The sequence below is a fragment of the Chelonia mydas genome, chromosome 4, assembly GCF_015237465.2.
Source record: "Chelonia mydas isolate rCheMyd1 chromosome 4, rCheMyd1.pri.v2, whole genome shotgun sequence".
Taxonomy (NCBI): Eukaryota; Metazoa; Chordata; order Testudines; family Cheloniidae; genus Chelonia; species Chelonia mydas.
Genome location: NC_057852.1, coordinates 67,410,205 through 67,698,562, shown reverse-complemented (window position 1 = coordinate 67,698,562; position 288,358 = coordinate 67,410,205). Strand labels below are relative to the sequence as shown.

General features: G+C 40.5%; 3 protein-coding genes across 9 annotated transcripts; all 3 read right to left on the bottom strand.

Annotated features, from left to right (window-relative positions):
* Positions 1–58,028: 58,028 nt before the first annotated feature.
* Positions 58,029–148,809, bottom strand: CPE (carboxypeptidase E). Its single transcript, XM_037897496.2, has 9 exons — positions 147,892–148,809; positions 81,012–81,208; positions 78,117–78,284; positions 76,909–77,026; positions 74,382–74,564; positions 67,217–67,356; positions 65,605–65,704; positions 62,996–63,114; positions 58,029–60,874 (listed from the first exon to the last, which is right to left on the bottom strand). Exons 1-9 carry the CDS (start codon positions 148,190–148,192, stop codon positions 60,776–60,778), a joined length of 1,425 nt encoding a protein of 474 aa, XP_037753424.1. The 5' UTR covers positions 148,193–148,809; the 3' UTR covers positions 58,029–60,775.
* Positions 148,810–167,702: 18,893 nt separating this feature from the next.
* On the bottom strand, positions 167,703–181,052 carry MSMO1 (methylsterol monooxygenase 1). Of its 3 annotated transcripts, none has more exons than XM_037897494.2 (6): positions 180,935–181,052; positions 177,763–178,075; positions 174,475–174,623; positions 173,223–173,349; positions 170,429–170,583; positions 167,703–168,724 (listed from the first exon to the last, which is right to left on the bottom strand). In XM_037897494.2, exons 2-6 carry the CDS (start codon positions 178,015–178,017, stop codon positions 168,517–168,519), a joined length of 894 nt encoding a protein of 297 aa, XP_037753422.1. In that variant the 5' UTR covers positions 178,018–178,075; positions 180,935–181,052; the 3' UTR covers positions 167,703–168,516. The 3 variants fall into 3 exon arrangements, with proteins under 3 accessions (XP_037753422.1, XP_007067102.1, XP_037753423.1); XM_007067040.4 differs by having other exon boundaries at positions 180,893–181,035; XM_037897495.2 differs by lacking the exon at positions 177,763–178,075 and having other exon boundaries at positions 180,893–181,034.
* A 6,048-nt stretch (positions 181,053–187,100) lies between these two features.
* KLHL2 (kelch like family member 2) lies at positions 187,101–285,626 on the bottom strand. Of its 5 annotated transcripts, none has more exons than XM_037897493.2 (15): positions 285,400–285,626; positions 279,863–279,988; positions 274,537–274,643; positions 271,088–271,209; positions 221,948–222,110; positions 203,201–203,310; positions 201,447–201,563; positions 200,392–200,541; positions 197,380–197,497; positions 196,568–196,765; positions 195,692–195,793; positions 194,628–194,756; positions 189,317–189,457; positions 188,959–189,105; positions 187,101–188,208 (listed from the first exon to the last, which is right to left on the bottom strand). In XM_037897493.2, exons 1-15 carry the CDS (start codon positions 285,420–285,422, stop codon positions 188,180–188,182), a joined length of 1,782 nt encoding a protein of 593 aa, XP_037753421.1. In that variant the 5' UTR covers positions 285,423–285,626; the 3' UTR covers positions 187,101–188,179. The 5 variants fall into 5 exon arrangements, with proteins under 5 accessions (XP_037753421.1, XP_007067100.2, XP_037753419.1 ...); XM_007067038.4 differs by having other exon boundaries at positions 188,962–189,105; XM_037897491.2 differs by lacking the exon at positions 285,400–285,626 and adding an exon at positions 276,261–279,275 and having other exon boundaries at positions 279,863–279,965.
* Positions 285,627–288,358: the final 2,732 nt, after the last annotated feature.

Genomic DNA, 288,358 nt, shown 5'->3' with positions numbered 1-288,358 from the left:
ATATATACAAATGTGTATGTAGATATATAAATTAGTAACAGCCACCACTGCTAGTAGACTCTCAAATGCCAATTAAGATGAAAAGGGGGGAATGTACATGTTAAATAACAAAAAGTCAGTTTCTTCACAACAAGCAATTCTCTTTATCCTTTGAATTTCCAGTTTCCTAACTAAAGCAAGATGTAATTTTTCTTTTAGCCTTGGATATGCAACAAGTTTCCTTGTATACATCAGACAGCTGCACTGCAATGCTGAAGAATGGTAGGAAAGAGTTTCGTAATCTACTATTATTTGTAAAATAGTAAAGCAACACTTTACTTTGTCTGAAGCAAACTGAACACAGCCAAAGCCAAACTAAAAAGTCAGCCATCAACTACATTTGCAGCTTCACCACAGGATGAAATGCAAAGGATATTTGCTGACCATAGTACCCCTTATCTCTGGCCAAATGAATGGGACAAAGAAGGGAACCACTGAGAGAATGGCACACATATCCATTAGCAAAGACAAAACAAACTCAATTCTAAGCAATACATGAGTGGAATGCTAAAACAGAGAGAGAACCTCACAAGAGTCAGGAAATTCAGAGATAAGGCTGCTTAAATTCCAATCTCTTATATTTCCCTCTGCTTTAGTAGTTCTCCATTTCACCTCAGTTGTTTTGTTTTGTTTTGTTTTAATAAAGGAACAAAAGAAAAGAAAAGGTAAGGCCGAAACTTTTCTAGGTATTCCACAAAACCATGGAGAGCTCTAAATTTTTATGTATGTTCAGGACTATCCACCATGCAGTAACAGCAACCCTCCTACAGTCCATCTTTTTGCTTTGATACTTCTTTACTAAAAACTACAAACCAAAATGAACAGCAAATAAATGTGTCTATGGCAATAAAAGTAAATTACATGATTATGAATAGCAAAGGTTGTTGCCACTACGAACTGAGGGACAATAACCAAGCAAATCAAGTGAAGAATTATCTATATTTGGCTTTTTAAAAATCACACTCTTGGGCTAACTTCTTTGCTCAGTTAAATCTATGCAAATCCAGTGAAGCCAATGGGTAAGACTGGAGGCAACAGTTCAACTCTATAACTGTAATGAAATTCTGTGAAACAATTTTCCTCATCTGATGTGTCTTTATTTGGTTTCTTTGCGTTAAACCAGTCCCAGCAGCAACCCAATCATATCTTCCCAAAGGAGCATCTTACCTGTTAAAGTAAAAAGGAATATCCAGTTGATATTAGTAGTGTAGGGTAATGGCCAAATTATGTTCTGTATACCTATATTCAAGTTGGGAATAGTATTTGTATCACAGGAATACTCAGAGAATCGAGACTCCATAGTCGCTCTACAGCAGTGTTTCCCAATCTTGGGATGCTGCTTCTTCAGGGAAAGTTCCTGGCGGGCCGAGCCAGTTTGTTTACCTGCCACGTCCACAGGTTTGGCCATCGCGGCTTCCACTGGCCGCGGTTTGCTGCTGCAGGCCTATGGGGGCTACAGGAAGCAGCATAGACACATCATATGAGAAACTCCTTGCTCTAAGAGTTTACGATTAAATTTAAGACAAGATGTAGAGCTGGTTGGACAGAACAAGATTTCCTATGAGAAATCTGAATGAAAGATCTTCAATCAAATTTTTGCAGTTGAAAAAAGTGTACATTTTCCCATAGGAAGATTCAAATCGAAATGTCCTTTTGGGTTTTTTTTAAATGAACAAAACTAAAACAAAATGTTTTAAATAGAAATGAAAAGTTTCATTTTAAGATTTTCTACAGAAAAGCCAAAATTTAGATAAAAGCATATTTTTCAGTGAAAAAATCTTACTGTATGAAAAATGTCAATCAGCTAAAACAAGATATAAGAAGTTGATGCTATAATGAAGTAGAGGGAATGAGGAAGACAAATAGTTGCTGTGTTAGGCCACGATGCACTTCATGATTGAAATGCAGCTATCTGACATGGTTGTGGCCTAACAAGTGAATTGCGGCTTTTTCTGGATATAAAGCCTAAAACACCAGATTCAAATGTATCGCTAATCGATTGAAACAAAACCTTAGACCCAAACCCTCCAAGAGTTTAGCGTCCAAAATCTAGATCTGGACCCAGAATTCCCAGATGTTGATGTTTTCATATCTGACTCAGTATAAAGTAAATTATTCTTTCCTTGTGCTCCCTGTCTATCTGTACTAGCCTCTTGCCTTAGAGACTGAAAACACTTTGGAGGAGGAGGATCAGTCTTTTTAATTGTGTTTGTATAGCACTTAGCATAATGGGATCCTGCTCTGGGACTGGGGCTCCTAGTAGCTACCATAATACAAATGAATAGTAAATTTGATTGAAACTTAGATCCAGATTCAGGGTTCAGAACCAAGGCTTTGGTTCTATTCATAAGATAGCGTTGTCCCATTTTGACCTGAGCAGGTAGTCAAAGTTCAGGGCACTGGGGACGTTCCAGCCGAAAGTAGAAATTGATGAAGTCTGCTTTAAAAAAAAAAAAGTACAAATTTGTGCTTCTCCAAACGCAGGAGGAGCCAAGGGAAAAAGAAGCCATTTCTTAGCTTATAGCCCTAAGTCTCTTCAGCCACCAAACCCAAATGCTGTTTCTCTAACTTTTTCCAGGGTTACGCGGTGCTCACTGGCTAATGCCTGGCCTCCTTGCTTCTTGCCTGTGCCCTCTCCCTCTCCATTTTCAGTTTGTGTGTGTTTCGCCTTGCCTCAAACACACCTGGTCACAATACCCAGTGCAACTCCCCACCTTCATGCCCATGCTAGTTTATGGGCAGACTATTAGACTTTGTTATAGGTGTGGTCCCATAAGTGTTTCTTACACCTATCTTAAGTGAAAGGTTCAGTTACATCTCAGTTTGAACAAGGTTTTAACTCCATCCATTACAAGTTTTGGCTCAGCTCATAATATTAAGAAATAAGAAAATAAGCTCCACAACTGTACTAGCAGAGACTCATGTTAAAATATCAATAACTTTAAAGAGTTTCCTTCTTCCCCATCCTCCAAAAAAGTCAAAGCAGTTGGTTCTCACTGAGTACTAATTACTTGTAAAGTTTGGATTTGAAGAAGAAAGCTGTCTTCAGCAACATACATGCCAAGAAAATCTGAACTTCTCCAAAAATACTGTACCCTTATTGCTAAAGTATGACTGAACCCAACTTTTTTTCATACTTGAGGGTCAGAGGGGAGTTCAACCCTCCCCTGGGTAGAAGTTTTAAATTATCCAAAGTGGGTAAAAGGTAGCAAAATGATCATATTAGCAAAATGATCATATTAGCATTAGCATAGTAAATGCAGTTTCTTTCAACTAAAAACAGTTGATTAAGCATTTATGATTTCTGGGGAGGTTACACAATTGTTTAGCAACAAACCAGAATCATCTTAAAATGAAGAGACATGCACCGGGAACTTTCTTTGGGTAATTTGGATAGGGAATGGTTGCCACCCATTCTGAAAATTTCTTGTGTGTTAACATTTGGCAAACACTTGGTCAGTATGGCAGTGAGCTTGGAGTAGAGTGAAACATCACCAGCACCTCCTCAATGATCATGACGACAATGCTGATCACTCCCACATGCTGGGATCCCAGGATTTATCAGGGAAAGCAGCTGGGCTTTCATTTTTCTGATCCTGAAAAGTATTTATACCAGAGAAGGAAAGGGAAACGTGCACCATCTCTATGACTATATCCTGATATTTTAATCTAAGGTTCATGGAGTTCCCCACCTCTGTGGTATCAATCTAGTGCCCCTCTTGTTCCTCCTACTGTACCTCTTTACCACCTCTTGATGTCTTTTGTCCTATAAGAATCTGGCTTAGGCTATAGCTATACTTAAAATGCTACAGTGGCACAGCTTCAGCTCTACAGCTGCACCACTATATTGCTTCAGTGTAGACACTCACTCCGGTGATGGGAGGGGTTCTCACATCACTGTACTTAATCCACCTTCCCAAGAGCCAATAGCTAGGTCAACAGAAGGATTTTTCCATGTAGCTAGTGCTGTCTACAGGGGTGAGGTTGGCACAGCTACGTCTCTTAGGGGAGTGGATTTCTCATGCCCCTTAGAGATGTAGCTATATCAAAGTAAGATTCCAGTGTAGACCAGCCCTTAGCCAGTCCAGATTTAATCTTGCAACACTTGGCTGTGACCATTTTGGCAAGATAGAAGCAGCGCAACCTCAAGTGAAGTGTTGCCTTCCGCCAACTGGAAACAGAAACAAAAAGCAATCTAGACATGTATTTTGTAAAGCCAGGGTCCCAGAACAATTAATTTGTTAATAGGGGCTAGAAGATGACCAGATGAACTACAATCCAGACATAAATGCTGTATTTTCTTATTCTCTACCTCTCCCCACCCCAATTTGTGGGCATCTCTCAACAAGAAATGGAATTGGACTTTAACAACAACAGCTGACACCTAAGGGCTGACATCTAAGGGCTGACAGCTTTCCTTCATCAACAAGGACATTTAATACCATATAAGGGACCATCAAGTCAGTTGTTTCTAACTTGTAAAGACTGTGCACTGGGCAAGAAGAAATTAAGAGACTGCTAAAATAAAGATTTACTTAGTGTTTTGTGCTTAAGTGTTTTAGCTGTTATATTCTCCCCCCACATATTATCCCATGTTTAATAAATGTTTTAAAGATTTTCTTCTTTGCTGACAATCAAACAAAACCAAGTTCCTAGTAACAAACCCTTGAACAGAAATTACTGTTAACTGTTTCAGTAAGCTGATCCTCAACAGGGGAATGACCACATCTGTGTCAAATTTCAGTCTCAAAGCTGGACTAAAACATTAGGCTTATTATGAAAGTTCTGTCAACCTAGCACAGAGCTAAGGGAGAACACTACTGTGCATATGTGTTGTCTCATTGCACAATGAGAAGATTTTCTCTTAAAGCCAGTATCACAGACAACAGGAGGAAAAGGTCCCTGTTAACTGACAATTTGTCCAAGAAGAGAAGTTACTTTCTCAACAAACAATAGTTCTTGGTGTCACCTCTGTGCATTCACATTCCTTGCCCACCTTCCCCTCTACCTAACAGTTCTAAATAACATCAAAACTACAGCTAGGGAGAAGGGACTGAAGGGGCTGGAGGCTCAAAGATCTCCTTTTACATAGAATAGAGTGAGGATGTTATCCCTGTGCTAGATCAGGCATCCCCCACTCCTCCCATAGACATGGCTTTTCAAGGCAGTCCTGAAGCTTGACACCAGAAGTGCAATATCACACAAGCAGGAGTAGACAGAGGGTCTCAAAGCAGAATCAAGGCTTTCATGAAGACAGCTCATGTCCCAGGTGTTCATTGCCACATATTTAATGTACACAGGCTTTAAACAAACAACTTCCAGTTGTTGATAGCCTGGAGTCTCATGAATTCAGTCATTTTTAATAACTATGCACGGTGATCAGCAGAAGTAACCTCAGGATTTATAGCCATTATTAAAAATAAAAATGGCTTCTATCCACCCTTGTTCTCAAGGGCAGAGAAGTCAGGCTGCCCTCACTTACAATGGCTACCATTTCCCTAAAGACTTTTCAGTCAGCCATGAGGCTGCCATGGTTTCCAATAGGTTGAAAGCCAGGCTCCCCTTACTTATGATGTTACCGTGTGCTGACAGTGGGCAGGAAGGGACACTCACCATATGTCTACCGTGCAGCTGGGAACATGCCTCCCAGCCCAGATAGACAGACACACACATGCTAGTTCAAGCAGAGCTAGCACACTAAAAATAGCAGTGTAACATGGGCTAACCACTAGACAATGGACCCAAGCGGTCAGGCAGGCTTGTACCTGATGGGGAAGAACATAGGGGCAGAAGAGCAAGTAAGATGGCAGCTTCTCCATGTCAAGGAACATGCAAAGTAAGTGGAATTTTCCTCTGAGCAGTCAGTCAAAAAATCTCATATTTTAAGTCAGTCTCATGATCTTATGGGATCTCACTCATGATTTTTGAACTTTTAGGATGGCAACACTGTGCCTAATTCTAATCATGACTTCATTAGGACTACCTCATTAGACACATGCTTAAGTCAAAATGGGGCCATCGTTATCACTTAACAGTCCAGAAAGTTGACAGTTTTTCACTCCTGCTTTTCCCTGTGACTTTTTAACTAAAAAACAAAAACAAAAAAGACCCCTTACATAAGCATTTTTCTTTAAACCATTTTACTTTTCTTCAGTCAATACTTTGACATTGCTGAAAAAAATGCACTTCTTGCTTTAAAGGTAGCTTTTCTTAGAAAATGCAGGAGATGTAAAAATGTACATCAGAGGTTTTTCAATAATAAAGGCAGATTCTTCCATTATCCCTTTTCTATATTATACTGCATTATTAAACACTTAAAGACACAGCTGATGGAATGTATTGTATTAATAGCATTACGGGAGAAAAGTTCTACTTTTTTCTTCAGGATAATTTATTCCGTATTGGGCCAACTGGAAACCTTTATCAAGGCTGTCAGTATCATTAGCTCTTTTATTCTGAGGCAAAAAGCAAGGGCATTTGGTGCTTATTGATCTGATGTTATTCTGAGACTTGGACAAGATTTGTATATTAGAGAAGATATTTCTTCAGGTGCACAAAAATTAATTCACAACATTATCCAAACTTTGATGCTAGTTTGATTTGGGATTTCTCATCCACAAAATTTTACTTTTCTTGATATTATTCTGATATGTGGATGAAACTCCAACAGTGCAAGAGAAGAATAAAGAATAAGAACAGGGTGTTAACAGCATTCTCTATATAGTTATTTCATACGTAGCAGCCTCATGAAAATTCATAGGTACAAATTATTAATGGGCCCCCTTAACTATGGACATAGTTAGAGACACGTCAATTTGCAGATGAAAACGACATGCTTACGGTTCAGTCTACATAGGCAGTTACTTGGGCCCACTCCTACAAACCCTGATTTACAGAAATAATCCTTATTCAAGTGAGCAGTCCCAAGTAGTCATGTTTGAATAAACAACATTTAATTACTCATCAACATTTATATTGCACATTTCATCTGAAGATCTCAAAGCACTTTGTAAATGTGAATACTATCTCCCTTTTGTAGAGGGGGAAACAGAGGCAGAGACCTAATGACATGCCCCATGAACTCAATTACCACTGAGAGTAAGAAGTGTGCAGAGTCAGGCCCAGAAATAGTTTCTGGTATAGGCAAGTAGGTGTGCTCACAGATAATTCTTGATCCTGCAAGGTGCTGAGCACTCTGGCCCCCAAAGTCCAGCAAAGCACTTAAGAACAATCTTAATTTTTGATACGTCCATAATCCCATGGATGTCAATGAGATTAGGCACATGTTTAAAGTTAAACATGAACTTCAGCATTTTGCTAGATCAGGGCCAGTGTCCTGAGCACCTTGCAAGCTCAAGCCCATATTGCAGATATTGAGAATTTGGTCTCTACTCTATAGTTATAGAATACTCTGAACCGAACTAGTTTGTGTGTTGAAAAAAAAAATCAAGTTCAATCATAAAACATTCTGAAAGCCAACCAATCCATCATCCTGTCAAAATGAGACTATCATGACTGCTCTGAACGCTCCTTTACCTTTCAGCAGTGCTGTTGAGTACCTAGTGTGGACTTGGTTTGTTTCTTCACCTGTTCAACTGGTGAGATTTTCTGCAGGCTTCTCTTTACTTTTTAATCTGCTCTCCATCTGAAATTAAATGGATGTGATTAGGCTCATGACCAGCAAAAACTCACATGTAAGATGTTGGAGGGGCTTCAGAACTGGCAAACAACTTGCTGCAGCTTTACCTGATTTAAGCATTTGGTTGAACCTTTCAAAAAAAGTGAAATTCTGAATCTTTCATCCAATTTCAATAAACTATTAGGAAAGAGGTACATAGAGAACATTATACCATGGAATCTATGGCTAAGTGAGAAATTAATAACCATTCAGGGCCAAGTTTTTCCAAAGTTGCCTGCCTGCATTTTCACTATTTTGCATACATAAAACTTCCTTAGGCATGCAGAAAGTGGGTGAGCCAAAGCCCATTGAAGTCAAGAGGAGTCTTTCCATTGACTTCATTGGACTTGAATCAGGCCCAAAATGAGCACTTCTTCAGTCACCCGTTTTGCTGTTGTAAGTGTAGCAAAGTTAATTTAGGTTACCAGTTAGTTACCAAAAAGTTGGTCCTCAGAAGTCACTCTAAGTTTCTCAAATATTTAATGACACCTATTTTATATACTATACTTGTTCTAATGTGGTTTAATAACTGTGCTGAGCCATGTCTGATGTTTAAGCCTCAATATTAATAATAATTTACTATTATACAAACACTATACGTCACTTTTGCATGAAAGGAAAATATAAAGATAAGTGATGAAATCTTCTCCATTCAAGTCAATGGGAGTTTTTCATTGACTTCAGTGGGTCAGGATTTCACTCAAGCTGCCAGCTTTCAGTCTTAAATTATATCAAAAAAGTAAACACAAGGATCACAGACAGCAGGTTGTGGGAAACCAATGGCAAGTGAAAGAAAGGAAATACGGTTGTTTGGGCTGGGGGATGCAATCCCCCACCAGACTTGCCAACAAAGAGAGATGTGAAAGCTAATTTAGTAATTTATAGTAGTACTGGTTTAAATCCCCAAACCTGGCATTTAAAAATCTAATCACCATTGCTGAAAGCAATATCTTTACATTTAATAATTAAGTTGTATGTTAAATATTTTACTATCAAAATTGTATTGAGGTTTTACATCTCTATAGTAAGATATGTATATATAGTTTTACATATTGGAAGTGTAATCTCAAATATGCTCTTAATAAGCAAGAGATTTTAAAAATATAAATTAAATTACTCATATAATGTATGTATTTAATCATATTTAGGACACTATATAAAGTGCCTCCCAGTTCAAAGCTCATTGAAGTAAATGAAAGATTCCCTTGATCCTTCTGACACAGTATCTTTGAAAGTCTCTCCCTTATCCAAGAACAAGAACGGGTATATAAACTAGATTATGGAAACTGGGTCAAATACAGCTAGTGGTGCCGTAGAAACTGAAAACACATGACAACTCTGGTCTTTCAAATGGTTGTTCCCTGAAGCAAGTGAACTGATGCATAGCTAGTAAAACCATTTGCTTCATTATACAGTCTGGAAAGAAATATTCCACATACATTAATTGACAACATATTTGTTTAGCACATTGTTGTATGCCATTTTCTCTTGCTGTCCAAGGCTAATGTAGTGCCCATCTTTAAAAAAGGGAAGAAGGAGGATCCTGGGAACTACAGGCCAGTCAGCCTCACCTCAGTCCCTGGAAAAATCATGGAGCAGGTCCTCAAAGAATCAATCCTGAAGCACTTAGAGGAGAGGAAAGTGATCAGGAACAGTCAGCATGGATTCACCAAGGGAAGGTCATGCCTGACTAATCTAATCGCCTTTTATGATGAGATTACTGGTTCTGTGGATGAAGGGAAAGCAGTGGATGTATTGTTTCTTGACTTTAGCAAAGCTTTTGACACGGTCTCCCACAGCATTCTTGTCAGCAAGTTAAGGAAGTATGGGCTGGATGAATGCACTATAAGGTGGGTAGAAAGCTGGCTAGATTGTCGGGCTCAACGGGTAGTGATCAATGGCTCCATGTCTAGTTGGCAGCCGGTGTCAAGTGGAGTGCCCCAGGGGTCGGTCCTGGGGCCGGTTTTGTTCAATATCTTCATAAATGATCTGGAGGATGGTGTGGATTGCACTCTCAGCAAATTTGCGGATGATACTAAACTGGGAGGAGTGGTAGATACGCTGGAGGGGAGGGATAGGATACAGAAGGACCTAGACAAATTGGAGGATTGGGCCAAAAGAAATCTGATGAGGTTCAATAAGGATAAGTGCAGGGTCCTGCACTTAGGACGGAAGAACCCAATGCACCGCTACAGACTAGGGACCGAATGGCTAGGCAGCAGTTCTGCGGAAAAGGACCTAGGGGTGACAGTGGACGAGAAGCTGGATATGAGTCAGCAGTGTGCCCTTGTTGCCAAGAAGGCCAATGGCATTTTGGGATGTATAAGTAGGGGCATAGCGAGCAGATCGAGGGACGTGATCGTTCCCCTCTATTCGACACTGGTGAGGCCTCATCTGGAGTACTGTGTCCAGTTTTGGGCCCCACACTACAAGAAGGATGTGGATAAATTGGAAAGAGTCCAGCGAAGGGCAACAAAAATGATTAGGGGTCTAGAGCACATGACTTATGAGGAGAGGCTGAGGGAGCTGGGATTGTTTAGTCTGCAGAAGAGAAGAATGAGGGGGGATTTGATAGCTGCTTTCAACTACCTGAAAGGGGGTTCCAAAGAGGATGGCTCTAGACTGTTCTCAATGGTAGCAGATGACAGAACGAGGAGTAATGGTCTCAAGTTGCAATGGGGGAGGTTTAGATTGGATATTAGGAAAAACTTTTTCACTAAGAGGGTGGTGAAACACTGGAATGCGTTACCTAGGGAGGTGGTAGAATCTCCTTCCTTAGAGGTTTTTAAGGTCAGGCTTGACAAAGCCCTGGCTGGGATGATTTAACTGGGACTTGGTCCTGCTTTGAGCAGGGGGTTGGACTAGATGACCTTCTGGGGTCCCTTCCAACCCTGATATTCTATGATTCTATGATTCTATGATTTTATCAGGAGTATTTAAAAGATAACTGGAAATTGATTATTATTAATACTGTATTGCTAAAACTTAGGGTAAATACAATTAATGTATGCATTACTTAGAGATAATGCCACAATGTATGGAAAGGAAATACCCTAGGAAGCAGCAAATTGAATGGACAAGAAGAGCAACGGATGAAAAAACGCGTGTGCATGTTGTTGGCTTTTAGATACACTGTTGTTCGCTTGTTCAGCATAGTGGGTTTCACTGGCTCTGCCAACGGTTCTGTTCAAACAATCCCAAACAATGGATTAGCAACATATTGTTGTGGGCAGAGGAAAGGGTACTTCTTAGGATTAAGGACAAGATGAATGAATTGTTGGCCCTATGCCTGAGGCCATTAAAGCCCAGCATGTTTGCACCACAGCTAAGGCACACAGTCAGGATTATTATATTTATGATACTGTAACCTTCCTCTCTTTTTTTAAACACCTTTGTGTTTTTTGTTGTGTGAGTCCTGTTGTGAACAAGTCAGGTCACTGTCACACATGTGACCTGCAGCATGTTCGGTTACATATGGCATTGACAGAACTTGAATGCTCTGTTCATTAGCCAATCTCATTGTGCGATTTGTTTTCCGCTGCACCCTTCTGCTTATAATCAATAATAAAGAAATAAAGTTGTTTTGTGAAAGTCTCACAGCTGGCCCTTTATAAATCTAAAATGCCAATAGCCACTTAGTTTTGCATTTACACTTTAATGAGAAGAACCCAGCTGGTTTTTGTTTGTTTGTTTGTTTGTTTTTTAGAAATATGGTTTAAATAAGGTTTTATTACAGAAAGATCATTTGTGTTTTAAAAATCCAAGCAAAGTTAAAAATATCTGGGAAACTAAGTAGAATTTAAAAGGAGTACTTGTGGCACCTTAGAGACTAACAAATTTATTTGAGCATAAGCTTTTGTGAGCTACAGCTCACTTCATCGGATGCATGTAGTGGAAAATACAGTGGGGAGATTTTATTTACACAGAGAACATGAAACAATGGGTGTTACCATACAAGAGTGATCAGTAAGGTGAGCTATTACTAGCAGGAGAGAAGAAAAAACAAAAAAAACCCTTTTGTAGTGATAATCAAGGTGGGCCATTTCCAGCAGTTGACAAGAACGTGTCAGGAACAGTAGGGTGTGGAAATAAACATGGGAAAATAGTTTTACTTTGTGTAATGACACATCCATTCCCAGTCTTTATTGAAGCCTAAGTTAATTGTATCCTGTTTGCAAATGAATTCCAATTCAGCAGTCTCTCGTTGGAGTCTGTTTTTGAAGTTTTTTTGTTGAGGAATTGCCACTTTTAGGTCTGTAATCGAGTGACCAAAGAGATTGAAGTGTTCTCCGACTGGTTTTTGAATGTTATAATTCTTGATGTCTGATTTGTGTCCATTTATTCTTTTACGTAGAGACTGTCCAGTTTGGCCAATGTACATGGCAGAGGGGCATGGCTAGCACATGATGGCATATATCACATCGGTAGATGCGCAGGTGAACGAGCCTCTGATAGTGTGGCTGATGTGGTTAGGCCCTATGATGGTGTCCCCTGAATAGATATGTGGACACAGTTGGCAATGGGCTTTGTTGTAAGGATAGGTTCCTGGGTTAGTGTTTTTGTTGTGTGGTGTGTGGTTGCTGGTGAGTATTTGCTTCAGGTTGGGGGGCTGTCTGTAAGCAAGGACTGGCCTGTCTCCCAAGATCTGTGAGAGTGATGGGTCGTCCTTCAGGATAGGTTGTAGATCCTTGATGATGCGTTGGAGAGGTTTTAGTTGGGGGCTGAAGGTGATGGCTAGTGGCGTTCTGTTATTTTCTTTGTTGGGCATGTCCTGTAGTAGGTAACTTCTGGGTATTCTTCTGGCTCTGTCAATCTGTTTCTTCACTTCAGCAGGTAGGTATTGCAGTTGTAAGAATGCTTGATAGAGATCTTGTAGGTGTTTGTCTCTGTCTGAGGAGTTGGAGCAAATGTGGTTGTATCGTAGAGCTTCCCGCCCCACCCCACCCCCCGCCACTGTTCCTCACACTTTCTTGTCAACTGCTGGAAATGGCCCACCTTGATTATCACTACAAAAGGTTTTCTATCCCCCGCTCTCCTGCTGGTAATAGCTCACTTTACCTGATCACTCTTGTTACAGTGTATGGTAACACCCATTGTTTCATGTTCTCTGTGTATATAAAATCTCCCCACTGTATTTTCCACTGAATGCATCCGATGAAGTGAGCTGTAGCTCACGAAAGCTTATGCTCAAATAAATTTGTTTGTCTCTAAGGTGCCACAAGTCCTCCTTTTCTTTTTGAGGATACAGGCTAACACGGCTGCTACTCTGAAACCTGTAAGTAGAATTTGTGTTGCTAAAAGTTCTCCATAATATTGGCACTGTTGAAAATATTTCTAGTACTACCATAAGCAAAATCAGAACAGTTCTTCTGACCCATTTTAATCAAGTTTCCACCTACTGCAATTTTGTAGCAAAAAAAAACCAAAACCCACCACAAAAAAACCCCAAAACCTCTTGAAAATAACATGATAAAATGCTGACAGACCTTTAAAGGGAGCAATATAATGGTCTATACCAGTGGTTCCCAAACTTGTTCCACTGCTTGTGCAGGGAAAGCCCCTGGCAGGCTGGGCCGGTTTGTTTTCCTGCCGTATCCGCAGGTTCAGCCAATTGCGGCTCCCAGTGGCCGCAGTTTGCTGCTCCAGGCCAATGGGAGCTGCTGAAAGCGGCGCGGTCTGAGGGACGTACTGGCCACCGCTTCCAGCAGCTCCCATTGGCCTGGAGCAGCGAACCGCAGCCACTGGGAGCCGCGATTGGCCGAACCTGCGGACACGGCAGGTAAACAAACCGGCCCGGCCCACCAGGGGCTTTCCCTGTACAAGCGGTGGAACAAGTTTGGGAACCGCTGCTCTAAAGAAAGGAAAGATCAATCTAATTACTATATTACTGCAGAAAAGGTGAAAAACGTCCTGTTAAGGTTGATAGACAACTCAAAACCTATTTTCACATGTTCTTATTTTCAAAATATGCTGTACAGCCTTTCAGTGCTCTCTCTATGTCATCTGAAATCTGAGTCAGTACCAAGCCTGAAATATAGAACTATTCCCTTTTAACCTTCATTCTTCTGGTACAATATCCAGGGTCCCTAGGACAACTGGATGTCACGAAGACCTCTTCGCTTCTATTGCTAAGTGGACCATAGGCACTAACAAATGTTCTGCTGTACAAAGTACCTCTTATCGTGGGCGCATTGGGTCATGTCAAGAATATGGAATGATTCTGAATTACTCACCTGACATGTTTATGAGTTGCTTTGGTGATTAGATTATCCATCTATACAGCAATTCTTTAAAAATGGGGATCCAGTATTCCACAGGAGAGCACATTACAGGGCAAAGATGGTGGTCACCACCAATTACATTTTGGGACTGCCCTTAAAAGAAGTCCTCAGTGGAAACAAAGGGGACAAGAGACAAAGTGGGACACTGGTGAAAAAGAAGGGTAAAATGCAGATAAGACAAAAAAGAGGAAAGAGAGAAAAGGACTAAAACTAAAAGGAGAGGAACCAAGCGGAAAAGAAAAAGGATAATCAGAGAAGAGTAGGACAGAAAAACAAAGCAACAGCTCTGGAAAAGCTGATTCAAGCAGAAGCTAGCAGAGGTGACCTGAATTACTTGACAAAGAAAGGGCAGGGGGACAGTATAACATGGAAAATGAAAGACAAATGAGGGGGAGGAGAGCAGAAGAATGTGTGTCATGAAATTTGGTTTTAAACTGGTTTTAGAATTCTGTGCCAGAGCAACTTTAAATTGGTTTTGTATCAGGGGAACTTTGGGAAAAAACAGCATGGCTTAGATTTTACTGTATTGTTTCCAAATTGGAAATAAAATCTTTGAGCACCATTCTCCACTTCATCTGAGCTGCATGCAGCCAGAGGAGATGGGAGGACACACATTTAGTGTCTCCATGGGCAGCTTTAGATTAGACTAATGGAAGACCAGGGGTAATAGAGCTCCTCCCATCTCTGGCCCAACTATTCCACATGCCTGACATGCCCCTCCTTTTCTTTACACTGATGCAGGAGGTAGGAAATTTCCCTTCACCTTCTCTAGCCACTTGAACACCACTATCATGCTTAAAATGGCCAGTCTGGAGAATCTGGCCCTGTTTTTGGAATTCCAATGCTCCTATTCCTCATTTGCAGTCATAATTAACAATGGAGGAATGAATGCCTGACCAGAAGGAGGCAGTTTTCAAAACAAGGCAAAGTTGATAGTTCAAAGTTTTGAACGAACCCAAGCATTAATTCAGGGCAAACAATAGAAGATTGCATGCATCCCTGACTTGTCTGTGCACAATTGTGTGTGCGCCATGGATTAGCTGTGCAGTATTGTCTTCAACTGTTTTTTCTAGGAGCTTTTCCTTAAATTAATATATGCTAACAATCATGTGGATCCTCCAATCATTCTCCATTGCTTTAAAATATGGCTTATAACCTTGAAGATCCTCCAGTATTTCTTCACTGCTTGTCTTGCACATTCCATGGAAGCTTCTAGTAATCCCCAGCTACTCTTGAGTACAGTCTCCCAATCACTGAGGTTTGCAAATGTCCCATGGTGTAATGGTGCTTTTAATGTCATCCAGACATTTTGCAGAGTACCTGAATTCTGATTAATCAGATCAGAGATCCTCAACAGTAAGACAGGACAGGCAGTAATATGTTGTACAGGCAGCACTGTTCCAGTTGTAACTCCTGATGCAGCACCAGATTGGGCAAAGTGCTCTGCAAGATTATTTTTGCTTTAATGACATAATGGAAGCCAAAAAGAAAAGAGGGCAGGGGAGAAGGAACCCTGGGAAGAACTAGTAGAGAGGCAGTCAGTTAAGTGTTCAGAAGATAGAAACAAGCAAAGTACACTAGTTCTCTAGCTCATGTCTGCCATCTTGATTATACCACATGGCTCCCCAAAAGTCTAAAAAACTGTTCTTTGCAAAGTACTGTTCCTCAATACACTGTGCAAACTAATCAGCAAGAACCCAGATCAAATCAGACCAAAGCCCAAATTTGTAAGAAAGGAGTTGGTAGTGGGGAGGGGAAGGGGATGAAGAGGCTGAAGCAGAGTTCCTCTGTGTCCAACCTCCCGCGTAGTTCAGCCCATGTGAACATTATTAAGGCAAATAACATCACAAAATGTTCTTGGACAGCCAGAGCACTTTACAGACATTAACAAAGTTTCAGAAGTTCCTTGTGAGGTAGGTATTTAAACTTTCCCATCTGTAAAATTGTGTCAAAGCTCAGCAGAGTCGAGTGACTCTCTTAGGGTCACACAGTGAGTCAGTGGAATGAGTTAGGATCAGAACCCAGATCCTCCTCCTCCCAGTCCTACCACTCCACACTCCTAAATTCTGCTATACTTAAGTTGGCCATTTCAGAAGAGGAGTGTACTGTTTATATGAACAGCATTTATAGGAGGAATAGAAGTTATAACTCTCATTCCTCAAGCTTCAAGAGATAAGATTATTGCTAGTTATAGGCATAACTGAGCTTTTCCATTGACCACTGTCCTAAAAGGCTAGTTAGGCCACTGGTCTATTCATTATACCAAATCTTGCCTTTTTAATGTTCTTCTCTTACCCACTTTCAGATTAAATAGTTGAGACTGGTGCAGGGATTTGGTGCTCAGGACTCAAGAAAAAGATTTCCAATGGTATTTACAGCAGCTCTATTTTTAGTTGAACATTAACCCAACAAAATATCTGTTCTAGAAAAATTACTAACAGGAAACGTATTCACTGTAGTCAGAGGGGGGGAAAACCATCAATAGCGGAATCACCTTAGTTCTTGCATTAAAAAAACTAACATTTAAACAAGAAATGAATATAGTAACTTTATATCTTCCTGTTCTTTCAAAGTTCTATCATCACACACTGATGTTGCTTGCTTGATGATAAATTAGGTCAGTGAGGGTGCTGGTCAAGGTGACATTATGGAAGCAGTTTCCCTAGTAACAGTAACTACACTACTTGCATAACAGACTACAAGAAGTACTCTTGAATACACCAAGTTATATCCAGTGCTGTATTATCAAAGTCAGCATATAGAAAGGTAACCTGTCTGGAAATCATGTGTGCCCAGAATCCATTAGGGGATATTCAGCTGTTCACTGGCCTCAGGTCAAAATCATCTCACGGAAATGTGAAAGCATCAGCTTAGCATACATGCATTTCTCCTGCATGGGTAAATGTTTGAGTTAGATATTGACTTCTGTTGAAGTGAAGGTCAGATAGCATTTATCAGTTTATTGGAAACTTTGCAGTGGAATCCAGAACTCTGGACAATGATAATAATTAAGAATTGGTTTACAAAATAAGAATAGCTATTGTGAACTTATGTCGAAGAGCACTGATGCAAATACATGCTAAAGGGCTGCCAGATGCAGTATCTGCTGGACTTGTCCAAGCTTGGATTCTGTTGCACATGCAGTTCGGTGCCTGGGGGCCCATTCATTTTGCTGCTACAAACCTTTGGTGAAAGTTGTCCCTGTAATCACAGGATTAATAAAATATACTGTCTGCACTTAGAAATCACTCGTGTCATGATTCTTCAAATACCTGTGTCATGATTCTTCAAACACTTTTGGACGAAAACAAAAACCACTTTTCTTTTAATATATTTGCCTACATGCTAAAGAATCATTGTATAACTGCATGTGTCATTCACCTTTCTTCTAGTGTTTTAGGTCTCATCCTACTGCGGTATTAAGCACCCTGATGTCTGTGGGAGTGCAACATCTCGCAAGAAGCATGCATTGCCTCCCAAGACTGGGAGGGACCACCCAGGGACCACCCAAGCATCAGACTGCATGCTGGGTATCTCTGGGGGAACCTTCCACCTCTAGCTGTGGGCAATGCTGTGATCCTGCTCCATGGAGGCTATTTCATCCCCAAGGCACCAGCCCAGTCTCACTGTCATTGAGCAACAAAATATCCTTTGGTTCCACCCATGCCCCACATCCACCTGCCCCCTAAACATTGATGCTCAGGTAGCCCTGGGAACTGAGCTCTTTACCATACAAACATGACTACAGCCCTTCGTGGCACCCACAAAGCTAACTCCCCACCACCTCACAGTACAGTGGAAACCAACCAGTTCTGCTACTGTGGTACCTCCATAGATGTGGAGAGGGGGTCTGGATTTTCCCCTTATGAAACATGGCATTTAATTGTGAAAGTTTGAAACCCTAGGTAATAGTCATCCAGTAATGTGTTGATTAAACTGCCATGATGATTACACAACTGTCTTTAAGCCTGTTCACCCCACCCACCCACCCCATCTCTCTCTCTCTCTCTCTCTCTCTCTCTCTCTCTCTCTATTACACACACACACACACACACACACACACACACACTTTTGAGCTTAAGTTTGGTTACTCCATGTATCAGAAGAGCAGGTGCAGAATCAATTTTCCTGTTAAACCAGGACCCATAGCTGTGTGGTAACTCAAATTGAACGGAAAAATATACAACATACAAAAATGTTTAATGTTTCCAACAACCACTAGGAAACAAAAACAGGCGTGACAATATCAAGAGAGATAGCAACTTCTCTTTGAAAAGTATCACCCTTTATTATCAAGTAAGCAGGAGCATCTGCTTTCAGGAAAAGAAAAACTTTAAAAACTGTTATCTGAGGGGGACAGGAAATGTCATCTTGACTCCTTCAAAGGTCATCCTTACAGAGCCTGTTAACAGACAGCTTTCTAAAAATAATAGAATACATGGGATCACTATAAGACATTTCATTTCTCAGAGACTGGTAGAAAATAATCCTGATGGCTAGTCTATCCTGCTCAGAACATCATTCTTAAATTTGCCCTCCAGATGAACAATTCTATTAGAGTTTAAAAAGAATTGTAAACTTCCCCACCACCATCCTGCCCAAGAAACTGGAACCTAGATCTGGCAGGCAATACACATTTGTCCAGTTTAATTCTGTGCAGACAGCCACACCAGTTTTTACCTTGAAGCAGCGGAAACAGCTACTGAACATTTATGTTTATTCATAACACATGTTCAGTCTAGTTGATGAGATTCTTTTTTCCATTCAATTTATCTTCTGAACTTGGGTGTATTTAGAAAATCAAGTGGTAAGTGAATAGTAATTGTATTATACCATGGCACCCTGCCAACTACTACATATTTTAATGTTGACATGGTAGTTCCATTCTAATGGTCCACTCCTGCAAGGAGCTGTGTGCCTTCAGCTCCCACTAAGCTCTTTGAGAGTTGAGGATATTCACACTAACAAAACCAATCAGTACATACACCTAAGGAGCTGGAACTAGAACACTGGTCGAATAGAGTGGTAACGCTTTAAAAATGCTGCATCTGCATGGAACTAAATACAGCGACAACCTCAGATAAATGAATCCCAAAGGCTAACTTGAGAGCTTTTAAAAGCTTGTGTTCTTAATTGAATCAGTCTGCTTCTTACATACAAGGCTGCCATCTGAGCTATAGAAAAACTCCATTGTCCAGCTGAAGTAGACCCCTTAAACTCCATGGACCAGCTACTAGAGGACATCACCACCCATATACACAAAGGCACTACACTAACACCACCTACCAAAGAGGCGCGCATCACCTCGCATGATTGGGCCCCGAAGCACAATATGCAGTTCCTTAAAACTTTGTCAGAGAATTACCTTTGAGATTGAAATTTCTTACATGTGGGTCTCCACTCCAAAATGGACAATCTGTCACAGAAAAAAGTTTTATAAAAACCCATTTGGCCATTTAAGTTATTTGGGCCATGAAAAAGGTGTTAATTTTTTCCACGCACATGGATACATACAGAGAGATGCTATTTATTATATCCCAGTAAGTACAACATAGCTTTGCTTTAAAACTTAGAATTGTTTGTGTCCCTGAAGGGAAAAATATTTGATTTATAAATACTGAATCCCATAAAATGTTGGTGTATCATTAACCTCAGGATGCAGTGTTCCCACTGTTTGCAGATACACATATCAAGTTACTCAAAAGGTCAAAACAGAGAGAAATGAGAGATTAGGTCCAGAGGCCTTTCTAGATACAGAAAATTTACAATCCTCTAAACATCTTAGGCCTTCTGTTTAGGATACAAACGTCACATTGCCCTACATCTTGTCATCTCTTCAGCAGTTTATGAACAGTTTAAGGTAATGATATAAAAAACTTGGGTGCCAATCCAGCGATGTGATGTATGCAAATGTGGCCCTGATGTGGCACCCCAGTGAAGACACACAACTGTCTCTTTAAATATATAGATACCTATTTTGCATGTATTATTAGTAATACCATGTGAAAACAAAGGATCAAATTTTGATTCACATATGTACATGCCTGAGGCCAGGTGGGTGAGCTAATCTCTTTCGTTGGACTAACTTCTGTTGGGAGAGAAGCTTTTGAGCTACACAGAACTCTTCTTCAGGTCTGGTAAAGGTACTCAAAGTGTCACAGCTAACTACAAGATCAAACAGATGACTACTTCTGCTAAACTAGCACATATTCTAAGGGATCATTCAAGGTGTAGTGGGTCCGACACAGCTACGACAGCCGTGCATACATGAAGTGAATCAGTACCTTGGCTAATGCACGTGCATCAGAGTGTATGCGCAACTGAAAGTGTCTCACAATTCAAAATTTGAATCTTCAGTATATAATCTTAAAGTACATGTTAAATATACCAGCTACCAGAGAATCATCCGTTACAACAGTAACGCACAGTCAGCAATAAAAATAATTCCCTCCAATTCTCCAATTCCTTTATTTTATAGGAGGAAAACAGATAAAAATCAGGCTGTATATATACACAAACTGCTAGTTCTACAAATTATAGAACCGAATATTTGAGTTTATAGTATCTTTCATACTTGGAGTAATATGAAAAATTAAAGTTCAAGCACCACTATTTTCCAGGTGAGAGATCAAACTTTCAAAACATCCAAGTCCGAAACTTGACTTGTTTCCCAGCAGCAAGTAGTAGATACAATGGAGACTGCTTTAAAATGTTGCCCTGCGCTGCAGGATCTGTGGAGTCTACTGAAAAAAAAATCAAAGGAAATCTGTTACAATACACGTCTCTTGCTGTGATGGAGCTGCAAAACATACAGCTGTCTCCAGTGCACAGAACTGATATGGATAAAACCTCTCAGAAGAAGCACTCATTAGTTCAACCAGTAAAGCCTAAGATCATGTTCCAGCAGTTTCAAACAAAAACAATTAAGTACAAGATTTTACTTTTCTTCTTTCACTTTTGGGGACCTTTTTATGGGAACAGATGACTGTTCATTGAAAATAGGGTATTTTGTATTAACTTTCAGGGGATTAAAAGATTATTTGTTTAAAAGGCCTTTTATTAAAACACACACAAATAAAATTTTTTTAGAAAAAATTATTTAAAGTGGCAAAAGGCACACTGCCCACAAACTCAAGTAGAAAAAAAAAAAAGAGAGACCCTGAATATAGTTTCCATTGAATCAGTGAAGCTACTGACATAGAAAATAAAACAGAGTTCCAAAAAAATAAAGTCATCTCACCCAAGGATATTGTAGACCTAACAAATGCCAAAGAATATCAGAAGGAGATGACCATACCATTCTAGGAAGTCCTGAGTGAGGACATTGCATCAAGACTGTTAGCAAGATTGAAATGTTTGAGATTGCACTAGCTCTTCATTCCCATGAATCAGAAAGGAGTTTGTTATCTGTGAGAACAGCTTTTCTCCCTAAGAGAGGCGGAATATACAGGAAGCACATGCTCCGGGCTATTTCTGAGGATGTTGCCAGAAACTGGTGGAACTCTGAACATGTGAACCCAAAACCTAGACAGTGTGGACATATCGTAGGGACAAAAAGGGGCCATACAATGGATATAAAATTCTGACAATATACAATAGTTGCCAAATCTTTAGTTCACTGGGAAAAGATTACCCATCTTACTGCAGCAGTTTAACTCCCACCTTGCTCTTCACTCACTCAGAAGCAGTAGATTCAACACTTGTTTTGGAGTTGCAGATGCTCAACACCACTGAAAGTGAATAAGGAATTACTAGAGCATATGCAATGCTAGGTTCTAAATCAATAGGAAGCTGCAGATACTTAGCACCTAAAAATCATGCCAGGAAATATACTTCTGGATATTTGCTTGTGAAAGGTGTCATTAATAGTAAATAATATGTCAGCTTGCACTGACTTCTATACAACTGATTTCGATTTAAGTGAGCAAGAAAAAGGTCAGCTAGCTGCAATGTGATGGGTAATCATTAAAATGCAATATACCTTTTTTCCAGTTAAATAAAAAACAAGAACTACTGTCAAGAACACTGTATGTCCCCTTTTGTCCCTACTATATATTCCCTTTTATTATGTTTTTTTGCTTGAGATTGGAGATAAAGGTGCTCAGCACTTCTGAAGAATGTATCTATGAAAAACGTATCAATGTTTATAATTAAACTTTGGCCCACTCCTCCATCCTACCCAGACACTGAATTTGAACGTTTTTAGAAACTCAGGTCCCCAATATATGGATTTCAATTTCCAAATGTCAGTGTTGTTTCTTGCATAAATATAATTGATTTTCTTTGGCTCACAGATCAGCTGTGATGCATTAGTTAACAAAGGGATTGTAAAGAACTTGAAAGTTCTAAATTATAATTAACAAAAATTGAATAGGTTCTAAAGTGAATATGTCTCTATTAGGCTACTCTATATGGAGAGCTAGAACTAGAATTCTCATCCACGTGGTTTGCCATTAAAAAAAAATCTTATCCTACTGAACTGATCTAGATATGCTAGTCAAAACTCATGAGCTGTGCATATCAATTTTTTTTCTAGATTCGATGATCAATTGGCACTACTGATTGATCATATAGTCTTCTTCATGGGCAGGCAGTTTTACTTTGTACAAGTATACAAAGCATAAGTTTCTGAATTAAAGCCACAAATAGCACTGATGTGGATTTTAACAAGAAGGAACTCTGTTGAGTCCTTCATTCCATTTACTTATTATGGCAGAAACAGATGGAATTTAATTTCCTTTAACTACTATGGCCCATGAATAACTTTTCAAATCAGTACTGAGTGGTAAAAGAGATACAGACGAAACACTGAAATATAGAAATAGGATTCAACACGCAGAACAACTGCAACTGCCATATGATTTATTGATTTCGTTATCCCCTTCCCTCACATAATAGACAATCAGCTAACAAAAAAAAAAAGCTAAGCTACTTTACATATCCTGGCATGAAACAAAGTTCAAATCAAATGGCCTGACTCAGAGCCCACTGAAATCAACAGGGGCCTATCCATTGACTTCTGTGCATTTTGGATCAGTCCCCGAGTGAATTGGTTTCTTGGTGTCAGACTCCTCTGTGTTGGTTTTTCAGGTAATCTTGGTCCTCTCCTTTTGCCCATGGCTCCCTACTGGAGCCTCTTTGTCCACTAAGTCCTTTTCCTACTGCCAGGACCCCTTCCATAATGCCATTTATGGCCTTTCTGAGTGTGCTTTCAATTGCTCTCCATGGTAGTCCTGCTTTTCCACTCCTCAACTCCCCCGTGGAAGGTACCTATACTTCTTGGTATACATCACATGTTTGTGACTATTTCTGCTTAAGCTACCACTATTTTTAAGGCTATGCCTTCACACTATGAGCTAGTACGTGTACATGAGCTGGGAATCACTCCCCTAGCTTGTAGTGTTGATGCCTAACTTACATATACTCCTACTTTAAGGTTGGGCTGGAATTTAGCTAGTGTAGCCTAGTGGATAGAGTACGACTCAGAAAACCTGGATTCTATTCCTAATTCTGCCATTAGCCTTCTGGGTGACCTTGGGCAGGTCATTTCATCTCTGTGCCTCAGATTCCCCATTGAGAGATGGGAATAAAGATACTTGCCTTCTTTGTAAAGCACTTTGAGATCTGCTGATGGAAAGTGCTATATAATGGCTAGGTATTATTATAAGGCCCTTTTACTTTATAGCACTCTGGTAGTGTATCAGAGGGGTGGCCGTGTTAGTCTGTACCACAAAAACAATGAGGAGTCCAGTGGCACCTTAAAGACTAACAGATTTATTTGGGCATAAGCTTTCGTGGGTAAAAAACCCACTTCTTCAAGAAGTAGTGAGTTTTTTACCAACGAAAGCTTATGCCCAAATAAATCTGTTAGTCTTTAAGGTGCCACCAGAGTGCTATAAAGCAACTTTTGTGAGAGACTCACTCCTAGTAGGGTTTAGGTTGAGTAAAACTCAGGAGCCATGCCAGCTCAGGAGAACTGATCCCCATGAGAGAATGGAATCTGGCATTGCAACTTCCTACTCTGCAGTAATTCCTTACTCATTTTATAGTAGCACAAGTTTTAGAGCAGCTTCTTCAACCTATGGAGACCTACCTTTGCTCTATAGTAATTGTTTTCTAGGGCAATTGCGTGGTGGGATAATAATGAAGCATTAAAGGCATTTATCATATAATGTGACGTTCTGGACAGAATAATGTTTTCTAAAGTGAGAGCAGAGCACAAATGGCCACTGAGCTATGGCTATATTTTTATGCTGAACATCCCCAGTCACTAAACTGTGGAAGGCTATCAGAGCAGAAATGTATTATGTTTAATATTTCATAATTCTTTTTCCTCCTCTCTGTGAATGCTTCCTTCTGGATGGTGACTGCATGGATTCTACAATATAATGTCAAATACCATGACCTGCAATGAAACTTGGTGTTTGTGATGTTACCTCATGAACTACAGTTTGTAAAAAATGCTTCACAGAAAGGAAAAAAGAATGCTTAAAAAGGATTAGTTAAGCTTCTTTTGGTTCTGAATGCTCCCATAACCTGCCTAATTTATGCACAGAAATATCAGTAATTCTGTTTTCAGTTTTGCTTTTCACCTCACCTATAAGTTTTAGCTGCTTTAGATGTGTTTCATATTTTCACTTAAAAAATTAAATTTAAAGTTCAGGCTTTAATTTCTTTGTGCTGGATTCTTCTCCCATTGAAGCCAATGGAAGTTTTGTCACCCGCTTCAATGGGAGATGGATGAGGCTCTAAGTCAACCTTTTCTGAAATGTAACCCCAGCTCAATATTTTTTAAAAAATATATCCCTGATTATTTTTCAGGTTTAACTGTTAATATTTTAGTCTAGAGTATAAATCAAAGGGTTTCTTTTTGTTGTTTATACATCACATTTCCTGGAAAAATCTGTACAACTAATTTCAAAGAAGGGTTTATAAGAATATTGATGGCACACAGAAGATATGTGCGCACATTTTCTTTACCTTCATGTCTTAGGTGGTCTTCACTATTCCAAAATTTTTCCTATTGTATGCTAAGTGACTCATTCCAGACTTTGGCACTGTTCATTATTTTCCTGCTGTTTGAGAGAAGTGAGTCTAGTGGGGCCAGTACAGACTGGCTCCATCTGTGCTTCCTCACTGACTCCTGAGCTGTCAGAATGTCAGGGACAGCCAATGCTCCTGATGTTCCAGCATCACTTACTCTTTGGGCCATTGTTTCCCCACAAGGCATTATTGTTTTAGGTTGTCATTTAAAGTTGGCATTACGTTTATGGTTATGTCAATGGTTTTAAATCACTGTGTCTTCATGGGGCCCAGGTAGTGATATACTGTCGCTTAAAGTGTACTGCAAGTTGTGGTTAGTTGACACTGCTGTAAACTGCACTTAAAGGATAGTTTTAAAAGCCACAAAAAGTTATAGATCCATTATTTCAATATGGTAACCACAATATCTTGGACTAAAAATAGTCTGAGAGCAAAGAAGGAAAATCAATACCTGGTTATTAACCAATACTGATGTAACAGGGAATGTCCTTGAGTTATTATCTTGGAATGTGCTCTCTAGTCTGTCAGGCTTGCACATTGATTGGCTTCTTCCTCAGGAATCATCATTTCACCACGAAATGGTCACAGCTACTTCTTTCTCCATCATTTCGTTAGCTAATTCCAAGCTTTTCGCCGTCAAGTCAACTGGCCCATAAGTAAAGATTAGCGTGCCATATCCATCACAACTGAGTAATTCTTTTTTTAAATGATGCTTAATATCTAGGGTTTGAGGGAGTCAGCATCTGAAGCTGCCATATTTGTTTCGGGAATCTGCATGGGGAGGCCTGTAAGTAGCAGCCAATCACGCCAGAGGCATTTGCATAGTTACTGTATAGTTTAGCTAATTACAGTTCTCTTACATTAAATGATAAACCTGCAAGTCAGATCTCCTCAGCCAGTGCAGGAAATTGTATAAGAAATAATTGTACAGAAAAGTCAATAAGTATACAGTATCCCTTTGATCTGACTGGCTCAGACAATTTGACTTCAATACAACTAGATATTCTTGGAGTGAATCAAGTACAGGTAACAATTTATAATGCTTGTAGACAAAATAAAATGCAGATATTCCTGAAGTTAAGTATAAAAGAACATTAAAAAGGAGATAAATTATTTTCAGTCAACAATAAATTAAATATTGAATATTAAAATTTGCAGAATTGCAGTTTTGTAAAGTATTTTTTCAACCTCTTTATACCAGGTTTTCAGGATGCTTGGCTTACAAGACCATAGCATGAGCCAACCACATGAGTTTCTTGCCAAGAGCTTTCAGCTATTTGGAGCACCAGTTATGCCTGTTTTCATTCTTCTCTGAAATATATGTCCATATGCAGAGGAAAAATATGTGAATTCATATGACATGAAATTAGAAGTGAATATTAATTCCTATTCTTACATACAGGGAGCATCAATAATAGCAATGGAAGCTGTTCCATTGATTTCATAGGACTTTGGAACAGGCCTTACATAAAAGTCTTGTTGAATCACATTTGTAGAAAGCTCACTGTGCCTTTGGTTGGATACATGTTCAAGTGGGGAAGCAACCCCATGCTCTGGGTGTCCCTAAACCTCCACCTGCCAGAAGCTGAGACTGGAGACTCTCAAGCATCTGGTACTGATCACTGCCAGACAGGATTCTAGGCTACATGGACAATTGGTCTGACCCATTATGGCCGTTCTCATGTTCTTAACATTGAACTGTTATTGCAAGAATATCAGAATCTACAGCTCAAATGTGCTTTCATATTATTGTATGGTTTGTATTATAAAGTTTGCAGATGATACCAAGCTGGGAGGGGTTGCAAATGCTTTGGAGCATAGGATTAAAATTCAAAATGATCTTAAACTGCAGAAATGATCTGAAGTAAGTAGGATGAAATTCAGTAAGGACAAATGCAAAGTACTCCACTTAGAATGGAATAATCAGTTACACAGAGACAAAATGGGAAATGGTTGCCGGGGAAGGAGTACTGCAGAAAGGGATCTGGGGGTCATAGTGGATCACAAGCTAAATAAGAGTCACCAGTGTAACACTGCTGCAAAAGAGAGCGAACATAATTCCGGGATGTATTAGCAGGAGTGTTGTAATCAAGACACAAGAAGTAATTCTTCCACTCTACTCCTCACTGATTAGGCCTCAGCTGGAGTATTATGACCAGTTCTGGGCACCACATTTCAGGAAAGAGGTGGATAAATTGAAGAAAGTGCAGAGAAGAGCAACAAAAATGATTAAAGGTCTAGAAAACATGACCTGTGTGGAAAGACTGAAAAAAATGGGTTTGTTAGTCTGGAGAAGAGACGACTAAGGGGAGACATGATCACAGTTTTCAAGTACATAAAAGGTTGTTATAAGGAGGAGGGAGAAAAATTGTTCTCCTGAACTGCTGAGGATAGGACAAGAAGCAATGGGCTTAAATTGCGGCAAGGGTGGTTTAGGCTGGACATTAGGAAAAGCTTCCTAACTGTCAGGGTGGTTAAGCACTGGAATAAATTGCCTAGGGAAGTTGTAGAATCTCCATCGTTGGAGATTTTCAAGAGCAGGTTAGACAAACACCTGTCAGGGATGGTCTAGATCAGTGTTTCCCAAACTTGGGACGCCGCTTGTTCAGGGAAAGCCCCTGGTGGGCCAGGCCGGTTTGTTTACCTGCCACATCCACAGGTTCAGCCGATCACGGCTCCCACTGGCCACGGTTCGCTGCTGCAGGCCAATGGGGGCTGCGGGAAGTGGTGTGGGCCGAGGGACATGCCGGCCGCCGCTTCCTGCAGCCCCCATTGGCCTAGAGCAGCGAACCACGGCCAATGGGAGCCGCGATAGGCCAAACTTGTGGACACAGCAGGTAAACAAACCAGCGCAGCCCGGCCCACCAGGGGCTTTCCCTGAACAAGCGGTGTCTCAAGTTTGGGAAACACTGGTCTAGATAATACTTAGTCCTGCCATGAGTGCAGGGGCTGGACTAGATGACCTCTTGTGGTCCCTTCCAGTCCTATGATTCTATGGTGCAAAGACATGAGTTTAACTACTAATGCAATGCCAAAGAGCTAGATTACTGCCACAAGAGACTCCTTCACTCATGAATATAAGTGGCAAGGTAAAATATCCAGCAATATTGTGGTTTCACAATCAAGCAATTCTGATGAAAGTTTCATTTGACTGGACTGCTCATGTCCACAAATGGATAAGAAGACTATATCAAAGCAACTAATTTATTGTAAACTGGCTGTCAGAAAATTGATATGTGAGCTAATCAAATTAAATGTCATAAAGATGCTCCCAAAAAGCCTTATAGTTATGTACCATTGACACATAGATATTCAGTTATAGCTGCCAATTGAACTAACTGGCAATTAATATTATGTGATGGAGTGAAGTTGCTTGAAAATCGCCATCTATGTGATCACAAAGCAAAACTCCAACTGCACCTGCAGCAGTTATCAACCCCAGTTTATCAGCCTCACACTATTTTGTGCACCTGACAGCCCATTATGAAGAACAGAGTGACAGACTAACTCAGTTTTTAAAAAAAAAAGGTACAGACAAGTTGAGCAGAACATCTTTGCTTGAACTGCACTTTGCAACCTTAATTATAGCTACATTTATGGTTTGGGAATATTGAGGACCCTATGCTCTCCTCCAATTTGATGCATGGAGCAGAATAAACAGGGTAAACAATAGAAGAAATACCGTTGAACCTGGAGAAGTGGGGAGCAGAGGTAATTGAGAACCTGTGAAGGCCCTTGGTACTCACATGGAACATTCCAGGCTCCACAGATCTGGAGAGGGAAAGCCTTTGTGCCTATGAAGCAGCAGCTGTATGTGGGATATGCCCATCTGAAACAGGGGCTGTTTCTGCTTTAAAAATCCAGTGAGAGTTAATGCTGACAACAACTTAACTTCCACTCCATGCTATCCACTCATACATTTGATGTACATGTTCCTTCTCCATTCCTGTATTTGTGCAAATGCACAATCTATGTACTATTACTTGCACATGCAAACAATTATTTACATTAAAAACTCCATTTGCATGGAGTTACCTTGTGTTCTCCAATTCTGTTGTATCCACTCGCCTTTCATTGTGTACTTAGACCATAAGCTCTTTGTGGCAGGGACCATCTTTGTGTTAGCCATTCTGCACACACAACAAAAAGGAACTGCCATGCTCCAGGTTTGACTGCCACAGGTCCACTGGATTTGGGGCAGATTGTACCCAGAGCAGTTCTTTAAACCCTTCCTTACTGGGATGGGAATCTGTCCTACTGCAACATAAGTAAGGAATTGAGCAGCAAAATAATTGGTAAAGAATTTAAGGAATATACGCTTGTCCAATAACACAAATGATCTAGATGAGGCACTGGAATTAAGTTAACACAATATTGCCAATTTCCAAGTATAAAGAATAGTGCAGGAATTCATGCAGGAAATACTTGATGATAATCAGAAGAAACTTGCTGAAGCAGAGACACACAGATGGCCATAATTCAGGTCCCAAAATCACGGAATCAATTCACTACTTGGGTTGAGATGAGATTTCTGTGTATGCTGATCTGCCCTGTAAAGGACAAAGAGCAGTTGTGCCTACTGGGGAGAAAAAGGACATGTTAGAAAGAATATGTACAGCAGATTTGGAATGGAGATGTGCCAAGAGAGGGCTCAGAATTGGTTTCTCTTGCCAGTAACGAGCAAGCAGATTGATATCTTTGTAGCAGAGTGTTCAGTCTATATGAAGTTAAAACAAAGTTCCCAGGTTAAAAGATTTTGGTAACTGAGAAAGCAATAAATATAATGTTTGATGCTATTGGATTACTATTATACACATTTTTGGTATTAGATCTAAATTGCCAAACAAGATACAAAACTATTCTCACTCTCACCTGATTTGAAGAGGAAATTACCACAGGTTCAAACTAGAAAGAGGGTTTTGGCAAAGGAGGCACTTGACTGGATTCAGGTGATCTGGGTTCTCTTCCCAGTTCTGCCACAAACTGCTTGTGTGATACTGGGCAAGTCATTCAGCCTTTGTGCTTCAGTTTTCCCTCTCTAAAGTATAAATAGTAATAACCTTTCCTTTCTCCTGCCCTTTGTCTTGTGTTTTTCTCCTCTTTAGGTCAGGAATTATCAGTTGCTATGTTTAAGTATAGCACCTAGCACACTGGGTCACCCATCTCAGCTGGGGCCTTTAGGTGACATAATACGAATTAATAAGATGGTTATTTTTGACACTTTACATGGGTGACAGAGAAGGCAATTAAGACAGCAAAAGATTGGCCTACTAATGAAATGTTAGGACTTCGAACACTGGCACATGCTGAAGGGAAAACTATTGTTTATGATTCTTACCAAGACATATTTAAATGGTGTTCTTAATTCTGGTGCAACATGTTTTGACCTTACAGTGTGGAAGGACTGCTTGTTTGGAGCACGGCACTACAACTAGTAGAAGGTCAGAGTAGTTCTGGCTTGTGACGATTATATTGAGAGATCGTGCCTTTGAAAAGATCCCCTGAAATCGAAGAGAAGCAAGTTTGCCTGGCCATAAATCATGAATACTATGGTTTATTAAGGTACAATTGCTGCTGCTTTAGAGTGAGAGCTGTTGCCCTTTGATGTCATTTTATGTTATTGTACTCCATTAAACTCTGATCAGCGAAATAAGGTCTGAGGCAGGCAGATCAGAACTGGTGTGTTTACTTAGAAACAGAAGTAGGGTCAATACAAAGTGTACAGGCAAGCACTTTCTATGCCATCAGCACATTTTCAGATTTATTCCTCAGCAGTGGACGATATCACATTGTCACAAGTTATCTACACAGGATGTGTCAAAAGTACCTATATCAAGTAAACACTGGCATGACTTTTTTTAAACAACCGCTTCTCTTCCTTTGCTTCAGACAGAGGAGGAAACTGTAAGTGCCACATAGACATCTATATCTAAGAGACCTTTAGAAAGAGGATGCTGTGAATTAAGAGCTTTAATTACTATACTATTCCCTTTATTAAAGGAGACAAAAGCTGTCTGTAGCTTCCTTGTCATTTCTGTCTAGAAATGATTCAGGAGACATGTAAAGTTCTACAAATAGCCGCTCAAAATTATAGCAAGGGCTGCAGAAGTGAGTAGTTCACTGCTCTCTCCATTGCAGCCAAGGGATTTTTACCAGGTCAATTTCAGTTTAGGCTCATAATTCAAGGAGGTCTAGGTGCTGCAGATTAAGATTTCCCAGTAGAATCCTTTAATTTAATATCCCTGGCTCTCTGGGAACACAACTAGTAATGAAATATGGAGTCAGTTACATAATCCACATTTGATTATTGAGAGAGTCTTGAAACAGTCTTGTTCATTGTCAAATATCCAGAGCAATGGGAGCAGTTAGAATTGTATATAGATATCTAAGCACTTAGGGCTACATCCACAAAAGCACTTGGGCATCTAACTGCCCCTTCAGGTACTTAAATCCAACATGAAGGTGCTACTGACATCAAAAACTACCATTCAGATGCCACCTCACCCCACAGACACCTAAATTTCTGCTGGTGGGCACGTGCTAAGCCACATAAGTGCTGCTTTTGCCCCATGGCTAACAAGCTGCTTGGAGCCCTTGCTGAAGCCAGAGCCCTAATGTGACTCCAAAGCAGGATTCTCAAACTAAGTGTTCTCCCACCTCTCTTACTTGTGGGGCCCAATCCCTTAGGAATTCTCATGTCATGCGTACGAAATCAGACCCTGCATAAAAGACAACCAGGTCAAGAATTTTGGGGACCGACTACTATGTTCTGACCTGATGGGAAACTCCATCTGATTTGGAGCATAGACTTGAACCCTCATCTCCTACATCTGATGTGAATGCCCTAACCACTGAGTTATTGGCTATTATCAGTAGGAGGTGGGAGAGGTTCTCTCTGGTTTTTCACAAGAGAAGTCTGGGTTTCATCTGCTAGGGCACAAGCTGATCTGGCCTAGGCACCCAACTCCAGGAGAGGGTTCAGGGCTGAGAATTTTAACTCTTCCATATGAAGAGCCTGGGCACCTAAGGGCTGAGGATTCCATGAAGTGATAAGGTTCCTAGGGGTTAGGCATTGCAAATTTAAGTATCTTTGTGGATATAGCCTTCAGTGTCTCATTCAAAGCCCACTGAAGTCAACAGGAGTTGTTCCACTGACTCCAGTGAGATTATGGCAATGAACAATAGGCAGACTCTAAATTGGTCTTTTCAGTTTTTCATATTGTCATCATCCCAATGTTCTCCAAGATTTTTCTATCTGATACTCCCATAAAACTAAAGGTGCCTGTCACAGACATCTGAGTACTCCTTGCCTGGACACCCCTTTCAAGTTACAGACTCAATAGGTGCACTTCTCTCAGAGTGGAATCCCACAGCGCACCCCATTTTTAGACTGGGTTATAACACCCCTGTTTATCAACTTCTTCAGAAACAAAGGGTTAAAACAACCAAGGTGCTTCATCTATATTAGCATTACCCAACAGCTTAGGTAGACCTAGTTTACCCAGACCCCTGAACATCTGGGGACAGTCTGTTTCTCTTCAGACATGGTCTCTCCCCTGAGCTTCAGGGAGTGTGCATTTTTAAAACAAGGCAGACCCCTTTGTTCTTTGTCCACAAGCTGGGACTCTTGCCCCTTGTCAAACCCACCTGACAAGCATGCCAGGGTGTGGAGATAGACCAAAGGGAACTGTCCTGTCATTGTCTTGTAAGTGCTGGTAGACAGAGGACTATCGGAAGTTATCATAGTCCTTTCCTGAGGATGTGTGAGGTGAGCCTCATGGAGGTTAACCTTTTATCTAGCAGCATAACTACCATCAAACATATGTAAGTACACAATGTCATGGTGTCTGGAGCAATTCATGACCATGAGTTCCAAACTCAGGGCAGACGTCAAAAAATAGAGCAGACATCCGAAACTGGTGATAGGTTCTATAATTAGATTTCACCAACCCACTAACAAGTGTGAACTCCTGGATCACTGTAACAGTCTTACCACAGAGTCTCACAGAGTTCTCTTGGGCACTCCAGTCTATCTTGCCACCCAGGCTAACTGGACTTAGTGATAGTTGGTTGCAATACACCAAAGATCACAGAAGATTGTTGTTTCCAATCGCAAGAGACCAGTCACTTTTCCCAGGTAAATTTGTACTTGAGATCTCACAAAGACAATGCTTGTAGACAATGCTATAGTAAATGAACTAAGGATTATTTAACTAGGAAAAAATTAGTTATTACAAGATTAAAGCAGGCAACATATACACACAAATGAGTTACAGTCTATGCTTCCAAAAGGTGACAGAGTTGTTGTAATCCATCAGTAGTGAATGTCTTTTAGGGCTAACCCAGGTTGACCCTGGGGATCTCTTCTTCTGTTTTGTATTTCCAGTCCAAACAGCAAAAGGAGGAGAGAGAAAAATTTCCCCCGTTTTATCCCCTTTTTCCAGCATTCAAGCTGATGGGCTGGGCTTTATTACACATTGTGGCCCTCTCAAACTCATAAAGGGACTAAGTCTTTGTATTGCGATGTGCCACAATGGCCCATTTAGTTTTGATAGTCCTTGATGTGTGGTGGACCATTCCTCCTGACTGGGTTCCCGGGTCCAGAGCAAGCATTTTTACAGTTATAAAGCAAAATTTGTCTAAACACTTTCTTTTAAGTCTGAACAATACTAACTACGTGAGTTAGTCTGGTTTCCAGCTATGAGTTTGTCAGTGCTCTGCTGACATCTACAGCCTTGGCAAGAGCTGGCACCAGATCTACCTGCATCACACACACAATAATTAAAATAACACAGATCTCCCCCACGTTCTTTACAGGGTTTTGTAACACTGAGAATATGAGAACACTCCTGCTATGTGAGGGGAACAGTAGTATCCTGGACTAAAAAAACTCCCAGACCAAAAGCTAAGGTATCCAGTAACTCAGGCTAGAGTTATTTGTGTCAACACAGAACACTTAAAGTAATAATTTGCAAATGTTTCCTTTCCTTTCCAACCCATGCTGTGCTTGGCTACTAGAAAACTCTTCCACCCTCAGAATGCTCCATCAATATGTCCACAGCAATCATAGCTACCTCAACCTCAGATACCCATCACCTTCAGATCAAGATTTTTATTACTGTCCTCCTCTGCCTTTTCTTGCCTCTTGAGTAAGGCCCAGGCTATCATCTTCCACTAAGAGTAGCTACTTTAAAAATGAACACCTGGGTTTAGGCAAGGTATAAGATGGGGATGGGAATTAAGAAGGCCAGCTATGTTGTGGACATGTGGCAAAAGCCAATCATAGTGCAAGGACATATGGTAAAGAGAATAGAAATACACATAACTAGTATGAGTTAATACACGAATGCTAATTATTAGACAAATTGCTGCTCTCTGGTTAAGAACACCCCTCAGAGTATAAGTATTCACATAGTGTGTCTTTGGTGAGAAATAACTTTGCAGTCATACTAACCAGTCAAACTCATCTAATCTGCATGAGGGAAATTCTGTAAATGAGCTATCTGCAGTTTTGGTTTGGTATCTGTGCAGCATCCTGTGCTTCAAACTGGCTAAGACAATTCAATTTTGAAATAATCAGTGATAAATTCTAAGAATGTAACTGAAATATGCTTCAGACTTTCTGGGCTTCAGCCAATGAAGATGAGATGTGAAGTCTGTGTAACAGTGGGTGGTCACTTTTTTTTTCTTTTTTTTTTCTTCAGAATAGGCATCAGTGATCCATGAAATGTCATTACTATTTGAAACTTAGAGTATAATCCAAAACTACATTGATTCAGGCTTATGGCTGGTAGATCACATTGTCCTTGTTTCCAGACTTGTGTCCTTGGCATTTTAATAAAGAAAACATCACTACATTCATGACTAGGCCACTGAAATTATGACAAAACAAAACCACTTTTTTACTTTCCACTGAAAACATCTATTGTTTGAGTGGTTTCATCTCTGGATTATGTCAGCTGTTTGGTTCCAAACTTCACTGATCATATCTTTGTTTTCACCCTGTTGTGTGAGCAAAACTATTCTGTAGAAAGCAGTTCAATGCTAGTCAATGTACAAATCAAGCTTTAGTAGCAAGTTTCCAAATTTGCTACTGCTTCAGAATCTGTATAAACAATTGTGCATGATTTTATACCCTCAGAGATATGACTTACAGGGTGAAAGGGTTCTAAAGGCACATTCAACACACAGGTAGGCCATGTCATTAAACCTATAAACTTTGAATCCAACCCTAGTGTCGATTTCCCAGAATTCCTGAAACCTCTTCATTCTGCCACAGCTATGTTAATACTGCAACGCAAGTAAATGTGCTAACTTAGTATAGCCAACCCTGTCATTTCTTCACAGATAGCCTGCAGCCACTTTTAAAAGAACAAAGAAAAGAATTGACTGAGGTTTTAAAAAAATGGGTTACATATATTCACTGGAGAGCAGGGATCTCCAAATAATGTTTAAAGGCTGGTTGGCAAGGAAAGCACTGGCTTTTACCATATCTAGCTTCAAACAAGTGGGTGGTGTCTTTCATAATTCTAAAAGTCTTGCCTCTGAAAGTGCTAATTCCACAAAATCTCTCCTGAACAGTGAGAGTCAACACAACAAATCCAAAACCATAAACATACTTGCCAGATCCAGATCTACATTGATTTACACACATTGAGGATTTGGCCTACTAGTTATACAAGTGCAGATAGGAAGATGGAAAAATGGAAGAGAATAATTTACCTCAGATCTCTCACTGCAAATTTTAATCACAAAAATAAAACTTACGGAGTTTTGTTACGAGTGTATTATTGATAAATCATCATATTCAATTGGCTGCATATCACAGAACCATAGAATATCAGGGTTGGAAGGGACCTCAGGAGGTCATCTAGTCCAACCCCCTGCTCAAAGCAGGACCAATCCCCAACTAAATCATCCCAGCCAGAGCTTTGTCAAGCCTGACCTTAAAAATTTCTAAGGAAGGAGATTCCACCACCTCTCTAGGTAATGCATTCCAGTGTTTCACCACCCTCCTAGTGAAAAAGTTTTTCCTAATATCCAACCTAAACCTCCCCCACTGCAACTTGAGACCATTACTCCTTGTTCTGTCATCTGCTACCACTGAGAACAGTCTAGATCCATCCTCTTTGGAATCCCCTTTCAGGTAGTTGAAAGCAGCTATCAAATATAGTGAGACCAAGTCTTTTTCTGCATTACTGCTTTCCTGGTTTCTCTCCTCCGATTGAATATTTTATCCCTCAGTACTTCCCTCCTTCTCTCCCAAATGCCCTGCAAAATATGACCCAGATCCTACTCATTAAAGTCAAAGGGAGCTTTGTCACTGACTTCAATAAATGTAGAATCAAGCCCTATGCCAAGTTCCATAAACCTTCTCCCTCTTCCCTTCTCCCCAGTTCTTTTAATTACTTATTATTTCTTTGCTCTGAAATCTATTAATCTCCACACTCTCTTGATCCTATCCGTTATAACCATCTTTCTTTGCCAGTTATGTTGTCCCAGTTCTAGGGCTGGAATTAGTAGGAGAGTGTGAACTCAATTCTATAAAGTGTTACTTTTGATACTGCCAAGCGTGTGTCACTACATCACATAACAGGAGGCCAAAATGGCATACAATTTCTCCTCATGAGTCTGGATCTGATTTTAACTTTACTTCTAACTCTCACTTGAAAAATGACCAATGTATATAATTTTTCTAAATGTTCTCAAACCTGAGTGTTAAATCTTTGCCATTTGCAACTTTTTGAACCCTGGCATTTCCAAATTTTACAATTGTACATTATTATTTCTGCCAAAATGTTTCTATGTACAAACATTAGCAATTCTTCATTCCCCGTGCCAAAACCTCCCCTGGATTTCTTCTTTTAGTCTTCACAAGTTTAATTAAAGCTGTCTCTACTGAATATGCCTATTAAGGCAGGCAAAGTAATGAAGCTATTTTAGAAAAACATGCAGTTCCAGTTGTAGATTAATAGTCACCATTCAGAGTGAATGTGAAGAGTATTGCTTTGAAAAGCCTTTGTTGACAATATTAAATATTGATTAAGCATGAAAACCCCCTAGACAACCATTAGCTGGTTATTGGATCAAGACCTGCTGTTTGTTCTCCCTCTTTTATATACTCTGCTATTTGTTAAAATCTTGCATTGGTTGTGTGAATGTGCTCTGTTACCTTATCTCCAAAATGCACTACTTCCCAAATAGCAAGTGAAAGGGCAATCTTTATTCGGTTTACAGTGGCCTTGACTTTATTAAAAGTAATGCACCATGCAGTGTTCAAATTAATAGCTATTCTAACAGCTCTGTTTTATGGTTTGGTTTTTGTTATCAAGTACTCTTGGATTTTCCTGCATACTGAAATGAAGTATACTACTATTATCAAAAAATTTAGTCCCTTCCCTACTACATTTGTTCCGTAGATTCCAGTTTTTCTAATTATTGTAGTTTCAAGAATTAAGATTGTCTCTGTTCTCCTGACTTCTCTTAGGCAAGAAAAATATGAGCAGATACAGTACTAACCAAATATAAGAACATTGTATGTCCCTTGCAAATATAGAGATGCACATACACAATGCATAGCGTCCAATCCAGATAAAAATACTATTGATTGTTCTGGAAGGTGGGTGGTTATCCAGGAGTTACTACAAAACAGAATATTTCACTAATAGTGTCTTTACAGCTGAGCACGTATGCCTGTGCCACAATCAGGCAGTTAATCTGGATGTGGGGCAATATTGCTATCTGGCTATAGACCAGGATTAAAAAATGAACACAATAAGGAAAAAAGAGAGGAAACCTTGCACACCTATGTGGCAAAGCTTTTCAGTCAAATCAGTATAGTGTATATTACACCTCATCCTCTTCTGCCTACCCTTTCGTCCCAAAAATGTGAAAATGCTAACTTGCTCTGTAATATGTATTCACTGAGGCAATGGGATTAACTATCATTTAAGAATGTATAAATACTTATGATTTACAGCATAAGGCAATGCATATAAAGTTATTATCCCCGAAATAGATTCATCATCTGGTACAGTATTTGAAGAAACTTCACTCCATTGGTTTATTTTTGCTTGTTATTCAGTTGGAGCAGCCTATATAGTATTGCAAATTCTCATGATTTAACTGTGAGTTTCTAATATTTCAGACATTTTAAGGATCTTCATTAATTTCTGCCTTCAGTCTTGCAATGTTTTGCCCTTACCTGAAATGGCCACCATCTCCCATTGGACCGAACCTACTGGCTTCCCTCAGTAAGATGACTACCATCTCATTTGAACCCCTGCAGATGAAAGTGAGGCTGCTTGGGGCGGGGAGGCAGGGCACAGGGGAAGGCCAGCATCTCCCAAAGTTTCTGGTGGGGTTAAAATCAAGCTGCTCACAGTCAAGATGATGGCCCCTTAGTGGACACACAACGGACAAGAGAATGTGGAAGTCCAGGGAAAGAGACTGGGGGGAGAGACAGCAGCCCTCTACTACTTGTACTAAAGTTATAATTCTGTTGGCTGGTAGTAGTTACAAGGCTTTATGAGAACATCTCTGAGAATCAATTCCGAGACTGGACCAAAGTACATACAGTTCTCCTTACTAAGAGCTCTAAAACAGTTGATTTCAACCATTAATAAGTGATACCAACTATATCCCCAATGTTCTATCATAGCCTATAATGTGGTGTTAGTAATGTCACTCTAATGGCCAGACACTAACTCTTTACAAAAAGAATGAGGAGTACTTGTGGCACTTTAGAGACTAACAAATTGACTTAGAACAGTGCTCCTCAGCTCTTGTCCCCTAAAGCTTCCACTCTACTTGTGCTACATTGATGACATCTTCGTCATCTGGACCCACAGAAAAGAAGTTCTTGAGTAATTCCACCATGATTTCAACAATTTCCACCGCACCATCAACTTCAGCCTGGACCAGTCCACACAAGAGATCCACTTCCTGGACACTACAGTGCTAATAAGCAATGGTCACACAAACACCACCCTATGCCGGAAACCTACTGACTGCTATACTTACCTACATGCCTCCAGCTTTCATTCAGACCACATCACACTATCCATTGTCTACAGCCAAGCTCTAAGATACAACCGCATTTGCTCCAGTCCCTCAGACAAAGACAAACACCTACAAGATCTCTATCAAGCATTCTTAAAACTACAGTACCCACCTGCTGAAGTGAAGAAACAGATTGACAGAGCCAGAAGAGTACCCAGAAGTTACCTACTATAGGACAGGCCCAACAAAGAAAGTAACAGAACGCCACTAGACATCACCTTCTGCCCCCAACTAAAACCTCTCCAACGCATCATCAAGGATCTACAACCTATCCTGAAGGATGATCCCTCACTCTCACAGATCTTGGGAGACAGGCCAGTCCTCACTTACAGACAGCCCTGCAACCTAAAGCAAATACTCACCAGCAACCACACACGACACAACAAAAACACTAACCCGGGAACCTATCCTTGCAACAAAGCCCGTTGCCAACTGTGTCCACATATCTATTCAGGGGACACCATCATAGGACCTAATCACATCAGCCACACCATCAGGGCTTGTTCACCTGCACATCTACTAATGTGATATATGCCATCATGTGCCAGCAATGCCCCTCTGCCATGTACATTGGCCAAACCGGATAGTCTCTACGCAAAAGAATAAATGGACACAAATCAGACATCAAGAATAAAACATTCAAAAACCAGTCAGAGAATACTTCAACCTCCCTGGACACTCAATTACAGACCTAAAAGTCACAATTCAACAAAAAAACTTCAAAAACAGACTCCAATGAGAAACTGCAGAACCGGAATTAATTTGCAAACTGGACACCATTAACTTATGCTTGAAGAAAGACTGGGAGTGGATGGGTCATTACACAAACTAAAAACTATTTCCCCATGCTAATTTTTCCCCCTACTGTTACTCACACCTTCTTGTCAACTGTTTGAAATGGGCCATCCTGATTATCACTACAAAAGTTTTTTTTCTCCTGCTGAAAATAGCCCACCTTAATCGATTAGTCTCGTTAGAGTTGGTATGGCAACCCCCATTTTTTCATGTTCTCTGTATATATCTTCCTAGTGTATTTTCCACGGCATGCATCTGATGAAATGGATTTTAGCCCATGAAAGCTTGTGCCCAAATAAATTTGTTAGTCTCTAAGATGCCACAAGTACTCCTCGTTCTTTTTGTTGACACAGACTAACACGGCCACCACTCTGAAACCTAACTCTTAACACTTATTCATCAAGGTAATCCTGTTGATTTAACTGAGATGTGAAGTCAAAGGGACTACTTCCTCACTGAGTCAGAATTGCTGTGGGTTGCAGTATCTTCCCTTAAAATATACAGGTCAAATTTGAGAAAGTTATTTTTTCAGTCTTAAAATTCAGTACTGCTTACTTGTTTCAGTCAATATCTGTATAACTTTTTTCCTCTTTTGGAATGTTTCAGAAAAGCTGTTTTGTTTTTTTAATATGTTTGGTGAGAGACCTTTGCAGATCACCTTTATAACCAACGTATTTTTTAATTAGATTCATCAAGATTTGTGACCCCTGTTTGTCCTGGGCACAGAAAAACAGATGGGACAGTAGTCTGATCTGGAAATCTTAACTGCTTGAAAGGGGAACTCTGAAATCACGTGACTGGGTGTAAAAGGATTTTAACCAGACATGATTTTAATAAATATTTAGAAAGTCACACTTTTGAACTATAGACCCATCCTTTAAGTTAAAAGAAACCTTTTAGAACTTAGACCCACCGTACTAAGTAAGAAAAAAACACTCCACCTACTTTAGAACATTATAGGCCACTGTAAATCCAGAATAACTCCTTTGGCTTCAAATGAGTTATTCCATATATACACCAATGTAACTGAGATCAGAATCAGACTGTGTGACTAACTTAAAACAAAGAAGAACAGAAAAATAAAGCCCACAAGAGACAAACTGCAAAATGTTACTCCTTCTTACATAATGCTTTGGAAACAACAAAGCAATGAGAACAAAATTTCAGCAGGAAATCTCAGGGGAGTAATGGGATAAGATTTTTGTAGAAGCCTGTAACTGTAGCAGTGTCCCAAGCTGGCTTGGATTCAACTGCAAAACAGTTAGACATTTTAGCACTTCAACTATCCAGAACTAAATAGATGCTTCTAACTCAAAGTGTTGAAGGAATTGTGCACATAGAGAAACATGTGCATATGTGTGTGTTTTGGTTCTGCCCCAAAATTCAGCCTTTTTGGAGCCAAATCAGTGCATCATTAGAACAAGTTTTCAACAGTGATTTTTCCTCTCTCCCTTGGAGTTGTTTCTGGAGAATTTGTCAATTTATACAGAAGAATATATAATGTTATAGCCACTACTCTGAAGCTAAACTAAATACTTCTTGCTCCTTCATCTAACCTACCTCTTCATTTATAAAAATGAAAGAACAGACAGAATAGCTCCTAGTTTTGGTTAAGAAGCGATACTATGGTATAACTCTGAAGCACAAGCTTCACAACTTGTGAGATATCTCCATTGTCGTTTGCACTGTTGTTGTAGCCTTGTTGGTCCCAGGATATTAGAAACACAAGGTGGATAAGGTAATATCTTTTAGTGGACCAGCTTCTGCTGGTCAAGGAAATAAGCTTTCAAGCTACACAGAGCTCTTCTTCACGTGCCTTGTCTCTAATATATTGCCGAACAGTGACACACAAACAATAGGTATGTACAGATTCTGTTGCTTTCTGCAAACTGAAGATCACTACTCAGCTGTGAATAAGCATAATTCCACTCTATAAATATCTTATTTTATATACAGGTCTGGATAAGATGTGTTTTTGAGATGGATTATTTCGATACAAGACTGGCGGCACTCTTAGGGACATCTTTAATTTGGAGAATTAAGAGGACAAAATTTCATTTCTTAATATTAATATTTAACACCATCAAAGCAAATTGAAATTGAATTAAGCCCAGAAATGTACAAAATACCTCCACTAGCCAGGCTGTAGAGGCATTAAACCACAAATAAGTCATAATAAGCCTTTTAAAAATTCTTATTTCCTGTCTGTGCCATCTTCTTTGTACTTCCTTAGCACTATCACACAATGGAACATCACAAATGCCAAAAACATTTTACAACCCATGCAATCTATGGTATTTTTGGTATCACAAGTGGATGCATTGTGGAATGCCTTCAGCAAATCAAAGTTCTAAGTGGGTTTTCACAGAGAATTTTTAAAATGACTTAATTTAAGCCCCCACCACCTGGCTAGGAGAGTCATTTAGCATGTATTACTTGCTTAACTCAATTTTCACTTTTGCTTTGTAGTTCACCTTTTTAAAAAAATGAAAATTAGCAATATTATGGTTCACTGAGAATTACAATGAGGGGAATACCCTTGTGGGATATTAGCATGGTAGACATCATATGGACAAGTATCAGCAGTATTGAAGTGGACTATAGGTGCAGCAAATGGATGTGAGGAATTAGGAAACCTGAGTAAAGAGCAGATTCTGCGGGCTTGTTTTCACTAGTGTCAGGCAGCAGAGTCAGGGGAACATCAGCATGTCAGATGTTTCCCATGAACAAAGCACTGTTCTGGTCTGTGACCCAGACAGGCAGGCCCTGATTGGTGTTATGCTGAGGAGAGGAATAGCTCAGAAATCTGAATGTGTGGCTGAACAATGGGCATAAACGGAAGGAAACTTTGTTTTGGGGGGCCTATAACAGTTGAAGAGGTTTATACCTGTTGGAGGAGGTCTAAACCTTTTTAAATGGTCTAAGATGAGGGGCTATATAGAGGAGACAATGGGCTAAGGCTCTGCAAACACTACAACCTAGGTCAATAAGTTTACTAACCACGTGTGCAGTGTGTGTGTGCCTAGACCCTAGTAATGAACTGATACATGATGGTTTGTAATGGAGGCTCATGTTCATATGGCTTTTAGAACCAACAGTAAGAGCATGACCTTGCAATGGGTGGAGGTTAAAGAGGAAGCATGGCTCAGTGAGTTTGTGTGATCTATTAGAAGATAAGGATTATATTCTGTTATTGGGATTCAGTGCTAAGCAAGGCATTACAATAACTTTTATACTGATCTCTCGATTAATATTCAGGGACATTCTTGAGGAAACAAATGGCTTCTTGGTCCCACACCAGGGGCAAACAGTCACCCCACTTCCTTCACAAGCCACTCTAAATCTTGAGCAAAGAAAATGAGTGAATTCCTGTCGGAGTTCCCTCGAATCAATCTGCTATGTAAGCCCCTGGTCCCTGTGAGTAAGTTCCATACAGAAGCCAGCAGGGAGGAAGGAAGAAGTAGCTAAAATAAGCAGATGGGTGGACAGGGTGGAAATAATTAGCGGTGAAAGAGACTTCTATACTGGGGAAGATACTGGAAGAACTAATCAGGGACAGAATAAATGAACACTTGGAAAGTAAAGATAAATTAAACAATGGGATAGAACGCAGAAAGGTATTTGACAGAGTGCCTTTTTGAGAAGCAGGTGATTATTGCTTGCCTCAGGGTACAGTATATCTTCAGACCTGCAGCCACCAAAGAAGTAAAATGCTACTCATAAATGTTGCTGTCTAGCACATTTTGTGGTTTCTTTAAAATAACTGAATTGAAAATTCAAAACAACATCTCTCTAAATAAAAATGTTTTCTGCAGATTACAGGATAAGAATGCTGCACATGGAAAGAGATATGCATTGAAACAGAACAAATGATGAAACTCTGCACACTCTAATTTTTATGATTTAGAGAATACGTATTTTGAGCTTATAAACACAAGGGCTATAATAGAAGGGTTCCCTGCCTGCTTCCTTTTGATATTATAAAGCTGTCTTCAGAACTATCTGGACAATAATCAAGTGCTCTGCTGTGAACCACGGGATAGCAGATCACACTATAATATCACTTAAATAATAAGTGAGAGCCCTTAATACCATCAGAAATAGGCAAATAAAACTTCTAAATATATTAAAAAGCACCATTGAACAGTTGCATACATAAGACTTTCTACAAAAACTTGTCATAATATTCAGTCAGTTGAGTGAGATGATTATCTGAACACATACGATAACTTAGCTATTGTTGTTAAGATAATTATCAGTTTTATTGAGCCCCACGCCAAATCCAGAAAACTACAGCAAAGCCTGAGGGGAAAAAAAGGGTGGGTAGACAGAGTATACCAGTCACATAACCTCCTTACAGATCCCAAAATGCTACTCTGCTATGAAATAGGCATAAATTCACCAGAAAAGAGGAAATGAAAAGAGAACATCTGTGACGTATAAAAGATTCTGAAGGGTATTCACAGAAGGGTGTTACAAAGCTATTTGAGCTAGTGTCAAATAGGAGTAGGGGATACAAACCTAAATGAGGGATTTTAGGCTAGATTTCTGTACACTGGTAGCAGTTAATATGTGAAACAAGCTACTCAGAGCCAATAGACATGAGTAACATTGATAGTTCTGGAAAGAACTAGACATAACCACATTAACGGAGTCACAAGCAGACACAACCTCATCAAAATCAAGAGTTGCACACTCTTATGCCAGGTGTGAATTTGGCCCATATTAGAATAAGATAAAATACTGAAGGGCACAACTACATCTTCAAAAGAACTTCACAGAATCTACCTGGAAAAGAAGTCATGGTGCACTGTTAGTCAGTATCAGGTTTCAGAGTAGCAGCCGTGTTAGTCTGTATCCGCAAAAAGAAAAGGAGGACTTGTGGCACCTTAGAGACTAACACATTTATTTGAGCATAAGCTTTCGTGAGCTACAGCTCTCTTCATCGGATGCATTCAGTGGAAAATACAGTGGGGAGATTTATATACACAGAGAACATGAAACAATGGGTGTTACCATACCCACTGTAACGAGAGTGATCAGGTAAGGTGAGCTATTACCACCAGGAGAGCAGGGGGTTGGGGGAAAACCTTTTGTAGTGATAATCAAGGTGGGCCATTTCCAGCAGTTGACAAGAACATCTGAGGAACAGCTGAGGGGGGGGGGGGGGTAATAAACTAGGGAAATAGTTTTACTTTGTGTAATGACCCATCCACTCCCAGTCTCTATTCAAGCCTAAGTTAATTGTATCCAGTTTGCAAATGAATTCCAATTCAGCAGTCTCTCGTTGGAGTCTGTTTCTGAAGTTTTTCTGTTGCGGAATTGCCACTTTTAGGTCTGTAATCGAGTGACCAAAGAGATTGAAGTGTTCTCCGACTGGTTTTTGAATGTTATGATTCTTGACGTCTGATTTGTGTCCATTTATTCTTTTACGTAGAGACTGTCCAGTTTGGCCAATGTACATGGCAGAGGGGCATTGCTGGCACATGATGGCATATATCACATTGGTAGATGTGCAGGTGAACGAGCCTCTGAGGCCTGGGCTACACTGGGGGGAGGATCAACCTAAGACACATAACTTCAGCTACGAGAATAGCTTAGCTGAAGTCGAAGTATCTTAGATCGACTTAGAATCTCTTACTTCTCGTCCTTGTGGCACGGGATCGACGGCCGCCACTCCACCGTCGACTCCGCTTCCGCCTCTCGCCCTGGTGGAGATCCGGAGTCGACAGCAGAGCAATTGGGGATCGATTTATCACGTCTACCCCGATAGATCGAGCACTACCCTCCAATCCGGCGGGTAGTGTAGACGTGGCCTGATAGTGTGGCTGATGTGATTAGGCCATATGATGGTGTCCCCTGAACAGATATGTGGGCACAGTTGGCAACGGACTTTGTTGTAAGGATAGGTTCCTGGGTTAGTGGTTCTGTTGTGTGGTGTGTGGTTGCTGGTGAGTATTTGCTTCAGGTTGGGGGGGGCCTGTCTCCCAAGATCTGTGAGAGTGATGGGTCATCCTTCAGGATAGGTTGTAGATCCTTGATGATGCGTTGAAGAGGTTTTAGTTGGGGGCTGAAGGTGACGGCTAGTAGCGTTCTGTTATTTTCTTTGTTGGGCCTGTCCTGTAGTAGGTGACTTCTGAGTACTCTTCTGGGTCTGTCAATTTGTTTCTTCACTTCAGCAGGTGGGTATTGTAGTTGTAAGAACGCTTGATAGAGTAGTCAATAGTAATTTCTTTGAACAGGTGTTGTACTGCCATCTAGTGATCACTATATATTGTGAAACCCAGGAATCACTAATGTAATCACACATCTAAATCACTTCAGGCCTTGCAAAACTGAGTGGAGCAACACATATAAATACCTTTAAAAATCTTAGTACACATATAGATCTGTACTTGTTGAATGATCTATACAAACCTTAAATTAATCTTCACAACATCCCTGTAAGGTAGGAGAAATACCTGCTTATTTCACAGATGAGGGTGGGTAGACTAGCTAGTTTCAAATAAGAAATTATCTGAACCTGAGACACAGGGATTAACCCTGTGCTTTATCCAAGGCTACACAGTGAATGAATGGAGGAGCCAGATTAGAACCAAGATGCTCCCAGTTTCCTGTTCTACATGTAGTCCCCTGCTCATGCTGCTGCTCTAGGCTGAGTAATCTCATCCTTATATCAGGACCTCCCCGAACATTGATAGTCATTGAGATACCCAAGTAAACAACTGTTGCCCAATTGTCCTGTATGGCAACTGGCCTAAAGGAGAAACAGATCCTGCACTGGAGATAGGGAATGGGAAAGAGTGCTTCATATGGCCAAAGACAGAATTTTTAAAAAATGAAATCAAGGAATCAAAGTCAGACTTCCTGGCTGTGGAGCCGAAGAACCTACTATGCTTCCATCTCTTAGTTTCTACCATACCATCAGCTACATATGCACACTTTCATAGTGGTTTTATACTGCCTCATATAAGCAGTGGATTTTATCATCCCACCTCTAGCTCTTATGGCCTGTACTAATAGTTTGCCTTGTTAGCACACTATTTTATCTTTTCAATTTAATTCTTTACTTTATGCTGTTTCATAGGTTTCAGTATGAAGAAATGTATTTCATAGCCTGTTTTCTGTTAATCAGTCATCCAATTTTGAAATTGTATTTGCTATTATTGCAGCTAATATTCAAAATATTTACCCTTACCTAAATTCAATTTCAGTTTACTACTCAACAGCCCACACTGCTTAAATTATGCTCCATAAAATTACAACACAGTTTATGATGTGGTTTTAGTAGCAATCCACTAGACTATAGGAGACATTTATATTATGTCCTCTCTATGGGAAGGATGATCTTATGCTTAAGACACAGGTGTGGGACTCAGGACATTGATATTGTCTGTGGTTTTGCCACAATCTGCCTGTTTGATGCTGGGTATGTCACTTAGGCCAATAATTTTCAACACGGTGCCCTTCAGTTAGGTACTAACAACTCTGTGTAAGCACTGAAAAAAAAAATCAGCGCTCTTATTTAAGAGGTGGAGAACCAAATCAATGGGGAGTTCTGCATTAGTTGTGATAGCATGCTATGGCACTATGACAAGTGGAAAATGTCCTGATTGTAAATTAAGTTTCAGGATGGATAGAAGCTAATTCTTGTGTACCAGATGTGTTAGGCTCTGATTCAGCAAGTTACGTAAGCACATGCCTACCTTTAAATGTTTGAATAGTCCCATTCATTTCAATAGGACTACTCATGTGCATAAAGTGAAGCTTGTGCATACGTAGCTTGCTGAATCAGAGCCATGGTCCTATGAAAACATAAAAAAGGTAGATACTTTGTCCATTTTTAATTAAATAAAGCCACTTGTAAAGATTAACTTATTGATATAGTAATTACATGTTTTATCTAGCAAATTGAATACAGAGACACTGTTAAGAAAGAAAATAACATGGGTAACAACAAATTTTAACTGATTGATTTAAAAAAAAAGTTGTTTCCTAAATAGTCAATTGGAACGATAGTGTAGGCCTGAGACCTGATCAACCCCACCCCCGACCCCCGCCATTAAACCAACCTTGGGTGAAACTCAGGGAGTTCACCACTACGATTGAAAAAAGGAATGTTCTGCTGCTGATAAAGCACCCTCCCTCCCACGTCAGGAATGTCCCTAACGAGAGTTATAACCACCAAGGTTGTGAAGACGCTGGGAAATTAGGGAGGATACAGAAGAAGACTCAACAAATGGTGAGATAAGCTCTGACCAGCGTTTTATGCTGACCATCTGGACAAATAGAGATGGTCACAATTAAGTTACAATTTGGGCATGAAAGATAAAATGTAAAGAACTTGGGGCAGGAAGGAGGACACATAGGTGCCAGTGCGTAATTGGTTAAAATGTTTGTTATTGAGGAGTGTGGGATAATGTGATAGGTTTAGTAAATTTGAAGGAGGGAGCTAGTTTTATCTATATAATGTAAATGAAAAACAATGCTCTTTGGGAACCATTTCTGGACTGCGGTTCAACATCAAGCTGCTGGAACTCGACCCCTCTGCATGACCATGACGTGCAGAGGCATCGTCGGGAACCCCCCGATGAATGAATCCTGACTGGCCATCGAGTGAAATTTGTCTGTATATCGGGAGTGGTGAGCACAAGAGATTTGCTTGGTATATGTATTCTGTGTGTGCTGCTAATAGATGTTTAGAGCCCAACTGTGTAAGGCTCTTACATTGGGAAAAGGTTCCACAGACCTGTAGAGCCCTAAGCCCCAAGGGATAGGGCAAGTACTTAAATTGACCAGGTTTCTTCCTGAGCCCCATAGGTAAGAATAGGTGCCTTACACCCTGAGCCCTTGACTTGGAGTGCGCCAGGTTGCAACCCCTATTCCGGCTCCTCGCCAATATTTTGTTACGCTTCTGGCTATACTTTTCCCCTCACCTCCTTATCTATGCACTCCCTATCCCCACAAAGCCACGGGACCTTCTGGTCAACCTCCTCCTGGCCTTGGCTAAAATGGCCATCTATAAAACCAGGGAGAGGAGGTTGGCCGATGGAGACACCTGTGACTGTGGGGCCTATTTCCGATCCTCCGTCCGTTCACGCATCCAGGCAGAGTTCCTCTGGGTGGCATCCACTGACTCCCTTCATGCCTTCAAGGAGCAGTGGGTGCTGTCCGGGATTCTCTGTTCGGTGTCCCTGTCAGGTTCCCTTTGTTTGACCCTTTGACCGCACTCCTGTTCCTGTTATTTTATTAGTTGTCCCCCGAAATCACTTGGCTTCCAGGTCCTGTGGATGCTCCCCAGAGGCTGGGGGGGGGATCCAGGAAGTGGGCTTCTGCCCGCCCATTTCCTGGATCCCAATAGGCCCCTGAACCCTCGGAAGGGAAAGGGTGGGGGTGCCTAAATTGATTGGGTCACACTTTGAGCCCTCGGTAGGGTATAGGCAAGGTGCCTTAAATTGAGCGGGTAACAGTAGCAACTGTGTGTAATTGGATATTTTTAAATCCTAAAGGGGTAGATAATGTGAAGCTCAGAATACTAGTCTGAGGAGGTTTATCATCCCTGGCCAGGTTGATAATGATACTGAGACTTCACTAACATGCTGATAACTCGCCTCTCATTACCACCTTAAGTTATTATAACATAACACTATTTGGCACTCAAACTAGCAACCAATTTTACCACTTTTAGGCAATTGTTACAGGACTGTACCAGCATGGTAAGGATGTGTGACTCTCATGAGCAAGAATTAGGGCAAGAAGCTTCTCAGTAATAGCAGAATAGTAAATGCTTAATCTGTTTTAAGACGCGGAAAGTATGAGATGAAAACTGACCCCAAGTGTACCTTTATGTATCAATTTTGCATGTCCACCTTAACTAGCCTTTTTCACTGGATTCAAGGAAAAGTTCTCAGCCCCTCTAAAGTGCATACATATGCAAACACACACACACATATACACCGGCACTTGAAGGGACCTGTTAGTTTTGCACAACTCTAATCAATTTTCATTTTACAGATTCAGGCATGCAAAAAACATATGCTACAAGAATGTCATTTATTTCCATCAGTAAAACAGTTTTTAATGGTTAAAAACAAAACTCATAATTTTCACACATTTGTCCCAGGTGTAAATTGGCCATTTTCAGAAAAAAAGTCATTACTTACTGTCATAAATATAAAGGGAAGGGTAAACACCTTTAAAATCCCTCCTGGCCAGAGGAAAAACCCTTTCACCTGTAAAGAGTTAAGAAGCTAGGATAACCTCGCTGGCACCTGACCAAAATGACTAATGAGGAGACAAGATACTTTCAAAGCTGGAGGGGGGAGAAACAAAGGTTCTTTATCTGTGTGATGCTTTTGCCGGGAACAGAAAAGGAATGGAGTCTTAGAACTTAGTAAGTAATCTAGCTAGATATGCGTTAGATTCTGTTTTGTTTAAATGGCTGATAAAATAAGTTGTGCTGAATGGAATGTATATTCCTGGTTTTGTGTCTTTTTGTAACTTAAGGTTTTGCCTAGAGGGATTCTCTATGTTTTGAATTGATTACCCTGTAAGGTATTTACCATCCTGATTTTACAGAGGTAATTTTTTTACTTTTTTTCTTCAATTAAAATTCTTCTTTTAAGAACCTGATTGTTTTTTCATTGTTCTTAAGATCCAAGGGTTTGGGTCTGTGTTCACCTATGCAAATTGGTGAGGATTTTTATCAAGCCTTCTCCAGGAAAGGGGGTGTAGGGTTTGGGAGGATTTTTGTGGGGGGAAAGACATTTCCAAGCGGGCTCTTTCCCTGTTATATATTTGTTAGACGCTTGGTGGTGGCAGCAATAAAGTCCAAGGGCAAAAGGTAAAATAGTTTGTACCTTAGGGAAGTTTTAACCTAAGCTGGTAAAAATAAGCTTACGGGGTTTTCATGCAGGTCCCCACATCTGTACCCTAGAGTTCAGAGTGGGGAAGGAACCTTGACACTTACTCAGCAAAATTTCCACTGAATTCCTTGGTTGGCAGATTGGACCCTTCACTGGGAAAACAGTCTTGTATAGAAATGGAAGATTTTTCAACTATTTAAAGAAAATAGATTTGAAGTTAGGTTTAGAGTAGCAGCCATGTTAGTCTGTATCCACAAAAAGAACAGGAGTACTTGTGGCACCTTAGAGACTAACAAATTTATTAGAGCATAAGCTTTCATGGGCTACAGCCCACTTCATCGGATGCATAGAATGGAACATATAGTAAGAAGATAGATAGATAGATATATACACACATACAGAGAACATGGAAGTTGCCATAGTTGAAACCTCTTATTAAAAAACTATCTAAATTGTAGTCCTAAATACTTCATCCTAAAGCTGTCCTTCTGTAGTGTTTCAGGTGCTTACTGTCACATTTCTGTTTTATAAAGGAAAACAGTCAAATTTGAGGTAAGACAGTAATATATTTAGGGAAACAGTGTAATTTCTCTCTTCTCTCTGTCAAGGTGAATTTTTTCCCATAGCTCCAGTATCTCCACCAACTGATTCTGATAACCAGTTGTTTCTGGAACATTGCTCTTTCAAACATTTCAGTTATGTGGCACTTTCACAACATGACACATTAGGCCAAATATTCATTGTGAGTGAATTAATTGTGAGTGAATATGCAGTAGTAGCATGTGCCAAATTGCCATGCCTGATGACATCTGAAAACTGGGAAGGGGGATGGTTGAAGGACAAAAATAGAGGCACGAGGTCATTTTCTACTTTCAGTAATAGCATTGTAAATCCAGAGAAGTCTGAAAACTGAAGTTGCTGGATTTACATATATAACTGAGAGCAGAAGTTTGGCTATTGACTTTGATGGGAACTTGACTGGACCATAGGTCTTGATCCTGTGATATGCAGTCTCCTATTAACTTCAGTGGGGGTTGGGGAGCACAGCATTTTGATGGGTCTAGATGGAAGGAGAGAGCTCAAGACAGTGTTTCTGCCTTTACTGGGGCAGGAATGTATCCTGTGTTGTTGTAATATGGTTCAGCAGTAATTTCCCTCTTCACTCAGGCTTGCAGTCTGCTGCAGAAGGCTCATACAATTATTCCCCTCTCATAATTCAAAATCAGCACTTTTTTTTTCCTCCCTTCCATTTGCTCACCTGTGTGCGAGAAACAGAGACATGCAGAAAGTTCTAACATTGGCAGGACAAGTCGGAAGCCACACCTCCACTCTGAAGCTTTCCTTTTCAGAATACTATGGTATCAAGCCAACAAACCATTTACGCATGTAATTAACTTGAAACACAAGAGTAGTCCCACTGAAGTCAATGCATTTTGCTGGATTGGGACTGATGTGATTCTCACTATGGCAGTCACACAAACCCACCTTTGAGATAACTATTTTTAATAAACAAGTCTCATTCGCAAATTCCTAACACCTATCCTACCATTACTTACAGTCCTTCAGTGTTTGGAGTTTGATTACCTTCCCTTGGGTGTTAATGTTGTTGGAAGGTGGAAGAGGTTTGTTGATACTGCACAGTGTACATTAGATATTTAAGGCACAGAATGTGCAGAGTACAGAGCAAGAACTTGGCCAACACTGCTGTCTCTGTGGAAGGGTATTGCTTTTTCTTCCCTTCACTATTGACAATAACTGTTCCTCCTTTATTATTTACACTGTTTTACAATCCGGTCACATGAGGCAATGTGGTTTTCCTATTATTGTTTAGTATTGTGATGGTGCCCCCCCATGAGATTTTATGGAAATATATGATGTAACTAGAATGTGTTTTATGCTACTGTCAAGGTTCCTTCTCCACTCTGAACTCTAGGGTATAGATGTGGGGACCTGCATTTTTACCAGCTTAGGTTAAAACTTCCCGAAGGTACAAACTGTTTTACCTTTTGTCCCTGGACCTTATGCTGCCACCACCAAAGTGTCTAACAAAAATAACAGGGGAAGTGCCCACTTGGAAATGTCTCCCCCACCAAAATATCCCCCCTACACTACACCCCCTTTCCTGGGGAAGGCTTGATAAAAATCCTCACCAATTTGCATAGGTGAACACAGACCCAAACCCTTGGATCTTAAGAACAATGGAAAAGCAATCAGGTTCTTAAAGGAAGAATTTTAATTAAAGTAAAAGAATCACCTCTGTAAAACCAGGATGGTAAATACAGGGTAATCAGATTCAAAACATAGAGAATCCCTCTAGGCAAAACCTTAAGTTACAAAAAGACACAAAAACAGGAATATACATTCCATTCAGTACAACTTATTTTATCAGCCATTTAAACAAAACAGAATCTAACACATATCTAGCTAGATTGCTTACTAACTCTTTACAGGAGTTCTGACCTGCATTCCTGCTCTGGTCCTGGCAAAAACATCACACAGACAGAGAGGACCTTTTGTTCCCCCCCGCTTTGAAAGTATCTTGTCTCCTCATTGGTCATTTTGGTCAGGTGCCAGCAAGGTTATCTTAGCTTCTTAACCCTTTACAGGTGAAAGGGGGTTTCCTCTGGCCAGGAGGGATTTAAAGGTACCCTTCCCTTTATATTTATGACAGCTACATATGCCATGTAACATATCTCTGTAAAGGGTATGATCTACTGAATCTATTAATCCTATTTGTATGCATGTATCATTTTTGTATTCGAAGTTATGAATATTGGCTGCATACTTGTTTGATTCTGAGTAGGTTTTAGTGAAGCTGTTGGTCAGCTTCCTGAGAAAAGACTATTCTCAGTAAGTGCCCAGTCAAGAAGCCCTTAAGCCAACAATGAACTTGAAGACGCCAATCCACATCTGGGCTTTCCCAGGAATGTGGCTTGGCTGGTAAGAAACTCAGTCATGCATGGACATGTGATTTGCCCAGGTGACTCCAACACTCCATTTTGTCACTGAATTTTGCATAGGAGAGAGGGGGTCTCCACCCACAAGAGAAAGTCTATTTAAACCCCTCTGAGACCCCTCCATTTGGTCTTCCGCTGGCTAAAGAGAGCCTCTCCACCCCCAAGGATACCTGAAAGAAACTGGAACAAAGGACAGTAACTACAGGGAGTGTGAGTGATTGCTGGACCCAGACTAGGAGAGTAGTCAGTAAAAGAAAGCTTACTGGAACTGGTGAGATTTTATCTGTATTCAGTTTGATTAGACATAGACTTGCGTGTTTTATTTTATTTTGCTTGGTAATTCACTTTGTTCTGTCTGTTGCTAATTGAAAGTACTTAAATCCTACTTTCTGTATTTAATAAAATCACTTTTTACTTATTAATTAACCCAGAGTATGTATTAATACTTGCGGGGTGGGGGGGAACAGCTGTGTGTATCTCTCTATCAGTATTATAGAGGGCAAACAATTTGAGTTTACCCGGTATAAGCTTTATACATGGTAAAACGGATTTATTTAGGGTTTGGACCCCATTGGGAGTTGGGCATCTGAGTGTTAAAGGCAGGAACACTTCTTAAGTTGCTTTCAATCAAGCCTGCAGCTTTGGGGCATGTAGATCAGACTGTGGGTCTATGTTGAAGCTGACTGGCATGTCTGACTCAGCAAAACAGGGTGCTGGAGTCCTAAGCTGGCAGGGAAAGCAGGGGCAGAAGTAGTCTTGGCACATTGGGTGGCAGTCCCAAGGGGGTTTCTGTGATCCAACCCGTCACAAGTATCTCTCCTGAAGTAGCTCCCAGAGGCCCCCCATAGCACCTATTTACTAGGTGCTGTGCAAACACATACAAAGGCACAGTCCCAAGGAGCTTATGTTCTAAGAAGTGGTCTCATGGACTATGAATGGGATTTCAATTAATGAATGCTTGTGCTCTACTCTGTGCTGTCACAATGACTACCTCTTCAGCCTTGTTAAGTGTGTTTGGACAAGATTACACACTGTGCTAATGCTCAAGAGTATTTGTATCCATGTGTGATGAAGTGGGAATTTTTTGTAATGTGTTGATGAATCCTATGTTTGCCTCAGTTTTCCTTTGTACATTCCATTGCTATCCAGAGGTGGGGGGAAAGGGTTAAGTCTGCTCTTGGGTCAGCACAGGAGGCATGAGAGTGTGAGTTGCCTTCTCTCTGGGCACAATGAATGGGTCATTAAGAAACTGGCTGGAATGTGCTGAAAGTGACCCATATCAGTGCAGCATCCAAAAGAGACCATGGGAAGCCCCAGAGACCAGAACATCCTAGCAATCAATGACCAAGAGGAAGGACATCCCCCCCAACCTCTCAGCACGATGCTGAGCAGAGACCAGCTTGAGAGCAAAGGCTGGAAGGTGACCAGCCGGCGATAAAAGGTAGGCTTCTGGAAGAGCCTAAAATGGAGTCAAGTATTGCTTGGTTGGTGAATTGCTCTGGGTTAGCCGGATGGACTACATGTTAACCTTTATTTCTCTATTCTAACCTAAGAACTTCCAGTTGAAAAATACACCCTACTGTTTTGAAAACACTGCCTTGGTGACACTGCAGATAATTGCAAAGGTGCATTAGATCCTGACGTGTGTACAAGCCTCTGACTATGAATCTACCTCCATTGGCCTACCTGGGAAGAGATCACATGAAACAGGAGTGCTTGAGCCTCAAGCCTCAGTCTCAGAGGCTGCATCAGTGCTGTAAATAGACGTTTAAGTGCCCAGGGCATGCAAGTATATTTGTGCTCCCTCCTAGACCCCTGCATGGGACTATTTTTTTTTATTCCCTCTCCCATCTTGACCCCATCCCACCCTGCAATTCCCACTCCCACTTACATTGTTTGGAAAAGATTTTTATCCCACTCCCACTACTATGGCAATGGGTCCTGCAGGATCCCAGTCCCGCAAGTCTCTACCCCCTACCATTTTTCTTTTTGTCCACCCTATTTTTTCATTTGCCCCCCCACACACACACACACTTTTGCACCATGGGGGTTGCCCCACTCACCCCACCCTGGTTACAGCCCTGGGCTCCAGCCTGCACTGAAGGAAGAGTGAGGCCCCTTAGGAGTCTTCATGTTTGAAGTGATTCCTCCAGAGACTGCTGAAAAGCTGGGGCCTACCGCTGATCCTGTGGATACATGACACCACGGTTTGGTTCTGGGGACGGTGTGGTTTTTGTGTTACTTTGAGCCCAAGGACTATGCAAAACTACAAACCAAAGTGAATGGGGAGATGCCAGGGCCAGAGCCCTCATCTCTCTGCTGTGACCATGCCCTTGGCTCTAGAATGCACTATGCATATTTCAGTATGTTGGGTGAAATTCTGGCCCCATTAAAAAATCAATGGGAGTTTTGCCAGGGCCTTCACTGGCATCAGGATTTCATCTATTGTCTTAGTGAGCTCCCACTGGGATGGTGCACCACCACAGTGCCCCCAATGTGGGACAAGACCTTAGGAGCACAATAAAGCCCTTAACTGTTCTGACTTAATTTCCCCATCTGTAAATGCATATAATATCTGCCTAAGAGAGGTGTAATGGTTAATGAGCCAATGTTTGTAAAGCACTAATTATTAATAGGAATAAATGGGAGAGCACTATCAAGACAATGGAAGAGAGGTGGCAATCCAAAGACACTCCTTCCTTTACTATAAAATTTGACAGTTAAATTGTTGCAGAGGAGGAGAAGGCATACATTTATTTTGCTTACCCTATAAAAGTCTAGTAGGTGGCAGGTATCTAGTTTGCTGATGAACCAGACTTGGAAGTGGGTTTAGGGGAAGATGTCCCCTAAAGAACCTGGGGAACAGGTCTGGGGTCCAAATATTTAGTACAGCAAGAAGATAATCCTTCCTGCCCTCTACGCTCAGCCCCCTTAAGAGGGAGCATAGTAGGAGTCCAGCAATGGGCTGGGACCAGCTGTGGTGGGATAGGGGACTAATGGCAGACTTCACCAGGTGGAAATGATTAAGGAAGGACTCATGACCTGTGCTATATGAGTTTTTGCTAATTAGCTCCCAGATGAGTGAAGTTAGTAAGTTGCAGCCTAATTAAACCACACAACCCTTGCATTTTGTCTTTCTTCCCACATGTCTGGGACAATCACATAGATTTCTGACTAGGAGCCTGAAACAAAGTCCAATAAAGGGAGTTTCTATTGATTTGACAGGGCTTGACAAAGCCCTGGCTGGGATGATTTGATTGGGGATTGGTCCTGCTTTGAGCAGGGGGTTGGACTAGATGACCTCCTGAGGTCCCTTCCAACCCTGATATTCTATGATTTCTCTCATCTTTAGATCAGGCCCTAAATGTACAGATAAGATGTTGATTGCACTGATTCTAGGGCTCCAATCTGCTTGTAGCATTTTGTTGCTAAATATTTAGCGGAAAGATCTAGCTAATAGCACAATGCTGAACTGTTTCCAATAACCTTCCCAGATGCTGACTGCCCCACCTGTCCCCTACACAGCTCCTAAAACCGCCAGCTTCTCTCCTCGATGACTTCTTCCATGCAATCGTGTCTTCAGTACAACTATTTGTGGTACCTTGAGATAACAGAAAAGGTAATATAAAGGCCACAAGGATACTAGACAGAGTGCATTATTCAGGCTTGCATTTAATTCAGTGTAGATCTAGATCTGTAATAAAAGGTGCTTTTGTGCTGGTTGTAAAAATGATGTTGAAATATAATATCTAGGGCTCAGAGGAGCAAAGTGAAGGAGACAGGCTGAGCAGGAATCAGGGTTTGAAGGCCACCCAATACAGTTATACTACAAGCCCCTTAATCACTATTAGCAAAGATATACAGCACTATTGCCAGCTCTTGCAATCGTGTGGTGTCTGTCTTAGAGCCTTTGCTCCTGGAGGCATAGGATTATGTGAGAGGCTCCATTTTTCTTTTCTTTTTTTTTTAAAGTAAGTTTCTGGGCCTCATGGTTGTGTAGAAAAAGCTTGGAAACATGAACCAAGTGCATCCTCAAAGCTCAGAAACCGAAAGGTAAAGAAAAAGAACCCAAAATGTTTTTTTTTAAATCTCATGACTTTTAAAATTCATGATTTTTGAATGCTGGGGTTGGTAATACTCCAATAGTGAGCATATTAATAGCTGGACATTTGTCACCTGCAATATTGTCAACTATGCTATCTGCCATTCTAAATATAGGGATTCCCAGAAATACTGCAGTAGGAGAAGCACCTGAAACATGGCACACATTCAGGGCCCTTTCAGCATTCAGGAAATGAAAAGGGGTACATTTTAAATAGACCTGTCTATTTATTGTACAATAGTACAGTATGTGCCTTTTTCAACCAAAGAACTCTGCATCACGTAACACTTTTAATATTCCATTGCAACGTACACAATCCTACAGCACAGATCAGTTCAGTTAGAGAAGCTACATAAACAATTTATTGACACTCCTGGTTATGCTGTTCTTAAGCATTTTTACATACAGTAAGAACAGTGGCAGTGGTTCTGGTGCTGTTATATTTAATTACTTTAGCCTGTTTCAGTACAGCTAATAGCAAGCAGACATCTGAAGTAAAACAATGATAGCTTAGGGGACATTACATTTCATTTACAAATGCATAAAACAATAGACCAGATAATGGCATGCATGGAATACAAGCAAGGCTTAGAAATACATTATGAGGTTCAGTTTGATAATATCTGCACTATACCACAGAATTCCCTATGCAGAAAAATTGGCTACACGATAGGAGTTGCACCATATAACAGCGCCTTCTGGCCTAACATTATGCTGTTTTATGTTGTATTTTGTACAAATCTACACTTGCCTTGTTAAATAATTTACAGGCTGAAAGCAACTCTGTAGCCATTGCCAAATGCCAGCGCTCCTTTGTTTTAATTCATACCATTTTTTTTATTTTGCCCATCTTATCTGAACCCAGTATCAGTAATTCCATACATATAATCATACAGACACATGGTTTTGTATTTAACGTCTCTACATTTTAAGCTACTGTGTAGTACGTGTTTGTGTCTCCTTGACTTTTTTTCACACATTGGGGAGGGAGGTGGAGTTACCTTTTTTTAACCAAAACGTCTGTGTATCAATGTCTTTTTTTGTGTTTGTGACAAAGGTTCTTCGGCATGACTGAGATATAGTTACAAAATTCACTGAGTTTCAGCTTAATCCATCGTTACAACTCTTAACAGAAGAGTTCCTTTGGGATTTGTAGTCCAGTGTCTACTACTTTACATAGCACTGATCTACATGTTAGACTCATTTTTTGGTTCATTAGGAATCAGGTTATTAATTTCCATTACTTGTTCAGTGTAGGAACACATGCAGTATCTTGGGCATTTTATTTTAAAAGTCAAAGAGCTATGTTTGTTTAAGAAATGCAAGAAGTCCAGGGACACCATTTGCTGTGATTGTCAAGCTAGTATCTTGAGCAGATCAAGTTAGGGTCTGTTCCTAAACACATGAAGTAACTTTTCACATTGACTTCAATGGGCACTAATGACTTAATTTTTGAATCCTGCAACCCCCATTGACTGAAAATACAAGCTAATAAAACTACAGATTTCTTTGAGAGAGGATGGTACAATATTCTATTTCTTCTGTTCCATTGCTTGTTGGGGGAAAAAAAGAGTCAAACACCTGAACCTAAATTAAATGACACACAGCAGTACATTCTAAACTTTCAGTCAGATCCTAGCTGATATAAAGTGGCATAGTTCCATTGATTTCAATGTAACCATGTCAATTTACATCAGCTGAGGATCTGGTGTCTACGTTTATACTGTGACTTCTGAAAGTTTCATTTTTTTATGGACTAAATAATGAAACAAACTGATTCGGATAATTAAAAATAAATTGGAGGTCCAAAAATTTGTCCAGAACTGAAATGTATTTTTTCCTTGTAAAGTATTTTGGTAAAATTTTAGTATATCTATTTCACATTTACCACCTGTGTTTTTCACCTAGATTTAGACAAGACCAACAGTGGAACAAACAAGAGTTTCAAACAACACTACTACTGCCTGGCTCAGACCAAAGAATGCCTGTCCTTAGTAGATTTCCAACCCATTTTGTAAATTGAAGAGAGTCAGGTGGCTTTGGATGAGCACTGGAACTTTTGGCTGCTCATCCAAACCATACTGAAACCTTTGGAGGTCTTCCATAACTGGGTGACTAGTAGTTATAATCAGCTGAAACACTGAACATTTTCCTCACTGGAACACCCCACAAGCACAAGAAGCATCTTAACAAAATCCACACTTTGCAGCATTCCTTCTTTTGCTATTCAGAATTTTAACTTTGTTAGTGAGTGACCAAAAAACCCCAAATCCAACCTTGGAGTATCAGTAACAGATTAAGGGATAAAGTTACATTATCCCCTGTTATTAATATTAGGTCTTCTTCAGTAAAAATGCTTTTACAAGTTCCTTCCACATTACTAAAATGAAGCTATACGTTGATGTTTATTTGTTTAAATAGCTTTCACCACCAAAAACAGAGAATTTTATATTGGATTTTAATTCTTGTAAAACATTACTTATAACACCAAACTGTTTTTATACACCTTTTCAACTACATTCATTATAACTCAGTATAGAACATCTCTGCTCATACGCATTGCCAGACATTTCTGCCAGTATCTGAAACTGACTAAGAATTATGGGTATTTTTAAATCCAGAGTTAACCTACAAATTCTGGACTTGCAAATTACACATAGAAGATTGTATTTCCACTTAGGCTGCTGAGACATTCACTCATTTTTTTGTGTATTGTATATGTAGGAGAGTAAATTTTCTTTAACAGTATGGAATAAAAATTAATAATTTTTATTTGTCTAGTTAGTAGCCTTGTAGTTTTTTTAAGTAGTGCTGGTACTAATCAAAAGATTACTGAAAAAAATCAAAGTTAAATATAGTGAACTGCACAAGATCTAAAATATAGGGTCTGTCCACAACACATTATACTAAGTCAACACATAATAGATTAAAAGCTGCAAATTCGAGGACTTCACTTAGAAATTTAAAGTTTCTGACATCATCTTCCACCACTCCATCAACTCTTCTTTCTCCTCTTCTTTTCTTTCAGACAATGACTCCAGCTCAAAATCAACCTAGGTCAGAGAAACAATCCAAAAGGTGACTTTTAAAACACATGCTTCAGGAAATGTAGGGCAGGGAAGGGAGGTCCATGTTTGGATTAATTAACTGAAAGGAATTATAGGAAAACAAATATTTATTGGGATCTGAGTGGATGTTCCCCCATTTTAGGTTGGGTTTTTCAAAAGACTCTAAAGGAGTTAGGTGCCCAACTTCCATTGAAATTCAATGACAGCTGGGCACCTAACTCCTTTAGCATACGATGATATAAATTACCACTGTGGCTTTGTCCACCACCTATCAATACAGGGAGAAAAAAACCAAGATCAGAATTCAGGCAGTTGTCTGCTGCATGGCAGAGCAACACATATGCTACCTTATGCCACCACAGAGCTCCTTCTCACATACAACACATTTTAGGTATGTAATAGGGTGACTCACCCATTGAGGGCTGAAACTAGCCAAGGCTGATTACAGAAGCAGACACCTGCGAGAGACTAGGTGATTTCTCTAAAAAGAGCAGCAGGAGGAAGTCTTGAAAGCTGTAGAGCCTGCAGTGAGTGACAGGCTTCTGTAGGGAAGACCTTGAGAGTGCTCGGGTGGCTCCTACTAGAGCCCCTGAGTCAGAGAATGGTTTGGGCCTAGAAGCCAGGCAAGAAGGCTAAATTTTAGCCAAGTGAAGCCTGAGGGTACTGGGCCCAGCTCCTCCTAGACACCTTGACTGGGAGAAGGATGTGGGAGTCTGGAAGCCAGAGAGGGCAAAGCTCCTGCCAGGTACAGCCTAAAAGACTTTGAATTGGAGCTAGGTCTGGGATGAAGGATTGGGGTGTCTCTACCTATAGGAGACTGACCAGACTGAGATTGGGGCTGGAGGGGAATGTTTTAATTATCTATTAACTATGAGTTATTAAGGGGCCCTGAAGGGGGGAGACATTGGTAGCAGGATACCACTGACAATGAGGGGGCACTCAGTAAATAGCAACCCTGCTACAATGTGCTGTTAGTATTTCGTAATAAATGATGTCATATAATGTTGACTCACGGCTGATTGTCTACCAGAAATAATTTTAAAGAGAGGTACTGATCTAAAATCTTCCCTGGTGCATCTTCCACAGCAAGAATGGGCAAACTATAGCCCATGGGCCAGATCCAGGCCCCCCGCAGCTCCCATTGGCCAGCCAGGAATGGGGAACCACAGCCAATGGGAGCTTCAGGGGAGGTACCCGCAGGCAAGGGCAGCACGCAGAGCCCTCTGCCCTCCCCTCCCCCAGGGGCCGCAGGGACATGCTGCCGGCCACTTCCGGGAGTAGCACGGGGCCAGGGCAGGCAGGCAGGGAGCCTGCCCTGGCCCCGGTGCATGCCGCTGCCGTCCTGGAGCCACTCCAGGTAAGCGGCGCTGGGCCGGAGCCTGCTCCCTGCACCCCACAGCTTGCCCTGAACCCCCTTGTACACCCCCTCCCACACCCCAATCCCTTCCCCAGCCCTACATTCATGGCCCTGCATGCAATTTCCCCACCCAGATGTGGCCCTTGGGCCAAAAAGTTTGCCCATCCCTGTTCTACGGTGTTACATCCAGGATGGGTTTGTCCCACTTTAGTTTTTAAAGGGGGAAATTTACCTCTGTGCAGAGGGTCAAACCAAAACCCATACATTACTGAAGTCCTAGTTTTGGGTGTATTTGGCACGTAAGTGGTGTAAGTGTTCTAGTGCTGGCCCTCTGCGCAGGGGTTAAGGAGATTTTCATCTTAACTAAATATTCAGTTGCCCAAAGACTATCAAATCTAAACAAAAATGCTAATGTCCATCCGTATGTGTGTAATTTTTACTGACCTATGTGGATAAAGACAAGACTAATAGGAAAAAGAAATGAGACACCTTCAAATACACTACTCTTGCTTGGTGGAAGCCAACAAGCATTAGAAAGAAAGAGTGCACAGGCTGACTAGATTTCCAGCCTGTTTTCTAAACTGATGAGGGTTGGGTCTATAAAGAGTTATGAATGAAGAGCAGCTAGGGTTTTTCTTTAGACTTATATTTTTTATGCAATATGTGAATATACATAGAATATAAATAACAGTGCTCCATTATTCTTCTTTCATAGGGGAAGAAAAACCAACCAATGAGGGAGAACTTACCGCAATGGCAGGGCTAAAGGGAACAGCCACTTTTTTAGTTATTGCTAGATAGCCTGGTGCTGAGGCTGTAAGTTTATAGTTTCCTGGTGTAAGCAATCTCCAGTAATCACCATCCTTGGCTGAAGAGAAAGAAAAACATTGAATCGGAAGAAATGAAACTCATTATCCTAGGCTAAAAAAGATGGGCTGTAAATGCCATTACAATATAATCCCAGAAATACCAGCCTGGATTTCAATATCCAGGCAATTATGCAATGATATAAAACCATTTTAATTTATTTATAAAAAGATGTTTTCCACAAATATAAGCCACCCTTCACTACTGATACAGCTCTTGTGGAAATAGATAATATGAGAACTGTCACCCTGTAATAAGGAATCTCTTTAGGGATATAGTATCTTTTTAATTTATACAGTTTTCCCGGGTGGCTCCCATCAACATGTGAGTTAAAGAAATAAATCCCCATCCATCAAGATTCAAATACTCTAGAGATTATATAGCCCAGTGAGAGAAGCATCATTTTTTATCAAGATGACAAATAAATGAAGGGGAGGACCAGATTATTCTATGTAATCTTTCTTTACAGTGAATCAATGAAGGAAAAAATATAAAAATCATAATCCTAAAGCCACACAGTAGAACTAACCCTCCACTCCATTACACCAGTTTTACACCAATGGGTGGATAAAGAGGCCCACTGGGCATTGTTTATAGTGTGGTATTTCTTCGGAGTTTACAAAAGTCACTTTGTGAAGAATTCTTCATCCCTGCATACTACACAGAGTTTAGAAGAACCTTTGGAAGGTCACTCAGCAATGCCACTTGAAATCAGTGTCATTGCTTATGCCAGTATTTTCCTAAACGTTTGCTGAGCAATTCTGCAACTACACCAGCACTTTTAAAAAAAAAAACAACCACCACCAAACTTCTATGCCTAGAGGGGAATATTATATAATTGTTCACAAGTAAACTTGACAGTGTCAGTACAATCAGAGTTGGTGAAAGTCCAATTGAGAAAGCTTCAGGAGGCATCAAACTAAAGTGCCCCCATATTTTTTCTCTAAAGAGACAGATTCTGTGGAAAAAAATATGATCTATTTTATTAGCTGGCACTGTAGCAAGATTGTATGCTAAAACCTTCATAGAAGAGCAGAATTAAGGTTTACCATTCACTTTTGAGATTGCCTGACTTTTGACTACCTTTCTAAACCTTTTGATATTGCATTGCCGCTATCTTTTTTGCGAACATCCAGTGATATGAGATGATGGGGTGATGGCTATGTGCATTTATCTACTACAGAAGTGCAATATCCTACATCTTAATCTCCCAGCACTGCAGCAGAGAATAGGAAGTGGATACTGACCTTTCAAATGGAGGACAATCCTTTTCTTCCCCCCACCCCCCTTCCTTCTCTCAATCCCTATGCAGCCACTTACTGTTCTTTACCTTTCATCCCTCTTTCCCTTTTTTATGTACAGTGGAAGGGTACTGCTAAAGTTACTGTTGGCTCTTCTGGTTGGTGGCACGGCTGTCCACTGCCTGTAACGTGTGGGCACATCACAAAGGGAAATGCCAATCTGAGTGGGCGACAATCCCATGCCATACAATTCAGTGGAATAGTGGGATTCAGTGCCAGCATACAATAGTTCACAAAATATGGGAAATTTATTTAATTAGCACCTTACACCAAAAAAATGCTGTTTAAAATGACAACGAATGTATAGGTAACCCTTCACACACGGTCAACGTGAAACTACCGCTAAGCCTATCTCTAGGATAAGATTCAGCAAAAATGAAAAGGTACACTACTACTAAACAACGTGTTTAGAACAGGAAATGAAAAAGTACACCATCTCACTGAAGCAGCAGGGAGCTAGGCAGAAAGCAATTACCCAAACTGGAATTTGGCAATGAGATTAGGGATTAACACTCCTAATCCTGCAAAAAGTACAATGGGATCTTTAATGATCACAAGGGATTTGGACCAGAGTTTTAGGTTTCATCCTTGAGATGGCACTTCCAAAAGTACATTGCTCAAGAACATAGTCTGGACATACCCTGAGTCACTATGGAACTGTCACTGGTGTGTTTGCAGCTCAAACGGACGTATCCAAACTAGTTGTAATCTTGCTAGCTCATATCCCAGAGCAGTGAAGCCACAGCAGCTAGTTTGAGGATGTCAGCCTGAGCTGCAATCACACCCCGTGATTACATTCTAGACATATTCTCAAAGATAAAGGTGTCACCTACTGAGTCACCAATAATACTTCATATAGCATGTGGGATTAGGACTAAAAGTATTCTCATTGTATCAGACCAGTGATTTATTTAGTCCAAACCAGTCTCCAACAGCAGCCACTATCATCTCCTTCAAAGAAAGGTGCAAGAAATTCTGCAAATGGCTGATATGAAACATCCTGCCCACAAGGGAAACTTCTTCCTAACCCCAGGTTGTCTTCCATCTAAGTATTGATGCAGCCTGACCACACTTAGCTAATAATATCGGATTAGATTTGAGAGGCTACGACTCCAGGTTGCCTGCTACAGAGGCATAGCAATGCATTCTAGCATGCCTCCTTACTTAATCACCTAAGATGTGACACCCACCTGATGTAATGTCATGGTTTATTCCCTCCACAGAAATGGTAGCATTTGCAATCGGGTTTCCCTGAAGATCTCTAACAAATCCTTTCACTCCCCGATGTATCTGAAAAAGCCAGAGATACATGGGAAATTACTTGTGCTTGTTTCTAAAGGAAAAGGCAGCTGTTTTAGTCAGTGAAATATCTGAGACTGCATGTTATCCACCCCATAGCTACATGATGAAAATAAGCAGCAAGGATAATTTCTAAACCTCACACTGGAATATTACAAAGTGATTGAGCCAATGGAGTTCAGCTGCTGATATGACTAATTTGTTTTTTTGCTCTGCAGCATTCATCACAAATGTGCAGCAAACCATGAAGGGAAGTATGCATTCCCTCAAATCCTGTTGTTAATGAGTATTTTCACACTCTTTGAAAGGTGTTGGGAGACAGCCTGATGCACATCTTTCCCACAGGCTGTTAAATTTTCTCAAATATAAGAATTTTGGGTCTGATCCTGCAAGGCATTCAGAACCTAAGATGGGGTGTGAGCAGCCTCAACTCCCAATGAAATCAGCTAATTTACATGAGACAGTCAGCCCCTTGGAGGACTGAGCCCACAAGATACAGTCCTGCTCCGATTGTAGTTAATGGTAAAACTCACATTAACATCAGTGGAGCATGAATCCTCATTTGGAGACCTCTGGTGCAATGTGGCCATTTTGTGTTGCAATACCATTGGACTGTGGCTCTAAACCCAGCATCACCAGCCAGTATAGAGCATTTAGCAGTGCAAGTGGGGACAGGGTATGCAACTGAGGCTTCTCTACACTCTGCTGATCTTCAGCTGTCGTTTAGGCACTATTAACAGCTGATATCATTTAGACAAGAACATCCTTTAGACAGCTCAAATTTATGACAAAGGATTAGCCTGGCACATAGCACGGGAGAGCAGAAAGGCCAAGTACCCTTTACTGGGTACTACTGCACCCTCCTCAGCCATAGCTGAGAATCTGGCCAGTCAGTATCATGTAGGAAAGTCCAGAAGGTGAGTAAAATCCTCTACCAGATGAGAGCAACTGAACTTCAGTGATCTAGCCCGCAGTCCTACAGAAGCGGGCAATTTAAGGTGTCACGGTATCTACAACTCTGAAAATTCCTTGTCAGACCATATTTTAATTAAAATTAACCCATGTGCAAAGCTGAAGCTTTTTTTCAACCTGTAGCAAAAGGGTGAAATTCTGTAGTGCAAATATACTGCCTTTTCATCCCACGTAAAACTAACAGGCAAAACTCAGTGATTTATTCATTGCAAATATTTGATCTGGCAAACTTTGGCTTTTTTTTCTTAAATAAATTATTCAAGAATAAATGTGTCCCATTCTTCAACAGCTGTACTAACAGGCTATTTTTCTCATCATAATCACAGGCACATACTTGTTAACTATAGCATATCAACCAAAATCAGATCCAGATCCAGATGGGTTTGAATTTTTAGCAACCTATTAGTTCTGGATTTACCCCTATGGATGTGTGTGGAGTAATCATAACTACAGTATATAATCAGATTAACACCATTGGCAGTTTCTGTTTAGTTACATTACTCTAGAGAAAACTCTATTTTGATCATTTACCTGCTCAATATAATTGACAAGTGAGTTCTTGTTGTCCTCCCAGTAGTTCTTCAGAGTTTCCTCTGATGGGAATTTTTCACAGCTGAGCTCCACTGTGATTTCAAAGCAGTTGCTGCTGAGGTAATTGAAGTCCTGCATTCCTGCAATATCAGCAGAGAGATATGTTGACACTGTTTGCATTGCTCTGAGGTAAGATGTACTGACAGGGTCCAGTGTGGAAAGTGGAATTCCTGGCAAGGAGGGACTTATTAAATGCTGTGGGGAATTAGGAGAAATCTGCATTAAACACAATGGGCCCGATTCTCCTCTCCCATTGGTGTAAATCTAGAGCAGTGGTTCTCAACCTGTGGCCCATGTGACATCCTCAGGGCCATATGGGTAGTATATATATTGTGTGTATGCAGCCCACATAACAGAGAGCTGTATACATGGCGCACAATGGTAAATGGTTGAGAATCACTGATCTAGAGTAATTCCACTGAAGTTACTGGAGTTTAAACCAGAATAAGAGAGAAGTGAATCAGGCCGAATATACTGTTCTCAGGGGAGAAAAAGGGAGTTCACTGAAAATGCTCATTTCACAGAAAACACAGAATTTCTTGGCAGTCATGACTTCATGTAATGATTGTACCAAATCTGACCATGCATCTGGCCTACATATTCCTATGGGACACTTGGTATGGAAAGCCCTTTTTTTCTTTCATAGGAACTAAAAACAATTTCCAGGTGTGGTTCAATTATTTCCAGATGAAAAAAGAAACTGACCATTATGTGCACTGTAAACCTGTGAATGACAGCTAATGACAAAGCAAATAAAGCATCACATAAATACTTTGAAAGAGATATTTATTAGGGCTGGTCAAAGTTTTTCTTTTTAACAAAAAAAAAAAAGTTTTTCGTCACAATTTTTAGGGTCTACCTTCTGTGGAAAAAAATTTTCAATGATTTTCTGCAAACAAACAACCCTCACTCCCAAAATGAAATGTTTTCATTTTCACTGAAATTTTCAACTGGGGTGGGAGAGTGGGGAAGGGAGGCCTGTAATTTCCAATCAGCTATTGCATTTATTTCTCTTGTTTTTTGGGGTTTTTTTCTTTCAAACTCAGCACCAGAGTAAAAAAAAATGGGGAATAGACCTGAATGTGATAAATGAAAAACATTGTTAATGCAACTTTAATTAGGAGAATTTAAAAATGTACAGTAGTATTTTTGATTAGCTATGTATTTAAATGTTCATCTGCCTGACCTCAGTGAGTCATTATATTCACTGGACCAGTTTCTGTGACACCCACTCCACTTCCTCTGCACCATTCAGGCAGCACAAAGAGGAGTGGAAGCCAGCCATGTTTCCCTGGATGAGGATTCACCCAGTGTGGGGGAGTTCGCAGTGAGCACAGGGTTTGTATAGCCAATTCCTATGTCTCCTCCTTGTGGTTTTCAGTGTAGGGAAAGGAAGAAGCCTGGCTGAAGTACAGTATACCCTGGCAATCCCCACGTAAATTATTGCCAAAGGGCAATTACAGTAGTCCCAACTCTGCTCTAAATTCCACTGTGACTGGGATCTCAAAACTGGCCTCAGAATCAGGGAACTGCAGTCAGCTTCCTGATGCCATCCTGCTCCTTCATGGTGGGCACAGTAGAGAATCTGGTCCAATACATGCAGTGTGACTGAATTCATGTTACATATCAAACCCTGACTTTCAAATTTCATGACTTGTTTGTATCCTACTTCTATAGCCTCTAGTAGCTAGGCAAAACCTTCATTTATTCCAAAGTCCAATTTGCCTTCCCATGATTACATTAGAGACCATTTGGACACAACAGAAAATATCTGCTGTACAATTTCTCTGTTTTTATTTTATTCTTTAAAAAATAGGGGAGAGAGGTTGTTTTTTTTTACCCGAAGCTCTCAGCTGTGGCCCAGGTTCTGCAAAGAGATCTGAGCAAATAGACTCATATCATTCAAAACTCATACGCATGTAGGAAGTTCCATTCTCTACCAGGCTGTGCTAATGGGTTCCACAGACTAACTGTGGTGTGTGAAAGCCTTTTCTTTCATAAAGTTTTGAATCTGCCACTTTTCAGCTGAAGTGTCCTCCTTAATTTGTATTGAGGTTGCACCTAAAGGCCCAAATAAAATTTGAGCTCACCATGTTATGTGCAATACAGATAGGAAGAGACAATCCCTGCCCCAGAAAGCTTATGAGAGAAAGTATCATCATCCCTATTTTACAGACAGGGAATTGACACATACAGACTAAATGACTTGCCCAAGGTCACACAGGATATCTGTGGCATAGCCAGGACATGAACTGACGTCTCCTTGGTCCCAGCCAAGTGTCTTACCAAGGCACACCTCTTTCTAGTTACACTTTTAAACAAACTGCCCCTTAACCATTCCCTCCCATTGTCTCTTTCACCATAGCTGACTGATCATTCCATCCTACTCACCGCAGAGAGAAAAAAATGAATAATAAAAGATCCTTGAGATGGTGCACATGTAACTGAAATTCTGGAGGGGAAATGGCCTCTCCTGTTCCAGGTGTCCTGTGTCACTCTAGCCACCCTCCTGGAAGAGGGGGGCTATTAAGAGGCTCTGTGCATGGGGGACAGACTTTACCTTTTACTATAATGCAGTAGTCACATTGTACATTAATGGCAGGAGGTAAGTTGTACCGACAGTGTCCAGTGTGGAAAGTGGAACTCCCAGCAAGGAGGGACTTGTGTTATTACTGGGAATGGAGTTTTGATGCTTTGCAAACTTCAGACTATCCCCTACAACTTTGATTCACGTCCCTCATTGCTGGTTTAAAGTCGAGATTTTCTAGGGAACCAAGTGAGCTGAATGTCCCTTTGTTCTTTTATTCCAATCCCTTGTAGTTAAGGGAGTTACACAGGATTTACATTGGAATAAATGAGTTTAGAATCTGGACAAAACAAATTTTCTTCCATTTTAAAATAAATATTATGTTAGGGGCCAAATCCTCAGAGCTGCTGAGCATCTGCAACTCCCATGTACCTTTGTGTTAGTAGCTAACATATGAACTAGCATAACCCTTTATTCATACGTCTGGGCAGTACATGGCGACAAAGTACATCGGCGCACTTGTTCTTAGGGTGGTGCAAACTGAAGCTTTGGGGGTGATACGCAGAGCATGAGCATCCTACATGACTCATGGTAAAATCCAAAAGAAAATGTCCCCAGCTTTGATTCAGCAGTAGGCAACATGAAATGTGATTTAGGTCAGCAATGACCTGACAAAGTGTCAGGCACGACTACAGCATAAAAAGACACTTAACTTGATCTGTAATTAGCCTATTGTTTAAGCTGCTTTGAGATGCTATTTTTATGCTGATACAAGAATCTGATCAGACTCAGTTGACCAAGGGCCCTTGCACGGCTACTTGGAGTACTGTATTGTACATATTACAGAGTTAAACTGTAATGAATGAATAACTGCCATAGGAGACTTATGCTTGGGGATGATTTGCTATTATCTCTTGGTCTTGCCTATATTATACAGTAACTCCACACAGTTAACGTTGTTACGTCACTGATCAATTAGAGAACATGCTCGTTGAAAGTTGTGCAATGCTCACTTATAACATTGTCTGGCAGCCGCCTGCTTTGTCCACTGCTTGCAGAAAGAGGCACCCGTTGGAGCTAGTGGTGGGGGCTTGGAACCAGGGTGGATCGGCAGCCCCCCATCAGCTCCCTTAAGTTCCCTGTGCGGCAGCCATCCAGCAGGCTATCAATTGCCGGGCAGTTCAGCAGTCCCTCCTCCCCCTGCTGAGTGCTACTCCTGCCCTCTGCCTTGGAGCTACTCTCGGGAGCCTCCTGCTTGCTGGGCAGGGGGCGCAGTAGAGGAGTGCTAATGTCAGAGTTACCCTCTCCCCGGCACTCCTGCCCCCCACCTCCACAGAGCGTTAAGTGGTGGGGGGGGCGGGGAGAGACACAACAGGGCTCAGGATGGAGGGAGCTTGCTGGCAGCAGCTGCTGTCTCAATTTACTGATCGACTTAAAAAGGCAATGTACTTAGAGTAGGCTCAGCGTACTTAAAGGGGCAATGCGCATCTCTCTCTCTCACACACGGTGTGTGTCTCTGTATTTCTCTGCCATGCTGTTTCCCCACCCTCCATTCGTGCTGCCTTGTAGAGTGTGTGGCTACATTAACAACAATGTGTTGACCCTTGAGGGCTCAGCCGAGTGCTAGTTCATCATTTAGCTGTAAGACATTCCCTGGAAAATATCCCACCCTCTGACGCTACCACCTCAACTAAGCTTCACAATCATTATTGCTGTGTACAGTATTAAGTTGTTTGTTTAAAACGTATGTGTGTGTGTGTGTGCACACATATATAAATAAAAATATACACTCTTGTCTGAAGAAAAAAATTTCCCTGGAACCTACTCCCATTTACATTAATTCTTATGGGGAAATTGGATTCACTTAACATCGTTTCGCTTAAAGTAGCATTTTTCCAGAACATAGCTACAACGTTAAGCGAGGAGTTACTGTATATAGATATTACACACAAAAACTACTTTAACAGAACATTATTAAAATGACAGAGTCAAGCACTCAAAAATTTTGGAAATGCCAGAATTAAGGTTCCCTCTGTAAGCTTAATTCAGCCCCCTTATGTGTATGTATTATGATAGGGTCTTTAATTGCAAGATCACACATTTTTTCCACAGGACCATTCCTCATTCAATAGCCTGGAAATGAATCAGGATTATGCAATGAAGGAGATGTGTGAGGTACCCCAGCTTCCTCCTAACTAGCCCTCTATTTTCATCCTTCATCCAATCTCAGTCTCCCCCATATACTGGCTTCCAGTTGTCATCCCCATTTCCTTCCCTGGCTCCCAGTTCCAGTCTCCTTGCCCAGTCCGTCCTACTCTTCTGCCTGGATCCCAGTTCCATGCCCAGGCTCTTTGCCCAGGCAGCCCCATCTCTCCCTTGCTTTTAGTTCCCAGTTCTAATATTCTTGACCAGCAAGTCAGTCTTCCACAACCCCAACCCCATGTAAATTTCCTTCTCCTTCCCTCCCTCCGTACACACCCCACCAGTCTCCAGTTTTCACACACCCCTGGCAGCCCCTCCCAATCTATTTTGCCACTTCTGAAAATCTACCTGTTGTCCTCTCCACATTCAAACCAGGCAGCTTCCTCTTCTATGTTTCCTGAACCCAGTAGTGGGGACCTGGGTGTATGACATACGTGTTCCCTACTCTAAGTTCGGATGCCTGGACCCCGCCCAGCTCACAGCAGCCCAGAGCTGCAATTGCAAAGTCCTGCTCAGTCCTGAGCTCCAGCATGTCTAATGTGGAAGGAATCATTTGGAAACTGCAGATGGGCTTCCCTGGAGCTGCAGACCCTGGAATTGCCAGGGAGCTGGGCAGGCAATCTGGCACAAAACTAGGCAGGTTTCCAGAGGAACTTAATCATCTCTGTCAAACATTTCAATTAATTGGCAAATTCTGACCAAAGAAGTTTCATTTGAATTATTCCAACCAGCTCAAGCTTCCATTGACTTAAAGGGAGTTTTGTCTGAGCAAAGAACGGAGTTAAAACTGAAGTCTAGTTCATGCCCCTGCAGCCTACAGGTGGAATTATTTCCTTTCCCTACATAGTAAAGGGGTTCAACAACCTCTACCACATTGTACTGCCACTTCCACTGGACTCTGCAGAGAGCTCTGCATGAGTCTGGGGATCCACTGATAGGGAAGAGGCAAGAAGTGAGAAAGGGATGCAGGAATCTAAGGCTCTGATTGGGCTCTGTAGCAATGCAGTGAGTCACTAGTGTGGCACCTCCTGCTGGTCATCCTGGGAATTCGCTCTCCAGCATAAGGAGTGCCCTCTGCAGGCCAGTGTCTCGCCTGCCGCTGGCCCCCATGTCCCTCCTGGATCCCAGTGCCCCTCTCCCTCAGGGTTCTGCCCCCAGCAGTAACCCACAATCTTGGAACCCCCAACCCTCTATCCCCACCTTGCCTCAGTAGCTACTGCCAGTCACCATCTAGCCCCTGCTCACTGGGGCAGACTGCAGTCTGCAAACCACTCATCATCGGCAAGGGGGTTGGACCCGCTGCCTCTGCCTATTCCCAGGCTACCCCTTTGTAGCCCCAGTACCTTTCCTGGCCTTTAGCAAGGCCTGCAGCCTGGGGGTTTTCCAGGCTGGAGCTCCCCAGAACCTCTGGCCTTCCCCCAGTCCTGCTCCACTCTAGGTACCCTTTTCTCCCAGGCAACCAGTTCTTCTCTCTCCCTTTTATAGGGCCAGCTGTGGCCTGATTGGGGCATGGCCCCAGCTGTGGCTGCTTCCCCAATCAGCCTAGCCTTTTCTCTCAGCCCCTTTCAGCGTTGGAGTGGGGTGACCGCTCTGCTACAGGCTCCCATTGAAACTGATGGCAAAACTTCCATTGTCTACAGTGGCGTAGAATCAGGCCCTAAACACCTCCTAGAAGGCACTCTGCACCTTTCACGATTGGGCCACAGTGAATAGCGGTCAGCAGTCTGCCATCCATTACCAGGTATCTTTCTTTTTTCTCTTAGATCGTCGGTAATGATAAATTACTCCATACTCCCATAAGTAATAGTGTAACTGTGTTTAGTGGGCATTTTTTTACTGTGCATGTGTAAAATCAATATTTCACTTGTTTATACATCCATTATTTTTTTACATTTATTCTCTGAATAATTTGTTAAAAACCTGAAGATAAAACAGTTTTCAGACCTTTTTGTGAAAAAAGACAAATAATTTTTAATTGTTCTCTAACTGTAGAAAATGGCTTAATTGCAGTTGTCTGAGAACTGAATTGCTTAAACATTCTGAGTCTGCTGGATGTGTCGGGTGAAAGATAACAAATATTTTAACAGGCATCCTGGTCAGCTTCCCTTTTCACTTTGTGTACGTTCTGAGCTGAGCACATAAGGAGTTCCATGCTTACCTCCCATTTGCTTCATGGGAGTTTTGCGGCTACAGTAGTTAAGAAAATATTCCCTAAAGATCCATCTGAGATTCAGCTTGTTACACCCACAAACGCTGAAGAGCTTTGCAATTTTGTTCTATTCATTTGTCACTGAATATCTGATTTTAAAGTAAGCACAATTACTGACCATCCTCAAAAGCAACTGAATCTGTACGGTACCATGAAGTGACACTGACCTCCAGGAACACTGTACCAAGCACCACCGTTGGTTGTTCCATCTACAAAACTACTGTCGTCATCATTCTTACGACATGGTGGCCTGTTTGGATCAGACATGGCTGGGTTAAAAGATGAATAGCCCCGAGCTAAGCTTTGAAAAATTGCATCATCAGGGCAGGAGCTGTATTCATGAGTGCTACCTGGAATAGAAAGTCAGACACACTGATTAGCAGGTTAGTCATACAGATTAGGACTACTGGATTATGAACTCATTGAGACAGGGACTGTGTCTTCTACTTTTCTGTAAAGTACCGAGTGCACATATAGCAGAATAAAATTAATATTTAATAATAATTCCATTACTTTAATATGCTAATATGATCTGTATTTCTATTATTCAAAATATTAATATCAATAATAATATTCATTATTGATTACCAGTATTAATATTATTGTTATTGTTGTTATTAATTTTACAGTACCAAGGTGTGCTAGGCATTTTCCAGACCAAAGAAACAAAAAAAGTCTCTCCCTCAAGAGTGTACAATCTAATGTTAAATGATATGATGAGTGAGAGTAATGAACAGTAGGGAGAAAATGGGTTGAAGAAGGACAAGGGTTACAAACAAGATCAGGTGGTTATTCATTTTAAACCTGTGTGCATGTTAGTGGCTGAAGTAATAAAACAATAATAATACTATTTGCAAACTGACAAAATGATTCTGCTGCAGAGCGAACCATTTTATAGCAGACTACACCTTGCCGAGCCGTGCTCGTGAAGGAGAAACTGCAATACAGTTATTTTCACTAACATACACGTCACTTCCATGACTGCATTTATTAAAGTACCAAGAGTTAAATCCTGACATCATAAAGAACTCTTTCAACAAGTATGTCACTAATGTCTTAGTTTGCAAGCCATAAATAAACAGCCTCTGCTTACATGTCAGCTATTGTACATATAACTACTCGTTCATTGTCATGTGGTAATTACCAGATATGAGGCATGTACTTCAGAGAGATGATGAGGATGATATGGAGAGTTAAACATCGTGGACAGAAAGGGTGAAATCCTGGCTCCACAATAGCTAATGGTAAAAGTCCCATTGACTTCAGTAGAGGCAGGATATCACCCAAGCTCTTTTGCTATTATATCAGCTATACCACTCTGCTTGGGAAGTTCCTAGACTCATGACTCAATATTTAATTACCATTTCTTCGCTGACAGGTGTCCAAAGCCTCAAAACCCATTCCCCTCTCCCTGATTAGGAAAATCTGGTATATGACTCAAAAGGATATAATGTAGGGCACTGGTCCCCAAACTGTGGGGCGTGCCTCCTAGGAACATTTGGGGAGGCACACTGTGTGGCAGGGGGTGGGGAGGGAGTGCCATGTTTTCAGCCCTGCTCCGCTCCCAGACCAGCTTCGCCCCCACCCTTTCTCCTTCCCTAATCCCGTTCACGCCCTAGTCCTGCTCTACCTCCAGGCCCAGCTCTGCCTTCATTCCCTCTCCGCCCCCAGCCCAGCTCCAACTGACCCCCAGCCCTCATTCACTCTCCCCAAACCACCTCTGCCCCCAGTCCCAGCTCCACTCCACCCCACTGCTCAGCTCCCAGCCCAGCTCTGCCCTCATTCCCTCTCTGTCCCCAGACCAGCTCCCCCTCTAAATTCAGCTGCTCCCCCATCACCATTTCTGCCCCCATCTCCATTTTCAGCCTACGCAAATGGATAAAATTTTCTAAACCTGATTCTCCCCTGTGTTACACCAATTATATGCCAAGTAATCCACTGAAATCAGGCCCTTCTAACTGTAGAAAATGTATCTTCAAAAACTAGAGTGAAAGATTACATATTAACTATCTTTAAACCAATAAATGTAACTAATTAATGAAAAATATATTTAAATGGCTCATTACTATACAGTTGCATGGTATTTCCACTCCACTCCTAGCTGATTAGGCCTCAGCTGGATTATTGTATCTCTTTCTGGGCACCACATTTCAGGAAAGATGTGGACAAATTGGAGAAAGGCCAGAGAAGAGCAACAAAAATGATTAAAGATCTAGAAAACATGACCTATGAGGAAATATTGAAAAAATTGTTTTTGTTTAGTTTAGAGAAGAGAAGACTGAGGGGGCTCATAATAGTTTAAGTACATAAAAGGTTGTTATAAGGAGGAAGGTGAAAAAAATGTTCTTGTTAACCTCTGATGATAGGACGAGAGTCAATGGGCTTAAATTGCAGCAAGGGAGGTTTAGGTTGGACATTAGGAAAAACTTCCAGTTAAGCACTGGAACAAATTGCCTACGGAGGCTGTGGAATCTCTGTCACTGGGGGGTTTAAGAGCAGGTTAGACAAACACCTGTCAGGAATGTTCTAGATAATACTTAGTCCTGCCATGAGTGCAGATGACCTATTGAGGTCCCTTCCAGTCCTATACTTCTATGATTAAGAAAGTGAATCTTAGTTAGCAGCCATGGAAGGATAGCATGTCTACATCCTAGTTGCGTCTTTGGATGTATGAGGCTAATGTATAATACACACCACTGCGAGTTTCATCATATGGATAGTTTGCAACAAGGTCTCCTCCATGAAGGTTGGCTGAGAGGACAAAGGGAATATCCATAATCCAGTGGATGATACTTTTAGTTTCAGGAGCAAGCTATAAGAAAACAGATATTTTCAGCAATTAACTTTGATAGTTCATGTAGTAACATATCCAGCAGTCTAATGCCTTTTAAATACAGATTACAGGCTTGCTTCTGATCACACTGATGGCCCAATCCTTCTAAGTCAATGGGAATCTTTCCATTGGCGTCAAGGCAGCTGATTGACATTAGGCCCTTGCACAGATGTCAATCTGGAGTAGCTCCATTGACTTTGGTGGATTCACATCAAAGGAAAAGGTATAAATTAGATCAGAATCAGACCCTATATTTATTGCATCTCAGTGTTTGACTTTACCCTGCTACACATAGCACAGGAAATATTGCAAATATTGTGGTAATTTTGAAAACTATGAAAAAATAAATGTTGATTTCAAGGATGTCCACTGTACATTCTACGCTGTATGTTAACTACAATGGATAGATAGTAAAATTAAACCTGTGCTGAGCTGGTAGTCACTTTTCATCAACAGGTTGTCAAAATCTGTAATCAAAAGCTGGCTTTTAGGGCCATAGCCCCTTAAAAGTGTATGCCAGTGCACCAGTAGTGGTTCTTGAAGCATTCTGCATGTGAAGATCAGAAGTAGGCAGAACCCCTCCAGACATGTTATTTAAGAATATGGGTACATAAACAAGAACTGAGTTTCCAGCAGGTAAGATCAATGTATAAGTGAATTCTGGCAGTGTTCCACAGATGGCAATACCAGGATGTCTTATCGACAAGGGAAATGTAGGAGACAAAGAAGTCAAGGATGATTCCATGATCTCTGGTCTTAAAAAATGAAGGTTGGAGCTAAGGAGAGTGACTGTGAACTAACAGAATGGACCAAAGAAGACTTGCTACACAAAAGGAGGAATCCAGTTTATGAAACATTCAATAGAAGGAAATTAATGGTGCACTAGGAGCTGACAGATTTAAGACCAGAAAACAGATTAGTTTAAATAACAAAATAATCCAAGTCCGGATCATTGTCTTATTTATTTAAAAACATAGGCTTCTTGATGTAAGAGCCAGCAAGAGAGCTCTCTATGGAAAAGGATGAAACACACTCCAATGATTTGGTGAAAGTACAGGACATTATTTACCTTAGGATTCTGGTCCACAGCTTTCCTCATGTTTTTCAGTAGGTGATTGTTTGGGCCACCTTCTCTCTCATTAACGTAAACTATTCTATCCAGATCAGGGAAATTACGGTTCAGGTCTATTCCTTGAGCATTACTTCGACCAACAAACCAGTCTTTGAGTTCACCAGGCTGAAAGGGAAGAGGGAGAAGACAGGGAAAACAAAAGTAATTCAGGCCATCTGTACAGACAAACACATATGTATTAATATTTATGTGTATTACTGTAGCACACAGGGGCCCCAGTCCTAGAACAGGACCACAATGAACTAGGCACTGTACAAACACAGAACAAAAAGATCCTGCCCCAAAGGGATTACAATCTAATTATTAGAAAGAGACAATAGATGGATAAAGACAGGGGAGTACAAGTAAACGAGACAATATAGGTGACAGGCAGTGGTCTTTGCACAACAGCAGCCTAACCATTGTCATGGTTTTTGTAGACATCATAGCAAAGGAGAGTTTTGATGAAGGAGTTCAAGGCAAAGAATGAGGCAGTTTTGCAGATGTTTAAGGGGACCACCTTCCAGACATGAGGGGCAGCATGGAAGAAGGCATGAAGGTGCTTGTGATGGTGGAGGTCAGCATCATTGGCAAATCAGAAAGCTGCAACAGGTCGATAGTGAAAGAGAGATGATAGATAGAGTGGGATTGACTATGAAGTGCTTGGAAAGTGAATACTAGCAACTTATATTTGATGTGACAGGGAAGGGAGAGGCCAGTGGAGAGATTCAAAAAGAGAGGTGACATGGGCTAGGAAAATGATCCCAAGGAGCAGCATTCTGAATGGATATGAGCACGGCAAGATTCCATTTACCAAGGTCAGGGAGCAGGATGTTGCAGTCACTGAGACACAAGATGATGACAGCTTGAATGAGAGTTTTATCTGTTTGATGGACAGGGAAGGCTGTAATTTCGAGATGTTATGCAGAAAGAATCAGCACAAACCTAAAATAAATTTGCGCCCTGGACCAAAGCCTTCAGTCATCACTTACTAAGGCAAAACTCCCACTGAAGCAGCAGTGTTTTATGTGAGTTTGCACTGTGTGAGGACTTCAGGATTTGGCCCTAGAGTTGGATTATTGCAGATCAGTGAGTGTTAGTAGCTTAATGCTGAGGTTAAAGGCAAATTCTCTTAGGAAGGGCAGCCTTACATGGCAAAAAGTTCAAATTTCTATTACCCTGCTTCAGGTCACATTATTTCTAAAAGATCAAATACTAAAGTTCTTATGCAGACAAACTCCTATGAAAGTCAATGTTCCTCATCCAGAGAAGAGTTGCAGCTGTTCAGAATTTCTCAGGAATCGGAACAATGTGAGTTTTGCATTAGCAGGAACTTCCAGATTTGGCTATGATGCTTTCAATTTCCATTAAAAAAACATATCTGTTCCCTGAAGCTGACCAGTGACAGCGTGTACGTAACTACTTTCTGATGATTACTTGTATTCTCGCTCATTATGACTTTAGCTAATGGAAAATTCATGGCAAAGATATCATTTCGGTTTAATTTGTGGGGTGTATCAAACCTGCCATAAAGCTCTGTGTACAGTAGCACTATACAAATAAAATTCAAGTAACACTAAAACAATACATGTAAAGCATTTTTGGGAGTTTCTTTCTGAAGGCAGGAAAGAGGTTCTTTCCCATTTTAAACCAGAGTTTTATAAAAAGTGATTTAACATGAGTAGGACATACTAACCAGCTGGTAATTTATGGGAAATATACCTTCCCCTTTACTTGCCACTAGAGGGAGCACTAATACTGAACATTTTGGGGAAACAGTGATGGTAACCGATTCAAACACAAGTGTTTCATTTCCATGAGTTTAACAATATTTTTAAGAAACAGAATCTTGCTTATTTAATAATATATACAGCTTTCATGTGGGAAGTTTCAAAATTACTTTAGCAGTAATCTTTACAATTTAATGTACTCAAAGTCTAATGAAAATATATGGTGTTAGCGAACTAAACTATAGCTATTTGATATTATTTTATATTATAAATCATAAAAACGATCACATCTTTATTAAAGGTGCATTTATAGTTCTCAGCAGTGACCATACACTAAAACCCCCATCTTGCAAACACATCTGCAGATATTTAACTTTAAGCACGTCAGTAGTCCCATTCATTTCAAAGGGTATATTCATTGGAGTAAAATTACGAGTGTGCGTAAGTGTAGAACTGGTGGATGAAACATCCATGAGTAATCCATTAATACAATTTTAGGTCTGCATGAACAGATCACAATTTTCTTGACTGTATTCATTATCCTAAATTATCCTAAATTTGCTGAATACGTCTTGGTCAGTAGCTGGTTTTTAGAAGAAGCTTGTTCAGAGTCTCTGATATTTGAAATTAAAGCAGTTTTATGAGACATATAGGTCACACGGTATGTTTCTGTTCCCTGACTGGATGGATGTAATTCTTAGAATCAGGTTTCCAGTGAGAATACTCTTAATTATTACTTAAACTTACCCTTCCACCAATATTTTGCAATATTCCATTAAAATTTGCTGTTTGGGGGGAAAACATTCTGGTCAGTAAACTTATATGTAGAACATTTATGAAATGTGACAACAGAAAGATCATGAATACAGTGAATTAGTTTAACTAAAATGAATATTTGGAGACAATTTTTTGCAGTATTTGCCTAGCTCTATCATATAGCTTATTAAAGAGGACAATTACAATGTATTGTACTATTAAAAATAGTGTGTAAGGTGGACACGTCAACAGTCATTGCAGTGAAAATTCATATATTTCTGAGCTTGTTCTATTAGTGGTGGTTTTCACTGAGTCTAAGGTAGATACAGATCGTGATTACAATCCTTGTATACCTTGGCTTACAAACCTGGGATGCTGCCTTCTCAAACCCGTCTGGATTAAAGGATGGCATGATGTGGATGCGTGTGCTGTGGATCAAGTTGATAATTGTCTCATTTCCCTTCTGGTATTCATTACATAGGTACTGAGCTAAGAAAATGAGCAGCTCCCTTCCAACGGCTTCATTCCCGTGCATATTCCCAATATATTTAAATTCAGGCTCTCCTGCAACACAAAAAAGAAACATCCCTTAGACAGATGCAAAGAATATTCACCAAAGCCCATGCCTCATGGACAAAGTGTGGATCAGGTCACATAGCACATTATACTTGTTTCTAACACTATTATTATAAAGAAAAGGAGGACTTGTGGCACCTTACAGACTAACAAATTTATTTGAGCATAAGCTTTCGTGAGCTACAGCTTACTTCATTGGATGCATCCGATGTATCCAAGCTGTAGCTCACGAAAGCTTATGCTCAAATAAATTGTACTCCTTTTCACAAGTGCTCCACAAGTACTCCTTTTCTTTTTGCGAATACAGACTAACACAGCTGCTACTCTGAAAACTATTATTGTAGCTCTGTGTCCCCACCCTCAGTCCCTGAAGACCTAAGGGAGAGAGATTGAAAATGTCCTTCAGGATAGTGAATTTAGATTTTCAAAACAATCCAGCTAATTAAATAAATAGTAATCTTTATTCAGGAGTTTGTCTAAGAGTCGAGAAAAGACACCAAATTCTGACCCAGTATATCGGTGTAAATGCACCATTAATATTAATGGTGTGACTCTGCATTTACATTGTGTAACTGGTATAATCCAAATGTAGCCCATACATTTACGGTTTATAAAGAATAAATTCACTTTTCAAGAAAGGAAAAGTGTTGCTAAATTAATCTTTTAATTGTTAATGTCATTTCAGGGCTAGGTTAAAACACCCCCTACTTGCAAATATTTAAACTGGAATGATATTTTTTATAACACTCCCAATGAATAGCAACTGCTCCTGGAGGTCTGAAAGTCCTGTTTAACAACTGTCTGAGACATTCACTTAGTGCAGTATCTTGACGGGTAGAATGTGTGGGTTTTCCTTAATTAAATAAAAACTCCAATCTTCCCAAATTATGTTTATTGGTCAATATCATTGCAGCTCTAGATACAAGAGGAATGTGCAGGAGAGAGTCTATGGTCCCTAGAGGCATGAAGAATTTATATGCATTTATTATTTTTAAGGCCCTTGGGCCTTATCTTGGGCCCTGATCCTGCAAACATTCAGGCATGTGTTTAACTTTAAGCACGTGAGTATTCTAACTGAAATCAAGTGGACTCTCGTGCTAACAGTATGCATATTCCTAAGTGTTTGTAGGATTGGAGGCTTAATTTTCTTTTTTATCTGTGTTCATCTCTAGATATGATGATTTAATTTTTCATTCCATTATAACTGCTCTCATCTGATCAAGGAGTCTTTCAATGATATCATAGAATATCAGGGTTGGAAGGGACCTCAGGAGGTCATCTAGTCCAACCCCCTGCTCAAAGTAGGACCAATCCCCAACTAAATCATCCCAGCCAGGCCTTTGTCAAGCCTGACCTTAAAAACTTCTAAGGAAGGAGATTCCACCACCTCCCTAGGTAACCCATTCCAGTGTTTCACCACCCTCCTGGTGAAATAGTTTTTCCTAATATCCTACCTAAACCTCCCCCCACTGCAACTTGAGACCATTACTCCTTGTTCTGTCATCTGCTACCACTGAGAACAGTCTAGAGCCATCCTCTTTGGAACCCCCTTTTAGGTAGTTGAAAGCAGCTATCAAATCCCCCCTCACTCTTCTCTTCCGCAGACTAAACAATCCCAGTTCCCTCAGCCTCTCCTCATAACTCATGTGTTCCAGTCCCCTAATCATTTTTCTTGCCCTCCGCTGGACTCTTTCCAATTTTTCCACATCCTTCTTGTAGTGTGGGGCCCAAAACTGGACACAGTACTCCACATGAGGCCTCACCAATGTCAAATAGAGGGGAACGATCACATCCCTCGATCTGCTGGCAATGCCCCTACATATACATCCCAAAATGCCATTGGCCTTCTTGGCAACAAGGGCACACTGTTGACTCATATCCAGCTTCTCGTCCACTGTAACCCCTAGGTCCTTTTCTGCAGAACTGCTGCCGAGCCATTCAGTCCCTAGTCTGTAGCGGTGCATGGGATTCTTCCGTCCTAAGTGCAGGACTCTGCACTTGTCCTTGTTGAACCTCATCAGATTTCTTTTGGCCCAATCCTCTAATTTGTCTAGGGTCCTCTGTATCCTATCCCTACCCTCCAGCGTATCTACCTCTCCTCCCAGTTTAGTGTCATCTGCAAACTTGCTAAGGGTGCAATCCACACCATCCTCCAGATCATTTATGAAGATATTGAACAAAACCGGCCCCAGGACTGACCCTTGGGGCACTCCGCTTGATACCAGCTGCCAACTAGACATGGAGCAATTGATCACTAACCGTTGAGCCCGACAATCTAGCCAGCTTTCTATCCACCTTACAGTCCATTCATCCAGCCCATACTTCTTTAACTTGCTGGCAAGAATGCTGTTGGAGACCGTGTCAAAAGCTTTGCTAAAGTCAAGGAACAACATGTCCACTGCTTTCCCTTCATCCACAGAGCCAGTTATCTCATCATAGAAGGCAATTAGATTAGTCAGGCATGACTTGCCCTTGGTGAATCCATGCTGACTGTTCCTGATCACTTTCCTCTCCTCTAAGTGCTTCAGAATTGATTCCTTGAGGACCTGCTCCATGATTTTTCCAGGGACTGAAGTGAGGCTGACTGGCCTGTAGATCCCCAGATCCTCCTCCTTCCCATTTTTAAAGATGGGCACTACATTAGCCTTTTTCCAGTCATCCGGGACTTCCCCCGATCGCCATGAGTTTTCAAAGATAATGGCCAATGGCTCTGCAATCACATCGGCCAATGGCTCTGCAATCACATCCGCCAACTCCTTTAGCACTCTCGGATGCAGCGCATCCGGCCCCATGGACTTGTGCTCGTCCAGCTTTTCTAAATAGTCCCAAACCACTTCTTTCTCCACAGAGGGCTGGTCACCTCCTCCCCATGCTGTGCTGCCCAGTGCAGTAGTCTGGGAGCTGACCTTGTTCATGAAGACAGAGGCCAAAAAAGCAGTGCAGTATCTTGATGGGTAGAATGTGTGGTTTTTCCTTAATTAAATAAAAACTCCAATTCCAATCCAATTTCCTACTCCACCTACATAGCAACTGATCTGAAGCAGCCCGTTATTCCTGTCCTGAACTCCTTCAAAGCACCTCAGTCCTGATCTGCAGTTTCACTTGCTGAATCATTTCAAGCAATGGAATATGCTTTGAATATCTAATATTGAATACCTGATCTGATTTATATTAACCGGTATGTCATATGTAAGACAAGGGAGGTAACTGTCCCACTCTGTTTGGCCCTGGTGAGGCTCCAGCTGGAGTATTGTGTCCAGAGTTGAGCATCACACTTTAGGAAAGATGTGAACAAACTGGAGAGAATCCAGAGGACAGCAACAAAAATGATCAAAGGTTTAGAAAAACTTTATCCCTGAACCTGTAGAATTTTACAGGTTACTACCACTAAATCCAAACATTCTTGTTAAGCCCTCTAAAGCCAATTCCTCTTCTTCTCTTCATTGTTTTATCAGTTTTCTATCAATAACAAATTCCTTTTGACAGTGCCCATTTGGTGCTTCAAGCAGAGGAGCATGAGCAGTAGCACAGTGATATCAGAGGTAATGCAGCCAATCATCACTCACTCACTCCCTCCAACAACCCTAACCTTTAACCCTAAACCTGCTGCCTGCCTCGAGGAATCTCTGCCTGTAACACTAAGTGGGCATGGTTTAAATGAACTAAAACAGTTTTGACTAGGCAAAGGTAAATGATCTTGCCTGAACCAGGCATATTGTGGAGGGGGCCACAGTGCAAATCTCTATTCTCTTTCCTACTCCACCTATATAGCAACTGATCTGAAGCAGCCCGTTATTCCTGTCCTGAACTCCTTCAAAGCACCTGCAGTTTCACTTGCTGAATCATTTCAAGCAATGGGATTGAAGTATGCTAATGAACTGGAGGGAGGGAGTGATGACTGGCTGAGTTACCTCTGCTGTCACAAGGATCCATCCAGCGGACCAGATTCACTGATGAATCCTGATCACATGCCACCTGAGCACAGTGTGCACACACTAAGACTTCATTTACCAAAGTGTTTTTCTATGTGACATGATAATAAACAAACGTTCATACCCTTGCTGTTTACTCAATATTACACTTTTGGCATTTCAACTGCAGAGCTCATTCACATTAAGCACGCACATGCAATTTACCTGCTGGAAACAGAATTATTTTCTCTATAATTTCAGGCAGGAAAAGGTAGTGACTTGTCAGTTTTTAAGGCACCACGTCTGTCTGTACAGAAATTCTTTAAGAGCCAGTAGAGGTATCTGCTACTTCCTTTCTGAATACGGCTACTACCGTTATAATCCTTCATAGAACATCACCTTCTTGTGAAAAGACACAGTCAATTCAAATTTGATGTAAAAATGTTGATTTTTGTAAAAATTAACTTCCCCAAAACCTAAGACTAGTATAAGTATTTCCATTTTGTTGATTTTTTAAAAACGTGTAGACAAGTTTTCAAAGAAGAATTCCAGTGTTTGCAATCCAAAAACCTAAAAGTGAAACAGACTAAAAACAAACATGAAATTGACTCCATTGATTCCCATGGCTCAGGATCAGAGAAATGCAAGTGAGTCATTTCAATCAATTTTCAAAAACAGCATCTAAATTTGAGCGCTCAGTAATTGGATGTCTAACATTAGACCCCCTAGATATCTGAAGTTGGGCACTTAAAATTAGAAGCACTCAAAATTAGAGTCAATTTCTGAAAATGTGGCCTTACATTTCTGTATCTTAGTTTTACCTACAAATGAAAAGTCCTACATAAATGCTATTATTATTATTATTATTTATTAAAAGATCTTCTTATTAACATCATAATAATCTAGTAAGGTCATCACAAAATAGAAGCAGCTTGTCTCAATTTCTGCTTCCAACGAAGCCCCCCTTTTTTTTTTATAGTAAAAACGAAATGAAAAGGTAGCAATTTCTATTGGCAATCCAGTACTCAACTTTTCTAAAATAATTTAATATCTTTGGTAAAGCACAAACTCCTTCAGTTGCTCTGGCTGTTAGAGGGCTTTTACATCAATCCTGAACTGACCTCAGAGTACATTAAAGCCTGATAACTGATTAAGGAAGAAGTGTTTTAAAATGTTAAGCTTTTCTGGTGACAAAGTGACAAGCACTGCTACATGTCACTAGCCACTTCTAAAGGCACTGTCACCTAAGGTCTTGTTCAATTACTTTCTAGAAACACAACTCCAACTAAAGATAATTTATAGAATAACCACTTATATTTTCAAATAAGGCTATATCGCAGATGCAAGTTATTTTTTTTTAAAAAAAAAAAAACCACAACCAGATAATTCTTTGAATGCCTGTTTAAAGGCAATAATGCTTTTAAAATATTGGTTTGGGAAGTTTCTGGAGCTTTAAAGTGTTTGAACTCATAGATGGACAGCTACATTTGGCATCTATTAATCAAATATATTATGAGTCCAGAGGATGTCATTCAGTTACATTTGTTGTAATGTTAAGAGCTAGCATGGAAGAAATGTATAATAACTCATGTCATGGAATGGGGGAAAAATCATATGAAGAAAGAGTAACTGCTGAAAGATTAAAGTGGTTTATAAACAGCTTTGCAAATGAGTTGGAAATAACCTTAGAAAGGACAGACTCCTTGTTCTGCTCTCTCATATTCCCCATTGAAAAGCTAGCAACATTTCTTAGGTAATAGGGTTAGTGTTTCTGATTACTTCCATTTGCCTGTCATTTTTAAATATCACAACCTGTAAACTATTCCTGCAGCTACACAATGCTGCAAATCTTGGAGCTCTTGCCAAAGGAAATTCATTAATCTAACTGAATTTGAGAACTTTCATGCTCTATGATTTTGTTCGTAGTTCAGAGAAACAGAAATTCTCTGGGGATCAAATAAATGAAAGCTCAAGGGGTTATGTAATGGATTTCTCTGGTCCATATGAAAAAAAAATGAGATTGAAAGAAAGATTTAGAGAAGGAGAAAAAGACAGGAAATATAGCTTTCTGTTACCCTGTAAACTAAATGACTGCAACCTGACTCATCTCTCTCTGTGAGTTGTGTGAAGTCAATGCTAGTATGTTTCACTTAAATTCTGCAATGCAATGTTATTTTCTAAATCATTATATATTAGCAGCCACAGATAATTTTAGGGTGGGATTTTCAAAAAAGCAATTCTAGCCTAACTCTGCTCCCACTGAAATTAACAGGAGTGTTACCATTTACTTAAGTGAGAGCCAAGTTAGGCCAACATGCAATGATTTTGGGAAAATCCCATTCTTCATACCCTTGTAATTAACCACCAGAAAATACCCAGAGCAGAAGACAACGGAAACAAAAATTCATGAAGCTCTTGGCAGATGGCTGCTTTGAAGCGAAGTAACAGATCCATTCTTTTTATCTCATTGAACTCAAGACAGGTCCCAACTCCCAAACAAGTTTATCTGAATTTGAAAAGTAAATATTAAAATAATCCTAATTTAATATAAAAGTGAAACTATAACTTTGTGTAGCATATTAAACTATGAGATAAACCTAAAGAACAGCTGAACTTGTACAGCTCATCTTGGCATTTATAAGGTAAGAACCCACCTGAGTACTATTGGGTGAATGAACACCCAAAAAGTTCAGAGGGCCTAATTATGCCTGCAAAGTGGTGTCTGAAACATTAATCAAACCTCTTTGGTTTGGAAATGAAGTTCACAAAATTACTTTTTTCAGTGTATTTCCACCTCCTTCACCACTGAACAAAACCAGGAAATGCAGAGGTGCATTGTGCTTCATATTCATCTCCACCATAAAGGGTCTTCAGGACTCTGTGCTTTTCTGGCTTATAGCTCTTCTCTAATAACCTGTCACCCACTGCTAAGGGCTTGTCTACACCTGAAATGTTATTTAAGATTAAGGTAGGGTGTACTTTAAAACACAATAGCTATTCCTGAATAACTTTGTTTGTGGACACTTTTCTTCCAGAATAAGAGTGCCTGTAGGAATATAGGACCGCATTAGACCTGAGTAAATTGAGTTTGGATTTTGACATAAGCGATAGGCCAAAAGCATGTGACCAAAAAGAATGAATTTATGAGAAAGAAGAATGGTTTGTGTCAAACTTGTAGTGACCCTCAGAATATCAGTGTTATCTTATTTTAAGGTTTGGGCTAAGCAACAGAAATAAAGAAAATGTGGTCAATTGGACACCAGGTGCAGAAAATTGGTTAGAAATGCCTAGTCCAGCAGCTAGGGGAAAATATTGTCAAATAAGATAAGCAGAAAACCTTGAAGAAAGTAGAGTATAGTCCTAAACTGCTTCAGCTGACTTTAAAGTCCAATTACCAGTAATGGCATAATTTGTTTGTTACAGTGTATAAAAAGATAGGTTTTCTAGGGGTTCATCAGAGCTTTTCCTTACCCCTTTGGCATCCCACCATGATGGGAAGGTGTCCCCCAGGCCCGATCTGGTTGTGAATATTTGCTCAATGCTTATAATTGTATTGTTGCTAGGGTATAGGAGATACAGGTGTATACACTTGTATTCATATATTGAATGTAACCACCAAGTGGCCTTGGAACTAATAAAAGAATGCCTGTGTGGCAGCTGAGTCATGGTAAACCCTAATATACATATTAGAGAAATTATTTCCAACACTGCCTCATTCCTGTTAACTTAATCCACTTTCAAACCTATTCCAGAATAACTCCATATACAGACAAGCCCTTACTATGGTTGGAACAGCCTCCCACATGATGTGGGCCAAGTATCCTCTCTCTCTGTTCTAGAATAACCTCCTTAAGACCTATTCTTTCATGAACATTCCAAGGCTGATCTCTCCCTGATGATGTGCCCTCTGGTACTTACACTTCAAGTGTTATCTGATGTACGCATCTGAATTAGACTGTCAGATACTGAGGACAGGGATCACTTACTTTAATGGATGAAAGGATCAAGCTATATGTCTATTACGTGTCCACATAAGCCTTGCCTTCACTGCTAAAAAAGGTGTACCTTTTACCTCAGGGTAACTAACATACATGATCTAACCTGAACACACCATGCAGACCAGGCCCTTCAGTTTTACCATGAGGTAGACTCACCTTGAAGAGGGTAAAGGGCTGTTTACTTTGCAGTTTACCTCATGGTAAAACTGAAGTACCTGGTCTTCACTGTGTTTTTACCTTGGAGAGATCATGGATATTATTTTCCATGAGATACAAGATGTGCCCTTGTTTGTTTGTTTGTTTGTTTGTTTTTTGGGGTTTTTTTAGCAGCGAAGACAGGGCCATATTGCCTTGTGAACACTTCTGGTGCTATGTAAATGAATCAATAGATAACCATGCTTTCCTGTTATAATAAATAATTTGAAATAATTTGTAGCTGCATTCATTTACTGAAAAAGTTCATCTAAATAGGAAGGAGTATAATTCAATAGCCACAAAGTTCTGGTTTCTTAAGAATTGAGAAATATAGTAAATAGATGGCTAGAATTGTTCATTTTAATTCAAAGCAGATAAATAATGAGTAAAAATTAAATTAAAATTTTAAAAGCAATAAATCTCTCTCTGATGGGTTTGGCCAAGAGACTAGATTAATATTTGTTTTTGTATTGGATTTATCATATTCAAATTCTTCCCAAGTGCTTTAGAAAAAAAATTTATGGCAATACTTTGCACTCATATTATGCCTTTTATCCATCATTTCCTTACGATGGAGGTGTTATTAGTGCCATATTAAGGATGAGGATAGTAAGGAAAAGAGAGGTTAAGTGACTTGCCCTGGTCCACACACAAGTCAGTGGCAGAACTGGGAACAGAACCCAGCTTTCCTGTCTCCCACTCCGTTGTTCTAACTGCTAAACAAGACTGCCTTCTCTGGAGCTAGATGCTGGTAGTGCAGTGACTGTGTGAGCAAACATATCACCATGAATATTAGCTGTGGAATAAAACAGGTGCTACTCAGCTTGTCCTCTCTGTTTATTAAGGCCAGCAAACTTTTAAATTAATCACACAGTCTGCACAGTGGTTAAGTGTAATTTCAAAGGGATTGGCTGTATTCCTATACTTTGGCTGGCACACGACGCAAAGATTTTTCTTTAATTTTTCTTTTATCATTGCAATGTTTCTTTTTATTACAAGGAAGTTTTTATATATGACAGGTTTAGGTGGGTGTATGCAAGATGGTTCATTATCAAGTTCATCTGACAAGCTTTTATCTCTTCAGCATACTCTAAAATATCAGTGATTTTATTTCAGCGACAGAAATGTCTGACACTATCATGGTGGTTCAAAAGAATTGGATTAACAATTCCATTCCTTATTCCTGGGGTAGATATATAGGAAATTTAAAACTACATTGTAGCTCAAATCCTCTTTATAATGCACTGCAGCTCTTACCAGTGGTAGACATTCAGAACTTGGGGGTCTATTCTCCTATTGTTGTGCATTAATGACTGATAAGACTAAGAGGATAAATCGCCCTCACTAAGTTCATGAGACAAACACTAAGATGAAATAGTCCATTCTGTCCAGATGCAATCTTGTGTTAGAGGCGTCAGTAAGACAATGGACAAAAACAGCAAGAAATTAAATGAACTCTCTCTACTATTTTTGTAAGTTATTTACTGGAAACAAAGAAAATCACTACTTACACCAAAATACTTCCTTTGCATGAGGGACCCATGCAAAGGGAAGACATAACCAGGAAGTGGTGCAGGCCCAATTTAACATTGCCCTGCAGTTTCTTTGTACCAGCTAGGCTGGCAAAAAGGGCAGGGACAGACCCAGCTCACAGAATTTCTGCATCACCTCCGCAGCAGCCCCCGGAGCAGCCAGAGGAGAGAAGGAACATAGTGAGGGAGGAGGGGGCAAAGTCAGGGCATTCTAGGGTTGCCACCCATCCAGTTTTTACCCAGTCAGTCTGGTTTTTGGCTTCTGTGTCTGGGTGCCATTTAGGGTTTCAAGGTGCCCAGATTTGGGGGACCTGGCAACCCTAATTTATAGCACCCAAACCCAAAGCCTGGTTACTGCAGGGCAGGGGAAGGCGCCATGTCATTAACCCACACTAGCCCCTGCTCAGCCGGGGCTGCCTCCTACCTGCAGGCATGCTTCATGGGACAACCCTGTGAGCGAAGGGAAGAGAGGAGTGAGTGACGGGGCCAGGCCTTTGGGGGAAGAGGCGGAGGAGGGGGCAGGGCCTCAGGGGTCCGGTTACCAGCAATTCTCATGCCTCAGTAATTCTGTGCCCCTGTACAGGCCCATAGGCATCACTGCAACAGGGATGCAAGTTAGGGCAGCCTTCAGGACTGCTTTAGCCTGAGCCTTCCACTGCTAGTGCTACAGCAGCTACACTGTTACTTATACTCACGCGAGCTTGATGAGAGCTAACACCAGTATGTGTCCATGAGCAGGGACTAGAGCAAGCCTTAGAGGAGAGGGATTTGTCACTTCAGGGAAGTGAAACAGCCCTCAAATCCTGCAGAACCTGAGAATCCTTGCTGAAAATAGACTCCAAGCCTGAGGATCCAGGGCCATCCCTGCAAATCCTGTTCCTTTCTCCAGATTTCTTCCCCCATTTCCCTGATGGCTCTCTCAGGAACCACAATGGCATTTTTGCCCCCCACTGCAGCAGCCCATTCCTGGTCTTCCTTGTCCTTGGGGAGCTAATGCTGATTGGATCTAACAGCAGCTTGCCCTGCAGTTTACATCCCATTTCCAGGGGTGCATGCCAAATAGAGCAGCTACTCCTCAGCTTTATCCCTGCACCCTCATCCCCATCGCACACAAAGCTCCAGCCTCCAAGTTCTAGTGCAGGGGGATTTCTGCTGACTTTGGCTACACTTTCTTTGCTGGGTTCAGGGTCTTTCCTACTCCGTACAGCACAGGAGGCAGCAAGGGAGGCTTCCTGACGCTGCCCCAACAATATGCCTCAGACGCAGTCATGGATGGTCCCTTACTAGCAGTGATGGCAATTTGTCTCTATGGCAATTCAGTGCGTTTTACTGAAAATAATCTCGATCTTCCTCTCTCCTTCCTTATCAAAACTCTGCATTTCAGCAGCCATGATGCATTTTAAGACAGTAACTGTTTCTGGAAATTGTCAATGACTAAGGACTTGTTTACCCAGGGATATTGACTATATAGCTCCCCTGGGTGGATACTCTATTCTGGAATAAAAGTGACTTTATTCCAGAATAATTATTCCACTTTCCCCACATAGACAAGTCCTAATGCTTATTAGCTTTTGCTTGAATTTACTGTTATTAGTCAGGAAGTTTTTGAAAGGATTTTTAAAGTGAAAAGCCATCTTTATTTGATGAGTTTTCGGAAAAGCAAGCAGACACAGAGCAAAAGCTGAACAGGTAAAAAAAATCTACTTTTATGAAACACAAACCTATGAGGACGAACAAAGGACACAAATTACATCAGAATATTAGGTTTTATGATTTGATGTGCTTCAGTACACACAGTGATCAAGAAAGATTGAGGGGTAAGTTATCTTCTTGTAACATTCAATATCTTTTGGGGTACTTTGTGATGGTCTCTTAGAAGAGGAGGTCACTAATAAGCTTAGTTTCTTGCACACTTTTCATAGTACCAAGCAGTATCATGTAACCACTTCAAGGGTTCATTCTTCCTATCTTCACTGTCTGTGGTTATTGCCACTAGACAGAATTCTATCAGTTTAGATGGCTGGTTGGGAAGGGCCATTTGGGAGAAAAACAGGTCTTAGAACATGCTAATCTCATGTTTCTGAGAAAGATACAAGCAGCCTCTGTCTCATGATGGCTGCTACAGCCCTACAGAGGCATGTGACCAAGTCACCTACTGGACTCCATGATAATACTAGTGTTTTTCCACTGTCTCTCCGAGTTTGATTCCCACGCCTAGTCAAAGGATTCTTGCCATATGCAAAAACTATTTAAGGCAGGGGAGTGGCATCACCGCGGTTGGCTCTTCACTGACTTCCCGCCCAAGAAAGAAGACTACTGAAAACACCTGAGAAGAAAAATACTGAACTATGGGAAAAGGGCTGAACCCAGGCTAGAGGGTTGTCTGGCCTGTGAAAGGAATACCTGTAGTTTTAAGCTGCAAGCAAGTGCAACTTGTCTTCAAGAATCTCTGCAATCTGCCTAAAACAACATTTAGGGGGAGAATTTGCTACACATATCCAATTTCTTTAGTATATTTAAACTTAGGTTGTGTGTTTTGTTTTATTTGCTAGGTAATCTGCTTTGATCTGTTTGCTATCCCTTACAAATTATTTAAAAATCTATCTTTTGTAGTTAATAAACTTGTTTTTGTTTTGTCTGTGTAGAAATCATAACTTGGGGCAGAAAACTATGTATATTTCTCTCCACATTGAGGGAGCGGCCAAATTTCATGAGCTTATGCTGTGCAGTTCTCTGTGCAGGGCAATACAGTATAATTTTGGGTTTACACTCCAGAAGGGGTGTGCACCAGAGTAACTGGGCAGTTCCTTAGCAGAGCTGATCTCAGCATCTGTGTGCTGGATGTGTTCCTACTTTTATGTGTGCTGGTAAAGTGCAGTCTGAAGCCTGGGGAAGGGCTTGACAGGCTGCATAGCAGTATGGTGTAAAGGGAACCCAGGCTGGTGGGTCAAGCAGGCTCAGTGGTACCCCAGTTCCAAGTGGCACCCGGGGTGCGGGGGAACCCGTCACACCCTGCTTCCTAAATCAGGTTGTTTGTGATCCGTTGCAGCATGTTATAGCAGCTAATATTCTCACACGCTTCTAAAGTTAGAGACAAATGTTTTATCCTCTCTGAAAACTAAGATTAAAAGCTTTTAGATAATGTGCAGCTTCGATAATAGCTCTAATAGTTCTTGAGACAGCAACCACTACAGCAAGCCAGAATTGAAGTGGAAAGAAAAAAGAGGCAATCCTTCCTCAAAGAGTTATTCATCCTTCACACCAGGCAAAAACACAGACCTGGATGGCCAGACCAGCATGCAATATGTCCCTATTCACATATGTGTTAGAACATAGAAACTCTTTATTAAATGCCCTCCCCCATCCCTGTAAAAAATAAAACAGGAAAAGAAATGATAATTTACTGTAAGCCAAATCTAAGGAGAGGAAGTCAGTTTGATGTAAAAGCTAACCTAATGAAGCTTGGTGCGCAAGAGGAAGAAAAGAATTGTATTACAGTCTGTTGACTCAAGAATAATGATATCAGCCTACTGAGCTGGGTAAAACCTTTGCCTCAATAGCAAATAGAAAAAAGGAAAAGGGCCTGTTTCTAGAGGTTTGTTTGTTTGTTTTTCCTTCTCACATAAAGGACTGCCAGACAGAGAATGCCAGATGGACAGTGACCTTGGAACTGGAAGCTGGGACACAGCATTGCAATTGTGAATCACTAAAGGCCATTAATGTATATGCATTTCATCTTGCTTAACAAGCAGTCTGTAACAGCTTTAGCATCTGATTAGGGAGACACATCATAGTGACCTGCTAACAGCCAGCCTGTTCGCTATATGGGAAAAAATGTAAGGGGGTTGGTAAATTCCCTCAGGTTTCCCTCACAGAATTTCCATTGGGGTTTGCCTTCAGAGGAGCAATCAGCGGGTTCTAAACTCAGAGGAGGCTGAGTCAGGCATGGGATTACAGCCCAAGTACCCAGGCAAGGACAGCAGAAGTTGCAGTATCCGTCACACCTATGGGGATGTCTATACTGCAAAGTAAGGCTGTGTTTGAGCCCAGATCAAGCCTAAACCCCTTGCATCTACATTTCAATTGTGCTAAGCCAGGGCTGGAGAGTCCGAGCTCAAGTGAAGCCAGGACCCAGGATCCAAGTCTTATCGCTTTGCAGTGCAGACACAGCCTCACCTGACTCAACCACAAGTATCCCACATTTCCATGGGACAACTTCCTTAGTCCTCTCTATCCCAACCATCTGCAATCTACTCTACTGAAAACAGAAGCCACCCCCGCCCTTTGCTAATGGCAGCAGCTCAGGTCAGCATTAACTCATTTTCTTCTGATCTCTGATCTGCAAGCACGCTGTCAGAGAGCCTCCTGGGTTTGCAATGGAGGGTGAACCTACCAAGCCTTTTGCAAAGCAAGCTGCTTCCTGGCAATGTGCAGGGTGGGCAGCAAAGTTTTCCCACAGTGCACCATGGTCCTAAGGTTAAAGCGGCCATATTTCAAGGAGGCAGCACTAGGGACTATGGGATATGGTTACTTTGATTTGCAGTGTGGACACCCGAGGTTCAAGCACAGGTTAGAACAAACTTAACGTAGGGTTAAAATACAGTGTAGCTCCTCAAGCCCGGGGTTCCCTAACACAGGTCAGCTGACTCAGGTCCCACTAACCCCGGGTTTACATTGCAGTGTATACATACCCTAAGAGAGCAGTGAATGAACTCCAGGATGAAAAATCATGAAATTTATAACTAGACAATTGCATAGTGATCTCTGCATGTGACAAATCACGCAATTTGATACAATATAAATCTACACGATATATGCTCCCCAGCTGCAGACAGGCAGAAGGGCTAGTTAAAAATAACAAGGCATATTCTTTACAAAAGGATGACTAATAACCATTTCCTACAATTATAGCCAGTCTGCCTCCATTAGGCTATGCACATCCAAGTACAGGCAACAGCAGGATCAGGAACTGAATCTCTCTTCCCAGCACTATCTGATTTTTTTAATTCCTCTGAGAAACATTAAAAGCTACAGCAAATCCATCTATTTTGTGGTCTCTTTCATCTCTTTCAAAATTTTCTATCCCTTTTATGTTATTAGCAACACATCACAGAGGCTTTTTCTTGCCAAAGCATCAAAAAACAAGTCAAGCTGGTGAGAATTAACATTTTCTTTTCCATTATATAAGGGCACGATCCTGCACCAATAAAATCAAGGAGAGTTTTGCCACTGGACTTCAATGGCAGCAGGATCAGGCACTTTGGGCTTGATTGGTTTTCTACCTTGCATCTAGTGCAGTCATTCACACCTATGACAAGGGAGTGCAGAACACTATGGGACCTGATTCTCCAGTCACACTAGTGTCAATCAGAAGTTCTGAAGTCAATGGGGTTGGGCCAGAGTAAAATCACTGCAAGCAAGAAGGCCATTGTGCCCTACCATTCTGATCTGAGAGCCTCTTACACTCATGTTACACAGGTATAAATGACGACACAAGATGCAAGGCAGTGAAAAATCAGAACCACAACACTTTTAATGTGCCTGTGGTGTGTACTGTATGCCGGCATACTTTAATAAATATTCAATACTAGAGCTGGTCAGAAAATGGGGCAGGAATGTTACCCATAGATCATTTTGATTTATTGATGATAAATCAAAACCCAAGCTTTTTTAGCTGAAAACCAATGTGGTCTGGCCGGGAAGCCTGGCCATTGAAGAGAATGGGGCCACCGGGCAGCTGACCTACAACTCCCATGAAGTATCAGAGTGGCATTTCAACTCAACAATTTTGGTTTTCAGGTGTTCTGGGTTTTTTGACGAAAAGTCAAAAGTCTCCAAGGAAAGCAGACGCTTTTCATGAAAAATTTCATTTAATTGAAAACCAAGTTTTCCATTGAAAAGCAAAAATTTTCCATCAAAACTGACCAGCCCCATTCAATAGAATAAGAATAATACCATTAATTATCCACCTGCTTATTGAACAACAAATCAGAAATGATTGTTCCCTGGTTAGAGTATTTTCTGCTTCCTCTGCTCTCTAGAGATACACATACCACCCGTTTTACCTGAGTCTCAAGTAGACAACAGTATAATTAATTTTTTAATAATTAAAACAGGGACTTGATGAAGTGCAAACCAGTAACCAGTGTGACTTATGCAAAACCTGTACAGGAAACAAACATGGGAGCAGATTTTTATTTTAAATTTTTTATGATTGGCCTTTGTAAGTTTTGCTATTTTGTCCTTTTTTTAAAAAAATGGTTAGCTCTAAGAAGCAAATGAAAAATGGGAAAGACTGTTAAGATACTTAGAGTAGGAACAGGAGACGTACTAGGAGCCCTAACTCTTTAATCCAACTTCATTGATCACCTTGCTTCTGAACAACTTTTCCAATTGCACCTTTTGTACACAACAGCAGAAGAGAATCAATAGATATGACGCATCTCCGGAACCTGTGTGGGTGGAAAATGTCAAACAGCACCAGGAGACAAAGAGAAGTGTAAACTGTAGCTAAAACTTCAACACACAAATAAGGAGATACAGCATGCAGATGGCCAAATAATCTCTGTAAGCAAAAATGTAAATTCATCAAAGCTGCATGAACAATTTCTTCACAAAAGGGCCTAACCCTGAGAAAGCTGCAGAAATCCAATCTGGAAGTGACCGCTTAAAGGCCAAACAGATTTACCAAAATACTTCCAAAGCTTTAAAAATACATGTACGTGGACCACCACACACACACACCCCACTCTCTTTTTGGGTTTGTTTAATACAAAACCAACAAAATGAGCTCCAGACTCTCAGCATGTGGCTGAGAGCACTGTGGAGATGGTGTCATCCAGCATTATACTTATGCTAATACTCGTCTTAGGTACTTCTAGAAGGAACCCTGGTACCTCTCATGATGGATTGCCAGGTGAAATACAAGTGGCCCTTTTTCCCTAGTTAGCTCTGTCTTCATCCTCCTTCTCTCTCACTTCTCATTCTATCTTGTCCCAGGCTCTAGCCTGGACAAAGCACTAGAGTGAATATAACGGATGAAGTCTTGGCCCCACTGAAATCAATGTCAAAACTCCCACTGTTCACCCACTATTGGGAACAATCCCACATTAGCAGGGGGAGAATGAGATGATCTAATAGATCATTCTGCCACTGCTGCTTTCTCAGTCCACTCCTCTGCAGTTTTTTCTTTATCACCCCCATTGCTTGCACTACCCCAGCCAGGTGACTCTCTTCCCCGTATTTTACTTCTCTAAGACTATTAGGGCAGAGAATGATATGGTTATGGGAGAAGCAGTGTCTTCCTAATGTGAGCTGAAGAGAGAGTTTACAGAAATAATTGCTTAAATCAAGTAGGAGGAAAGGTGTGGTGCATGGCTAAATACACATTTGACTAACTGTTGAGCCAGAGCCAGTAATTTATAGAACAAAGAAAAATTGTGGAGTCGTGTGAAAACTGAAATCCATCTTTTTTTCTACCCACTCTGGTCTTAGAGACATGTTTATATATTATTGGATTTATGTATTATGTACACACATACCTCATGTCCTTCACTCTTCAACTCAGGAGTTAGGAAGGTCATTCTGAGTTCATGTAAATATTTTTCATACCATGCTGTTCACTAAGTACTCCTTATATATAAAACAAATACCTACTTTTAAACAAAAGGAGTAGCATTTACAGATATTTAAAATGGCAAGAAAAAGAAAAAATTGGCACATTTTGAAAACTAAATGCAAACCACATGACTCCAATGGAGAAAGAAATAGAATTCTTTTAGGAAGCAACCCAATAATCACTGGTCTTCACTAGCCTCCCTCCCACTGCCATGCCCTCCGATCGAGTGCTTTGTTTTTATTTAATTGCACAATGTGAAAGAAAAGCCCTATGTGCCAAATCAAGCTATTGTTTCAGTATATGATTAATGTAAAACTGCTGGGATCATTTTATAGAATGTTATAAATCTGGTTCGTGACATATTTTTATTTCTTTTTCCTTTTTTAAAATGCACTTTACTTAAATTTCTCTCATCTTAAACTTAAGTTTTATGACCGAATCTATGAGGACTGCCAAAAGCATGTTTCGGTATATTTTATCCAGCTGTATGCCAAGCCACAAAAGGAAAAAAGAGAACTTGGGCTCAAAATTTAAAGTAAAATAAAAAAAGCATTCAAATTATAGGAACACAAGAACATGAAGGCTAAGGGGCATGAGATTACCACATTGTCCATTGCACCCAGTACTGAATGGAATATCACAAACCTATGAAGGAGAAATCAACATAGATCTTATCCAAACACTGTGTTAGCCCAGTAGGCAGTGACAATACCCTCCATCTATCTCCTTTTCCAAAAATGTACCACTGCTCCGTGAACTGACTTGACCCTTTTTCTAACTGCAACTGCAAAGGTCTGCATGTGTATACAGTAGATCCACCCCTTTTATTATATCTTTACTAGTAGTAAAAGCTATCATTAAAATTAAATTTAGATTTCCATTATAACCACATGTTCCCATGCTCATTTAGACCCTGATCCAGCAAAGCACTTGGGCCAGATTTTTAAAGGTATTTAGGCGTTGAGGCACTCAGTGTTTTTCTAATGCCTAACTGATTTAGGAGCCTTAATATCATGTTCTAAAGGAACTTAAGCATTTAGGAGCCAAAGTCCCATTGATAGTCAATAGCATTTAGGCTCCTAAGTGCCTACATCTCTTTAGAAAATGAGATTTAGGCTCCTAAATCAGTTAGGCATTGGAACACTGAGTGCCTCAATGCCTAAATACCTTTAAAAATCTGGGCCTTAGACATGAATTTAACTTTGAGTACCCATATTGATTTCAATGGGATTATTCTCATGCTGAAAATGTTAGTATTTTGCAACACTGGGGTATCATGACCTCATGCAAAAAACATCAAAATCAACAGGAGTCTTTCTACTGACTCCAAAGAACTTTGGATCAGTCCCTTACTTTGGAAGATTTCATTTTGGGTGGAATTTTGGTCTCTGTCCAAAGACTTTTTTAAATTATTTGTTTGTTTGTTTATTTTAAGGAAAAAGCTCGATCAAGATCTGTTTCCACAGTTCTGAGTTATGTGAGGGAGAAAAAATAAGGTTCCTGTTAAAAAAAAATATTGTAAGACTTTTTCTTTGTACACGCATACCTCCGAAAAACAGCTGAACTTCACAAGCTGAAACTTTCCAGGTATCTTGTTTTCACTGAGCACTGAAATAAATGTCTCAGCACTGAACAAAACTCCAGGCCAGTTGTAAAAGAACAGATTTATTATGGATTACACATGCCTGGTATGAAATTTAGAGGCATGATACTATTTACAGGACTTTGGACTAAAGTGCATACAAAACAGCAACATTACCTACATCAGTGTAGTTTTGTGCTCCTGTTTCATTGTGGATTTCTATAATTGTGAACATTTTTGACTAATCAGCTGTGGAAGTGCACAGAAAAATCAGCAGAAAGTGATTAAAAACATTAAACTTTGTTTTTCTTCCTTTATTTAAGAAATGGGAAATGATAATTAAAATCTTATATCATTGTAATATTTAGCAAACAATTGTAACCCTCCAGAGTTAAGAAATATAAAATGTAAGGGGTCAAAGTTATCCCAATGAAGCCAATGTACCTATACCCAAGGGCATTGGAACATTTTTTATAGTGGGGGTGCTGAGCGCCACTGAACAAAACTGGAAACTCTGTATATGATGGAAACCACTTCAAGCCAAGGCGTGCTGCCGCACCCTAGGTGCCCCTAGTTCCAGCACCCCTGCCTGTACCAGGGATGAATGCAGCCCAGGAGTCTCATGATAACCTACACTCATCTACATTGTACGTATTGGGCTAAACTCATCTCTGGCGTAATTCAGCTAACGTCACTGAAGCAACACAGGGGATGAACTTGAATCATAAGAGTATTTTAAATTGCTAGTTATGCCATTAAATATCTTCCATAATATTTAGAAGGCCTATTTCTAACCTTAAATACTCACCAGCAACTCAAATCAATGTCAAAAGAAGTAGCAAAGATGTAGCTAAGGGAAAAATTGACTCCTAGGAGCCTTGTTCCCTTTCTTATAAACAGGAGGGAGCTGGGTTCTCCAGGAAATACCCTGGACTTTACAACTGCTCTCCCCTTGATCTGTTGGAGCTTAGCATCCTGTAGAGTGCATCTTTTTTTCCTCAGGCTTTTGTGGAGGGGCTGAGCTGAGGTTTGGGTTTATCAATAACTGGTCGACATTTATTTCTGCATTAAGGTGGGGGAAAACAGTCTTCTATGTTCTATTTTGTAATGTGTGTTGTAGTTGTATGTTAATCTAAATAAATATTTCTGCATTCATAGCACACCCAAAGCCCATTGAATTCAGGGGGTGTGCTTGGAATACAGGATTGAGCTCTCTATCTGTGCAATGTGTGTGAGGGCATTATGAAAACTTTAATTCAGGCGTCTTGCATTCTTGTATCTTCCGACTTGTGTGTGTTTAAAACTGAAACCTAAAATTACCTACATTTAATTCATAATTAAGTTTTTATCTTTAAATATACAGAAATGATACACCAGCTGCTTCAAAACTAAAGCTTAGTTTAATTTTAATCCATAGTCTCCTCTTCGCTTTTATTTTTCCAAATTAAATATCATTTTCTTTCTTTCTTTCTTGCAGTTAACATCGACAGCTCAGGTGGCTGGAGAACTTACAGAAGTTATTCATTACCACTTCCAGTGTGGGAGAGGCAAATCACAATCTACCAACTGTAAAAATGTTTTGCTGTTATTGAACATAAATTATGTAAAAAACTTCAATAGTTACAAAAAAAGAAGAAAAGTTAATATTTGTCCCTCAGCTGGTTGCCTCTACTCGCAAAGTCTGAGCATCTGAGTCCCATGTTTTTGCTGCTGACGTCACAGGCAGTTCCTAGTTCCATATCCAAGAAGCGCTATAGTAGCCCTGTGAAGTAAAGTACAGTTCATTAACTTTCTTTTTGCAATGTTGAATATATTCTCAACTTAACTTCACTAAGCAGTTGTAGCTCTTCTTGAATATGGAAATAGGAATGGCTTATACTGCTAGAAGCAGTTGCATAATCATCAAACCTAATAAATGAGACGACACCTAAACTTTAAAAATCTGGTCATTCTGATTACTGTCTTGTTGAAATTTCAGCATGATTTAAGCAGTCAAAAAGGAAGGCTTAAAAACTGGGATTCGAAATTTATAGAGGTGCAGCATTGATTCATCAGAATGTGTTATACTGAGGTCCAATATCTTGCAAACTACCAGGTTACAAGCAACACACTATATAACATGGAAAAACTGGTATTACCCACTTTACCTTGGGAGGTATTATTAGTTTCTATGCATGGTAGTTCATGAGATATCAAACCTTAAAGTATTCACTGCTCCCTGCAGCCAGGCAAATATATAGATCATTCACCAGAGAGAACAGGATGTTTTCCTACAAATCACAAATTGCTCATTGGAAGCTAGGGATTAAATAATGGTATGCACAAATATGAATTAACACAGGGTACATCTACACATAAAGTCCCATGGCAGCAAGTCTCAGATTTTCAGACAGTCTCCGCTTCATGGGGTTTGTGCTATGGACTAAAAAAGCAACGCAGACATTCCTTCTCAGGCAGGATCCCAGGCTCTGAAATCCAGAGTGGGGGGTAGGTCTCAGAGAGCAGGCTCTAGCCTGAGCAGGAGTATCTACACTGCTAGTTTTAACCCCGTTGTGTAAGCCTCACAAGCCCAAGTCAGCTAACCCAAGCTCTGAGACTTCTTGCTGCAGGAGTTTCTTTGCAGTGCAGACATACCCAGTGGTTCTCTTATTTCTATGTAAACAATGTGCTCTTTTTGAAATATTTGACCCCCATCCATTTGCCCAGACTCTCTCTCTCACACCCACACCCACACACACAAAATGATATAACTTTGTCAAGTATATTTTATGTTCTTCCCAAGACTGCCACACTAAAGCGTGATAATTTCAGTATTGTTATTATTTATTATTTGTATTACCGTAGCACCTAGAAGCCCCAATCCTAGACCAGGACCCCATTGTGCTAGGCACTGTACAAACACAGAAGAAAAACATGTCTGTCTCAAAGAGCTTATAATTTAAGAATCAGACAAGAGACAACAGATGTGTACAGTAGGCATATGAGAGAGTACAAAGAATCAGTGAGCTAGTATTTGTCCGCATGATAGGCAATGTTCTCAATGCAACGGCAGCCTCACTGCTGTCCTGTTTTTATAGGCATCATGGCAAAGGAGAGTTTTGAGGAGGATTTGAAGGAAAATGATAAGGCAGTTTTGTGGATATCTACAGGGAGTTCCTTCCAAGCATGAGGGAAGGCACAAAGGTGCTGGTTTGAGATTACCCAGAGATAAAGTGTAGAGGTAAAAGAGACAGGGACCAAGGACAAAGGCCTACAGAACCCTCACAGAAAGTTGGAGAGGGAATAAAGAGTATAACCTCCAAAGGACACACTGAAGGAGCAATTAGAGAGACAGCAGGAGAACCAGGAGAGGACAGGAGTCATGGAAGCTGAGAGGCTGAGACTGTGTTGCAGGCAGCTGACAAGTCAAGGGGGCGGAGGGACCGTGAGAACATACCCTCCTAACCCCCCTGTTTTGATTGACTGTACCAAAAATTTGGAAACCATGAAGCCTATAAAAACAGGACAGAAGTGAGCCAGCAATTGCACTGAGAACATTGTCTATCATGCTGAACAATATTAGCTTATTGATTCTTGTACTCCCCTGTATACCACTGAGGGAAGATTCAGAAAATGGGGTTTGTTTAGTCTGGAGAAGAGAAGACTGAGCGGGGACATGATAACAGTTTTCAAGTACATAAAAGGTTGTTACAAGGAGGAGGGAGAAAAATTGTTCTTCTTAACCTCTGAGGGTAGGACAAGAAGCAGTGGGCTTAAACTGCAGCAAGGGAGGTTTAGGTTGGACATGAGGAAATTCTTCTTAACTGTCCGGGTGCTTAAGCACTGGAATAAATTGCCTAGGGAGGTTGTGGAATCTCCATCACTGGAGATTTTTAAGAGCAGATTAGACAAACACCTATCGGGGATGATCTAGATAATACTTAATCCTACCATGAGTGCAGGGGACTGGACTGGAAGACCTTTCGAGGTCCCTTCCAGTCCTGCCATTCTATGATTATTATTAGTATGAATTATTTGAATTCCAGAAGTGCCCAGAGGTACCAGCTGAGGAGCCTCAGGCCCCATTTGTGTTAGACGGTGAACAAACACATAGTAAGAAACAAGAATGAGGAATACCTGTGGCACCTTAGAGACTAACACATTTTTTTGAGCATAAACTTTCGTGGGCTAAAGCCCTCTTCATCAGGTACAGTCTCTGAATATTTTCTAAAGGAAACAGATGAGATAGAGAAAGGGAGTATGCTTGGTTGGCTTTACCTGTTTCTAAGCATATTGTACTACTCTAATCTTTGGGGTAAGAACATCTGAGTTAACTTTATATGAAAAAGGCAAACATGGGATTTTTTTTATTGAAACCATATTTAAAAAGATGATACAACTACATTTTGTGAGGAGCAGCCAATATCTGCATTCACTGAATGAAATAATAATGTTCCAGTAAAGACAGAAATCAAACAGGATACTTGAAATTAGACCAAGAATGCAACTAAATGTATGTACATTATCCAAGTATAAAATGAGCTTACTGAAGTTATGACTTTTCAGCTGGAATAATACTATTGTGGGCCAAATTCACCCAAAGCATAACTCCACTGAGTTGAGGGAGTTACATGAGTGATGAACTGGACTATGTGATTCAAGCTCCTTCTCATTTTACTTTGCAAATTCTTGTCTGCAAAAACTGAGGGATTTGTATGCTTTTCACAAAACTTTGAATATTTCCCCAAGGGCAAAATGGCAATTCATTTTTCACCAGCAACCAGCTCTATTCCCAAACCCAAATGATGGTCTAAATCTTTATATTGGGACCCAAAGAAAACACAAAAATAAAGGGGAGGGCAAAACAAAGCACAAATATAGCAAAGAAAACCAGTGTAAATACAGACAAAAATGAACTGAATGGACAAATCGTTCCAAAGGGTCAGACTGTGGCTGGGACGGAAAGGTTGTGTTGCAAAACTCTAGCAAAATTTCACTGTAAGTCAATGCAAGTTTTGCCTAAGGAAGTAGAGAGACACACAAGCAGAACTCTCATTTACATAAAAAGGAGTACTTGTGGCACCTTAGAGACTAATAAATTTATTTGAGCATAAGTTTTCGTGAGCTACAGCTCACTTCATCGGATGCATTCAGAAGTGAGCTGTAGCTCACGAAAGCTTATGCTCAAATAAATTTGTTAGTCTCTAAGGTGCCACAAGTACTCCTTTTCTTTTTGCGAATACAGACTAACACGGCTGCTACTCTGAAACCTCTCATTTACATGAGACTAAGTAGGTGATTACTGGGGGGAGAACCAACTTGCTTTCTGTAATAGCAATCGCTTCACATTACTGCACAGTACTTACCTCTGGGAATCAGAGCAGTTTCTTAAAAGAAAATTAACATTATTTCCATAAACAAAGGTTTCAAGTTATTATTCTGCCTATTTCGTTTAAAAAGTTGATCAACAACTGTACTGTTAAGCCATTTTCTGTTGCTTTTGTTGTCATTATAGAGATTTTCACCACAACAAAATACACTAAGAGCTGACATTTTGAGAGCACGTTGAAAGTAGGATCACTTATGATGTTGCAGTTGCTGTTTTCTTCTGTTGGTCTTTACAGCTAAAACGTAACTACTATTTTAATAAATTCAGACCCAGATAGATCCAGCCTGGAACATAAGTACTTTATGGGAAGGAAGAAAAATGTGTTATGAGTAGGTTTATTTTAGGATTTCTGATCTGTAATCACACCCACACAAATCCACCCATATCCCACTAGGCAGATGATATGAGAAGCAATGTCATTTGCTCAACCGAAGACACAAAGTGAGTCATTGCAAAGTGACGCTTGTCCAGGCAAATCAAACCAAACTAGGGAATACATCTGTTGTGTTCCTTGAGCCCTTGCTGCACAGTTTTGTGTGATACTCCTTTGAATTATCTGAATCCCAACACACATCCCCTTCCCTCCTGAAGGGAGAGTGAGAACAAACCAAGTTCTTTTCAGACACTCAGTGAATGAAAAAGACAGGAATCAAGAAACTAGAGATAGAAAAAGCGTATTAGGACACTATGTCTATCTCCCTGCTAGCTCAGGATTCTTTCCTAAAGTATTCTTAAGAGTTTTTTCTCAAGTCTATTTTTAAATGATTAGCTATGGAGCTCTCATACTTTCCCTGGGAGACTATTCTACAGTCTAAGATCTGGCAGGATATTTTTCTTTATTCCTTTGACCTCCCTAAACAATTCCTCTGGCTACACTGTTGGCATTTGCATCATTTAACATGGTTCTCATATTCCCCCTTAGTTGTCATTTCGCCAACCCAAACACAGGCCCTTTAATCATATTTGTTACTTTCCTCTGATTTCCCTCCAATCTGTTGTCATCTTTCTCATATTGAGGTGACCAGAACTGAAAACAGTATTTTAGGCATTCCTGTAAGTGCTATAGAGAGAAGAAATCCCACTGTTCTTGGTGACAGAGTGTGGTTTTGGAAAGTACTGGCCATGCAATAGTAAGGGAGCCCTGTATAACCAGTAATGTGACAAGAACACTATTGGTGATCTGCCAACTAGAGACAGCAGACACAGTGATGGGTGAGCCTGGTGGAAAACTGAACCACCAAGAAAAATTATGGGCTGCCTTCTGCCACCCTTACTCACTCTGAGTAGTAACTGATTGGTCTGTGTTTGTTGAGTGCCTAGCACAATGGGGTCCTGGTCCATGACTGGGATTGCTAGGCTCTATGATTATATAAATAAATAAAATATAATAATAATAATTCCACAAATAGCCTCACTGATTTCAGTGGGGCTGCTTGAGAGTAAGGTGAAAACCAGTGTAAACTAGTATATCAGAATCTGGCCCTATGTTTCTAAGTTACAGTGTAGGGTGCATCCTGTTCACTGAGGCACACAGTTCCTGTGCTATAGCTCTGTGCTGCTTTACAAGTCTGTTCTATTGTGAACTTAATCACCATGCCTAATTCTCTCTGATAAAGAGTCTGTTTTATCTAACACCTATATGTAACCTCTTCCTATTCTAACCAAGCACCCTACCTAACCTATCTAACCCAATTACACTATTATCATCAACATCCTTTCAAAGCAGTGCTGGGCAGGGACCTTCCCTTTTCAAAACAAGCAGCTGCTAAATGATGCTAAACCATTTTATACATATAGAAAACGGAAGAGAAGGGACATAAATAATGTTTTCGAAAATGCTGCCCGGATGGAGATATTATTCCAAGGGGGCCCACTCCTGGTCTGTGTGCCTGCATGTATAAACAGATCAAGTGATTATCAGCCCAGAGAGCTAAACATGAAATTGTGGATGGCTTCGTTGTTTTTAAATCTAAAATGGACAGATAAAGAGTGAGATTCTGCAGTGAACCTGCAAGAGGCACTGCACAGAACTCACAGCCCAACGGAAGAGTAGCCTGAGGTGACTTTAAGCCATCATTGTGCCCTCCCAAGCCTGCCTATTCTAGGAGCTGCAAAGGCCCCTTGGCGTAACCTAGGGTGCCCTATGGGACACAGTACTGCCCAGAATCTCCCCATCGCTGTACATCCCTCGACCCAGCATGCCCCCCATGCCATGGTTTGCAATGGTGTCCTCAGAGGCAGCCTTATGGCTGTCTTCCATTCTGCCTGCACTGAATGAATCCTCCCTCCATCTGCATACATAGCTTTTAGGGCTCATTTAATCTGGCTATTTTACATGGTGTAAGGGGCCACAGCTGGGCTGAGGATCTCATCCAAAGTGTAAGTAGGGTTTTGTTTTTTCCATAAACAAATTAAAAGATTGTGTTCAGCCTGATCTTTCAGTTTCCAAACAAATATGTATCAACAGAGGAGGATTACATTAGATGCTGTCATTGTACTTGCAATTTCCTACAAATTTTAGCTGGATCTCTCTGCTAAAATCATCATCAGTACAATAGTTAACAATGTTTATTTAGCTGTCACACTCTGAGTACCTTTCCCAGGTCCAACGGAAAGTTCTGTGGAAGCTCGAAAGCTTGTCTCTCTCATCAACAGAAGTTAATCCAATAAAAGATATTACCGCACCCACCTTGTCTCTCTAATATCCTGGGACCAACACCGCTAATGCTGGTATTTAAACTCTCATCACTAGGATTTAGAGTCAACTCCATGTTGAGATAAAAGTTAATATCTATTAGAGCTATTGCTCGAGTCTTTAGACTCAGAAAGTCAGTACTGCTTTGGTTCATACTTGTAAAACAATTAGCACAACAAGAAAGGCTATCACCTTAATTTTAATGAAACCTTAAAATTCTGCAGAAATTGAGAACTCTGCATACCAGAAAGGTGAGAGGATAGAGTTCCTGCCCAGCCAAGCTCACTTCATACTCTGCTCCTCGGCCTTTGTAAACGAACAAGGAGAGGATTGTTGTCTGAATGGAAGTACTAAGGCTGTGATTTGGCATGGTACCTAAGTTTGAGCCTAAGGCTATGTCTACACTTACCATTTAAAGCACAAAAAGTCCCTTTTTTGCACTAAAACCATGGGAGGGTCTACATTTGTTAATGACTTTTTGCAGTGAAACTCAGAAGTTTCACCGCAAAAAGAAAACCACCTTCACAGAGGCATATAGTTTTTACCGCTGTTCTTTTTGCGCTGCTGTGAAAGCGAAGACACGTTCTGCCAGTGTAAACTCCTTTTGGCCTCCGAAGGATATCCCACTGTTCCAAAAGTGACTACTCTGGCCAGTATCTCCGCTGGTCTGATGCAAGATAAATGGATGTCCGCCACTCCCCCTGTAAGCCCCGGGAAGTTTGAAACTCCCTTTCCCTTTGATTGTAGATATAGCAGGGAAAGCAGCCAGACAGCAGGGGGGGTTAAAAAAAATGCCATGAAAGAAACAAGGAAGTAATAGGGCTGCTGGGATATGAAGCAAGGCAGCAGGGGGCACTGAGCAGGGACCCAGAATGCCTTCCACTCACCTCCCCTTCCCACAAGGCCTATCAAGAGAGCTGCACTGTGGGATAGCTGCCCTACAGTGCTGCTCTCATCTGCGATGGAAGTGCTGGTAGTGTAAACACTCTCTGACGCCTGAGGTATTGAGTGAGTACACAAACCAGCGCTTTACTTTCACCGGTCCCTATCACTGGTGAAACTTCCAGCGCAAAAACTCTACAAGTGTAGACATACCCTAACTTTCAGCATGAGAGTTCTCCAGTGAAGCCAATGCAACAACTCAGATAGGAACCACCATACTGCATCAGAGCAGTTGTCCACCTACTCCAGTATCTTGTTTTCAACCGTACCAAGTAACAGATGCTTCAGAGAAAGGTACAAAACCCCCACAGCTCACATGCTCAATGATAAACATATCTTTAAGTCCTGCGGTGAATCAGGGCAAAACGTACAGTGTCTCTTGTCTTCTTTACCAATTTTTGTATTAGCTTGCCACAGTAACAACAACCGCTTTAGTTTATATACAAAGAAGGTTTGTTTATTTATTGAGCTGATCTGGTTTGTGTTTTGCTGGGCTTGTTTCTGTTTTGTTTTTTGTTTTATTTTTGAGGGGCTTATCTGTTTTTTGTCACTGTCAAATATGATTGTAATTATACATAAAATCTAAACAGATACTAGGAATAAAAAAAGAGAGGCTCTGCTGTTTTCAGATGGCAGCACATGCAGGATGTAGAACCTAACTATGCTAGTGAGTTAACCATATAAAACAGATGTTTCTCTCATAAATAATTTATTCTCCATGACTTTTTAATTTCAGAACAATAAAGAAGTACGACAGAAACCCTCCGGACATGTTCTATACATTAAATATATTTTCCTTCTGTCATATTTACAGAATTTAGATTCTGCTTTTGCATCAATATGAAGAGTTATTGAGCCTGGGAGTAAACACTGTGCTCGCTATTTTTTGCGGACTTGGTCCCATAGTTAATCACTTTTTTTTCAGAAACACTTACCTGGGCAAAAAGAAAAGGAGTACTTGTGGCATCTTAGAGACTAACCAATTTATCTGAGCATAAGCTTTCGTGAGCTACAGCTCACTTCATCGGATGCATACTGTGGAAAGTGTAGAAGATCTTTTATACACACAAAGCATGAAAAAATACCTCCCCCCACCCCACTCTCTTGTTGGCAATAGCTTATCTAAAGTGATCACTCTCCTTACAATGTGTATGATAATCAAGTTGGGCCATTTCCAGCACAAATCCAGGTTTTCTCACCCCCCCCCCCATGGGATTTGTGCTGGAAATGGCCCAACTTGATTATCGTACACATTGTAAGGAGAGTGATCACTTTAGATAAGCTATTGCCAGCAGGAGAGTGGGGTGGGGGGAGGTATTTTTTCATGCTTTGTGTGTATAAAAGATCTTCTACACTTTCCACAGTATGCATCCGATGAAGTGAGCTGTAGCTCACGAAAGCTTATGCTCAAATAAATTGGTTAGTCTCTAAGGTGCCACAAGTACTCCTTTTCTTTTTGCGAATACAGACTAACATGGCTGTTACTCTGAAACTTACCTGGGCAGTTTCACTAAGAGCCAAAGTGAAGCCCTCAGGCAAGGTGAGATGGACTAAGACAGATCTAGTACTCTTCATACGAGGGACTCCAACCCCATTCCATGGCAGAATGTGTTATATATATTTTTCTAATTATTTTCTGAGTTTTGCCCCACAGATATGTAGTGGACAGTGTGAATGAAATGTGGGCCCAATTCTGCCCTCAGTTACATGATGCAACTTCCATTGTGGGCTGAGAGGGAATGCCCAGTGGAAGAATCTTACGCTTCCTAAGATCCAACAGTAGCCAAGGCAAGGAGAGGAAGATGCAACTCTTTCCCTCCTGCTACTTCCCCATTCATGCTCTGACCCCTGGTCCAGTGACACTGGGCTTCTCTCCCTTTCTTTCTCTTTGTACCCCCACAGAGCTCTGGTCTGGACAGGGGATTCTATAGGCTGTGGAGCTAGCTTCACAGAGTCACAGAGTTTAAGGCAAGAAGGGACCACCAGACCATCTAGACTGACCTCCTGTATATCACAGACCACCACGCAGCACCCGTTCACTAAATCCAACCAACCCTCGCTCCTTTGTACCATCTTAGGTTAATTGCCTCTTTGGAGTCACACCCTTCAAATCTGTACAGCTGATTTTCATGCCATTCTCCTATTTAGTGGTCGGCTTATTTAGTTCCTTCAACCCTTTCTCAGAAATATTTTTTTCACTTATTTTTGCTACTCTGGTCTAAATTTCCAGTAGCCTGTCATCACCTTGCTGTTATTAGCGTGTTCAGAAATGAAAGTAGTACATAAGTGTGATCTCACCACAGTCTCAGACTAGTCTTTTGTTGCGATTTATCCACATGAAAAAATACTGCATTTAACACAGTAATCAGTGTCTACCTAATGGAGATCTGTGGTGAAGTAGCACGTATTCCGCAGCTCAGACATGGGTATCTATACCACTCTATCTGAAACTTTCCCGACCGTTAGAATTCTTCAGCAATATTCCACTGACTCCTTTTCTTTAGTGCAAAAGACATGATTCAAATGCAATGATTTAAAAAAATACATTTTTTCCACAAAGAAAAATATACATTATGATCACACTGGCTTTTAGTGCCTTGGGGATAGACTAATTTAATATATGCTTCCTCTCCTAATATGGCAGATATATTAATTTGTGAAATTCTCTGTTTTCTGATAGCCTGTGGATGATTACTGGTATTCTTTATTTATTCGGTAGTGGAGCACGCCTCAGGTGTTAAAGTGTATATGTTTATTCTGTTTATGTCTTTCAGTAAATCAAGTGTCTGTTTTAAGCTGATTCTAGCCAAGGTTGGAGAGGGGGAGGTGGAGATGCAGCACTGTAATATGGAAAGTGCAGTTACATTTAGAAAGTGACGATACAAATGTTATGAAGTTCAGAAGAGATGTGAGTGCTCTCTATATGAAGCACAAGATTAAGTGTGCTACACGACGTCTAAATGGGCCCTTTTCTCATTATCTGCCTTTTGCAACCCCACAACTCCAAAGCACATCCACCTGCTTTCCTAGGTTCCATAATGGACCTACACCTTACTCTTGGCTTTGTTGTTTGCTTGCCATTCACTTTACTCCTCTGTCGGTTCCCCCCAGACTCCAGCACCCTTTTCTTCTCCCCACTAGTCTCTATCTCTGGTTTCCTACAGTTTCTCTCCTCTTTAACTACCCCTAATATCTGTTCCTAGTATCTCCCCCATCTCCTCCCTCAGTCAGCGCCTGCTCCTTCTCCCCTCACATATAGAAGAGACAGTGCTGTATTGCTACTCATTGAGTTTGTCAGTGGATTCAGTTGCCCCTGCATTGTTTATGCCTACTGGAAGTACAGAGGGAAAGACGTCACTTTTGCTTCCTGCTCAACAACTATTAGGTGACCAATAGTTGGGGTACCTGGTAAACACTTTAGCACACACAGACTTCTGTTGGAGAGGAAAGCACTGAAAATCACTAGAGTTGGACCTGCCACAGGGCCTCAATGGACTCCCAGTATTCTAAGTATTGTGCAGATTTGGGGGGCATTATTTACACATTGGTGGATGGTTTATAAAAGCGTTGCTCAGGTTACATATCAAAAGATGAAATTTTCCCAACTGCCAGCCCTGCAGATTTAAACTGGAATCTAAAAATTAAACTGTGCTTTCCATACCCTATCTAATCCATCTCTGTGTTTTCATATTACACTCATCACCAGGGTGTCATTACCAGTAACAAAAATTTTGCAATCAAAGTTTAGCACTTAATTTGGTAGATGCTTCACAAGCCAGAATAGATCCCAGCTCATTCTTCCACAGCTGGGTTTTCTCTGCTGTGCTAAGAGGAGCAAAAATCTGTTTGTCATAAGTAAGCAGCTGTAACATGTATATTTAGTAGGACGATACTTTTTTTGCAGTCACATTTTGGTACATAACCTCATTTACAAGGTAAAAATAATTTATGGGACAAATTGTCTAACGCATATCTAACGATCATGTCAAATATTCCTTTAAACTGGTGCCACCATATTTAATTTAAAGGGGCACTTTCAAATGTCAAATTAATCAACACACTGTATACACTGTGATTTCATCCTTATGAAAATTATTAAAAGGTTTTTCCAGGTCTTCCTCTTCTGGTTTTTGCCAGAAAAGATAGTGCTTAACAATTTACTCTAAACACTTCATAATTCATTGCTTACATTCAACATGTCAATACAATGTAATTCCACAGAGTATATTTGCAACTGCAGTTCAGGATTCCTGGTTCCTCAGGAAATCCCATGGAGACAAGTATTTGGAACTGAAAATGTGACTATTTGTTGAGTCATCAAATGGAAAATCAAAAGGGCAGGACTTTCCTATCAGTGCAATAATAAAATTTTTTAATAAAATTGGGGAGAAGGAAACCCTGAACTAATATGAGTAAGGTCTGTGTATTAATTTCCAAAATCGTGATTTTCCTTAAAAAAAGGAAAAATTAGAAATAAATCACATGTTCAGCACAATAAAACTAATTTTAATATTTATTTTGACTAGTCCCTTGTAAAATAATATAGCAGTAGTGCAGCATCAATAAGTTACCAAGACTCTTCTACTGTATCTCTCTGTGGTACTATCCAGGGTTAATATCACAAAACCGAAGAGGGCTTATAGTCATTCCATCTCAGGCAATGAGCTCATCAGCTCTCACAAGGTAAGCAGAGTGTGACCTGGTTATACTGGCATTCTTCCAAAGAATACCTGGGTGTTGCAATAAGAAATGTTAATAATTCAGTTGATGACAATTTTCTCTGAATAAATTTTAAGCCAATCATGTTGCATGCTCTGTAACTGAGGTTAATATCTTTCAGATGAGCTGTAGACCTAAGAATTTAACCAACTTGTGCTTCTTAAAAATCCCATGGCACTTTGCACAAGAATAGGATTACTAACCCTGGTCTGTCTAAATTCCACTTTGAGCAATCACACTGCATGAAAACTTCCTGTTTTGTAGCACCCTGTGCATTCCTGTGATGAATGAAATTATTCTTCCTATATACAATACTTCACATATATGTCACTTTCTTTCCAAGGATCTCAAGGTGCTTTACAAACTTTAATGAGGTATGAAGTATATCCCATTTTACAGAGAGGGAGACACAGAGATTTAGGAGTACATTTTCATTTCAAGTCTGCATTTAGGCTTCTAAGTGCCTAAGTCACTTTTGAAAATGGTATTTAGGTGCTTTAGAAAGTTTTACCTAGGGTACTTAGATATAGTGTAACAAAGGACTTATTCAAAATGCATAAAGGTTTAAACCAGAGTAATGATAGAGACTGAAAATACAGGAAAAATTGTCTGACAATCTGATTTCCAATTCAGCTCTGGAAGAGTCTCCTAACGAAAGAGATGGAAGCTCCTGCATGTAAGTCATTTAAAACAAGTCAGGACTAAGCGCTGAAGAACACTGTAAACTGCAGGAAATGATCCCACACAATGGGATGGATTAGTGACCTAACAGATCTTCTCCAGTACTAATATATAAATAAATAAATACAATAAATAATAGTATATATATATATATATAAATTGAAATATATAAATACAATAAATAATAGTTACTTCTATCTTTATGGATCTATAATCATTCAACCCACTACAGGGTTGCCTTTTTCTTTCAAACCTTCTTTCTGAATAAATTTGTGCCTTGGATATTCCCAAGAAAACAATCATACCAGATATTGATATCAGGTAGTTACCCATACACATTTTACGTTTGATTCAATATTAAAATCGAAGCACTTCAATTACACAATGAAACTGTCAGCATTTCTTCAGCAGCTTTGAAAGGTCTTGTCTGCTCTGTGTAAGTATACTTGTCTTGACTTACTCAAAGCAAACGTTCTCCAACAAATTTCAGGTCTTTTTAGAGGGCATGAGAAAGACTATTCCTTATCCTCTGGTACCTCTTATAGAAATCCCCCTTAGAACAGCGAGTACATAGGAAACACTTTCAGTTACTAAATTACAGTTGTTCACATAGCAACACACTAACACTCTCAGTAGAATTCTTTTGTTTCTTTTTAATCTAAAGAGCTTTCAAACCTTAAAATATGTTGATTTATTTCTTTTTACTAACAATTATGGAAGAATAAACAAAATGCTTTTTCAAGATACACCTTATGGTTTAACCCATCTTTAACCTACTTACATTTACCCCTTCAGAATATGAGAAAACTTTAGCAAGATGTCCTTTGATATTCTGTTCCCATTCTCTCAGACCCCTTTTTATTTTCCAGCAATTAGTCACACTTTTCTCTTTGAAATCACCAAATTACATACAAAACTCTTTACTTTAACATGATTTGTGCTTCGTTTAAGACCTTTTAGGCACAACCTGACCATTTTAATTCCAATTCCTATTGGTCTCCTTCTCTGCCACCTGGCAACTGTGTAAAAGCTTGTTTATTTCTTTAAACCCTTTTATGACTTCCTGCTTCCTGAGTAGCTCACCCAGGGTTTGATCCAGAATCCACTGAAGTAAATGAAAGAACACCCTTTAACTGCAAGAGCATTGGATCAAGCCCCCTGTCTCTGATTCATGCCATTGTGTTCCATGGCTTTCAAGTCATCAAGCAACCTGTTTTCACCCACTCATGAAACTATAGAATCATAGGGTTAGAAGGGACCCCAAGGGTCATCGAGTCTAACCTCCTGCCAAGATGCAGGATAAGTTATATCTAAACCAGGCAGACGGCGCTCCAGCCTCCTTTTGAAAGTTTCCAGTGAAGGAGCTTCCACAACCTCCCTAGGCAGTCTGTTGAATCGTCCTACTGGTCTTATAGTTAGGAAGTTTTTTCCTGAAATTTAATCTTAAATCTGCTATGCCACAGTTTGAACATTCGCTCTCATTCATTCTAATGGTGCAGGCTGTGCCTCCTCTTGTGTTCACTCTTCAGTTGCAGTCAAACTTTGGCCTTGGAATTTGGTTTGTTTCTACTTGTGATTGCACATACTGTATTTCCATCAGGCCGGGTTCTGAATGAGCTCCTGGAATTAGTTTCATTATTATTATTATTAATTTGTGTTTTAATGATACCCCAGCAAGACTGTGGCCTCATTGCCTTATACAATATACAGAAACAGAGCCTGATTTCAGAAGTGCTAAACACCTAGAACTCCCTTGACTTCATTTGGAGTTATATACATGCAAGGTATTACTGACATACTATCTCCCCTTAGGCTTGAATAAAGATGGGGAGTTGATGTGTCATTACACAAAGTAAAACTATTTCCCCATGTTTATTCCCCCCCCCCCCCCCCCCCCCGCACTGTTCCTTACACGTTCTTGTCAACTGCTGGAAATGGCCCACCTTGATTATCACTACAAAAGTTTTTTTTTCTCTCTCCTGCTGGTAATAGCTCACCTTACCTGATCACTCTCCTTATAGTGTGTATGGTAACACCCATTGTTTCATGTTCTCTGTGTATATAAAATCACCCTACTTTATTTTCCACTGCATGCATCTGATGAAGTGGGCTGTAGCCCACGAAAGCTTATGCTCAAATAAATTTGTTAGTCTCTAAGGCGCCACAAGTCCTCCTTTTCTATCTTCCCTACTTTAATCCTGATGTAGTCTTACAGGCACATAGCCATACCTGAGTCTTCAAACATATTCTGATTGACTTCCTTTCTGCCTCTTAAGGCTTGCAGGCCTTACACAATTGTTAAGCTAGCATTAATTAATGTTTTATAGAGATCCTTTATATCACACATTTTTAGATTACCAATGCATATACACCTGAGTGTCAAATGTGTCCTTCCAAGTAAAGAGTTAAGTGTTCATTCTACCTCAGTATATCTCATCTTCTAAATTAATGTGAATCTGAGAATCTAAAGCATGAGATACAATGCATAATGTAGTAGCTTGTATGTATGTGTAGTCTTTGTGATATGACAACTGAGAACTGACAGAGAGTCAACAATGACTACTAAAGGAATTACTTATAAAATATGCCTTTCACAAAAAATTACCAGGTCTGAAAAAGCACACTTTGCCATATTGGATCACTCTGGGACAGAGTGCATGGAAAAATACAAAACGGTATAAAGCCTAGCAACAAAGTTTCAAGGCTGAATTCAAACAGTTACTTAAATGCAAATACTTACATTAATTAGAGAGCTCCTCACTTATGTGCATCTACCCAATCTCTAGGGTCTCCTACTTCTAAGAGCACTGAGTCTGTTGCTATGGAAAGGAGGCACAGTCTCCTGAGAGTGTGGACATCGTGGATAAAAAATCCACAATTAACAGCACTGGCCATAATATGATAAAAATAGCTATAATCACAACCAAAAGGAATAGGAACTTCTAAATTTGGTTTCCTCTATTTAGCATTTGGAAACCTCTAGCTTCACTCAAAGAATTATGGAAGTAAAGTTATTCCAAGGTTTAATTAAGTGACTGATGCTCAAAACCCTGTAATTTTTTTTTTATTTTAGAAATAAATATGTAGTTTCTTTAGTGATCATTGACTTCAGCTAGCTCTCTCCATAGTGCTGCATGGATTAGCCTTGATCCTGTAAGCTACTCCACATGAGCTGACCCCTGAGCCCATGCAGAACCCCACTGACTTCAATGCTACTGGATTCCAATGCAGCATTGCAGTAAACTAAGCATATCTCTTGGTTTTATTGGGACAGTCCTGGTTTTCAGATGATGTCCCAATACCCTAAGTATGTCTTTTCAGATATCCCAAATATCCTGTTTTTTTCATTTCATCTATCAAAATGTTCTGTTTCTTTGTAACTGCCTAATGTTTGTTCAAAACACATTGCTGCACTGATATAAATATTTTCAACACCCCTGCTTCACCCTCATTACGTAGCAAGTATGTGTTTTGTGCAACACATTGGTCAAAATCAAAATCTGTGATAACCTGTCAGGTGACATCATTGTAATACGAGTTTTATGAATTGATGAAGCCTCTCAGGGGGGTGGGAGCATGTAGAGGCAGGATGAGCACCTAGTGATCCCTCTGTGCCACCTCTCTTTGACCCGATATATTGCTCCTGGTGGAGCTTATCAAAAAGAGGATTGGGTGAATCAAAAAAAGGAGCCAGAATGCATAGCCTTCAAGTATACCACAACCCTCAATGTGTTGCCACAAACATGTACTAGCTTTGATTTTGCAGTTATGGCCACCTTAGATTAGGCCCATAGCCTCCAGTCCACAGTGAAAACAGCAGATCATCATCAGTCCATTGACAATACTTTTCTTCCCCATATACAATATATTGGCAGGACTGCCAGATCTTCAAAAAGGTACTTATGCACTGCTCCGCTCAACAATGCAACATCTAATGTTTGGTGTCCTGCCACCTAGTGTAATCATCAGCCCTGAGTTAGGTGCCCAGGGTCCTTATACAGTGCATGGGGAGAGTCAGGCACCTCAGAAAGGAATCCTCAGAAACCAGCAATCTGACCAGGGAGCCATCTAAGATAGCCAGGAGTGAGGAGAGGAGAAGGGCTTAGATGCCAAAGTGCCTGATCTGGTGCTCTTGGCTAACAGGACAGAGATAGGCGTCTCCCTCTGCTTAGGATCCTCAGCCATCAACACTATCCTGAAGTAAAGCACCGAAGTCAGCTGCTTTGGTAGCCTGCAAACTAGCAGTTGAAATCATCTCTCCCTCTCTCTCCTGCTCTCACTCAATACCTCTCTCACACTGACCCTCTGCTTCCCCATACCCCCGGCTATCTTTTTTTACAGGTACTGTGCTGCCCCTCCAAACACACACCTATCAATGATCTACATCCAGCTCTTCTGCTGTGGGGTCTGGCAAATATCAGGTCTTAGACATGCTCAGAGCATGATAAATGAAGAAGGCCTGAAACATAATTTTTTTTAAGTAATGCAGGGGTTTTACATTAGAAATCCACCTTCTGGAAGACTCTATGGATAACTGTAGAATTAGCAGGATGATGACATCACAGGTGCCAAGGAAGTGAAAGCTGATTAATCAAGAAGGGAAATGGTTTTTATTCAGACTGTTTAAAACTGTCTTTTATGAGTTGGCTGGTTTGGTTTATTTGTTTATTGTTGTTAAAACCCATTTAACTAAAACACTTCTGAGAAAAATCTTTCTTCAGGATTCAACCTCTTCAAAAAGAGGTGGGGAAAGCTCCCAATACACAGTTCTGAGCCATTCATGAAGTCAGCCAATGAAACAAAACAAAAACAAGAGGCAAGACTTGATATCCCCAATATTTCTTGGGGAGCAAAGGGACCTTTGTGTCCCTCTTGAAACATTACAGAGATGAAAAAATAGGCTCAACACCTTTTTCTTTCCTCGTCATCTTTGAAAGGGCAAAATCCAAGGGAATAAAAACCAAACAACTTCTGTAAGGATTTAAAAATAAAAAGGATCTTTAAAAAGCTCAGTAGAAAAGACTGCTTAATCTTTAAATGGAAAAGGAGATTTGGAAGTCCTATGGTAATTGTTTCTAGAAATACACAATCAAACAGCATCAAAACAAATAGGGATCGAATCCTGGCTCCACTGAATTCAATGGGTGTTTTGCCATCAACTTCATTGGGCCAGGATTTTACCTATGAGGCATATTATTAAACAATATAGTGGTGAGAAAAGAGCATGGTATACATGTACGTCCGTCCAGTGCTTAATCACTGCCATGCAAATTATATTTTTACTACTTATGGGCCTTATCCCCAAAGCCTACTGAACATAATGGAAAAACTCTCATTAATTTGAGTAGGCTTTGGATCAGGCTCTATATGTCCCATGTTACTGACATGATTCGAAATTACAGAATCACAGAAATGTAACACTGGAAGGGATTTCAAGTTGTCAGTTAGTCCATTCCCCATCACTGCTGCAGGACCAAGTAAACCTAGACCATTCCTGATAGATGTTTGTCTAATCTGTTCTTAAAAACCTACAGGGGTTGAGATTCCACACAACCTCCCTTGACAGCCTATTCCAGCTCTTAACTATTCTTGTAGTTAGAAAGGTTTTCCTAATATCTAACCTAGATCTCCCTTGCTGTAGATTAAGCCCATTACTGCTTGTCCTACCTTCAGTGGACATGGAGAACAATTGATCACCATCCTTTTTATAACAGCCCTTAACAATCATTAACTTTCCTCGTGACTAAACATGCCCAGTTTTTTTTAACCTTTCCTCAGAGGTCAGGTTTTCTGAACTTTTTATAATTTTTGTTGCTCTTCTCTGGATTCTCTCCAAGTTGCTCACATCTTTCCTGAAGTGTGGCGACCAAAACTGGACACACTATTCAAGGTGAGGCCTCAACAGTGCTGAAGAGAGCACCTCACATGTCTCACATACAACACTCTTGTTAATATACCCAGAAGGATATTCGCTGTTTTTTGCAACAGCACCACATTGTTGAGTCATATTCAATCTGTAATCCACTATAACCCCAGATTCTTTTCAGCATTACTACTGCCTACCCAGTTATTCTCCATTTTGTTGTACATTGGATTTTTTTTCTTCTTAAGTACTTTGCACATCTCTTTACTGAATTTCATCTTATTGATTTCAAACCAATTCTCTGATTTACCAATTTCTAATCCTATCATCCAGAGTGCTTGCAACTCCTCCCATTTTGGTGTTATCCACAAATTTAATATGCATACTCTCCACTCCATTATCCAAGTAATTAATGAAAATATTGAATAGTACCCAGGACAGACCTCTGCGGGACTCCACTAGATATCCTCCCAGTTTGACAGCAAACCTTTGATAACTACTCTTTTAAGTACTCTTTTTTCAGCAAGGGATGTCCCACTTTATAGTAATTTCATCTAGATCAGTGGTTCTCAAAGCTGGTCTGCCGCTTGTTCGGGGAAAGCCCCTGGCGGGCCGCACCAGTTTGTTTACCTGCCACGTCCGCAGGTTCGGCCGATCGCGGCTCCCACTGGCCACAGTTCACCGCTCCAGGCCAATGGGGGCTGCGGGAAGATCAGTATTATGTTTTTTGATTTAGTTGGGGATTGGTCCCTCTTTGAGCAGGGGGTTGGACTAGATGACCTCCTGAGGTCCCTTCCAACCCTGATATTCTATGATTCTCGAATCCTCTGGGACCTCCCCCATTCTCCATGGATTCTAGAAGATAATCGCTCATGGTCCCAAGATTATTTTATTTATTTAACAGGAGGGGAAAAAATCAAAAGCTCAGCAGGATTTTTTTAAATTAAATATGTGTTTAAAAACCTTATCTTCTTCTCTATCTGAAGCACAAAATGTGACTGTAAATAAAGAAACAGGTACTCACTGGAATGTATGATAATTTGTGACTTTTCAAAGGGCTTACACTGCAAAACCTCATGCATAGGAATAGTCTTTACTGAGTGATTATTCATGGGATAAAGGATTGCAGGATCCATCCCAAATGTTTTATAAATACATTTTAAAAAAAGACAAACAAACAAACAAAAAACATGGCAGCAGAAATCAAGTTATTCCCTCAGACTTTCAATGAGACAAGGAGCTGTTCATTCCCCTCTGTAACATGCTCTAACATTTGAGACCAGTAGCAAACTGCTAGCCATCTTGGCAATTAAGGCTGTATTGATCAATATGATAATCAATCAGTTGTTTTGTAAAAACTCATTTGAAAGCCAAAAAGACCAAAGATTTTTGAAACACTAGCAATTACTATGTCAGTACCAATTTCTTATCTAAGATTTTATCATAAAAGCAGTTCCCTGGTAGAAATAACAGTAATTTTTTTCTGCCATTCATTTTTCTGTTGCCATTATATCACACTGAAAAAGACTTTCAAATTGCAAAATATTAGTCTTAGTCATGAAGTACTTTTTCAGCTGATTTGAAAATTCCAAAAGAGATCTATTAGAAGCTTCTTTTCTAACAATATTAAGATACCACTGACAGCTCTTCCGGAAGATAATAACTGTACAATGATCAATGTAAGACAAAAGAAAAACAAGAGTATTAGGAAACAGTTGTGGAAAAAATAACTTGATATACATTTCAAATAATTATGTCGTCTAATGTGCCATCATTACAATTGGCCCAGGCTCTATAGTTAACATAGGAACTAAAGCAATAAAATCCAGAAATCAGAATAAAGTACAAATCAATAACACTTATTTTTAAAAGGGACAATTTCACAAAGCTCAAATCAATTATGAGCCAGATCAGCTGGGAGAAAGAATTTAATCAGAATAATGTGAACAATAATTTGGAATTGTTTAAGCACACTTTACTGGATGCCCAAAAAGTCACAAACAAGGAAGAAGGCTGCACTGGTTAAAAAAACAACCTGGTTTAGAGGGGAAGTGAAGGGTAGCTATAAAAAATAATATATAACAAATGGAAGAAATGGGAAGTTGATAATAATGAATATAAATCAGAAACTACTCATTTTAGAAAATTGTTAAGGGAAGCAAAGGGACACAAGGAGAGCTCTATGGCCTGCAGAGTTAAGGATAAGAAGAAGCTGGAATTTAAGTATATTAGGAACAAAAAGAAACCTGGCCAGTTACTAGATGGAAATGGTAGAATCATCAATAATGATGCAGAAAAGGCAGAAGAGTTCAATAAATATTTATGTTCTGTATTTGGGGAAAAACAGATGATGGAGTCTGATCATATAATTATGATAACACTCTTACCATTCCACTGTTATCTTAGGAGGATGTTAAACAGCAGCTACTAAAGTTAGACATTTTTAAATCAGCAGACCCAAATAACTTGCATCCGTGTATTTTAAAAGAACTGGCTGAGGAGCTTGCTGGACCACTAATTTTGATTTCCCATAAGTCTTGGAACACTGGGGAAGTTCCAGAAAACTGGAAGAAAGCTAACATTGTGCTAATATTTAAAAAGGGTAATCAGGATGATCTGGATAATTATATGCCTGTTAGTCTGACATCAATCATGGGCAAAATAATAGAGTGACTGATATAGGACTTGATTAATAAAGCATTAAAGGAAGATAATATGATTAATCACAATCAACATGTTCAAGGAAAATCAATCCCATCAAACTAACTGAACATCTTTTTTTGATAAGATTATCAATTTGGTTGATAAAGTTAATAGTGTTAATGTAACAGACTTGTGTAAGGGGTTTGACTTGGTGCCATTACATTTTGAATAAAAATATAGAATAATATAAAATTAATATGGCACACATTAAATGGTTTAAAAACTGGCTAACTGATATATCTCAAAATGTAAATGGAAACAGGGAATCATCACTGAGCAGGTGAGTGTCCAGTGGGGACCCACAGAGATCAGTTATTGTCCCTGCGCTATTTAATGTTTTTCTTAATGACCTAGAAGAAAGCATAAAATCACTACTGATCAAGTTTGCAGATGACACAAAGATTAAGGGAGTGATACATAATGAAGAGGACAGGTCACTGACACAGAGGATCACTTGCTAATCTGGGCACAAGGAAACAATGTGTGGTTTAATATGGCTAAATATAAATGTATACTTCTAGGAACAAAGAATGTAGGCCACACTTATAGGGTGGAGGACTCTATCCTTGGAAGCAGTGACTCTGGAAAAGATTTGGAGGTCATGGTGGCTAATCAGCTGAACCTGAGTTCCAGTGCAACGCTGTGGCCAAAAGGGCTACTCTGATCCGGGATGCATAAATAGGGGAACTTTGAATATGCACAGAGAGGTTATTTTACCTCTGTATTTGGCACTGGTGCAACTGCTACTGGAATACTGCATTCAGTTCTGGTGTCCACAATTCAAGAAGGATGTTGAAAAACTGGAGAGGGTTCAGAGAAGCACTATGAGAACGACTACAGGGTTAGAAAACATGCCTTATGGTGACAGACTCAATGAGCTCAATTTATTGATCTTAACAAAGAGAAGATTAAGGGGTGATCTGATTACAATCTATAGATACCTACAAGGGGAACAAAGATTTGATAATGGACTCTTCAATCTAGCAGAGAAAGGTATAACAATCTAATGGCTGGAAGCTGAAACTGGACAAATTCAGGCTAGAAATAAGGTGCAAATTTTTAATGGTGAAGGTAATTAACCACTGGAACAATTTACCAAGGGTTGTGGTTGATTCTTTATCACTGACAATGTTTAAATCAAGACTGAATGTTTTTCTGAAACATATGCTCTAGGAATTATTTTGGGGAAGTTCTATGGCCTGTGTTACACAGGAGGTCAGACCACACGATGGCCTTGGAATCTATGAAAGATAGAATAATAACCAGTCATTTCCAGAGCTGGAAAAAACTAAAACTAAAATGAAGAGCTTTTATTATCTGTTGTTTTTACTAAGCATCTTACAGTATTCACCCAACAGCTTAAGTAGAAAGAACATATCCCTACCCCAAAGAGCTAACAATGTCATTTTAGACATGACATGAGTAAAGGGAGTAACATAAAGGCAGGGAAGGGAAGAGGTGATGGAGGACAAGGGTTACAGCAATAAGATCAAAGATTCTTCAGTTAAGGTGGATGAAAGTGGTTTCCCTTCACCTGAGTTAAGTTTTTGTAAGAAATTCACAGTAAACGAAGTGCCATCTTTACCAACATGACAAGTAATTCTTCTGCTCTACTCCAAGTTGATTAGGCCTCAACTGGAGTATTGTGTCTACGTGCCACATTTCAGGAAGGATGTGGACAAACTGGAGAAAGTCCAGAGAAGAGCAAAAAAAATTATTAAAGGTCTAGAAAACATGACCTATGAAGAAAGATTGAAAAAACTGGGTTTGTTTAGTCTGGAGAAGACATAATAACAGTTTTCAAGTACATAAAAGGTTGTTACAAGGAGGAGGGAGAAAAATTGTTCTTCTTAACCTCTGAGGATAGGACAAGAAGCAATGGGCTTAAATTGCAGCAAGGTTGGACATTAGGAAAAACTTCCTAACTGTCAGGGTGATTACGCACAGGAATAAATTACCTAGGGAGGTTGTGGAATCTCCCATCATTGGAGATTTTTAAAAGCAGGTTAGACAAACACCCGTCAGGGATGGTCTAGATAATACTTAGTCCTGCCATAAGTGCAGGGGACTGGACTAGATGACCTCTTGAGGTCCCTTCCAGTCCTACAATTCTATGATTTCCTGTAGGAACCCAATACACTGAAAGCTAGCACACTGCTGTTTCCGAAAACTCACTGTTTCAGTGGGTGCATAGTAGATATGGCCTGGATACCTCATATGCTCACAGCTTTCAGTGTGATTAGGGAGGTTTCTATTAGGGTACTTACTAAAATAACAGATTCTGGAATGTTATAAACTGCTGTGATCATCTAAACAAAGGTTCTTGTTATTTCCATCTATTTCCAGTATGTACCTAAATGTACAGGTGTGGTTTTTCTTTGCTCAGAGATATGAATAGAGCCTTTAATAACAAGACTATTACTGACTATATCTCTTGGCTGCCTTTTCCAGCATTTTTCATGTACACTTCTTTCTAAAATGCTCACTCACAGCTGCTCTGAGTTTCCTCAGAATCCACTTGTGAGCCTCCTTAGAGAAAAGTTTCAGAGTAACAGCCGTGTTAGTCTGTATTCGCAAAAAGAAAAGGAGTACTTGTGGCACCTTAGAGACCAACCAATTTATTTGAGCATAAGCTTTCGTGAGCTACAGCTCACTTCATCAGATGCTCTAGCTCATGAAAGCTTATGCTCAAATAAATTGGTTAGTCTCTAAGGTGCCACAAGTACTCCTTTTCTTTCTTGGAGAAAAGGTGCATTCTGCACTAAACTACAATGTTAAAAATGTATTACTTATTAGCTCGCTTCTTTCTTGTTCTAAACTATAGTTATAGCTTCCTTCTAGATAGCAGCATTCTTGATAAAGAGCTTGGACTTTTCCTCCATTCCACACCATATACTGCAGCATGGAAGACTGGCTGAAACAGAAATCAGGGCCTGCTCTGATAAGTCTGTAGAATCTGCAGCAACGCTTATAACTTGTTCTTTTCGATCTCTTCTGCTTCTTCTCCATTATCCCAATTTCTCGGCACTTTGGAGATGCTTCTTTATGAAGAGAGGAGAAAGGGCAAAAGAGGAGTTATGAAAGAGCAATGGAGATGGGGGAAAAATGGGAGGAAGAAACAGAATAGAAACATTTCTAATTACTTTATAAAGTTAGTCCTTCCTTTCCATGAAGAAATGCATACAGAACAGTGGCTTCCAGTCTGCACAACACTTAATTTAAAAATGGAACCGGGAGTGCATAAAGGTCACACCCTAAATTTTTGATAACAGTAGTAGGTGAGGTCTATTCAAGTCAATGGTCATGTAGTTAACATGTTATATTTACACAGACCGGGGAGTACAGCTCTGTGCGGACACAAAATTATATCCACGGATGCGGATATCAGCGGATATCAATCGGTATCCCTGGAGGTGCAGGGCTCTACCAGGAACCACAGCAGCGAAAGGAGCAGCACGTCAGGGTGCTGCTCTCAGGAGCTAGCGCACCACGCTGGCAGCTCCTCCAGTGTGGTTGTACTGCTCCCAGCCCTGCCCACTGGGGCGGGCACCCAGCTCCCCAGCAGCTGTCCCTGGTCGTGCTTGTGGGTTCAAGCCACTCGCACGCTCCCAGACAGGAGTCCCTTCCGTGCAGCCGTCTGCGTCTCCTGTCTGGGGGCGTGCAAGCCACTTGAACACATGGGCGCGACCAGGCACAGCTGCTGGTGAGCCTGGTGCCCACTGCTGTTCCCGGCAGAGCTCTGCACCTCCACGGCGACCGATTTATATCTGTAGATATCTACATCCGCAGATATAAATTTGTATCCACACAGGGCTCTACTGGGGAGTAGAGGTGGGTGAATTTTTTACAGCAAACGGCATATTTGCTTTAAAAAAAAAAAAAGCATTCTGGGGGCACTGAAACTATTCAGGAATTTGGGACAAAATTCAGCTCATGGTTTTGGCCAAAAAAAAATTAAAAACAAAAATTTCAGAAATATCAAAGTGAGCCATTTCAACATTTGTTTCAAAACATCTTCAAAATGAAACGTTGAGTCAAATAAACATTTCATTTTGAAAATGGCATTTTCAATCAACATTCAAAACATTTTGTTTGACCTGAACACATTTGTTTTGGTTTTTGATTTCAGCAAGAAAACACAAAAAAATTCAGTTTCAGTTTGAAATGAACCGTTTCTTTTTCCAGTTTGGCCACTGAACCGAAAGATCATTTGCTCATTGCTACTGGAGAGTGCTTTCAGGCGATACTTCAGCTAGGGATAGGCAAACCCCTAATAGTTCAGATCTGGGTGCTTATCTATCTTTTTGTAGCCTTGCCTCATCATAACACACAACCATCCCTCCAGAATCCTTCCACATGCCCCTCACCCCAGCTCCCATGCAGGTCTTCCTGTAGAGGGAGAGCACAGTAATATATTACCCTCCCCACTTTCAGTTTTTTTGTCTTCTTCGTCAGGTGAAAATGGGGAAAATCTGGCCATTTAGGATCTTAAATAAGATTCTGCATCTAGAAATGCGCTATGGTTCAGGGAGAAATCTCTTCTATTCCCCCCTAAAAACTCATTCCTAATTTTCAACGTCTGCTGATGTTACACTGGGGAAATATAATTATTGTTAATACACTGCTTGGCTAGCAGAATAATATTCAAGGCTTTGTCTAGTATGTAGCACTAAAAACCTAATTTATGGTGCAAGGCCCCAGGATTTGTGAAATATCTCTAAGTTAATTTGAAGTACATTATGGTCTAAAATGAATAAGGGATTTTGAGAGGTGTTGTGTTCCATACTACATGAAAGTGATACAATGCATAAAACAGGAAAATAACAACACTTGAAGAAGCTCCCTTTACATACAAAAAGCCTGATTCTCAGTTACACTAGGACTCCTTTACACTGTTCTGGAAGCATAGACGGGACATTTAAATGGGGAAGAACAGGATCCCTTATAATAATTCTGGTCTGGGTAAAACTGGTTTAATGGCTCTACGCCAGACCCCTTTCTACTGCCCAGTATAGGAAGAGAGAAAGAAACATGGTTGGATTGCACTTACACCACCCCCATTAATTTAGTATTTAAGCACTTTAAAATCTTTAATGTATTTAAACTCACAGTGCTCCTGTGAGGTAGGGCAGTGCTATTATCCCTGTTTTACAGATGGGGAACTGCGGAACAGGGAGACTAAATACTTTGTCAAAGGGCACAAAGGAAGTTTGTGGCAGTTCTGGGAACTGAACCTGGACCTCTCAAGTACCAGACTAACAACCTAATTGCTGGACTATTCCCTGATTTTCAAGGCTACTCTACTCACTGGGACTACCCACTGGATACTGCTTAAAGATGAATTTTGCCCAGCACAAGGACTACAAATAATATGTCTCACATAAATACAATATAAACTCTTATGAGGCCTTAAATGGACCCTGGGCCCTATGCTGGCCCTTGGCACAAGAATGAATTTCTCTTTAGGTAGGTAAGGATTACTCCCATGGGCAAGGGTTTGTAGTTAAGCCCATAAAAATTCCATAATATGGACTGACACCAAACAGCAGAGTAATTCACTGGATAGGTAACATATATTTTTAAATATATACATACATATATGGTGCAATGGCTTCCTGTATGGTATATTAATTCAGTGGAAGATTTCTCTCGGTCATAAATTTTCATTATCACTATTCAAAAAGATTAGAAATGAAGCCACAAATATCTGATAAACTATTTTACTTCAACTCATGTCACAATTAATTTAAAGAGTTTGCTTGAAGCTCCAGGCAGACGGCCTGACTGCCCTGTTCCTTTTCATTTAGCCCAATTTATTTTGTTGTCAATTCACAATTTAGGTTCCTTATTTGCTGCCCATTTTTCCTTATGTTGAGCAGTCCCTTACTCTGTAAACAGTACCATCAACTTCAATGGGACTACTTGAGGAATAAGAGCCAACTCAATGAGAGTAAAGGTGGCAGAATTAAGCCCCTGGTTAAAAATTAAGAGCTCATTCCCAGAATCTAGGTATTAATATATCTGGGTTCAGGTTCTTGTGATCAGAAACAAACAACACTAATAGGTGCTGGAAGTAGGGGTGTTTAGGGTGCTGCCACATCCCCTGGCGTGAAGTGGTTTCCATTATATACAGGGTTTACAGTTTGGTTCAATGGCTCCCAGCACCCCCACAATAAAAATTGTTCCAGCACCCCTGACAATGCTACACATATATTTACAAGGAATATTGTAGCATTTGGCCAACAATCTGCACAATATGATTTCAATCTTGACAATCAGCAATCCAAGATTATTTGCTCTAGAACTAGTTAAGTATAAATTAAGTTCAGATAACAAAATCAGTTAAGTATAAATTAAGTTCAGATAACAAAATATAACCTTCTGCTGTTATACACTAGAAGGCAACAATTATAATTAATATAGTAGGAATAATGTTAGGACTGAGTTGTGAATACAATAGGGATCAAAGATGATCCTCTTTAAAGCCTTCTGAAGACAAAACAGAGCACCTGTTATTATGTAAATCATCAACAAGCTTAACTATAAGGCCTTGTATTTCAAGTGTACTTTATAATCAAAAATGATTTTGGCACTAAAGCCAAAACTTCAGCAAGAAGGCTTAACAGTAAGGATTTGTGAAGTAGCTCCAACACCCTTTTTAGTATGTAACTGCACTATTGCACACTAAGCCAAAGTGATTACCCCCTGTAAAATGAATTGAGATCAAAGTGCAAAGTAGCATTATGAAGTGTCATTGTTAATAAGTTTAGAATACGAAAATGGTTCTATCATACTATATAATGCCTCTCAGAGGTTCATAATCAAGACTGAAATTGGTTTCAATACATTACAGAGGATGAAATTCTGTGCTGATTACTCCCCTTGCAATCCTACTTTGACACCAAGGGTGTAAATCCACACAATGTTTGGGCCAAAGAGTACATTTCAAAACTGTAATGCTTAAGCTTTCTATGGGAGCTGGTTTTATTCTGAATTTGACACTGCTTGAGTCATTCATCTAGTCCTACAGTCTTGGGAATAATTAAACGCTATGATATAAATCACCAGGAAAAAAAAAATCAATGGAAATTCAAAAGCATCCTATGTAAATCAGTACTGTACTATAAATATGTTTTAGGTAAATTAGCTCTTCAGAGGATAGCAATTTCCATGCTAGAGCTTGTAGACAATGGTAAAGGCAAAAGAAGATTCATACTTATTAATAGATTAATGGTATTTGGGATTTTATATTATTTTTCTCCTCTTTTTAAAAATATTTTTAAATGTTTTTGAATTCTGTAGGTTCATTCCAAAATAAAATGTGCACTGATTCCTTCTTGAAAAATGGACCCCAAAGTAAGTTATTTATGGGTTGTTGTTTTTTTAAAGTTAAACTGATATGCTTTACTCTAACACAGAATAATAACACTTAGCACTTACTGAGGACTTTTCATGTACAGTTCTCAAGCTAGAAAGTATCTTCCAGTGTATATTGACAAGAATTCCTTTTGAAAAGGGAAATGTGGCTGCAAATGCACAGGCCCTAAAAAAACGTGCAGGAGTACATGTTTTGCAGTGAATATTTTAAATCGTGCATTGACTGAATATTAAACAAATCTCAGAAATTCTCTGTGCTGCTGCCTAGAACTGGCACCTCATTCTCTATCACTGTACGTGCTGTGACTTTTAAGGATATGTTTAAGGCACAAGTACTCTTTTTACTTTTCTTTACTCTTATAAACTGCATTTTAAACATAAATCAAATCACGTTGGCCAATTCTTTTTGCAACAGAACTGCACCTTTAAATACAACCAACACCAGATGGTCTCGGCATATAAAGCAGCAGGAGACAACATATTAATGCTACTCAAACAAGCAACTTGTGCTAGTAGCAGACCAATGAAATCAGTCTCAGACTGCTAATCCTCTCTGTCACCATGGCAACGTCTATTTCAGACAATTCTTCAATTTTCAAGTCAAATGAGCCTGCCTGCTCTAAAACTTCTCTAGCCAAGGGTCTGATGCAACCAGGTGCATTTTCATTTTGCATTGGCTAGAGCTACAGAATTTCATTTACTTTGATCGTCACATGAAGCACCAGGTGAAGTTTTGGTCTTTCCATCTGGTGGTTTGTTTAATTATAGGCATTTCTATGGCGCTCATCAAGGTAGCATTGAGTGTTCCACAAATATACAGGGCTAGACTGTGACTTGAACTACCTGATCATATAGCGGCTTAAGGCAGAAGAACCTCCCTTATATTCCTGTTCAGGCTATGGAGACTAGTGTTCAAGAGGAGGATGCTGTGTACCTGCTAATCCCCCTCAAATGGTTGGTGGACAGGGCGGGGAAAAGCTTGGCTCCTCTCTCTCATGTGCCAACCAATACAGCTGAGCCAGCACAAGGGTTGTCATCATTTGCTGCTAGTATAGGCCAGGAGTAAATTACTACTCCCACCCCACCGCAGCAAATGAGAAGGGAACTGTGGCTCTCAACAACGTCCCTACAGAGGGCTTACAGCCAAACCACAGCTGAAAGTTCAAACCTTCCTTTGTGATATAGAAAGAAGCATGTTCTCAAAAGGATACCCATGAGTCAGGCACCAGGTCCCATTTTTCGTCACTGGGATTTGTGTGCCTCTGGCCTGATTTTCAAAAGTGCTGATTATCTGCAGCTCCCGTTGACATGAAATGGAGTTTCAACTCATCCTACAGCTGTTTTCCTAGCACTAGCATTATGACCAAAAAATAGAATTGGCCAAAACCAATAAGTGCTTTCTGCTTTTCCTGTTGAAAAAGTTTTAAAATTCTTCATTACAAAAGATACATGTGCTGGGAAGATGCAGTTCATGCCTGTGAACCAGTGCAATGTATAACTCAGTGTGGGCTCCTATTCCTTTATGAAGGGGTCATTCAAGTTACATGATTTACATCTAGAAGCTTCCTGAAAGAAACTTTCAACAATTCATACTTGTTACTTATCAGTCATTAACATGAGGTGAAAGTTATTACCGTTTAAAATCTTCTGCCCTCTTTTCTATTTTTTCAACATTAATTTTATTGTAGAGTAAAAATATTCAATTATTTTTGTTTTACATCTTTTTTGTGGGGATGTGGTGATTAGAGAACTGATCTGAAGAAGGGTCAGTTACAGTCACAAATTAGTATTACAGGATCACATTTAGATACAGAAAAATCTATAAGCACATAAAAGTTCATACTCCTGCAAAGACATATCTGCCAAAGAAAAAGTATCAGATATTGAACCGTAACCTCATTAAATCTTAGCCAAAGGGCCCAAGTCTCACCAGATCAAACAACTTCTTTCTATCTGACTTTAATGCAGATCTGCACCTACAGCATATGATGAGTACTTTAAACCATATGCACATTCTGCAGTAAGAGCAAGGTCTTTATATAGTTGCAAATTAGGCATCTTATATTCCATGACAATGAATGTTTCCACATAAAAGCTGCCTCTTGGTTTATCTCAGCCTACATCTCAGGATTTAGTTTATGAGTAAACAAACAGGCCAGATTAAATGTCTTGGGCCAGATTAAATAAGATTGCTAAAATTGACTATGGTTTATACGGTTATAAAAGCCTCCCTGGCTTTGGGAAAAAATTAAACAGCACTGTTGTTGAATTAATTTTAAAAGAAAGTGTACTGTCCTAGAACTGCATTCCAAAGGGTTTATGATTTACAGATCTGTTCTGACCATTTACTGTTATCTACATTTACCTCTAATGTATGGCCACATGTTGGATCAAATACTGCAGTGCTTCCTCAAACAAACATCCTGTCATTTGCCAATGACAAGATTTGGCTAGCCCTACACGGGTACACAAAAAGAAAGGAAGGACAGAGGAAGCCTTCTCTCTGTGGGCAGGGACTAAACACAGTAGCAACAAGGAGTTGAGTCAGTCTAGCACCTTTGCCAATATTAGGCATCTCAAAGAGATGAGACAAGGCCCCGTCCTCAATCCCCTACACCAGCCATAGGATGGCAAAGCTCCCACTCCACGATGCACTCCTCCAGTAACCCGAGAGGCATTCTGGGTAAATCAGCTCATATGTTTGGGATTATTGATCCAGTCGAGACCCTGAACCCCCACCCACACATCCACAGTATGTCAGTACTTACTTAACATATAGATTTGTCATAAGAGCTAACAATGATTTATGTTGTTTTCACTGAAAAAAATACCTACAAACCCAGCTACCATTCTATTTTCTGGGCTCAGTACCATGCAGGTCTCAATCCCTTCAAGTCCCCATTGTCTTCTCATAGATGCCCTCACTCAACCCAGGATACTCTGAAGTAGGTTCCCAGAGACTGAGAATGAAATCCTACTCCCACTGAACTTAATGGGAATTTTACCATCGACTTCAATGGGGCAACGATTTCCTCCCAGGAACTTGTTTCAAAATGAATATATCCTCTTCACCAATGCCCATTACTTCTACTCACCATATTGATTAACTGGATTGGCAGCCTTAAGTTACACACTTTTCTTTTCACTTCTTTTTCTTGATTCACATACATTTGGTAGCTACAATCCCCTTTCTCAGTGTACTCCAGCTTCCCCACTGTATATCTTTAGAAATACCTTTGTTAGCACTCTATGGTGCCGTGCATGTCAGAAAGAAAAGGAGTACTTGTGGCACCTTAGAGACTAACAAATTTATTTGAGCATAAGCTTTTATGAGCTACAGCTCACTTCATCGGAGCTGTAGCTCACGAAAGCTTATGCTCAAATAAATTTGTTAGTCTCTAAGGTGCCACAAGTACTCCTTTTCTTTTTGCGAATACAGACTAACACGGCTGCTACTCTGAAACCATGCATGTCAGAATTTTCTTTAAAGAGATCCTGCTAACAAAAAGGTCATTGGATCCAAGATTAAGAATTTACCATATAGAGAACGCAGTGAGAAAGTACCATACACGGTTTATTAGTAGTATACAGCCCAAAGCAAGCACATAAAGCAATATTGTTTATTTCTTTACCTCACCACAAATGCATTGCATGGCTATATGTGTAGTGCCAAATTTCCAGACTGGGTTGCCTGGCCTAACTTGTCCTCCATTTTTGCAGACACAAACTTGTACCCCACTTGTTCATGCCAGCAAATATGAAGGCCAGTCTGTCGGGCATTGGCCTCATGTCTCATCACATGCCTTAACTAAAGTATTGAGAAACTGGTCAAGAAATTATGGAATACAGAACTGCTCCTGGATAAAAGGATTTAAATTTTTATAGCAGTAAATTTCTCACATAAGCAGAATTAACACAATAGCAAGATCATATTCTGTGAAACACAACTGTATTCTGCTGCTTTTCATCAAGTGCTTCATGATGCCTTAGAAAATCATCACACTTTATAAAACTCATGCTACTAATGATCTGGAATTCACATTGGTCTAACTACCGTACAACACCAGGTTTGTTCTAACCTTCCAAGTCAATGACACAAAAAGGCCTGCCTTTTGTTTTTTTGTTAGAAATCCCTAATGAATTCTGCAGATATGCAGAGGTAGTGATAACTGCATCACCCATGAGAAACCAAGTCAATGTAATCAACTCTTTCAAAAACCATCTGACTATCAATAGCTGATTCTGAACAGAGAACTCACAGTTCTCCATAGTATGCTAGGCCCTACACCTGATTTTTATGAATTCTCTAGCAAAATCCCCACTGAAGTCAATGGTGCAAAATAATGCCCTTTCTGGAGAGCTGGGCACTGATTCTTGGCTACAGTCTGTCCCCCCTTTATGCTGCTCCAGCAAAGTAAAGGGGCTGTAAAATGGTTGGATTCAACCCCTAAGAAATACGCCGGCCTAGGGGCTTCCCAAGTAGCATACAGAGCTGCCAATATGGCTCTATGATCCCTTTTTCATTATGATCTGAATAAAAATTGAGATAATTAAATAGCTTGACCAGAAGTATAACTTGGGAGTAAAAATACTAGGCCCTGATCCTGCAAAAACTTATGTGCAGGCCTAATCTTACACACAGTGAGTAGACCCACTGACTTCAATGGAACTACTCCTAATGCATACAGTTAACCGCGTGTGTAAGTCTGTACAGGATCAGAGTCCTAAATTGCTCACTTTGGTTGAAACTCTGCACATGAATATGCCTTTCACGGCCCCTAGATTTTAGTGGGAGTTCTGCAAATCCATCCCAGCACATAGTTTGGCTCTTGAAATTATCACGTACTCTACATACACTTGTTTTTAATTGAACTTTAAAAGTGCTCTTAAACTACAAACAATAAAACTTTTGGATGAATTCACAAATGTTTAAAAACAAAGTAAAATAATGCTTAGCAATGTCTAGCTCTCTCGCTTTGCTTGATGGGCCACTGTGGGGACAGCATTATTGAAACTACCCCCACATATACACTTTTTGTTCTGATAAAACAGTTTTCCCTTTTTGTTTGAAGGAAAATGCCTCTAAATTTACAAAATTTTCTAAATATGTAATGTTTTTTCCCCAAAAGCAATTAAGTTGGCATTTCTTACAAAATTAAACTACATTCAGTACAAAAGTTGAAAAAAATCCCTTAAAAAAAGAAAAGAAAAGAAAAGAAAAGAAAAAGAACACAACTCACTCACTGAAATAATTTGTATAGTAGTAGTGCTGAGAGCCATTGACCCAAACTGTAAACCCTGTATATGATGGAAATCACTTTAAGTCAGGGGGTGCAGCAGCACCCCTAGCATCCCTAGTTCCAGCACCTATGCTCACTCAACACATAGAATCATAGAACTGGAAGGGACCTCGAAAGGTCATCTAGTCCAGTCCCCTGTACTCAAGGCTGGACTAAGTATTATTTAGACCATCTCTGACAGGTGTCTGTCCAACCTGCTCTTAAAAATCCCCAATGATGGAGATTCCAGAACCTCCCTAGGCAATTTATTCCTGTGCTTAACCACCCTGACAGTTAGGAAGTTTATCCTAATGTCCAACCTTGCTGCAATTTAAGCCCTTGCTGCAATTTAAGCCAATTTTTTCTTGTCCTATCCTCAGAGGTTAAGAAGAACAATTTTTCTCCCTCCTCCTTGTAACAACCTTTTATGTACTTGAAAACTGTTATCATGTCCTCTCAGTCTTCTATTCTCCAGACTAAACAAACCCAAGTTTTTCAGTCTTCCCTCATAGGTCATGTTTTCTAGACCTTTAATCATTTTGTTGATCTTCTCTGGACTTTCTCCAATTTGTCCACATCTTTCCTGAAATGTGGTACCCAGAACTGGACACAATACTCCAGTTGAGGCCTAATCTGCGCAGAGTAGAGCGGAAGAATTACTTCTCATGTTTTGCTTACAATACTCCTGCTAATACATTCCAGAATTAGGTTTGCTTTTTTTGCAACAGCATGACACCGTTGACTCATATTTAGCTTGTGATCCACTCTGACCCCCAGTGTGCAACTGATTGTTCCTTCCTAAGTGGAGTGCTTTGTATTTGTCCTTATTGACTTTTATCCTATTTACTTCAGACCATTTCTCCAGTTTGTCCAGATCATTTTGAACTTTAATCCTATCCTCCAAAGCATTTGCAACCCCTCCCACCCCCCAGCTTGGTATCATCCTCAAACTTTATAAGTGTAACTCTCTATGCCATTATCTAAATCACTGATTAAGATATTGAACAGAACTGGACACAGAACCGATCCCTGCGGGACCCCACTCATTATGCCCTTCCAGCATGACTGTGAACCACTGATAACCTCTCTGGGAATGATTTTCTAACCAATTATGCACCCACCTTATAGTAGCTCCATCTAGGTTCTATTTCCCTAGTTTGTTTATGAGAAGGTCATGTGAGACAGTATCAAAAAGCTTACTAAAGTCAAGATATACCACATCTACTGCTTCCCCCCATCCACAAGGCTTGTTACCCTGTCAAAGAAAGCTATCAGGTTGGTTTGACACGATTTGTTCTTGACAAATCCTTGCTGACTGTTATTTATCACCTTATTATCTTCCAGGTGTTTGCAAACTGATTGCTTAATTATTTGCTCCATTATCTTTCCGGGTACAGAAGTTAAGATGACTGGTCTATAATTCCCCAGGTTGTCCTTATTTCCCTTTTTATAGGTGGGCACTGTATTTGCCCTTTTCCAGTCTTCTTGAATGTCTCCCGTCTTCCATGACTTTTCAACGATAATTGCTAATGGCTCAGATATCTCCTTAGTCAGTTCCTTTAGTATTCTAGGATGCACAAGGTGATTTGAAGACATCTAACTTGTCTAAGTAATTTTTGACTTGTTCTTTCCCTATTTTAGACTCTGATCCTACCTCATTTTCACTGGCATTCACTATGTTAAACGTCCAATCGCTACCAACTTTCTTGGTGAAAATCAAAACAAAGAAGTCATTAAGCACCTCTGCCATTTCCACATTTTCTGTTATTGTCTTTCCCTCCTCATTGAGTAATGGGCCTGCTCTGTCCTTGGTCTTCCTCTTGCTTCTAATGTATTTGTAGAATGTTTTCTTGTTTCCTTTTATGTCCCTAACTAGTTTGATCTCGTTTTGTGCCTTGGCTTTTCTAATTTTGTCCCTAGATACTTGTTTTATTTGTTTAAATTCATCCTTTATAATTTGACCAAGTTTCCACTTTTTGTAGGACTCTTTTTTGAGTTTTAGATCATTGACGATCTCCTGGTTAAGCAAGGGTGGTCTCTTGCCATACTTCCTATCTTTCCTATGCAGTGGGATAGTTTGCTCTTGTGCCCTTAATAAAGTCTGTTTGAAAAACTGCCAACTGACTTCAATTGTTTTTCCCCTTAGACTTGCTTCCTATTGGATTTTGCCTACCAACTCCCTGAGTTTGCTAACATGGTGGCAGTCATCTTACTGCATGTACAATAATAAATTATCTCGCCACTAGGTTCAATAGGAGAAATAGAGCACTCTGGATATTTTGTTTTAAAGCAAGTTAGAATCTGTCCTGATTATTTCCCCCAAAGGTAGAATGGTCTTTCCTTTAAGCATATCTGGGTTAGTCATAGAGTTTAATGCCAGAAGGTATCACCAGATCATCTAGTATGACCTCCTCTATATCACAGGCCACAGCCCCACCCAGCCAGCCCAACACCAAGCCAACAACCAGAATTAGACGAAAGCCCTCAGCAGCCAAACTACTGGCAGAGAATAGGAGAGGTGGTGAGGCACGCCAATGCCCAAGGACCCTGCAATGGCAAGGAATTAATTAAATGAGACATGTCCAGATGATCCTACTAAATTACCCTTACCCACAAGCTGCAGAGGAAGATGAAAACTCCCAACGTCCCCAATAATTTGATCTGGGGGATACTTCCTTCCCAATGTCACATAGGGGGACCAGTTTTCTTCATTGGCAGATGATGTTTAGGAGTTTTTAAAGAAGACAAACTATATGCCCCAACAAATCTAGTGTTCCTTCAGCTCCATTCCCCTGCCCCTTTCCACCTACCATACACTTAAAGCTTTCCTTAGCTACTTCTCGCCTTTCACCAACTAACCCTGGGGGTCTGCAGACTCTGTCTAAGATTTCCAAAGGGATCTACACCTCCATCTGAAATTTTTTAGGGGTCCACAAACAAAAAAAGGTTGAAAACCACTGATCTAGAGATTTCAGGCAGGAAACATGGATGAAGGATTGTGCTGAGCTACACAGGAAAAGGGGACTGAGGCTGGAGGCACACAAAGTCTTTGGGTAAGGGCTGCATATTGCTATCTGACTATGGAGAAAATAAAAACAAAGATATATATGGAAAAAAATAATTCAGTACAGAGTACAGCTTACCTAAAAGGAGCATTCAGAATGCCCTGTTTCCTCCTATTGGAAGAGAATTTCTTTCTTCCCGTCCTAATTTGTCACGAGGCAGAAAGACTTGGGCCTCCATGGAATAGTAAGGCTGCTGCCATGTGTCACCCATTCCTGCAGCCCAGCTGAGATCCTATGCATCTAGCTGAGAGAACGGAATGGCCAAGAATTGCTGCAAGCAACTAGGATGGTGCCTACTAAGCAAGCAACACGGCAGCCATATTTCTCTCATCTCACCACTCCTCCTGCTGAATCTGAGCATGGGAAAAGCAGCCAGCTCCAGGAAGGGAAGGAGGCAGCAGGAGCAAGCTGAAGAGTTGGCAGAAGGTAAAAGTTCACATTGGCCCCATCCATTCTCCAGCATCCACCTATCTGCCCCAGCTATGACTACAGCTGCCAAATTTTGTGCTGCTTCATGACTTACTCACATCACTGTTTGGTGCAGGGAGTGCTGATCATAAACAGAAGTTTATTGTTATATGCAAATTATCTCGTTAAATAATTTGTACTAAATGTTTCACGTGAGGCTGCTCAAAATTTGACTCCAACGGAACAGGAATAACTATACCTCAACAAGTGTTACTAAAACATTATGGGGCAGATTGTGACTGTGTGGAAATATCCATGTAAGAGCTTGGAAACTCTGCATTTCCCTTTTTTGGCGTGAACTCCACACTTTTCTGTTGCAGGGAGGTTGTTCTTTCAAGGAAGAAACCAGGAGCCTGACTCACAAACCCTGCAGATCCCATGAGATCCATGTACATTATGGAATCCGCTAAGGACATATTGCCATCCCACATCAGTTCTGGGATCCATAACCATGCTGCTGGGAACTCTCCTTGCCAATACTTGCCCCGGGACTCCCCAGTTTACCCAGTTGCGCCAGAACAGAGGCGATTTCACAGGAAGGTTAATACAGCTGCTCGTTGTTCCCCTGAGGCCACAGACTAGCCCTCCTCATTTTCAACTCTCTCACAATGAACAAATTCTCTGGACCTGCAGAGTGCTCTGCAGGGGTGGGTGGGAAAGAGGAGAGGACTTCCACAGAGATAGTAACCTTTTCCTTTCCACACACACACAAAGGAGATCCGGGTGCAGATCCTTGGGTATGATCTGTGCCTGTATTATTGTGGGATTTTATTTCTATAAAGACAAATCTCCAGTTTAATTGGGAGCTACAGATACTTAGCACCTCCCAGAATTTGGTTGACTTTTTCCCCCCAGACAATTCTGGTGCTTTCTTTTAAATGAGAATGGATATTTCTGGCAGTGGTACCATTTTCAGAGCATGTGTGTGTCTGTTTGACAACAAAAATGTTTGCCTTGGAATTATTTTCAGTGAAAGTAGGGAAGAATGGAGGGTGGGGGGAGAAATAGTGTCCCAGTTAAGAAGAGGGAAGATCAGCACTAAGAAACAGGAAGGTGGAAAGAGTCATTGTGGGGGATTAGCTGAAGGCTGGCACATGTGTAAAGAGAACTGCAAATGATTAGCTACTATAGAAGGGCAAACTGAACAACAAATTACAGAGAAAATATGGAGTAATTTGGTGACTCTGTAGCACCTCTTATGCTCCAGATACGTCATAAGTATTTTCCTTGTGTTCCTGTCTTTACTGTATTTCTAATCTCCCCAGCTTTATTCAGTGCACTGGGAGAAATATAACCTCAGTTTCCACCATCGGTACTCTTGCATACAGGAGACTGGCCCCATGTTCTCCATGACCTCTCTGCAGCAAGATAATGCTAAACACTATCACTTTAAAAGTGTTGTCTACTTAAACATTAAAGATATAATAAAATGAGTCTTTCTCTAATGTCCAGTGTTAAAAACAAGTCACTTGCCACATTCAATTTGCATTAATGCTTCACCAAAACAGGAGATAATAATAGATCTTATCAAATAACACATGGGATTTCTACTTCTAGATGGAGAGAGACTCACAGAGACAGAAACAGAAAGGAACAAAATATTATACAATGAAGTGCAATTAACTATAATCAATAAAGCTATAAATAATAATATCTGATGTTCTGATGACTTCATGGTAACCAAGAAAATGAGGCTTAAGTGGTTTGTATTGTCAACATTATTCTGAGATGACGTATTCATTATTGCCTAATTCAAAATTTTCCTGTAAGATGTTTTATACACTTCTGATCAGTTCAGTCAAGATTTTAAGAAGTATTTTAATTAAATTCACAGGTTGCATCCTAGTCCCTGCTAGAGCTGAGTGAATCATGGTAATTTCGGGAAAAAAAATAATTCCAGATTGGACTGAAAACAAAAATTGTCCAAATGTTTAGTGTATCAAAAACATTTAAAAAATCATTTTGAGTTCAGTTAAATGAATTATTTTGTTCAATTTGGACCATTTTAAAATATTTTTCTATTTTAAAAAAATAAAACATTAAAGGAAATTTTGAAACAAAATTCACTTCAAACCAAAAAACTGAAAATTTTCATTTTGAAAATGTTGAAATGGAACATTTTGATTTTGTTTTTAAATGGGGAAGCTGGGACCTTTAAATGAACAATTTGGTGGAATCTTAATGAATTTGCAAAACATTTTGGTCTTGCTGAACCGGACATAAATATTGCCCAGGTCTAGCCCCTGCCCTGGTCCATATACGCCACTCCGGCAGCAGATAGAAGCTTTAAACAGGTCCGAATGGGCCAAGGGAGAATTTCCTCAATATAGGAACAGCATAAAGCCAATTTATGTGCCCTTTCAAAAGCCCCAAAGTAGGAGATAGTGGACCAAGGGATTCCTGGCTGCAGCATAGCCCATAGGCAGCCAGGGGAAAGGCTCCCATAAATTAAAATAGGCTGCTTTAATTTATGCTGGATGCATTTTAGCCCCCACCGCAGCACATATGTCACAAAGGTGGCAAAAAGCCACCTTTTCCCCTCCCCTTCCCCCGCCCGCTCCTCCTGTGCTACATTTCTTAGGAGACACAGCACAGCATATTACTCATACAGTGTGCTAAAGATATTCTGTCCTCCCCCATATTTGCTTTTTTTTGTATGATAAAACTTATCACCATTTTTTCTAAAATTTGTATAGAGTCTTTCAAACGTACAAACTGATTTAAAAGCATTATGAAATGGACCATTATGAGGCAGTAAAATGCTAATGTTACAGGCAATTTTGCCAAGTAATCTATCACTCACTATCAACTTTACAACCTTTGGGAGAAAAGGTTGTCTTTTCTGCTGATGTCACAGTTGTGAAATAGACTCTCCGATGACATCTTAAGCATCAGGTATGAGCTTTTTTGCTGGCTGGCAGTAGCTTGATTTGCTCGGTTTGTTAACATATATTGTAAGCCTGATTTTTAGTCCAGCTTTAAAGAGGCTTCTCCTTTTTTTGTACCTAAAATTTTGCAGGTGCAAATAACTATAGTGCCCACATTTAGGTTTTGTTATTTAGGGTCAAGACTGCCAAAAAAATGGATGCCAAAAGTTAGACTCCTAATCCACATTTAAGCACCCATATGGGATCTGCTGGTTGCTAAGCACTTCTGAAAAGATCAGGCCACTTATTTAGACACAGAGACACCTTTGCCCCAGCCTACCCATTTCCTCACGTGCACTAAGCACAGCAATAAGGTAAAGAACTAGTTCCTGTTCCTGCACTTTCTTGTTCCTTCCTCAGGCAAAATTCATGGTGAAATCACTAAAAGCTTTGCCTCAGTGAGGACTAGGATCAGAAGATTAATGGTTGAGAAACCAATTCAAATAGCTTTTGATTACTTATTAACTTAAATTTTAGTCACAAAATGCTGTTGTAATATTTTATTAGTTAACTGTATATGTTATGGTTATAGGGCCCAGAAACCTATTCTCTTGGATGATATGGACCTGATCCTACTCTCATTGAAATCAATGGCAAAATTCCCATGGACTTTAATGGTGTAAAATCAGCCCCTCTATATCACTGCTATTACCAGATAAAATCTTTTGCATAGGGTTTGGCTATCCCCAGTCACAAAGATTCCATCTGCATCTACTGTGTTTGTCCCCATGGAAATCATATTTCCAGAGGCTAAGCCCATCAGTTTTCTTTTTAAACTGAAGGGAAACCCCGTAAAATCCTTAGAACAATAGGCAAATTTATCCTGCAACTGAATTACAGCAAAATACTGTTGGATTTTTTGTTTGTTTGTTAGTTTAATTAATAAACAGAATGTTTTTTTCATACACAAGATGGAGAGAATACATATAATCATTAAAGAAAAAGCAATGTCATACTTTTTCCTTTCATCTTACCTCCTTTAGCCTCTCAACCAAGGCCCTCTATATAATAAATTATGGAGGTACCCTTCACACATATATAGCACCTTTCATCTGAAGAATCATAGAGTATGAGGGTTGGAAGGGACTTCAGGAGGTCATCTAGTCCAACCCCCTGCTCAAAGCAAGACCAATCCCCAATTTTTGCCCCAGATCCCTAAATGGCCCCCTCAAGGATTGAACTCACAACCCTGAGTTTAGCAGGCCAATGCTCAAACCACTGAGCTATCCCTCCCCCCCAACACCTCAAAGCATTTTACAAACGAGGCAAGAAACATTGCATGAAACCCTAGCCCTGTTGAAGTCAATGGGATTTTTGTCATTGACTTCAATGGGGCCTGGTTTTCACCCATTATCCCCCATCACAGTAATAATCAGTTATTTATTGTCAGCTTCTATCTTCCCTGATAGTCTCAGGCATACTATATCACCAACCATTGCCCCAGAATTTCTCACAACTCACTGCCTACTGTCCTATCTTCACTTTTACCTTTTTTAGCAAGAGCTTGGAGAAAGTTGTCTTTTCTCACCTAATCAATTCTCCCAAAACAATGTCCTTGATCATTTCTAGACTGGGTTCAGCTTCCACCACCTTAACAGCAATAAAACTGCCCTTCTAGATCAATGGGTTGCTTTCAGCTGACTCTAGTTCCTTCTCCATCTCCTTGAGCATACTGCTGGTTTTGGTGCTACCAGTATTGACACCCCTCTCTCTCTGAAACTGTTTGCTGGAGTTCCAGGAATTTTCATCTCCTGGTTTTACTTCTACTTATTCAGCCATGCCTTTTCTGACAGTGGCAATGGGCTCTACTCTCCTGTTTGAGTTCTGTAGTACTCAAAAAGGAACTGCCACCATCAAAAGTACATTTAATTCCTTTTTAATCAGAATCCAATCTCATGGTCATGAATCACAAGAGAGTCAGAGAAAAACATTTCACCCTAAATTGCTTAAATTGTATAGTATTCAGGATGGCACAAAATGCAACACATTCTGATAGTGTTTAATTCACAATTGAAAACTTTTGGCAAAGTAAAAGCTTGCATTCTCCTACCTTTAACATTTAGCAGATCTATGGGAACAGCTCAAAAAAAGTCATACTTGTTTTCTGAGTGCGTAATCTGTGTTTTTTAAAGGATTGCCAAGATACTTCATACACTTATGCAAGAAACCAGACTTGTTCCTGAAGAGCCATTCTTGTTTCCAATGTGCATATTATGGGTTTTAAAAAAACCTCTTAATTTATATTTATCCCAGCAAATATGAGGTCTTAAAGAATCATTCCAGTTGCTTGGGTAATTTAATACATGCTTACATAAATGTCCTTTCCATTTTTCACATGTGTTTTCTTATATTGCACCTAAATTAAATTGTTTCCTTTCATGAATAATTCCTTAAAACCACAGGTTGGTGCACATGCTTATGCACATTGTGACTGTGTGCATATATTGATGCGTGTGTTTATGTGACATCTGCCTGGTGATGTGTGTTTATATATAAAAAATTTGACAAAGATTATGGTTTACCAGGTGTCCGTTTTTCAACCAGAACATCCCATCAAAAAGGGACCCGCTCCAGCCCCGTGTAAATGAGCGAGTGAGTGAGGGTGGAGAGGAGCAAGGCGACAGAGGGAGGGGGGATGGAGTGAGCAGGGTGGGGCCTTGGAGAAGGGGCGGGGCAAGAGTGTTCGGTTTTGTGCCATTAGAAAGTTGGCAACCAACCTTTTGGTTCAGCTTCACACAATAAATCAAAGGGTGTCCTGATTGGTGCTTCTTTATTCCTTCACGATCATTAAAACCAACACAAATAGATTCTGTCCAGCTTTTACTTATAAAAAAATGCTACTCAAGGGTATAATCAGAGTTTCTTTAAGAAATGTGAACTTTCTGAAGTATGCACCCAGACAGAAATTGTTTGTATTGCTGCAGCAGCTGACCGGATAATTCAAAGGGTAGCCTAGCATTCTTATCAGGTCTCTACAGTTATCAGCTCTCTGCAGATCACTGCCCTATTGACCACTATGTTTTAAAAAAAACCCAATGACTCAGGGTATTTTTATTGTAAGGACAGGCTGGATCACAACTCCATAGCGTGCCACAAAATTCTGTAAATCGTAATTTAATGATAGATTAAAATAAATCATATAGGGCCTGATCCTGCAAACCTTAATTACATCAATAATCCTTACTCATGTGGCTAGTCTTCACCCTCTAAAGCATTCAGTGGGGACTCCTGATGTAAGAAAGGATTACTCACATAGGTAAGGGTTGCAGAATCATACTCACATTTTCTGGCAGGGTTGATACAGGGCTCCACTTCTTTTGCTATAGCTATCACAAAGGCCTACATAGGAAACTAAAAAGGGACATTGTGTACTAATCTGAAGAAAGTTTCTAGCATTTTTATTATTACTGAACACATTTCTAAAATGCCCATTAATAGTATTTAGACAGTCAGGGTCTGATCCAAAGCCCACTGAAGTCATTAGTCGTTTATCCAATTATTTCAATGGGCTTTGGATCGAGCCCTTAGTTACTGTATATATCCAGATACAAAATATTATTCTCTAGACATACTAAGAAAATCCTGCAACATGTCGAGTGCTTCCTGAGTGCAACTGAAGGTAAAGGGAGCTCAGCACCTCTCAAGAGGTGCCTTAGCACTTTTCAGGATCAGACCTTAAAGCTTTTATCCAACAATAAACTCTCACAGTTTAAATCCTGGTTAATCTGTAGGGAAAAAAATACACATTTTCAGCATTGGCTGCTACAACTTGCTTGGATATGTCGTATTACACAAGGTCTGGTTTGAATCAGAGGTTCTCAAACAATATGTTCAGTGTGAACATTTTAATTACAATAGCGGGATCCTCCTGTGAGGTGTTGAACATCTTCAGTGTTCATTGCAGTCATTTTCAGGATCAATCCCAAAGAAAGACCTATCCATGGTCCATTAAAACATTTTGGTTAAAGGACGAAGTAAGGAACTGACATTGAGCCTGATCCTGATTCCACTGACGTCAGTAGCAAAGCCTCTAGTGAGTTCAAAGGGGGCAGGATCAGAGCTTCCATGCGAATTATATTCTCCCACCCCACAATATGTAAAATTGTCTTTTTCTTCCTATTTTAAGTAGATTGAATGAATGCTGGATAAATACGTAATAATAAAAAGCAATAACTCTCAGAAAGCCATAGTAGCATCTGCACATCATTCAAATGAGTACATTAAATAATAATAATCAATGATACTTATCACTTATTTTAAAAATCATGCTTGCTGTCAAGATGGCCCCAAAACCAAAGATAAAATACTTTAACTCATTTCCAATTTTGGTATTTATATTCCATTCCAAAACTATACTAGTGTTATACTGTATTTTCCCCTTATTTTGCCTTTTTATTATGTCAGATATCCTACCACCTCTCATTTTTAACATTGTTATCAATAGTCAAGGTGCTGTCAAAAGCAATGCAACTCCCAAAGAATGCCAGGCAGGGGTATAATTACCTGAGGTCAAAAAGATAATTAAAAATAAAGCTCAAATCATGTGAGGCCTGAACCTGATGGGTGCTCAGCACTCACAACTCCCATTGAAATCAGTGCTAATGTGTGTGGGCCTGCCCCCAAACCTATTGAAGTCAATGGAAAGACTCATATTGACTGCAAAGGGCTATATAGCAGACCTCAGCTGCTTAGCACCTTTTAGGATTAGCCCTTTAAAAACACAGTATTTGGAAATAAATTTTTATACAAATGAGTAAACTTGCAATGATTAGAAATTCATTGTGTATATGTATAAAACCAATATACTATAAACGTCAGTTGTAATCACCTGCTTTAACTATCTCAAAAGGTAAGTACAAATAATCACAAGGTGTTCATTGCTCTCCACAAAATATAAGTGGTGCAACTGCTAATCATTAGCTGTAACAATCTGTGCTTCTACCATTCCCACAGAAAAACACGGCATTTTACACACTCAAAGGTGACCCAGATTTCTAAACAGACATGTTAGATTTTAAATTGTAATTTTGTTTAGGTCAGGAAATAAAGAAGGTAATTTCCTTCCAGTATGCTTGCACATGGTATTCCCTCATACATCAGAATTAAAGGGAGATCTTTCAGCCCCTATCAGGGTCATTGTTTTCTAGGGTTTCTAATATTACTTTTAGTGGATGTTAATGATATGGCATTCATTTTAATGATAAAATTAAAAACATGACCAACTAAAAGACTGGTAGAAGCTTTCATATATCCTATCCCTACTAGCAAAGCAAAGATTTTAATAATAACGTTAGTACTGGGCTTTGAAAATTGAAAGCACTGTAAGTGTCATTCTATTCTGTCTATAGCACTACAAGTGCTCTTATGCCTAATCTATGATCCCTATACCCTATAAGAAATAATTGTTCAATGATTGGTGTAGCCTGGACATACTAATTACTATTTCCACCGTCCTAATATTACACGATTGCTCTTGCCCTACATGTACTAATATCACTGCATTGCTACTGCCTACAAACTGCTAATATGTGTATTCTTCCTCTCTCCTTATCAGGGCTAGGCATGATGCCTGTCTCCCCATGGCAGTGCTAAGCCTGCCGTTATCCCCGCTGCCCTGTAAGCGATATTGACATGATCCCCGCGGCCCCGGCAGCGTCTGTCCCTCCTCCCAGCTTCCCGGGGCTAAGGCGGGCTCAGGCAGAGGGGATCTCAGGGCGGAGAGGGCTGCGCGGGGTGGGTGGCAGTTACCAGGCTCGTGTCTCCCGGGGTTATCCGAAATCTCGATGACCAGCAGCTCCCTGCCCTCGAAGCTTCGCCCCACGGTGTAGATCCTGCTGATGGAGGGGCACTGCAGCCACACGGCCACCAGCGCCTCCCGCAGCTCCGGGTAGCGGTGGTACTCGAAGGAGATGCCGTCCTCCTGGCTCAGCCGCCGCCGCCGGCTGGCCCCGGCCGCCGCCTCCTGCTCCGCCGCCGCGGCGCACAGCAGCCAGCAGGCACTGAGCGCCCCGCACAGCGCCAGCAGCCCCGAGCCCCTTGCCGCTGCCATCCCTCAGCCGTCTCCTGTGCCTGCTCCTCTGCAGCCAGCAGCTGCCTCGCCGCTTTGTTCCCCTCGGTCTCCCCCCGCCTCCCTCCGCCTCTTCCCCAGCGGCGCTGCTCACACCTTCCCAGCCAGCTAAAAGCGCCGCAGGCTGCACTGCTCTCCGCGGCGCGACGGGGAGATGCAGGAGACAGCCCTGCGAGGAGGCCGGGGCCGGAGACGCCGCAGACCCTGCGGGGGTGGGTTCACCGGATCACTCCGCTTCGTCTGCTGCAGAGCCGCGGTCGGGAAGGATGGAGCGAATTTATGCAGGGACACCACGGGGGCCGCCAAGCTGGGGCTGGTGTTGCTTCTGTACAATACAACTGTGTATTACATGGGAGACGGGCACTTAGAGCTGCATTTAGGCTAAAAGGGGGGACAGCGAGACCTCTAACAAGACTGATGTGTTCTTATTATGGGGGCATCTAGGGCCAGACTTAGGGGCAGGTGACCCAGGCGACCGGCTCCGGGTGCTGTTTTTGTTGTAAGCCACAAAAGGGAAAATAGCAGGTTTGAAGTAACACGTTTCAGGTATTCCCTCTGTGGATTCATTTTTCACTGACCTCCTAGAATGTTCTGGACCTTTGTAGAATCTCCTGCAACCTTCCAGACTTTCTGAGAACAACATTTTCCTCAGACCTCCTAAAATGATGATGGAGTGCTGCAAAGGATAGACGTCCTGCTTTCAGCATCAGATATCAAGTAAAAGATCCTCATGGACAATCTGACCATGAAGCCCCTACGTGACACTCGCTGGAAGAGCTGCGTTGACAGTGTAAGGCCAGTGAGGTACCAAGTGACAGAGGTTTACAACTCCCTGATGGAACTGGCGCAGTCGAATAAAGCCAGAATCGGACCCAAAGCACAAAGCCTGGCACACCAGATAACTGACCTCAAATTTCTGGTCTCAGTTGTGGTTTGGAACGATATCTTCTTCCAAGTAATCGTTGTAAGCAAGGTATTGCAAACTCAGTCGATGGACATCACAACCGCTACTATTTTGATGAGAAGCTGCCTTGATTTTGTTGTGGCCTACAGTGACAATGGATTTGAAGAGGCCATCACTGCTGCCAAAGAAATGGTAGAAAACTTAGGAGTTGAGCCTGTCTTCAAGGAAACTCATATTCATCCGCAGAAGAGACAGTTTGGTTACAGGGGGCAGAGATGAGATGATGGGAAGCTCTGAAGAAAAATTCAAGGAGTAAGTTTTTTGCTCACTCATTGACACTCCTCAAGTGTCCATCGAACAAAGGTTCAGACAAATGAAGCACCATGAAAAAACCTGGGGGCTTTTTTGTATGCCAGCAGACAGGAAAACACTCTTAAACAATTTTACAGGCCTTCACTGGATGCTGACACCTGGGGAATAGTTCGGACGTCAATGATAAAGATATCAAATTGGACAACATCCGTCACATTTTGCCAAATGGGAAGCACTCTCCACTCCAAGTTCTCCAGTTCATTCATGATGCAGTACTGAAGGACACTTTTCCTAATGTGTGGATAGCTTTGAGGATTCTGCTCATGCTGCTGGTCGCAGTCGTGAGTGGTGAGCACAGCTTTTCAAAGTTCAGGCTCATTAAAACATATCTTTGAACAATGATGGCTGACAAGACACTGACATTGCTTGCTATTTTATTGCTTGAAAATGCCATTGACCAGTCTTTGGATCTCTCTGACTCTATGCTTTTTGAGGGCAAATGTGCGAAAAGTAATCTTTTGAACTAAAGGACTAGGGTTAACATTCTAAGGCTGTCACCTACTGTAACACTATTTAATACTGGTCCACCCAATGTTGGTGAACAGTTCAATTTATCGATGTTAGTACATTTCAGTTATTCTTAAAATTAAAAAGTTTCTGTAAGCTTAGACTCTTAGAGGAAATGAATTTTTTTATTTGCTTATATATGGCATGAATAAATACAGATTCACAGATCCTAGTGTGCAAATTTATCATCTTCTATGACAGAGATGAATCACACATGCAAATCATGCATCAAAGTCATGAAATGGGCTACAAATGCAATAAAAAACGTATTCAAAAGTTTAACCAAATGGGAGGGAGTGCTGAAGACGCTCCTCACCTGGGCTGCCATTTGACTAGGGCCAGCCCTGGGAGCATCCTGGCACCATTATACTGTTCCCAGGGCCAGCTCCAGCTTTTTTGCCGCCCCAAGCGGCGGAAAAAAAAACCAAAATGATTGAGCTGCCGCCAAAGTGCCACCGAAGTAGAAGGGAGGGAACGGAAGACCCACCGCCAAATTACCACCGAAGACTCGGACATGCTGCCCCAATAACTGATGGCGTGCCGCCCCTTTCTACTGGCTGCCCCAGGCATCTGCTTCCTTCGCTGGTGCCTGGAGCCGGCCCTGACTGTTCCATAGTTAAGACTGAAATCAAACTTTTCCATACAGTGACTCAGCCTCAGAGGTACATTTATTTAGGTTTTTAAAATAGTTTAATGCAATCCTACCACCCCATTAGATCAAAGTGGTATTGGCTCTGATCTTGCAAACACTTTACTCAGGGGAGTAGTCACATTGACTCACAACACAACATTGGGGACTGTTTGCACAAGTAACGGTAAGTGTAAGACAGGAGCCATAGAATATTTCTGATTTTCCATGCATTTTGTGCACACTTGAACAACATCCCAGAAATATCTCTTTTTTGCTGACCACAATGTCCTGAAGAGTGTAGACTAAGCTATTTGTTCACCAGAGCAGCTATGTTATTGATGGTTGTAAAACCACCTACGATGCTGTGCATGCATAATCCAGTAAACTGTTTTCATTAACTGCTTTCAGTATTCGTATCATGGGTAATATCAAAATAGCCCAGCAAGGGACTTATACAAACAACACTTTAAAAAGATATTGGACTATATTGTGCCCTCCTTTATACTCATGCAACCCATTTCAGTCAATCCAGTGGCAAGGGTATAAATGAGTGCAGAATGCTGAGGAATGGGGGGATCTCAGCGAAGACAGTGGTATATACTGTGCTCTTTTGGATCCCAAATAGATTTTGGACATGAAGTACCAAACTTTTAAAAAATATTGCAAAATTTAAATGTATTTGATTAAGTTGTTCCAGCAATAGACAGGTCTGGCAAATAATATTAACATCCAAATAGTTAATGAACTTTAAAAATAAATATTTGACGGCTCATATCATGCAAGGAACAGAGTGTGATTTTCTTACTCACATGGAGGAGCATTTATTCATGTTCAGTAGGACTCCTCATGTGAGTAACTGCTCACCAATGTGAGGAAGGGGTCATGATATGGAAATTAGAGGACCTCTTAATTTCATGTAATTCATCTCTTTGTCAATACAGGATTGTCCCCTTGGGTATAATATGTATTTTTTTCCAGACTTATTTACTAAGGCCCTAAGAGATGGACCTACTCCGCCCAGTCTTACCAAACACATTCTCAGAACATTTTCTTAATATTTCGCCTGAGTTATTCTTTTCTTAATTTCATCCTCATCATTCCTAGTTACTCCTCAAACCAGGCCCTAAGTAATTAATCTCTTTTAAAAATATGTATGGCTATGTCCTCCCCTGAGTTAACCTGTAGTCAGCCAGTGAGAGGTCTGTGTTTCGTATCAGTTCTCATTAACTTCCAGCTGTGTACTTAAAAGCATTTAAAAATTTAAGAAAAGGTTCATCTTAATTCATTTGAATGTATAAAGTTTACTTATGTCAGTGATGCATTTCAGCTTCTCATATCACACCTAAAGTGTAAAGCTCTTACATCATTAGGATAGCAAAAACAATCAGCTTCCCTTCCCTGTTCTGCCCTCCTGAGAACATATTATTAAGGCAACATCCCAAGAACGTGTAATATGTCAATGTTATGTGATGACAGCAGTATTGTTTTGTAGTTAGATGGGAAATTACATTTAAATGATCTCAGAGCACTTTACACTCATTAAACTTCAGGTGATCCAGTGATGTAAGTAAATGAGATTATTCCCATTTAACAGATATCATTATCACTATAATATATACTTTTGTAACTCAGAGGACATCTGCTTTGCCTTACCCAAAGCACAAAGTAGGTCACTGCACACTCATGACCCTAACAGCATAGTACATTACACTGTTTAAAATAGAGTTTATTTTTTCTTTTATTTTCTAATTTATAAAGTATCCACTACAATGTTTCTGAGTGCTAGTGACAGCACAGGTACCCTACCTGGCCAAGGGGATGAAGTGATTACTTTTCCTCCCTTTCAAGGGGATTTACTATTTGCCACACACCAAAGGAATTGCACAAGATGTTAGCTCTCACACCCTTATTAAAAAAGTAAGCTTGAACAAAAAGGCTTGGGCCACAGGAAGAAGAGGAGGTTACTCACGTGTGCAGTAACTGACGTTCTTCGAGAGGTGTCCCTGTGGGTGCTCCACTGTAGGTGTTGCTGCACCCCTGCGCCGTTGTTAGGAGATTTTTACAGCAGTACCCATATCGGCTACACATGCACGGAGCCTGCCTCACACACCAGTCTTGTCTTAATAGTGCGCATGCGCGGCCAAACTCCTCAGTTCATTCTCTACAACGGAGGCCACCCCAGCTCTGAAGTAGAGGGGAGGAGGATGGGGAGTGGAGCACCCACAGGGACACGCATCTTGAGGAACGTCAGTTTCTGCACAGGTGAGTAACCTTCTCTTCTTCTTCGAGAGATGTCCCTATGGGTGCTTCAATGTAGGTGACTGAAAAGCTGTATCTCTCAAGGAGGTAGGGACTTTGGATCTGGAAGGAATGCAGTAGATAGAACAGCTCTGCCCACATGCGTATTGGTGATGAGTCCCTGTGTAAGAGCATAATGTTTTGCAAACGTATTTTCAAAAGCCCAAATGGCAGCTCTGGAAATGTTCTTAAAGAGGGACGTTATGTAGAAAGGCCACTGAGGCTGCCATGGATCTGGTGCAGTGAGTCCTGATAAAGGCAGGAGTCATCATCTTCTGTAGTTGATAACAGAGACAAATGCAACTCGAGATCCAGTTGGAAAGTCAGTGGTTAGAGATAAATGAGCCCTTAAAGCATTCTGCAATGGGGACAAATAGCTTGTCGGAACGCCTAAAGGTTTTAGTCCTATCGAAGTAGAAGGACAAAGCCCTGCGCACATCCAAAGTGTGCATCGTAGATTCAAAGGAATTTACATGTGGTTTTGGAAAAGGTAGGGAGATGGATAGGCTCACTGACATGGAAAGAAGAGTGCACCTTCAGCAAATTTCGGGGAGTAAGCGTAGGGGGATTTTGTCCTTAAAAATATGGTGTATGGCGGATCTGCCATGAGTGCTGCAATTTCTTCTGTGCGTCTCGCAGAGGCAATCGCTACCAGAAATGCAGTTTTCATAGAAAGATGTAGGAGGGAACATGTGGCTAATGGTTCAAATGGTTTTGGGTTAGGCATGTTCAGACTAAGGGAGGTCCCAAGATGGATTAGGCAGTTTGATGTCTGGGTATAGGGTTTGGGGTTCCTTAAGGAATCGCTTAGTAATCGGATAAGCAAAGATAGTCCTATCATCGATGGCATCATAGAACATTGTAATTGCAGCCAAGTGGAGTTTGATGGGACTCAGGGAGAGTCCAGAGAATTTAATCCCTAACAGATAGTCGAGGATTAGCGGGAGAGGCACGGAAAAAAGGAACGGTGTTTGTGACAGCCCACCAGTGTGTAAATCTTGTCCAGTTATAAAGGCAGGTGGTGCATGTAGAATTTGTTGTGCTATGAAGGAGTACATTTTGAACATGCTCCAAGCAAGTTTGCTTGGCATGAGAGAACCATGAAGGAGCCAAACCTTGAGGTGTGACATGGTTAAATTGGAGTGGAGTAGTAGACCCTGTTGTTGGGACAAGATATTCGGGCGGAGAGTAGTGGGATGGGTGTAGAAAGCGACATCCTGGTAAGGAAAGGGTATCATGCCTGTCTGGGCCATGTGGGGCTATCATTATGACCCTGGCTTGGTGTGTTCATATTTTGATCAATAATTTGTGTATGAGTGGTATCGGGGAAATGCATAAATTAGGTAGGTGTTTCATGGGAACATGAACGCATCCCTCGAGGAGTGTTTGCCTAGTCCTGCTCTGGAACAAAATCTTGGGCATTTCTTGTTTGTTGCAGTTGCAAAAAGGTCTGTGGTTGGATATCCCCTTGTGTGGAATATGTCTAGTACTATATCCTCGTTTAGTTCCCATTCATGGTCTATGGGAAATCTTCTGCTGAAGTCGTTGCAGTGGTATTGAGAGAGCCAGGTAAGTATGCAGCTGATATTTAGACACTGTGTCTGAGACACCAGTTCCATCGTTTCATCGCTTCTGTACAAAGGGAGTGGGATCACACCCCCACCCCTTGCCTGTTCACATAGAACATCCAGGCAATGTTGTTGGTCATTATCCTGACATGTTGGTTATGTATGAAGGGGAGAAATTCTAGGCAGGCACTGCGTATTGCTCAGAGGTCTAGACGTTGATGTGAAGGGACATCTAAGCAGGAGACGAAAGCCCCTAGGCAGTGTATTGGGGCATGTGTACTCCCTATGCCATAAGGGATGTGTCTGTAGTTAAGACAACCGATGGGACATCCTGTAGAAAGGGGACCCTGGAGCAAAGTTTGTGAGGCAATATCCACTAGTGGAAGGAGTCCTAGACTCTGGGAGGTATGTATAAAAGTTTGTTCAGACCATGGACATTCGGTCTGTAGACAGTGGAATCCAGCTTTGGAAACACCTCATGAAGAGGCAAGCGTTCCTGACTACAAAAGTGCAAGAGGCCATGTGGCCTCGGAGTTGTAGGCAAGCTTTTGCAGCCACTTGTGGACTGTTGCACAGCTTGGGAACAAACAGGTTGATAGTGTTAAAAAGATGGAGTGGGAGAGATGCTCTTCTTTTGCGTGAGTCAAAATGTTCTCCTTTGAACTCCAGTTTTTGGGTGGGAGTGAGTGAAGATTTTCTTTGTTCATTCGCAGGCCAAGAGCATGGAAAAATTGGACTGTCCATTGTGTGGATTGAATGGCTTCTTGGAGGGTCCTGGCTTTGAAAAGGCAGTTGTTGAGGTAAGTAAAAACTATGATTCTCTGCCTTCTGAGATGAGCTGTTATGACTGTGAGGAGTTTGGAAAAGACACGAGGCGCAGTCGAGAGGCCAAAAGGTAGGACCCCGTACTGGTAGTGTTGTGAGCCCAAAACAAAGAGAATAAAACATCTGTGGGCAGGATACATGGTCACAGGAACATAAGCATCCTGCAGGTCGAGGGCTGAAAACCCAATCTCCCTGCTCCAGTGCTGGAATTATGGTTGCAAGAGTCACCTTTTTTATTTTATTTTAATCAATTTATTGAGGCATCTGAGGTCGAGAATAGATCACCATACCCCAGTTTTCTTTTGTGTTAAAAAGTAATGGGAGTAGAACCCTTTTCCTCTGTGTTGGTCAAGCGCTGGTTGTACTGCTCCTAATTGGAGGAGGTGATGCACCTCTTGGTGGAGCAGTTGTTCGTGAGAGGGGTCCCTGAAAAGGGATGGGGGGAGGGGAAAATGGGCACTGAAGTAGGGATGATGTTTTCTGTCGGTCACATCTTCAGATTTGCTTATTAGTGGGAGGGGGTTGACATGGAGCCAATGAATTGGTGTGGCGACGTTGATATCTTGGTCACTGACATTGTTGTTCATATGGTCTATGACTTTGTTGCGTATACATTGGTAGCATGGATGTTGATAAGGTTGGTTTCTATATTGTCTCCTCCTAGTTGCAAGGGTTTGGATACTGAGAGACCGTAATGTCGCTCTCGAGTCCTTCATGGAGTGAAGCACATCGTTGATGTTACTGGCAAATAGTTTTTCACCATCAAAAGGGAGATCTTCTATGGTATTCTGAATCCCGCAAGGAAAAGAAGACGATGAAAACCATGAAGCTCGACACAGTGGACCTCACAGCTTTGTTAGCAACATCAAGCACAGCTTGTAGTGCGGTACGGGAGATGATTTCTCCGTCAGAGACTATGGCTTTAAACTTATGGTTTTTTGCCCCCTGGAATGTCATCAATATAGGCCATGAGTTTCTCATAATTTCTGTGGTCATATTTTGCCAGAACAGCCACATAATTAGAGATCCGGAATTGTAATGTGAACGAAGTATACACTTTACAACCAAGCAGGTCCAGCCTTTTACTGTCTTTATCAGTTGGGGTAGATTTGGGAACTGGTGTTTGTTCTTTTGGTTAGCTACCTCTACTACCAATGAGTTTGGCTCTGCGTGACTAAAAAGGAACTCAGACCCTTTGGAAGGAATAAAATATTTCCAGTTAGCTTGCTTACAGGTAGGTGTGCTAGTAGCCAGTGTCTGCCATATGTTTTTGGCATGGTTCATAATGGCTGGATTTATAGGTAAGGCAATCTTGGATGTGGAGGAAGGTTGCAGGATGTCAGTCAACTCATGTTGGTTTTCAGAAAACTTCCTCCAGATTAATCCTCAACTCATTGGCGACTCTTTTGAAGAGGTCTTGAAATTTTAAAAAGTCATCTGACAGTGTTGGTGGGGGAGGCAGTATAGCCTCATCCTGTTTGGATACGGGCTCCACAAGAGTTGGGGAAGCATGTGTAGTGTGTTCTTCAAAGTGAGGAGTAACAGCTTGTTGTTGTGTCTCATTCGTAGCCGTATGCACTGGTGGTGGCGAGGTGGCATTGCTCCTATTTTTGGCATCTTGGGGATCATAGTGGAATCGTTTATATGGTGCCCATGGACCCCGTACTGCCACTGACTGTGGAAGGGCATAGGTGGGGCCATCCACGGGTTTGTATACCAGGGAGGGAGGTCTTTGATGAACGAAGACCTAGATTTTCTGCGACCAGTGCTGATTTGGCTCTGTGACTGGGAGAACTGGTATGATGAAAAGTCTCCCTGCACTATGGCTTCCTCATCACTACAAAAGTGAGATACAGCTGGAGACAGGTGTCCGGACCGCATGCAAACGTCCAGAGAAAAATAAGTGTCAAGTAGAGGTAACTGTAGGTTAGGTGACACCGGTAGGTCCGGGGAATGAATCAACTGCAGTGCCGGAGAGCCTGTGTGAGAGAAACTCTCCATTAGGAGTGCCTGTGGTGCTGAAAGGTCGTTCGGCACCGATGTTCTCTGCACCGTAGTGCTCAATGCATGCAAGAGAACTAGATAAATTCATGGTGTATAAATCCATTAATGGCTATTAGCCAGGATGGGCAAGGAATGATGTCCCTAGCCTCTGTTTGTCAGAGGGTGGAGATGGATGGCAGGAGAGAGATCACTTGATCATTACCTGTTAGGCTCACTCCCTCTGGGGCACCTGGCATTGGCCACTGTCGGTGGACAGGATACTGGGCTGGATAGATCTTTGGTCTGACCCAGTATGGCCATTCTTATGTTCTTATGTCGGTGGTGCCTGGAAGGTAAGCGCAGCGTGGGTCTGTTCCAGCAAAGTCCTCTCTGCTGTCACCGTGTCCATTGCGGTGCCGAACGGTGCCATGAGAGAGGCAGGCAACTGGAAGCCTGAAGCCTCAGCACCGGGAGCTTGCACTGTTGCTTCAGCCACAGGCCGGATTAGCGCAATGCCAGGGGAACCAGCACATCAAAGGTGCTGAGCCGAGAGAAGGTCTGTATAGAAGAAATAGACCTGCTCGGTGACCTTTTTGCTTGCAATGTTTCCCTTCTGGGTGAGGGAGGCGGGCGTTTCCTCTTTTGTCCTTTTTTTTCCTTTTTGTCCTTTTTGGAAGCGGGAGGGCTGCAGTTCACTGAGGAGCCTGTACCTGGGTCAGAAGCAGGTCTGAATGACTTCTACCCAAGAATCATTTTCAGGTGGAGTTCTCTGTCTTTACGTGCCCTGGATTTTAATTTGGAACAATGGGCACATTTTTGAGGAATGAGGGACTCCCCCAGGCATTTTATACACTGGAAGTGGCCATCCGAGATAGAGATGGCATCCCTGCACGTAGTGCACTGCTTAAATCCTGGGGAGCCAGGCATATTAACGTCGGCTGGAGGCTGAGAGGAACAAGCGGGAATTAATTTTTATTTTTTTTTAAGGGATGAACTTATCTAGTAACTAGAGTGCTAAACTAAGTGAAAAAAAGGATGTAGAATGGGTAAGAGAAAAAGTTTTAACGAGTCTGCTGTAGGTCTGACTCTGGCCGGGGATGGTAGAGAAGGAACTGAGGAGTTTGGCCGCGCATGCGCATTATTAAGACAAAACCGGTATGTGAGGCAGGCTCTGTGCATGCGCGGCCAATACGGGTACTGCTGTAAAAATCTCCAAACAACGGCGCAGGGGCGCAGCAACACCTACAGTAGAACACCCACAGGGACACCTCTCGAAGAAGAATTGTAAATGTTGGGGGAAGAGGTGGGGCCACACTCCGCCTAGATCCCAGCTCAGCCCTGGTCTACACTACGGGGTTGGGTTGAATTTAGCTGCATTAGGTCGATTTTAAAATGAATGCGTCTACACAACCAACCCTGTTCCGGCGACCTAGAGGGCTCTTAAAATCGACTTCTGTACTCCTCCCTCGTGAGGAGACTAGCGCTAAAATCGACCTTGCTGGGTCGAATTTGGGGTAGGGCAGAGGCAATTTGACGGTATTAGCCTCCGGGAGCTATCCCAGAGTGCTCCAATGTGACCGCTCTAGACAGCACTTTCAACCCCGATGCACTAGCCAGGTACACAGGAAAAGCCCTGGGAAATTTTGAATTTCATTTCCTGTTTGGTCAGCGTGGTGAGCTCAGCAGCACAGGTGACCATGCAGTCCTCCCAGAATTGCAAACAAGCTCCAGCATGGACCGAAAGGGAGACACTGCTGTATGGGGAGAAGAATCTGTGCAGGCCGAACTCTGATCAAAAAGAAGAAATGCTAATATATATGCCAAAATCGCACAGGGCATGGTGGAGGGAGGCTACAACAGGGACACACAGCAGTGTTACGTGAAAGTCAAGGAGCTCAGGCAAGCCTACCAAAAGACAAACGGTTGCTCTGGGTCAGAGCCCCATACATGCCTCTTCTATGATCAGTTGCCTGGCATTCTAGGGGGGACCCTACAACTACCCCACCACTGTCCGTGGACACCTGCAAGGGGGGGAGTCTAACGCAACAGGAAGAAGGATTTTGCGGATGAGGAAGAGGAGGAGGAGGAGGAGGAGGACAATGAGCAGCAGGCAAGTGGTGAATCCGTTCTCCTCAGCAGCCCGGACCTTTTCATCACCCTGGAGCCAATACCCTCCCAAGGCAGGATTCCCGACCCTGAAGCCAGAGAAGTACACATTTGGTGAGTACACATTTGTAACTACAGTACAGGGTTTAAAAGCAATAGTGTTTAATGTTTGATTTGCCCTGAAGAACTGGGATGCATTTGCGGCCAGTACAGCTACTGGAAAAGTCTGTTAATGTGTCTGGGGATGGAGCGAGAATCGTCCAGGGACATCTCCATGAAGCTCTCCTGGAGGTACTCTGAAAGTCTTTGCAGAAGGTTTCTGGGGAGGGCTGTCTTATTTCGTCCTCCATGGTAGGACACTTTACCATGCCAAGCCAGTAGCAAGTAGTCTGGAATCACTGCAGCACAAAGCATGGCAGCGAATGGTCCTGGGTTTTAGTCACATTCAAGCAACATTGGTCTTTATTTTTCTGTGTTAGCCTCAGTAGAGTGATATCATTCATGGTCACCTGGTTGAAATAGGGGAATTTTTGTAAGGGAACAGTAAAAGGACCCCGTTCATGCTGGGTTGTTTGTGCTTGGCTAAAAGGGATCATCCCAGAGAATAGCCACGCGGTGGGGTGCGGGGAGGTGTGTGCTGCACATCCACCTGAAAACCGCAGCCCCTCCTTTTAAATGTGAAACCCAGCCGGCATTGCTTGCTATGGGAAAGGATGGTGCTGCAGTTTGAAACCATTCCCACATGTTATGAAGGCGTAAGAAGCCAACCCTGCATACCAAAAGGCTGCCTGGAAACTGAATTCTGTTGCCCAGCCATGTGTGATGTGTCACCATACCGGCAGGTGCTCAATAGAAAAGGCAAAATGCAACCTTGTATCTAAAGCACATGTGCTGTCTGCTGTGAATTGCTTGATTCACTGTAAAAGAGTCTCTCCCTTTTGTTCTCAGAAATGTATAATCTTAAATTTTACTCTCCCTTTTTATCTCCCCCCAGGTGCAAATGTTTCTATGCTTCCCCTCTCATCTCTGTCCCTGAGGTTATCGCAGATTAGAAGGCGAAAAAAACGCACTCGCAATGACATGTTTTCTGAATTTATGCAGTCCTCACGCACTGATAGGGCACAGCTTAATGCATGGAGGCATTCAGTGGCAGAGGCCAAGAAAGCATTAAGTGAGCGCAAAGAGCAGAGGCAGGAGGAGATGCTGAGGCTGATGGGGGAGCAAATGGATATGATGAAGCATCTGCTGGAGCTGCAGGAAAGCCAACAAAAGCATAGACCCCCACTGCATCCATTGTATAACCGCCTGCCCTCCTCCCCAAGTTCGATTTCCTTCTCACCTAGACACCCAAGAACACCCAGGGGGAGGCTCCAGGCACCCAGCCACTCCACTCCAGAGGATGGCCCAAGCAACGGGAAGGCTGGCATTCAGTAAGTTTTGATTTGTAGTGTGGCTACAATAAGCAATGTGGCCTTGTCCTTCCCTCCTCCCACATCCCACCCCACCCGGGCTACCTTGTCAGTTATCTCACTTTTTCTTTAATTAATAAAGAAAGAATGGATGGTTTCAAAACAATAGTGACTTTATTTCCTTTGCCAGCTGTGATCAAAGGGGGGAGGGTGGTTGGCTTACAGGGAATTAAAATTCACAGGGGGCAGGTTTGCAGCAAGGAGAAACACACACAACTGTCACACTGTAGCTTGGCGAGTCATGAAACTGGTTTTCAAAGCCTCTCTGATGCGCAGAGTGCCTAGCTGTGCTCTTCTAATTGTCCTGGTGTCTGGCTGCTCAAAATCGGCCACCAGGCGATTTGCCTCAACCTCCCACCCCGCCATAAACATCTCCCCCTTACTCTCACAGATATTATGGAGCACACAGCAAGCAGCAATAACAATGGGAATGTTGGTTGCACTGAGGTCTAACCTAGTCAGCAAACAGTGCCAGCGAGCTTTTAAACATCCAAAGGCACATTCTACCCCCATTCTGCACTTGCTCAGCCTATAGTTGAACTGCTCCTTACTACTGTCCAGGCTGCCTGTGCATGGCTTCATGAGCCTTGGGAGCAAGGGGTAGACTGGGTCCCCAAGGATAACTACTGGCATTTCAACATCCCCAATGATAATTTTCTGGTCTGGGAAGTAAGTCCCTTCTTGCAACTGCTTGAACAGCCCGAAGTTCCTAAAGATGCGAGTGTCATGCACCTTTCCCGGCCATCCCAGGTTGATGTCGGTGAAAGTCCTTTGTGATCCACCAGTGCTTGCAGCACCATTGAGAAGTACCCTTTGCAGTTTATGTACTGGTTGGCAAGGTGGTCAAGTGCCAAGATAGGGATATGTGTTCCATCTATCACCCCACCACAGTTAGGGAACCCCATTGCAGCAAAGCCATCCAGTATGACCTGCACATTTCCCAGAGTCACTACCCTTGATAGCAGAATGTCAGTGATTGCATTGGCTACTTGGATCACAGCAGTCCCCACAGTAGCTTTGCCCACTCCCGACTGACTGGTAGCAGTCAGGCATTGCAAGCTTCCACAGGGCTATTGCCACTCACCTCTTAACTGTCAGGGCAGCTCTCAGCTTAGTATTCCTGTGCTTCAGGGCAGGAGAAAGCAACTCACAAAGTTCAAGGAAAGTGGTCTTATGCATGTGAAAGTTTCGCAGCCTCTGTGAATCATCCCATACCTGCAACACTATGCGGTCCCACCAGTCTGTGCTTGTTTGCTGGGCCCAAAATTGGCATTCCACTGTATCAACCAGCCCCACTGCCGCCGTGATGTCCCAATTGCCACAGCCCGTGCTTTCAGGAATGTCTGTGTCCATGTCCTCATCACAATCATCCTCGTGCTGGCGTCTCTTAGCCCAGTTCTGCACATACTCCAGGATAATGCGCAAGGTGTTTACAATGCTCACAACAGCAGTGGTGAGCTGAGCTGTGGTATGACGGGTAACCCAGGAAAAAAGGCACAAAACTATTGTTTGCCATTGCTTTCAAGGAGGAAGGGAGGGAGGGGCGACTGACGACATGTGCCCAAAACCACCCTCGACAATGTTTTTGCCCCATCAGGCACTGGGAGCTTAACCCGGAACTCCAATGGACAGCAGAGACTGTGCGAACTGTGGGGTATCTACCCACAGTGCACTGCTCCGTAAGGCGATGCTAGCCACGGTATTCAGGACACACTCCGCTGACTTAATGCACTTAGTGGGGACATACACAATCAACTGTATAAAATCAATTTCTAAAAATTTACTTCCATAAAATCGACCTAATTTCGTAGTGTAGACATACCCTGAGATGATCTTGCCTGTGGGACTGGGTGCTGAATAGCATGGCGTGGAAGAGACCTGAATGTAAATTGACTGTTTTCTGTAGTTTTATGTAGAGAGTCAGGGACGGTTTTTGCTTGGGGTTGAAATTTAAAAACTCTTACATGCTGCAATGTATGACATTGCACTCTATATGATTTTATGAAAATATGCTAATGAGTGTGAATATAATGTAACTGGAGTATGCTTCATGCAAAAGGTCTCTTGTAAGGTATCATTACAAAGCGTATAATCTATTGAGTGTGGTCATCCAATTTGTATAAATGTATCATTCTTGTATCTGAAACTAGACGTATGAAATATAACTCTGAAGTCCTATTGTGTGGGCCATTAATGATAGCTTGGAATCTTGATGGCTCCTATTAACCAGGACAATTAGTTGTAAATGACTCTGTTTACTTGTAAGTCTTCCTGTATATGTGTGTGCTGGCAAGTGGGTAATGAAGTCTTACTGTGACATGTGATCATGTCACCTGAACTAGAATCCATCTTTAACCTGGTGCTTTTCCACTGAGAAGGAGGAGTGGGAACCCAGAGAGGGGCAAAGGATTCCCGCCTTGTGCAAAAGATATATAAGGCAGTTGAACAGAATAAAGAGGGCTGCAATCATGAGAAATTCCCTAGCTACCACCTGAGCTGGAACAAGGACAGTACTAGGGGAAAGGATTGGGCCCAGACTAGAAAGGAGTCTACTCTGTGAAAGACGCTTATTGGAACATTTCTGAGGGTGGGGTTTCATCTGTAATCAGTTTCTTACTGTATTAGGCTTAGACTTGCATGTTTTTGTTTTATTTTGCTTGGTAATTTACTTTCTTCTGTCTGTTATTACTTGGAACCACTTAAATCCTACTTTTTATATTTAATAAAATCACTTTTTGCTTATTAATAAACCCAGAGCAAACAATTAACACTTGGGGGAGCAAACAGCTGTGCATATCTCTCTATCAGTGTTATAGAGGGTGAACAATTCATGAGTTTACCCTGTATAAGCTTTATACAAGTAAAACGGATTTATTTGGGGTTTCCATCCCATTGGGAACTGGGTGTCTGGGTGCTAGAGACAGCAGCACTTCTTAAGCTGTTTTCAGTTAAGTCTGCAGCTTGTGGGGGACATGGTTCAGACCTGAGTCTGTGTTGGAGCAGACTGGCATGTCTGGCTCAGCAAGACAGGCTGCTGGAGTCCTAAGCTGCCAGGGAAACGGGCTCAGAGGTAGTCTCAGCACATCAGGTGGCAGTCCCAAAGGGGGTCTCTGTGACTCAACACATCACACAATGGTTCTGTGCCTTAATGTCTGAACCCCAGTGAACGCACTGGGCCTACTGCACATGACACAGGGTGACCAGATGTCCCAATTTTATAGGGACAGTCCTGATATTTTGGGCTTTGTCTTATATAGGTGCCTATTACCCCTCACCCTCTGTCCCAATGTTTCACACTTGCAGTCTGCTCACCCTAACATGACACCAGAGTGGCATTTTAAAAAAAAAAAAATCCTATAGGTGAAGGTGAAAGTATTTGACATTGGCAGCCATAGAGCTCGAATAGCTACTACTATGGTTAGTTGAAAACCAAACTCAGCAGCAATAGAAACTCCTGCAACAACTGACAATTCACCAGCAGTAATTGACAGAGGGTGCCATCCTGTAACAGCAGATAATGGCAGTGCTGGAACTTCCTGTTCAGGCAACATCCCTGCCTTCAAGACACACTGGTGTAGTCCCCAGACTATCGCTGATGACAGCATCTCTGATCACAATGCTCCCTGAGGACAATCTGGAATCATTTCTTGCTACCTTTTTAGAAGGTGACCCTCAAGGGTATGTGCACTCATAGGGATGGGTTGCAGAGCGTTTTTTCATAGAAGCTCATTAAGACTAGAATTCCTTCCTACTCTTCATCAGCTGGAGCCGAAGCGTGGTGGGTTTTTTTTAGAGGAGAGACTTGTTAACTCTGAAATCTAGATGGAATATCTGCCCATGGTGTTGGGGGTCAGGTCTAGGCAGAGAGAACTAGATTGGGGTGTGGATGGACATTTGTGGTTGATCTGTCAGCTAAAACCACCTCCATGAATACAGCACTATAAGAATCATTGTGACTTTGACTCTTGATGTCGGAAATCCCACTGGATCCGTGGAAAGGCATACAAGAGGGCACCAGAACATTGCAGAAGGAATGTGTCCAGAAATGACCCTGGACACATAACTATCTCTGGAACTAAAGTTCTGGCATTGACATTGGTGGTGAACATGTCTATCACTGGGGTTCCCATACACAGGAATACTGTCTCTGTGGTAGACTTCCACAAGGATCACTCACCTGTGGCAATTGGCTCTCTGCTCAGGAAATCTGCCAAGTTGTTGCTGACACCTGGGAGGTAGAGAGCCATAGTTGTCTTATGTAGGTGGCACTATGTCAAGATGTTGATGGTTTCCTGGCAGAGAGGAGACAAGCATGGTTTAACTTAGTAAGTAACCTCAGTAAGGTTTAACTTAATTCAACCCAGTTTATTCTTAATTCTGTATATTTATTCACAGGGATATGCTAGAGAAACCATTGGAGAAATCAATAGAGCAACAAATGTTTGGATTCCATAGTATTTTGGTTGTATGTTGCCTGTTCTCTGCTATACTGCACCAGCCCTTTAGAAAGCATCACTCTACATTTTGTATTGGAAATCAGTAATCACATGCTACGAGGAGGCTCATCTTTCTGATGTGCCAACTCAGTGCAGTGGGAGACCGTTTGAAAGTGATGGTGTATTCCAAGTTGAATTTAAAAGAGATGATTATACTATTGATATTGAATAGGGGAGTGTGAAGGGACTAAAAATATCACTTTCAGATTTCTGTTTTCAAATGATTTGCTCACTAGAGCAGCAGTGGGATGAATTATTTTACATGTGAAGGAAAAATTTCCTCTTAATGATTTGTGAAAATAACATTTCCTTTTGTGCTATAAAGAATAGTGTTAGTGCAACTAGAGAGTTAACTGAACATCCAGAATATATAAGAACATTCACCTTTGAGGAAAAACACAGCACTTTCCTTTTTCAAGAAAAATAAAGACATGCAAATCCTCAATGTCCATTTTAAAATCTGAAAAACCTGAAGAAAGGTGCACTGTAAATATAGCAGTGGGTTTTCAGAACCAGGGGGTAGCTGGGTAAAAGAATCTTCAGGTGACCTTACACTCATTCACCAGCTGTAGCTGAGTTTCATGAGGCAGAGGAGTTGGCTAGAGAAAGAGCTCTTCTAGGCACCCTACCCTGCCATTTTTAGATCTCTGAATCTACTTATTTGTACTTCTAATTTAAAATGCCTGTCCCAGAGTCTAGGCTTTTGTTTGTTATGCAAGCCTTGCTCCTTTTCTTTTAACTAGTTCTCAGATAACAAGTGGCCATGTGTTAGGTCTGCTTGTGTGCTCAGGAGCTCAGAGGTGGTTCTAGAGACAGGGTGTGGTGGTGGGTTGTTGGGTTTTTTTTTTTTCTCTCTTTTTTTTGAGAAAGAGAGAGAGAGGGGGGTGGTTCCCAAAATCACCACTATAGCACTCTGCTTTCATAATGGTTTCTCAGGGTCTACAACAGATGACTACATTACACAGCCTCAACTCCACAAGGGCACAGACCCCACTATGAAGGATGAAACAGCAGTAGCTCAATGCACACACAAACTTTTAGTGTGCATCAGCAGGATCCAGACAGTTGGCATGCAGCAAGCTGCAGTATTATAGATTTACACCGCAGCTTGCTGCACAGAAAGTGCTTGTGTAGATATGCCTTCAATCCCTAAGCACAGTTGGGTGTTGGCCAGAGAGAAAAAGTGTACAGCAAGTATCTTAAGAGCCTGAAAACAAGTCTTTTGAGAGCTATTTCCAAGACATGTCCCTTTACTGAGAACCTTGTGTGCGGTCAGCTAAATTTATAGACAGTTAGCATTTTTTCCCCTTAAAAAAGGGGGGTGAGAGGACAAAGGAATTGGAAGCATTTCTTCTGGAGTACAACAATAGTTACGCTATGTATTTATATGCCTCTGCCACTTATAGCATCAGAGAATCTTCCAAATATTGATTTCTATTTTTAAATCTGTTTCTGTCTCTCCCTGCCTGGCCTGTAGATTAGCTTAATTAGTTTATAAGGGTTTTGTCTGTGTGGGAAAAAATGAAAAGAGGAAAATCTAAGTCAAAGACTTTTGCATTTAATTCTTAAGAGACTAGTTCCATGGTTCTCTTCACTTGTGGGAGAGCATTGGGGTGGCATATCTAAATATTTAGATGGATATAACCTCCACCACTGAAAAAATATTGGTTCTGTGTGCTGTATAAGGTACAGTAGAACCTCAGTGTTAAACACATTGGGAATGGAGGTTGTTTGTAACTCTGAAATGTTTGTAACTGAACAAAACTTTATGGTTGTTCACTTAGAAGTTTACAACTGAAAACTGACTTTAAAAAAAAAGGAAAAAAGTTTCAGAGCTGTATTTAGTAGTTTACGTTTAAACACAGTACTGTTCTGTATTTGCTTCCCCCCCTCCCCGTCTTTGCTGCTGCCCGATTGTGTACTTCCAATTCCAAATGAGATGTGTGGCTGACTGGTCAGTTCGTAACTCTGGTGTTCTGAACTCTAGGTTCTATAGTAGACCTAACCATATTCTGTCCCTGAACTAAGCTGCAGCCTTAGTTTTCCAAAGCTGTAGCCTTGCTTGGGAAAAAGTTAGGTCCATATACACTACAAGATAAGTGTATTAACTATGTTAGGGGACAATAATTTTGTACAAGTCCCAAGTCCCCCAGTTATTATAGTGTAGATAGTTCCTCAGATGTATTCTACAATCGTTACCCTATACTGCTTGAGTCAATTAATTTTAGAATTAACTCTGCTCAGATGTTTTGAAAGTGAGTGGCAATCTAGGGTAATTCCTCATTTGCTTTACATTAAAAATATGGAAGATACACAATGACATACACACGATGCCAAATCAACACATTTATTGTATTTTGTAATCCACAAGTGCAAATCTAGCAACAAGTCAGTTTAGCAAATTACAACACACAGAAGGAAATGTAATGTAAATGCTAAGAACACTGACAAAGTAACTTAAAGAGCAGCAAAAAAGGCTTCAAGTAAAAACAAAACCACCCTTTTCTAATCTTATCTAAAATGTACTACACCCATGTCAGGAATGTTTCTAAACATATAGCCAGCTCATCTGGAATTAATAGTTTGCATTATTTAGTGTGCAAATGGCTGGTCTAAGCTCCTTATCAACTGATGGTATTTTGGTTCCTAAAGCAAATTCTGCCCATTTGCTCCAGGTTTAAATATAGTACCACAGTTTTAATAGGGTTGCTGTATTTGTATTACAAATTTAAGAATATATATATAATTTTTTTTAAAAATGAAGTCCAATTTCAGTATATTATAATGTACATAATTCTACATGAATCCAAATAGGGCATTATAGATACTTTAAAAAGTTTAATAAAATTCTTGCAACAGATGACAAAAAACTTTCAAGTCACCTATGTAATTTTTAAATTTATCTTTAAGTACTGCATATATACTTTAGAGTTGTGTATAAAATAGAAAGCATTCCCATTAGGAAGATATTGCAATGTAATTAATGATTTCCCCTACCACTTGGTAGCCAAGGGACAAGGTATATGCTTAACTTTTGCTTTTAAGAAAAGCAAAATATTGCTTTAATTTGTGATCAGGTGTTAATTACAAATTTGAGCCCAAAAGAAAGATGGAAACAGTTTGTCTGTGGGAGGTTAAATGGGAAATTTAGTTGGACTTTTTTTCTGTCAACAATTCTTGATTCTTCTCTTTCTCTTGATATGAAACATACTGATAATCTGTACCAAAGATTCTATCCCACCATGTGAAGGTTGAAGCATAGTTGCCAATAAAATTCATGTGATGGAAATCATGAAAACGAGCCCCAGCATAGAAGGGAACTAGATGCAGGGGGTTTAGAGGAATATCGTAGCCACTAGAGAGAAAAAACAAAAACAGAATTAAAATACTGAACCATAATGTTTTTAACATTTTGGTTATAAACAAAAACAAAACATACAAACAAACAAAGCCAGGGACCACTGATTACTTCTTGGTTTTCAGTATTCTGCTAAAATTAAAATATTGACTATCAACTACAGTGAAAAACTCTCTGAAATAGTTGCATGAAGAAATTTATTCCACTGTAATACAGAGAGATACCCATCTATTAGGGCCATAGCACTAAAACTAGAGACTGTAGAATACCTATGGACCTGGAATGCTTAAGATTCTGTAAAGTTGGATGCCATTATCTACTCCATTTCCAAATCAACGCTTAATTTAAAAAAGGCAGACTGAAAAATGAAAGCCAGAACACCCAAAACATCACTACAATGATGAATATAGAAGAAAGTCTTGTGTGGCATCTGAGCCAGAATGTACAGTACCAGGTTGAGAAACACATTAAATGTAGCTAAAAATCTCAACATTTAAGTAGTACTGCAGAAAGGAAAGGGAAATGACATTAAAGGATTTCAACATGTTCACATTTTGTTGGACTAGAAAGCATCTTACTCCACCTAGTGGCAAGATAGTGTCTAGATTTGATTTTGCTATAATATTCTTGTCATCCCATGCCTGTTAGTGTGACCACTTCGGGAAAAATGTCCACTGACAGTTGTGGCTTCTATCTGCTGTTCACATTGAAATGCACTACTTCGATTTAGTTTCATCCATTTTTATTTTATTTATGCTGCTGTAGTGTTGCATTCCTCAGTTCATAAGGCATATAACAACAGCTTCCCTCAAATGGAAGTGAAGTAAAAATCACAGAAAATGTTAAAATTGATACAATGAAGCTATTTGACCACCTGAAGAATGGGTCATTGTTCTAACCTATAATATTTTATACCATTCTTGATCTTTCAGTTCTTGCCTGTAAGTATATTACTACATTGAGATTAGGTTAATTAAAAACAAGTAAAGATTGCTCTCCAAGCCCCACAGAAGATTTAGGAAAATGTAGACTGTCATTATGGACCACCACCTACAGGCAATTTTTCCTGGGAGCTGAACTGGGGCCCCTTAGGTCAAGCAAGCATTGGTTCTCCAAGACAAGCCTTTCTGCACAGGCAAGCCTATTGACAGAGAAGTTTAAGATATACTACCTTGAGTATATATATATATATTGAGGGAGAGTATACCCCATCCATTTTAGTAAAATAAAACCTCACTTATTTCATATGTTAGCAAACATTAGGTAATTTGTGTACTAAATATCCAATGTTCTCTCTCAGGCTCTAAGTTCAATCTTGAGAGCTTCACTGGTGTCCGAGATTTACCTTTCCTAAAAACTGAGATCACAAAATGTATAATCCTGCCACTAATCTCACAAACTGTGTTTCTAGTAGATGCTTTCTGAAGTTGTTTTAGTGAGAGCCCTATTTTCCCACCCAAGGAGTTTTGTTATTAACATTGCCAAAACAGAACAACAATTATTATTTTGAAAAGGATAAATGGCCAACTACAATACTGAAATGAAAGAAGCACTACAATCCTTCTCTGGCTGTTGTACACTATGTGTGGACTTCTATTTGTAGTGTGGTAAAGAGCCTCCTAGTATCATATATACTAGCACAAAGATAGGTGGAAGAGCCAAGTATGGAAAAATCACTAACACTGAATGAGAGGATTTTACCTGTGTACATCAATGGTTTCCATTAAGCGACATATTACCCAGGCCCACAGAAGAATCATATGGTTACAGAAAACAATAATGCCAATGAAAAAACCAGTTCCAAGGATAAGCGTTTCCAGTGGATGTGCATACTCTGCTTGCATCCCAAATGGAGACTGGGAGGAAAACAAAAACACACACAGTAAGCACTTTTCTGTAGTATGTCAACACACTCAAGAGTCAGACCAGTTTAGAACAGAGATAACTGTAAATAGGATGGTCTTGCAGACAGGGCACTCAAGAGACTGGGGTTCAATCCCTGGTTCATCCACTGGCTATACAGGGGCACATGATCAAGTGCTTCAGTCCCCCAGGAGTGTTCCCTTACCTCAGTGGGAAGGACAAAAACCACTGATGGTTTTGAGTCACTCCAATACTACAGTGATGACAACCTTGCAAATAAATAAAAGAAAGCTTGCCATTTCTATATATTAGTTACGAATGGTAGGAAACATGTTTCCCCATTTCCCTGGCCATTATCAACTTCCCTGAACCAGAAATTAGTAGTAAAATCAAATGATCTCATTATGGCAATTACAGCAAGTTTTTGTGAAAGCCTTACAATTTTTAAATACCTTCCACAACACAGGAATACATGAGTTTATATAAATTTGTATCTATTAATAGTGCTTCAGCTTGTAATATTAATAACATTATTCATAATGTATTGCTAGATCAAAACTGTGATTTGACAACTGCCAACCAGAATCAGTAACGTGAAATCAAAGCAGTTCTCAAAGGAAGAATGTGGACCCCTTTTTGTCCCTTAGGGACCAACGAGGTCTAAAGTAAGGAAGTGAAACAGTGAATAGGTGATCTTACCATAGGTAAGATGGTAAGGGCCTAAGAGTATTTAAAGGATCATATACATCACATATTAGACAGTATCATATAAGCAATATAATTGTTGGCCTAGTGCAGTTAATAAGACCTTTGAATAAACTTTTTGGAAGTAAAAAGTGCAGACACAGCCTTTTTGGCTTACTAGATATCCTGTTCAGTTTTTGGACTGTCCCAGGTTTGGGTACAGTAGACCTGCCAGATATAATAAGGATAAAAAAGCAGAGTCCCTGAACTCCCTCTCAAACAATAAAATTAATAGCTTTGTTACTGCTAATAAGTAGATAAATGTTATATAACCTGTTGAGTAATGCAGAATTTCATATTTGGTCATAAATTATTATATAACAAATCAGAATAGGGTGTTGATAAAAGTCTGATGCCATCCTGGGTACAAAAAAAAAAAAAGCACCGAGACTTAAGTGTTTGTCTTTGTTTATGTACAGCCTTGGGTTTGTGTACATGCAGCCAATTCATTGTCCAATCACCCCTAACTGATCACTGGGTGTGGCATTCTGTACTGATGCTGAAATAAATAAACTGATCTTTAAATATTCATGGTAATTAGGCCCAATGGCCTGTGATGGGATGTTAGATGGGGTGGGATCTGAGTTACTACAGAGAATTCTTTCCTGGGTATCTGGCTGGTGAATCTTGCCCATATGCTTAGGGTTCAGCTGATCGCCATATTTGGGGTCGGGAAGGAATTTTCCTCCAGGGCAGATTGGAAGAGGCCCTGGAGGTTTTTCGCCTTCCTCTGTAGCATGGGTCATAGGTGACTTGCTGGAGGATTCTCTGCTCCTTGAAGTCTTTAAACCATGATTTGAGGACTTCAAAAGCTCAGACGTAGGTGAGAAGTTTATTGCAGGAGTGGGCGGGTAAGATTCTGTGGCCTGCATTGTGCAGGAGGTCAGATTAGATCATCATAATTGTCCCTTCTGACCTTAATGTCTATGAATCTATAAACCTGTTCCTTGGATTCGAACCTGGAGTTCGCAAGTGGCTATTGTCTGCTACACCAAACAGTGGTTGTCTGTTTGACAAATTCATAAGGTAACCTGTGGACCTAGTTGGTGGTCCTGAAACATCCTTACAAAATGAGAATGCTATATAAAATATACGAATTCACCACATCCAAGTTCAGGAAATACAACACTAAAAACAGTTTTGAAGAAGAACACTGTCAACTTGAATTTTTTAAGACTACTTTTGGAATGAAGCTCTTTTTAATTAGTATGTCCTGAACACTTTTTTTTTTTTTTTTTAAATCCTTAAGAGTGTATAAGGATTTTTGTGGCCCTACTGCTGTTTATTATAAGGATCTTTTTAGGACTGTACAAGACAAACAATTAAAGTGACTATATTTAGAATGTCAATTGCCCAAACCAATCTTGCAGCTATAGTAATCTTACCGTACAATAAAGATTATGGCATAGTAATTATAAAGATAACTCTAATCTTAGTTAAACTTATAACAGGCTACAAATCTTCTAACAAATGTGATTGTTGTATTTAATGGCATACTGTCAATTTGACAAATGAATAATCAAGTAGACAGTCACCATCCTGACAGTCAGATGCTAAAAGGTAGGTATCAGAACACGGCTGCCATTTGAGTGAAAGGGAGAGAAGAGACAAAGAGTTGTTACAAGACATGTTCTGTTAGATCTATGATATCTGGGTTAATTTAATAGTTATGGAACCACCCAGAAGTCGTTTAAACACATTTACAAATACTAGGGTAATGGATATAAGAAAAAACTAGCTAGGTGTAAAATATTTTGTAAGATTGGCTGTTCTCCCTATTTCCAAATGGATGCAAGATCTATTTAAATATGCTTGATTAATACAGTGTTTCATATAACCAGGATGCTTACAATAAACACAAGGTTGAAATCATTAAAGTAGTACATACTATGAACTCATGATGAACTTTATGGATGTACTTGTATATTCTCTTGTGATGCAAGAGTCTATGCAAGAAATAGTGCCAGGCATCCTCAATCACTGCACATCCAAAACACTGGGCAAGTAGCATGTACCTTTAAAAAAAAAAAATATATATATATATATATATAGTTAGCTATAGCAAGATTAAAATATATGAAAGAAAGTATTTTTCTTTGCTAAACAGGCCAAATCCAGGATGTATGCGCAGGGAAAGGCTCTGGAAACTTGGGATGTACATTTAACTTTAAGTACAGTTAATAATCAGATAATATGCACTATGAGCACATGCATATGCTGTTAACAGCTCTTTTATTGATCTACTACTGACAAATACCACTGAATATAGTACCTAAAATTGTACATATATTTATTTGCTAACAAAACATAATATGTACCATTTTAAGTACTATACTCAGTGGTATGTGTCAGCAGATCAATGAAAGAGCTGTTAAATGAGTCAACATGCAATACTGCAAGCTTCTTAGTTTGGCCATTGACACGCGTGTGTGCGCTCTCACACTAACACGCACCTGTATATTAACACACTGCAGTTATATAAAGAAAAAAAAAAGCAGCATTAGCACTAGAAAGGAGATAGCTTAGTACCCTGCAAGAAATTGGCCATCTATTGTAAAAAAATATAGAAAATTACTGTATGTAATATTTCTCCTGACACTAAAACTAGTAAAAGAGGCACTTAAAAAACATAAGGATTGCGATTTAAATATGTATTAGTTTGCAGACAGAAGAGTGTGCACATGGTACAGTCTCTTTCCTGAGGTACATAATACAGTATGTGGGTAACGCTTCATCATGTTATTTCTGGAAATGAACCAGATGGCTCAAAAAACATTAGATACTTGCATATACGAGGGTGCTCACGAGCCCACAGATGGTGTCTTAACTTCCAGCCACACTGTATCCCTTTTTGGATTTAGTTTTTCAAATCCTCCCTCTCCGGGATTTGAACAACATTGCAGGCATTAGGCACTATATCAAATATAGGACCCTAGCCTGGTCCCATTATTGCAACTGGATAAACTTCAGTGAGAACAAGATTGGGTCTATGAATTACACATTCATTCAAAACAATCACATGACTGTGCAGCACACTAAGTTCCCTAGCAGCTGGGAACATTTCACAGGTACTGTCATCGGTTCTTCCAACAGAGAGTTAAAACAGAAGTACAAATAACATTTCAATGGTTTCTACCTACCATCTTGGCATCCTTTCCCAGTCATAAGGGATATTGAAGTACTCTGTGAAATAGTAGGTACCACATATCAGAGGAAGCTGAATACAGAAGTGATTGAAGAGAAGCGTTTTTAAACACTTCCACTGCTTCTCCCACGTTTCTGGTTTATCCTAGGAAAAAGAAATTTCCAATCATCAGTCCTAGTATGCAATATCATTGCAGAAGTACAGAAAGTAATTCTGAAGATTTGGCTTCAAGCTACAAAAGAAAAAAAAAAAAAAGCATTCACTGAATTTCCTACTTTGCCAAGCTATGCTTTAGTATTACAGACACGTAGTGCTGTAATGAACTAGCTAGTCTTTAGGTCTACCACTGATCTCTACTGGATAGACCTGTTCAACTGTGTTTGATATATACTGTATTGCTAAAAGCTGATAAATATTTTCCTTTGCTCAGTAGTAGGGGCCTGTGCTTTTGGAGAAAGTTCTGACCACCAAGTAGTTCTAAGTAGTCTGTGTGTGCATAACAAGTGAGAATTGTAAAATCTTAGGTGGTCACATTTGTTACATAACATACAATCATATTTTTAGGTGTCAGAAGTACATATGCAGTAAGTTAAGGATCCACTACATCCTAGGTGATTTTCACTGTTTTAGTGAGTTTAAGTCAACTCGTCACATTATAAAGAAAGAGATGCAAACGAACAGACTGATGGATTAATTAGGTGACCTGAAAAAAGTATAAACAAGAAGCAAAAGCCTGAAAGAAAGTGGAGTTTCCAAGAATTCTTTTTTACCTTCATAAAAGAAAGAAAAACAAATCAGGTCTTGTCTACCTTGGAAGATTATGGGCCCCTGGAGAGCTAGCAGGATGACATCACAGCATCTGTCAAGTGAGAACTGACTGAGATGAACGACTTAAGTGAAACTATTTGTTTTTATTGACATCTATTTAACTCTATCACTACATTAACTTGGGGATGGGGGGGAGAAAAATCACCTAAAATTTAGCATCCCACCAATTTAAGGACTGCGAAAATTCCTAAACCACATAAAAAGAGATTGCCGGTTTTGCTGGAGAATGGGTGTGGATAGGGTGACCAGCTGTCCCGATTTTATAGGGACAGTCCTGATGTTTGGGTTTTTTTTTTTCTTTTATAGGCTCCTATTACCCCCCCTGCAACCCCACACCCTCTCTCCCAATTTTTCACACTTGCTGTCTGGTCACCCTTGGTGTGGAGGTGAAGGCAAACCCAATAATTTTCATATTCTTTAAAAAAAGTGTGAAACCATTCTCTGCTTCTTACATATGTCAGTAAACTGGCAAGTTATTTTTCTCCCATTTGCAACTCAGCTTTCAATTAACCTAATAAAGTCTCAATGACTAAACATGAGATTATTTTAATCTCGTGTTAGACTGAAATGATTGTTAAAAGACCCTTTTGTGCCTCCAAAGAAAGTATGGTCAGCCGAACTCAAATTCTACAGTCCCAGTTTTCAATCACCTGGAAAGTAGGTTCCTAAGCAGTTTCTATTGGCTGGTAGATAAAAAATAGATGTGAGAGGAAGGTACCAAAAGGGACTGAAGAGAGAACTGTTTGGGGGGAGGAGGGGGGTGTCAAAGGATACAGGCAGATTGGGAAAGAGCAGAGGAAGGGCAGTACAGTTCAGAGTGATGACAAGTCAGTGTATTTCTGAGGGTGGAATTTGGGTATATATCATATCTCAAGTTGTAATTATTTTCTTTTTAATACAAATTCCTTTGTGTTGTATTGTTTTTTCTATCCTATAAGCTTTAAAGGTAGGTCACATTAGTGACCAAAACTAAAATTAACTAAAGCAACCTGATTTTACAGGGGTTTGGCCACAAATCATTCCAATTCATTATTTTATTTTTTTAAATGTAACTTCCAAGTTCTCCTAAACAGCTTTTCTATAAAGTGACAATAAAATAAGTATTCATTAGCACTTGTTCGCATTGCAGTCATACAAAACTCATGGGTGACTTCACCACTTGCAAGAGAGTTATTATCCAAGACTCATTCAGATAAAAACTATACCATGCCAACATATGCACTTCTCCACTACATTTTCATTACACACACACACTTGTACAAATGCAAGGATACAAAGAGATGCTGGGGATTAAAGTCTGTTGCAAGGATGTGTGGGATAGATCATCCCATTTAACAGTCACAGCTATGACATCTATATTTACTTAATATTTTCCAACCAAATTATGTAAGCATTTATATACTTAAGTTTCACAAGAATTTTTCCAACACTCACTGTTATAGAACAAGTTTGATTTTAAATCCAGTCCTTAATATGAACATGTAAGTCAGGCAAGTGGGGAAAACAATCACCAGGTTGCATTGGATGGGCAGATTACCTGTATTATGGAATGAAATTCACTCAGTGTGGACAGCTTGCTCAGTGTTTTCTGTGTTACAGAAACTTTGCATTGCCTCTTCAAGGGGATGTGGGTGGAGATGTCCTGCAGGGAAGGCCCAAGGTGTGGCCCCCATCTTGGCACTTAAGAAGCCAACATATGGGAGCAGTAGGGCAGGGGAGAGGTTTACAGCAGTGATATTGACTGTGCAAATGGCTCTTTAATATGTCTCCTGCAGTTCTTTGCAACACGATATTAAAGTTATCAGCCAACAGTAGAAGCATCCTGATTATTAACCAATGTTATCAACTTGCGCTAAGTTATTAAACTTATTTGCTGAGACGATATATACACACACTTTACATATAAAAACTAAATATTTCCTCTGTCATACTGTTTAAATCTAGTACACTACAGTACTATAGTAAATGAAACAATCAATTCATACTACTGTGGCTCTTTTGGGTAATGTTGATCACTTTGATCACTATTTTGGTTCCTGAACCCTTGAAGTCTGAGCATCACTGGGCTACAGGATCCAGATTTATACTTAGCCAAGAGCCCAAATCTTCCACACACAGGTATGTAGCCTCTATTCCACTTGGTGTAATGGAACAGTGATTGAAGAGGCTGTGCTGCAAAGTTATCCTTTGCATTCACTTTGAGAACAATGGATCCCTTCCCCTCCCACAAAGCTGAAGGAGTTCCATCACCAACCCCAATAACCTGTGGCTTTATATAGGTGGAAGTGAGGTGTGAGAGCCTCCCATAAAATATATAGACTAGCACATCAAGAACAGATGTTTCTACATTCTAAGATTCCTGACCATTTGTAAAATACGAAGTTAGAATATCACATAATTTGTACATAAAACAAGGCAACCAGAAACCTGTGCAATTCAAAATTCTTTGTCTTACCTGCTGAATTTTATACTTTTGCATATAAGGTATAAACTGAAATATAAATCCAGGTAGACAGAGCAAAAAGTAGGAAAGTTCATGAACTATGAGTGATCCCCATGTTGCAATCTGGAACTTGGTGTAATTGTCCAGCATATAGTTCCAAGCATTTTTAAATGGTTGCTGCAGTGGATTGTCAGGCAAGAAAGAGTCGATGTATTCCACAGCCAGGTAAGCGGAGTTCAGGATGTCAACACTCTCATTCACTGCCATTGTTCAAATATAAAAAAACTTCACACTTGCAGTTGCTCTGCAGAATTCTAGAAACAGCCTATAAATTTTAAAAGGTAAAATTGAATTTGTTACTGACAAATTGATGCTGTTCAAACAGCCATCTACTTCAATTAAAAAAAAGGTTACATTAAAGGGTTAAGAAGGACACTGTAAAAATACATTGTACTTTAGAAAAGCACAAAACTATGATGTAAACAGAATCAACAGGTTTAATCCTACAGTTAAACTGAAATCAGATCAAGTGAGTAGAGGGCTAACGGATAAACTCAAACAGGGGAGTGCACAAGGGAGGGCAAGCAGAGGCATGGGCTCTCCCCAATAATCGGCAGGGTCACAGAGCTTCTCCAAAAGTGGTCAACATAAGAATGGCCATACTGGCTCAGAACAAAGGTCCATCTAGCCCAATATCCTGTCTTCCAACAGTGGCCAATGCCAGATTCTCCAGAGGGAATGAACAGAACAGGTAATCATCAAACAATCCATTCCCTGTTGCCCATTCCCAGCTTCCAGCAAACAGACGCTAGGGATACCATCCCTGCCCATCCTGGCTAATAGCCATTGATGGACCTATCCTCCATGAATTTCTCTCGTTCTTTTTTGAACCCTGTTCTAGTCTTGGCCTCCACAAGATCCTCTGGCAAGAATTTGCATAGGCTGACTGCGCATTGTGTGAAGAAATACTTCCGTTTGTTTAAAACCTGCTGCCTATTAATTTATATTAGTGACCCCTAGTTCATGTGTTATGAGTAAATAACACTTCCTTACTTACTTTCTTCACACTTGTCATGATTTTATAGACCTCTAGCATATTCCCATTTAGTCATCTCTTTTCAAGCTGAAAATCCCAGTCTTATTAATCTCTCCTCATATGGAAGCCATTCCATACCCCTAATCATTTTTGGTGCCCTTTTCTGAACCTTTTCCAATTCGAATATATCTTTTTTGAGATAGGGTGGCCACATCTGCACGCAGTATTCAAGATGCGGGCATACCATAGGATTTATATAGAGGCAATATGATATTTTCTATCTTATCTATCCCTTTCTTAATGATTCTGTTTGCTTTTTTGACTGCCGCTGAAGATTGAGTGGGTGTTTTCAGAGAAATATCCACAATGATTCCAAGATCTCTTTCTTGAGTGGTAACAGCTAATTTAGACCCCATCATTTTATATGTATAATTAGGATTATGTTTTCTAATGTGAATTACTTTGCATTTATCAACATTGAATTTCATCTGCCATTTTGTTGCCCAGTCGCCCAGTTTTGAGAGATACTTTTGTAGCTCTTTGCAGTCTGCCTGGGATTTAACTATTTTTAGTAGTTTTGGATCATCTACAAATTTTGCCACTTCACTATTTACCCTTTTTTCAAATGTAAATTGCTATGTATGCCCCTGAATCCAAATGTTTCTAATAACTGGCTTGGTGGCAAGCCCCTTCAGAGAATCTGTACCTAAACGTCTATCATCATAAACTCTTAATTATTTTAGAAGTGTAACACTGATATCAATCACCATTATAAAATTCTATTCATTCACTGAGCAAGGCGGCTTCTTTTCAAATGTTGAGTAAAGCAACGGATTATTATTTCAACCTTAAACCATTCCTCTGAGAAAACACCCTGGTAAGTAAAATGGCAGTTAGGGAGGTTGATAAAAAATGTTCAGTATACTAAAAGTAGAACTTTTTGTAGTTACGTACAGGTGGATTTCTTCAGACTATTCAGTAGTGTTGATCAACAACTTTCTATCAAATTTTCTTGGGAAAAAACTAGGGGTTTGATTAAATAAGAATTTTCATGGAAAGTATACTGGCTTCCTCAAGAACTTTTGATTTTGTTGAAAAACCTTCCCTCTCCCGCCTGATATTTGGCCAAATTTTGTCAGTAAAAAATTGATATTTTAAACTATTAAAAAAAATGAAAATCTCCATGGGTAATGTTTTGGGTAACAAGTTTAAGCATGGCATGTAATGGAAAAATTACTTGCTTAAAACTATTAAATAGTTTGACTCCTAAACACAAGGATTGTACGTGTTACTGCAAACACAGTGTGTATTTCCCCACAGCAGAACAAAATTATTCAAACTGCAAGATTACTTACTTATCAGAGGCCAAACAACATATACAATTTAGAATCCAATGGCAAAACAACCCATATGTTAAGTTAGGATGTACTGTACTCACTAGATCCCAAGGCATGATATCTTTTCTTTTATAGTCAAAGGATGAAACAGTTTAGGGCAAATACTCTGGCCTGAGTGGTTCAAGAGCCAAACAAACAATCAACATCACCCAGAAGAGACACAGTAATGTGAATTCATGGTTTGATTTACTGTAGTACTATATATTCCAATGACAGGGGAGTTTAACTAACACACACACACACGTTATTTTCACAGTAAAATGACTAACCAAGTATTATTTTTATCAACTACAACTGGTTAACTACATGGTAAAAACACCCTGAATGGTTAAAAACAACTAAAAATCAGTGTTTTAACATCATGCGCTAGGAAGAGCCTTGCAATGGGGACAGAGTATCGCTGGCTTAGGGGTTAATTGTAAGGATGTTCCCCCCCCCCCTTTTATTGCAGCATGGCTACACGTCTGGTGACTGGCTCGGTAGGTGGTTCTGACACGAGCAATTTTCACAATCAAATCTGTTCTGACTCTTGGACAAAATTAAAAGCTTGCCAGCAACAGGGCAAGGCAGCCGGCCTCCGAACAGCGCCCAGCCCCGGGCGAGGGGCGCCGGGCACAGTGAGCTCCTCCCGCTGCCAGGAGACCGGAGTGGCAGAGCCCAGCACCCCAGCCTTGAGACCCCAGCCCAGGCCGCCCAGCCCCTCACTCACCTGCACAGCACCAGCACCAGCCGCTACCCCTCACGCACTCACCTCACCCGCTTCTCACCCATCAACAACAGCAGCCGCTCCGCGCTCTCCCATTGGCCGCACAACACCCCTGCGCCGCTTTGATTGGCTCCCGGGCGGGAATCGGTGCCCATCAGGCGTGGGGCGGGTGGGGTAGGGGGGCAGAGCGGTCCCACCCGATGATGATTGGTAGAAGGGATGGAGTGAGCATAGTGAGATCTCGGAGCGCAGCCAATGAGGAGCGAGGGAGCCCAGGTGACGGCGAAAACGCCATTAGAAGGAGACGGGCTGAGAGGGCAGCCCCAGGTGGGAAGAAGAGGCGGGGCCGTTACCGTGGTTACTTCTGCAGTTAATCACTTTCCTAAGCGCCTCGGGGGTTTTGTAGCGCTCGGTCTCCGCTTTCTACCCACGGAAATTGTGCTGCCCTCGCCCAGCCTGGGGGCAGTGCCCGGCTCGGACCCAGGCCCCGTGCGCAGGCCGCAGCAGCCCTTGGCGGCCGCTCCCCGCCCGAGGAGGGGGCTGTGGGGGTGATTAACGGGGGCGTAAATGTGGTTGAGAAGAAGACAGCGAGCTTGGTGCGCGCCTTGGGGCTGGGGCCCGGGCCCGGCCAGCCCGCAACGGCAGGACACCGTGGGAGCCGTGTTTCGGGGGGGCGGGATAAAGTAACGGGCCCAGGAAAGCGCTACAGGCACCGGGCTTGGTGCCTCTCCCTGAGTCTACCCCAGTGCCATGGGAGTGGGCAAAGCCCAAGAGCTTCAGCCCCAGACAGGGGTCTGGTAACCTGAGCCCTGCTGTCCAGGGCTGAAGCCCTCCAGCTTCAGCTTCTGCCCTGCATGGTGGGGCTTAGGCTTTGGCCCTAGCAAGTCTAAACCAGCTCTGGTGACCCCATTAAAACACAGTCCCGACCCACAGTTTGAGAACCGCTGTTAAGGTCAGAGCCATTGTATAAAATACCATTTGGGCTGTAGGCTTAATAAAGGAATTTCTGCTTAAAATTAGTGTCCCGTCTCCCCTAATAATATTACTTTCAAATAATTCCAACAGGGTGGTGTCAGGGCCAGCTTCCATGGGGTTCAGGCCCCCCATGGAGCAGGCACAGCGTGGTTCTACTCCGGGCTATCCAGGCAAACACCTGGGTCCACTAGCCGAAGGGGGGAGAGCTGTCCCTGGCTTTTGCTAGTGCAGCTGAGGCCCCATTTTTCTGTCTCTGCCTCAGCTGGTAGCTTGATGTACACCTGGCCTGTTTCATACTTCTGACAAGGGAGTTAACACTATTCACAAGGTGTGGCCACTTAGATTTTCTGTCTGCGTGGTTGCTTGTCATGCCTTAAATCATACTCCTTTGAGAGTCAAGAGGTACTTATCTGTAAAACAGGTCAGCTACCTCTGCTGATTAATTTCAAATTGTCACCATATATGAAGTAATATTAGGTGTTATTTACCTTGGCATCTATTTACCAGTTACAAAACTACAAATAAGTGCAATATTTCAAATGAGCTTCCCTCTTCCAATGCTGGGGATTGGCAACTAACACCTAAACCAACACGACTATCTACACTGTGTAAGGTAAATAATTTCAGAGACAATATAAAGACACAAACACTGAATAGCTCTGGCTTGCAGCCACAGCTGGTGAGAAAGAACTGAGTGGTGGTTGGGCCACTCTGACCTTCATGCCTTCAATCTGGGGCATGAGGACACTGAGGGAGCATGCCAGGCCCCAAATGACACTGCTACCTAAATGTCTCTGTTCAAGCATATAAGGTGCAAGAGTGGAATATGAAGAGAGACACACACAAGCACTTGAAGCACGATGTTCTCTGAGTTGAATAATGCAGTTGAAATTAGAAAGGTCACATCTATTAGTTCTTTAAATCAACAACTCAGAGCATTGAAACACAGTAGTGACCAAAATATTTATTATGAGTTGACTTAACTGACTGGCAAGCTGGTCAACAAAAGAGAAGACCCAGAGAGACAAATGTGGGGGAAGGGAGGTTTGATGAGAATAAAAGCAGCAACAACTGATGCAAAAGTTGGATGTACTACCTGTTGGAAGACTCCTTGTTGACTGAAGTCAAGGAGGAACTACCTGGAAGATTCTAGGTACTGAGATGTGGCAGTTGGTAGCACATGCTGAGTGGAAAGGTAGGCCATAGAATATCAGGGTTGGAAGGAACCTCAGGAGGTCATCTAGTCCAACCCCATGCTCAAAGCAGGACCAATCCCCAACTAAATCATCCCAGCCAGGCCTTTGTCAAGCCTGACCTTAAAAACTTCTAAGGAAGGAGATTCCACCACCTCCCTAGGTAACGCATTCCACTGTTTCACCACCCTTCTAGTGAAGAAGTTTTTCCTAATATCCAACCTAAACCTCCCCCACTGCAATTCGAGACCATTACTCCTTGTTCTGTCATCTGCTACCACTGAGAACAGTCTAGATCCATCCTCTTTGGAACCCCCTTTCAGGTAGTTGAAAGCAGCTATCAAATCCCCCCTCATTCTTCTCTTCCGCAGACTAAACAATCCCAGTTCCCTCAGCCTCTCCTCATAAGTCATGTGTTCCAGTCCCCTAATAATTTTTGTTGCCCTCCGTTGGACTCTTTCCAATTTTTCCACATCCTTCTTGTAGTGTGGGGCCCAAAACTGGACACAGTACTCCAGGTGAGCCTCACCAATGTTGAATAGAGGGGAACGATCACATCCCTCGATCTGCTGGCAATGCCCCTACTTATACAGCCCAAAATGCCATTGGCCTTCTTGGCAACAAGGGCGCACTGTTGACTCACATCCAGCTTCTCATCCACTGTAACCTCTAGGTCCTTTTCTGCAGAACTGCTGCCAAGCCATTCGGTCCCTAGTCTGTAGCGGTGCATGGGATTCTTCCGTCCTAAGTGCAGGACTCTGCACTTGTCCTTGTTGAACCTCATCAGATTTCTTTTGGCCCAATCCTCTAATTTGTCTAGGGCCCTCTGCATCCTATCCCTACTCTTCAGCATATCTACCTCTCCTCCCAGTTTAGTGTCATCTGCAAACTTGCTGAGGGTGCAATCCACACCATCCTCCAGATCATTTATGAAGATATTGAATAAAACTGGCTCGAGGACCGACCCTTGGGGCACTCCACTTGATACCGGCTGCCAACTAGACATGGAGCCATTGATCACTACCCGTTGAGTCCGACAATCTAGCCAGCTTTCTGTCCACCTTATAGTCCATTCATCCAGCCCATACTTCTTTAACTTGCTGGCAAGAATACTGTGGGAGACCGTGTCAAAAGCTTTGCTGAAGTCAAGGAACAACATGTCTACTGCTTTCCCCTCATCCACAGAGCCAGTTATCTCGTCATAGAAGGCAATTAGATAAGTCAGGCATGACTTGCCTTTGGTGAATCCATGCGGACTGTTCCTGATCACTTTCTTTTCCTCTTAAGTGCTTCAGAATTGATTCCTTGAGGACCTGCTCCATGATTTTTCCAGGGACTGAGGTGAGGCTGACTGGCCTGTAGTTCCCAGGATCCTCCTTCTTCCCTTTTTTAAAGATGGGCACTTCATTAGCCTTTTTCCAGTCATCCGGGACTTCCCCTGATCGCCATTGGTTTTCAAAATAATGGCCAATGGCTCTGCAATCGCATCCGCCAACTCCTTTAGCACTCTTGGATGCAGTGCATCCAGCCCCATGGACTTGTGCTCATTCAGCTTTTCTAAACAGTCCTGAACCACTTCTTTCTCCACAGAGGGCTGGTCACTTCCTACCCATGCTGTGCTGCCCAGTGCAGTAGTTTGGGAGCTGACCTTGTTTGTGAAGACAGAGGCAAAAAAAGCATTGAGTACATTAGCTTTTTCCACATCCTCTGTCACTAGGTTGCCTCCCTCATTCAGTAAGGGGCCCACACTTTCCTTGACTTTCTTCTTGCCATACACTGTAACTGCCACTACCACCTTATTGAAGTAAAAAAATCTAGGTGAATTCAAGTCCATCAGAGTTCAAGAGTGAGAATTTTATGTTAGCTTTAAAGAAGAAATCATTCTTCAGGTAAAATAACAGTGTCCCATTTTATCAGGTTGACCTTTATCAAATTGGTTCTATTGTACTGTGAGGAGTTTGTGTTCTATCTTTTCTTTTAAAATAAAGGAAATTTTAGAGTTGGTGAAAACTAGAATGTGGAAATTGCAATCCTCAACTTCATATAATATATACAGTACAGCCAGCAGAAGTATAAGCTTTCTTCCATGATATCACCAGTGTGTCTCAACCACGTTAATTATTTGTATTGTTGTAGCACCGAAGAGCCCTAGTTATTGACCACGACTAAGCACTGTGCAGAAACAAAGAGGATGTATCTGCCCCCACAGAGTTTAAAGGCTAAGTTCACAAGGAATCATTTCTAAGAGTGAGAGGGTAAAATTCTCTATCCATGGTCCATTAAATCCTTGGCATCTTTCCTGACACTGCCAAAAAGCAGGCTAATTATTTGCAACTGTGATGGTGGTTTTGTGACATGGATACTCGTTCACTAGGAACTGGACAGAGACCACCTACTAAGGGCTTGTCTACATGAACATTCAGTTCACAGCAAGCTGGTGTGTGAGTCTACCCCATGCTAGCCTGCCTTGGACTCTGCTGATGCGTATTAACAGTTCATTGGTTCATTTTGGTCCTCTTTGAAATGGGTTGAGATCAATTCGCATTACCCAACTGTTAATACATGTCTGCAGAGACCACACAGAGAGCCCATAGCAGGCTAGTGTGAGGTAGATTTGCACCCCAGCTTGCCGCAACTAATTGTGTAGACATGCCCTTAGAGCTATCATGGGCCAAAAAACCAGCCATCCAATGGTGGTAATTTTCTGTTACTTACCTGGGGTGGATTTGAATTGGTAACCTAGAAATGAAAGGTTCTATATTCCAGTACCTATTTCCTCAGCCTGTGTAATGTTATCATATTAAACTATGACCATATATATCATTGTTGCTACCACTGTTACATAATTACAACAAATCTTGTATAAATTATGTCAAGTAAGGTGTCTATGAACAGTTATGATTTGCTGAATATGATTATGCTATTAGTATGCATGTTTCATTTTTGTATTTGAAGTTATGAGTATTGGCTCTATACCTGGATTTCAAACGTTTGCTCCTGGGGTAACGCCCACAAGGTATTTAGCCTGCACATCTTGAAGGGACTATTCAAATTAAGTGGCTCATCAAGGAACATTTAACTCACAATGGACCATGGGAAATGCCTATCTACACTTAATGGACTTTCCTGCTATGACTAAGCGAAATCATGCATAGACATGTGACTTGCCCATGTGACCCCAAACACCATTTTTTACTTGTAGTTTTCCACAGTGAGAACAACGAGATTCCCTTCACTTGAGAGAAGCTATAAAAGGTGCTGGAAACATCTTCATTTTCCCTATTTCCTGCTCAAACCTCTGGACTATGGACTTATGCTAATGGTAGCATTCTAACCACGGGACTGAGGACCTTCTAATCATTTGGAAGCAACCAGGGACCTGACTTAAGCCAGCAGTTTATTCCTTCACTGCTACAAGCCTGAACCAAGAACTTTGCATTTATTGTATGTATTTGATTCCTTTAACCAATTTTAACTCTCACCTTTCTTTCTTTCTTTCTTTCTATATATAAATAAACCTTTAGATTTTAGATACTAAAGGATTGGCAACAGTGTGATTATTTGGTAAGATCCGAGTTGTATATTAACCTGGGTATGTGGCTGGTCCTTTTGGATCAGAAGAATCTTTTGTTTGATAAAACTGATTTTAAATAACCACTCATCTTTAACTCTTGTGCCTGGATGTTGAATCCAGGACTGGAATGCCTAAGGAAACTGCTTTTCTGACTTCTTGTTAGGCAGTGTGATGAAACAGAAGTTTGCTTTCGTTGCTGGTTTGGTATATCTTATGGGAGAATAACCACCAGTTTTAGGGTTTGTCTGCCCTATTTCTCAGCAGTTTGTCCTGAATTTGGTATTCCCTGTTGTAACCCACAAAGGCACGGTTACAGCCTGGCAGTCCCCTCTTCAAATCACTTACATTTTATTCTTGTATTTAGGTTAACACAAGTTTTTCCAAACAACTTTTGACTGTTTGTTGATCTCAAAGGTATTTGTTGTGAAGCTTGTGTTTCTCAAAACAAGTTTTAACCAACTCTTTAGCATTATGAAACAAATATACAAACTTTTATTATTTAAAGAAAATAGCTCAAAGCGTACAATAGTTTTGGTCATATTTAAAAGGTCATCCATGAATAAAAACGATAGTTGCTCCACAAACATGGGCACATAGAGTAAATTTTTTCATATTTGTTAATAGCAGCTAAGTTACACATAGATAGTTCTTAATACCATGCAAGCTCAGTTGAATTCCATACATTCATTATAAACTTGCAGTTATGTTCATGCCAAATAACCACCTTTTGATAAAAAGGTAGTAAAGGAATTCACCTAAACATGACCAAGATTAAACAAAGAAAAATCTTAAATAAATACAGGCAACTAAACTTTTTCATAAAAGATTTTGGCATTATACCATTCAAGAAATGCTGTGTCTTCTCCATTCTCTTTAAATGGCATTTAGTAGTGTTAAGCATTATTATAAAAAAAATACAACCCTGTTTTACAACATAGAGTACTGACATAATTCAAAGTACTTTGCCAATTATAAATAATATAATCAAGTTCTGAAGAGTGTTAATGGAAAGCAACCTATACTCACACACACACACTATATTCATGTAATGAAAACTGTTATTAAAAACAAAACATGTTTACTCCCATGCCAGCTTGTACTACTGAAGTGGGATTCAGTACCCATCCTGAAGACTTACAGTTCATGGATCTACAGTCTCTGGGAAAAAATAAGACAAAAATTTACTTTCACCAGAATACACATCACTTTACCATTCTTCACTGAATAATCCATTTGTCAGTCACAACTGACATGAATTGGTCCTTTTGAAAGTGATTTTTTGTTCGAAGGCCTTGCAAATAAAAACTGTGGTCCACTAGCATTTATAAAAATTCAGTCAGCTGCTGCTCAATGCAGAATAATCCTACACGTTGCTTCTACCTAGAGTAATCTTCATTATCTGTCATACGTAATTGCAGACCGTCACATCTTCCACTGTGACTCAATGTGCAGCTACAAGTAGAGAAGTGCTTTGATTCTCAGTCACTTCAAAAACACTTGTTGAAGCCGGCCCTTAGTACATAATTAAGTTGAAAATCTTTTCGCTGTTCATAATGGTTTGTCAATAACTGTAACACCTGTAGAATAAGAGAATCACAAGATTAAAGTGTAAGTTATTTGACCGCGTTTTTTCAAAAAAGACAACTTCCAAAAGTATTACAAGAAATACAAGATTTCATACAATGATTTATACCCATCAAAAATATATATCTATATGTGCATTAATTTAAGGCAAATATCAAAAAATGTTCAACCCGTGTTACTCAACACGAAGGTTAACCTTTCACCATTAACTCAGTTTGATTATCAGTAGCATAACATCTCTATCATGCTCTTGTTTATATTACACATTTTCTGTTTTCCCAAAAATGTGAGCCAAGATCCTTAAAGGGGTCTGATTTTCAGTGGGTGGATTCCCAGCACATCTAATGATAAGGCTCATTTAAAGAATGTCCTGCTCCCCCCAAAGTCAGATCCTAAAGTAAGTTTCCAGCCGTTTTAACATAAATTGTACTTCTTAGTGAATACCGAGAAGAAAATAAAGTGTGCTATCCAAAACAACCAGATTTTTCATACAATTTTAGTACAATATTTTGCTTTTAAATGAATTTAAGAAATAATATTTTTATTTATATTATGATAGTGCCTAGGAGCCCTAATTCTGGACCAGGACCAGGCACTGTACAAAATATACTTTAAAAAACAGGTCTTTCAGTGCAATAGATTTTTACCTGGGACATTTTACTCTTCGGATGTTTTGTCACACAACTCACTTGAGGTACTACTTTCAAAGTAATTGTGAGCAGTTTAAAAAACTATATACCCATTACCTGCATAGCTCCTTCCAGTACTCATACAAGAGGACACAACTGTCCATTTATCAGTTGTTGGGTTATAATATTCCACTGTTGACAAGTTACAGGAACCATCATCTCCTCCAACTACATACAACAGGCCATATACAGCACAAACCCCTATTAAAAAGGAAAATAGCTGCAATAAGACAGAAGTTTACAGAAAGTGCACACCTAATTGCTTGCTTACATAGTGAAATCATGCCTTCCATTTTGAGGCTTTAGTAAAGAAGCAGAAAATATTAAAGAGAGGTAGAAGCATGTACAGAATAGATACATAGCCACATTAATAGCATTTTAAAGAACAATATTTCTAAACTACAGTATATACCTGCATTCCTTCTGCACATGTTCATATCTGCAACCTGCCTCCATGTACTGGTGGCAGGATCATATACTTCAACACTTTTTCTAACCAAAGGACCATCATGACCACCTACTGCATACAATAAGTTGTTTAACACACCAACACCTGCAAAAATACAAAAACACTCAAAATCAATAGAAGAATGGCTATGACTGAGTATCAGGGAAAGCAAGTACAGAGTGTATTTATAAATGTAAATCCTATTTCACAATCAGAGTTAGAAACCCTCTCAAAAGAAATGTGGGTCAGAACATGTTAAACTAAAGAAATGATTACAAATTGGTAAAGGCAAGACATTGATTAGAGGCCTTGTGTGACTGGGCTTATCATAGCATACAAAGATTAGAGCTGTTCTGCAACAGAAGATTAGGAATAAGCAAAGAAAAAATGTACTGAATATTTATGCAAATACAGAGTACTGGAAGTAAGCACCAGTTAGAAATTATACTAAATTATGGGCTATGATCCAGTGGTATAATGGAAACCGGGCAAGATGAGCCATATAAATGAATCTAAATAGAGCTGGGTACAATCTACACAGCAGAAAGAAAAGAAGAGGTGCAAGAGTGGCACTACATATCTATCAAAAGTATGTTGAAACAAGCTGACAATGAAGTTATGGAATACTTCACTGGGCATGAACATACAATGAATGAACAAACAACCAGGAAACTACAGTGGGCATCTGCTACAAACTGGTGGATAACACTAAAAATCCCTTGAACCAATACTAAAGGTGCTCAAAAACCCAAAGGATTCCATACTCATGGGGTACAGAACCCAGTTCTGTGTCAAATACATCTTAGTGTATATTTAGCTTTATGTTAAGAACAACTTTATCAATCTATAAGGAGCGACTCAAGGAACAGGTGAAGTCAGACTGGATCTACTTCTTACTGATAAGTATGAACCAACTGAAAATATGAGAATCCTAGGAAACCCTGGAACCAGTGATAACAGCTGATTATTCACCACTATAAGAAGAAATGGGATACAGAACAAAACAGTATTAGCATAGAAGATTTCAGAAAGGCAAAATTTTTGGAGTTAAGACACTAGTAAGTAATGTATGACGAACAGAAATATTAAAATTCACCAGTATGGAAGTTGGCTGAGGAATCCCAGGAGACAATGATGGCACTGACTGCTCAACAAAAAAGCGTAAGCTATAAGAGTTGGCCAAATGTGGTTTCATAAAGGGCTTCACAAAAGATTAAGAGTTTAAAAATAAAACCTATATTGCAAATGAAAAGGGAGAGGGAATCAAATAGGAATACACAGGATCAGTTATGGCGCTCAGAGAAAAGTTATGGTTAGAAAAAGTTAATCATAGGACTGGAAGGGACCTCGAGAGGTCATCTAGTCCAGTCCCCTGCACTCGTGGCAGGACTAAATATTATCTAGACCATCCCTGACAAGTATATGGAAACCTGCTCTTAAAAATCTCCAATGATGGAGATTCCACAACCTCCCCAGGCAATTTATTCTAGTGCTTAACCATCCTGACAAGAAGTTTTTCCTAATGTCCAACCTATACCTCCCTTGCTGCAATTTAAGCCCATTGCTTCTTTTTCTATCCTCGGAGGTTAAGAACAATAATTTTTCTCCCTCCTCCTTGTAACAGCCTTTTATGTGCTTGAAAACTGTTATCATGTCCCCCACTCAGTCTTCTCTTTTCCAGACTAAACAAACCCAATTTTTTCAATCTTCCCTCATAAGTCATGAGGTGCACCGCACGCAGCTCCTTGACATTGATGTGCAGTGGAAGTTCTGACTGGGATCATTGACTCTGAGACCTGAGATCGCCTAGGTGCGCTCCCCATCCCATTGCTGACACATCTGTGACTAGTGACAGCGTCGGCTGAGGTTTGGAGAAGGGTATTCCCACCCATACTGTTTGCGGGTCGAGCCACCATCGTAGGGACTCAAGAACCTGAGTAGTAAGAGTGACCAGTCTGTCTAGGTGGTTTTGGTTCGGCCTGTAAACTAGAGCTAGCCACGCCTGAAGGGGACGTAGCCGCATTCTGGCATGCTGTACCACAGACATGCAAGCTGCCATGTGCCCAAGCAACTTTAAGCAATTCCATACAGTCATGTTGGGAAATCTGCTGCTATCTTATGATGGCGTTCATGGCGAGGAAACAAGCTTCCGGAAGAGATGCTCTGGCCAGGGTGGAGTCGACCAGTGCCAACCTGGACGTCCGTGTCCTGCCCATGGGGAGACTCCTGGGTTGCCGAGGTGGCTGAAGGAGGGATCCAAACCTCCGAGGCCACCGACAGGGATCTGGAGCCCAACCCCTGGGCTTGGTGGTAGGCCCATGGTGTTCAAAAGGGCCACTGGGCTGGCCCCTCCCACTGTGGGGGCCAGGACATCACAGGCACCATTTGCCCTTCGTCCTGCCTCAGACCGTGCCAGCTAGCCTAGAGACATAGGAGTCCACCTCTGACTCCAAAGAATAGTTGAATCTCTGTGACCACGGTGGTGCGGACTGAGACAGTGCTGGGGAATGGTGCCATGGCGAGGGTGATCAGTGGCGCATCAATGTTGGCTTGCCCCTGGATGGCACGGTTCCCCTCTAGAGCCGGTGCCAGTGCCAGAGCGGGAGACTGTGCTGTCATGGCGATCAAGTCCCTGGCAGCTTAACATGTCTCCGGTGTGGCCAGAAGGCCTATGTCCTCCTCCAGGTCCTCCTGCAGTGGGGAGTCCACCAGGACCAGACTCGACGGACCTCCCCGCAAGGCTGAAGTCGACAGTGCCAGTATAGATGGGGCCGAGGCTGAGTGTCCTGACGTGGGACTCACCCCACTGGTGCCTGCTTGCTCCACTATTTTAGTGGGGAAGCGCCCTGTCTGCTCTTTTCTTTTTGTGCGGCACCGACCAATGGGAGTGGTGCCTTGCACTGGCATTGGAGCTGGTCTTCGGTGCTGGGGAATGGTGGTGCCACCAAGATTCCTTAATCGAGCCTTTTCTCTGTGCTGAAGCCTCCAGCACGAAGGCCGGCGCACTGTGCACCGAAGTACCGAGCATGGGGTCAGATGTCGCCTGGGCTCTCTGGGGATGAAGGGCCAACTCCATCAAGAGGAGCGTCAGCCAAAAGTCCCACTCCTTTATAGTTCTGGGCTTGAAGCCCCTGCAGATCTTGCACCTGTTGGACTGGTGTGCCTCTCCCAGACACTTCAGACAGTAGTCATGTGGGTCTCCCCTTTGTATGGGCTTCCGGCAGGATCCTCATGGCTTGAAACCCAGAGGCCAAGACAAGCCCCAGTCCCCAGCGGGAGCAAAGGGTAGTGTGGGGGGAAACCCCCAACTAAAACTTAACTACTAACACTAATACTAACTAAAAGCTAGTATTAAAAGCTAGTATTTAAAGCTATTTACCGAAAAACGGATAACAGTCCACTAGGAAATTGCTTGCTCAATGCAAGAGAGAGAGAAAGCTGCTCCAACGACTGTCACTGGTGGTAAGAAGGAACTGAAGAGGCGGCGGGTCGGCAGGGACCCATATACACTGCCATGAGGGCACCACTCCAGGGGTTCCACAGCTGATCCGACGGGTACCTCTAGGGGAAAAACCTTCCGATGACTGTGCACATGGCGCACCCACACTTGGAATCGACATGAGCAATCACTCGAAGAAGTAGTTTAGTTAGTAGTATTTTATGAGATACTAAAATGCTTTACTAAAAATCCACATATGACATATTCCTTGATGCACTAATTCTGTAATTTTAGGTAAAAATGTAATCAAATACTTTAAGCAAGTTTTATGATATAAACAAATCAAATTCTTGGTTTTTTTAGCTAGAATTACAAAATAGGTCTCCGAAGGGAACTCTGTAGATGAAATATTTGGATTTTAGTAAATGTTTTAATACAGTGTCATGAATTACTACTCAAAAATAATTCATTTGGATTGGATTTAAGTAGTGCTACATTGATTAGAAACTTGATAGAATAAATTATAGAAGGCAAGGTATAATATTGGAAAAGTGGTAGAAAATTTATTGGGGTGCATCTAGGAATCCAAGTTCCATTAGGTCTGATTTACAGCAATATTTCTTTTGATCATAAGGAAAAGGAGAAAGCAGCACATTAATGCAACTCCTGCTGGATACTAAATTGGATATGCCTAGAAACACTATGGAAGACATCCAGAGTACAAAGGGGCCTGAAGAGGCTAGAAACATGAGCGGAAAAATACCCAAATTAAATTTGATTTGGAAAAGACCATGTGAAAACATCTGGAGCAATAAACTACTATTCAATGAGTTGGAAAAACCTAGAATACCAAAAGAGAGAGATGACAATGATCAGCAAACTTGACTTGAGTTCCCAATATAACAGACCCAAAATGGCATTAGTATCATCTCAACGAACAAGAAGTAGATGTCACTCTGGCATTTTGAGTTATATTTAAAAAACAAAAACACACACATAGGTCTTGGCGAGATTACACTTAGATTATTGTTTTAGATTCTGGGCACTTCCATACTAGAAAGAAAAAACTGAAGGGAGTTCAAAGAAGGATACAAGAGATTTACTTCTGAAGAAAGATTAAAAGAGAGAAATGTGTACAGCCTGACTAAATGATAGGGGATGGCAGCACATGACAGCCAGACATATTTGAAGGGTATAAACAACAGGTAATGAGGGGGTTATTCAAGATGAAACAAAGGTTGTATAAGTAGAAGTAATGGGATTAAACTAAGGAATGGAAACTTAAGGACAAATATAAGGAGAACACTTCCTAACAGCGAGATCACTTAGACTGCAGAACAAGTTTTCCAAAGGAGGTGGTGGAAGCCCAATCACTTTGCACAGTTCAAGTTAGACTGAAATCCCTATTAGAGAAAGCAATCCTACACTAACAAAGGGATGACCTAGATGACATAGGCCTCTCTTATCTGATTTCTGTGATTTGATGAGCTGCTTAATGGAGTTTAGTTGGAAATGTAAAAGCACTGGATGTGACGTTCCACGTATATTACTCTGTATGATAATACCAAGAAGCCTAAAAAGTCTAGTAGGTAAATGCGAAAAAGTACCAAAACAAGGGGGTAGAAAACCCCTGCATATTTAACATTTGCCTAACCTTACTGTATGGGACAGTTTTGCATTTGTAACCTGCAGTGCTTTTGTGAACTCCACCATACAATAAAAGTAAATATTCTGAAGTGTCCTATTAGGGTCAGCCTGTATTTTATATTTTAAGGAATAACGATATAATTGCAATATAATAATTTGCTTTCTTTTTGTTAATTCTTGTTCACTCACCTGCTCCACTCCGTCTAGTGCTCATTTCTGCCACATAGGTCCACTCATTTGTACTAGAATTATAGCATTCCACCGTACTAAGGCACTGACGTGACGCCCCATCATAGCCACCTACAGCATACAGAATACCTAGAAAGGCAATCACCAAGCCCCCCGCCCCACAGTATACACAGATTAATTTAAGTATTTTAACACACACACAGGTACATAGACTCTGATGTGCTATATACAGGAAATCAGGCAAAACATCAATTCAGTGACACCTTCTACTGTTGTTTTTCGTAGTCCAATTTAGAGTGGTTATGGGGGAGGTCCTACATAAACACAATTAGCCTGAAGTATTCGTCTCTGGTCCCTGTTATTTTAAGCGGATATGATATTCTAATTCATATTCTAATATAGCAGAATACATATATTTTGTTTTAAATAAAACAAACCATAACAAAAGCAGTTTCTACTAAAAGTTGTGCCACTGATAGTAGATGGCTATAATCATCTACATGTTTCTTAAAGGCCATTTAAGATGGGGTAATAAATTAATCTCCTAGTCTAATGACCGAAATATTTCCTATTCTCAGATGGCTTTTAAAAAGCAATAATAACAGTTTTGCACTGTCCACACGAGCTGAATAACAATGTTCACAGAGGAGTTTTGAAAAAACATAAACAAAGTTTAAAGTCTGCTCCGCAATGTGGCAGAAAATAGCATAAATAGTTGTGCTAACTTTTTCCCTACTTGCAGACATCAAGTTTTCCTCTACTTTGTCACTGACTGAATGTGCCACTAATCTATCCTTTTAGTTGAGAATGTCCCATTCCCTACCCTGATTTTTGAACACTAGCAGAGAGAAAAGGCAGAAACTTTCAGAACTGTACTTGTCTTATTCTCAGTTAATAACAAGGACATTTGGATGTTTGCAATTAGTACTAGACTGCTTTGCAAAAACCTTCCATTCTATATATTTATTGTACATGTACTATTTGATTGAGAAAAAAAATCTTACAAATGTACAGACAGTGACATAGACAGACAACTAACATTATCGGATGACATAAAAACTTACCTCCAACAACACCTACACCAACACTACTCCTTCTTGTGTTCATTGGAGCTACATGAAACCATTCATTAGTCTTCATATTATAAGCTTCTACGGATGATAAACCTGTTAAAACAGAACAAAATCTGTGATTGACATCTTCACAGTATCCAGTCTTTAGAAATTCTCCGTGCTAAGATTTGCAGTCAGATTTTTTTCTAAGAACAATTAATGGCTATACATGTGGCCTGGGAAGTATCATTTGGATAGCCCACAACATACTGTGATGTTTGGATAAGGGATGGTGAATAAAGTCTTTGTAGGGAGTCAGAAAAATTTCTCCCTTTCTTTTTTTAAATGATGAGCTATTTGGTACAGCCTTCTGCTCACCAACATGTTCATGTACATACATACACGTGCACATCACATGTGCGCGCGCGCGCACACACACACACACACACACACACTTCAGACACCACTAAGAGTTAGGAATAAGTGTGCATATTTGCATTACAGAAAACATACAGAAAATCTATTCTACATGCACACAGGAAGGGGGCTCCTAGGCTCATATCTTTCATGAGGGAGTTGTCAGAGTACTGTAATAGGACAGTGAGAAGGAATTTGGCTCTGCAGTGGCTCAGATGCTGTTTAGTCCTTTGGACCTGCACTCTAGCAAGTGGGAGTACAGATCATTGCTCCCACTCAGTACACAGTTTGTGCTAGGACCAGCACCTCCCAGGGAATGTTCAACTACCCAAAAGGCTACTTGGCTTTCCTGGTCTTTTTAATTTCAAATTCCAGGAACAATATCAAGATGCATAAGTAAATCTGACAGGATTATTTCAATAGTAGCTAAAACTGTAATAACCAACACAGTAGTATTTAAAGATAAAATACCTGTACTCCCATCAAATCCTCCTACAGCATACAAGAGTCCATTTAATACAGCAGCTCCCAAGGTGCTTCTCCTATCTTGCATATTAGCAACACTGGTCCATTGGTCCTTCACTGGATCATAGGAATCTACTGTGCGAACTCTTAAAGAGCCGTTGAAACCACCGACAGCAAAAACTAGTCCACCCATGTACACCATGCCTTGAAAAAACAAGAGTTTACTTTCCCTTACCACTGACTTTCTTTTGTACTGTTCTCAGCACATCAGTGTTTAATAAGTAACAATTTATAATATAGATTGCATTATATTACCAGGTTTTTAGTGACACTTTATTCAGTTTAAGCGTTAAACTTTACATGACATTAATGCAAAAATGTTGTGCAGGCTGGATTTATCTCTGCTTACAGCTCCTCAGGTGTATTACATTAAATGCCATTTTAAACAACAATATTTTTACATAACGGTTCTCTCCATATTCTTTAAACATAAAACTGTAGTATCTGAACATCTCATATACATTAATGGATTTACCCTCAGTATCAGTGCAAGTTCTATTTTACAGATTGGGAACTAAAGCACAAAGAGACAAAGACCAAATTTTCAAACTTGGGTGATCTAAAGTTAGGCATTTAAATCCATATTTAAAAAGTAATTTAAGTAAGTGGCCTGAATTTTAGAGGCGATGAGCACTTGCAGCTCCCACTGAAATCTATACTCAGCACTTCTCAGGGCATGTAGAATAAGTGGTAAAGAAAGAATAAGCATGGTTTTGAATATTGCTGAAGACAGAGCAGTTAGGCTATACATCACATACCTGCTCTACATCTTCTGGAAGGCAATTCAGCCACCTGATGCCAGCGCTCTTCTTTAAAGTCATAGCATTCCACGCTACGGATGGCCTTTGGTGCTTGTCCTCCAACCACCATCATCAACTGCAAGGGAATCAACAATATTTACTGCTTATTTGCACATATGGGAATATTTGAAAGGCTTTAAAGTGCTAAAGAAAAACATTTCTATGTACAACCCATAATCAAAAGATATTTCAGCCAAATATATGCCTAATATCTTACAAGTTAAGAAAAAATAAAAAGATTTCTGAAACATAGAATTTGTGATCTTTCCAGCAAAGGCAATATTTGAGGCAAGAAGACAGAAAGGAATTCTGGCCTTGTTATACATGCAGTATGGGAAAGATTCAGATTGCCCTGGCCACACAGGAATAAAGATAAGATGTAATGGATGTAGTTTAATTAGGCCACAACTTTAGTCACTTAATATATCTGGAAATAAATCATACAGTGCAGGTCGTCATTCTTTCCTTAATAGTTTCCACCTATTTTGGAGGTCTGCCGTCAGCTTTCCAAGCTGGTTCCAAACTTATTGCTGGGACCTTGCCATGCTCCCCTCATATGAAGGTTAAGAGAGGGTGGGGGGTGGAAAAAGGTGGAGTTGTTTCCCCACTATACCAGGCATTAGGAGCCACAATCTCCCTTTTCCCAGTTTCCTTAGGTGATGCCTTCCTCTAAATCCACTTCCAACTCCTGATTATCAGTGAATAAGAACATAAGAATGGCCACAGTGGGTCAGACCAAATGTCCATCTAGCCCAGTATCCTGTCTTCCAACAGTGGCAATGCCAGGTGCCCCAGAGGGAATGAACAGAACAGGTAATCATCAAGTGATCCATCCCCTGGGGTTGCCCATTCCCAGCTTCTGGCAAACGGAGGCTAGGGATACCATCCGGGCCAATCCTGGCTAATAGCCATTGATGGATCTATCCTCCATGAATGTAGCTAGTTCTTTTTTGAACCCTGTTCAGAGCCCCTCTGTTACAAATCCTGCACAGGACACCTGCCACACTGCTATCTACTACGTTGCAACATCCTGACCTCACCTTACCTACCACCCCACCAGGTCCCTGACATGCTGCAGGGAAGGTGACAAAAATCCACCCCGCGTTGGCCAATCTGGCAGTGAGGGCAAAATTCCTTACCAATCCCAAAAGAAAAAAGGTTACTAGTGCAATGCCAACAGCAGATCATAAAAATCTGGTTAGACTCTGATTCCAGGGGTGGGAGGGTGAATGATGTGGATTGGTGACTGATGGGAGAGTTCCTTCCAGAGTGCACGGGGTATAAATATCTCCTCTCCGTCCACTGCACATGGTGGGTCAGTGCTAAACAGGCAAATGGGAGGTGAGGGGGTCAAGGTAGTAATAAAGACAATCATAAATACGTGGTTATAATGGTCAGAGTAGACACAGTGCAGTAAATGATGCCTGTAATCTAGCCTCAAATTAGAGACTGTTTATAATTTTGGGGTTTAAATTTCTATATAGTTTTAAATTTCTACTGAAATTAAGTACCAGTTTACTGGTAAGTATTTATTTAAAATAAAGGAAAACTCCTATTTTGAATATAGCTCCTAATGTCTACATAGACTCAAATTTCTTGTCGGTTTCTCTCTCGTGAGCAGCACAGGACTGATAACCAGGAGTACTCATATTAATGTTCAAACAAAAGATTGACCAAAATATCTAGAAACTTTACTTCATAGCATAACTTTACTAAGAATTCTGCTGCCCAAAATTTGTATCTGTTTAAACAAATAATATTGAAAAGAGGAAAAAGCGTGTAAATATTGATCATCATAACACTCAGTGTTACCTACTTAGAAGAAGAGAATGTAATGCTGTTTAAAAAAATCGTCCCAAAGTCTTTCAAGATTTTCAGGATAAGATTCTAATGTCAGACATTCAGCATGCTGTTTTACATATTTTTATTACTCCGCTACTTTACTAGTGCAACTAATTAGTAAAGTGCATTGTGCAGGTTTAAAGGAGTCCAGAGATGGGTGAAAAAAATTATTACACATGAAAAGACTTCAATATCAAGAGAATTTGAAAACATTTGGACTGTTTAATTTGGAGAAGACATAAATAAGAGTCAACATAGTGGAGGTATGTTAAATAAATAATGAATGATAAAGAACGTGAATTAGGCATGCCTATTTACTTTTTCTTATAGTACAAAAAGAGGCCATTCAATTAAATTCAAAGTCAAAAAAATTGAAACTGAAGAAAGCTGCAGGAAGCTCAGGATAAAGATACTCTGGGAACTTTTGGGGGCTGATTCTGCCCTCAAGTGTGAGAGCCCAGCTTCTAGAATCTAGATGAAGTCAGTGAGGATTGTGAATGTGCACCTGAGAGCAGAATCTAGCCTTTGATTTGGTCCTCTTGCGGGAAGACTAGTTGTAAAGCTTCACTGAATATGCAAAAGTCAGAGGAATGGCATTGACATCCAGCTCCTATTCTGCCACTGCTGAGTTGGAATAACAGTACTGTGATAAAACTTCTTCTGTATTTTGGTGAAAGAGAAGAGGAGCTTAGGTATTTAACACAAATATTGTTAGTTGAAAACAAATTAGATTATTTAAAATACTCCAGAATTAGACACGACCACATAATTTTATCCAGGCTTACATTCCCCATCCCCACTGCAGACCCATAACTTTGGTTCCTATGATGCTACGGCAGCACCATAACTTCTGTGGGCTCAAAATGGTACAGTTCTATAACATATTTTCCTTAAAGAGCCAAAACACAGACATTTATGAGTTTTATACTCCATAAAACCTTTCTGTCAGTCAGTTTAGGATCTAAGCTCTTACCATGTTGCACCCTTCTCAATGGTGAACAATTCTAGTAGGAAGACTGTCTAATGGAGAACCCCAATTAAAGCCCTATCCAGTGTTACACTTTCATCCCAGGCTTTAGATAAAACTGAATATGAAGAAGGCAGCTAGTTAGAAGTTAGAGATCTTACCTTTGGAAGGCTTACAGGTGTTCTCAGTCTGGTTCGAGTACTTTTCATCAATGCTCGTTGCTCAGTTGGCAGTAAGTGATACTTCATAGCTTCAATGAGGTAATCTTTACATGCACTGCTGTTCTTTACCAGCGTCTCCTCTTCAACCCTCTGTGCATTAATGAAAGTTTGACAAGGTCACAGAATTTTAAAGTGAAACACAAATCATAATTCGAACTGAAATAAACCTACATTACAGGCAAAAAAATAAAGCACTGAATTAGTAGATCATACCCCAGTCAGTGAAACGCTGGAAACACCATGATGTTGATATGCCAAGTCCCTACGGAAAAAACTGGAGAATACAGACCCTTCTAATTATTAAATGGAAGATATAATTTTAGGCAATGGCAAGTGTTTTTAGTCATTTTCCTGATGGTCAAGCAGATTTCTAGCTTTTCTAAATCACAATATAAGAGGCTCAGTTAAAATGAACTATTTGAACAAGAGGATCCCATTAAACAGAAACTCAACACAGAAATATAGCAAGAAACAGAGTGAAGAAATGTAGACCACCAAAGGTTATATTTCCAACATAAACAACTTTTAGTTGACCAAGATGCCAATTATCTGCGATAAGCATTCTGACGCTAATCAGACCTTATGTTCAAAGTGATAACCGTACAAAATTGGCAAAACTGTGGTATATCTAAACTACATAAAATAGACTTCCTTTGACACTGAATTCTACATATTTAAAAATGATAGAACATTAGCTACCATGTACTAAAACATAAACATTAACTTTTAACCATTAAAATCATGAAAAGAATCACTAACAAAAAATGTGCTATATAAGGGATTATATTACAAAAGGAAGCCCAAATCTAAAATCAGATTAATAATCACTGATTTACAATATGTATTAAGGAAGCATTCATTTGAAACTATTTGTATAGCATTACAATTAGACTAAAACACAATTAAATTACTCTGATGTAAATTAGGCTGCTGACAGACAGGATCATACACAGTGTGTGTAAATTCTTGCTAGAATTCTTCTTGTTTTTGCTTACCTGAACTAAATATTCTCGGGAAAGCAAAGGCAGCCGAACATGTTCCATCAAACGTGCCATTAGCTCCTGCCTCACATCTTTGTCATGGTTTACCCATGCTATCACTGCTTCAAAAACCTTGCAGAAAACAAATACATGCCATGAGTCCCACCTGTTTTACAAATTCAGTATGAAAGTACAAGTGTGCCCCCAAAGCCAATTTTCACTTGGACTAAAGTTTCTGAAGCATAAAAATAGGAGGCCACATAAATTGGCCACTCCAATCCTTTCAAAATAGTTATCCTATATAATATCCCCCTTGGGTATGTGAGCCAATCTCTTTTTGAATACATACGCTACTGGTTCCTCAGTGAGAACTCCCAGTGGATTAGCACATCGTCAAATTACTCTCACGATTATGAAAGCTGTCAACAAATCTAATCTGAACTTTTCCCATAGGAACTAATTTAATTAGTGTTGTAAACTTAATAAAAGCCTGCATCTAAGTAAATGTCTTTCCCCACCCTGCTTTTTCTTAAGGTCCTGAAGTCCAGAACTATCATCCATAACTAATTCCCCTGCATCTTTGCTGGTGTCACCACACTAGACTCTCACTAAAGTCTATAACCAACCAACTAGGGCAAGGCAAGTGTGATTTCTCTCCCACTGCACAATACTTCACTGTTGCTATAAAATCAGCGAATTAAAACTTTGTGTCTTTCTAGAGACAGACATTTATATAGTAAAGTCAAGCACTTCTGTGTGGGAGAGAACTAGACTTTCACGATATCATGGGAATAGCAACATGGCATCAGTTCTAAGAGGAACTGTGCCTCCTATGCTCACAAGGGCTTTAAAATGTTTATTAGTTTATATAAAGCATGCGTGGCCATACATCTTGTGTTCAAATATGCTTATATGTGTTAAGTGCGCCTGAACAGGGAGATTCAGACTCCTCTTGGAACAAATTTTATGGGATGGCCACAGCTCTCCTGACAGAGATAAGCACATTTTTAATGGGAAAAAAAACATTGTATGTATATGTTCAAAATGAAAATATTTGTAAATCAAATTAGTTAGGTATTTGTTAAGGGCCAAGTATTGGTCCCATTGAAATTAGTGGGAGTTCTGCCTTTGACTCCAATGGAACCAGACCTAGTTGCAGGGGGAAATCTAAAGATACCTTAAAGCTGTTTTGGTCATACACAGCTATCTAGCAATCTCTTTTGCAGCCCTTCCTCACTTTTTTTTTTTTTTTAATTTGGGACGCTTATCTCTTAAATCTGAAGACCAATCTAGTGTGACAGCTGTCCACTTTGGTACCTCTTACATTAAAGGAATCAGGTATATAAAGACGCTTCAAAAACGCCATTCTGCACAGCTAAATTAAAGCAAATCCCAATTTATTGTATGTCCCCATGTTAGCCAATTACTATGTACACATTCCTGCATTAATAGCACACATGTATTAATTGGTTTATCCCAAACTTTTAGGGTAAAAGCTTTTAGTTTTTAACCGTGAGTCACTGGTTAAATGCATTCTTAGAATCCTTAAGAGCTCAAATCTGTCAAGGGATTAATTTAAAGGTTTAACACCTTGACAGCATTTCTGTAAAACTTCCTTAAGTGCAGAGAACACTATGTGTGTCTACACAATTGAACCATTTTACTGAGGGATTAACAAAAAAATCAATCCAAAAAATTATGTAAAATCTGGGAAGAATGGACACTTTTTTTTATCTATCCGAAAGAAAGAAAGGATAGATGTATCTTACCTTCTCCTCTGACGCAATTGTAAGTTTGTCACTGGATATTAAACTGCACACCTGTTCTACGCCAAGGTTGAGGAATTCTTCACTAAGTATGACATCAGAAAAATGCTGTTCTGTTTAGAAAAAAGTTCTCTTTAACATACACCACTGAGCGTAGTTTATAAGCAGCAATAAAACAATAACATGAAAAGCAAGATTGATTTAACATAGCATACATGGTTACGTCTATAAACAATACCTTATTTTACAATATTCTCTAGCACCTCAAATTTTGATCATTGCCTTCACACAAGCAGAGCAGGCAACTGTTATATACATTTTCAAAGAGGCAGAAGTTATTTTTAATGTTAAATTTAAAAGTTTCATAAAAATAACTTCTCACGTTTTGCAGTAATGACACTAAAAACTTGCATTAGAAGTAATTTTCATAGTGATTAAACACATTTTTTTCACTTTAAGATATTCTTTGAAAGTCAAGTTAGCACACCACTTGCCTATAGGGATGCCTTATTTTAAGATCCCGTGTTCATATTTTACTAGTTTTATTTTGGAAGGTGTACACCAATGCTTCAAATACAACATGAATATGCCTTTATATATTGTTTGGATATAGACTTAGAGCCTGTAGTACAATCCTCAACATTAACAGTTATTTTACCCAGTCAGCATTCTAGAAGTTGATCCCAGTGATCTGCATTTGAAGTGCACTTCAGCAAGCATAAATACTTGAAATACTTTACACTTCTCTATTACCTTTCGGAGCATCTCTAGACTCTTAAAAACATTAAATTAAGCATCACAGCAACGCCAGGAGCAAATCTTATAACCATTTCACAGATTGTGAACTGAGGCACAAAGAAGGTAAGTGACTTGAGCAAGGTCTACAGTAAATCAGTGGCAGAGCCAGACATTTTATTATTTGTAATAGAAGCCTGCCTCTCACTTTAACAATTACAGCATGTTACATCTAAAAGCCTTCAGTTTAAGGGAGTACTTGACTGATGCTGGTTTATTCAGCCTCACTCTGGTCATAACCGTCACCTCTGGGTCTGAAGTGACATGGATGGACTGCTTAAGCAGATGCAGCTTAAGCTGTGTTTCCCTGGAGCTGTAAATCCTGGGAGAGAAAGTTTGGTACACAGAGCACTTATCCAGGATGTAGCACTTTCCTAAGCAGAAGAGGCAACAGCTGTGTCCCTCCTGCAGGATTTACACCCTGAGGGTTTGGCCTCTGCCATGAGGTGTGGCGATTGGTACTAAGTGCCTGTCGTTCTGTATGGGTTGGGGGCTCAGATTTTTTTAAAATATCCTTTAGAGCAAAGAAGTGTGAAGATGGAATTCTTCACCAAATGGGTTGAAAGAACTGGTTTAGAGTCTCTGAAGAGACTAGCAGAAGCAACATGGTTGCTTATAAATAGGCATAAAAGGTAGCCTCGTGGTTATTAACTGGGATTTTTTTCTCATCACCTATGCCTAACAGACAAGAGACAGTTTGATGTTAGGAATTTAAAAATTCGCTTTGAAGTGACAGAAAGTAAAAAGACCAGCCAGGAGTAGACAAAACAGATTAAAACCAAAGTTGTATTTTTTAAAGCTTTTTCCAGTATTATACAACATACTACTTCAAGCATGACAAACATCTTTATCTGTGCTAGTGTAAGACCAAGAGTTATAAAGAATACTGAAGATTTCTAGGTTGAGAAGCCTGATTTTTTCAGTAAAGCACATACATAGGTCTTCAGTAACTCCCTATGCTAAAACCTTTTGATGAATATTTAAACAGATTTTAACAAAAACAAGTGAGCATAAAACATAGGACATGCCATACTGGATCAAGACATCTAGCCCACTATCGTGTCTCTCTGACTGTGGGAGCACCAAATGCTTCAGAGGAAGGTGCAAGAAACCACACAGTAAGAAGACGTGAGATAATCTCTTCTCTCCCACCCCACCACTCCCCACATTTTATGGTCTCACCTAATCCCAATGGTTAGAGTCTTGTTTAAATCCAGCAGCATGCGATTTTACTTCCCTTCTATGCTCTTTAGCATTGGATAGTCTTGTTATAGTTAGAGTTATCATCAATAACAGCATCCAATCCCTCTTGGAATCTTCCTAAATTCTTCACCTCAATGACATACTGGGGCAATGAGTTCTGCAATCTAATTACAAGTTGAGTAAAAAGTATTATCTTTCATCATTTCTGAATTTGCCATCTCTCCATTTCATTGAATGTCCCCTAGTTCTTGTGATATGAGACAAGGAGAATAGAGATTCCTGATCTACCTTCTCTATACCATTCATTATTTTATATACTTTTTTCATGTCTCCTTTTATTCTTCCCCTAAGGTAATCAATCCTAGTATTCTCAGTGTCTCATTGTACCAGTGTTTCCATTCCCCTTATCATTCTCATCACCCTTCTCCGAACCTCCTCTAATTCTGCAATAGATTTCTGAGATGGGATGATCAGTTACACATTACTCCAGACAGGGCAGTAAAATTAATTTATATAACAACATTAAAATGTTATCTCTGTTATTCTCCATCCTTTTCTATATGTAGCCTAACACGGTTTGCTTTCTTGACTACACCTGTACTTTGAGCAGAGGTCTTAGTTGAGGTGCCCAAAACGATGCCTAGGTCCCTTTCCCGAGTTGATACAGTTAATTTAGAGTTCTGTAAGGTGTATGAGTATTGAAATGTGCTACACACACACACACACAACCAGTAAATAAGATGAACCAAAATAATTGCATGAGTTACCCTGTATGAACAATATCTCTCATTTAAAGCAGTAAGCATGACAAGGCTATTTGAAACAGATCCTTTGCTTGCAAAATATCTTGTTTGGATTCAAGTAGATATTTCAGCGAAAGTTTCTGCTCCCAAGAAAATCTAACCTGCAAATCCATGAGTAGGGTCAAAAACAAACGGATAGCTTTACCCTCTAAGTAAAATAAGGGCATGGAAGAATTACCCACCTCTTCTGTTCTCTTTTTTAAGCCATGTAGAGACATGCACAAAGTTTACAGAACCTTAAGACTTCCTAGAGAATGAAAAGGGTTGGCAAAATGGAATGAACTGAGGCATAAGTCAGTCGTGGAGATGTACATAAAAGTGGTAGGCAAGAAGCACTGGCATTTCAAGGGAGAGGAAGGAAGCAGAACAGGGGAAGTGACTATCCTTAAATTAATCTAATCCAGTGGTTCTCAAGCCACAGCTCAATCAGCATATAGCTGCGGCCCACTGACATTCTCAGGGCCATATAGGTATCATTGGATGTGGCCCACATAACACATCATGGGCCGCATATGCGGCCCACAATGGTAAGTAGGTTGAGAACCACTGATCTAATCCAATCCTTAAAGAAAGTTTAGGTACAGAAAACCTGGTTTATCCTTCCCTAATAAAACCAATCAAGATATTTAAGCATCCATGCAATTCAAGTACCCAATTTATTCTATAATCAATAGTAAACAATCAATGATGTAAACAACTTTTTAACAAGTTATTTGCAGTTATGCCATACCATAGATTTACTGACTACTTTACAGAATAGGAAGAGACATGTTCCTTGCTCAAAAGAGACTGCAATCAGAAAAAAAGATAAGATACACAGGATGAGAACTCAGGAAATGTTATCTATGAGAAAAATCAATGTAGGAAGGAACCTCAAGGAAAGAACAGATTTTAGAAAGCAAAAAGAAAGCAGGTGTTTGAAGAAGTGGAAGACTCTTTAAGCAAAGGGATTGGCATGCAGTTAGGCACAAAATAAAGCATAAAACTAAAAATGAGCAGATGAAAGGCACAACAAAGAAAGGAGAAATGAGAACAAACAACCCACAAGATAGTCAATAGCTACACGGATTCGGGATCTTGAGTGCTACTGGTAGCAGAGAAAACGTATGAACCTGCAGCCTGATGCACTAGTGAGAAAGGAGAACTTCAGCACAGAAGGTGGATGTCTGAGTAAATTCGAGTTACCAAAAAAGGCTAAGCTATTATCTACTGCCTCTTTAGAGTTAGATGGTTACCAAGGAGATCTTGTTAACTGTTTGATACATATCCTGTTAGCAGAAGCCAAGTGAAATTGCAGCTAAATGAATTATTGTAATGAGAAACCAAAATAGGGAAGAACACAGTAACTGAACGGGATCACCTTTAACAGCTCATCAACAATAATTTATTTAAAGATGGTACAGTGTTGAAGGTGGAATACATAACTGCCTTCATACAGTATGTAATGCTTAAGAAACCTCTTGTGTACTGCTACAACCAAATAGTCTGTATGCTTCACATTAACTAACGGAACAACAAGAGGGACAGCAGAATCTTAATTTGAAATGAAGCAAACAAGTATTTCCAACCCCATCCAGTAAAAAGTAATGATCCGTACCCCAAAAATGTGATTGGATTAAAATTTGTGATTTAAAAAAAATATTAAAGGTTGGGGTCTTTTGATTTGCCTTCTGGCTTTCGAGCCTTTAGGGTTCACATTTTCAAGCTTCTCTCCACAACCATGAGGGCTAGAAAAGCACCCCTCCCTCCCCCCCTCAACATAAAAGCTGAAGTTCTCATGTGAGCACATAACCTCAGGATCTGGGGCTTTTTAAACACCAAATATCACAAAACAGGCAATGCAGCTGCAAGAGTTGGCAACACTAGTGGCCCTAATCTTACTTCAAAGTGATATTCTACACTTCTTGTACCATTGCTGCATGAAACCACAACTTGGCTGTGTTTTGGTTTTACCTCTTTCACGGTAAGGTTTTCCTCAATCTTCTACTCTTCCAGGTTTCCCAGAAATTCCTGGTTCTAGATAGAGTGGCAGATAGAAATGGCCAGAAATTTTCCAATGGAATGGTTGTTTCATCTGAAAATGCTGATTTGCTGACACTGAAATGCTCCATAGAGATGTGTTGATTTCAATGAATTTCCATTCAAAAACTGCTCTAGTTTCCTGCCAGCTTCCCCAGCTCTCTGAGCTGCCTAGGAGCCAGTTGGCCCAGGAGCTGCAGGAACCTCGGCTCCCAAGTTCCCAGCTCCTCAGCGAGCTGCAGGAACCTCGGCTCCCAAGTTCCCAGCTCCTCAGCAACCTGCTTGGTGGACTGCCACAGAACCTGGGCTCCAGCGCCCTGTCAGCTATCAGGCAGAATTTTGTTCTGAAATTATTAAAATTAAATGTTTAATTTTTTTAATGAATTTTCTTCAAATTTCTGTTTCTGAGAATTTTGAAATTTAGGGTTTTTATTCCAAATCAGAACAAAAACAAAATCTGAAATACTCTGCAAAATGGAATTGCTGTTCTCCACCCAGGTCTAGTGGCAAGTACTCTGCTGATATTCAAGAGGATAGCTTCCTCTGAAGTATTGCATTGAACTGGGTTTCTTCAAGAGCTGCCTAAGAACCAGGGAAGATTGGAAGCTGATCAGATCCAGAAAGGAACCAAGAGGAATAGGAAGAACAAGAAACTTCTAACAGAATGGAGAGGGGTAGCAGCTGAATGATTGGGAGTATAGAAGCCAAAGCTGGAGGGAGTAGAGCAGGGAACAAGGATGAGAAAAGAAAAGAAAGGAACTGAAGCTGCTACTAGACTCCCGCCTCTTCCTCACATCATCTGCTGCAGATATTGCCATTTGCCCTGCATATTCTATATCCAAGGCAGCAAACAGTTGTCCTGTTACTGTACCAGCCAGAAGCCACAGGGAATAATGTCTGACCTCCTGTCCTTAGGAATATGGACATCAGCAATCTCACTTCCCATGAGAAACTGCATATGAAATCTACACAAGAAACAGATTATGCAACAAATATTTGTATTCATGGATCAATCAAGTATTAATAAATACATTCATTGTAAACATAAGGGCAGACCTTCTTGATTTTGTGGTACTTGAATTTTTTTTGCTTATGATTTGACTAACTACTTCTCTGTATGTGTATTTAATTTAGTAAAGATTTACTGAAGTTCTCTTGGATGAAAACTGATTTGCAGAATTTCTGTGGGAAGAGCGGTTTGGAGGTTAGAATAGCCCATCTGCTGCTTAGTTTATGAAAATTACTGTCTGTCCCCAAAATTTGTCTCCGTGTGTGATCTGCTGTTCAGGACAGCATAGATACATGTTCTACCATTAATAGATTTAAACCATTTATGGCTATTTTATATGATTCTGTAGTTGCGTCTTAAAAATATATCTCAGAAACTGACGGCATCAAGCTTATTCAAGATTTTGTAGATCTTCAGGAGATGTCACACAAAGGCTCTTCCCCTCACCTCACGACCCAGCAAACTTGTCAGAAGAGGACTCCTCACATGCTAGGACATACTTCAGTTCTTCCAGAAGCACAACCTCTTAAATCACGAATAACAGTTTGCTTTATATATATTTGCATTAAGAGTTTAAGAGAATGCTATGTTAATGTTTCTCAAACTACGGGGTGTACTCCATGCTTGGGATCCAAAGAATTGATCAGGTGAGCAAGGGCCGACCTCAATTATTCCCCAGAGCCTCAACTGTCATTTAAAAAGAAGTCTCTAGCTGTTATATGAATAAAGAAAACCTTCAAAATGTGAAATGAATATAGCTGCTATTGCGGTGTCTCACTGTATTTGCAGAGAACATGAAACAATTGCTCAGAGGGCTGAATTATTAATTTCAATAGCTGCTAACTCAGATGTCAATGATTACAGCTGATATCAAAGTTTAAAATATTTAACTACTCAAAGCACATTGGAAAAAAGATCTACACAAGTGTTGCTGACAGAGCGTGCATATGTGGGTGAGAAGCGTGCTGCACAGAAAATTCAAAAAAAGGATATATTATCCTTTCATATATTTCATACATCCCTCGCCTGCGCCGCTTCCTGCAGCCCCCATTGGCCTGGAACGGCGAATCTCGGCCAGTGGGAGCTGCGACCGGCTGAACCTGTGGACGCTGCAGGTAAACAAACTGTCCTGGCCCGCCAGCGGATTTCTGTGACGGGCTGCGTGCCAAAGGTTGCTGGTCCCTGATATAGATCATGAATTAAATCAAATGAATCACACTGCTCTTTAGCAATCATTTGGAGTATCAATGGACTCCTTGTACGCATTGGACTCATCTCTTCTAAAATGAAGACATTGCCAATATCATGGGTAACACCACAGCTTTGATACCTCTGCCTTTTTTCATTTTAATAGAAGACCCTTTTTAAAAAATCCTAGATTTGAAGATTAAGCAGTATCTTCAGTTCTCAGTATCAGTCACAGCAGATGAAGAGCCAAAACATTGGTGAAAGTTAGTCTTTAAAATAATTATCTGGCTGTTAGGCTATTACCATAAAGGTAATAATGCCATTACCATAAAGGTACAAAAAAGTTTAGGTGATAGCCTAGCTGATGGCCACACACTACTTAAGCAATAATGTAATTTACTTCACTTTTTTATGTATAAATAACTGTATTCTGGAACACACTACAAAATCATAGCAACAAGGATAAAAGAAACATAGCAACAGAAATTACTGCTCAAAATAGAATTAGAAAAATGTTTTTCCTAAAAGGTGTCCTTTAAGTGAAGTGTACCAGATTTTACACAAGAATACTCTATTGAGAAATACATGTTTTCAATTCCATTCAGTAATCACGAAAAGTGGCAGATTGAGAGCACAGGAATCTGAAGTGTTTTGACCTAGAGAACTGGTACAAGATAGTATAGTACATTCTGTGACAGTACAAGCTTCTCACATTGCCCTTCCAATCCACTTAATCCCTAACCTAGAATGACCACTCTCTTGGTGAGAAAATCATTCAGTCTGAATAGCCATTCACTCCTTGATCAACACTGAAAGTGCTAGCTAGCTTCAGGAGAACATCTATTGAAAGCTCCCATCAGATACATTCTTTGATTAGGCAATAGGGCTGTTGAAGTATTTTCTTCATAAAAGAGTGATGAGTTGTTTCCACAGTATTTACTCCCTAGCCCAGTGATGGTTATGAGAGTCTGAGTAGGAATATATTCTGGATCTCCAGCATGGCTGTGACCAACTAACGGTCAGATTCTCTACTGGACAGAAAATTTTGGTGCAACAGATGTTAACTCCAAGTGGTTTATACCTAGGTCAGCTATTTTAAAAGATGCCTCACCATACAAGTCATTGTGCGAATAAAGCAACTTTCTGGGGGTGCCACTCAATTTTAGTCTTTTCAACCTCATATCTCCTCTGCATTAGATCAGGCAGTGAAAAAAACACTTAACCTTAATGTCTATAGTTATATTATGTTATAAACCATGATAACTGTTAAGCAAGAAATAGGATAAGGAGCTTGATATTTCCCACGACAGTAAAGCTGCTGTGTGATAGCAGTATCATTGAACTATTTTATTTTTAATCTGGATAATGGCTCCATTTCCTCTTAGGTGGTTTAAAGAAAGGAATGTTAGGAATGCAGAATAATCAAAGGGCATAAGATGAAGAAGTGCATTAGCCATTTCACTGCTATCAATGTAGAGTATTTTCAGGCTCAAAAATAATAGTATAAAATTTAAGTGAACTTTCATTTGTTGGTAACAAACATTTGAATTTTTATCAGTGTTTATTCTAACGAGCAATGAGAGTAAGAATTAAACTACTACAATGCACAGTTCAGCCACAAATACTCAATAGTTAACATCGTGGGCATTTCTGTGTATGGTTAAACATTTTTCTGGCAGTTAAACAATTAGCAACTTTTTTTGAAATGGCAAAGGCCTGGACTACTTGAACTCATTGACACTGACCAGATTGTATATGAAATAGATCATCACTTCTCTCTGCCTCCCTATCTAATGCCATTCCCTGCTCCCTTAGAAAAGCAACCACAAAGACTGATTTCTGTAAGCGTGGAAGAATAGGCTCTTGGATCATATTAAAGAAGTTCTGTATTAAAATCACAAATGAGTTTGATTCCCCATAGTTTAAATTCCAGGGTACTACTAAATTAAGAGGTCTCTTGGTTTTTGGTACTGTTTCTCTCCCTCTATGTGTGAAACTTGCAAGCTGCTAATTGTGTTAGTACATTCTAAGACAGAGTCTGTTCTCAAAGCAATTCTTTGTAACAACTACTCCTCACATAGAGAGAGACTCAAAGCAATACTCTGTAACAACAGAAACAGCACCCAGAGACTCCCCGCCCTTTTGTTGTATTCATCTCACTTTGTTAACAATTGTGATTAAAATAGAGATAGAGGATGTATGTGGTTGGATGCTTGGTGTGGATAATAACTGAATGATCAGGGAGGTGTCAGCCTAAGAATCCAGTGTCCATCAGCTGAAGAAGGCGTCAAGTGGAAATAACCAGAGGACCCCCGGAGGGCAGACTGGAATCCACCCAACAGCCTCAAGGATGGGAGAACCAAAGAACAAGATAACATCTGGCAGCACGGAGCCATCAGGAATGTGCTATCTGCTGATTGATTCAGCAACAGCATGATGAAGCAATTCCCATAGACTGGCATAGGAAGAAATTCCTATAAAAATGGACTCTAGAAAGTGAGAACTTTGGGGTCTGATTCTGCAAACTAACTTCCAGGAGCATCAGATGTGCATCTGACAAGGCCCTGCTCCCTCCTCATGTCCAGGCCACCTGGCCAGTGGCTTGGCATGAGCAACTCTAAGGCTGGTAACTATGATGATAACCTTGCAGAACGTGTGTGTGTGTGTGTGTGTGTGTGTGTGTGTGTGAATAAATATGAGATTGAATGGAATGTAATAGCTATAACTAACTGCTTACTATGATTCTTTCTGTATTCACTGTAAATGTGGTATTTTGCCTTTTTCCCTTTGATAAGATCCTGCTGGTTCTTATTTTATTGGTATAACAAGACAGCGTCTTTCAGGATGGCAAAATAGCTCTGTAAATTGTTTTTGTGAAACACAAAAACAAGATCAGTGCACTTGTTCTTCATTTTATTCTAAATTCTAAGACTTTGACTTCCACAGTTAGCCCATCATAAAAAGAGAACTGAGGATGGACCCAAGGATACTGCTAAGCTTGTGTCTCCCTATGCCAAAACACTATAGTATCCATGTCAGGAATAAAATTAGTGTGGGAACACCCAAGAAATTCTTACAGAACTTGATTTTAAAAGACTAATTTTTGAACCACTTGTCATTTTAACAGATTAGTCCTTTAGCAGATTAGTCTGTTGCTTATTGTTTTGTTGGGGTATTAGAATGTACAACCCAACAATTATGACCAAGGACGCATGGTATAAAGTAATCTAAATGTAGCATATTAGGAACTTGGATAGCCAATAAATATATTACTTTCTCTCTGTCCTGGGAAGGCAAGATATATAAATAACTAACATCAGCTTTACTAGTCTCTAATAGTACAGTAACTTCAATGCAGGCTCAAATTATTTGAAGTGGCCTTACCTATAAAAAGGTGTTTGGTATCCTGGAGTATTCACTGACAAACGCTATTTTATTAATTCCAAAGCCTCACTTCTGTATGCACTCTAAAAGCTATGCATAACCAGTTTTCTCAATGTTCTGAAGGTCATAGAAAGACTAATACAATAGCTTCCAATGTGGCTAACATTGTGAAATCTCATTTCAGTGCAGGACAACAAACATGGAGAAATATGCCCGTTACCCAGGGATAAGAGGATAGATGAAAATGGCCTAAAAGAAACTGATGTGGCTCCGAATCACTGAGTTATGGTGAAAACATGAGCATTGGCGAAATGAGATAATAAATTTTAATTAACGTACCATACATGTCAAAACAATGTCATGAAAATTCAAAATATTTCTACTCTGAAGATACTCTTTTATAATTCAATATAATGGGATTAAAATGCTCACTAAAATTTGGACCATTTGGAGCAAAGAAATGGATTGCTTAAATATAAAGTACCTACATATTTTAACTGTATTTTTCAACAGTTGGTATTTCTTCCTGTTGTAGTGCACAAGAGGTGAAAAATAGGGCACAAAAGAGTTTTTGAAAAAAAATTAAAAAAGTTAGAATTTTGATATGAGACAAAAACAAAAACAATCCAAGTTAATTTGCACTAAACTTTTTGTAAAAGGGCATTCTCAGTGTAATGCTCTTCTCACAGTAACATCTTTAGGCAATCAGATCTGCAAACTAATCTGGTTTCTTTACTGAAATACACATGATTAAATCCCAGAACTTTCTGCAACACAAATCCAAATATTTTGGAGTGGAGCCAGAGTCCATTTTTTAAAAGGCCACATATAAGCAATTTCAATTAAAAGAACACTTTATTAGATAAAAACAAAAATACTTCTTTCATGGAATAAAATTAGTTTTTAATTTTTATATTACAGACACTAGCTAGGATCTTGCTAAGCATAACAACCAAGTGGTACTAGCTTGATGTTTTCTTTGCATGATTCACAATAATTGATAAGGGCATTCTACTTCTTTCATACTGGAGGAATAATATGACTTATTTATCTAAGAAACAGGATCAGCTTCATTTCAACTTAGTGAATTAAAACAAAATGTACCAATAGCTTCTCTTGAGGATGTCTCACTACAGAAAACAGGACGTTTACTACCGTTTACTAGAGGTGGAAAATACAGGTACATGAACATCTGGATTGGACACTTACAGCTCTAACTATTTCAATAAACTCTCCAGTTTACACACTGCACTAATTAAGGATGTATATGTCACTGTACATTTTAACAAAGTCATGACTAGTGATAAAATCCTGTTTTATATCAAATTTTGCTGTAACTAAGGCAAGATGTTTTGTCTCATGTTGGGCTGAGTCTGCCTGGCAGATGAGGGCAGTGCACATTGGCCAAAAACAAAATGAAGTAGCTGGGTTGTCAGTCCTATGCCCTTGGGTACATTTCTAGCTTAGCTGAAGAGTAAAATAAAGGTATGTGTGTGTTTCATTTTAAAATCCACTGCACAGACATATCACAACCAGCTGGAGTGGACCTAGGAGCTAGTGGAAGAGCCCATTGAGATTCTAAGAACTAGATGCCAAAAAGGAATCCACATTTATGAAAAAAGTGGATTTTAAAGTGAAATTTAAAGGAAATGGCAGTGCTTGGATTAGGGAGAGAGGGAGGATGTTCCAAGCACAAAACAAAGAGGAAAATTAATGAGAGTAATTAGAGAGGATATGAAGAAGAGACTGGGCCAGAGCTGTGCTGAATCTTAAAAGTAAGGATGAGATGCTTAAACTCGATCCAGAAGGAAAAGGAGATAGTGAAAGTAGTGATGTGGTCTGAGCAGTAAGTAGAGTTTTCAATACAACTCAGATGGGAGAAGCATAGGCACCAACTCCGTGGGGAGTGGGGATGGGGCGCGCTCATGGGAGGGGGCAGAACTGGGAGGGAAGAGATAGGGTGGGATGGGGGTTGCGGGGGGGGGGGGGGGGGGGGAGGAGTAGGGTGGGGGCAGAGCCTGGGGCAGAGCCGGGGTGGGAAGAGGCGGAACGGGGGAGGGGGCGGATGTAAGGGAAAGGGGTGGGTGAGGGAAGGGCCTGGGGTAGAACGGGGGGAGTTGAGCACCCCCCCCCCCCCCCCCGGGCCTGGAGGAAGCCAGTGCCTATGGGGAGAAGTGACAGAAGAAGAGCAGAGAAGATGGTTACAGTAGAGAAAGAAAGTCAATTTACGGAAAGAAGCAACAAAACTCAGCAAGGGCTTGTACATGTGAGGAAGGGAGAAGGGAATTAAAGATGGTAAGTTTATTTACTTGAACAACAAGGAGGATACTGAAATCACCAGCAGTGACAGAAGGTGTGTGGAGGGAAATTTGGGGGGGGGAGGGGTATTTTTTTTTTTTTGGAGTGGAAAGCAATGCAGCTTTGGACACATTGAGCCTGAACTGGAAGTGATACATACAAGAGACACTGAAAAGACAGGAAAAGATTTGTCACTGGAAAGAAGGTGAGAGTTCCAGTAAAGAGGTACATTTGGGACATCCTTGCAATTCATGACAACTGTAATATATATAAATATCTAAAACGGTAACGTATATTAGCAGATTTGTCTTATTCTTTGGATATAGTATTTATAGAAGCATACTGATATAACAACATCACAATAGTCTACTGATGGATGGACTGGAACCTAGCGAGAGATATTTTGCTCATTATAGCAATTTTTCATTGATTTCAGCAGCATCTTCAACCTCCAGATCAAGTCTCAGTGCCTCATTGTGCAATACATATTATAAACAAATGATATGACTGTCTCTCCCCCAGCTAGACAGAAATGTTAGTTTTATTAAAAATCAGTCTGTTCCATAAATGTATTGTTTCAAGGCAAGTGAGAGCAGCAGAATAAAGACAATGAACCTCAAAAAAGCAGACTTTAATGAACTCAGAGAACTAGTAGGTAAGGATCCCTGGGAAGAAAATCTAAGGGATAAAGGAGGTTCAGGAGAGTGGCAGTTTCTCAAGGACACAATATTAAAGGCATAACTGTACATTCTTGATGCAAAGGAAAGACAAGAAGAATAAGAGGCAAAAATGGCTCCATAGGAGCTCTTTAATGACCTGAAAATCAAAAAGGAATCCTACAAAAAGTGGAAACGTGGACAAATTGCTAAAGAAGAGTACAGAAGACTAGCAAGAGCACTAGGGACAAAATCAGAAAATCTAAGACACAAAATTAGTTACACCTAGCAAGGGACACAATAGGCGATAAGAATAGGTTCTTTATATATATTAGGAGCAAAAGAAAGATGAAGGAAAGTGTAGATCCTCTGCTTAGCAGGGATGAAGAGCTAATAACTGATTACAACTAGAAGGCTCCTTAATGCCCATTTTGCTTCAGTCTTCACTAAAAGAACTAAAAGTGTTCATGATGACCACATACTCAGCAATAAATATTAACAACAAGGGGGAAGGAATGCAAGCTAGAATAGGGAAATAACAGGTTAAAGAAGATTTAGATAGATGTATTCAAATCAGCAGCGCCTGATGAAATTCATCCTAGGGTACTTAAGGATCTAGCTGAAACAGTCTTGGAACTGTTAGCAATTATCTTTAAGAACTCATGGAGGACAGGTGAGATCCCAGAGGACTGGAGAAGGGCAAACATAGTAGCTATTTTTTAAAAAGGGAAACAAAGAGGACTCAGAGAACTATAGCCCAGTCAGCCTAATTTTGGTATCTGGAAAGACACTGGAACAAATTATTAAACAATCAGTAAGCACCTAAAAGATAATAGGGTTATAAGCAATATCCAGCATGAATATGTCAAGAACAAAATATGTCAAACCAAACTAATTTCCTTCTTTGACTGGGTTACTGGCCTAGTGGATGAGGGGAAGCAGTAGACATGATATATCTTCATTTTAGTAAGGCTTCTGACACTCCCAATCTCTCAGTGTATATGCAGTGTGCCCAGCCATTTGACAGCATCATCATCAACCAAGTGAAGAGCCAGTAGCCCGCCATCAAAGTAAGTCAGAGGGCACTTGTTGAGGATATGAGGTATAGTCTGAAGTTAACCGCATCTATATTGCGGGTTGTTAGAGAAACCCCATTTGAAGAGATTGGTTGCACAATTGCCCTGTCCTGTTCAAAATGGTTCAGGGATGACCTCAGGTGCCTTGGCAGGTCAAAACCTGATGGACAGATGGTTGAATCAGTGACAAGAGATTAAGGACTGTTGTTGCTGACCACTTGTTACACCAAGAAGATTCCATCGTCATGTCAGTAATAGCATAAGTTACCATAAAGGGCGTCTAGAAGACAGGTGAACTGGCGGGTGGTTGAAGAGGTCTGAGTACAGAGGCAAGTCGCTGTTCTCATGGATCTTGTCCAGGAACATGATAGAAGCCCCCTCACAGCGAATATGGGGTGATGCTATATGACTAGGTATTGGCAGCCATGGCTATGGAGTTGCATGTAAAGTCCCAGTAACAATGTGTATAGCTTTGTTAAACTCTACATCAACCAGCCTCATGTGAGATGAGCGACATCAGACAGGAGCACTGTACTCTGCTGTTGAAAAGCAGAGGGCACGGGCTAATGTTCTAAGTGTCTGGGCACTTGCACCCCAGCTTGAGCTGGCCAGTTTTCTCAGCTAGTTGTTCCAAGTGCTAATTTTGGCTGCTGTCTTTGAGTAGTTGTGGTACATCAATGGTTGCGGTACGTCAATGAAAGTAAGACTGCGAGAATCTGTGGTGAGAGGCCTTTTGTTTTGAATTCATTTAGCTTGTTAAGTTATAGATTAATTACATTTTACCTTTTATTGTCTTGTAAACAATTCTGACTCTTATGCCTCATTACCTGAAATCACTTAAAATCTATCTTTCTGTAGTTAAAAAACTTGTTTTATCTAAACCAGTGTGTGTTTGGAAAACTTCATTTGGGATCACAGGATTTGTGCATTTAATTTTCCATTAATAAAATGACAGACTTTATATGAGCTTGTATTGTCCAGGAGTGGCTGGGTAGTACAAGGCACACATTTCTGGGGGAAAGTCTGGGACTGGGTGTTGGCTGGTATTGCCCTGCAGTGTAATTCATGGATGTCTAGCTATAGCACTCACACTGTATAGCTGGGTGTGATTTACATGCTGGAGGTTGTGTGTGGGCAGATTAGGAGTGGTTGTTCTCATAGGAAAGCAATGTAAAAGGCACCCCATGCTGGAGAACTGAGGGGACACAGCTGTCCATCAGTCCAAATTGTACCCTGCTTTTCACAAGTGCTGAAGGGAATCTAGGGATTACTGTGGATCACAAATTGAATATGAGTCAACAATGTGATGCAGTTGCAAAAAGGCAAATAGTCTGGAGTATATTAACAGGAGCACTGTATGTAAGACATGGGGAATAATTATCCCGCTCTATTTGGCACTGGTGAGGCCTCGGCTGTATTACTGTGTCAAACTCCGGGCATCACACTTTAGAAAGATGAAGACAAACTGGAGAGAGTCCAGAGGAGAGCAACAAGAATGATAAGAGGTTTAGAAAACCTCATCTATGAAGAAAGTTATAAAGAACTGGCCATATATAGTCTTGAGAAAACTATATTGAGGGGGGACTTGATAACAGTCTTCAAATATGCTAAGGGCCATAATAAAGAAGACTGATAAATTGTTCTGCGTGTCCACTGAAACAGGACAAGTAGCAATGGGCTTACTCTGCAGCAAGGAAGATTCAGGTTAAACATTAGGGAAAACGTTCTAACTATAAGGGTAGTTAAGCTCTGGAACAGGCTTCCAAGGGAGGCTGTAGAATCCGTTCTCCCCACTCTGGCCCTGAAAGAACTGAATTAGACCAGGCATGCCCAATCAACCAATTAAGCTGCAAAAAGGGTAGATTTAGGCTGTGTGGAAGAACCTTGCCTGTGAAGGAACAGGCAGGGCTTCAATAAAGCCAGAAGGCTGCCAACAGTGCAGTGAGATGGCAGGGATAAAACTGCAGTCTCTCTTCTTGAGGTAAATGAGAAGGAAGGGGGATAGGAACCCCTGAGAAAAGGGACAGGAATCCACAAGGAAGGGTTTACCTAGTAGGGCTAAGAGAGGGATCTGACTAGGAAGGCTGGTGAATGAGAAGCTTAAAGAAGCAAGGTAGGAAGTAGTCCAGGGCAGAGAGTAATAGGATCAGTGAAGACCCAGAACTTAACTGCTTTCTCTAGGGTCATGGCCTAGAACCCAGAGCAGAGGGTGCCCCACCAACCAAAGCGAAGTGGTATTGCTTGGGGCAGTGAATGAGAAAACTGGTGAGTCACTGTAGGAGTGACATATCCAGGGCAACAGGCGTGAGGACTGCCTAATGCTGCTTGAGCAGAGAGATTTTAAAGACTCCTCTGGAAGGGGAAATCACAGTGTGACCTGGCCAGAGGGTTGAGTCACAAAGCAACTGTACCGTAACTCCATGAACAGGTGAAGAGCTGCAATGGTGAAAGAGAAGAAAGGGAGTGCTGAACCAGGTGGAACTAATCCCCAGAATCAGCCAAAGATGGTGAGTAGAGCACCCAATGACACCATCAACTGAGCTTTTTTAAGAACAGATTAGAAAAACACCTGCCAGGGATGGTCTAGGTTTATGCCTCAGCACACAGGGCTGGACTTGATGCCTTACTGATGTCCCTTCCAGTCCTACATTTCTATGATTCTATGATAACGTCAGAGTGCTTTGTTATTCTACAGTTTGCAATTCTGAGAAATTCTCAATTCCATAGTGTCAGGAAAACAAGTAATGAAGTAAAAAAAAGTACCCTCCTTAGAACAACAAGTACATTAATTAGACAAACTCATTAGACTGCCAATTGCTGATCTGGTGATGGATTCTGGAACTACCTGTATCTCAGCTTTATTAACCCTGGTAGTCTTAATCTACAGCAGAAAAATTATGGAGTACATTATAAATAGGGGACAATGGTTTCAAATTTCAGAAGCATGAGAACCTCATTTTAGAATATCAAAACTATTTATCATATTATATTAGGATCAACACAAAATTTAGTAAGAGGAAAAAATAGGGAAAGCTGAGGGTTCTAACCATCCCATCATCTCAGGGAAGCACCCCTACCCGGCAGATGTTCCTCCTGATAGTAGTTCTTGAGGTGTTTGCTTGGGCAGATAGCTGGCCTCCTGTAGTAGTAAGTTATATGATCAATTAGTCCCCTTTCCATCTTGTGTTGAGGTGGGAGAGTGGCATTCCAGGCACTCTTCTAGTAGCATTTCAAACTTTGGGCTGGACAGGCAAGATTTTGGGAAGAGAAGCAGATAGTAGGACACCCATTCAGTGCATTCTCTGCCTCACCTCAACATACTTACATGCCATTGGAGCAGCCAGCAGGATACAGGGACTATGCAGCATGTCCCCAGTGTGCTTATAGCAGTGCTAGTGGCAGTTGTAAAAAGAGAGTTCCACTTTTACAGCTGATGAGATCACAGCAGTAGCAAGCATGCCTGCAATGAGGCAGCTGCTCAAGTGAGCAGCACTCTCCTTAATGTTAATTTCAGAGAAGGCCAGCAGAAAGTTTTGCTGTGCCCATCCCTGAACATAATGGATTCTTGTCCCTTTTTTCCCCACACCACTCTGAACCACACCTGGCTAATAATTCTGGGGAGAGTCAATAAGATTATTCTTTGGGAAACACCCCAAACTTATTTTGACTTATGACTCATTTTACATATACAGCGTATGTTTGGGTAAGGGGACCCTTTAGGTCCCTCCAAGCCTCGTCCTGCAGAAATAGTGCCCACATGCTTTTTCCTTTTAGCTTTAGCAATTGGCTTACATTGGCTTACACTGATTATGCTGTCAAGATTGTCTCCACAAGGAAGAGAGCTAAAAGCTTACTTTTTTAAAAAATGAAAGATGATATTCTTCTTCATAGTGCCCCAAAACTGACTCAGTTAACTAAGGACTTGGATTAGCCCGAAAATGTCCCCTCTAATTTGTCAATCCAGTGCACAAGATAACTTTGAACTACAAGGGTTACAAGCTAAGCGAATTGCTTGCTCGGTCACAAGTTTCATGGTTCTGGCCCTGACAATTACAGAAAATGAAGATGCACTTCCCCTGGTGCCCATATAACCAATGTTTTGGCCAGAAGACTTTTTCTTCCTGTGATAGATGTTATAGATCCCACTACGCTTTTTCAGAAAAAGTACCTATCTCCAGCATCTTGGATAAATTCCCTTTTGTTAGGGCGTACTAGAAAAAGCACCTTCTTAAAAAAAAAAAAAAACAAAAAAAACCCCAAGTTCCCCCCCTCCCCCACAATAATAGAGCAGGTTATTGTCTGTACCATGTTAGACTTGCCTGCATACTTGTTGGCCTTGTTCAATAGATCTGTGCATGCATGCATGTCAGCAAAAGCACGAATCCCTAAGCAGTTGATCGGATGAAGCTGGGATTCCAAAAACTCACAGCAAGTCCTCTTCACATCCTGCAACTGTAACAGACCAGCTGCTGGGAGAAGTACCTGTAAGAAGCAAAAACGAGTTAAAATTCCATCTAATTTTATGCTGCAGTACTATCACAACATCTATAAGACAAAGCAGAAAAATATAAAAATTTGACACAACAATGGAGAATGGAAAAGTATCAGGACTATGAGAGTTAGAGCTAGAAAAACCTACTAGGTCATTCCGATTCACCTCCCTGCAAACATACATTTATTAGTGTGAAGTTTAATTTTAAGGGTCACAAGCAGTGGAGCTTTTGCCACTTCCCTTTGGAAATCATTCCACATACTAATCACGGTGTCAGTAAACTCTTCATAACATTCAGTTTATGGGCTTTTTTCCCCTCTTACTCATCTTATTACTCCTAGTTATACTCCTAACCCTTTTCACTAACCCAGACACTACTTTTCCCACAGGTATTATACCCATTGAAATATTTGTAGACTTACTCTCCTCTTAGTCATCATATAGCCACATTACAGATATTAAACTCTAGTCTTTCTTCATCAGAAAGTTCTTCCACTCCCAAGTAATTGTTATTGTTCTCCTTCAGAGGAATTAAAGTCAAATGTGCCTTATGTATGGTATTTTCGGATTGCCAAGTTTCCTTCTACAGTGGTGAATATTAATTCTTTCACTGAATATCACTCATGAATTTCTCCATCTTTGTTTTCCTAAAAATCTAACACCACTGCACATGTATGATGTGAAAAAAACCTCTTTACTATACTCAAGTCATATAAGACATGGCCATTAGTCCCAAATCTCCCTATTTCTCTCCTCATATTCTTGATCAGTTGTTCCCCAACAATAAGTAGCTGATCCCTGGGTGGCTTTTCCGCTGATCTGAGTTTAAGTTTTGGATCACAAAACTGTCTTCTATTTAATTTAGGAATTTCTTTTATGATGCGTGTTTTACTTCATTTGTTACTCAGCTATCGCAGTAGTACAAATTACCCCACAAATTCTGTATACGGAGGTTTTGAGCATCTTGAAACATCTTAGTACTTTAGATTTCTCACTCTCCCAAGTCCCAGTTATCAGATGACCACTGTTATTGTTTCTATGTTAATCTAAAGAATTTCATACCCATCGTTCACTGCTGAATTGCAATAGCTAGAATTGTAAATAATTACAAATCACTATCTAGTGCCATATTTATATGTCTTCCTTTTTGCCAACATAGGCTGTTACCCTCTAAACTGTTCCAATTACAAGTTACATCACACCAGATCATAACTGAAGACTCCAGGAACAAATAAAAGCACATTGTTAGTTTACATATACCATATTACAACTTTCTAGATCAAACTCAGTGACAATCTTTCAGCAGAGCTTGTGTAAGTTTGTTGAGTGAAACCATATAGGGCCAGGTAATTCTAAGTTTGGGCCTTGAAAACACTATCCTTTTTAAAAAAATATTTAGCAATAAAAAATGAACTACCTGAAGACAACAGGAGAAATGTTTTGCTTTTCAGAGGCACAGCAGAGAAGAAATAACTTAATGCCATTACACACACATTGTTCTTCAACCTTAAAACTGAACATGAGACTATTCTGTTCTAGAATTGTGCCTTTGAGTGAAGTTTTCTTCTGCCATCTACCATTTCTTCATGAAGCATTTCTATTTTTATTTTTATGTATATTCTAAAATAGAAATCTCATTAAAATAAGTGTAAAATGATTACTAAACCATGTCTATAGGCGACAACAGCAGCAACAACAATTGGAAAGATTTTAAAATCTAGAGTGGCCTTGCAATTGTAAGTCATGTGGAGGGAGAATAAGTTTGTGGAATTCTTGTTCAGCCTGTAGGTAAAGAAGGTGCTAGTCACACTGCTCATCTTGTTTCCTCATTATCTTAACAGATTCTGGAGAATGCATGCAGTGTTGTTGTAGCTGTGTTGGTCCCAGGATATTAGAGAGATAAGGTGGGTGACTTTTATTGGACCTATCTTGGAAAAGGGGGTAGACAGCGAGGTGGCAAATTTGCAGATGATAAAAAACTGCTCAAGACATTCAAGTCCAAAGCAGACTGCGAAGAGCTACAAAGGGATCTCACAAAACTGGGTGACTGGGCAACAAAATGGCACATGAAACTCAATGTTGATGCAATGCACATTGGGAAACATAATCCCAACTATACAGATAAAATGGTGAGGTCTAAATTAGCTGTTACCACTCAAGAGAAAGATCTTGGAGTCATTGTGGATAGTTCTCTGAAAACATCCACTCAATGTGCAGCGGCACTCAAAAAGGCGAACAGAACGTTGGGAATCATTAAGAAAGTGATAGATAAGACGACAGAAAATATCATATTGCTGCTATATAAATACATGGTATGTCCGCATCTTGAATACTATGTGTACATGTGGTCGACCCATCTCAAAAAAAGATATTTTGGAATTGGTAAAGGTTCAGAAAAGGGGGAAAAAATTATTAGAGGTATGGAACAGCTTCCATATGAGGAGAGATTAATAAGATTCAGATTTTCAGCTTGGAAAAGAGACTAAGGAGGGATATGATTGAGGTCTATAAAATCGTGACAGGAGTGGAGAAATTAAATAAGGAAGTATTATTTACTCCTCATAATACAAGAACTAGGAGTCACCAAATGAAATCAATAGGCAGCAGGTTTAAAACAAACAAAAGGAAGTATTTCTTCACACAATGCACAGTCAACCTGAGGAACTCTTTGCCAGAGGATGTTATGAAGGCCAAAACTATAACAGGGTTCATAAAAAGAACTAGCTAAATTCATAGAGGATAGGTCCATCAATGGCTATTAGCCAGGATGGGCAGCGATGGTGTCCCTAGCCTCTGTTTGCCAGAAGCTGGGACTGGGCAACGGGAGATGGATCACTTTATAAACCTGTTCTGTTTATTCCCTCTGGAGCACCTGGCATTGGCTACTGTCAGAAGACATGATACTAGGCTAGATGGACCTTTGGTCTGATCCAGAATGGCCATTCTTATGTTCTTATGTTATGTTCAAACTATTTTAAAATATGTTGGAAAAGGAACTGAGACATGTTTACCTTTGCCCAAAGTTCAGTTCTCACCTACAGGAACTGAAGATGTAGCAGGTGAGCTCAGAAAAAAATGGAATTTCCATCCCATAAGAAATTCCAAATTTCAACATCTGTTTTCATCTCTAATCTAAATGAAAACTTGAAAATGTTTGTGAAATTAGAAGTTCCAAGATATTTCAGAAATGGCAAAATGTTTTGTTTTGTCAATGTTTTGCTTGTTTTTATTGAAACAAAACATTGACATTCCTGAATTAAAGTGTTTCAGTTTGGTTTGTTGATTTGACCCAAAACGTTTCATTTTGAGTCAGTTCAACATCAATATTGCGTCAAAGGAGTTGTTGTTTGGATTCCTGATGCTCCTGTTCTTCTTTGAGGGTCTGCCTACAACTGGCAAGATGCAATATGCTCTCCCTTCTGGTCACAGATTGTGTTGCTTCGAGCTCAATATAGGCCAGCCAGAAAGCCCAGCCCATAAAGAGGAGTGGGGGCGTCAGGATCTAAACTACAATACCATGAGACAATGCAACACAACAGGGAAACAGAATTAAATGTTCAATTGACTTGAAATGAAACTTTTAAAATAACAACAACAAACCTAAATATTCTAGTTCAGGTTCTGAAATGAAGTATTTTATTTTGGTTTGTATTGGCAAATTGAAATTTTCCCACACAACATTTTAATTTTGTAGAAACTCCATTTTCCATCAAAATATATTGGGACGGAAGATTTCCTACCAGCCGTATTAATGACCACTGCAATTTTGGTCCAATTACGGTGTTATGATAAAAATAAAAAAATGATGTGCTTGAGCCTGCCCTCTTCCTCTCTCAGGAGAAAAAATGTTTTAATCACTGAGACAAGGGGAGTGAGATAACATCTTTTATTGGACCACTTCGGTTAGCGACAGGGACAAGCTGTTGAGCTTCTCAGAGCTCTTTCTCAAGTCTGGAGAAGGTAGCCAGAGTGTGCAAGTGAGCATAAAGAGTTCACACATGTTCTAGGAGATCACTTAAAGTGAAGTGGGCAATTAACCTGTCTGAAGGACAAAGGAGGTTTAGAGGGCAGCAAGGTGTATTATAAATTGTTCTAATGAGCCATAAAATCAGTGTGTCTGTTAAGCCGATGGATTTTAGTGTCCAGCAGTGTAACAAATTTAAGTTCCCAGCCTCCTCTTTTGAAGGTGTTATACAAGTTTCCTTTGAGAATAAAGACTGAGAGGTTACATATGGAGTGATCGTTTTGTGAAAAGTGCCCATGGGTGATAGGGTGTTTTTATCTCATCATTTCTCTGTGTGAGATCATTCGAGAGCATAGGGATTGTCTGGTTTCAACCGAACAGTTGTCACTGGGGCATTTAGTGCATTGGATGAGGTAAAGCACATGTTGTGACAAGCATGGGTAGCATCCGTGTATCTTAAAAGTTTAGTTGTTGGGGAATGGGTATTATTCATCTTAGCAGTGGAGATTTGTCTACAGATTTTACATCTGTTATGGCAAGGTCTGCTCCCACTTGAGTTGGTGTGTCCTTGACTGTGGGAGCTTGCTTCTGATGACGAGCAGGGGGAGGGGTATTTGAAGGACAGAAGAGAGGGATTGAGCTATTTCTTTCAGGATGTGGTCCCTGCCATTCTTTAATATGCCATATGGGTTTTAGTGTGGAGCTTTTTTTTCCCCCCCTGTGGAGAAAAAAGTTCTCTTGGAGCATTTGGGCGGCCCATTCCATGATGTGATCTGCTTCCCTGGTGGAGTGTCCTTGTTTAGAGAAGGCAGTTTTAAGTGTGTATCCAGGACTTTCTCACTGGAACATATTCTGTGGTAACAGGTAACAGATTTCTTGGTGTGCCAGGTGTGGTTACTTGATCTGCGGAGGTAAGTGTGGTGATCCATGGGTCTCTTGTAGGTAAACGTCTGTAGAGTTCCATTGCTGAACCTGATCATGGGGTTCAGGGTGGTGGCTGAAGTTATGGTGGAAACCTATGAAAGAGTTTAAGTCACCTGTCCAGAGGATAAAAATATCACTTATGTATACCAGGTATATCATTGGTTTTGCAGTGCGTTGTTTCCAGGAATTCTTCCTTGAGGTGGCCCATGAAGAGACTGGCATATGGCTCTTCCCATGGTTTGGACAAAATGTTTGTTGTTCAATGTAAAGTTGTTTAAGACCAGCCATACTGGGTCAGATCAATGGTCCATCTGGTCCAGAATCCTGTCTTCCAACAGTGGCCAATGCCAGATGCTTCAGAGGTAATGAACAGAACAGGGCAATTATTAAGTAATCCATCCTGTCATCCAGTCTCAGTATCTGGCAGTCAGAGGCTTAGAGACACACAGAGCATGGGGTTGCATCCCTGATAATCTTGGCTAATAGCCCTTTTGGCTATTCTCCATGATTTACCTAATTCTTTTTTTAATCCAGTTATAGTTTTGGACTTCACAACGTCTCCTGGCAATGAGTTCCACAGGTTGGCTGTGTGAAGTACTTCCTTTTGTTTAAAACCTGCTGCCTATTAACTTAATTGAATGACTCCTGGTTCTTGGGTCATGTGAAGGGGTAAATAACACTTCTTTACTCACTTTCTCCATACCATTCATGATTTTATAGACCTTTATCCGATTCCCCCACACACACTTAGTCATCTCTTTTCCAAGCTGAAAAGTCCCAATTTTTTTAATCTCTCCTTGTATAGAAGCTGTTCCACACCTTTAATCATTTTTCTTGCCCTTCTCTGCACCTTTTCCAATTCTAATATATCTTTTTGAGATGGGGTGACCAGAACTGCACACAGTATTCAAGGTGTGGATGTATCATTAATTTATATAGTAGCATAATGATATTTACTGTCTTGTCTGTCCTAATGGTTCCTAACATTGTCAGCTTTTTTGATTGCTGCTACACATTGAGCAGATGTTTTCAGAGAACTATCCACAATGACCCCAAGATCTCTTTTTTGAGTGGGAACAGCTAATTTAGACGCCATCATTTTTGGTGTACAGTTTTCCAATATGCATTACTTTACATTATCAACACTGAATTTCATCTGCCATTTTGTGGCCCAGTCACCTAGTTTTGTGAGATCCCTTTGTAACTCTTCACAGTCTACTTTGGATTTAATTATCTGGAGTAATTTTGTATCATCTGCAAACTTTGCCACCTCATTTTTTACTCCTTTTTCAAGATCATTTATGAATATTTTGAACAGCACTGGTCCCAGTGCAGATCCTTTGGGGACACCTCTATTTACCTCTCTTCATTCTGAAAACTGACCATATATTCCTACCCTTTGTTTCCTGTCTTTCAACCAGTTACTGATCCATGAGGGGACCATACTTCTTATCCCATGGATGCTTACTTTGCTTAAGAGTCTTTAGTTAGGAACCTTGTCAAAGGCTTTCTGAAAGTCCAAGCATACTATATCTACTGGATCACCCTTGTCCACGTGTTTGTTGACCCCACCACAGAATTCTAATAGACTGGGAGGCATGATTTCCTTTTACAACAGATGCATTGATTCTTCCCCAACAAATCTTGTTCATCTATGTGTCTGATAATTTAGTTCTTTACTATGGCAGAGGATGAAATGGATGCATTTGGTGATGTGTTTGGGGTGGATTTCTGAGTGTTGTCCATTGTCTTGTAGATATCTGAGGCAGGCAGCAATGCCTCATAATGAGGGATGTTGATGTATAGAGAGATGATGTCCATGGTGGCAACGGTATTGTTCTAAAGGAGGTTGTTAAAGTTGGAGTTTCCGGAGGAAACTGGCTCTGTGTGTGGTTTGAAGATGGTTTCTATGAGTTGTGATACTCCTTCAGAAAGAGTGCTGTGGACAAAGATGATGGTTCTGCCTTGGTTCCCTTGTTTGTGTATCTTGGGAAGTATGTAAAAGGCCCCTGTGGTGGGTTTGTGAGGGATGAAGTTGTAGAGTTTTTCTTGGGGTTGTTTGGGGAAGGATTTGATGATATCCTTAAACTCCTCTGTGGACTGTGGAGTGGGGTCTTTTATTGAGTTCTTTATAGTAGGTGGTGTCAGAGTTGTCAGTTGGCTTTGTTGGTGCAGTCATCCCAAATGAGGACTACAATGGTGCCTCCTTTGTGTGGAGGTTGGATTTCAGAGACTGCATAGCTTCCCTCTCAGTGGCGGAGATATTGTGGTGAATGTAATGTTTATTAAGGATTTCACAGTTGTTGGTTTTTTCCCTGTTCCAGTGTTTAAATGATCAAATGTGTGGTTTCATCCGCTGAGGGGTGTCTGGTCAGATGATTCTTTATTCTTATGTCTTTTGGTGGAGATATGGTGGTTGTGCGTGGTGGTGTATTTGTGAAATAATTCTTTGAGGCACAGTTGGCAAAATAATTATCCTAGCTCTCCACATGTTAGTATGGTATCAGGTTCTGTGGTAGGGCAGAAGTTCAGTCACTTGGACAGCACAGGTAATGCAGTTCCAGTGAGGAGTAGTCTTGATAAGTTGTTGAGGTGTTGTGTAGCGTCAATGCAGTGGGTTCTGGTTTCTCCCAGAGGCAGTGTTCTCTTGGTTGTGGTGGTGTTGTAGCTGGTTCCACTTTTTGGTTTTGTGCTGGATGGCTGTCATCAGGATTTTTTGATTGTGCAGGAAATCCAAAACTATCTCCAAGTAGGTTTCCTGATATTTTTTTTCCCCAGTGTGTGGGAGCTGCAGGCGATTTCTTATTAAAGGTGGTCCCTTCTGGAGTATGTGAAGTGCAGGAGATGGTTCTTCAGTTGTTCAGACGTCCTTCTGAAGAGCTGTTCAGCATACACGGAGCTCTACATAGTGTTCAGAGTGTTATAGGTGGTGAGTTCTCTGGGGATGATGTTTTGTATCTTGCATTTGCTCAGGAAGTAGATGTCACTGTTTAGTTTGGCTTCCTTCTTCTTCATGTTGTGGAGTTTCCATTTTAAATTTTTTAAACATTTTTACAAAGATTAAAATGCCTGTTTCTTGAGACAAATACTAAGACAATCACAAACATTCCCCAACCTGAATTTTACAGAGCTATTACTAGTGTACTGTCTATTATTGGGAGGTTTTTTTGTTTGTTTTGTTTGAAGACACAAAATAATCTTAAAAAGATAAAGACTTCCATTACCGTGGCCATTTAAAGGCAATTTTGGAACATCATTCTCTTTCATTCCTTCAGAGTTACTGATGCCTCAGACAACTGAAGATTTGTTGTTTAGTCCTGCTTGAACTTATTATTTCTTCTCTTCCTTGGTCTGTCAAAGACCACGTTATTGTTCCACAAAAGATTTATTTCTCACCTGAAGTTTTAATAATCCACTGTAATCAAAGTAATCACCTCAGCAACCAAGTGTTTAATCTGAGGAGTATCACTATGAGTGTGAAATAAACCAAAGGCCAGATCTTGAACAGAGAAGTCTGTCTTCAAGCAGAATTAACAATTCAAGGGGGGGGGGGGGAGGGGGGAAGGGGGAGGAAGGAGGGAATTACTTACACTTTTGCTAAACATTTTTCAAAAATATCTGAGAAATCACCATATCTTTAAATCAAAACTATAAATCTCAGATAATGCCTAAAAACCCCCACCAAAAAACAACTATTGAATCTAAGTAAAAAGACAAGAAGATGTAGACAGTCAGGTATAAAAATAACCTCATTTAAAGTCACACCCCTTAGCTTCCGTAGAAAGGTTCACTAATCACTAAATTAAGAGCTCATTTAAGTGAACATACAACATATGTACATGAAAATTATAGTAATTAGAATAAGATTCGTAACAGTTTCTATTAATAGCAAAACCATATTATCGTTCTCTATCTTTTAGTGGCAAGGGATGGTGTGATGATGAATTTTAGGATAAAATATGACACTGGAATTCTCTGGTATTTAGGATTAAGGCCCTGCTCCTGCAAGCCTTTATACAGATATTTAATTTCGTGTGAGTTATGCCCTGATACTGCAAGCACTTCACATGTGTTTAATTTTGCAATATTCATAGGAAGTTCTGTGCAAGTTTATCAGTACAGCTGAGCAAATAATTCTGTGAATACTTCTCGGGATTTTTAAATAACTTGCTTTTGATCATGTTTGCTCTCCCTCTGTTTTCTTTCCACTAATATTTGAATGACTGTTAAAAGACAGTGAATATTAAGCGTTTTATACTGAAAGAGAATTTTCAATTTTCATAAATATTAATATTTAAATGCTTGCCCATTCATCAAAACAGAGAACAGAAATGCTATGAAAGTTAGAAGACCAATCACAATTAAGCAATACCTACCAGATTTTGCATATCTGTAATGAGTTTGTACAGTAAAAGATTCAAAGACATTTTAGTTCTATAGGAAATAAATGCATGGAAATCTCAATGTGCTCATGTATATTCCACCAGTAGGGGGAAAGAAGAGGCTACATTCCATCAAATTTATCTAATTAGAATTACATGCTCAGCTCTAGTTACTAGGCAACATGAACAATGATTATATGTAGCTATTTGCAATTTTGCACCTGTAGAATTACTGGCCCTAAAGCAACAAAGTCCTAAATGTTTAAAATGCTCAAGATATAGACTGTAGCTCATGAAAGCTTATGCTCAAATAAATTGGTTAGTCTCTAAGGTGCCACAAGTACTCCTTTTCTTTTTGCGGATACAGACTAACATGGCTGCCACTCTGAAAGATATAGACATAAATTCATCAGAAGAGGAAAAATTAAGCTACTGCTCTGGTAAATCCATGAATAAAGGATACAATTGAGGGGTAAAAAGTTTTATAGCCCTAACTATGATAAACTGCAGTCAGGATGACATTCAGAGTAGTTGGTTCTTGCCCAAACTGCTACCATCTCACTCCTTTGCAGTTTACTACTCAGGATGCCATTCCAAGGGATAAGCAGTAGAGGACACTAACTTTCTCTAGAGATGACACAGAATATATCTTTTAATAGGCGAACTTCTCAAAATTTTCAAGCAAATTTCAGAGACGATTATAATAAGGAAACATCTACTTCAGAGGTATTTTTAATAACCCCTGTCATCCCAGTATCTGAACACTGAACACCACTGCAGATGGTTAAGTAGAAAATGCATATGCATCTTTTTATCTTGTGGTGCTGAAACTTGAAATTGCTCTAAGGTGTCCTGGGACATTTGAATGAAAAAACATTTAGCCATAGTGCACTGAAGAAAACTACTTGGTTCCCTCCTTTTAATTCTCCCTTCTAAATGCCTCATTTTGCCGTTACACTCCTTCCAGAGTCCTTCGGACAGCTAGAAGTATTTGCAAATAGGACACTGCTTTCCATTTCCAATTAGGGGCAGAGAGTTTCTATCCAGCAGGACTGGGATCAAGTTAAGAATCTAAATTCTGTGTTACACTACCACTAGGGACCCCATGGCATCCTTCACTGGCCCTGTAATATATCCTGTTTTATTCTCTCTTTAAAGAATTTATACACACACAAAACTACATTAAAAGAACAGTATTAAGATTGCAAAGTCAGACACCCAAAAGTTAGGGAAAAAAAGAGGAGTCCTTGGGGCACTTTAGAGACTAACAAATTTATTTGGGCATAAGCTTTCATGGGCTAGAACCCACTTCATCAGATGTATGAAGTAAAAGGTACAGAAGCACGTATAAATACATGAAAGGATGTGGATTGCTTTACCAAGTGTTAGGTCAGTCTGACGAGATAAATCAATTAACAGCAGGATACCAAGGGAGGAGAAATAATTTTTGAAGTGGTAAGAGAGTGGCCCATTACTGGCAGTTGACAAGAAGGTATGAGTAACACTAGGGAGAAATTAGTATTAGGGAAATTAAGTTTAGGCTTTGTAATGACCCAACCACTCCCAGTCTTTATTCAGGCCTAATCTGACGGTATCTAGTTTGCAAATTAATTCCAGTTCTGCAGCTTCATGTTGGAGTCTGTTTCTGAAGTTTTTTTTGTCGAAGAATTGCCACTTTGAGGTCTGTTATTGAGTGACCAAAGAGATTGAAGTGTTCTCCTACTGGTTTTTGAATGTTATGATTCTGATGTCAGATTTGTGTCCATTTATTCTTTTGTGTAGAGACTGTCTGGTTTGGCCAATGTACATGGCAGAGGGGCATTGCTGGCACATGATGGCATATATCACATTGGTAAATGTGCAGGTGAACGAACCCCGGATAGTGTGGCTGATATGGTTAGGTCCTATGATCAATGTTCCCTCTAATTTTTGACAGGCTGTGTGCACAAAAAATTTCTTCTGTGGAAATTATTGTGCTTCTGTGCAAATTTTTGTGCGCCGGTGTTTTGCTGTGTGGGCGGGGGTTTAGGATCTGTGCGCACGTGCACACGCGCACAGCTTAAAGGGAATAGTGCCAATGATGGTGTCCCTTGAATAGATATGTGGACAGAGTTGACACCAGGGTTTGTAGCAGGGTTTGGTCCCTGGGTTGGTGTTTTTGTTGTGTGGTGGGTAGTTGCTGGTGAGGAAAAACACCAAAATAAAGGTTGCCTCTAGAACCTTTATTCAATCCCTTTGTGCATATGTATTGATGCAGCCTTTAATTACATTTTTCCACATACTATTTTCCCCTGCCTCGTTCAGTGCACTGGATGCACCCACTCAGGGGATGAATCAGGGTTATGCAATGAATGAGGCTGTTGGTCTGTAAGGCCCCTTGTTCCATTTTTGCAGAAGCTAGAAGATGTGTCGTGAACAAGGCAGGAGATGAATAACAGTCTTGTGGTTAAGGAAATTGAATGCTGCCTTGGAGAATTGGAGCCCGTGCCATGGAGTTGCTGTGTGATACTGGGCAAATCTCTTCAACCCTACTTTTCATAGGTGGTCACTAATTACATGTTCCTCATTTTCTGGGTACCAAACTTGATACCCTGAAATCTGACATGCTGAAGTGCTGTGCACTCACAGCTGCAACTGAAGTCAATGGGAGCTGTGCTTTAAATGTCTGAAGTGCTATATAATACTAAGTATTCTGAAAAATCAGTTTCTAGGCATCTCAAATTGGGCACCTAAAATTAGTTGATACTTTTGACCTTAACGTCTCCATGATTCAGTTCCCCATCTGGGGAATAATAGTGCCTTCTAATCCCAGAGGTGTTGTGAAAATAATTTCATTAGTGTTTGTGAAGCACTCGGACACTATAGTGATGAACATTATAAAAATGCCCATGAGGAAATGAATAATTCTATCTTCAAAGCAGGGTTTCAACAGCATACAGTAATTAAGACCTGGGGCCACACATTGAACAATGAGGACAAAACAAAACATTGCATGAGGCAGGAGTTCTGAAGAAAAAAATAGTATGTGATCATGTCTTTAAAGCTGTATCATAATACATATGCACCAGGGGGCTGAATCCAGATTGGACTACCTTAATTTTAGCATTTCCTTTAGAGTGCTTAACTTTGCTACCTTAATACTGTTCTTTTAATGTATTTTGTGTGTGCAATTTCCTAGGTTTTTAAAAAGCTAACTTAGTAAATAGAAAATTCCATCATGTGGCATCACATTGACACCTACCTAAATTGTCAGCAGGATTAGAATCTTTAAAACCATGACACAGTCCTCTGCCACTTAAGCTAATGGACTAACGGTTAGCAGTAGTAAGTTAGTGCTATTTGGACCAGCACTTAGAGGGGGAAAGGACACTTTCCCAGTGGGTTTCACAGATATTTGCTGACAGCAGAACAATGGTGAGACTCTGATCTTGGGTTCCATTACAGGCTCTGGAGGGGAGTGTACTCAAATGGGCATTGACTTCTCTTTCTGCCATTCTCCAAGCTTGACACCTTCTCCCCCATTCCCTCCAACCTGATCATACCCCAGCCCTATCTCTTCCCCACCACCGACTCCTCATCCCAGGCCCATTCTCCTCAACTAGTCAGTCCCACTCTCCACTCCCAGCCTCCTTGTCCAATAAATCCTAGTTTCCCCCCTCCAGAATCCCAGTCTCCCCCCACTTCCAAATCCCCTTCCCAACTCCCCAATCTCTCTCTCCACCATGCCAAGCCTCCACTAACTCTCCTCCCTGCCCACTTGCCCCAACCTCACTTGCTCCAGTCCCAGTTTCCCTCCCTGAGATTCTCATCCAATCTCCTCAGTGCTCTCAGCTCCTCTGTCTTAGTCCCAGTCTTTGACCAGCCAGTCTCTGTTCTCTCCACACACACTATGGCTCCTTATCAGATCTGTGTCCCCTCACCCTCACTTCTGCCTCCCCATCCCACAGGCACCCAGTCCCAATCTCCTTGCCTGCCTACCTCAGTCTTCACACCCAGCTCTTTCTATGATTTCAGTTTCCCACCCGCCACCCAAACCAATGGCTCCCTATCGCTATCCTCGCCACTCCCTGGCTCCCAGACAATCCCCGTCTCCTTGTGCCAATATACTCCTCCAGTGCTCTAGGTATAACTTGTTCTCTCTGCATTTGAATCGGAGGACTTCCTCCCACACTACCATGGATACCAGTAGGGAGGTGTGATGGGCTGGATCACAGAAACCCCCTGGGAGCTGCCACCTGATGTGCCCAGACTACTTCTGCCCCTGATTTCCTGCCCAGTCATCTTAGGACTTCAGTGCCCTGCCTGGTTTGAGCCAGACCCACTAGCCTGCTGCAAACCCAGACCCAGGTCTGAACCACATCCCCTAACAGCTGTAGGCTTAACTGAAAGCAGCTTACAGAAGTGTCCCTGTCCTTGCCACTCAGATCCCCAACTCCCAATGGGACCCAAACCCTAAATAAATCCGTTTTACCCTGTATAAAGCTTATACAGGGTAAACTCAAATTGTTCGCCCTCTATAACACTGATAGAGAGATGTACATAGCTATTTGTCCCCCCAAGTATTAATACATACTCTGGGTTAATTAATAAGTAAGAAGTGATTTTATAAAATACAGAAAGTAGGATTTAAGTGGTTCCAAGTAGTAACAGACAGAACAAAGTGAATTACCAGGCAAAATAAAATAAAACCCGCAAGTCTATGTCTAATCAAACTGACTACAGATAAAACCTCACCGGTTCCAGTAAGCTTCCTTTTACAGACTAACCTCCTTCTAGTCCGGGTCCAGCAATCACTCACACCCCCTGTAGTTGTCCTTTGTTCCAGTTTCTTTCTTGGGGGTGGAGAGATGCTCTCTTTGGCCAATGGAAGACCAAATGGAGGGGTCTCCCACGGGCTTAAATAGACTTTCTATTGTGGGTGGAGACCCCCTCTTCCCTCCTATGCAAAGTCCAGCTCCAAGATGGAGTTCTGGAGTCACCTGGGCAAGTCACATGTCCACGCATGACTCACAGTTTTTACAGGCAGAAGCCATTGCCCACATGGTATCTTGAATGTCTCCAGAAATACTTCTTATGTGGATTGGAGCATTCCAAGATGCATTGTTCCTTAAGTGCTTCTTGACTGGGCACTTAACTTTGCGAATTCCTTTCTCCAGGAACTGACCAAATGCTCGACTAAGATTATTTAGAAATCAAGCCTGTACACAGCCAATATTCATAACTTCAAATACAAAAATGATACATGCATACAAATAGGATTAATAGATTCAGTAGATCACAACCTTTACATAGATATGTTACATGGCATATGTAGCATAGAACATATTCCAGTTATGTCATATATATTCATAAGCGTATTTCTATAAAGGCTTATGGGGGGCACCGTCACAGGAGGTTATCGAAAGCACAGAAGAGAGGCTCCCTGCTCTCAATTTCAGTGCTGGCTCCACCCTGGCTCAGAGCAGCCGTTACAGGGAGAGTCTGGCTTTGCCCCGTAGCCCTTGGCTGAAGGGAGCATGCTTAGTCACTTTGCAGGAATGGCACATGTGCAATCCTTTTACAAGCAAGAGGTGTGAGGGGATGAAATATACTCAGATGCTCTACAGGGATGGTGCATGTACAGTCTGGCCAGCACTAAGAGCTGAGACAGGCTTGAGCATGCTCAGCAAGGACACAACATTTGGAGATTTTAGCTGTTACAATCTAGCAAGTCTCTACTGAGCATGTGAAAATTGATTTTTTTTCCTAAGGCTTATAACTTTGCCAAGCTTGGACGGATCTTCACAGGGACAGCAAAAGGCTTAGCCCTGACAGAAGGCCACTGCCTCCCTGCCAAGTTTTAAGTCCTGACTACAAAACTTGGGCGAGATAGAGCTTTAAAAGTAATTCTGGTGACTTTTTTTAAAAACATTGTTTTTTCCTAGCCTCATTCTTAGAAGTGGCTGAACAGTTTTGGCTCAAACTTTCCAGAAAAATGCAGCCTGAGTCATTTACTTGCCATGGAAAAATTAAGCTGAAACAGTTGAAGTTTGGCAAAATTATAAGCAACTGAAAACAGTGTCTTACAATGGAAAGTGTCTTAATGATAGGTGCTGCAACCAGCCCCACATATAATACTTCAGTATTGACCCTCCATTTGAGTCCCGAAGGACTACCACCAGAGATATTGCTCTGCCACAGCCCGAACACCATTCATGTATGGGTAGGGGGCGAGAGAAGACTTTAAAAATGGATCTGTTTTTGCAGACTGAAAGATTTGGGAAATTTCTGTGCACTACAAGACTTTCTCCTGAACTGCCATATCACACGGGGCCAAAAAAAATGTACCTATGCTCCATAGATTGCATTGGCTACAAATTAGTTTTCAGATGTAAAGAAAGCTTTAACTTTAAAAAGAGCACTGTATGGTTTGAGTTCTGTCTTACATTGTGCTCTCCACCCTCCTGTATACAATACTGGCATCTGAGAATTCAGCTAGAGCACTCAGTCACCACTATATTGTTTGTCTTACTCTAGCGCCTAGCATTTGATTTGGTTTGGAGGGAAGCATTACGGAAAGCAATAAAATCATATGGAGTTCCAGATAGCATAGCTGCAATTATGAAAGTTATGTACCAAGACCCCTGTAGTGCTGTAAGAATTGGTGGAAAATTAAGCGGTTCAAGTCAAAGTTTGGTGTAGGACAAGGGGGCATGAAATTACTGTTACTTTTCATCATGTTCTTATATTAAAGATAAGAATGGTAGATGAGTGGGAGGGCATGATACTGGATGATCTACAGTTAAGCTCTTTAGCTTATCCAATGATATCATACAACTGGAGACCTATTTGAATTAATGATACTCTTCACTACCTTGGAAAATTGTGTAGTCAACTTGGAGTTAAAATAAATGCCAAGACAACAGCAGTTGAGTCTTGGAAAAGGGATAATAGATAAAATGTTGAAATGAGGCAGTGAAACCATAGAACAAATACAATCTTATGTGTATCTTGATCAGTGCCGATCTTTCCCTCAAGAATGAAGTTAAAAGGCGACCTGCTTTTACAAGCATTGCACAGAAGTTGATGAAATTATAGACCGAAAAACATTGTGTTTGGTAATAAAGTGAAAATTTATCAGACCAGTGTACTAAAAAGATTATTCTGTGGTCTGAAAGCAATTACTTTAAATACAGATATCAGAATGCTGGAGGCAGCATAGGGGAGAGTTCTCTGGAAGGTGGCAGGTAGAAAGTGGAATGATTTTAAAACAAATGAAAAATCCAGGTATGCGATTGGCTGCAGTAAAAAAATTATGATGGTGGGGACACTGTAGAAGACAAACAGATGATAGGATGCCAAAGAAAACAATGCAAATACAACCAAAGTCAGTCAGATCAAGAAGCTGACCACCACCTACGTGGCAGGCCATTGTATGCCTGGACACAACCAGGCTGGGTTTAATGGAGGAACAAGCCATGAACAGGGAAGAACAGTGATGCACTATTTCTCCCGGTATCTGTAAAGATGCTTTGAGATGAGTACAAGATGAAAAAGAAGATAGCACCTAGAAGTCTCATTAATTACCAGAACTCAGATTGTGCCAGATGCTGTACAAACTCAGAACAAGGAGACAGTCCCTTCCCCAGAGAGCAGCCATATACTAATCTACATCTAAGTACTCTAATTTCCATTGTTCTTAATTACCCTTTACTTGCTTTAAGATTTTTTTTTTCTGTGGATTCTGGTCCCACCCCACGCATACTCTCATTCTAAAGTTACTGTATTTAATATTCCCAAGCTCTAGTTCAAACAGAAATTATTTCAGGGAAGTTCTATGGCCCGTGGTATTCAGGTGGTCAGTTCACTGTGACCATTCTTAGGCTTAGAATCTATGAAGCCAATAAAAATGGATTTTAACTTTCGTATCACAGGAAAACAAACATTCTCAAATATACTTGGGAAGCAGACATAGAAACTTAAAATCAGTAATGATTTTTTGGGGCCATTTGGACAGCCTTTCACATGGAAGATGACAAAGGGAAATGGCAACAGGGATTGGGAACAAGATTCTATTGTTTTCAAAACTTAAATTCCTCCCATTTCTTGGCACATTTTACCTGCCCGGTTCTTTTGCTTAAGACACGTTTAAAAGTGCCTTACATACAAAACAGAGACCTTAAAATAATAGTCAAAGCTAGGCTTCTTATTTACTTTAAAAATGCTCACAAATGAATAGGTGCCTAAAAAATACAAACATGACATCCTTCCTTTTATCACTATGTGCAGGAGACAAGTCTGAATCAGCAATACTGGTGAAAAATTAAATAAGACGAGTTATCTTATATGAGTCCCAATGCTCCACAGTCCAAAACATGAGTGCCCTACATATAGGGTCACATGCCTAGTAGTCTCAGATGAAGAGATATTCACGACAATACTGTGACTAGTGAGATATCATTCACGCTTAAGAAAGGCAGGTGTCCAGACAGAATTCAGATTAACTGATTAGTGTTTGTATGAATAGTTGATTGCACCACATCTGAACAATGAATCAATACAGGATTTTCCCCCTGACTCCAGTCTTCACCTGAAAAGCTATTTAGGAGGAATTTTGATCTTGTGACCTCATTGGGCTGGCTAAATATCCTCAAGCTCTAGATAGGTGTTTAACCTCAAACTCCAAGAGCCGTATGTGTTTCACAGCTGGTAGCAAAGAGTTAGAAATGATGGGGTTAATAGCATAATGAGTAACAAAACAGAAGTTTGTTGTCAAGAAATTCTCTTCCTATGTAAAAATAACTGTTTGGTCTGATCTTGAATTTCAAAGAAAAACCTTCTGAGTTCGAAGTACCACCGCATTCATGTACTGTTAAAATGAGACCCACTACAGAGAACAGTGGACAAAAAAGCCTACAAAATCTAATTCTTAAAGTATTCAAACTCTGTACTTCCAATGGTTAAATAGTCACAAGCTCAGAGAACTGCTTTTTTTTTTAAACTAAACCTGAAATATAGGTTCATATTTCTGACATATGAAGAGAAAAAAAGAGCTGCATTAAGACCAGGAAGGGTTTGTCCAGATTACGAAAAGAAGTTAAGGTTAGGCCAGGGTTAGCAAATACACTTAAACCAGCTCCAATTTAACCTGAGTTTTTAATCCACACCTGGAGAAACCTGTAGTGAAACTTAACTTTTAGTGAAATGGGTGGTAAATACACATTCACATTTTGATATTGCAGTTAAATTTCACTGCTGCCAAATATATTTATGAAAACATTACAAAGCACTTGAAGTATTTAAGAGCTGCATCTATTGGAATAATACAAGTGTTACAAACTTTGCAGTTCATCTCTTTCAGCATTTATGTCTGATAATTTGTCCTGGCATCTTTATTGAACATTTTCAGGGTACAACCCATGTGCCGGATGCACTGGTGTGGTTTTAAAAATACATGTATGAAAATGCAGCATTGGATTTAAAGCTGTGCAAGGAGCACAAAGATTAGAATGAGAGCGCTAAAGGACACGTTTTATAGGGTTGCATGGTATTCTAAGTCATACTGGTCTCACTGATTTAATGGCAATTGGACAGTAGCCCTTAACACTACAAATGTATCCTTAAGCGTAATGAGCCTCATGAAATTCAAAATGGACAACAGCCTTGAAATCCGTGAAAGTCTCAGATAACTGAACAAAATACAGTTCTAGGGCTTGTCTGTCGGTAATGTGCAATACCTTTCAGTACGCATCAGCAGGATCTACATGGGGCAGTTAGAGCACGTGTTCTATTGCTCTACATTTCACACCCCTCTAATTCACACTACAGTGATGTACAACTCCTTATTTCCCAACAGTTTTGCTATACAGCAGCCACAGTATTTACAACATATTATTGTTTCAGATGTACATAAGCATTCAGCAAAATACCAAAATAAAAGATAATTACAACCATACGAAATGCTATAATAAATATTAACATGGCGAGGACTTGGAGATAAATGTTATCTCACTAACCTGGAAACTAGAAGCCATCATGGTATTAAGGAAAGCAGTGAGTGTAGATACTTGCCTTTTAGTTATTCCTAAAATACATTTGAGTAACATTAACAGTCCATTGTAGGTCACCCAAAGCAAGAGTTTAGAGTTCTTGCTCATACTGTACTGCAATACTTGAAAGATTACAAAACGTTGTAAAAAGCCCCTGCAATTCCTTAGGAACAACAGGCTGATTTTAAGACTAAATTCACAGTCTGAATGGAGCTACCAGGGTTTCTCCAACCAGAGATTGTAATGGTTCAATTAAATCAATCCTATAAATACAGGACCTAAAATGCTAAAAATTTCAGTGCTGTGGGAAATTCACCTTCCCCTAAGGGCTAAAAATATAGTTCAGACCGAAAGGGTGCTAGCGTAAGCCACACTAACAGTATGTATCTCTGTCCTTCTCTAGAAGCTAGTCCACATTAGAGGTCTCTGAATCAGTTGAGGCTTCCGTCTAATGGGTTTAGTCATTTAGAAGCTCGTGCTTTCAGTGAGATAGGTCCTAGTTTCAAACCCTTCTAATGGCCCAACTGGGTTTGTTTATATTAACACTTATTGCTAACATCATATTTTTATGCATCACTAATTATAACCCTTTCTAAGGGCTAGAAAATCTGAAAAAGCAGTTAAAATGTTTATCATCTGTTTATGGTAGCACCTACATTGTGTTAGGTGCTTCTCAGATGGTCAAGAACAGTAGTCCTTGCCCCAAGGACCTCACAGTCTAAGGAGACAAAGATTAAGGGTTAGTTTCAAATACAAATCAACACATTTCACTACTGATAGCACGATGGAAATCTGTTTTTTAAGGATTTAAAATTTGAGAGGCCAAATGATTTGCAACTCATCACAGGAAAAAAATAGCTCTATTTTTTCCATTTGGGCAAAAAGCCAACACAACACCGCAAGTGCACAACCATATCTTAAATAAAGCATGTTTCAAACATGGTTATTTTTATAGTGTAGGCAGACTTGGTTGTAATTAACAAACTTGTTTCATAATTATAATTGAGTATTTGTTATAAGCCTTTAAGTAAAAAAGCATCCACTACAGCCAGCAAACCCCAAAGTCTGGACTGAAACCCCAAGGCATCGTTAATTCAGACAGTGGAGTACAGCACCAACTCTAGCTGATGTACATTTCTCCCCCACCACACCACAGGTGGATGAATCAGCTAAATCTCCCATTTTTATAGTAATACAGATCCCAAATAGCAGGGTAGTAGAAGTGCTTAAGGCTAAAATACTTTGCATGTATGCTGCTTGTCTTTCAATGCAGAAAGAATGAGTCAAGATCAACATCTGTAATAGTGGGTGGATGACATCTGAGTAGGCTAAAAATACATGTTGATAACCACAGCACACAAAGCTAAGACCAATACTTTACATTTCATCCAGGAAAGCTTTTAGCTATCATTCATCTAATCTGCAGTGGATCGTGTCTAAATTCTTCTAGGAGACATTTCCTTGCAAAATTTCTAGAAAAAGGATTATTTTTAATGACACTTCACTGACAGTAAAGGGTTGTTTGAAAATCAAGGTATTGTTACAACAATCTGACAACCAAGGCTGGGATTTTCAAAGGATTTTTGCCTTTGAAAATTCTCATAAGTAAATGAAAATTAAAGTAGCGTACGATTATTATAATACATTTTCAGAAGGTAGCTACCACTATGGAGAAGGGATTTCCTCTGATTCCTGTGAGCTCCATCCTTGGCACAGATAAGCATTGTTGATTAATACATGTGGTAAGGTGGGTCAGGGAAGAATACATGTTCTCTTCTGTAAATGTAAGTTTACCATTCTAACAAAGCACCTTGAATTTAACCTGGAATTGGACAGTCAGTGCAGAGTGAGAAACACAGTTTTAATATGCACTCGCTGGTATGGACACAGAAGACAGGAAAATGCATTATTTATTTGAAATCTTCTAAAGGTGGCCCTTCAAGAATGGCCCCAAGTAGAATTATTGCCAAGAATGAGATAAAAAGGTATGGATGCCCAGGGCAAGGGTCACAGATGAAATGAAAGGACAATCTTTCAGCCAGCCACAGGGATGGGGCATTTCTGCCTACAATGCAACTTGGAAATATGATGACTCTAGTAATATCTTAAGACTGAAGACCACCTGGACAATGGGTGAACTTAGTTGAGGAAGCGAATTACTCATACAAGAGGTCTTCTTCAACAGTATCCAGTTAAACAGCAACTGGGTAACAGGAAAGTGGCATTGTGATGTTGCACTCTGTATGATTTTATGAAAGTATGCTGATGAGTGTGAATATAATAACTAAAATATGCTTTTCATGCAAAAGGTCTCTTGTAAGGTATCATTACAAAGCTTATAATCTACTGAGTGTGGTCATCCTATTTGTATAAATGTATCACTCTTGTATCTGAAACTAGAAATATGAAATATAACTCTGAGGTCCTATTGTAGTTATGCAAAGTGTGGGCCATTAATGGTGGTTTGGAATCTTAATGGCTCCCATTAATCAGGACAATTGACTGTAGATGGCTGTTTAACTTGTAAGTCTTCGCGTATACCTGTGTGCTGGCAAGTAAGTAATGAAGCCTTACAGTGATATGTGATCATGTCACCTGAACTGGAATCCACCTTTAACCTGGTGCTTTTCCACTGAGAAGGAGGGGTGGGAACCCAGAGGGACAAACGATTCCCACCTTATGCAAAAGATATATAAGTGGGTGGAACAGAAAAAGGGGGCAGCCATCATGAGAAATCCCCTAGCTACCACCTGAGCTGGAACAAGGGCTGTACCAGGGGAAAGGATTTGCCCAGACTAGGAAGGCGTCCAGTCTGTGAAAGAAACTTATTTAAACATCTCTGAGGGTGAGATTTTATCTGTATTCAGTTTTATTACTGTACTAGACTTAGACTTGCGTGTTTTATTTTATTTTTTTTGATAATTGACTTTGTTCTGTCTGTTACTACTTGGAACCACTTAAATCCTACTTTAATAAAATCACTTTTTACTTATTAATTAACCCAGAGCATGTATTAATACTTGCGCGGGGGGGGGGGAAGGGGGGGAACAGCTGTGCGTATCTATCAGTGTTATAGAGGGCGAACAATTTATTAGTTTACCCTGTATAAACTTTATACAGGGTAAAACTGATTTATTTAGGGTTTGGACCCCATTGGGAGTTCGGCATCTGAGTGTTAAAGGCAGGAACACTTCTTAACTTGCTTTCAGTTAAGTCTGCAACTTTGGTGCACATGGTTCAGACCCTGGGTCTGTGTTGGAGCAGACTGGCATGTCTGGCTCAGCAAGACAGGCTGCTGGAGTCCTAAGCTGGCAGGGAAAGCAGGGGCAGAAGTAGTCTTGGCACATCAGGTGGCAGCTCCCAGGGGGGTTCTGTGATCCAGCCCATCACACGCATGTCTAGTGGAGAGGGCACTGGACTGGGAGTCAGACTTGTGTTCGTATTCCTGACTACTACAGGAGTTGCTGAGTGGGCAAGTCACTTGACCTCTGTCTCTCTGTCTCGCCTTCTGTCTGGGTGGTCTAATTAGACTGAAGATTTTTGGGGCAGGGACTGTCTCTCACCAGTGCTGGTGCAGCAAATAGCCCAATAGAGTCCCAGTCTTGTTTGGGGCCTTTAGGCATTACTGTAATACAAATAACAGGACAGTTACAAAAAGATTCTGCAAGCTATTCTATAATTTTAGTTTCAGTAAAACATTCTCAAAAAATGGCTAAAATTTGCCTTTCGTCTGATAATCAAAGCTGTTCCACCCTGGTAAATTGCCTGGTGGAGCATCATTCTGCTGAGAGGAAAGCTTTTTGCTGATGCATTTTTTGGGAAAGCACTATTTCATGTGATCTGGAGCTTCTTTTTACCCACTATTCCACTTACACCCACCTTTTAAATCATTGCTAGGTGGCTGACATCTGACTGTAGGAATTCAATGCTTCTTAATTAGTCTCAGTAAAGCCATTAAATCAAGATGTTACTGGACAACAACATACAAATAACTACACCCGATCAGATCAATGGTCCACTTAATCCAGTATCCTGTACTACATGCTTAAAAGGAAGATGCATGCAACTCCAAAGCCGGCCCATTGGAGAAGTTTTTTCCTAAACCATCTGCTAGAGTGTCGCCTTGAAGCATGAGGGCTCATAATACTTCTAAAAGCGTTTTCATTCTACCTAATGTAACAATAAATGAGGTCATTATCCATATGTTTACTACAGTTCTGAATTCTAAGCAGCTCTTGACCTGAATATCTTGTAGCAATATGTTTCACAGGTTAATCATACATAAAAAAAAAGTCAAGCTTTTAATTGGTTGCCTCTCTCTTTCATTGAATGAAATATTCTCATATCGTGAGAGGGTAAATAGGAACCCACGGTTCACCTTTTCAATACTAGACATATACTAGATATTTTGCATCAATCAAGTCCATTCTTACTCATCTACTCTCTAACTTAAAAAGATACTCATCTTAAATCTCTCTTTATTTTGAAGTCGTTCCATGCCTCTAATCATTTTAATCACCAATCTATAAACCTGCTATACTTTATTTGAGATCAGTTTATCACTGTTGAACACAATATTCCAAGTGAGGGCATAACACTGACTTACTTAATAAAATTAAGTGTTTTCTATCCCACTTTTTTTTTTTTACTTTGTTTTTTTAACCACCACATTGAGCAGAGGTTTTCACTAAGGTATCTGCAATGACACCCAGGCTTTATTCCTTCGTGGTGACAGTTATTGCAGAACCTAACAATATACCTCCAAATAATTCAAATTATTGCTTCCAACAGTAACATTATCTTGGATTTCTCAATATTGAATTTTGTCTGCCATCCTGTTGCCCGTACACCCTGCTTTAGGAGGTGCCTCTGAAGTTCCTTCATTTTCTCTTTTGACTAACCTAAATAATTTTGTCATCTACAAATGTTACCACCCCATGTGTACACCCTTTTTCAAATGTAATATATTAAAAATTAGCCCTATTTTGAAACCTCCTGGCACCACAGCCTTTTGCTATGGTGAAAATGACCATTTATTCCTATGATCTCTTCTGTTTTAATCAATTTTTGATCTCTGAAAATACTTTACTTCTGACCATGACAACTGATGAGACTGTGTCAAAAGCTTCATTGAAATATTCTCCTTCAGATGGTTCTCTTTTATCCACTATTTCAACAATATGCTCATAGAATTCTAGTAGATTTCAAAGACACCATTTTCTGTACAGAAGTTGTTCGAATTTGCTCCATCATAGCTGTTAGAGGGCTTTCCCTTCACACACACACACACACACACGCACACACGCACACACGCACACACACCCATCCTTGGTTCTTGTCAGGCAGATAGAAAGCAGAAAACCAGAAGTCCAAAGTGCAGGCAATGCAATGTTTATTGGGATTAGTTCCAAGCAAACATATCCATAGCTCTACTTGCCGGCAAGTCTGTTTTCCAGTATTTCATTTTAAGCTCTGACACAGCAGAGCATTTTACCCCCTGTCCACCTTTCCAGCTTTGATACCGCAGAGCCTTGCCCTGTGTCCCGGTTCTGTATTCCCCCCTCCACATTCCCATTTCCCACCTCCTCCTTCTTAGTAGGCCCAAATATACCTGCAATGCATGCCCACAGTCCACCCCTTTTGTACCCCATGGGAGGGCTAAGGAGTGAGGTTGTGCTACGGTCAGGGACAGGCATTTCGTTGGTCTTTTAGTGTTTTATTCCTTCCCTCCAATCCCCCTTTGCCTTTCCCGACTGGTACCTTGACCTTGCCTTGAGATTTGAGGTAATCTTAAAGTGTGCTCATATATTACACTCCCACCACACCTTGTAACACTGACTGCTCTTATTTGTTCCCATTGTACTAACAAACCCATCTAACTAGGAAAAAGCAACACACACAGTTTTTTGTTCTTTGTTTACACATATTAATATAAAATATTAATATTTTAATTTTAATATAAAATATTAAAAAGTAAAACCCAAAATTCTATCCCAGGCTAACAAACAGACCTATATACTAACAATAGCCTGTTCATCTAGGTGTTTTACAGTTCAATTTTAAATCCTCTTCTCTACTAGTCTACTTCACACTGAAAGAATGCTCACTTGTCTTTAATTCCTAGGATCACCTGCAATGCCTTTCTTAAAGCTAGATACAAAAAGGTTATTGTTAGTCCTTTATAGCACTATTAACAGATTACATATTTCTGTTAGTATCTCAGACACTTCATTCTTAGAAGTTTCTTCAGTAAATCAATAAATTCTCTACAGATTGTTGCATGAAATACGAGGGGCTCATTGCATAATACAGGTTTGGTGCCACACTGTGCAAGAAGCCTTGATTATTTACTCTAAAGGATAAAGCAGATCAACATTTCCATTGTTAGGAGAGTAGCCCAAAACAATGTGGAAAAAGTTCCAGCAATACCCAAGGGCATGTTAGCTTTCCTCATGTCAAATGCATATTTTTAAGATTATTTCATCTTGTTACATGTCACTGGCGAAGCAAAAGTAAAAAGAGTAATACTTTTACTCCCGCAAGTAAATCCCTTCCCATCGCCAGCTGTGAGTGAGCTGGGGTTTATTTTCAGCACTGGCATTCATCACCATGCCAAAAATCCCCAACTCCTTTAGTAAGATGTTACGCAAACTCTTACACAAACAGTAATAGACAGGAGAGTGACAGTATTAATTATTTGTAGTCTACTTGTGCTGCTGTAATAACTGGGCCTATATATTTACCATAATTCTGAACCTAACTGTGACAAATTGGATAAAAGTTCATAAAGTGTCACAATAACCTGTAACAAATGTTGATGAGAAAAGGTGCACAAGGGAGTCAGAAAGACTGAGTTAGTCCAAACCAAAAGTCCTATTGCTATAACTCAAGCACTATTAAGACCATGCCTGGTAAACAGGAGAAGTGTGGGACTGGAAATTAATGAAACAAAACTGCTGTGTTGGAAATTAGGCCTAATTGGTGGACAAAGTAATGAGAGGATGGGCTATACCGCCATCATTCCCTTTTGGGGGTCCTTTCAAAAAAAATGCGGGGGGGGGAGGTAAGGGGGTTGGGTTACCACAAATGCTGCATGACTGAATGAAGGGGAAGGAGTGAGCTTCTCCATCATGGCTGCTAACCCAGCTATCCCATGGAACCCTGTGATCCAGTGCGACACCACTGTGCTTTCCTCTTTGTGACCCTAAGAGATGTCCTAACCAGACTGGACCAAAAGAGAGACCCAGATGACACCACCTCCTCCACTGGCTCCAGCTGAATCCCACCCATCACCTGGCATGTCAGTCTTTGTAAATCCCACTCCCTTATGTCCTTTTCTCCCCACACCTTCTTTCTTTCTTTTTTTCCTTCTCGCTCTCCTTTTGCCTTCTGTTTAACAAAAGTCTAGTTTAGCCAGCCAAGATTGCATATTTTATGACATTCTGGAAGCCTAGGAGCAAAGAGGCAACTAAAAGTAAAGCCCGAACCAGCCCAATGCTGGCACAAGTTTACCATGTCTCAGAACGGCTGTTAATACCACGTGCTGTGCCTGTGTTTTTCTATCAGCGAGACTGCAAGTGAGAGTCAGCACCAGAGACAGAAACTGCATTTTCTATCTTTTCTGTTCTCTTCTTTCCCCATGTGTGGGTTCGTATTGTTTTGCCTTCTAGGAAATGGGACTGGACTTTAATAGCAGCACAATGACAGCTCCAGCCCACCTCAACTAACTTCTTCTCTTTTCCCCATAAAGGATGGTTATTACCATTGCTGATATAATCTAAGACAGTCAAACAAGGGTTTTTCCCCTTCTAAAACCTCTCTCCAGCTAAAGGAAAAGGGAACAAGAGATGTTGTTAAAACAAAAGCTTTATTTAATACTTTACACATCAAACACTTTTAACTGCTTTTCCTTCTTTTTCTGTATCTTCTATAAAAGGTTAAAAGGGTTTTCAATGATTTTTGCCAAGGTACTAAGCAGGCTGAGGTCTCTATATACCAAACACTGTTTAATATTGGACAGTGACTGGGTTACATTAACACCTTTGTCTCCCTGGGCTCCCATATTTCATTAATATAACCATGCCTACAATGTATCAGATGCTGTCAACAGGCACAAAAAAAAGAATTCCTGCCCCCACACTACTTAAAACTTTAGACAAGAATAACGTGGAGAAGGATACAGTCAGAATATGTACAACTCCATATACATTTGAAAAAATATATCAACTATTCCCAACTGCTCCTTGACTGATGTTAGCGAACCAGTAAGAACAATTACCCTCAACAAAATTTTATTTTGCTGCAAACCTCCAAAACTGTAGTTACATTAAGATATAAACCTTGATCATTTAAAGAAGATACTCACTGTGCTTGTATTTGTAAGGAAATATGCCTATAGGAAGACCATTGCCCTCAAATGACAAGCAACCATATATAACACATGAGGGGTAGAATACCATGCACAACACACTAGGATTCGTTCACTGGAAACTTAGATCATTTACTGTTGCCTGACATTTCTTAAAATGCATATAAAGTCTAGAATTGTGTGCCACTGTTTCTCCTCCAGCTATGTGACATATTAAGTTATGCCCTCACACCATTTAAATTCTCAAAGCTGTCCTTACAAATACCCAGATAATTGCTGGAAGTATAAACATATAAAATATGTATAATAGCAAAATATAGTGTAACTCTTACTCTCTCCTAGCACACAATCAACCTGTTTAAAAAGAGACCATATCAGGCAGTTCAGAACCAACATTTAGATTTTGGAAGGGGAAAAAAGGGCTTTACAAGCCCTCGTAAATTAAAACATTTTAATAAAATTTAAGGGTCAGAGAAGACAGTTGGAATGTAAATAGTTCTCTGCAGGGTCAAGAAGCCAAATATTACAGCACTGTGATAGTACTAGAGTAAAAGAATGAGATAGCTTGAACAATGATCACTGCTCGCTGTCACTGAGTGAGATGCAAAGAGTAAAGAGCACAATCTGAGATAAGTGAGATTTTTTTAAATTCAGTTCAATCATCTAAACTGTCATTAGCGACAGATAAGGATATTTAAAAAATATTTCAACTTAAATGACATTCTGAAGATAACTGGGGAAGGGGTGGGGAAAGAACACCAACCACCAGTAGGGTTTGACGCTTAGAGACTTCATAAGTAGAATACTATTAGGCTTAATTTAAAATAGCCTAATGTGCTAAGACATGTTAGTGATATTTTCTTTCAAATTAGATGAAGAAAAAAATGGCCATACTGGGATCACACATTAGCCTTTCAGCTCTGTAGGCCCCAAGTTCAGTTTCACAGGTGAAAGAGTTAAATGGTCTCAGTCTAATTCTCTATAAGCATCCATAGCTGGCAAGTTTTGTGCAGCTCTATGTATGACACTGCATAGAAATTTGAGCTGTTTGCATCTAACAAATTTCATCTTTAAAAGTTGTTTGGATTTTATACTGGTAAAAGGCATTTGACTGACATCTGTGATGAATGAAATCCCCTGTTTATCACAGGGTGGCAGCAGGGAACTTTGTTCTGTCAGCATGCTTCAACCCTGATAACAGGGAGGACAGACTTCATCTGCAGGCAAGAGTGATAGTTCAGTCCTCGTGGTCTATTCAGTGCTTGACCTCTACCAAATAGTCCAAAGCATGATGATTAGTTTGGTCTAAGAATGCTGGAACTGAACCCCCAAACTTATCTCATACAGGGGTCATCAAATATCCATTAAATGGGAACATCTTTTAATCCCTTCATAGCTCGGCTGCATTCAAAATTGGTGGCCTCAATGTTAAAGACTTTGTAGCTCACTGGTAAGGCCGTGAAGCATTCAGCCCCAACTTAAGGGGTTGTAGACATATATTTTACATACAAATAATGTTTAAGATTGCTAACTCAAGCACTTAAGTTAGAAAACGTCAAAACTGAGGTTACCTATGCAACCTTAATTTGACCCTGTCATAAATATAAAGGGAAGGGTAAACACCTTTAAATCCCTCCTGGCCAGAGGAAAAACCCTTTCACTGTAAAGGGTTAAGAAGCTAAGACAACCTCGTTGGCACCTGACCAAAATGACCAATGAGGAGACAAGATACTTTCAAAGCTGGGGGGGGGGGACGGGGACAAAGGGTTCTCTCTGTCTGTGTTTGCATTTGCTGGGACCAGCGCAGGAATGCAGGTCAGAACTCCTGTAAAAAGTCAGTAAGCAATCTAGTTAGATATGCGTTAGATTCTGTTTTGTTTAAATGGCTGTTTAATTAAGTTGTGCTGAATGGAATGTATATTCCTGTTTTTGTGTCTTTTTGTAACTTAAGGTTTTGCCTAGAGGGATTCTCTATGTTTTGAATCTGATTACCCTGTTTTACAGAGGTGATTCTTTTACTTTTTCTTTAATTAAAATTCTTTTAAGAACCTGATTGGTTTTTCATTGTTCTTAAGATCCAAGAGTTTGGGTCTGTGTTCACCTATGCAAATTGGTGAGGATTTTTATCAAGCCTTCCCCAGGAAAGGGGGTGTAGAGCTTGGGGGGATTTTGGCGGGAAAGATGTTTCCAAGTGGGCTCTTTCCCTGTTATTTTTGTTAGATGCTTGGTGGTGGCAGCAATAAGGTCCAGGGACAAAAGGTAAAATAGTTTGTACCTTGGGGAAGTTTTAACCTAAGCTGGTAAAAATAAGCTTAGGGGCATTTTCATGCAGGTCCCCACATCGTACCCTAGAGTTCAGAGTGGGGAAGGAAGCTTGATAGACCCCCTTCTGCATTTGCATGTGGATAGTTTTAGTTACATGATCACAAACCTTTTCTTCCCCTCATATGGATTTTCAACAGGACCTTCAAATAGACATCACAGACCTCTTCCACTTGAGTTAAAGGAACAAAAAATAAGAGAAGTAAGCTGTTTTATCTTTTATGTGGCTCAGCCCCTAATGGATATACTATGCACACTTTGCCAGTGGGTAACCATTTGTGAGACAACAATGGAATATTTTGCATCACAGCAGAATTCCTGGGTTCTATTCTTGGGTCTGGGACCAGAGAGGTCTAATCATCAGAGCAGTGGTTACCAACGGAATACCAAGAACACAGATGTGGCACATTTATTCTGAGAGGAAGCGTGGCTAAGTGTTAACACTTGGGTCTGTCACATTAGAAACCCATGTTTTATTCCCAGCACTGTCTGGTGTAGCCTCTGCTACCTTATTTGTCAAATAAGTGAATGCCTGCCTCCCAAGATAGCAATGAGGGCTTGGCCAGTATATAAGCATTGGGAATTGCTCATAAAAATTAACAGCTGTCAATGGAATACGGGAGATCAAAACTCATGTCTCCTAGCTCCCAACCCTGTACACGTAGGCTAAATATTTTTAATTTTAGTGATGGGGGGTGGGGGGAGGAGGAGAGTCAGTATGCAGGATATTTTACCTGATATGTGGGCAGGTATGACAAGGCAGATGTGAGTGTCATGCAACATGCATAACACTTAGCAAGTCTTAACATCTGCCAAAACACCACTAGCAGATTCTGTTTATGCTAGATCATGGTGATACGCACAGGGAAATTAGTGCAAGATCACTTTCGTAGGTGCTAAGAAACTGGCCAATTTTGGTAATTCAACTATCTGAAGTTATGTAAACTTAAAATGTAAAGCTGATTAATTCACCAATGTCGACAGTCAAAACTGTTCATACTGTTAAGCTTAAAGCAGAATGTTATTTGTGTGTTAGAACTCCCTACCAATGCAGATAAATAAGAGTGTAACAGCTTGAAACATTCTGTATGATTTAGGGAACATTTGGCTAAACAGTTCATTAAAAATATTACATGTTGTACCAGATATTTAGCTGAGTTTTTTGGCAAGTCAAACCTAAAGCACAGGAAGTAAAAATTAACAAATTTTAGCATAAAAGATCCTTATATCTTCATCGCTGCTATTTATGAAAATTTGTACACATAAATCAATGTACACATAAAACATTAAAATTGCTTCATTGTTATTTGCCAACCTTTTTAAAATAGACAGTAAATAGAGCAACTAAGTTCTTGCACTCCAAGCAATGCTTTCTGAAAAAATGTGAATTGATAAATTCTGCACCTGCAAAGTAATCACTTTACCTAATGGCAAGCAAAGTCATCTTTGAAATCCTTCATGGGCTAGAGAAACTCACCAGGAAAAGTGAACAACTGTAGGAACTGCTGCAGTCATATTAAAAACCCTTTGGATTCCAATCTGTGACCAAAAATGCTGTGAGAGTAGTTCTCTGATAGATATCCCATTATACAAAACACTGTGGTAGTATATGCACATGATTCACTGGGGTATAAATCAACTTTTCCCAAAGAAAAAAGGTAATCACTGATTTAAAGACATACCAAGTGTACAGCACAAGCCCAATTCCAGAGAATATGAAAAAACATGGTGAACATGCTACTTTGAAAAGTAACTAGAACTGGCATTGTTGATTCCAAGTTTATTGCTTCTCACTGAGCAACTGTGGTCAAAGTTTACAGACAAATGGAAGATTTCTCTTTTTTTTTTTTTAAACCACCACTTCTGCAAACTCAACCTGGGATATGAAAGTTAATCGAGGATGTTTCCTTCTGCATCACTACCAGAGATTTTGTCAAGGCCAAATTATGCCCTCCCTTATACCTGAATATCCATTGTCTTCAATAAGCTGCATAACTATAATTGATTGGTCCTATAATGGGTACTTGATCTAGTTTCAAAGAGGACTAGATCAAAGCATATTAACAAACTCTTAACTCATGTCAGCAGGGTCCACGTGGACAGTTAATCTGCAGAAATTAGTGCTGTGTAGATTCACACCACAGCTTGCCATAAACTAATTGTTCATGTAGACAAGTCTTCAGTAAATAATTCTTTTAATTATGCATAAACTGGATTAGAATCCAACTCACTCCTTACACTTTTTCAGAGGTAAAAGTTTCCATAGTCTTCCCTCCAGAGAGAATGGAAATTGTGTAGACTTGAAGGGGCACTTGAAGAGTTCTAAACATTTTATCATAACTCCTTTTCCAAGAGCTCAAATCCTCACAACCCCTCCATGAGCACTTATATGAGAGTAAATTTCAAAACACTGGGCCAAATGCAGCTCAACAAAACTGAAAAGCACATCTTCCTGCACCAATTAAGCCCACTGAGTCAGAGCAGAAACTAAACCCCCCCAGTACAGAAGCTTAATTTGGGGGGGAGGGGTGGAAATCTTCCTCCCTGGTTCTAGTTTTGTATGGCTCCTGTGTCATGATTTATGCTTTCCGCTACCGATAATGACAAGCAGAAGGTGGTGATTGAGGGTAAGGAAATTGGAGTGGCAGAAGTCTTCTCCTCCTTTCATGGGTGGCTATTAGCATTTAACACACGAACTGCAAGCTAGGCAAGTGGCCCTTAAGCCTATATATGTTAAAGCATGTTAAAAGAACAAAGATTACATAAAGTCAGGTACTCAAAAGTTAGGAAATGCCAGAGTTAGGGAAGTTAGGCAACTGGCCCTTAAATGAAATGTAAAACAGAAGTTTTTCGCATACACAAGTGCAAGTGAAGTAAATGGGAACTACAGCTGCATGAAAAAATTCCAAAAGAACCTTCTTCCATTAGGAAATATTAATCCTTCAAAATGGACACATTCTATAGGAATATGTCTATTTCAACAACATTTCATTTTAAAAAAAAATCTGAAATTAAGTATTTTGGTAAGATCTTTGATCAACATTTCTAACTTACCAGAATGAATATTTTTTGTTTCAAAATTTTAATTTTGTTATTTAAATTCATGTGCCTACATTGTAATAAAACAAAAAGTTACAAAATAATGTGATAAACTAAGATAGAAAATACTTGTTCCTAGTGTTTAAAGGAATTGTATTGTTTGTCTGATGGCAACCAACTACACTGGAGCTTCTTGCATTAGTACATTCTCCAGTATACAACTGAGCTTCAGCCTGAAATAGACTCTCCTGCCCATTCTGTTTGGTGCACAGGAAGGTTAATCAATGAAAAAACCAGAAGTACAACAGCATGTGACTTGGGCAAACTAAAATATAGAGACTACATTTTCATCTTAACAAAGACTGAATATAAGCAGCATAAACATTCGTGTCTAATAAGACAGATCTCCTGTGAACGTAAAACAACATTTTAAAAATATCAATTCACATCAAACAAGTTTTTTTTTTTTTTTTTTTTTTTTTGCAGGGCTGTAGAAGAATTTCTTTCTGCATGCTTACTCTTAATGTTGCCATATGTACTTTTGGATTTAATTTTTTAATATCCAGGCCATTATCCATTATTCCATGCCATGGCAGAATCATACTAAATCTCTGTACCATAAGAACCCTTCAGAGTTTAGCCCCAGTGTGTCCACCTCATTGCTTATTTTGCTGCCATGCTTTCCTTCACTTGAGCCATTACTCTGATTCTTGAATTAGATTCAGTGGTTCTAGAAGGATTTTTTAATGCTTACATTCATGACCTCTGCAGCTATTCACCTGCCTAATCCGTCACCCACTAAATCTTGAGGAAAATTAACCCTTTGTGTTAATTACTCTCCTCCCTAGTAAGCATCCTCTCGACACTGCACCACCTATTTATAGAAACAATCTTTACTAGTTATCAATAAGCAGATGACAAAACATTCTGACCAAGTACTATGAGATATACACACACGTCTAATCTCTCACTTTCGTAAATGCACAAATTTAACACTGGGAAAAATCGTGCACCAGACTGTAATTTTTTCATTTTATTTTTTATATGATACCAATAAGGACAATTACAAATGACCAGTTAGCATACCAACCAAGCAAACAAAACTAATTACCAAATCAATACCTATTATTACTAAAGCAATTAGAATACCAATTTCAAAACCAGTTACCAATTAAAATTAAAAATGTAAAATCAAAGTCAAAATCAAAGTGAAATATTTCAGTTGACCTCAAATTAATTTTCGGGAAATTCAGTTTCACGGAAAATTGTGAATTTTGACTTCTTGTGGTTCAGAATGAAAAATTTTCAAAATGTTAGAATTTCCTGCAGAACAGAAATTCCAAGTTTTGACCAGGTCTCAAAAGAACTACCGTGCTCTGAACACATGAAATGCTATACAAATGTTAAGCACTGTGATGGTATCTCAAGGCGCATACCTAATATTCATGGATACTTGACAATACTTCTGTCTTAATCTGTGCCTCTGATCCTAGTGTATAAAATGTGCTTAGCACCTCACAGATGCATTGTGAAGATACATTTATTAAAGTTTGTAAAGCACTTCAACACTACTCTTCGAGCGCGCACACAAGGAAGTTACCAGTAGTCAGTGCGGGATTTGGATGGTATCTGATAAGGAAGGCCTGGGGCTACACAATGAATGATGAGGCTGAAAAGTTATACTGAACTGCTACCCTTCCAGTGAGCTTCATCCATCCTATGAACTCAGTGAGATAAGGATCCTGTGGGAAATACAGTTTATGATTGTGTATTTAATGCATACATACAAAAGGGCCAAATTAAGGTTACACAGGCAACCATTAATTCAGGCGTCTAAATTTTTAATGTTTGAACTTTAGTGTTCTTTTAATACAGTTTTTTGCATATTAATTTTTTTTCAATAGCAAACTAAAAAAAAAACTATCACGTGACATACATCACACTGACTCCCACATGACGTGGTTCATCAGAAGGTTTACAACTTTCAGATTCACAGCTTAGACCTCTGTCCCTGAAGCTAACAAAGTAACTGACAGCAGCAGTAGTTAGTCATCCTCTACTATGTGGACAAGCTGCTAGAGGGAGATGAAGCACACATTTAGCCAATAAGTGTCATAGTTATTTGCTGATAGTAAAGGAATGTTGAGACTCAGGAATCCTGACTTCTAGGTCAGGTTCTGAATGGAACATGTTACAGTGACTAACTATAGACCCATGTGGCCCCTTTCCCCCCCAAGTCCTAACTCCTTACTGACCTTGCCAACCCTGCTTCTATTCCTCTCTGCTCCTTTTGCCTCCCAGTGTATCCTTGTTCTCCTTTCTATTCCCCCTAAGCCTGCATCCCCCAGCCCTTCTGTTCCTTACTCCCTTAGGCCTGGTCTATACCTAAAACTTAGGCCAACCTAACGCCCACTGTCAACACAGCTAAATTGATGGAAGAATTCTTCCATCAACCTAGCTACTGGCTCAGAGAGATGGATTACCTTCATCAACAGGAAAACCCTGTCCATATATGTAGGAAGCATCTAAGCTACAGTGGTACAGCTGCAGCACCAGAGTTGTGCCACGGTAGCACAGACATAGGGCAAGTTTACACTACAAACACTACACGGCGCAGCTGCACTGATGCAGCTGTGCCACTGTAGTGCGTCTAGTGAAGACGCTTCTATGCTGACAGGTGAGTGCTCTCCAGTCGGCATAATTACTCCACCTCCATGAGCATCTCCTGCCGACATAGCACCAGTGTAGACAGCGCTTAGGTCACTGCAACTTGCGTCACTCGGGGGGTGGCTTTTTCACACCCCGAACGATGTACGTTATATCGACATCAGTAGTAGTGTAGACAAGCCCGTTGTCTTAGCCAGCTTCTTCTTTCTCATCTATGCTGCTTGGGCATCAGCAGCGGGAGCACTGAAAGCACAGGAGAGTCTCCCTCTTCGTTTTGTGAAAAAAAAAAGTGTTTGCCCACGAGTGATAGGGTGTTTTTGTCATTTATCATTTTTCCATGAGAGTTCATTCAAAAACATAGTGATTGCCTGGTTTCACCCAAGTAGCTGTTGTTGGGGCATTTGATGCACTGGATGAGGCACTGACAGGACCCATGGATCTTGAAAGGCATATGTGCGGGGGGGGGGGAGGGGGCATTGATTATCTTAGCAGTGGAGATGTGTCTACAGGTTTTGCATCTGTTGTTATAGCTGGGTTTGTTGTCATTTGAGTTGGTGTGTCCTGATCTTTGGGGAGCTTGATTCTGATGATGAGCTTGGATAGGTTGGTGGGTTGTTTGCATGTCAGAAGAGGAGGTCCGGGAAAGATTTCCTTCAGAATGTGGTCCCCATCAAGTATGGCTTCCAATTGTTTGATGATATCCCGTATGGGTTCCAATATAGTGTCCGGGTTTTCCTTTACTGAAGCAGATTCTCTCAGGGCATTTGGGTGGCCCGTTCCATGATAAGATTTACTTCTCTGGTGGAATATCCTTGTTGTGAAGGCTGGTTTTAAGCGTGTTAAGGTGTGTGTCCTGGACTTCCTCCTCAGAGCATATTCTGTGGTACCTGAGTGCCTGGCTGTAGCGAACAGATTTCTTGGTGTGTTTGGGATCTGTGGAGGTAAGTGTGGTGATCTGTGGGTTTTTTGTATATAGTTGTCTGTAGGGTTGCATTGTTGAAGCTGATTCTGATGTATGGGAGTATTCTCAACAGAGTTTGATGGATGAGTGGTGGTGGTTGACATTCTAGTGGACATCTATAAGGCAGTTTAGGTCCTCTGTCCAGAGGATAAAAATATCATTGATGCATCACAGAACCATATTACCTGATATACATTTTTCCAGAAATTCTTCCTCAACATGGCCCATGAAGAGGCTGAGGTATTGGGGAGCCATTCTAACATCCATGGTTGTTCCTATGGCTTGGGCAAAGTGTTTGTTGAATATAAAATTGCTATGGGTGGGGATGAAATGGGGGTGGGTTCATGAGGGGTAATGTAGTAGAGATTCTTTTGGAGTTGTCTGGGGAAGGATCTGATATCCTGAAATCATTGGGTGAATTGTGGCGTGGGATCTTCTTTGAATTCTCTATAGCAGGTTGTGTCGGACAGTTGTCGGTTAGCTTCACTGATGTAGTTATCATGGTTGAGGATTGATGGTGCCCGCTTTGTCTGCTGGTTTGACCACTATCTGGTGGCTGATTTCAGGGACTATATAGCTGTTCTCTCAGCAGTGGAGAAATTGTGATGGATGTGATGTTTGTTAAAGATTTTACAATCAATTTTTTTTCCCTTAAGCAATTAGTATAAGATCAAGTACGTGATTTCATCTCCTGTAGGGTATCCAGTTACATGATTCTTTTGACTGTCAGAGGGGAAGTGGGTGGTGTTGTCGTCTCTGTTGTGAAAGAATTCTTTGAGGCAGAGTTGGCGAAAGAGTTCTTTTAGTTCTCCACATTAATATAGGATCAGGTTCTCTGGTTGCGGAGAATTTCAGTCCCTTGGAGAGTACAGATAATTCAGCTCCACTTAGGGATCACCTTGATGAAGTTGATGATGATGGAGTGTTGTGTAGTGTCCATGTGGTGGGTTTTGGTGTCATGGTTACACAGCAAACCTGGTACGTGAGGCAATCAAGAGTGGACAGGATCCTACTCTGAGGCGGATGGAAGGATGAGGGGCTAGGGTTAGAAAGCAAAAGGCGAAGACATACTTGTTATGTATACATGTGTTTGTTCACATGATTTAAATTATTGTTCATATATGGACAAAGTTACGAAGTCTCAGTTGTGTGATTTGTGCATGCTGTACCCTACAGTATCTTCCAATGATCACAAAACAGGAATACATCTTTGTAATTACTCAACTATTTGCGATTCTTTCTTCTAGCATTGTGTCTGCGCTTGCAAATTGTTCATAAAGCAGTACAGCATGTTTGCTAATTGGTCTGAGTATATATGTCCATATACCCCTTATCCTACAGCCCCTTCCTACAAAGTGGCAGATAAGGCTTTGGGGAAAGAAAACAAACCCTAGGAGTAGTCCCTGCCTGTATCCAAGACCACCTCTCTGAGCTCCTTTCCCAATTCATCCGTGCTCAAGAGTCCATTAGGTACAGGCCTGACTAAATATGTACCTAAATGCATACGCTACAGTGTGGGTGAGTTAGTTACTCATAAGCTTCTTATAGTAACTAACTCTCCCACATCACACTCTATGTATTTAGGTACATATTTAATAACCTAACTGGGAATTGAAAAGTTGGATGTGAGAAAGTTAGTTTATCTGAGAACATTTAACTGTTGTATTCCCTGTCTTAAAACATGTAACCTTAATACTTCATTAACAGTTTGATATTTAATTTCCTGGTATTAAAAAAAGAACATTCAGAAAGTTGAACATGTGAGGAAAAAGGCTGGTGATGATAGACGTGCTAGAATAACCTGATACATAGTGACGGCTATTAGGAGATGCACAACAAAAGAGCAACACTTTCTAAGCACCATGAAAGTTGTGTTCTTGATTTCTTTCTATGTATCTCCCGCTTACACAATTGTCTTCTTTGCTTTGTCCCATCAATGGGTACTAGTGGCTCTTTCTGTTTTTCTCTAAGCATTCTTGTCAAGCGCATATTCTAAACTGACACCAATTTTCTTCATATCATCCTTCAGCATCTTGAACAACCTTTTTCTAAGTCTTCCTCACAACCTTTGTCTTGTGACTACCAGCTCTTGTACTCTCTGGCCAACATATACTCCAGCTGTGGCCTTATCAGCATGGAGTAGAACAGAAGAATTACTTCTTGTGTCTTGCTTACAACACTCCCACTAATAAATCCCAGAAAGATGTTTGCTTTTTTTGTTAGTGTTGACGAGGGCTGTCAAGTGATTAAAAGAATTAATAGCGATTAATCATGCTGTTAAACAATAATAGAATACCATTTATTTAAATATGTTTTGATGTTTTCTACATTTTCAAATATATATTCATTTCAATTACAATGCAGAATATAAAGTGTACAGTGCTCACTTTATATTTTTTATTACAAAAATTTGCAGTGTAAAAAACAAAAGAAATAGTATTTTTCAATTCACCTAATACAAGTACTGTAGTGCAATCTCTTTATCATGAAAATTGAACTTACAAATGTAGAATTATGTACCAAAAAATGGCATTCAATAATAAAACAATGTAAAACTTTAGAGCCGACAAGTTCACTCAGTCCTACTTCAGCCAATCACTCAGACAAACAAGTTTGAATTTTACAATTTGCAGGAGATAATGCTGTCCGCTTCTTGTTTAGAATGTCACCTGAAAGTGAAAACAGGCGTTTGCATGGCACTGTTGTAGCTGGCATCGCAAGATATTTATGTGCCACTCCGCTAAAGATTCATATGTCCCTTCATGCTTCAACCACCATTCCAGAGGACAATTCTCCCCCAAGGAGTTCAATAACAAATTTAATGAACGCATTTTTTTTTTAAACGAGCATCATCAGCATAGAATCATAGGATTGGAAGGAACCTCGAGAGGTCATCTAGTCCGGTCCCCTGCACTCATGGCAGGACTAAGTATTATGTAGACCAGTGGTCGCCAACCTATGGCACGCGTGCCAAACACGGCAAGCGAGCCAATTTTTAATGGCACGCTGCTGTCTGCTGGACCCAGGCAGACAGCAGCGTGCCACTAAAAATCCTGCCCGGCCCGCTCTTTTCCGCCCCCCCCCTCCCGCCCACCGCTCTCTCCTTGCAGGGCAGGCAAGCTTCCCCCTCCCCTTCCCCCAGCGTGCTGGGTTCCTGTCCCTCCTTCTCTCCCTCCCTGCGGCCGATCCCTTGCTACGAGCAGGAGAGGTAAAAGCGGAGCCACAGCACGCTCTCTGCTCTGGGGACCTTGGGAAAGGGGGTGGAATCAGGGCATATACCCTCCCGCCCCCTGCTGTGAGCCGCCCAGGGTAGGGGGCTGGGAGCACCCCCACGACCCCAGCCCAAACCGCCAGCCCTCTGCCTTGACCCCTGCACCCCCCTCACGCAGCCCCAGCCCTCTGCCCTCACCCCTGAATCCTCCTCACACACACCCAGCCCTCTGCCCTCACCCCTGAACCCTCCTCACACACCCCCAGCCCTGACTCCAGCACCCCCACACATACCCAGCCCCCCACCCTGACTCCTGCACCCTCTTCACAAACCCCCAACCCTCTGCCCTGACTCCTGCACCCCCCACACATCCCCACTCCCACCCTGAGCACCAAACGGGAGCTCCTGCACACACACCCCACATTCCTACCTGCACCCCTCGCACCAAATGGGAGCTGCCCAGGTAAGCACTCCACAACCAAACCTCCTGCCCCAATCCTGAGTCCCCTCCCTCATTCTAGCTCCTCGTCAGACCCTGCACCCCAACCCCCAGCCTGCTCCTTCACCCCCAGCCCTGTTCTCAGCACACTCCCACCCTCATCTCAGTGCAGATAGAGGAAGAGAATTGCTAGAACCATGGAGAAGGTAGGTACCTACTCTATGTGGACAGGGCCGGGACTCCAGACCAGCAGCGGGCTGAGCGGGGCCCGCAGCCGGAACCCTGGCTGGCAGGAGCTGGCAGACGGAACCCCAGACCGACAGCGGGCTGAGCCACTCAGCCCACTGCCAGTCTGGGGTCCCAGCCACCGGCCCCACTCAGCCCACTCCAGTCTGGGGTTCTGGTTGCTTGCCCCTTGCCAGCCGGGGTCCCGGTCACAGGCCCCACTCAGCCCGCTGCTGGCCTAGGTGAACAGAACCCCAGGCCGGCAATGGGCTGAACGGGCCAGCAGCGTAAGATCAGCATTTTAATTTAATTTTAAATGAAGCTTCTTAAACATTTTGAAAACCTTGCTTACATATGACAATAGTTTAGTTATATAATATATAGACTTATAGAGCTCAGAGACCTTCTAAAAACTGTTAAAATGTATTATTGGCACGCGAAACCTTAAATTAAAGTGAATAAATGAAGACTCGGCACACCACTTCTGAAAGGTTGCCAACCCCTGATGTAGACCATTCCAGACATGGAAACATGTCCTCTGGAATGGTGGCCGAAGCATGAAGGGGCATACGAATGTTTAGTATATCTGGCACGTAAATACCTTGCAACACCAGCAAAAGTGCCCTGCGAATGCCTGTTCTCACTTTCACGTAACTTTGTAAATAAGAAGCAGGCAGCAGCATCTCCCGTAAATGTAAACAAACTTGTTTGTCTTAGCAATTGGCTGAACAAGAAGTAGGAATGAGTGGACGTGTAGGCTTTAAAGTTTTACGTTATTTTGTTTTTGAGCGCAGTTATGTAACAAAAAAAAAATCTATGTTTAAGTTACACTTTCACAATAAAGAGATTGCACTACAGTACCTGTATGAGGTGAATTGAAAAAAACTAATTCTTTTATCATTTTTACAGTGAAAATATTTGTAATAAAAAAGAATATAAAGTGAGCACTGTACATTTTGTATTCTGTATTGTAACAGAAATCAATATATTTGAAAATGTAGAAAAACATCCAAAAATATTTAATACATTTCAATTGGTATCCGATTATTTAATAGTGCGATTAATCACAATTAATTTTTGGGGGGTAATCGCGTGAGTTAACTGTGATTAATCATTAAGCCCTAGAGTTGACTCATATTTAGCTTTGTGGTCCACTATGACCCCCATACCCTCTTTCGCAGCAATACTTCCCAGGCAGTCATTTCCCAATTTGTATGTGTGCAATTGATTGTTCCTTCCAAAGTGGAGTCCTTTGTATTTTTCCTTGTTGAATTTCATCTTCTTTACTTCAGACCATTTCTCCAGTTTGTTCAGATCATTTTGAACTTTAATCCTATCCTCCAAAGCACTTGCAACCCCTCCCAGTTTGGTATCGTCCACAAGCTTTATACGTATATTCTCTATGCCATTATCCAACCCACTGATGAAGATATTGAACAGTACCGGACCCAGGACCTGCAGGACATGACTCAATATGTTTTTGCAGCTTGACTGTGAACCACTGATAACTACTCTCTGGGAATGCACCCATTTTATAGTAGTTCCATCTAGGTTGTATTTCCCTAATTTGTTTATGAGAGGGTTATGAGGGACAGTATCAAAAGCCTTACTGAAGTCAGGATATACCACATTTACCATTCCTACTCTATCCACTGGGCTTGTTACCGTGGTTTGACATGATTTGTTCTTGACAAATCCATGCTGACTGTTACTTATCACCTTATTATCTTCTAGGTGTTTGCAAATTGATTGCTTGATTATTTGCTCCATTATCTTTCTGGGTATTGAAGTTAAGCTGACTGGTCTGTAATTCCTCGGGTTATTCTTATTCCTCTTTTATAGATTGGCACTATATTTGTCCTTTTCCAGTCCTCTGGAATCAATCCCATCTTCCATGACTTTTCGAAGATAATTGCTAATGGTGAGGGCTGTCAAGCGATTAAAAAAATTAATCCTGATTAATCGCACTGTTAAACAATAATAGAATACCATTTATTTAAATATTTTTGGATGTTTTCTACATTTTCAAATATATTGATTTCAATTACAACACAGAATACCAAGTCTACAGTGCTCACTTTATATTTATTTTTGACTACAAGTATTTGCACTATAAAAACAAAAGAAACAGTATTTTTCAATTCACCTAATACAAGTACTGCAATCTCTTTATCATGAAAGTTGAACTTACAAATGTAGAATTATGTACCAAAAAACCTGCATACAAAAATAAAACAATGTAAAATGTTAGATCCTGCAAGTCCACTCAGTCTTACTTCTTGTTCAGTCAACCACTCACACAAACAAGTTTGTTTACATTTGCAGGAGATAAATGCTTCCCACTTCTTGTTTACAATGAAAGTTCACCTGAAAGTGAGAGCAGGCGTTCGCATGGCATTGTTGTAGCTGGCATCTCAAGATATTTACGTGCTAGATGCGCTAAAGATTCATATGTCCCTTCATGCTTCAACTACCATTCCAGGGGACACGCATTCATGCTGATGACAGGTTCTGCTCGATAACAATTCAAAGCAGTGCGGACCGACGCATGTTCATTTTCATCATCTGAGTCAGATGCCACTGGCACAAGGTTGATTTTCTTTTTGGTGGTTTGGGTTCTGTAGTTTCTGGATCAGAGTGTTGCTTTTCTAAGACTTCTGAACGCATGCTCCACACCCCATCCCTCTCAGATTTTGGAAGGCACTTCAGTTTCTTAAACCTTGGGTCGAGTGCTGTAGCTATCTTTAGAAATCTCTCACTGGGACCTTCTTTGTATTTTGTCAAATCTGCAGTGAAAGTGTTCTTAAAATGAACATAATTTGCTGGGTCATCATCCGAAACTGCTATAACATGAACTATATGGAAGAATGCGGGTCAAACAGAGCAGGGGACATACAATTCTCTCCCAAGGAATTCAGTCACAAATTTAATTAACACATTCTTTTTTTAAACAAGCATCATCAGCATGGAAGCACGGCCTCTGGAATGGTGGCTGAAGCATGAAGGAGCATACAAATGTGTAGCATATCTGGTGTGTAAATACCTTGCAGTGCCACTATAAAAGTACCATGCAAATGCCTGTTCTCACTTTCTGGTGACGTGAATAAGAAGAGGGCAGCATTCTCTCTTATAAATGTAAACAAACTTCTTTGTCTTAGCGGTTGGCTGAACAAGTAGGACTGAGTGAATTTGTAGGCTCTAAAATTTTACATTGTTTTACTTTTGAGTGCAGTTATGTAACAAAAAAAAATCTATATTTGTAAGTTGCACTTTTACAACAAAGATTGCACTACAGTACTTGTATGAGGTGAACTGAAAAATACTATTTCTTTTGTTTATCATGTTTACAGTGCAAATATTTGTAATAAAAAATAATATACACTGATTTCAATTACAACATGGAATACTATATGAAAATGAAGAAAAACTGAAAATATTTAATAAATTTCAATGTGTATTCTATTGTTTAAGTGTGATTAAAACAGCAATTAATCGACAGCCCTACTAATGGCTCAGATATCTCCTCAGTCAGCTCCTTGAGTATTCTAGAATGTTTCAAAAACCCCTAGTGACTTGAAGACATCTAACTTGTCTAAGTAATTTTTAACTTTTTCTTTTCATATTTTAGCCTCTGATCCTACCTCCTGTTCACTTGTATTCACTATGGTAGATGTCCGATTGCTACTAAACTTTTTGGTGAAAACAGAAACAAAAAAGTCGTTCAGCACTTCTGCCTTTTCCAGATTTTCTGTTATTGTTTTTCTCCTCTCATTGAGTAATGGGCCTACCATGTTCTTGGTCTTCCTCGTGCCTCTAATGTATTTGTAGAATGATTTCTTGTTACCCTTTATGTCTCTAGATAGTTTAATCGCATTTTGTGCCTTGGCCTTCCTAATTTTGTCTCTACATGCTTGCGTTGTTTGTTTATATTTATCCTTGGTAATTTGACCTAATTTCCATTTTTTATAGGACTCTATTTTTTTAATTTCAGATCACTGAATATCTTCTGGTTAAGCTGGGGTGGTCCTATCTTTCCTTCACAGTGGGATAGTTTGCTCGTGTCCTTAATAACGTCTCTTTGAAAAACTGCAAACTCTCTCATACTATTTTTCCCCTTAAACTTGCTTCCCTTGGGATCTTACCTACCTACCTACTCCCTGAGTTTGCTCAAGTCTGCCTTCTTGAAATCCATTATCTTCTCTGTGCTGTTTTCCCTCCTACCATTCCTTAGAATCATGAACTCTATCATTTCATGATTCATTTCTTGTTTCTGTTTCACTCTTGAATTTGTCAGATAACATTTTAATTTTAAATAAGATCGACCACTGATGTTACAATAAGGGATGAAGAAAAACCTAAGCAAGAACCATCTTTTACCTTTAGCTTACTATCTGAGGACTGGTCTACACTAGCGCAGTAAATCGATCTAAGTTACGCAACTTCAGTTACGTGAATAATGTAACTGAAGTCGATGTAGTTAGATCCAGTGGTGGCTACACTGTGCTGTGTCGATGGGAGAGCATCTCTCATCGACTTCCCTTACGCTTCTCGGGGAGGTGGAGTACATAAATCAATGGGAGAATGCTCTCCCATCGATTTAGCAGGTCCTCACCAGACCCACTAAATCAACACTCGCTGCATCGATTGCAGCAGTGCCGATCTACCGGTTAAGTGTAGACATGCCCTGAGTTTACCAGAGGAAATTTAGGAAGGCCAATGAAGTCTCACATTTACTTGCAGGAAACAGCCTATGAACAAGTCTATGAACCTGTTTTACTAGTTTCTTTAATCTCGCAGCAATGCAAGCCTACAGGCGTTCAGTTTCCACACATTACAGGAAAATAAACGGATCCCTTTTTGGTTCACTTAATTGCCAAGTCCGATCTTTAAAGGTGCATGTTCTCACAAAAAAAAGATTTTTCTAAAAATCAGGTAAATGCTCTTTAACAAGTAATTCTTGTGCAGAATTTTTAATAAAGGGATCTCTAAATCAAAGTAAACAAAGGCAGCTTAGCACAATATATATGAACAACTAGTTAGAACTAATTTAATAGTGACTTAATACCAGCTCACACTGTTTATCCAGGCCCAAAAGACCACTACACTACAATAACTCCATTGTAGTATTATGTACCTGTTTGCAAAAACAAGTAAAATTCAGTATGTTTGTTTCAAATGGAAAATACATCATGTTCATGTAATAGCTAATGGCAAATCATGGCTATTTCAACTTTTTTCTATGTGCCAAAGCAAATCGAGGAAGAAGCTCAAACTCATTTTCCTGTTCACAAATGGACTGAGAGGACAGTCAGTTAGCATAAGAATAGTATATATAGATTAATACCTAATAGCGGTATATTATTAAATATATTACATGTAAATATCGTAAGAAGCTACCTGTAAGTGGGAGCCTCTCAGGTGTTCAGTAAATCAGTCTACAGACACAGTATAACAGGATCTATTATATTACATCTTAGGTATTTTACAACCCTCATGACCATGATACATGAGCATCTCACGATCATCAAGGTGTTTACCCTCATAACACCTCTGTGCTATTTGCCCCATTTTACTTGTGGGGAACTGAGGCCCAGAACGACTAAGACTGCCCCAAGGTCACACAGACGTCTACAGCAGAACAGGAATTGAACACCCTATCGCCCACTGCCTAGGTTAGGGATCTAACCACTGAATTATCCTTCCAAAAGATTCAGGGCAGCCTTTATTATCTTAGCTTCTAAAGTCTCTGGGGCAGGGACTACATATGGCGTATTTGGACGGCACTTAATGTGAGTATTAGCAGAATACAAATAAAATATATTTTTAGCTAAAATAAACATGAGGGTGACAGAGGAATAGATTTGCATTTATAGCCAGTTCCAGGACACAAATGCATGTGATGACATTCAAAAGTGCAACTCTTATTTCAGTAGATCTAGTCCGAATCAAAGCTAGACTGTCTTTTCAATATACAAGTAACTACAAACTGTAAGATCACTCACCAGGTCACATTATATAAATTACCAACCCCAACATCATTAGATTCATCTTCAAACAGCCAGGTAATCTGGAGCTGTGAAAATGAAAGCTGCATCAGACTCAGAAGCATTAAACCTGTGGATATCTGGCCTTTAACATCCCTCATACTACTACTAGGATACAGACATTTTAGTTCTCATGCCCATAAACACAAGAGGAAGCCAACACTGTCAACATCAGACTAAAATATGTCCTCTCAGACAGAACCAGCATCCAAAACACACAAGGCTGCTTGCAGAGTCAGACAGAAAATCTCTACACAAAAGCCCTTACAAGAAGAACTTTATTTTTAATTGAAATTTGGGCATCCATCCTAATGTTATGTACTGAAGATTAGAAAGATATAGATTTATAGAAACACATGGTTGGAAGGGATCTTGAGAAGTCATCGAGTCCAGTCCCCTGCACAAGCAGTCATCAAGATATATAGGGAGAAGTTTTGCCCCTGAGGAATCAAACTTTTCCTGAATGGGCAAAAAGGAGCTGCCATGAACACATGAGATGAGTATTAACAAAACCTCTGTCATTTTTGATAGTGCAAGAGCTCTCCACAATGAGATTAAGAGGTCTGTACCCTTGCTAGTCTGGCAGGATACAGCACAGCATCAAAGACTTATTACGTGTCTGACAGAGCCCTCAGACAGTACCACCACAAGCCAACAATATCCAAAGAGAACTAATTAGTAAGATGTGAAGTTACCATTTCAGAATGGGAACACATGTGGCCTAGATTGCTGCAAAGGGTGGTAATGGAACATTTATTTTGATTTGTAAAATGGTAATATGAAGCCTATCACTTCCAGGTCACTGATTCAAACATGGCTAAAACCAGTAGTGACTCCAATTGATGGATATTCTGTGGCCGAGAAAGAGCTGATAATCTCAGTCCAATGCCCAGTAGAAAACTGTTCATTTCAGGCTGAAAGACTGAAGCGCAACTATGTGGTGCATATAACAATGCACGATTTCTTTCCCTCAGGGTTTACTATGTGTGAATGGCTAGTGATCTAATGCTCAGAGCAAGAAAATGGGGGAGTGGAGAAACAAAGGCAGAGGGTAACAAGAGCAACTGGAGACCTAAATAATACAGCTTACCAAACAGCACCTCTTAATAAGCAACCAGCATTAACTCTCCAGAATAGCTACTTCAGATCTTAAAGCAGCAGAAGCAAAGAAGAGGGAAGGGCTGAATCTTCTTGATACATGGTAAGAAAATATTATAGTGGGAGGGATAATAGCTACATTTTTTATTTGTATTTTTCATTGTTGATTGGACTCTTTCATTGCGACATTTCTAATCTCTGAAGTGTGTCTGCCATGAATGAGTCATAGGTAAGATCAGCTGATTGAGTGAGTGGGATGGGCAAAGTCCTTGTGCTAAATACCGATTGATATAAATATAGAGCTATCTAGCAAAAGTCCATCCTTGAGCTGACAAAAAAAATAAAAGCCAGACTTCGTAGGCCACTGACAAAATGAGAACATAGGAGCTTGGACCAAGTGGGAGTAGGTGACTTAGTGGACTAATGTAAAGGAAATGTTCAATAAACTAAACTTTAATTTAAAGGGGGAGGTTTATTTTTGTTTGTTTTAAGACAAAACTCAGTGCAAGCTAGCACTGTCAGAGCGAAAACTCCCAGGTAGCTATGTAGGTAGAACACTAGCAGCAAACTGATAACTGTGGGGGATACCCAGTTTACTGCACTAATGCTATGCTTCAAAGCCCACTGAAGTCTTTCCATTTACTTCAGTGATCTTTGGATTAGGCCCAGAGTACAGGATGTGAGAGTACTAGCCTTGGGAGCATGAACTACCTTTCCATCACAAAGGTGGGGAATTTTTCCACATCAGTGTAGAAGCACATTAGTCGCGTAGAGGATCTTATAGCTGGTGTAGCTATACTGTGAATAGAGGACTTCACTTTGCAGTAATGGTACCTTTCTCAAGCAGAGAACAGCCACATTTCAGAACACACACACACACACACTTGACTTTCACTAGAAAACTCACATGATTTTAGTACAAAAACCCTTTGTTTGTCCATTTATTTAAGGACTTGCTGATACATTCTCTACTAGACAGCAAGATTACTGTCAATCTATCATTTGTGAGAAACTACAAACTAGTGACTGGTGTTTTCTTTGCAGCACATGCAGTACTGAGGATTTGAATGTAGGTAATCAATGTGTCAGGGAGCCTGATTTTGCACTTTAAAAAAAGGAGAATTCTGTGATCACACAATTTCTGTCTAATATTTTTCTCTTTCTTATGGTTAAGATTCTAGCAGTAAATCCTATTATCTTTGCAAGTATAAGGAAAAAAAATCACCTTATTTTGCAAGAGCAAAAATGTCAGAAACCACAGAAACAATTATTAGGAGAAGTCCTTACTCTCTTACCTGTACATTTTCTTCTGTAACCTGAATTTCAGCAGTGTAAACATAATCAATAAGCATTCTCAGTGTCCAGCCATCCACTTCCTTTATTCGAACTCTCTTTGCTCGACTCTCACTCATTTCACCTGCAATACAATTTTGTAGTCTGATTAATTTAGTCATCGGGAGGCGAACTACTGTCAACGAAGCTACTGTCCCTTGTTGGGGATGGTTTTAATTTTTTCGCTGGGATAACTCTCTCCCGGTGACAAAGAGCAACCACACAGCGCACCTTACAACAGCCATTGTAGGCGTGCAGTGTAGACATAGCCTAAAGGTAGAGTAACCCAGATTATCTGAAGTTACTAAAAGGCTATCTAAGGTACTTATGTGGCCCCTATCACCATAGAATCTGACAGTCTCTTTATCAAGGCTCCTTGCTTCTGCCACTCATTAGGTTCTATCTTTGGATGGGAAGGACAGACCAGGGCTAGGAAGGGTGAAGCGTCTCCATTCCTGCCTCTTCTCTTGAGTTCCTCTGTCAGAATTTAGGCTTTAGAGCAGTGGTTCTCACCCAGGGCCCCGGGGGGCTGTGAGCAGGTTTCGGGGGGGCCGCCAAGCAGGGTCAGCATTAGACTTGCTGGGGCTCAGGGCAGAAAGCCAAAGCCCCACCGCATGGTGCTGAAGCTATGGAGCTCTGAACCCCACCACCCGGGGCTGAAGCTGAATCCTGAGCAACTTAGCTTTGCAGGGCCACCTGTGGTGAATGGCCCTGCGTGCTACCCCATAATGGCGGCCCTGGCTTTTATATGCAGAAAAACAGTTGTCGTGGCACAGGTGAGCCATGGAGTTTATAAAGGATGTTGAGGGACGGCCTCAGAAAGAAAATGGTTGAGAACCCCTGCTCTAGAGGAAACACAGGAAATGCCTGACTGAATCAGACCTGTGGTCCATCTAGCCCAGTATTGTGTCTCTGATTGTGGCCAGTACCAGATGTTTGAGAGGACAGTGCATGCAACCTCATGTTACGAAAAGTGGGATAATCTGTCCTCCACATTATATCTCCTCCCAATCCTTAGTAGTTAGAGATTGGTGTAAACCCTAAAGTCTGAGGTTTAATATCTTTCAAAATGTTAGCATTTACAATTATAACTCTGGATGGAGAAAGAATGCAGAAAATTCCTCCTTTCTTCCCTTTGGTTGTAACCAGTGTGGAAGTATAACATTGTATAAGTATAACGTTGTATAAGGGGACATGCTGGATACATTGTATATGAGGGGGCATGCCAAAACATGTTACAAAGTATCTGAGGGAGCACACGTAGGGACAGTTAGCTTTTGAATGGAGAAGCAATTAAGATAGAGCCAGCACGTCTGAGAAGCAGGCATCAGAATGGAAGGTGTGAAGGGCAATTAGTTAACTGGAAGCTGTTAAAGGAGATTGTTAAGGGTGGCAGGTAATTGAAGATACGTGACTGGTCTCAGGGATCTCGAAGGGTGGTGACTAAAGTCTTTTTCTTCTTTTGTCTGTAACTTCTCTGTAACTTGTTCTCCAAAAAACTGTATAAATTAAGAGACACAAGCCCCACTTGGGGGGCTCACTTCTAAATGTATTAGCAGAGCAGCTTTGCTAATAAAACAGAGTGGTCTGATAAATTGTGAGTCTGAGTCAAACTTTGACACCAGTTAAGTGAATGAAACTTGCAGGTCAACATGTACGAATGTGGGTTATTAGAAGTGTAACATAATAAGAATTAAAGATTAAATTTAGGACGTTGTGAGTGGAGAATGGCCATATAGCATAGGCAGCATGGTTGATTCTTATTGGAAGGAAGCATTTGCACCTGTAGCACACAGTCTTCCAATCCTTGAAGCAACATTGGTGTTGGGTTTAAAACTCCCACCACACCAATTCACTGAATAAATGGTTAGTCTGTTTACATAGAGATATTTTGAATGTGTGAGATAATAATACTCAGCATTTAAAATACAGCTAACTTAAAAGGCTTGCAATTCTACGTTATCAACCAGATGGAAAAAAGCATAATAGAAAAAGTTGCTTTCATTTGAGTTTAACAGAAAACTAGGATGATTTTTATCAGATTAAAAAAAATATCAGTGCTCACTAGTAATCTGTGTATCAACCACAACTGAATACTTAAGGATTAATAACTGGAGAATTCTTTAAATGTCATTTCTATGCTGCACTAAGTGGGTATTCAGCCAAAAATGTGGGGGAGGAGGGGAGGAGAGAAGAAAGCACAGAACAGAGCAGAAAGAAAATATTAACAGATTTCAGTCAATTCCATATCATAAACAAATCAAGTCTATCCTACATTTACAGTTTAATCTCAGTAAAGTGATCCCTGTTTCCCAATACACAGTTGTATATACAACTAGAACTTCTGATCCTAATTTGAAACTTAGTTGTCAAAATTTTGTTTTTACTCTTTTTACCTGCATGCCCCATGTCAGGAATGTAGCTGAAGTTGTAAGATGCATATCACAGTGATTATTTCTGATGTCCCATGTCATCAAGAAAAAACATTAAGGACCAGAGTATATCACAGAGTGGGAGGAAATAGCCAAGGAATTTTAAAATAAAATTATAAAACACACATTTAATAATAATTTTCATTTTGACAGCCTCTTCCATGAGAGGGTTTCAAAGTAATTTACAACCAGTGAAGAAGTAAATCCGCAACATTCAAAATCCATTGGGAAGTATTAAGGATCTAAACCTACTTTAGCCCTACAAAACATCTAACATACCTGCTGTAACAACATAACAGCAAATTAGTAGCGTGGATTGAGAAGAGACAGAATCCAGCCTGTACAGAAAAGTTATTGCAACAATGCACAGCATATCTGTCACTCAATTATCCAAAGAATACCAAAATATGCACTCCAGCTGCCAAAGCCACTGAAAGCGTTCATGTCTAACAGCTTACAACACTATGGGACTGAGGAATGTACTTAGGGGAAAGAAGAGATGTTAAAGGGACATCATTTACTTAAAGTCCAGAAAAAAGTGATTTAACCTACTGTTACACAGGATTGTTACTGCTGAAAAGGTTGGAGAATCTCTTTCTCCTTTACTTCGAACATGACGGCAATTTACATAGTCATTTTCTACTGTTTCCACTGTTTGTGTGCATCTTTCACACAGAAAAAGGAAGAGAAAAATAAAAATAAATAAAACAAGAGAGAGAAATACCAAGAATTGTCAGGAGGACTTAGAGGAAAGAGAATCACCCAAACCTACTTTTAACTCCCTTTATACAAGAGACTGGATTTCAAGTTGACAGCTCCCTTTAAAGTTAGAACAAGCTAACATATAAAATAGACAAGGTTCCTTTAATTTTAACATCTTATTAATATATAAAACAAAGCAAAACAAAACTCTTTTGCCTGAGCACTTCAGCATAGTCTGCTAATAGTTAAAGGTAACAAGTGTTAAAAATATTTAGTACCTGTAAACATGGCATGGAAGTAAGGGCTGCAAGCGGCTAGCACGACTCTATGAGCTGCAATTTCCATGTCTTCAGCTACTATCGTCACATCACACAACAAGTTTTGACTGTTTTGAAAAAAATATCAAAGGAAGAGTAGTTTTACATCAGCAAATCCATAGTAGAAAAGCACATAACATCTACCTCACAGTAAACATGATGTTTTCCCCAACAAAAACAAACAATGTTGATAAACTAAAATTTTTAACTCTGTTTCAAAATACACATGGCTGTATACAGCTGGTGCTTGGGTTCATGCAGCTTCCTAGGCGCAAACTAATAAATTCTGCTTTCTTGCTTGGTTAAAAGACTTGTATGCCAAATACAGAACAACTTATATTAGCCGAAAAGAGTTTAAGGCTACATACTCTGGAGGAATCCTCTTTCCATGCCCTGTATCAATATGGACAAATACTAAAAGGTTAAGATTCACTCCCAGATAGATCAGGGCTATGAGCTTCCTGGTCAGTGATGAGCCCAAACTTCAGAGTGGCTTTCTTTGTTGTATTACTTTCAAAGTTCGTGCCTTGTTTACTATTCAAAATCACCATAAAGTCTTCTTTGTTATTGCTGCTTTTCAAGTATATTTTCATCACCAAAAATCTCCGAACCAAGAAAAATAGCTTAGGTTTTTCTAAGGTGAAACGTAGCATGCCCTCTTTAGTTGGTAGTGTTGTTTAGCGACGTTGGTCCCAGGACATGAGAAAGACAAGGTGGAAGAGGGGGGTTGGGAAAGATTTCTTTCAGGATGCAGCGCCCATCCAGTATGGCTTGTAATTGTTTGATGATATCCCGTATGGATTGCAGTGCGGTGTGGTAGCTGAGAACTAGGAGTGTGCGGTCGGTGGATTTTTTCCCTGTATTGAAGCAGATTTTCCCAGGATATTTGGATGGACCATTCCATGATGAAATCTACTTCTCCAGTGGAGTGTCTTTGTTTGGTGAAGGCGGTTTTAAGTGGGTGAAGTGTGTATCCCACAATTTCTCCTTAGAGAACCACCACCCATCCATCAAACTTTCTAGAACACTCCCCCACCAGCATCAACCTGCAGGACACCACAATCAGCCTCAACAAGGAAAGCCTATAGACAACTATATACAAGAAACTAATGGATCACCACACACTTACTTTCACAGATCTAGTAGCCATCCCAAACACAACAATAAATCTGTTATCTACAGCCAACCACTCACAGAATATGTTCCAAGAAGGAAGTCCAGGATACACACTTAAAACTGCCTTCACCAAACAAGGACGCTCCATCAGAGAAGTAGATTGCATCATGGAACTGGTCATCCAAATACCCCAAGAAAATCTGCTTCAATAAAGGAAAAAACCCACCAACTACACACCCCTAATTATCACTTACCACTCCACACTGGAATCTGTGTGGGGTACCACCAAACAATTGTAATCCATATTTTATGGGGACCACATCCTGAAAGAAATCTTTCCCAAATCCCCTCTTCTGGTCTCAAACAACCTACCATCCCCTAACCTCTCTAAGATCACCATCAGAAGCAAGCTCCCCACAAACCAGGACACACCAAACCAAATGACAGCAGATCCTGCTATGACAGATGCAAAGACCGTAGACATATCTCCACTGCTAAGTGAATCAATACCCCCCACACCTTCCAAGGTCCATAGGTCCTATCAATGCCTATCACAACATATACAGTACCTCATCCAGTGCATCAAATGCCCCAACGACGACTTGGGGGAAGTCAGGCAATCACTATATTCTCGACAGAACTCACATAGAAAAACGATAAACAACAAAAACACCTTGTCACCCATGGGCAAACTTTTCAAAAAACTCTCAATATCTAACCTCTCAGTTCTTGACCTCAAAGGAAACCTGCACGACACCTTCAAATGGCAAACCTGGGAACTTACATTCATAACTTTGCTAAAGACTTAGGGCTTGTCTACACTAGAAAATTAAGTGACTTTTTTTTTTTTTTTAATAATGAAAGGGTACACTCTGAAGCAATTCTGTGACAAGCTTCTCAGCTGCAGAATCAGAGTCTACAAAAGGGTAACATAGCTTGGTACATATGCAATATAAGAAATCAGTCTAGGTTTTGTAATATTAACCATTTTCCAATTAGAATGCTTTTGAAAGTCCTTGTTTATCAGCTATTAAAGCTGTTTGGGAGGCATGAGTAAGAGAAGTTCCATCACGATAAAAACAGATTACTGCGAGGCATAAAGACAGGGACTAAATGGACAATTTGTAGGGGCTAAATGGACAATTTTCAATTTTTGGGGGGGAACTTACATCTGCATAGCAGATCCACAAAATCCACACCCCTGAGAGATGTAGCTATGCCATCCTAACCCCCAGTGTAAATAGCAGTAGGTCAACGGAACAATTCTTCCATCAACCAAGCTACCGCCTCTTAAGGAGGTGAATTAAGAACCTCTCCCTTCAGTGTAGGTAGGGTCTACACCGAATCACTGCTGCAGCTGTGCTGCTGTAGCGTTTTAACTGAAGACTTAACGTTGGTGTGTAAGAGTTAGTAGATGGGTGTCCCAGTGATCAACACTAGGATCGATGTTAAGCATATTTGACATCTACTTAGAGGAGATTGTGACTTATGAAGTGGCAAGATTTACCAAGGACAAAATTATTCAGATTAGTTAAAAACTGTAAGGATTGTGAAAACCATTGATAAGATATAACAAAACCGGGTAAATGGGTAACTTGACATCAACCAAGATTCAATGTAGGCAAGTGAAAGGTTATACATATTGAAAAGAATTTAAGTGTTCATGCTGAGGGATTCTTAAATAGTTATAACCTTACAGGAAATGTCTACTGAGGTGCACATATCTCAAAAGATATTTGCTTAGATTGCTGCACAAATGAAAGAAAGTGTGAGCTGGGAGGCAGTATTAAAAAAAATACTCAATAATAGAAAAAATGGCTACTTAAAGATACTGCCTTATTTTGAACAATATAATGTCTTGTAGTCAACTCATTCTCAAAGCTGATAGCGTCCTTCAGTGGTCTTGTGTAACGGCAGTCAAAGACATAAAGAAGGTTTCCATAGAAAGATTAAAACGTTTAGGATAATTTCATTTGGAAAGACAAGCAAGGGAAAGTTAGAGGTTTAGTAAATAATAATGAATACTTTCAAAGAGGATCAAACGCCTACTAAATAGTTCCCATAATATGAAAACAGATCTTAAGTTAAAAGGCAACAAATTTAAAACTCAAGGAAATTCATTATGCAACACATCGTCAAACTAAGGTGCACTAATATGGAGTTTTTCATACTTTCTATTAGAGTCTAGAGGAAACAGTCAAATAAATCTAATTAAGCCAACTGTTCTGAAGTCAAGCTTAAAATAATTAAGTTTATTATTTCAAATCCAAAAGGAATGCAAATACAAATATTATGTGACCTGACAAGGTCCTAAAATTTTGACACAAGTTTTACTCAAACTGAAGCTACCTTTCAGTATCATCAGTAAACATTTGTGGCAGCTACACTACTAAATGCAACTATAGTTGAGATTTGCTTGGCACCATTCCCATTTAAACTTCTCAATTGTTTCTAAATACAAAATAAAAACTGCTTGTACTCTCTCAACAGCAATCCTGACTTTAATAAATCCTGAAAATTGAAGTACATTTTTAAAATAATAATCCAGGGCCTTCAACAATGAACTCTGCTGGGAAGTCACCTCCCTTTGCCTATAATGAAACAGCAAAACTGAGATTGGGTTTGTTACTTGTGGGCACGATACAACCTACGATTCATTCTTAGACGTGACCTCTATTTCTACACTCTCCCTCCTCTCCAAAAAAATCACTCACTTGACCCTGCAGCTCTGCCACATTCCTTGAGGTTGTGAATCTGGTTACCATAATCCTTGGAGGAACAAGAAATGTGGTAGGGAGTAGCATGACAGCCATTCAGTTTGGTCAGCAGTGTAAGGATGGGCAGGAACACTTAGAAGGGGATAGCTTACTCTCAGGCTATGTATAATGTCTTTTACTATACGGTCGGCGTGATGTAGATTGCAATCTCTTTGGGGCAGGGACTATCTCCATGTTTGTCCGGAGTGGCACAAACTGTCAAAGTTCAATAAATAACTAAATATGGCCACAGTGTCAGTAGCAGCAAGAACACATAGCCACATGCAACGAGTGAGGATCAAATATTGAGGCAAACTTTACTAAGAGATACAAATTGTTGTTTTATGCCAAAAGAGGTTAATATTTTTAGGTAAGGTAGGGAAGAAAGGTAGGTATATGAAGTTTAAAATCTCAGGCTTTGTCTATAGTAGGGAAATTCTGCAAAAATTTTGCGTCAGCAACTGTTGTAAGACCAGCTATAAACAGTTTTGAGTACCACATCACCTAGTTCTCTTACTAAATATTCTAATTGACATGATACTAAGAACAGTATCAACACAGGGCTTCCAGTGTTGCAATGGTTGGAAACTTGACAACAAAAATTTCTTGGTGCATAAGAGGCCTATGTGAAAAGTGACCTCTTAACTGAACCTATTTGGAATATACTGTGCAACAGATAGCGCCACTGAAACAAACAAAATTCTTCAGATGTTTTTCATACCCCATAAGCAGGCTTGGAAGGATTAGATTTTTATCAGTAAATGTTGGTCAATATCGATTTCACTGTACATACACAAATCCATGAATGAATATCTCCAACAATAATAACTGAAATTTACAGATAGGCAAAGTAAGAAAAATAATCCTTGATATCTTTAAATCAATGATTTACTTTGTATATTTTGATGTGATGTTAACAATTTATGTTTTTAATTATTATGAAGTAACTTGAATCTCAATATCTACTGTCATGAAAAAATTATTGTCTGACCCTCCATAATTTCATGCAACTGTGAAAATTTAAATATATAAAAATAAAAAATGCTTAAAATCTATTATGTTGTTCAACTTTGAAAATTTATACCCAGAAAAATGCTTACAAATAAACACTTATATCTGTTGAAATTATATAAAAAACCAAACATTGAATTCTGCCACGCCAACACATAAGCAATAACTCTGGCTAGCTTGTCAAGGGTGATATGAATATATAATATAGATTCCATCAAATTACTTTATGACTACCAATAAGTTATCACTTTTTAGTTTTATAATTCATCTTATTGGTTTACCTGGAAAACTACGTTTGTGGGATTACACATCCTATTTACGGCAGAAACTTAAATTAAAAAAATTTGTGAACAACTGAAAATGGATGACCCCATACACGTGCATAAAATGAATACAATACGTACCTTCTTAATTCATTCATAACTTTGAAAGCTTTCTTCATATGCCAAGGATTCACTGTAACAGGGCAGTGTTTTTCAGTATTATCATCTTTCAGATCCACAGGCTTCTGATGGCAAAGTTTTGTACATCTATAAACAAACAAGACAACCAAGTTTAGTTAACATTTCTGTCTACTTGAAAAGCATGGTCCCAATTCTTTTTGCCAAACTTACTTTTTACTCAGAGTGATTTCAAATTCCGCATTACCAACACTCTGTACGTGTTTTGGAAAATATACCAGGCACCTAATAACACTAGTCAGAGAAATGCACCTACTAGCCAGGTTGATGATAAAGAAGAATGTTAGTCTAGTAAGCTCCATGAGCAAAGGCACTAGTGAGGAACCCATCCTCCCCCTTACCAATCCTCAGCTTCTGGGAAAGAAATGGGTACTGGAATTTTTAACTAAGTGCTTGGATAGAATTAAAGAGGTAAACAGATTAGGTTGAAAACAGAACTTTTGTGCTAAATAAGATAAATAAATAGGTCAGTAGGCTAACAAAACAATGTCTTAGCCAGATAAGGTAAAAGGCAGAACACCCAGAGCACCATTTACTGACAATGAGTAAGATAAGTTAGAAATGAAGAGATGAGGTTGAGCATGGGCAATGCATGGACAGAGCATGCTGCACAGGGATTGGTTCCTGCAAAGTAACCAAGCCAATCCAAAAACATGTGATGCAATGTACTATGTAAAAATATATATATATAAAGGAAGAGGCTTTCTGTGTAACTTTGGATGTGTGGTATTTCCTATACTCATCTACACTTGAGTCCGATCAACTCAGGGTAGCTTTGCTTTGTGCCAAATAAAAGAATCTGAGTGACAAAATCTGGAGTTAAACTGAGAACCAGATGAAGCGTTCTCCCAGAACTGGACAAAGTGTTCTAGATAGGATGAGTGGAAAAGATCTCAGACATAATCCCAGCACTGATAAATTTTCAATCTCCCATTTATCTGTCTGTTGGAAGAGAATCAGTTCACATCCCCTCCCCCAGCCCTAGGCTGCTGCAACACATCATCTCCCACAGATTCCAGGTCATCCTCCCCCTTTGAAAATTCCAACAGTACCCACTCCTGTTCAGTTTTCCACATCAGCCACATGAAACTGACACGATTATGGGCAATTTCACAGCTATCCACAAGACTCTTCTGAAGACAAGGAGTGAAACTGACCAGACTTTTCTTAATCAGTTTCTGCCCCTTGAAAAGTCTCAGAGTATCAGCAGAGTCAAAAAAGCTGTCTGAATTTAAACTTTTTAAAAGAATGTTTAAATTCTACAAACATTGTTTATACCAGCTCCTTTGCTCAGCTGAGCTAGCCAGTAATGAATAGGCAAGTAGATTTCCAAGCTATGCTATTGTCTATAATGCCTAAAGGCTGTGCTGCTATTCCCACAAAGGAGACAAATTACCATTTCACTTTGTTATATAATATTTACTGGTTTCAGAGTAGCAACCGTGTTAGTCTGTGTCCGCAAAAAGAAAGGAAGTACTTGTGGCACCTTAGAGACTAACAAATTTATTTGAGCATAAGCTTTTGTGAGCTACAGCTCACTTCATCAAATGCATTCACTGGAAATGAATGCATCCAATGAAGTGAGCTCTAGCTCACGAAAGTTTATGCTCAAATAAATTTGTTAGTCTCTAAGGTGCCACAAGTACTCCTTTTCTTTTTACAATATTTACTAGCTCTCATATGTTTATCTGCACTACACAACTTTATTCCCTATCCTCAAAATTACCAACAATAAAGCATGAGTATTTGGCATTCAAATAACTTATTAGAGGCAGTTCATTCTGACACAAATACTTAAAAAATTTACAATATCTTATAGTGAAGATTAAAACACTGCTTATAGTTTGTCATGTTTAAATGTTTTTACCAAATTAGGAGGGTCAAATTCAACATAAGATTTAGGGACCTAGAACTCTGATCTGTTTTTTTCACTGCATCTGCTAGAGTATTTTTCTGAGCATGTCTGAAGCAGCTTTAAAAAAAAAAAAAAAAAAAAAGGACAGCATTTACATGAAGATAATGGCTACTTAAATTTAAGATTTAAACCTGTCATTCTAGATGCACAGAATTCCCACAAATAGGAAAGCAAAGCAACCTTTACTATACCATTCAGAAAAAGAAAAGGAGTACTTGTGGCACCTTAGAGACTAACCAATTTAGTCTCTAAGGTGCCACAAGTGCTCCTTTTCTTTTTGGAATACAGACTAACACGACTGCTACTCTGAAACCTGTCATTATATACCATTCAGGATATTGGGTCTAGTAACATAACATTTTGGACCAAACTGCAAGAAAGACAAAAAGCACTGATCCACAAAGGAAGAGAGAATCATCGATAGAAGAGAGAGGTCAGCAAAATAAATATGGTTTTCTACTTCAAACCCCTCGCAACTTTAACATTCTAGAATTTAAAAGTCTGTTTTACAGCTAACTTCTGGGAAGTGTCCTAAACGAACAGATACAATTCAAGTAAAAAGTGGTTCAGGGGGTAATTAGTAGAAAAATTTTGCATCAGTGTTCAAAAAACCAACATTACCAGGTATTTCTTCCTTACATCTGTCACTATTCTACAAAACACCTAAATACAGCATCTGTGGTGCACTTCTTTTACAGTAAACTTTAATTTTCCAATTTATATGCTGTATATAGGGATCATCATTGAGAAATAAAAGCAAGTACTCAAAATGATATACTGAAACTACAGGTATTAGGCAATATATATTGCACCATCAGGTAATTAACGGTGAAGTAAACATTTACTCTTTTACTTCTCTGCTTGCTTACAACATACATCCAAGTCAGCAAAACCTTTTCTACCATAACTTCTCACATTCCAATACAATACACCACACTCTAAAAACTTTAAGACTATGCCAAATGCTGTCTTTGAGGATTTCCAGACACACTGGCTAAGGTGGAGGGTTTGATTACATATGAATCATAAATTCGTAAGGAGGCGATGAAACTGTCAGATTCTAGGTTACAAAACAGCAATATCATAAACTGGCTATGATGTTATAAAGACCACAATGAATTAAAAGCCCTCCTTAATATGCATCCTATTTTGCGGGCTGCTTGACATACTTTAAATTACTTTGGATTTGTTTAGTAGTGTCTCCAGCTGAGCTACAGTTGTTTGTGACAGCAATTCTATTTTAGTTGTTTCTAGTGGTGCCATATCTGTGGCATCTAAGACTATACTGTAATGAGAAGGGTATGATGCACATACATTAGACCACAGGGTAGACAGACGGGGTGAACCTTAACCTAAGCATGGTGGAGGCATGTGGCTTGAATCTTCAATACATTGATGCTATAAAAGATCTTCCAGTTGTCCTGATTATCATGCTTAACTAAATAGGGTGAAAACAATGTGGTTGGCTGAACCAGAGCAATGGTCAAACTCAAACTACCTTTACTCTGCCTATCCTATTCATGCAGCCCTCCCTGTTTGATGATCCTTGCTCCTCCTGAAATTTCAGGACTACAATAGCTACACTTTGGAGCTCCTAAGAAGTAGGGAAAGTTTAAACATTCTGGGGTAATATATAACCTCACTTGCATGTCAGATTACAACACACATGATGATGTAGAGAGAAAAGATATAATGCAGGATCTCTCACATCATCCAATCCTGAACTGGTATAAAAAAATGGGAGTCTAGATCTGTATATAGGCATGCAACACATTTACTGAATACCAGAAAACAACAGATGGGACCCAGTTGTCATTTCTAACTTCATATGTCAAAGTCTTGACCTGTCAGATCTTGGAAGAGCAGAAAGTAATGCCACGTACACCGAGTAGAGTTTCCATAAGCATATTCACTTCCACTATCCCATACACACCACCCCATCATGGTTAATTCCTTCTGTCTTCAATCTTCTCCGAACTCATCCAAAATTCGGGCTCCTACAAACAGCAAAGGCTGCAAGATTTGTTGAAGACAGGCCTCTTTTTGGAAGACAGCTTGGGAAAGCACAAATTTACCATAAGAGATAAAGAAAGGAACAGCGGGTGGTATATTTTTCCATTTATGCGTAACAGTGTGGGGAGAAGGTGCCTGTAGTAATTTTTTGGTCAACTGCCAAACCCTGGGTATTAGAGAGATGGGTAAGTTAATACACTCCAAATCCTGAGCACAAAGGAGGTAATATGTTGCTTACTTTAGTACAAAGAAAACACATGGCTGCCAGTTACAAAAGTAAAATTATTGTACCAGGAAGGAAAAGGGGTTTGCAAGTACCATGCGCAGGGAAGGAGTTACACACCTATACATAATACTATGGCTCAATCGCTGGAACACTCGTGCTCCAAATCTGAGGAGGTTTGGGACTATGGAATTGGTAACATGTTGTTAAATATTGAGAAGCAGAAAATATACATATCTTCATAAACCACTCATGTAACTGCTTATTGCTTAGCAACCCTGCTTTTAAGAAAGCCACTACATCCACATGCCTGAACACTCTAGAAATCTCTTAATGTAGGATACATCTCAGTGCATGCATATGTATGCATATACAACGCCAGCAAATGAGTGTGGGTGATATTTTAAATGTTTCATATTGTCTTCAAAACCATTCTTCATAAAACAGATGCTATAAAAATGTCTATAGCTAATGCAAAAATGAGAGGATCTCGGTCAAGATGAAGGAGATTTAACAGGGTGGTTACACATTTCCCTTGAAGACTTCCTTAATGAGGGTGCTATTCCCCTCCTGGGGAACAGATTTTAAGGGCATTCCTTAGCATCTCCTCTCCTGGTCTTATGGATGGGGAGTGCATTTTATCATGTTTTCTGCTGACCATCTTCAATCTTGTTCACTTTCTGCAATCTCCCTCATTCACCTGCCTCTGCTTGTGACAGCCCTTAAGAGTTCTTTATGGAACACCGCCATGCCTGGCACTGTACAAGGTACAACAAGACAGTCCGCCCTCTGAAGATCTCACAGTACTAGTGCAAAACAAGAAGTATTATTAAAATCCTGCACACACTTTGCCCACTACTACGTTTCACCTGTTGGGTGCTCCTGTTTTGAGACCTATCCCGCGAACCCAGGCATTAACACAATCCAGCAGGGCTGTAACTGTGCCAGGCTTTAACGTGTCCTAACGCCACCAGGGCAGATGGGACCCGGAGCCCGCCGGCAGGTGGGAGTCGCACATTCTGCCGGGTCCCTGGCAGCGGCGTCCGGGGCTCCCCTGCCGGGATCGCGCTGAGCCGGAGGAAGGAAGGGGACGAGCCCGAGCAATGGGCACTCAAGGCACCGCGGTACCTGGGCACCAGGAGGGGGACCCCGCAGCTGCCGCCTTCCTCCGGGCAGGGGCTGCCAGAGACCAGGACAAGGGGGAAAGGGGCCGCTCCCTGCCCAGAGACCATGGGGGGAGACACCGCCGGGGATTCCCCACCGTCATCAGCAGGGCGCGCCCGGGGCGTCCCTGAGGCCCCCCTCTCCAGCCCGCCTACCCGCACTCACACCGGCGGCAGCAGCATCTCCATCGCGGCTCCGCGCAGGCTTCCTCCTCAGAACGCGGGCACCGCACGCTGCCGCCTGCACCATGCCAACCGCGCGCGCCCGGGCACCCGCCGCCTCTCCCCTCCCGGGGCCCCCCTACCACCGCCGCCCAGGGGGAGCCGGGCTCCCATCCATCTGCCCGCCAGAGCCGGCTACGATGCCCCTGCCGGGCGCCACTAGCCCAACCCACTTCCGGGTTCCATCCGGGAGGGCGGTGACGGCGCAACGTCAGCACGCAGCCTCGCAGTGAGCGGGACGCCCTCAAACTTCGCGCCCTCCGCCGGCGTCTCCCAGCTGGGGCGTGGGGTACAAGGCCCTGGGCTCTGCAGGGGCCGGGCGTCGTGGGGCGTCAGGAGGGCTTTGCGGGGGTGGGCCCGTTGTGCAGGGGAAGCTGGAGCTGTAGGGGGACCCCCCCCCCAAACGCTGCCTGGGCACGGCCCGGGGCTTGTTGCTTCCCACTGGGAGACTCAGGTCTGGAGTCAAAGGAAGAAGGAAAATGACCCTGCTACTGCGCTAACAGGTCCCCACTTTCCGTAAGTCCTTCCCTCTGATGCCACCGCTGCTGGAATCGTGCGTCCCCTTCTAGAGCCCTCCGGTCCAGAAGGCTGTTGCTAAATTGGAAGAGGTTCGGAGAGGAGTCACAAGAATGATGAAAGGATCAGAAAACATGCCTCACGGTGACCGACTGGAGGAGCTCAATCTATTTAGCTTAACAATAAGAAGAGTAAATAGTCTATAAGTACCTACCTGGGGAACAAATATTAAATAGCGGGCTCTTCACTCCAGCAGAGAAAGGTGTAACACAAGCCAATGGCTTGAAGTTGAAACAGATTCAGGCTGGTAATAAGGTGTATATTTTTAGTATTAATTAACCATTGGAACCATAGGCACTGACTCTGTGGGTGCTCCGGGGCTGGAGCACCCACAGGGAAAAATTGGTGGGTGCTCTGCACCCACCAGTAGCTCCCTGCCCTCCCCGAGCTCACCTCTGCCTCCTCCCCTGAGCGGGCCTTCCCCGCTTCTCCTCCCAGCTCTTCCTGCCACGAAACAGAGGAGGAGCGGGAATGCAGCATGCTCAAGGGAGGGGGTGGGGATTTGGGGAAGGGGTTGGAATGGGGGTGGGGCAGGGGTAGAGTCGCAAGCACCCACCGGTGCCAGGAGAAGTTGGCACCTGTGATTGGAACAATTTACTGAGGGACATAGTGGACATGTTTTCTAAAAGATATACTTTAGGAATTATTAAGGGAAGCTCTGTGGCTTGTGTATACAGGAGGTCAGACTAGATGATTACAATGGTCATAGGTGACAGCTTCCTCCGGACCTGTAAGGGGTGCTCAACCTCCCACTCCGCTCCAGGTCCCACCCCCTTTCCCCAAATCCTCAGCCCCAACCCCCACCCCTGCCTCTTCCTGCCCCCGCCCTGCCTCTTCCCTTCAAGTTCCGCCCCCCTCCCCGAGTGTGCCCCATCCGTGCTTCTCCCTCTCCTTCCTAGAGCCTCCTGCATGCTGTGAAATAGCTGATTGTGGCAGGCAGGAGGCACTGGGAGAGAGAGGGAGGAGCTGATGGGCAGGCGCTGCTGGCAGGCAGAAAGTGCTGGGGGGAAAGGAGGAAGCTGATTGCCGGTGTGTGCTAAGCACCCGCTAACTTTTTTCCATGGGTACTCCAACACGTATGACAATGGTCCCTTCTGGCCTTGGAATCTGTGAATCCTTCTGAGGGGCTCAGAGCATTCTATAAAAGGTGGGTATTATCCCCATTTAAAAATAGTCATGATTTTCAAGTTGTATAATAAATAAGCATGCTCCAAGAGAACATAAATGAACAGCACAACTAATTTATCTCAACAATTACACATAATCCTAACAAACTAACCAGTGACAATTAAGGCCACTGAGGATTTTGAGAAAGACAAATCTCACAGAAGAGAATTTTAAACTAAGCAAGACTCATCATTAACTACATTTTAAATCTACAAGACTAACTTATGGGTGGTATTGGTCAACAGCAGGCCTCCCCTAGTTAAGACTGCAATTGAGTTCACATTATTCTCTTGATTTTTGCACACCCCCATTCCAAAATCTTGATTGCTTTGTGGCAGATGGGCCTCTGTGTTACTGGCAATTATAATTTTATAACAGGTATGTTTTTTTCACAAGAGCTGTCTTGCACCCAGTGCTGTTCAGTATTAGAATGTTCCATAAAGGTCTGGTTTGGATTCCTAGAAAGTTGGGGTCATCGAGGTGGCACTTTCTGTAAACAGAGTTTGGGTCACACCCATCCTCACATGCAGAGCACACCTCTTCTGGTGCTGTTGTTGTGGTCTGTCATGGCTGGTTGCCCTTCATTTCACTCTGCCCCCTTGAGTCTGGGGACACATAGTAGGGTTTTATTTGGGGGGATATCATTCCCCCTTCTCAGTAACTCTTCTACCAGATGTTCTTGGTTCCTGAGGGTGTGGATGATGATTCTGAAGTGCTAGCTCTTCCATCTGATGTGGTCCATGCATCTACTGTTGGGGCTCATCTACTTTCTTCACCGTTGGGAAACTTGGTCCTCATCCACAGTGTCAGTTGTTGGCATTTGCTCATTGCTCTGAGCAGGAACCTTTATCAGGTATAGTCAGACACAAAGCTCATGTAGGCGTGGAAGACCACATCCTGAAGAACTGCAGCTTATGCCACTACTACCCATTACTGTGGAGGAGCAACCTTCCATCCACACCAAAGTCAAGGTGTGGCACTTGTTGTTAGACAGCTCTAGCACGGACTTTAGCCACATGAAACCTCTATTCTCTAGGCTTACTCTATGCTTGGCTCCAACATCATTGTGGATACATCTGTTGTTGTGTCCCATGCACCAGCTGTGGAAAAGGACCCATTCTAGTACCAGCTAGTAGAAACATTCCAGTAACACTGCCACA

Coding starts and splice junctions, on each gene's coding strand:
- CPE (XM_037897496.2), bottom strand. CDS start 148,192: ATGGCAGCGGCAAGGGGCTCGGGGCTGCTGGCGCTGTGCGGGGCGCTC. Junction 74,565..76,908: donor ATATGATGAAACTCGCAGTG/GTGTGTATTATA, acceptor TTTCTATTCCAG/GTAGCACTCATGAATACAGC. Junction 60,875..62,995: donor CCTTTAGCCCTGCCATTGCG/GTAAGTTCTCCC, acceptor TCTCTGACCTAG/GTTGATTTTGAGCTGGAGTC.
- MSMO1 (XM_037897494.2), bottom strand. CDS start 178,017: ATGGCAGTGAATGAGAGTGTTGACATCCTGAACTCCGCTTACCTGGCT. Junction 174,624..177,762: donor AAAAGTATAAAATTCAGCAG/GTAAGACAAAGA, acceptor TCTTTTTCCTAG/GATAAACCAGAAACGTGGGA. Junction 170,584..173,222: donor AAGTTCATCATGAGTTCATA/GTATGTACTACT, acceptor TTTTCCTCCCAG/TCTCCATTTGGGATGCAAGC.
- KLHL2 (XM_037897491.2), bottom strand. CDS start 276,481: ATGAATGTAAGTTCCCAGGTTTGCCATTTGAAGGTGTCGTGCAGGTTT. Junction 271,210..274,536: donor CTTCCATGCCATGTTTACAG/GTACTAAATATT, acceptor ATTGTATTGCAG/GTGAAATGAGTGAGAGTCGA. Junction 197,498..200,391: donor CACCTGTAAGCCTTCCAAAG/GTAAGATCTCTA, acceptor ATTCCCTTGCAG/TTGATGATGGTGGTTGGAGG.